This window comes from Schistocerca serialis, chromosome 2 (assembly GCF_023864345.2).
Source record: "Schistocerca serialis cubense isolate TAMUIC-IGC-003099 chromosome 2, iqSchSeri2.2, whole genome shotgun sequence".
NCBI classification, from domain to species: Eukaryota; Metazoa; Arthropoda; class Insecta; order Orthoptera; family Acrididae; genus Schistocerca; species Schistocerca serialis.
The window spans coordinates 565,546,217-565,834,574 of NC_064639.1; the positions used below are offsets into that span (position 1 = coordinate 565,546,217).

The 288,358-nt window shown below is 43.0% G+C and overlaps 2 protein-coding genes across 2 annotated transcripts; both read left to right on the forward strand.

Moving 5' to 3' along the window:
* Positions 1-44,194: 44,194 nt before the first annotated feature.
* LOC126456227 (brachyurin-like) lies at positions 44,195-206,043 on the forward strand. The gene is made up of 7 exons (XM_050091979.1): positions 44,195-44,271; positions 53,501-53,646; positions 72,381-72,479; positions 83,720-83,856; positions 88,137-88,281; positions 194,725-194,893; positions 205,848-206,043. The coding sequence occupies exons 1-7, from the start codon at positions 44,195-44,197 to the stop codon at positions 206,041-206,043; spliced, it is 969 nt and encodes a 322-aa protein (XP_049947936.1).
* A 14,973-nt stretch (positions 206,044-221,016) lies between these two features.
* LOC126456228 (collagenase-like) lies at positions 221,017-227,886 on the forward strand. Its single transcript, XM_050091980.1, has 4 exons — positions 221,017-221,035; positions 221,698-221,796; positions 224,566-224,702; positions 227,716-227,886. The coding sequence occupies exons 1-4, from the start codon at positions 221,017-221,019 to the stop codon at positions 227,884-227,886; spliced, it is 426 nt and encodes a 141-aa protein (XP_049947937.1).
* Positions 227,887-288,358: the final 60,472 nt, after the last annotated feature.

Below are 288,358 nucleotides of genomic sequence, written 5' to 3' on the forward strand. Positions count from 1 at the left end.
GTGGCAGCACAATGCACCTAATATGAAAACGTATGTTTTTGGGGGTGTCCGGATACTTTTGATCACATAGTGTATGTGTAACTAGAAACGTGCGGTCTTGTACACGTCTTAATGTTTTTTATCACGTGACTCGACATTAGCTGTGAAGTGAATAGTGAACTATTTCATATTATAAGCATATGAAATACTATTCAGCGCTTCTGCAGACTTCATTGATTACGATATTTAAAATGAACACCAGTCACGATCCTTATGAGTGTTTATGAGTATAAATTAAAAAGGTTGCAGAAAAGTAAACAAACGCAGTAATAAAATGAACTGAGAATATTAGTTCGCAGAATGTTTGCACGCTCGACGCACATATCCCTACCACGTTTCAGGCAAATTGGCTGAACACATATACTGCACTTACGCCACTGCTTATACGCCCTTTTCCTTCTTTCTGACGCAGGACACTTGATGCACGTCTTGCTCTTTTCCATTCTGTCAGTTGGTGTACCTCTAACATGTCGTCATCAAATAATTCTCCTGTATTCAAGATTTGGTAGGCGCCTGCACCCAAATTCGATTTTTGCTTTTAGTCCAAGTATTCCTCCTTTAAAAATGTTGTCTTGAGGCGTTGTTGTTGCTCTAATGGACTTTTAACGTACCCACTTGAGATTGTCTTTGTGATGAAAGACTGTGTTTGCTGTGAATAATTTCTGTGGTACAGGGCACAAGTGGCTCTGCTTCCAGTGGAGCATTTTCTTCACTAGTATCACACACTGTTTCATGGTGACCACCAACAATCACAAAATGAAATCGGCATCAGCTCTTAGAAAATCGCTCCATGGTATAGCTAAAAATTAATGAATTCACACATAAAATAAAAAGCTGTTACACAAAAATTCTGAAAATTAATTGAAATGAAAGTAAGCATTAATTAGAAACATGTAGACTATTAGACTTATCTAATTATTACAAGTGATGCAAAACGTGCGGTCAGACAGGCAACCTATTCCGCACTCAGTTCTAAGTAATATACTTTATCGTTACACTGACAGACTTAAGCTGATTGCTGAATGTTGCTTTACACGCAGCATGCATTAAAGCGAAGACACTGAAATATTGTATAATGCTATTAATGTGATTGCAGGAATGGTTTCAAAACCCCTAGTAGATTCTATACTGACGCTGAGTTAGCTCCTCTTCTCACGATAACCTATCGCTGATCTCTCAAACAAAAAAGCCCGCCAAGTAGTACGAATAATGCACATGTGATTCCCGTTTACAACAAGGGTAGTAGAAGTGATCCAGTAAATTATCACCCAGTGTTCTTCACATTCGTATGTTGTAGAATCTTAGAATATGTTCTGAGCTCAAAAATAATGAGGTATCTTGAACAGAATGACCTCCTCCATGCCAACGTGCAGCGTGGATTCCGACAACATCGATCATGTGAAATCCAAACCTTTTCTCACTTCACACAATGAAAACTTTGGATCTGGCAGTCCAGTAAATGCAGTATTTCTTGAATTCCGAAAACAAGTTGACTCAGTAGCACATTTATGTTTATTGTCAAAGGTACGATCATACGGTGGATCAAGCGAAATTTGTGGCTGACATGAAGATTTTTTGGTAGGGATGACGCAGGAGATTACCATCAGTGGAGAGTCATCATCAGATGCAGAAGTAACTCCGTGTGGCCCGTCGAAGTGCATTGGTGTCCTTGATGTTCATGTTGTATAATAATGACCTTGCGGACAATATTAATGGTAACGTCAGAATTTTTGCAGATGATGCAGCTATCTTTAATGAAGTACTATACCACAGAGTCTGCATAGATATTCAATCGCATATTCATAAGATTTAAAAGTTGTGCAAAGATTGGCATCTTGCTGTGACGTTCTGAAAAGAGTAGCTGCAGACTTCAAAAAACGAGAAAAACTTCAAGGAGTCACTGTTGGAATCAGTCAACTCATACAAATACCTGGTTGTAACACTTTTTAGTGATGTGAAATGGAGCGATCATATAGGCTCAGTCGTGGATAAAGTAGGTCGTGTAACCTCCCCCCTCACTTATCGACCTTAATGACAGTGAAAAATTAAACCGCGTGTACCTAATGGAAATTTGGGAAAAGCAATCGTCACCGAAGTTAATCTATCGGTAAAGAGGGAGGAAAGGGTTACATCTAAATGAAAGGAAAAATGCAAATGAAACTGGTGGAAATTAATTTTGAAAAGGGGTAAAGTTAATAAAGAAAGTAAATGTGCGGCCGTTACGTTAACAATTAACTAGCGGTAATTAGATATTTGAGATTTGGGGGAAATCACAGTCGCCAGTCCTAAGGACAATTACTATAGTAACTGAAAAAGAAAGGTTATTACACATATAATTAACACTAGAAGCGTGGCAACTGAAGGTTGACACGTGTAATGTAAAAACTGAAAGTTTGTCAGAAGTAATAAATTTCGCTACACTCTGACTTAATTTAGCAAAAGAATTAATAAAACCGGAAAATCGAAAGTTAATTTAGTGACTGAAGTTAATTGTGAGCTTTCTTTCTGAAGCACATCGAAATCCAGTAAAATACGGTTAGTCTTGGACTACCTCAACAATCATTTCAAAAGCAACTTGACTCTACGCAATTTAGAAACAAGAGATTTTACTTTGAACTTGAATTAAATGATTCTGAACTATTAACAATAGTAAAATTTAGTACGTACCAAGCTGAGCTGCAGTCACAGGTAAGCTAAAATATGCTAACAAAACTCGCACTCTAAATTTGTGCTCGTGTAACCTAAATATTGTAGCCAGCTACTGAACTTTGAAATTAAAGCAGTGAAATCTAATTATATTATTTTAATGCTGGCGTTTGAATTTCAACGACACTCGGGTTCATTTCGGAAAAGGAAGGGACCCTGCTTGGCAATGCAATTGGGACAATGGGCAACAAAGGTTCATGCTAAGTTGCTGTAATTTTGCGAGGCAAATGGAACAATTTGAAAAGCTGAGGTCTGCCATACAGTTCTGAAACTTTACGTGCTTTTAGTCTTCCTTGTTGGTTGATTGAAGGTTTGAAGCCGTCGATCGAGGAGGTGGCGACAGTCACTCATTGTCGGCCGTCGCTGTTGCAGAAGCTGGATGTTGGCGCGCCTTCTTCTCGACACGGTCACCAGGCGAAATGGGCTCTTGATGTGCGCCAGCTAATGCTTCCCGTCCGCGACACCATGTCAGAAACTATCATCGCGAGTCGAGCGCAATTACATGCTGCCAAACCCCGAAAGCGCGGCAACTCGCGGGAGCGTCACACAACACCTGCTCCACTCGCTACTCCCGCCAGACTCTCACTGCCCGCGCTCCACGCGGCAGAGTTAACACTACCAAAGATCCTACACCCTTTGAGTCTTCACACGACCCATCGATGTAATCGTTCGATAGCAGTTTTCCCTAGGCAAGACCCAGCGTAAAAATACAAATAATATTTACGAAACAAACCAATTATACATCGACATAAGTGCATAAATATATATATACAAACAGTAAAACAATTACAATATATAAAGAGACAGAAATGTCATATCTTGAGGTAACAAAACAAAGAAAAAAAATAATAGTACAATAGATGAAAATAGGAGGATATGCATTTCCGGCGTTACACGTGCCCCACATTGTCTGAGGATGTTCGTGTAACGTAAACAGACTCAGAAAATGTCCCAAAAAAGAAACAGCGGAAATGCATATGCTCAAAACATCAACAAAAGTTAGCATTCGTCTAATTAACCATAAATCAATTTTTAGACCATAATAATTGAGTGGAGACACTCCTAATCTTATTCCACTCTGTCACCTTGCACAAAATAAAACAGGTTGACAACATATTAAAATTCATAGAAGATATAGAAAATGGTTTAGCTATTCCAAAACCGTCAAAATCCGTAACACTATCATGAAATGGAATACTATTTACAAAATTAATCAGAGTACATGGTCATAAAAACAGGTAGATCAAAATACGCAAATTAATTATTAATTACATAGAATACACATTTTATATAACCTTTTCGTAATTAATACGCTTGCCATGAGAGTCCACTTAATGCTAAACAAGAAAATAATATTCAGTAGATCGAAAAAAACATAAGTATTGACAGCAGAATTCTTTCACATCATCTGTCCGGGAAGAAAAACAATTCCGCCTTCCGTACTCGCAAGTACAAAGAATGCCGACAGCGGCACAAGAGCCGACAGCGGCACCGCCTCGCCAGTATTGTTGCGCCCGCCTGTGCGGCACGCTTGATCTCTCTCGCCCTTGTAACGGTATTTCCAGAACGTCCGTTTCACTGAATTCTTTCGGTAAAACTCACTCCCGAATAATATCAAGGAGTCCATTAATTCTATCACAGTGGATAACCCAACACTGTCCATCATCACACGCATGTACTAGCCTGAAACTTAAAACACCGTCTAAGTACATCGGCAATGACTAGTAAAACACATATTCATGAAATCTTACAGCTAGTTACAAAATCATATTTACATTGCTTAATCTACTGTGACTCAGCTGAAAACTTAAACAAGCAGCTTGGATTTTTCAATTGATAAATAATCACTTTCTCTTAAATCATTTAGTCAAAATTAATTACTTATTAATTACAACTTCTTTAATGACCTCTAGGTCAGGCAAAAGCATCGCCACATGGCACATCCTTAAATCTTACGCTCTTTATCTACATACTGTACAAATGACCCTATCTGTGGTACTAATCAATCCTTGGTTGGTACAATTTCAGGTCTACAATGTTTCGTATACCTAATAGCTTTCCAGAGCTTGGATACTCTAAGCAATAAGCATTTGTGTGAGGTATACCAATGACTTTATATGGTCCATTATAAACAAACTTAAATTTAGAGATTTCATTGTCTATCTCGCTCTATTTCTCATGAGCTTTTACAAGTACTAAGTCTCCGATTGCAAACTTAGCAAAACGCGCTTTAGCGTCATGACGACGTATGCGAGCATCGGCTTTTAGCTTCATTACTTCTCGCAAACGATCTTTTTTCACACCAATACTAATGTTAATCCGTGGAGGGAATTTGATTATCTCTTCCAATTCACTTTCTACACTTTTGTCAATGCCGAAATTCCTCACATTACAGTAGTTCAAATTCATACCTACGTCAATACCATTCGGCCAGTTAACAATGTGTATAGGCTGGTATTGCCTATGCACACCGTCTCCTGCCTTGTCAAAACTAACTACTATTGTTTTAAGTTGTGACGTACATGTCAAAGTTTTGCTTTCGCAATTAATCACTGCACGGTACTTTAATAGCCAATCTAACCCGATAATTACTTCCGTAGTTAAGTCTGGCACGACGACAAACTCTTGTTCAAATCGTGCCCCATATATCTCGAAGTTGACAAAAATCTGTTTTGTGACCGGTTTACTGGCCTTCCCAGTAGCACCGATAATTTTCACTCCTGTTACTGGCATAACTACGATGCCAGGTCTGTCTTTCAGTAACTCAAATATTTTCCCAGATACAGCACTCAATTCTGCACCGGTGTCAATCAACACGTTTACTTGTAGGTCGTGCATATTAACAGACACTACTATCTGTCTACACTTGTCCTCGACTGTTTCTTTATTTTCCCACAGTAAATCCTCGTCTATATCCAGGTCATTCCAGAAAAAACCATCCGGTTTTGATCCTAAATCCGGTTTATCTGGCGGCTTTTTCAGCCTCTGTTCACATACAGTTTTAATTTCAACACGTTTGTCCTGAGGCTTTGTCTGTAGCTTCGCCTCCAATACCGAAACCTTTTCCTGTAACTCGTCAACTAGTGAGTGTTGCATTGCTATCGATTCACTAATTGTCACCTTCGTTGATTCCTCTTTAGCCAGATTGATCTCATCTGCCAATCTACCTGGAGAAATGTGCCCAGTAGTATCTGCAATTACTTCCTCTAGATCTGCGCAACCCACACTGTTATCGTCTGACCGTATAACGTCAGCTCTAACCTCATACACACTGTAATCTACGTGGTTTTTTACCAATCGTGTCCGGCTATCACTAAAATTTTCGTAATCTTTCTCCTTAATACTCTCGCAATGTTTAAACTGGATGTTCGCGTCGGATTTGTCGGCTACTTTTACCATTACAACTTTCGGTAAAGTCTGCCGGTTAGGGCCAGAACTTTCCGTTACTACTTCAACATTCAACTCCTGCGGGACGAAACACGACGCATCTTGCTCGTGCTCCCCATTAACATCAACTATTTCTAGTAAAGTCTGCCGGTTAGGGCCAGAACTTTCTATCACCTCACAATCACTATCTTCCTGCGGGACGAGACGCGGCAAATCCTGCCCGCGCTCCCCATAAACACTTCTCCCGTACAGGCCCCTATAATCTCTTAGTTCGTCGTATAAGCGACCGAACTGCCTTAACCAGACCTCATCCCTCTCTGCATCTCCTCGCTCGATGACGGACGTTTTATCCGACATCTGATCTTCCTTCAACATTTGCAAATCATTCTTAAACTCAATCTCCAGTTCCGCTGTGGGTATTACAGCTGCCACTTCATAATCGATTTCCGGAACACTACTTAAATTGTTCTCACTGACAGTGAATGTACTTCCTACTGCCGTGTCTACAGCTGATCTACTACTTGTGGGCGCACTCCTTTCTCCTAACACTGGCACACTCTCCCGCCGTTGATTATTCCATACGGAATTTTCATAACGACGACACCTGGGTTTTCTCCTGTTATTGGGCCGCCAAAATTTCTCCACGCCCGGTCGGCCCCTCACCGGCGCGGCTAATGGTTTCCCTGTCTCGTCCCAGCAGATACGCTCCCCGGATACTGCTGAGGCGGCTGGTCACACCCTCTGGCGTTATTACTATTCTGCGCAGCCCGTATCACGCTAGTATGATACTGGTTTCCGTCATTCCGGTTATTATTTGCATTGTACCGATTGTTATTACGGTCCGAACCATTATTGTTATTGCTGCCATGGTTGCGGTATGCATTATTCCCATGGTTATCGTTGGTGTGGTTGCTGTGGTACCCGTTGTTGTTACCACGGCCTCTACCACTGTCGCGATTATTGCGCCAATTGTCCTCGTTCTCCACTCTTTCCAGGAAATCATTTATTGTCCTGTAATTGCTTCCTACGTAGCGTTTTGTATCATCTGGAAGCTTTTTGTAGAGTTCCCAGACTATTTCGGATTCCGTGCGGCGATCACGCAAATATTCCAACTTGCGGATCCAGCCCTCACAAAACTCCTTCATCGAGCCGCGCGAATTCGCATCGAAAGGCCTCGATACGACAAATTCGCGCCAGACACTTTGCTGTTTTTGCTCTGACCAGTATTCAGCCAGAAACAAATTTTTAAACTCGTCAAAAGTCAGGTTCGTAATGCTGAGGTTTAGGCCCCAACGCTTGGCATCACCAGCCAACACATCAATAACCGTATTAATTTTTCTCTCATTAGTCCATGATCTGGGTAAAACTCTTTCACAATTTTTAATGAAATCCGTCGGGTGTATAACGCCTTTTTTCAAGGGGTCGAACCGCTCCTCTTTCGTCAACAACTCCGAACTATGTGCACAGATTGGCACATAGCTCTGTTTTTCGTCAAGTTTCCTTTCTAATTCCGACACCCTCGTAATCACTTGGCAAGTGGTTGTCGCAAGCGTTTCCACTTCCCTCTTTTTCTCTTCGCAGGTGTTAGCCTGCTTCGTCACTTTGGTATCTACTTCGGATACTAAAGCCTTTAAAGTTTCCACCTTCTGTTGATCCTCTTTTCTCACTAATTGAATTTGTTCCGTCACCTTATTCTCGATGATCGGAGCAACTGCGTCTCCTACACTTTTCTCGATTCTGCTAATTTCGGAATCAAAACGAGTATTTATACTCGCAATTTCCGCCTGAACGCCTATCATTTCCTGTTTAAGGTTACCGATTTCGGTATTAATCACGACAATATCGTCTTTGATTTTATCAGCCTTTGTGTTAACAACTTCAACATTGTTGTTAACAACATTAATAGCTTTGTTCTGATTGTCTAGCATTCGTTCAATTTTTTCAGACTGAGCTACTTGCTTGGCAGCCTGAGCTGCTTGCTCGGCAGCCTGAGCTTCTTGCTTGGCAGCCTGATCTTTAATTTCTGCCGATTGACTCTTGATTTCGTTAATCAAAACATTCAATAAATCAGTTAAATTCCCGGAAACCAAAGGTTTTATTTCCGTAGCGGCTTCCTCTTTCATTGTCCCCCCGTATTCGTCATCAAGGGATTCAGATTTGATTTTCACTTCCGATTCCGAAACATTTTCTTAAGTCTGGAATTCCATTTCTGCTCTTTGTTGCGTTTCGGCGGTCGCATCTTTCATGCTAGCCGCCTGCCCCGGAACAATGGGTACCGCTGTGCGCGTTTCCCACTGTTCAACCGATTGTTCCGTATACAAGTCTACCAAATTTTGGTAATTGTTGCCTTCACTCATTTTAATAATTTCCAATATAAATGCAGAATCTCAACTCTAATTAGGATTCCTCACACGAATATTCTCGCTGACGTATCGACCATTTCGTAACCAGTACTTTGTTACGAGATTTGCACAATGCAAAATTCGTGACCAGAACAACCTCAAATTTGAAGATTGTCCTGTCACCAGGTCGCCACATGTAACCTCCCCCCTCACTTATCGACCTTAATGACAGTGAAAAATTAAACCGCGTGTACCTAATGGAAATTTGGGAAAAGCAATCGTCACCGAAGTTAATCTATCGGTAAAGAGGGAGGAAAGGGTTACATCTAAATGAAAGGAAAAATGCAAATGAAACTGGTGGAAATTAATTTTGAAAAGGGGTAAAGTTAATAAAGAAAGTAAATGTGCGGCCGTTACGTTAACAATTAACTAGCGGTAATTAGATATTTGAGATTTGGGGGAAATCACGGTCGCCAGTCCTAAGAACAATTACTATAGTAACTGAAAAAGAAAGGTTATTACACATATAATTAACACTAGAAGCGTGGCAACTGAAGGTTGACACGTGTAGTGTGAAAACTGAAAGTTTGTCAGAAGTAATAAATTTCGCTACACTCTGACTTAATTTAGCAAAAGAATTAATAAAACCGGAAAATCGAAAGTTAATTTAGTGACTGAAGTTAATTGTGAGCTTTCTTTCTGAAGCACATCGAAATCCAGTAAAATACGGTTAGTCTTGGACTACCTCAACAATCATTTCAAAAGCAACTTGACTCTACGCAATTTAGAAACAAGAGATTTTACTTTGAACTTGAATTAAATGATTCTGAACTATTAACAATAGTAAAATTTAGTACGTACCAAGCTGAGCTGCAGTCACAGGTAAGCTAAAATATGCTAACAAAACTCGCACTCTAAATTTGTGCTCGTGTAACCTAAATATTGTAGCCAGCTACTGAACTTTGAAATTAAAGCAGTGAAATCTAATTATATTATTTTAATGCTGGCGTTTGAATTTCAACGACACTCGGGTTCATTTCGGAAAAGGAAGGGACCCTGCTTGGCAATGCAATTGGGACAATGGGCAACAAAGGTTCATGCTAAGTTGCTGTAATTTTGCGAGGCAAATGGAACAATTTGAAAAGCTGAGGTCTGCCATACAGTTCTGAAACTTTACGTGCTTTTAGTCTTCCTTGTTGGTTGATTGAAGGTTTGAAGCCGTCGATCGAGGAGGTGGCGACAGTCACTCATTGTCGGCCGTCGCTGTTGCAGAAGCTGGATGTTGGCGCGCCTTCTTCTCGACACGGTCACCAGGCGAAATGGGCTCTTGATGTGCGCCAGCTAATGCTTCCCGTCTGCGACACCATGTCAGAAACTATCATCGCGAGTCGAGCGCAATTACATGCTGCCAAACCCGAAAGCGCGGCAACTCGCGGGAGCGTCACACAACACCTGCTCCACTCGCTACTCCCGCCAGACTCTCACTGCCCGCGCTCCACGCGGCAGAGTTAACACTACCAAAGATCCTACACCCTTTGAGTCTTCACACGACCCATCGATGTAATCGTTCGATAGCAGTTTTCCCTAGGCAAGACCCAGCGTAAAAATACAAATAATATTTACGAAACAAACCAATTACACATCGACATAAGTGCATAAATATATATATACAAACAGTAAAACAATTACAATATATAAAGAGACATAAATGTCATATCTTGAGGTAACAAAACAAGGAAAAAAAATAATAGTACAATAGATGAAAATAGGAGGATATGCATTTCCGGCGTTACAAGACTTCGTTTTATTGATCGAATACTCAGGAAAAGCAATCAGTCTACAAACATAATTGCTTAAAGATCACTCGTCCGACCCATTCTAGTATACTGCACAGGTGAGTCACACCCATACTAAATACGAATAACAGGGGATGTCGAACGTGTACAGAGGAGGGCAGCACGAATGGTTACAGGTCTGTTTGGCGCGTGGGAGAGTGTCACGGAAATGCTGAAGAAAATGGACAAGGAGACTCTTTAAGACAAACGTAAACTTTCCCTAGAATGCCTGCCTACAAATAAAGGAACGATTTTTGAATGATGAGTCTAAGAATATATTACAAACCCCTTTGTATCGCTGACATAGGGATCATGAGGACAAGATTAGATTAATACAGCACGCAAGGAGGCATTTAAACAATCGTCCTTCCCGCACTCCATACTTGAACGGAATGGAAAGAACCCTAATAAATGTTACAATGAAACTTGCCCTCTCCCATGAACTTCACATTTGTTTGCAGAGTGTTGATATATATGTAGATGGAGATTTAGGACTGTCTTGCTGTCTTCGTTCAACAATGCCTAAGTGCTACCGATCAAGCGCCAGGAAACGAACTAGGTGTCGCTATTCGGGTTTCGGTAGGAAAGGTGGCGTGCAGCTGAGTGGCACGATAACTGGTTTGCAGTTGTTATGATATATGTGTTTGCAAGTGTTTTCGTCGATTAATAGATCAGTAGTGAGTAATTATTCCGTTTATTCGTGTTGTAACGCTACCGCCCTGGTCGGCCGTACGTTATCTCTATAAAGCCTGTACTGTAATAAGTTGACGGGCTTCACCTTATAAACAAGGATTTTAGTACATAAGTTGACCGCGTGTACCTAATAGAAGCAAGATCGGACTTATATAACTACAGTGATGCATCAAGCAAATGTAAAGTATAATTACTCTTTTGCATGGACAAGAAGTACACACAGTAGATGCTACCTATAATTAACAATTCGGTCGCCAGCCTACTTAGGCAATGAGTGAGTTTTTCCTAGTATAAGTGGGTGTATGTACAAGCATAGTACACGTAGTAACGTTGCGTTATATGGCAAAGTTTGAAACCGGAAAAATCCACTGAACTAAAGTTTTCTCTTTTTGTACTAATTTGGACGAGCTAAATTTACACAACACCACTCAGCAATGATTACTACGAACTGCATTTTGTATGTTGAGCAGACTGAAATCGGGCATAGATTGCCCTAGCATCGACAATCTTGAAAGTACACACACAATATCACTATTAATGATGGAAAAACACTAATACACTTAGGATTAATATAGACTTAGCTTTACTGGTCAAATCTGATCAACACATTTCAAGGTTTGAAAGAATGTACAAGAGAAGGGGGGGGAGCCCTGAAACTGTTATGGTCGTTATACTGAAACTATTAAGTACTGAAGACAAAGTTACACTCAAATTTATCAATCTATGGATAACTACTCTTTTGTCTCACTTCTGAATTATTTAACTGTCATTATTTCTGTCTCAGATTAATTAAATAACATCGCTAACTCAATCCAACAAAAACTCTCTTCCAATTTAGTCACACTTTTGTTCTTTCTTAACATTTGCAATAACACATAGAATTTTAAACTTCTTTATAGCATAGATTAATCTGCCGATAATTTTCATTAATACTGACATTAAACTTTCAGTTGAGGATACTCGGGTTGCACAATACGAGGTAAGGATCCTGTCTAGGTCAGTGATCAAGATAAGTCATGGCTAATGCAATTCTGGTAAAAGTCACGTTATTATTGAACAGTCAGAAACATTTTCGACACTGGTCCACACAGATACACTTCTAAAGATGAAATAAATGTTTGACCTGTGCAAGTCGGTGCGGCGGATGGAGGGCAGCGAGATAGCGGGCAGCACGGCACACATACAAGCACGGCCAAGGCCCACGCTACGTCGGCACTTTCCATCTTCTTAGCGTCGTAATCTTTCCAGTTTCGTGCCTCAGAATATAGCCATGCCAAGTATTCGTCGGAATCGGTTCATCCGAGGCTCAACGGAATTCACTTTTCCTGGGTAGCTTCCTCGGTACAGTACATTTACTTCCGACTATTGCTCGCCTCCGACTGTTATAGTGTGCCCGTTGTGCCGAACCGCGCCAGTGTGCGTTTTCCCGCCTCGCCTGCCTCCACCTTTTCCCGCTTCCCTACAGGTAGGGTATTCACCACAGGTTTTCTACTACACATATCCTAATGCATTACCTACATATGGACCAAGTGTATAAATTACAATTTTCACATCTTACAATAGTTTTAACATTAAATACACTTTCCTTTGATTACCACATTATTTGAAATCTAACATAAATAATAATATTCATCTCAAAAGTTACTCACAGTTTCTTTAACATGACACGAAAAGAATCGAAAAAGAAATTCAAAACATTGCTTGTATTAATTTATCTAAATTCATAAAGAAAAAAATTTTTATATGTACAGTTGTCGTTACACATGCCCCTGTTTCCAAAAAATTTCCTTAAGTCCAAATTTTATGGGAACACTAAATCTTACAATTATACAGGGGTTCCGAATCTTTACTTAATTGTCCAAAAAGATTTACACTACATATTTCCTTTTACTCACTGTATATAGGTTTACACTTTTTTTTTTAACACATCAAGAATAATTACTTGTCATTTACTCAAGTGCCTTTTGCACAGTCCAACTTCCCATCATAATATCACTAAAATAGCAATTTAATCATTTTTTCTAAATTTCTCAAAGAAATAATTTAAAATTCTGGAATACAAACATTTAACTACAAAAACAATTGCATATTTTGTATACACTATAAGATAATTTGTCGCTGCTTGCTTTGATAGCAGTCCATTTTCTTACTTACTAAACAAAACACACACACATATATTCAGAAAATTAACTACACATATTTGCTGCCTATTATGCGGATTTGGGCAGTCCTTTTCACTTCATATTGTCACATCTCCTGGATCACATTTACAATTTTCCATCGATTATTTATCTGCCCTCATTGGTATTTGGCAGTCCTTCATATTATGGTTCATACACTGCCCATTTTTATTTTTGACAGTCCCATCTTTTATCTGGCTGATAGCATTTATCCTTTCTTTTCAGTCCTTTTCTCCATACATTTTTACAGTTACAGTACAATTGGTAATCTGAAACTCACATAACTACATTAGCACACTTTCAAGGGTATACAGACTTTTACAAAGATTAGATGCATTTAGAATAACTTGGGTTCAGCATAAGATACAGCACATTTACTCGTTCCTAGGAACATACAGTTTCAGGTCCACAATATTTCTTACACCTAAAGGTCTTTTGGATTTTGGGTAGATCAGGTAGTAAGCATTGTCGTGTGGAATATTCTGTATTATATACGGTCCATTATAAATATATTTAAATTTTGAAATTTCATGGTTTAGTTCACTAGACTTTTCGTGGGTTTTTAAAAGAACATAATCCCCAATTTTAAATTTTGAAACTTTTAAATTTTTATTGTGTCTTTTAGATCTAGATTCAGCTTTTTGCTTTGCCCTTTTTATCACCAACTCTTTCTTTTGATCCAATCCCAAACTTGTACAAGGTGGAAACTCTAGTTTTTCTTCAATTAAACTTTTACTACTTCTGCCTAACAAAATTTCTTCCGGTGGAAATCCTGCAGCTTCATGATGTAATGTGTTCATGACATTCTCAAAATCCGATATAAACCTGCCACAGGCTCTAAATCATGCCCCGGCCTCTTCTTTCCACAACGCACCTTGGTCGACTGTGACATTGTCCCAAGATACGTTTCTGACCTGTAAACCATTTATATCTGGCGGCTTTTTCGGTTTCTGGAGTTCAAAGTCTTTACTTACTTGAACTCGTTGTAAAATAAACCCTGAGTCGTCCGGTGATTCTTTCTTTCTTTGTTCGGTCTCAACGTCTGGATTTTGCTTTGAAGTTTCTTCATCATTAGGTACAATACCGCAATTAACTGCATCCCTATTATTTTCACTGATTTTCTCATACCCTCTTTCAGTAAAAGTATATTCATTTTCCTTTACACCTGAAAATTCATCTTCACTAGAATCACCACTACTCTCTTCCTCAACATCAGATTCACTTAAGTACGCTACTTTTGCACAATAGGGAGAGTTAGTACATTCATTTTCGTCTGTATTTGTGTATCTTTCATCATCCGAACTATCGTCGGAATCCGACCATTCCGGATTGCTTTCAGGTTCTAACATAAAAGCTTTTCTGAGACAGGCACTAAGTTCTTCCTCTGTATGGTCGTCAGGCTTGGATTTTAATTCAATCTCCTCTTTTGGCGAAACGGCCTCATCATCAGCTTTATTTACATCTACTGTGACTTCATACTTTATGTAATCCTCGTGGACTTTAATTACTTTCAGGTAATCATCTACCCCTTCTCCACAGTGCCTCTCGGTAGCAGCTTGTATTATTGGTGGACTGTTAGCAGAAGTTATTTCTTCATCAATGCTGAGGATTTCATCCTCCAAATCCTTCCTATCATTAACCTTCCTCCTATCGGCAGCACGCGTACTTTGCGCGGCGCTATTTATTCTCCCCTCTTCAAATTTGGGCCACGTCACTTTATGGACGTCCCTACTATCTCTCTTTCCACCAACTAATTTCTTCGCCTCATACTCCCTTTTAAAATCCTCCCACTCACATTGCTTTAGGCCCTTGTACAGATCATCGATCTGCACACGCCAATCAGTTACTTCTGCTAATTCATCCTCGCCTTTTATCTCATTGCAAACACTGCTAACCGCACCTCTCTGTGTATTCACAGTTTCATTTATTGTTTCCTTTGCCACGGAATTATCACTCGTAAAATTTTCCTCAGCTCTTACGGCTACGTTCGTACCTACTGCTGCCGTATTGCTAGCGGCTTCTTTCCAAACAGATGTTCTGCTAGGCTGGGCCGTTGCCCTCTGATGCTCCACTCGCCTGTTAACATGTAGCGCTCTGTGCGGCAGAGATGACTCATTCTGGCTCGCACCTGACGCTTGTTTCCCCACAACACTTTGCGGCGTTCCATGTCCGTCCCTAGCCTGTCTCATTACATTACGGTCGGTCCGGTATCTTTTCTTAAATCGGGGCCGGTATGTATTGTCCGCTTCCGTTTGGCCCGCAACGTTCGCGGAAATCAGTTTCCCGCGTCGTTATTATTTTGCGCGGTATACCCTCTACCGCGACCTGGATTATTTCCTCTGCCTCTTCCTCTGCCTCTTCCTCTCTGTATTATATTGACGCGAAATCCATCGCCGTCATTTCGTTCGTCATTGTGTCGGTTATTATGGTTACCAAAGTTTTGATAATTGGCACGACTTTCGCGCCAATGATCCTCGTCTTCGACTCTTTCAAGAAATGCTTGGAAGCTGCGATGATTGCTTCCTACATACCTCTTTGAATCCTCTGGAAGCTTTTTATATAGCTCCCAGATAATTTCTGAATCTGATCTTCGGCCTTTTAAATGCGTCAATTTCCGGTACCGATGCTCGCAGAAATCTTTCAAAGAATTCCTGCCCCTGTTATCATGCTGTTTGGCCATGATGAACTCCCGCCATAAATTGTCCTGCTTTTGTTCAGACCAATATTCTTCCATAAATCTCTGCCTAAATTCTTCGAACGTCATTCGTTCGGTATTTAAATTTATTCCCCAGTGCTTAGCATCACCCGCTAAGGCGCTAATTACAACGTTTATCTTTTCCTGATCAGACAAGTGCTCAGGAAATACTCTCTCGCAATTTTTGATAAAATCTAATGGATGCCACCTGTTATGTTTCTTGGCTGGATCGAAGCGTTCCTCGCCTTCTAACAGCTTCATAATTGGTGTGCCATTACAGACAACACCAGGCCTATCTTTAATTTTGCTTTCCAGATCGAAAATTCTGCCTTGAATTTTCGTAGTATTTTGTTCACAATTTTGAACACATCCGGTTACTTTTTTACTTAAATCCCTTTCAGTGTCTAAAACTACCTTTTTCAATTGTGATATCCCATGTTGACATTCGTTTACGATCTCAGTTTTGAGACCGAACACTTTTTCGTCTACCTTAGTTTCAACCAGAGGTTCTACTTTCTCTTGGATGTTGAGAATTTCAACATCGAATCTACTATTAATGTTTCCAATTTCCTCCTGCATAGTATCCATATTTTTGTTAACGGTATCAATTTCAAGTTTCAGTGTATTTACCACAGAACTTAAATAACCCACTTTTTGTTCTACCTGTTCTATTTGTTTACTAATTTTAATTCCCTGTCCTTCAACCTGTGCTTTAATTTGATCCACCTGTGTTTTGAGTTGCTCGTCAACGTGTGTTTTAAGCTGTTCATTCTGTGTTTTGAGCTGACTTCCCTGTATTTTGAGTTGCTCGTCAACGTGCGTTTTAAGCTGCTCATTCTGTGTTTTGAGTTGCTCGTCAACGTGTGTTTTAAGCTGCTCATTCTGTCCTGCAATTTGTTTGGTTAATTGTTCAAATAAGTCGTTCATACTTAAAATTTTTATACTGTTTTGTTCTACAGGATCGATGTGTTCCGATTCTACTTCAGAAGTGTCTTTCGGTTCTTTCTTTATCTGTGGTGAATCAAACATGTCAGTGGATTCGTTTACGTACCCACTATCATCTAAAAAATCACCCTCTACTTTCTGTTTTATTCCTTGCTGTGTCCGAGGCGATCTCAACCTTTCAATCTGTTCATTGACATGTTCGTGGTATTGTATGTACGCCAACTGTCTTTCGCTAACGCCATCTGTTATCTGGCCACGTAAACTCCGGCTACTGCCAGCCGCATTCTCCATTTCACTTGGCGCATCTACCCTGCCCACGTTCCTGTCCATATTGAATGCCAACTATACCACACTATTATACTTGACTCACACTGCAGTTTCTTTTACTGAACTTTATTGCTATTCGTGCCACTGAACATCCACTGTTAGATCTTTACATTAATTTGTAACTGACAACAGCTGGATATCCTGTCACCGGGAAGCCACCTGTAACGCTACCGCCCTGCTCGGACGTACGTTATCTCTATAAAGCCTGTACTGTAATAAGTTCACGGGCTTCACCTTATAAACAAGGATTTTAGTACATAAGTTGACCACCTGTACCTAATAGAAGCAAGATCGGACTTATATTCAGTCAATAACTACAGTGATGCATCAAGCAAATGTAAAATATAATTACTCTTTCGCATGGACAAGAAGTACACGCAGTAGATGCTACCTATAATTAACAATTCGGTCGCCAGCCTACTTAGGCAATGAGTGAGTTTTTCCTAGTACAAGTGGGTGTATGTACAAGCATAGTACACGTAGTAACGTTGCGATATATGGCAAAGTTTGAAACCGGAAAAATCCACTGAACTAAAGTTTTCTCTTTTTGTACTAATTTGGATGAGCTAAATTTACACAACACCACTCAGCAATGATTACTACGAACTGCATTTTGTATGTTGAGCAGACTGAAATCGGGCATAGATTGCCCTAGCATCGACAATCTTGAAAGTACACACACAATATCACTATTAATGATGGAAAAACACTAATACACTTAGGATTAATATAGACTTAGCTTTACTGGTCAAATCTGATCAACACATTTCAAGGTTTGAAAGAATGGACAAGAGAAGGGGGGGGGGGGGCCTGAAACTGTTATGGTCGTTATACTGAAACTATTAAGTACTGAAGACAAAGTTACACTCAAATTTATCAATCTATGGATAACTACTCTTTTGTCTCACTTCTGAATTATTTAACTGTCATTATTTCTGTCTCAGATTAATTAAATAACATCGCTAACTCAATCCAACAAAAACTTTCTTCCAATTTAGTCACACTTTTGTTCTTTCTTAACATTTGCAATAACACATAGAATTTTAAACTTCTTTATAGCATAGATTAATCTGCCAATAATTTTCATTAATACTGACATTAAACTTTCAGTTCAGGATACTCGGGTTGCACAATACGAGGTAAGGATCCTGTATAGGTCAGTGATGAGGATAAGTCATGGCTAATGCAATTCTGGTAAAAGTCACGTTATTATTGAACAGTCAGAAACATTTTCGACACTGGTCCACACAGATACACTTCTAAAGATGAAATAAATGTTTGACCTGTGCAAGTCGGTGCGGCGGATGGCGGGCAGCGAGATAGCGGGCAGCACAGCACACATACAAGCACGGCCAAGGCTCACGCTACGTCGGCACTTTCCATCTTCTTAGCGTCGTAATCTTTCCAATTTTGTGCCTCAGAATATAGCCATGCCAAGTATTCGTCGGAATCGGTTCATCCGAGGCTCAATGGAATTCACTTTTCCTGGGTAGCTTCCTCGGTACAGTACATTTACTTCCGACTGTTGCTGGCCTCCGACTGTTATAGTGTGCCCGTTGTGCCGAACCACGCCAGTGTGCGTTTTCCCGCCTCGCCTGCCTCCACCTTTTCCCGCTCCCCTACAGGTAGGGTATTCACCACAGGTTTTCTACTACACATATCCTAATGCATTACCTACGTATGGACCAAGTGTATAAATTACAATTTTCACATCTTACAATAGTTTTAACATTAAATACACTTTCCTTTGATTACCACATTATTTGAAATCTAACACGAATAATAATATTCATCTCAAAAGTTACTCGCAGTTTCTTTAACATGACACGAAAAGAATCGAAAAAGAAATTCAAAACATTGCTTGTATTAATTTATCTAAATTCATAAAGAAAAAAATTTTTATATGTACAGTTGTCGTTACAGTGTGCGTAATTAATTACATATGAAATCAGTTGGCAAATCAGTATCGTCGTTCTACAAGAAGTATTCGTTCGTGAGAAACATTACTACAGGGTGTCCCAAAAAGAATTACTCAATTTTAAATAGAATTATTTATTTGGAAGATGGGCTTAACACAAACAAATTGCATACTAAAATACTCATAAAAGACAGAAGTTTATAAAAATCCATCACAAATGTTCAATATGTCCTCCATTGGCAGCACGGACGACATCTAGTCGATAGCCGAAGGTGTCTTCTGTCACTGATGCTATAGCAGCTGATATTCTGGTTTTTAGTTCATCAATGTCACGAGGGGGGGGAGGAACGTAAACACATTGTTTAACATATCCCCACAAGAAGAAATCACATGGTGTTAAGCCAGGGGACCTAGGAGGCCAAGAGTGTAAAAGCCTGGTCACTCGGTCCTGTAAGCCCTATCAAATGATGAGGCACGTTGGCATTGAGGAAACAACGCACGTTATTGTCCCAGTGCGGTGGTGCTCCATCTTGCTGATAGATGAAATTGTCAGAGTCAAGTTGTGGGAATAACCAGTTCAGTAGCATTGCAAGATATGATGGTCCTGTTACGATTTCTTCCTCAAAATGTAGGGTCCGTAAACCTTGCTTTGCGAAACAGGACAAAAAACATTTACTTTGCGCGAGACTGGCTGCACGCTCTAGGTCAGTGCTCTTTGCGACATCTAGCGGATTTTTTTCTTAAACTCTAGAGCATGCCGATTACATCTAGCGCTGTTTCAATTAACTTGTGATATTTGTCTCAACATTATTACAAGTTAAAATCAGGTTATACTTTTAAGGACACCCTGTATTTATATGGTTAGAAACGTTATCGTGGACTGTCATAAGAGTGCGTATATTAATCTGCAAAAGCAATCCAGCGGTGGCAAAACTCATTGTGAACGTGCACTAACTTCAAATGTTAATTCGAACTTGGTTGGCTCCACACAAACTTAGGAAATGTATTACTTGCGAATCCAATAAATGAAGGAAAATGGTGTGTACAGTTATCCTCTGAAAGCATCATTTTTCCACTTTACTATGCAGCCACAGTTGCAGTATGTGCTGAAGAGCCGGCCGTCGTGGCCGAGCGGTTCTAGGCGCTACAGTCTGGAACCGCGTGACCGTTACGGTCGCAGGTTCGAATCCTGCTTCGGGCATGGATGTGTGTGATGTCCTTAGGTTTAAGTAGCTCTAAGTTCTAGGGGACTGATGACCTCAGAAGTTAAGTCCCATACTGCTCAGAGCCATTTGAACCATTTTTTTTTTTTTGTGCTGTAAATGGTTTCCACGTGCCTCAACGTATGCGTCTACGTGTCGTAGCATGTTCTGTCTGACACGTTCTCATCGGCCAGGCTGCATCTGAACAATCCCAGGCAGCATGAATACGCTACTCCATTGTATCCACATCTGAAATGGGCTCTGCATACAGGATACTTTTGAGATGGCCCGATAACCAGAAATCGCACGGGTTGTGAATGAGCACGCCATGCCTGGACCCCCTCGCCCTATCCATCGGCCAGGGAAGACATGACTGAGATGCGTCTAGGCGTTAACGGCGAAGTGGGTTGGACCACCACCATGCAGCAGTTCCACATCCCTTCGAATCATCAGTGGCACATCTTTCAGCAGGAGAGGCAAAGTCACCCGCCAGGAACACCGATATTTCCGGCCTATTAGGAAACTTAAAAGGAAGTCTTGTCCCAAAATACGATCGCCAGTCATCCCAGTCCACACATTCCGGCTGCACTGATGCTGTTTCACTGTCACCATACCATGAGAGTTCTGCATACTATCCCACCGATGACTGTTATGAAAGTTGAAGATACCTCTCCGCGTAAAGGAGGCCTCATGTGTGACTAGGATGGATGACACCAATCCAGGAATCGTTGTTGCCTGGTGAAGAAACAGTGACGAAACTGCTTCCCATGTGGAAATTCTGTCGCTAGTAAACTCTGTACACGCTGTAAGTGATAAGGGTAGTAGCAACTATCACGAACAGTGTTCCACACGGTCGTCTGGATTGCCCTGTACTGGCGGACCAACTGCCTGGTACTGACAAAGCGGTCGCACGTCCACAATGTTAATCCATTTTCCTAGAAGTCTGGTGTCCGAACTTTTGGGGTACGTCCTTCATGATTTCCTACTTCCTGAAACGACCCTATCTCAGACGAACGGCGAAACACTAGTGCGAACACGAATGCTTTCGTTGTTGTCGGCGGGGATAGATCTCCTGATACAATCTTGCTGCCCGCCGCCCGCAGCCATTTGCCTTTCCGTAAGTATACTCCAAGTCGGCAAGCTCTCGATTAGAATACGGAGCCATTGTGTCTAACGCTGTATCACATCCACAAGGTGAATCAGCAAGAGAAGTGAGCGGGACACACCGCTTGGTGGCTAGCGGAGTATATATGTAGATGTAGATAATTGCTAATTACTAAGCTTGAGAGGGCGCTAGGGCATGACGAATAAGGAACAGTACCGCCCTCTAGAAGGAAACCGTGCATACTATAACTGCGGGTGCATGGCACAGCGCATATTAGACCGCAGTCTGTGTAACAAAGTATGATTGAATAAATGGTCTCTAGCGTGGAAACTATGCATTTCCAGTCGTAAGTTCATTAGACCTTTTTTGTTCCGTAACCTTTCATCGATCAACCCCTAGAGTTTGTGGAAAAAATCACCCTGTATATTAAACATGGAAAGCTGAAAATTGGTATGGAGCCTCAGTTTCATGTAAAGACATTAAATATGTGTCACCAATGAGCTACCTCTATTAGTTTTCAAGTTATTTACTAAAAACCAAACTTGGAACGTAAAAGAGGTTGGTGATAGGTCGATTAGTTACCATTTGCATTTGTAATAGAAAGTTCTATGTACAGCAGTCGATTACATTCATGCAATAACACAGCTGTACCAAGGTTCAAGACTGTATTGTAAATAACAATGTTTACAAGGATCGTTTCACGGGCAGTTCAGAGGTCATGTTCTATTACCGTTTCCACCCTAAAAATTGTAGCCGGCAATGCTGCCAAGCAACAGCTTTTTCAGTAACTAGGGCAAACGTAGGTCTATTTACATAAATATTAAGAAGATTGTAAATTGTTAAATGATAGAGCTATTAATTAATGTGTCTGAGAAAGGGGCATTTAGATAATGCTGCCTGTGTCTAGGGTGGTTAATAGCAGATGTTCCATTTGGCGGTCCGCTGCGTGTGAACTTTTGCAGATTATATACATTAATAAGTTAAATCTAAACTTTTATTTATAGTCATGATTCTTGATCCTTCATAGTAAATAGCTAGTAGGACCATTTTCTTTCGGTGAGCACAAAGAGTAATGTGGAATTCCTGAATGGAAATTATCGTCAGTAAGTTCTCCATCGCTTTCTAGCTGCAGCAAAAACAATCTAAAGTTCTTGTACATGTCGAAGTTTGGTGGAAAGCTGACACAGTCTTTTCATTATAACATAATGAAGTAATGATCATTTAGTTATGAGGCACATCCCCACAATCCACTACTCAATTCCGATCGCCACAAGCAACTGCTGAAATTAAGCAAGAGTAAAATCCATAGGCGAAGGGAGGCTGCAACGTCTCTCATCGATTGGAAACATCATGTCATACACTGAGGTGATGAAAGTCGTGGGATACCTCGCAGTATCGTGTAGGACCTCCTTTTGCTGGCGTAGTGCAACAAATCGACGTGGCGTGGACTCGACAAGTCCCCTACGGAAATACTGAGCCATGCCGTCTCTGTATCCTTGCACAATTGCATATGTGTTGCCAGTGCAGGGTTTTGGGCACGGACTGACCTCTCAATTATGTTCCACGAATGTTCGATGGGAGACATGTCGGTCGATCCGAGTGGCCACATCATTCGCTAGAACTACCCAGAATGTTCTTCAAACCAACGGCGAACAACTGTAGCCCGGTGACATGGCGTATTGTCATCCATAAAAAATTCCATCGTTGTTTGGCTGCAGATGGTTTCCAAGTAGTCAAACATAATCTCTTCCAGTCAATTATCGGTTCGGTTGGACCAGAAGACCCATTCCATTCCACGCAAGCACAGCCCACACCATTATGGAGCCACCACCACCATCTTGCACATTGCCTTGTTGACAACTTGGGTCCATAGCTTTGAGGGGTTTGCACCACACTCATACCCTACCATCAACTCTTACCAATTGAAATTGGGACTCATCTGATCACACCACGGTTTCCCAGTGGTGTAGGGTCAAACCAATATCGTGACGAGCCCAAGAGATACGCTGCATGCGATGTCGTGCTGTTAGCAAAGGCCCCTGCGCCGGTCGTCTGATGCTATAGTCCATTAACGCAAATTTCGCCACTCTGCCCTAAAGGATACGTTCCTCTTACGTGCCACATTAATTTTTGTGGTTATTTCATACAGTTTTCCTTGTCTGCTAGCTCTGATAACTCTACGCAAACACTGCTGCTCTCGGTCGTTAATTGATGGCCGTCGGCCAATGGATTGTCCGTGGTGAGAGGTAATGTCTGAAATTTGGCACTCTCGGCACACTCTTGAGGCTGTGGATCTCGGAATATTGAATTCCCAAATGCGTCTAGTTTCAACTACCATTCCGCGGTTAAAGTCAGTTAATTCCTGTCGTACGTGTATAATCACGTCGGAAACCTAATCACATGAATCACCTGTGTACAAATAACATCTCCACCAATGCTGCCCTTTTATACCTTGTGTACGCGATACCGCCGCCATCTGTACAAGCGCGTATCGCTATCCCACGACTTCTGTCGCCTCAGTGCACATCGCCGACAGAGCGGCATGCCACCACTCGCCAGTCACCATGAGACATGGACTCTCTAGCACAGATTTCAAGCAGCACGGATTGATGGACCAGTATATGTACTCCCGATGTTAGTAAAGCCTTCGGGCTTATTTATCATGGTGTTCACTTGCGTAAGTTAAATAAATATAGAATAGAGCCCAACGAAAAGGGTTGACCTGCATATACCTTGACGGGCGCCAACAGGTCACAGAAGTAAAATACAAAGACAGTGAAACACAGAATTTCTAGATATACAATAATGAGAAAAAAAAGTGTGGCGGTCCATAAGTGTCACTTCTGATGTCAGCCATTTTTACTATGTGTAAAATAGTTGTGCGAAAATCTAACTGACGGAACCAAGGTACTATTTGCAGATGACACTAATTATCAAATTATATCAAACAGTGAAGGAAATCTGCAGGAAATTTCAGCATCGATAAAGCATAGTTTAGCTCAGAACCAACGGGCTCATCACAAAATTTGAAAAAAAAATACGACACTTAACTTCCGCACCACGTAAAACCTCCATCCTGCAGATCCTGTTATCGTTGAGGAAGAAATTGCCTCAAATGTGAGTGCATATAATTTAACACGATTTGCGATGGGAGATGCAGCTTAACAATCCAGGTGGAAAGCTCAATAAACTTAGGTACGGTGTTAGAAATATCATTGAAAGTTCAAGCTACTCGTCACTAGTGAAAATATACGGTGGCAGTGAACAGACGCAACTGATGAAATATTACTTTGGGGAATCCTACAATTAAAAAAAATCTCTTCATATTATAACCTGTCGTTGAGAACAAATGGCACATCAACAAAACGTTAATATTAGTGCTACGAAACTGATGTAGGTATCATAAGTCATTTTTGGTGCTGAGCATGAAAGATATCAAATTAATATCAAATTAATTCTAAGCTGAGAGTGTAAGGGTAACATTCATCATTTATCGAAAGAAACTGTCGAAATATTAACAGGCTTTTCAGTCGTATTATTTCTCAGAAATTCACACACTTGTCACATCAAAATTAAATTAATTTATTGTCAAATGGGGTTATGTAGTTTGCTGGGCAGTTGTGAGTTACTAGAATTTCAAGCTGAGCTGCTGTAGTGATTTAATTGCGTTTTTACTTTCCCAGTAATACATTTTTCAATTCATCTAACCAACAATGTCTTAAATTCTGACTGTAAACATTATCTGTCACAAAGCAAAATAAGTGGTCCAACTAAAACATTCATATTTCCTTACTTACTAAACAAATATGCAATAAAAAATGGGGGTTCCTATTTAAAAAAAACGCAGTTGATATCCGTTTGACATATGGCAGTGTCATCTAGTGGGCCAACCATAGCACCATCAGATTTCCCCCTTCAAGCTAGACAAGTTTCGTTCTATGTAGTTCTTTCGTTTGATGCTTATTTCGTGAGATATTTGGCCCGATCACTATCAATATATATATGGTATCTGTCCTAAGAGTTGTTTCGCCAGATATCTGCAATTTCGTTTTTTTACAACGTCTAACTGGAGTCAGCCCAAACAAATGCTACTCATCACGTCTCTCATACGACGCCCAGCTTCAACGGAATGCGTCGGGTTTTTTGAACTGGAGTTTTACGTGCTCATTCGATAGTGCGCTACTAGATTAGTCTAGTGCTATATTCGTTTTACTGGTTAAGTATTAACAGGAACAGTTCTACACGAAGAATAGCCAGTACTGCAGCAGCAACTGAGCAGCGCGCTTCTGCATGGTCGGTGCAGTTGCTGCTAGACTACTGGTTGTTCTTTGTGTAGAACTGTCCCTGTTAATACTTACCGGTAAAACGAATATAGCACTAGACTAATGCAGTAGCGCACTATCGAATGAGTACGTAAAATTCCAGTTTAAAAATCACTTTGTTTGTCACTGGAAGCAAGCCGACGCTTTCTGTCAACGCTGGACGTTACATGAAATGCGTGATGGGCAGCACTTGTTTGGGCTGACTCCAGCTGCACCTTGAAGAAACAAAATGGCAAATATCTGCCGAAACAGCAGAGAAAGTGCTCCAGACGGCTCTAAGGAGAGACACCCTATACATACAATTTCGTGTGTAACGTTGGAAGTTGCATGTGGCTGTTCGCAGGTGATGCTATTGCTCACGTGAATACTAAAATGCCGGAAAACGGTAGCAGATTTCATAAAGACTTTCGGGGGACCGACGACTGGTGCACAGACTGGCCGTTGATCGTGGACGTAAATAAAAGTAACGCGTTGCGCGCAAAGAGGAGAATCGCGCAAACGAAGTAGACACTTGGCGCAGTGGCTGATGGGAGCAACTGTAAATGGGAAATGACGTTACGGTCGCTCCCATCAGGCACCGCGCCGAGTGTCACCTTTGTTTGCGTGTGTGCAGTTACTGTACCATAACGTTGTTGTCGATAAACCACTGGAACAGTATCAACTGTAAACAGTGTCCTGTTCCGCCCCTTAGCTCTTGCATGCGAATAGATTTCAAACTATAAATTTCTTTTTCTTCTTCTTGTGTTTCCAGAAGATGCGGACTTACATTACAAAAACTTATATACAGCAATGGGATGTCAGATTAATGGAAATGTCAGATTCAGCAATTTCATCTTCTGAAATGGAATTTTTAGAACCATGTAAGGAGTTTGTTGACGTAACCAAATCTGTGGTGGAAAGATATGTTCTTAAATTTAAGAATAATCCTGACTACAGGCCTAACTAATCAGATGGGAAATTTAAAAATGTGTTAACTGCAGACTGCAGAACTCGTCACAAAAGCTGGCAACAGCCAGCAGAACGGTATGCGACCACATGGCGCTCCAAATCTGCATCCTGTGATGCCTACGACTCGGCTGCCGGTCGGTACTGTTGAGCCTTCCGAATTCTGTTCGGACGGAATTTAGCTTTTAGTTTACTGGAGGAGATACGTCTTATTAACAGATTCTCGTTATACGAATGAACAACAGAATGCTGTTGCAAACACAGAAAAGAAAGAAAGAATATGCATAAAAGGTCAAAAATTCCAATACTGAGAAATCAGCTATAAAGAACTCTTTGAGAAAATTAGAGCTTAATGATCAAGATGAACACAAAAACCAGTATAGTGCAGACTAAATGACGTATTAACACATTCTCGTCACGAGAATAAAGCACGGAAAAGAAATAAAGAGGGCAAAAAGAGGTGAAAAATACCTGGACAGGGAAGTCAGATGAGAAAAAACCTTGGAGACAGTTAAAGCTTGTAATTTCAACGTTTATGCAGTATTTTCGACGTTTACGATACAATTTAACAAAAAATTTCCTTATCCCACTCTGCCCTGTAAGTGCAGCATGTAGCCTGTCGTTACATATCTGGTCTTTTTTTAAATTAAACTTTATCCCAACTGGCTTGAACAATTCCCAAATTTCATTCAAAATAATCAATTCCAATATAAACGTAGGAAAAATTAAATAAAAGAACGATAAGAGCCAACTGAAAAGAGTATTACGCGCAAAATAACAAGGGGCTCTATTCACAGAGTTTCTAATGAACGTCCCTTTTGTTTCACAACTACTACATAAACCCCACGCACGTACTGTTAACATCTTTAGCATCTGGGAGTCTTAAGCGTCTGAGGATCTTTAGAATTTGGGGGTCTTTAGAATCTGAGAGTCTTTGTGTTCGAGATTTTAGTGTCCGAGCTTCTAGCATTTGAGTCATCAGTATTCGTGTCTCTTATGTTCATGCGCCACTGTGTGAGATAGCTAACACTATTGGAAGCCAGGTTAATTAAAAGTAAGCCGACCGGAGTGCCAGTGCGGTTCTAGGCGCTGCAGTCTGGAACCGCTAGACCGCTACGGTCGCAGGTTCGAATCCTGCCTCGGGCATGGATGTGTGTGATGTCCTTACATTAGTTAGGTTTAACTAGTTCTAAATTCTAGGGGACTAATGACCTCAGAAGTTGAGTCCCATAGTGCTCAGAGCCATTTTTTAATTAAAAGTAAACGACCGTTTGTCAAATCGAAGGAACAAATGACAAATTTTCTTAATATCGGAATCAGGGTCTCTTTCACCTGATCTAATCCACGACTAAGCTGCAGCGTTGCTCGCGGAACGCAGGGTCCTTTGGAACCGAGACAGAAGGAGCTGTTAGTTTGACCGAGAAAAGCACTCTTAAATACAATCCAAGACGAAAAGAATAGAGGCACCACAAAGTAGTTATGCAAATTGCTCATAAACTGATGTTCATACACGTATGTTGTAAACTTTGGTGGTCGATGGATGAATGTGTGAGCTCAGTTTCACCGTACAGCTGGCAAAGATAGTAAACAGGGGACATGTCGATACCACGCCATAAAGTCTCGGTAAACATAGTTCCTTGTACTCGGTTGGTCAGTAACTATGCCTCGCAGACGGTCTGATGTCAGAATTTGAGAAACGATGTGTAGTTGGACTCACGGAATCCGGGTGGTGTAATCAGCGAATCGCTTGACATTTGAATGGGAGCGATGCCAATATTCGATGATGTTGGAAGTAGTTGGTAAACCATGGCCGAACACGGTGCAAGAAGGAAGCAATCGACTTAGACAGACGACTGAACATGAAGATCGAGAAATCATCATCTCAGCTGAGCGTTCATTTGTGGCAAGTAGTAAACAACTGTTTATCACAAGAGATTAGGAGTCTGGTGATGGAGGAGAGCCGCCGGCGTCAGTGTGAACTACTTAAACGGCTTGCTTATCCCATGGTGGGAGCCAGCAGCAAGACAGATAACGCCTTTAGCTATAGGTGTCGTCCACTTTAGATTAGATTACATTTGCAGACTAATCAAGGTTACTTAGGTTGTTCAGTTTATCTGTGAGATCGAAATAAATTTGTTGTAAAGAAAAGCAGTGAAGCGAGTGACAGCTATTTAATTACTTGCTGATTATATTACCTGAGAAAAACAATGACGCGCTTCGAAGACAAGGACAAAGAGTGTAATTTTTACATTTGCACACCATCTGCTGATATGTAAATAATTAGAGCTCCAACTCTTCGTACAGGAGAACTGCTGCCAGAAGGAGTGTTGTATGAGTTTAGCGTTGTAGCCAGGCCTGGTAGCGCACATAAGAGGCGTGAACAGAGTCAGACGTTGGTTGACAACTACGAAGAACGTGGAGGTGCAGCGTGCTCATTTGAGACAAAGTTAACAGCACCTGACAGAGTCTGAAAGGGACCTCATTGCAGTGCTGCGATCGGGAAGAATGGACTGCTAATGACTGGCGCAACTGCATTGCGCGGCTCCAAAGCGTTCGGCTACGAATCACTGCTCTGCACTTCCGTGGACGAACATTCGAGGAGGTCCCATTCTTGCGATGCTTTGGAAAAGCACAGCGGTGTTACACGTGGTGTCACGGTGTGGAGAGGCATGACTTCAGGTCGCAGCTGGTATTGATTGAGAGAACTCTGACGACACATTAGTATGTCACACGGACATCCAGCGCCCTCAGGTGTTACCTCCCACGCTATAGTACTGTCGCACAAGTTTTTAACTCGACAATGCTCGTCCACACATGTTGTAACACGACCGAGGGTGCAAATGGCGGAGGGGTCTCCTTACCTGGTAGTCGTTTTTCGTTTTGTGACCGCGCGCCCTGTCCACACCACGTACCTGATAATCCCGCGACGGTCGTATTGTTCTGCTCCACACTGCCGCTGGCTTGCCTCAAATTATGTATTTAAATATGCAAGCGGATTTAGGAGAGACACTCAACGTTAAGCACAACACTGTCCTACGTCTGGTATGAACATCTACACTGCTGGCCATTAAAATTTCTACACCATGAAGATGACGTGCTACAGACGTGAAATGTAACCGACAGGAAGCAGATGCTGTGATATGCAAATGATTTGCGTTTCAAAGCACTCACACAAGGTTGGCGCCGGTGGCGACACCTACAACGTGCTGACAAGAGGAAAGCTTCCAAACGATTTTTCATGCACAAAACAGCAATTGACCGGCGTTGCCTGGTGAAACGTTGTTGTGATGCCTCGTGTAAGGAGGAGAAATGCGTACCATCACGTTTCCGACTTTCATAAAGGTCGGATTGTAGCCTATCGCGATTGCGGTTTATCATATCGCGACATTGCTGATCGCGTTGGTCGAGATCCAATGACTGTTAGCAGAATATGGAATCGGTGGGTTCAGGAGGGTAATACAGAACACCGTGCTGGACCCCAACGGCCTTGTATCGCTAACAGTGGAGATGACAGGCATCTTATCTGCATGGCTGTAACGGATCGTGCAGCCACGTCTCGATCCCTGAGTCAACAGATGGGGACGTTTGCAAGACAACAACCATCTGCACGAACAGTTCGACAACGTTTGCAGCAGCATGGACTATCAGCTCGGAGACCATGGCTGCGGTTACCCTCGACGCTACATCACAGACAGGAGCGCCTTCGATGGTGTACTCAACGGCGCACCTGGGTGCACGAATGGCAAAATTTCATTTTTTCGGATGAATCCAGGTTCTGTTTACAGCATTGTGATGGTCGCATCCGTGTATGGCGACATCGAGATGAACGCACATTGGAAGCGTGTATTCGTCATCGTCATACTGGCGTATCACCCGGCGTGATGGTATGGGGTGCCATTGGTTACACGTCTCGGTCACCTCTAGTTCGCATTGACGGCACTTTGAACAGTGGACGTTACATTTCAGAAGTGTTACCTCCCGTGGCTCTACCCTTTATTCGATCCGTGCGAAACCCTACATTTCAGCAGGATAATGCACGACCGCAAGATGCAGGTCCTAGACGGGCCTTTCTGGATACAGAAAATCCTCGACCGCTGCCCTGGCCAGCACATTCTCCAAATCTCTCACCAATTGAAAAGTGTGGTCAATAGCGGTCGAGCAACTGGCTCGACATAATACGCCAGTCAATACTCTTGAAGAACTGTGGTATCGTGTTGAAGCTGCATGGGCAGCTGTACCTGTGCACGCCACCCAAGCTCTGTTTGACTCAATGCCCAGGTGTATCAAGGCCGTTATTACGGCCAGAGGTGGTTGTTCTGGGTACTGATTTCTCAGTATCTATGCACCCAAATTGCGTGAAAATGTAATCACCTGTCAGTTTTAGAATAATATTATTGTCCAATGAATACCCGTTTATCATCTGCATTTCTTCTTGATGTAGTAATTTTAATGGCCAGTAGTGTATTTTCTGAGACGATATGAAAATCACAGGTTGCACTGTTTACATTCTGAATCATAACTGCTTATCCCAATTAACGTTCTTGATGTTTATCTGTCCACAATATCACTTGGACGAGCGTACGCGAAACCGACGCGACGCGGGTGACTGTTAATGATGCGGAAGCCTTATGATCGAACGTTAGTTCTTACGCTCGTCACGCACTTTCGGTTCCAGTCTTCCTTGTCACTAGTAATGATATAACACTGCTCATAAAGTTAAACTACTGTTCACAGTTCACAATCGTACGAGCGTGAGCGTAACCGTCGCGGCGCGGCTGATTGTTGATGATGCGGAAACGCGATGACCGAACCCACGTTGTCACACTCGCTGCAAGACACTGGCACTTGATTGCACTTTTTAATGGTAACTAATTTTTACAGATTCACGTTAGTTCATTCTGAGAGCCAGAACACGGCGCGGATGTTTGATGCTGTGCGACACGCAACGGGAGGATACACAAATACGTTATCGGCTTCACTGCTCATTTTGTATTACGTCATTACGCACTTTCCTCTGAATCACATCCATATTTCATTACCTTACTGTAATAGCACTTGTAGTAACACTTGAACTCCCATAATAACTATGCCTCTCACATGCAGAGTTACCCCAACACAACAGTTCCGTGTCCCGTGCTCGACTCTGCAATCGCGCTGCCCGCAAAGATACTCCGCAACTAAGCCAGCAATATGACAATACGCCTACAGTGTCATGTGTCTCTTTGAACTATCTGTTTGTTGTTGAGGTATTACCATGGCCAGCAAGTTCCCAAAATCTGTCCCCGATAGAACATGTGGGAGACTGCCTCGCGGGTCTACATTGTCCTAGTGTCAATAACCTCCAGATCAAGAACAAGTTACAATAGTTGTGGGCCAACTTGCCTCAGGAAAGGATAAAAAGGCTTTATGACACTTTCCCCAGTCGAATCTTTTGCTTACATCCAGGCAAGAGAGAGGTCCAGTGTCAAGCTGATTATTAGTCTCACACTCCCACATGTTTTGTAAACTTCTCTAGCGTTTGTAATCACTAACATAACATCACATACTCTGTCACATACCCTCATTCCTATGCTCCTGCCACTCTTGCCAACTTCACTTCATTGTTAGGTAATGTAACTGGTTTCTACACATAGATTCGGCTGCTTAATGCATTGTTTTCTTATTAGGGAGGAGCCGGTTTCAAATCTCCGTCGGGCTGCCCGATCAGGATGCTCCACGGTTTCTCTCAATCATAGCAAATGCATATCAAATAACAATGCTGTCGACTGTGTGCTAAACCAGTAAATCACTCCCTGTTCTTTCGATCCTGTACCACGACCTGTTATTTGGAAATCACTGTTATCTTTCCAATTTTACAGATATCAGAGCCCTCTGAGAGTTTCAAAGTCCGTTTTGTTAGCTTTATCTTGAAATCTGAATCTGAATTTGTTAACTCATTCGTCAACAAGTCTGCACAATATCGAGTATAAAATGGAGCGATGCGTCTGATACTCATAGGTGCGGGTGGAAGACCACAATGAAGACATTGGCTATATTGCTTTTTGCTGTGGCCACTGCCGTTCAGGTAAAATGTGTTGCAGTCACGTTAGCACATATACTATAAGTGCAGCAAAGAGACTGAGTCATTAAATGGCGATTTTGAACATTGTGTAGATTATTCTGAGGCTACCGTCAATGTATTCACTACGTTTAACCAATCTTACCACCCAACTTACATCAGAGCTTATGTAGACTGGTTCAAACAATTACACAATAGAACATTAAACTTCTAAGGGATGTCAGTGTGCATCGTAGAGCGGAACTGTAGTCGAAAAGCCAGTTGTGTACTGATCGGCTGTGCTGAAATACGTCGATTTGACTATGGTTAAGGTTATACCTGGTATATTTTTTACAACAGGGTTTGATTTATACTCCCAAGTTATTTAGTAGCTATCCTAATTGATAATCTCATGGAATTTTAATTGAACTACATTGAGGTTCATTGGTTAATATCACATAAATCATACTAACATGATAATCATAATAAGAATCTCCAGAATGAGATTTTCACTCTGCAGCGGAGTGTGCGCTGATATGAAACTTCCTGGCAGATTAAAACTGTGTGCCCGACCGAGACTCGAACTCGGGACCTTTGCCTTTGGCGGGCAAGTGCTCTACCAGGTGAGCTACCGAAGCACGACTCACGCCCGGTACTCACAGCTTTACTTCTGTCAAAAATATGCAAAATACGCAGTTCCATAGAAACACAGAGTTCAAAGAGACACAGAGCATCAAATGATATAAATTTGTCAAATGCTAGTGTGCTTGCTAGGAAACATCTATGACTATAGAATTTTGTTCATCTAAGCCGGAACTACAAATTCTGATCCATACTTTACGAATTTAATCCAAGAGTAAGAGAAAATGTAGCTTATCTTACGAAAGTATTGTCCTTTTTCTAGTTTGGTGACATATAATGCAATTTTTTTATCTTTTTTCTCCAACTTCCTGAAGTAATTCACATTCTAAATATTAAAATACCACATCATATGAAGAGAGCAGACTTTGTTGTGTACAAAGTCCAGAATCAATATCTATGATAAAGAATGGAAACAAGCGTGAATCTGCAGCGGCAATGTAATATGTAATTATCGCCATTCAACGAGTTTTTCTGAATGTGGTACAATTTTTAACATGTTCAATAATTTCCGAAAATTTTATTATTATTATTGTTTCAATTTTTCAAATTTCTCCAATAAATTTCAATGTTTCTTAGGAGCAAATTGTGTGAATACACTATGTATTCTATCTTAAATAATTTGTTAGAATATAGTGATTCAGGTAGTTGAATAACTTTAGTAGCACATCAGTTCTAAGAGAACTGAATGAAAGCTTACAGACTTTATATGCACACTAACAACATTTGTAATGTAAACCATTTCATATGTTGCCATAATTTTCACAACAGAACACCTGATTAACGAATGCTTTGTTTCTATTGAAGCATATGTCCTAACTGGCAAAAGTGCAACCCCCAATCTCCCATTTTATTATCGAGTAATTCTGTTTAATTACATTTCATGACCGCAATCAATCAAGAGCCTGAAGGAAATGTTCTGAGCATTGCAGATCCTTTGCACCATAGTGAGACAAAGTTTCGACTGGATATCCACAGTCATTGCGATTCCGCACTTGTTAATACGTTTTGTACATTAGATCTGCTGTTATTACTTCATGACAGGTTCAGTACGATATTAATTTCCTTAATTTAGGTTCCCTCATGTTTGTGTTGAGCTTCACATCCTTTACAGATTTACCTGGTCATACAACCACATCAATTTTAATGATTTTGTGTAAACAATTTACTCATAGTGTTTTGACTTCATAAATTCTGGTTGTTTATGAATATGTAGAGTGGTAATGCATGTAACTCGCAACAAATTGTAAAACAATTTGTCACCACAGACGCTATCCTGCTCTATTCTAGTTCAGTATTAATATACCAAATAATTTCCTACCTTAGTTGATTGTTTGTAAACTAGCTGTTTCCTCTGCCTGTGCTTGCATATCAGTAGTTTTGTTAGGATGAGTGATGGAGAGTAAGCTACTGTACATGAAATAACCTCAGCTGCCCTCACGTGTCTGCTTGTTTGGGTAAGTTTAGCTCAGGATGTGTGCCATACACGCCGCACACCCTCCCCCTCCCTCCATCACATCCCCTACTCCAGTTCACAACAAGGCTGCACGCACACAGCGTTGTTGCTGAGCGGTGCAGGCGTGTTCCATCCGTTATTTCCCGTTATTTCATGATTTTAGGTGCAGAAATTTTTTTAATTTCTTAAATATCCTATGTTCTTCCTCGGAATTAAAGCTATCTCTATATCACATTTTATGGTTCAGCAGTTTAGTCGTAAAACCATAACTCAGACACTTTTGCTCATATTATGGTACAGCACGGATTAAAAACATTGAGGATTCTGTAAGCATTGTCTACGTTATATTGAATCGTATTTCGTAAAACATACCAACCAAAAAAACATTTTCTCAAGTAGGATGAAGTTCATAAGTCAAAGAATAAACAGCTTTTTCAAAGAGCAAATATTTTCTCCTAATTTGCTTAATATTTTTCAAATCAATAAATTTCTTAAATTACACACTTTTTTATAGTATCCTGCGTTCTTCCATAGCGTTCAAGCTATCTCTATACCAAATATCATCAAAATCGAATCAGCGCTTAAGTTGTGGAAAAGTAACAGACAAACACCCTTTCGCATTTACAGAACCTTAAATTACGATATTCTTTATTGATCCGATTTGACAGAACACAGCCTGTATGTTGCCACAGTCTACGCTCAAGTTACCTGTGAAAACCCCACTAAAATTCGTCTTTAAAATAGAGAGACAACCACACCGGTCTTACAGCGTCCTTATTAGTATAGATAAAGATATAGAAGATGACGTATTTTCGTCGTATGGTTTTGCTGAACGCGATATCAACAAAAATGTATAAAATTCCTTTGTTGACAGGCGCTGCCACAGTATGCGACGCTACACCGCAATCTTACACCTATGGTGAAGACAAAGCCACTTGTGCGTAAGTATTTCTATAATGTACGAGTACCAGAGAAAAATTATGTTTCACAGCAGTATTTAAATCACTCTTACTTAATCCTCGAATCCGTGACATTTTATAACTAGATGATTGCTTATTGGCGACCTTTAAATCGGCTTATCACAGAATACGCATTTCTCGTAGCAGCAGAGTTATACGTCGCAAATTGTGTGCCACTGCGTATGAACCATAGTTCTGTCTATCACTATTTAGCTCTTGTACATCTTTCTGTTCTGAAATGATACGTTGTTCTAAATCATATTTATTGAAACTAACATAAATTTTGAAATTAACTGCACATACACTAGTTCAGTACATAAAATCTCCTTTAAGTCTTTTCTGCCTGGTCATTGTAGCAAACGTTCTTTGCATATGTGATATTCACGTCCAAGGTATTATACAAAGTACCCGTGAAATAACTGTAGAATCTTCACATGGTGCTACCTACCTCCCTACATTATCGATCAGTTGTTATTTCCGCCAAGTCCTCTGAGCGGGAAACACAGTGTGTCATGCCTCTGTGGCACGTGTGTAGTATCCTGGTGCCTATAGTACTATAAGTAAAAGCTGGGGGCTCTATCCTCACAACTAGAGACTTGTGCTATGATGACAGGCCCTTGATGGAAACAAAAGTACAAAAGTGAACACAATGTGGAGCAAGGATTTTCTGCGACATATGTAAGAAGCAACTGACAAAAAGAAAACAAACTCTGGACAACGCTAACAACATGATAATGTAAGAAGTGAAGGGGACTGGATAAGTGGTACTATTGTTTTACAACGTACTTGACGCTGTGGTATGACGTAGTAAGCCAGTTCGCTTATTGAGAACGGAAAAAATCCATCTCCATCAGGAACTAGATCGTCTGATCCCTCCGAGAGTGTTGATCTATTATCCACCATAAAGCGAAAACTCTGTGCTTATTTGGCTGTTAGGTTAAATGTTTCTATTAGTTACCGATTAATACAGGTGCCATCTTCGTCAACTCGGAATGCGCCCTTCTTACATAACATGCTGATAGCCATGTATGAAGGCAAATGCAGTGTTTCTTAACTTCAGAAATGCTTCTTACTCATTACTACACAAACAGTTACTAACGAAATTGCTATTGTATAGGATATAAAGTGAAACTCGTATCTTGTTTGAGAATTTGTTGGTCTAAGGCGCGGCAGTCATGGACTGTGCGGCTGGTCCCGGCGGAGGTTCGAGTCCTCCCTGGGGCATGGGTGTGTGTGTTTGTCCTTAGGATAATGTAGGTTAAGTAGTGTGTAAGCGTAGGGACTAATGACGTTAGCAGTTAACTCCCATAAGACTTCACACACATTTGAACATTTTTTGAGAATTTGTTAGTATGGAGGGCACAGCATCTTACCTTAACAGGACAGTCGTCTATAGACGTAGAACTCCAAGCATGCCGCAGGGAAGTGCGTGGAGACCATTACTGTAAATATTGTTATCTTAATTACCTGGCTGTCAAATTTAATAGTTATCTCAGATTTCTGTAGATGATATACTTACCTTTAATGAAGTACAGTGTGGAAAATGTCGCACACAATCATGTCAGATATTAATAAGACTCCAAAGCTGTGCTAAAATCGGAACCTTAAATGTTCAGAACGTTGAAATTGGGAATTTCACAAAATGGGAACAGGTAGTATAAATATAGAGTGCGGCAAAAAGACCTCCTGTTTTTTCAGAGGCCACTGTGTGAGTTGTCATGGGGTTACTGATGTGGACGAGGTATCGATCAGTAGCGTACATGCCATTTTCAGCAGGCGCCTTCTCTCTTCTTGAGGAGAAATCGCCTGCCCCCTACGTCACCTGATATATTACGTTCTGATTCTTTTTTTTTTTTTTTTCTTTGTGGACACTTGAAGGCTGAAGTGCACAAACATATACCCACAACTCTGCAAGCACAGTAGGAGGCAATAACCCAGGAAGTGGCTACCATTACACCGGAAATGACACGAAAACGGACAGCTCCTGAAAAAGGCTTCCTCAATGTGTCAGCAATGGAAGACAACACGTACTAACTTCTTTCTTTATTTGTAGCTACCTTTTAAAATACGGGAGGACTTTTTAACAGATCCTGTACAATGACTCATGATCGGAACCAATAAACTCATACAAATATATGGGCGTAACAGTTTGCGAGTTGTTAAATAAAATCATCGTATAGGCTCAGTTGTAAGTAAAACAGGTATCAGACTTCAGTTCATTGATAGAATATAGGGAAACTGCAATTAGCCCATGAAGTATATTACTTGCAGAACACCCGTAATGCAACCCATCCTGCGATATCACTCATGTGTGTCGGACCAATATCAGATAGGATTGAGAAGGAGTATCTGCCACTTGTAATGCACTGCGGGTCGTATTTCCACAAAGCAACAGGAAGCTGTATTCAACTGGAACTAAGTATTGGCCTCAAGATATGTAAGGCAGTTTAAGTCTTTTCAATAACTGCTTAAATTAAATGTCATATAAGAAAGAAAAACACTCAAAACTCTTACAGGATGGTCCTTCATTTGTTGATCATCTACACTAGTCTCGCAACAGATGACTTACTGGCAGTTTTTGATCTTTACCACTAGGGCAGCTCAGGGTTAAGGAAGTTATGTACTTCTGGCTGGTACTTCAGGCTGGCCCTGTCGCAGAATTATATGTCTATGACCTACGGTAGTGAACTGCGACACCGCCACTTCTCTAGGACCGAAGTTCTAGGCAACCCATAGTAGCCCCTAACTATTCCGCATCCACATGCGTCAGCCATTAGAATGGATGACGGGCGAGCTAGCGCCATCATCACAGCCCCTCTGAGATTAACCAGTGGGATTTAACGGATCCGCCAGCCCAGTCCCATAGCTTGCTCTTGGTGGGAGACTCTCATTGTTCTCAAAGCTATCATTCATTCTGTTGGTTCTGCCATAGATGCCACGTTGTTACTACATATCGACGGTTTCTGGTTGTCTTCTCAGCAGGAATTAATTATTGCGTCGATGAATCAGCACTTGCACGTACAACACTTGGACATTCTCTTAATGTGTCTCTACAGTGAGGTGACTCATTCGGTACCTCCTAATATCGTGTTACCCGGGATAGTGAAGCAACAAATCGTTGTAAGTCCAATGAATAAATATTGAGCTATACTGCCTCCATAGCCATTCATAATTGCGAAAGAGTTGACAGTGTAGGATTTTGTCCACGTACTGACCTCTCTATTATGGTATAAATATTCTATGGGGTTCATGTCGGGAATTCTAAGTGGCCAAATCATTCGCCCGAGTTGTCCAGAATGTTCTTCACACCAGTCGTGAACAACTGTGGCCCGGTGACGTAGGGCATTGTCGTCCATGAAAATTCCATCGTTCTTTGGGAACGTGAAGTATATGTATGGCTGCAAGTGGTCTCCAAGTAGGGGAATATAACCATTTATAGTCAATGATAGATTGAGTTGCGGCAGAGGACGCAGTCCACTCCATGCAAACACAGCCTATACTACTGTGGAACCACCATCGCTTCCACTCTGCCTTATTGACAACCTGTGTCCATGGTTTCGTCTAGTCTCTACCATACTCGAACCGCACCAACCTATATGATGACGAGCCCAGGAGAGGCGCTGCAGGCGATGTCACACTGTTGGAGAAGGCTCTCGAATCGGTCGACTGCTGCCATAACCCAATAACGCCGTATTTCACCGCACTGTACTAACAGACACGTTCTTCGTGCGCCCCACATTGATTTCTGCGCTTATTTCACACATTGTTGCTTGTCTGCTAGCACTGACCACTCTATGCAAATGCTACTGCTCTCGGTCCTTAAGTGAAGGCCGTCAGCCACTGCGCTGTCCATGGTGAGAGCCAATGCCTGAAGTTTGGTATTCTCGTCACACTTTAACACTGTGGATCTCGGAATATTTATTTCCCTGACGTTTTCAGGAATGGAAAATCCGATGCGTCTAGCTGCAACTAACATTCCTCTTTCGAAATTTGTTACTTCTGTCATGCGGCCATAATCACGTCGGAAGCCTTTTCACATGAATCGCTTGAGTGTAAATGACATCTCCCCCAATACCTTCTGCACGCTGTACTACCGCCATCTGTATATATGTGCACATCGCTGTCGCATGACTTGTATCACCTCACTGCACTTCCAAATGGCCGAGTGGTTGTAGGTGCTTCAATCCGGAACCGCGCTGCTGCTACGGTCGCAGGTTCGAATCCTGCCTCTGGCATTAATGTACGAATGCCTGTTAGTTGTGTCGGATAGAGAATCAAGTCTGTATTGGATTTGTTTGACGAATAAAAGCACATCTGCAGTTGCATGGTTGCCTTACTTCAAATGCACGACCAGTTTCGTAACGTTAGATACATCATCAGGTGTAACGACTATACTGCGTTCACCTTGATTGAACCTGATGCAAACATTGCAGTATGTATTCTTCCGAGTTTGCCGGCATCTCATTAGATTTCATTTCACGTGGAGGGGAAGCTAAGCTGTCTGCAGTACAGTCAGACACGATAATAAGGATACGTACGTTTTATGCTGTACATTATGCGAACATCGACTCAGCGATAAAACGGGACATCAGTTTTGCCTGTACATTTAAAGCCGGCCGAAGTGGCCGTGCGGTTCTGGCGCTGCAGTCTGGAACCGCGAGACCGCTACGGTCGCAGGTTCGAATCCTGTCTCGGGCATGGATGTGTGTGATGTCCTTAGGTTAGTTAGGTTTAACTAGTTCTAAGTTCTACGGGACTAATGACCTCAGAAGTTGAGTCCCATAGTGTTCACAACCATTTGAGCCATTTGTACATTTAACTTCTACAGCACTGGCTAGCCAGCTTGTCCCTCTAACGTAATGTGATGTGAACAGTTGCAGCTAAGACCTAAAACCAGACGACAGAGAAACCATATAGCTTCGAATGTTATTTAATTTTTAAACCGAATGAAAAAAATTTTCGGCAAAACTCTGTAACTATGCTCCTAAGGGGACTAGACTGAAAACAAAACATGACCTCGTTTTTAACTGGCATATTACTGTAATTAAAAACAAGAGTGATGAAAATTGCTAATTTAAACTACGAGCAGTCTTTCTGAGTGAGCTATGACGTAAAAGCAAACCGCAGGGATTTCACAGAATTGTTGAATGTTGAAGCCACACAAGGTATTATTTATTATCAGTCGTATACATTTCAGTGCTGGAGCGGACATCTGCTACGTTGATAACGAGGCGAGCAACAACAAAATCCTCAAAGCCACCCAAGTGCCACATTTTCTCCTGGTCTTTTATGATATATCGTCCTAGTTTCCACCAACATTCGCGAGTGACCTACGGCAAAGCTTCGTGCATTAGTTCTAGTACGCCTGGCAGCTTAAATGCATTGTTATTTCTCGCAACAAATCCCTTAATTAGGTTTCAGATCCATTCTATCTCTCTTAAATTGCAGTTGTACGACAGAAACTGTAAAAAAGCAGCATTTGTACGGTGTGCTCGATGCCACGAAAAATATTTTCCATGTTTCTACAGCGCTTATCACTGTGGCTCATGTGTGACCACATTTGTGATATAAAACAATGAAGATAGTCTAGATAAAGAGCATATTTAACTTTTTTGCAAAAATTTAATTTGTAATGTTTTCTTAATATAAACAATCCTGCTTAACAATTCTTTATAAAGTGTCGATGGTTAAGAAATTACATTTGAAAAGAAGAAGACTTGCATTACTTATAAAAAATGATGATTAGATATGTTGTAGGTAGCATACATTTAACGCATTTTATATTTAAAAGATGTAGATATTCGAACTAAACAAAAAAGAAAGAAAAAGAAAAGGAGACTTCTCAAAGACTGGAACAAAGGTCTACACAATATCCAATTACCGTTCTTCCGCGCCACCGATTAAGCCAAACATCACGCTTATCTCAAGCCCTCAACGTCAGTAAATACAATTTCTTGAGAAACTTAATAGCCGATTTTTTTCTGTAATGTTGTGAAAAATGTGGAGAACAACTAGTTTCTCGCTATTTTCCGTGCACCACGCACGTGTTTCACTAGGGAGCAGGAAGCGGCTTCAGCCATTTCCACAGTATGTGTTAACAGCTCGACAATCAGAGTCCAAGTGGCGTTTAGGTGCACGGCGAACGTAGATGTTTTCTTAAATAAAAGCTACATAGCGGAAGGGTGATTAAGAAAGACGTTGATGGCTGTTAATTAGAACACTAATGATATGTAATATATACTGTAGTGGTAAGTTACAAATAATTGTTCCATATCCGGCGACACTGAATGACCGGGTCGCACAAAGTGCTTCAAGATTGCAGCAAGGAAGAGGAATCCAGAGGGAACGGACGTGGATACTCGTTGGAGTGTCAACAACGCGGTTGAAAGCAAGGGAACTGCTCCAAATAAGCGTATGGTTAGAGTTTAAAGAAATCTGTCTATGCAAAGAATATGCATCATCAGTATCAACGGGTGTTAGAGATTATATGCATTGCTTAGGTGCTTTAGCATTTTCGTGCACTGAAAAAATATGTGAAACATTTCACTGTATACGTTTGCTCTATGAACGTGGCAAACTATTTTTGTAAGCCTTGAGAACCAGTGGGCTAAGCGTTATCGTATTTTCAGAATAATGGAAAGGGCCATCCAATGATGAAGAAGACAGTATGTGTCAGATTGTCAATGAATTCGTGTTAGAGGATTTGAGAATGAGGGAATTACAAGAAGAAAAGCAAGACGGGGTTGTAAAACATTGGAATTCCGATTACAGTCATGAGGATCCCTATTTTTCCCCAAATGAGGAAGAAGACGATGAAGATGAAAATCCATTACATAGAATATAAGAGACGGAAAATGGGAACAAAATAAAGGAAGAGAGATTCTTCTGCAGGTACCATTAAAAAAGGAATAAGTAGCTTTTACTTTTGCTACATTTGTAATGAATAACGAACTGTCTCTATTTCTCTTTTAAAGACTGAGAATAAAGTGTTCATTGGAAAAACAGATTAACGCCGGAAATTACAACCAATTAGGCGCGGTGGGCAAACATCAAACAAAAATGTACCGCACGTAAGTCCTGGACCCACGAAAAACATTGATCCTAAAGTCGGTAACAGTGAATTACACTGCATGAGAAAATGACACAAGCACAAACTTCATGGGTTGAGAGGGTTTGTGATGTTATTGCAGTGATTACAATTTCAAGTCAAATTTATAAAGAACTTGTCAGTATGGCCCGCGTATCAGTGTGACGTTGCACCCCCTCTCGCCTCGATGCAAGCAGTGAATCTGTTAGGAAGGTTGCATAAAACCATTGTATTCTCTCCGAGAGACAAGCTGGTCCGCACATTTAAACGAGCATTGTATTGTTGACAGCTGGCACCAAGCAACTGTCGTATGAGAGATAACCCATGAAGACGAAGTGGGGTGGCCGGAGTGGCCGAGCGGTTCTAGGCGCTACAGTCTGGAACCGCGCGACCGCTACGCTCGCAGGTTCGAATCCTGCCTGGGGCATGGGTGTATGTGATGTCCTTAGGTTAGTTAGGTTTAAGTTGTTCTAAGTTCTAGGGGACTGGTGACCTCAGAAGATAAATCCCATAGTGCTTAGGGCCATTTGAACCATTTTGAACGAAGTGGTGTTCCTGGGCATGGTTCGCCTCCAGACGCAAATGACTATGTTGTGGTCATCGCTGGTCACTGACCAAACCTCTGGGATGACACAGAATGTTGGAGGGGGTCTATTACCTGTGCTCAGATGGCAGGCGCTGATACGAAGGCGTTTCAATAAGCTCGGTTCACAAGTTGGTCCTCGCTTGAGATGGTCAGATGTCGTCGACCAGAGGACTGAAGACAAGTATGCCTACCCTTACATTTCCTTTGCAGGCCAATTTCGGGTCACTGTCATACCTCAATGCCCCACAAATTTAGACATTACACGATTCGACCAGCCGGCCAAATGGAGACCAACAATGACGCCACTTTCAAACTCTTTCAGCTGTTCATAATGGCGTCTCACGCGCGTATATAGCATCTCAGTGTTCTTCTTAGTGCTCACTCAGCATCTGATGCTGATCCCGATTCTTGTATACCCTACCAACAATACCAAACACGAAGAACACTAATTCACTTCATTCCACTTGTCATTTACATACATGCCGATAGTTTCTATGTGTATGAAGCTATATTGTCATCCCACCACCTCTTCATGATATTTCATTTTTTAAGTTGGGCAGTGTACATTTTGTGTGACTTGTGTAAGTTTGATCTGAATATATAGATACGACCAGGACAAAAATTTGTCATATTCCCAAATCCCTCCTTCAGTGTTTAACTAAACTGCCAATCAATGACCAGTCTCCACCTGTTTCAGCTGGACACCCAAAGGCTGAAAAGGCTGCTGGCCGCATTGTAAATGGCGCCCCAGCCTCACTCGGCCAGTTTCCACACCAGGCGTCCTTGATCATGGATAACTCCTACATGTGTGGCGGGTCGCTGATCTCCGCCTCTGTCGTCCTAACAGCGGGGCACTGCGCCTCCGGGTGAGTAAAACCAATGTACCAACGCCAAGATCCAGAAGGTGGTCTCATGCTTATTCGAAAAAAGACTACGTTCATTTGCTATTGTAAGACTTGAAGTCGAATTGCACTGACTAAATCTTCCTGTGTTATTACCTTAAAATAATACTGCCTTGAAGCAACGTTTCGACTAGCTTCCTGCTTATCAACTTCAGGAGAGGAACTGGTATCCTCAATGAAGTCATCTTCAATATACTATGAATTGCACTCTTCCTGCCTTGAGGGACCGGCAGTTGGCCTCATCTGACACAGCGCAACACGATCTACCGTATTATCCTACTTATCATTTATCCGTCTTCTGCGTTCTATCTTCTCTCTCTCTCTTCTATCATCTATCTATCCACACACAAAATGAAGTGCTTAGGCGCTGTTCTATCAGGATCTATTGTAAGAGGGGGGGGATATTGATATGGTTTTCTCTGATGGATAGACTGACTTATGAGGAAGGAATGGGTATATAATTTTTAAATACTTCATTCAACTACGACGAATTAAACACCACCGCTGCAATGAAAAGCATGTTGAATGTCATTGACATCTAGTGGTGAATGGAAGAACTCTTTGGAAGCAGAGTTCTGCAAAGTGCGAAGCATTCCAGTCAAACAGAGTGCATGCGTTCTGCTTTCTTTGATGTACCACCATACGGAAAGATTGGCGCAGAATGCTTATTGTGGATGTGCATTCACGCATTAAGAGAAAGAAAAAGAGATGTAAGTCTCTGACGATCTCTCTCTCTCTCTCTCTCTCTCTCTCTCTCTCTCTCTCACACACACACACACACACACACACACACACACACACACACACACACACAAACGATATGTTAGCTACATTTTGTGGACAGCAATACCTGGTATGTAATCCAAAGTGCACCAACTGAAATGTTCATAAACATTGATAGCGTCTTGTAGAAGGAAAAAGACATGGGCATTATCTTCTTGATTCCTTAAATATAAAGGACGGAATAGGATTCAGAAAACCCTTGCATATGATATTACTATAGATGTTCGGGGACGCATTTCGTAAAAAGGAGAGCAGTTCAGACTGCCAGTTTGTGCTTACCTCAGATTGGCAATCGCAATTCGCTCTTATAGTTCACTGCAGATTCTTTGAAGAACGAACAGTGAGTTATTTGACTGGGAAGTATCACAATAAACATAGGCAATAACGAAAACATAGTCACTTAACTATCAAGCTGCGATGAAAAACTATAAATTGCGGGCGAATCAAATAATTATACTGAGTATTTTCCCTGAAAAAGTCTGGATAGCAAAAAAAAACCGAGAGTCCTAAAACTAAGGTTTTTAATTTTTTATGCTAAATGTAAAACTTTTCCAAAAAAGTACTTCAGCCACGAATGCAGCTTTGATTCGTTTATTTAGGTTGTTTCAGCGGAGCTGTAAATGAGCTTTCAGCCGTCATGTGCTACAAATGTACATTGGGCAAGCTTGCTTTTATTTTACTTCATTTGTCGCCTTAAACCATAATCCGCCCAGCCATATCCAATCACACACACATACTCTCTCTCTCTCTCTCTCTCTCTCTCTCTATCTCTCTCTCTGTCAGGTAGATCCTATTAGCATTGGTTATCAACATTTTAATTAGACCATGATGTTCTCCCTTCATTACACTGAGAAATCACTCGAAGCACCATTAACTACGGAACAGACAACATTCAGGCCTCCTGACAACATTCAGGCCTCCTGGCGTGCACTGCTTAAATGGTCTAAGTTGTTCTCTGATTTTTATTCATAGTCATGCGCGGTGGCGGCATTACCGCTAACCCCGACAACTTGTCCGTCGTAAATAACCGTATGAAGCCGGGATGAGTTGCTAATTCACATATAAAAACAAATCGTTTTGACACCGGATAAGAACGTGCGAGAAACTGTAGCACATTCCTTGAACTCTCCACTGAAATCAACACATTACTATTCTGAACAAACTTCTGGTAAATGTTTTACTCCACTGCTGAAGTCGAGGAATGTTGTGCGCTACACACATCCCTGAACGAGAAAGTACCTCATACGGAGACAGTCGACAGCAATTTGGAAGGAGTAAGGGTCTGGTCTTTATCCTTAAATCATTACATGTGAATTCTGGAACTAAATCGTTCCTTGACAATGCCATCACACATTTACTGTCTCATCAAAGCTTGTGTTCAGACTCTGACGACATCGCCATAGACGAGATGTGTAGTCTACCTACTTGGTATTTGTTTCTATGTATCTCGCTTTTTGGGAGGGGGTGGAACTTGGATTCAGAAGGATGTAGGTTGCAGTAGGTACTGGGAGATGAAGAAGCTTTCACAGGATAGAGTAGCATGGAGAGCTGCATCAAACCAGTCTCAGGACTTAAGGTCGCAACAGCAACAATGCTCTTGTCAAGCGAGACAACAGATTTCATCCAGGTTTCCCACAGTCATTCGGCAAGAACTGCCTCGACAGAACGGCGCTGGCAGCAGGCTTTTTGGACTACCAGCCCCTAGCTCTACGTCCAGTCCCCTACTACCTCATACTCAAAAACCTGTCGGAAGTTTCATTATTTGCTATCATTTCCAGTGTCGCTATTCTAGTTGCCACTATTTAGATATGGATACGTAGCATTTGAGTGGCGTTGGAGGACGACTGGGGGTTGTGCATTCGTGAGTTCAGGTTAACAAATATACATAAAATTTCTAGCAATAGGTCAATAACAGTTAAACAGAACTTAGTTTTTACCCCAATTTAGTTCTACAAGCAGAGCTCAAACAAGAAATTAACAATTAAATGATTTCGACACAATCAAACATAACTAAAATCTGGGAGACACAATAATAATTACAATACATGGCACTATATATTTATATTTTCTGTACTTAACCACAGGACACTAAGTCAACTTACAGACTTAATTAAGGTTACCCACCTAGCACGCAGTTCAGCCTTAGTTCACCAATTCCTGTTACCGTCATCGAATAATAGCATCGCTCCTATTCAAATGTCCAACAGTGCATCGATTACTCCAACCGTCTTCTTTGAGCCCATCTACGCGCCCTTTCTCAAATGCAGACATGTGTATATGATGTTCTCGTGTCTGTGTGCGAGGCGTATTTACGGTCCAATTGAGTACACGGAATGAAATTCACAAAGACCTTTATCTCCTGGTAACGAAATGTCTCATGTTTACTACCCTTGCCGTTTGTAAGATGAAATTGCGCTTCAGCGATGCCTGAGCTCCCAGTTCGTGCACATCAACAGCGCAGAAATATATGTATATAGCTTCTTTTCTACGTTTACTTCGTATATTATTATTTAAATTGCGTGTGAGTTTCATATAGGAGGTGTAATTTCTAATTTTAGTTACTGTAATCGTAAATTCAGGCAGATTGTAGCGCAGTCGTTAGGCATTTGTACAGGTTAGTTCATACATTCTTTGGGTGTTTCCCTTGCGTTATTTAGGCACGGACTCGTGTTTCAGTAACTGTTGTACAACATCGATTAGAATGGACGTCCCTGTCCATTCTGTGTTCGGATGAGGGCTCAGTTGGCATCCCTTCACTCACAGCTGCAGGCGGCGCTGACTTTGGTCGCGCAGCTTGAGGCTGTTGCCAATGGGCATCACTGTGGGGAGCCAGACTTGGGTATCATGGGAATGTCAAACTTGTCCCTTCTGTCCCCAGATTGGTCTGCTGCTGTGGTTGCCCCGGTTGCTGCCCACAGTGGGGCTGAGCCCTCGCCTGTGGTTGATTGGGAGGTTGTTCCAAGGTGTGGCAGGCAGCGAAAGACGTCCCCGGAGGCTGATCAGAAAGCCTCCCCGGTGCGTCTGACAAACAGGTTTCAGGTACTGTCTCTGGCTGAGCCAGATTCACCTGCCTGCCCTGTTTCACAGGATGATTCTCAGCCTTCAAGGTCTGGGCAATCACAGAGGGTGGGCTTATTGGTAGTTAGGAGCTCCAACGTTAGGCGTGTAATGGGGCCCCTTAGGGATATGGCGGCTAAAGAGCGGAATAATCCAGTGTGCACTCCATGTGCATTCCATGTGGAGTCATTCCTGATGTGGAAAGGGTCCTTCCGGATGCCATGAAGAGCACAGGGTGCAGCCAGCTGCAGGTGGTGGCACATGTCGGCACTAATGACGTGTGTCGCTTTGGATCTGAGGAAATTCTCTCTGGATTCCAGCGGCTATCTGATTTGGTGAAGGCTGCCGGTCTTGCTTACGAGATGAAGGCAGAGCTCACTATCTGCAGCATCGTTGACAGAACCGACTGCGGACCTTTGGTGCAGAGCCAGGTGGAGGGTCTGAATCAGAGGCTCAGACGGTTTTGCGACCGTGTTGGCTGCAGATTCCTAGACTTGCGCCATAGGGTGGTGGGGTTTCGGGTTCCGCTGAATAGGTCAGGAGTTCACTACACTCAGCTGGCGGCTACATGGGTAGCGGAGGCTGTGTGGCGTGGACTGGGCGGTTTTTTAGGTTAGAATGCCTCGGGAAAGTACAGGGTGAGCTGCAATCTCAAAGTGTGCATGGCAATTACAGGACGTGCTTGGATCAAGGAACAGTCGGAATTGTAGTTGTAAATTGTTGTAGTTGTGCTGGGAAAGTCCCTGAGCTTCAAGCGCTAATAGAAAGCACAGAAGCTGAAATCGTTATAGGTACAGAAAGCTGGCTAAAGCCTGAAATAAGTTCTGCCGAAATTTTTATGAAGTCTCAGAAGGTGTTCAGGAAAGATAGATTAGGCAGAATTGGTGGTGGAGTGTTTGTGTCTGTCAGTAGTGGTTTATCTTGTAGTGAAGTCTAAGTAGATACTCCATGTGAATTGGTATGGGTGGAGGTTATACTTAACAGCCGAACTAAGTTAATAATTGGCTCCTTCTACCGACCCCCAGACTCCGATGATATAGTTGGTGAACAGTTCAGAGAAGATTTGAGTCTCGTAACAAATAAATACCCCACTCATACGGTTATAGTTGGTGGGGACTTCAACCTTCCCTCGATATGTTGGCAAAAATACTCGTTCAAAACCGGTGGTAGGCAGAAAACACCATCCTAGATTGTCCTAAATGCTTTCTCCGAAAATTATTTCTAGCAGTTAGTCCACGAACCCACGCGAATTGTAAATGGTTGTGAAAACACACTTGACCTCTTAGCCACAAACAATCCAGAGCTAATATATGCCGGCCGAAGTGGCCGTGTGGTTAAATGTGTTGCAGTCTGGAACCGCAAGACCGCTACAGTCGCAGGTTCGAATCCTGCCTCGGGCATGGATGTTTATGATGTCCTTAGGTTAGTTAGGTTTAACTAGTTCTAAGTTCTAGGGACTAATGACCTTAGCAGTTGAGTCCCATAGTGCTCAGAGCCAATCCAGAGCTAATAGAAAGCATCATTGACTGATACAGGGATTAGTGATCACAAGGTCGTTGTAGCTAGGCTCAATACCGTTTCTTCCAAATCCACCAGAAACAAACGCAAAATAATTTTATTTAAAAAAGTGGATAAAGTGTCACTAGAAGCCTTCCTAAGAGACAATCTCCATTCCTTCCGAACCGACTATGCAAATGTAGACGAGATGTGGCTCAAATTCAAAGATATAGTAGCAACCGCAATTGAGAGATTCATACCTCATAAATTGGTAAGAGATAGAACTGATCCCCCATGGAACACAAAACAGACCCGAACACTGTTGCAGAGGCAACGGAAAAAGCATGCGAAGTTCAGAAGAACACGAAATCCCGAAGATTGGCTAAAATTTACAGACGCGCGAAATTTGGCACGGACTTCAATGCGAGATGCCTTTAATAGGTTCCACAACGAAACATTGTCTCGAAATTTGGTAGAAAATCCGAAAAAATTCTGGTCGCATGTGAAGTACACAAGCGGCAAGATGCAGTCAATACCTTCGCTGCGCAGTGCCGATGGTACTGTTACCGACGGCTGTGCCGCTAAAGCAGAGTTATTGAACGCAGTTTACCGAAATTCCTTCACCAGGGAAGACGAATGGAATATTCCAGAATTTGAAACATGAACAGCTGCTGGCATGAGTTTCTTAGAAGTAGATACCTTAGGGGTTGCGAAGCAACTCAAATCAAACGGGCAAATCTTCAGGTCCAGATTGTGTACCGATTAGGTTCCTTTCAGATTACGCTGATACAATAGCTCCCTACTTAGCAATCATATACAACCGCTCGCTCACCGATAGATCTGTACCTACAGACTGGAAAATTGCGCAGGTCGCACCAGTGTTTAAGAAGGGTAGTAGGAGTAATCCATCGAACTACAGACCTATATAATTGATGTCGGTTTGCAGTAGGGTTTTGCAGCATATACTGTATTCAAACATTATGAATCACCTCGAAGGGAAAGACCTATTGATACGTAATCAGCATGGTTTCAGAAAACAACGTTCTTGTGCAATGCAGCTAGCTCTTTATTCGCACGAAGTAATGGCCGCTATCGACAGGGGATCTCAAGTTGATTCCGTATTTCTAGATTTCCGGAAAGCTTTTGACACCATTCCTCACAAGCGACTTCTAATCAAGCTGCGGGCCTATGGGGTATCGTCTCAGTTGTGCGACTGAATTCGTGATTTCCTGTCAGGAAGGTCGCAGTTCGTAGTAATAGACGGCAGATCATCGAGTAAAACTGAAGTGATATCAGGTGTTCCCCAGGGAAGCGTCCTGGGACCTCTGCTGTTCCTGATCTATGTAAATGACCTGGGTGACAATCTGAGCAGTTCTCTTAGGTTGTTCGCAGATGATGCTGTAATTTACCGTCTAGTAAAGTCATCCGAAGACCAATATCAGTTGCAAAGCGATTTAGAAAAGATTGATGTATGGTGTGGCAGGTGGCAGTTGACGCTAAATAACGAAAAGTGTGAGGTTATCCACATGAGTTCCAAAAGAAATCCGTTGGAATTCGATTACTCGATAAATAGTACAATTCTCAAGGCTGTCAACTCAACTAAGTACCTGGGTGTTAAAATTACGAACAACTTCAGTTGGAAAGACCACATAGATAATATTGTGGGGAAGGTGAGCCAAAGGTTGCGTTTCATTGGCAGCACACTTAGAAGATGCAACAAGTCTACTAACGAGACAGCTTACACTACACTCGTTCGTCCTCTGTTAGGATATTGCTGCGCAGTGTGGGATCCTTACCAGGTGGGATTGACAGAGAACATCGAAAGGGTGCAAAAAAAGGGCAGCTCGTTTTGTATTATCACGTAATAGGGGGGAGAGTGTGGCAGATATGATACACGAGTTGGGATGGAAGTCATTAAAGCAAAGACGTTTTTCGTCGTGGCGAGATATATTTACGAAATTTCAGTCACCAACTTTCTCTTCCGAATGCAAAAATATTTTGTTGAGCCCAACCTACATAGGTAGGAATGATCATCGAAATAAAATAAGTGAAATCAGAGCTCGAACAGAAAGGTTCAGGTGTTCATTTTTCCTGCACGCTGTCTGGGAGTGGAATGGTAGAGATAGTATGATTGTGGTTCGATGAACTCTCTGCCAAGCACTTAAATGTGAATTGAAGAGTAATCATATAGATGTAGATGTAGATCATCCAAAGTTCACAAGTTTACAGATCCACTGATCCATGTGTTTTCCTGTCGGTGGCGATAAGCCATGTCCGTCAGTTCTTACAGTGATATCAACTACCTTGGACCTGTCCTCCATTATTTCCGTTTACTTGTATGTTCAGTGCTATTTACATCACGCGTTTTGTGTTTTCCTCCACGTTTGTCTATACGCAGTGTTCAGACTCTGTTCACCCAATAGATCAACTCACATGTCAAATTTTCATTCCTTCTCTTGGGGATTCAGGTCATGGGCTTTCTAGTCGGCTAATGTAGTTTTCAACAATTTGTGCTGTGCGTGGTGGTTTTGCAGATCTGTCACCCCTGTGCAGATGCAAAAGTGGAGAGGTACGATATTGTTATGCATGTGACGCTTTTCCATTTCTTTCCTTTGTAGTTTTAATTGGTGGCCATCACGGAGATGGCATTTTTGCAGTGCTAGTAGGAGCAGTTGCGCCTCCAGGAACAGCAGCAAAAGCTGCAGCACGAGCAGATGCAGAAACTGCTCAAACAGAATGCGCAGTAACTCTGCTCTTACACTCTGCTCTGAAGGCGGACCAAGTGCCTAGGGAGAAGCCTCCCCTCCACCTTTGCCCACCCCCTCCACAGAGCCCTCAACAGCTCTTGCTTCGTATAAATGGGTTTACGTGTCAGCAGGGCGATGGTGTCGGTCATGGCATATTTCTACCCGTGGACTAAATTGATACAGTGTGCATCCTTTCACCCACAGAATAGGGCAGTGTGGTGTTGATCCCGCAACTCCCACTTCGGACTACATGGAATTGGAACCAGCGCCTTCCTTTTGCCGCTTGCCCGTGGATTTGTTCTCATCCCTACTGGTGCAGACGGACCGTCCGGCACTCCAGCCTGCACCTTCTCCCGCCACTCCGTGGCTTTTTCAGGGGTGACAGAATTAGCATTCCCGCCTGTGGACATCGATGTGGACGCAGATATGGCGTAGATTTCACTGCAGAATAGTGCACCACACTGCCACTGAAGGTGCGCTCAAAGCATTTTATAGGCAGAGTCACTGACCCAGGAGTTTACCTGTCGGCAGCGATAGACCGGCGCTGCGTTTTTAAGCTGATTTACACTTCCTTGACTGGGGCGTTCACCTCGCTCTGTGCTTTGTTTCTGGTGCTTGGTTGTTCAGTACCTCGTGCTGGTCACGTTTTGTGTTTTTCTCTATGCTTATCTCTACGCATTGTTCAGACTCTTTGCATCCCCAGTAGATCCACTCGCATGTCGAATTTCCTTTCCCTCTTCCGAGGTTCAGCTCCTTGAATATGTAGTCGAGCCACCGCCAGCTAGCACAGTTTACATTTGTGCCGACAGTTACGGTTCGCGTCGTTTTTACGCCCTGTGCAGACACAAAATATACGATCCACAGACAAGATGAGCACACGACTCCCTCCCTGAGGTAACAAACAACTTCGGCGACAGGAAGAGTATTGGGCCACAAAAGTAAAACAGACGCAAAATTGTGAAAGTTTGAGTACAGCAGAGCCTATAATAGTACAGATTAACACTGTCTAAAAGAAGAAGAAGGAAGATAATTCTCCTGAATACTATTAAGTCAGTATATTATTACTCCATCACGCTAACCTGTGCTGTAACCTTCTTTTGCTGCGACAGGTTCAGCACGTGGGAGGTGAGGCTTGGACTCACCAGTCTCAGCATTATTGAGCCTACCCGCGTGACCATCGTCACCAGGTCGGCGTCGGTGCACTCCGAATACGACATTGCCGTCGTCTTCCTGGGTACCAACGTCCCGCTAAACAGTAAGTCCAACGCATATGTGGATACATTATCATATAGACAAATAGTTTCTAACACTATCTAAAAATTTACCACTGTATACACTGTATAAATAGAATAGTCGTGGCGGACTGGAATTCGACATTAGGAAAAGGAAGACAAGGAAAAATTGTAGGTGAATATGGACTGGGGGTAAGGAATGAAATAGGAAGCCACCTGGTAGAATTTTGCGCAGAGCATAACTCAATCATAGCTAACACTTGGTTTAATAATCATACAAGAAGGCTGTATACGTGGAAGAGACCTGTAAACAACAGAAGGCTTCAGACAGAGTATATAATGGTAAGACAGAGATTTAGGAACCAGGTTTTAAATTGTAAGACATTCCCAGGGACAGATGTGCATTCTGACCACAATTTATTGGTCATCAACTGTTGATTAAAAATGAAGGAACTGCAAAAAGATTGTAATTCAAGGAGATCGGACCTAAATAAACTGAAAGAAGCAGAGGTTGTAAGGAGGTTCAGAGGAAGCATGAGGGAATGATCGACAAGAACAGGGGAAAGGAATTCAGTAAAAGAAGAATGGGTAGCTCTGAGAGATTAAATAGTGATGGCAGCAGCGGATCAAGTAGGTAAAAAGACGAGAGATAGTAGAGAACCTTCGGTAACAGAAGAGATATTGAATTTATTTGACGAAAGGAGAAAATATAAAAATTCAGTAAATGAACAGGCGAAAAGAAACACAAAACCCTCAAAAATGAGATCGACATGAAGTGCAAAATGGATACGCAGCAATGCTTAGAGGATATATTTAAGAATGTAGGAGCATATATCATAGGGATAAAGTAGATACCGCATACAAGAAAACTAAAGAGACCTTTGGAGAAAAGAGAACCACCTACATGAATATCTAGAGATCAGATGGGAAACAAGTCATAAGTAAAGAAGGGAAAGCTGAAAGCTGGAAGGAGTATGTAGAAGGTCTACACGAGGGAGACGTAAGGGGAGCCGGAACGCTGAAAATGACAAAACTGACGTTTTTTGGTTTTTTCATTATAAATTGATTTGGAGTTTTCTGAATAAAACAAATCAAGTTTCACCCTTATAAGTGAATTCTAAGTGTTTTTTTTTTATAGCTGCAAAGTTGACGCGCCGCGTAAACGGTTGTAGCGACTTGGTGTGCCACCTCTGACGGCGCCGCTCGCTGGCTGCAAGCAGGGTAACTTTGCGGAATTAGACAGTGTTTTGTTTTCCAACGTTGTATGGATTTGTCTCTGTGACAAGTGACTGTTCATATCACTAAACATAAACGCTATACTGTGTGCATTGACTTGTGGAGTTTGCTTCTTGTTGTTTAGCTGTTCAATTTTGCGTATTTGATGAATTTTGCTCGTACTTGTTTTACGTATTTGGATTGTGGATATCAATATGCCACGTTTCAGCAATCGAGTGTTGTTGTTTCGAAGGGAGATGCTGCTCAGATTGCTTCACCGACTACTCCAAATGAATGTGATATAACTTCTTCCAGCAAGAAACTTTGTGACAGCAAAGAAAAATTTGAGAACTATGAAAGTGACAGTAATGATGTGAATGAAATAATTTACAATTTCTTGCTCTCTAATTTTTGAAACATAACTTATTATGCCAAGTTTGCAAAGAAAGAGGACTGGAATTGAAAATAACTTCACACATTGGTTTTGCATGTAAAATGTTATTGAAGTGTAACGAATGTGCTGCAGAAGTTTCGTTTTCTAATTCTAACAGTATTCCTCGGAGTGGTAATAGTGGAAAGAAGGTGTATGATATAAATGTTAAGCTAGTGCATGGCTTGCGTTGCATTGGCAAGGGCAGTGCTGCAGGTACAATGTTATGTGGAATTATGAACTTGCCAAAATCCCCAACCAAGTGTTGAATTTCTAATGAATTGATAGAATCTTCTGCTGAAGATATTGCTCAAGCAGCAATGAAGAAAGCAGTTGAAGAAGTTGTGACAGACAATGGGAATTGCAGAGATTTAACTGTTGCTTTAGATGGATCATGGCAATGTAGATGTCTTAAATTTCTAAATAGAGTTGTGACAGCTACCAGTGGAGACAGCTGCAAAGTAATTGATGTTGCTGTTCTCTTAAAACATTGTAGATGTAAGGGCAATACCAAGGCAGAAGAGAGTGAAAGTCGTGAAGCAAATTTTCATGGCACAAGTGGTGCAATGGAAGTGTAGGGAGTGAAAGCAATTTTTTCCAGATCACAGGAGAGGTACAATGTATGATACACTAACTATCTAGGAGATGGTGATTCTAAGGGATATAAAGCTGTAGAGGAACTCAAACCTTATGGCAATGAAATTCACATTAAAAAACAGGAGTCCACTCGACATGTGCAGAAGTGCATGGGGGTTCACTTGTGCAAACTAAAGCAGACATTAGGATCCCAGAAGCTTAGTGATGGTAAGACCCTTGGAGGAAGAGGAAGATTGACAGATGAAGCAATTGATAGATTGCAGAGGTATTATGAGTGTCCTATTAGGAAAATACAAGAAGCATTGAGCATATGAGGAGAGCAGTATGGGCCTTATTTTTTCGTACTGCATCAACAAATGAGCACCCATAACATGCACTGTGCCCCACAGGTGATGACTCATGGTGTAAGTACCAATCAGGAAAGGAATATGCCCCTAAAAACAGTTTCACAAATGCTGTAATTAAGCCCATATTCAGAGATTCATCACAGCCGAGTTTATTGGAAAAGTGTTTGCAAGGGAAAACACAAAATCCAAATGAAAGTGTAAGTAATTTAATTTCTATTTGGACTCCCAAAAAGTGTTTCTACAGATAAAAACATTGCCCTTTGGAGTGTATGATGCAGTGACAACATACAATGAATGAAACATTGTCAAATGTGATGTGTTGAAACGTTTAAATTTACAACCATGACACAACACCATTTACACAATGCACCTAATTGATGAAGAAAGACTAAGAGGTGGAGGAAGAAGAGACAAAAGCCCACAACATGAAGCAAAAGGGGAGAAAGTCCCAATGAAAGGAAATTAACACTGGCAAAAGACGAGGATACTGATAATCCATCATATGGGGCAGGAATGTATTAAAAAACTTTGGAAGCCATTCCCTGTAACTTTAAAATTTTCATCTTTGAGGAACATTTTCTCAAAAACTGCAAACACTATATCAATAAAATATACAACAATAATGTTTGCTTCCTTTCCTTCATTTTTATATCAATTTGTAAAAAAATATTGTGTAATTAAAGAGTTATAGAAGAAAAAGTGCAAAATTTTAGAGAAAAAATAAGCATCTGCTTAAAAAATTGTAAAACAAAAACCAATAAATATTTCTTAACATGGCATTATAAGTTTGTAGAGAAATAGTCACTGAACATGTAGTCCAAATTTCAGAGCAATATGTTTAATGGTTTTCGAAAAAATGTTCCTCTATTTGCTAAAATTAACATGGAGGAGATGCATCGTTCCGGCTCCCTGTAAGTGATGGCAATATTACAGAAATAGAAGAGGACGCAGATAACGATGAGATGGGAGATATGATACGGTGTGAAGAATTTGATAGAGCACTGAAAGGCCTGAGTCGAAACAAAGCCATGGGAGCAGACAACATCCCGTTAGAACTACTGATAGCCTCGGGAGAGCAAGCCATAGCAAAACTCTTCCATATGGCGAGCATGATGTATGAGACAGGCAAAATACCATCATACATCAAGAAAAATATGATAATTCCAATTCCAAAGGAAGGAGGATCTGACGGGTGTGAAATTACCGAACTATTAGTTTAATAAGTCACAGTTGCAAAATACTAACACGAATTCTTTACAGAACAATGGTAAAATTGGTAGAAGGTAAAATCAGTTTGGATTCCGTAGAAATGCTTGAACACCTGAGGCAATACTGACCCTACGACTTATCTTAGAAGATAGATTAAGGAAAGGCAAACCTACGTTTCAAGCATTTGTAGACTTATGGAAGGTTTTTAACAATGTTGCCTGGAATACTCTCTTTCAAATTCTGAAGGTGGCTGGGGTAAAATACAGGGAGCGAAAGGCTATTTACTATTTGTTCATGAACCATATGCCAGTTATAAGAGTCGAGGGGCACGAAAGGGAAGCAGTGGCTGAGAAGGGAGTGAGGCAGGGTTGTAGCTTATCCCCAATGTTACTCAATCTGTATACTTGTAACCTCCCCCGTCACTTATCGACCTTAATGACAGTGAAAAATTAAACCGTGTGTATCTAATGGAAATTTGGGAAAAGCAATCGTCACCAATGTTAATCTGTCGATAAAGAGGGAGGAAGGGTTACATCTAAATGAAAGGAAAAATGCGAATGAAATTGGTGGAAATTAATTTTGAAAAAGGGTAAAGTTAATAAAGAAAGTAAATGTGCGGTCGTTACGTTAATAATTAACTGGCGTTAATGAGATATTTGAGATTTGGGGAAAATTGCGGTCGCCAGTCCTATGGACAAGTACTATAATAACTGAAAAAGAAAGGTTAAGCCACACATAATTAGCACTAAAAGCGTGACAAGTAAAGGTTGACACGTGTCGTGTGAAAACTTAATGTTTGTCAGAAGTAATAAATTTCGCTACACTCTCACTTAATTTAGCAAAAGAGTTAATAAAACCGGAAAATTGAAAGTTAATTTAGTGTCTGAAATTAATAGAGAACTTTCTTTCTGAAATACTACGAAATTAAATTAAATAAGGTTAGTCTTGGGCTACCTCAACAATCATCTCAAAAGCAACTTGAATCTACACAATTTACAAATAAGAGATTTAACTTTGAGCTTGAATTAAATGATTTTGAACAATTAACAATAATAAAATTTAGTATGCACCAAGCTGAGCAGCAGTCACAGGTAAGCTAAAACATGGTAACAAAATTCGCACTCTTAATTTGTGCTTGTGTAATCTAAATATGGTTCTGTTTGGTTATTGTAGCCAGCTATGAATACCTTAACTGATCTTTGAAATTAAAGCAGTGAAATGGAATGATATTACTTTAATGCTGGCGTTTGAATTTCAACGACACTCGGGTTCATTTCGGAAAAGAAAGGGTCCCTGCTTGGTAATGCAGTTGGGACAGTGAGCAACAAAGGTTCATGCTATGTTGCTGTATTTTAGTGATGCAATGGAACAGTTTGAAAAGCTGAGGTCTGCCATACAGTTCTAAAACTTTACGTGCTTTCAGTCTTCTTAGTTGGTTGATTGAATGTTTGAAGTCGTCAATCGAGGAGGTGGCGACGATCACTTATTGTCGGCCGTCGCTGTTGCAGAAGCTGGATGTTGGCGCGCCTTCTTATCGACACGGTAACCAGGCGAAACGGGCTCTTGATGTGTGCCAGCTAATGTGTTCCGTCCGCGACACCGTGCCAGAAACTATCATAGCAAGTCGAGCGCAATTACGTGCTGCCAAACCCCGAAAGCGCGGGAACTCGCGCGAGCGTCACTCAACACACCTGCTCCAAACGCCCTACTCCAACCAGACTCTGCCCTGCCCGCGCTCCACGCGCCAGAGATAACACTCTCCAAAATCCTAAACACTTTGGTTCTCCACCCGACCTATCGATGTAATCATTCGATAGCATAGTTTTCCCTAGGCAAGATCCAGCGTAAAAATAAAAATAATATTTACAAACCAAACCAATTATACATCGACATCAATGCATAAGTATATATATACAAATTTTAAAACAATTACAATATGTAAAAACACAGAAATGTCTTATCTTCAGATAACAAAATAAGGAAAAAATTTACAGTACAATAGATGGAAATAGGAGGATATGCATTCCCGGCATTACATACTGAGCAAGCAGTAAAGGAAACAAAGTGGGAATTAAAATCCAGGCAGAAGAAATAAAATCTTTGAGATTTGCTGACGACACTGTAATTCTGTCAGAGACAGCAAAGGACATGGAAGAGCAGTTGAACGGAATGGACAGTGTCTTGAAGGTACGATACTAGATGAAGATCAACGAAAGCAAGATGAGAATAATGGAATGTAGTCGAATTAAATCAGGTGATGCTGGGGGAATTAGATTAAGAAATGAGACACTTTTAAAATAGTAGATGAGTTTTGCTATTTGGACAGAAAAATAATTGGTGATGGTCGAAGTAGAGAGGATACAAAACGTAGACTGGCGATGGCAAGTTAAGCGTTTCTGAAGAAGAGAAATTTCTAAACATCGAGTACAGATTTAAGTGTGGGGAATTTTTTTTGCGCTAGTATTTGTATGGAGTGCATCCACGTATGGAAGTGAAAGATGGACGATAAAAATAGTGACTGCGACTCAAATTCACGAATCATGTCTGTGCCACTACCTCCCCTATTTCGCGATAATACAAAACGAGCTGCCCTTCTTTGAGGTTTTTCGATGTCATCCGTCAGTGCCACCCGATGCGGACCCCACACCGTACAGCATACTCCAGAATAAGGTGGACGAGCATAGTGTAAACAGTCTCTTTAGTAGACCTGTTGCACCTTCTAAGTGTTCTGCCATTGAATCGCAGTCTTTGGTTTGCTCTACCCACAACATTATCTCTGTGATCGTTCCAATTTAGTTTACTTGTAATTGTAATCCCTAAGAATTTAACTGAATTTACAGCCTTCAGATTTGTGTGGCTTATCGCGTAATCGAAATTTAGCTGATTTCTTTTAGCACTCTTCGCACCATAAAAATATCTAAATCGTTTTGCTCATCTGATGACTTTACAAGACGGTAAATGACAGCATCATCTGCAAACAATCTAAGACAGCTACTGTGATTGTTTCCTATGTCGTTAACATAGATCAGGAACAACAGAGGGCCTATAACACTTCCTCGATGAAAGCCGGATATTACTTCTCTTTTACTTGATGACTTTCCGTCTATTACAACGAACTGTGACCTTTCTGACAGGAAACCACGGATCCAGCTGCACAAGAGGCATTATTCCATAGGCACGCAGTCTGGTTAGAAGACGCTTGTGAGGAACGGTGTCAGAAGCCTTATGGAAATCTAAAAATATAGAATCAGTTTGACATCTCCTGTCGATAGTACTCATTACTTCATGAGTATGAAGAGCTAGTTGTGTTTCACAAGAATAATGTTTTCTGAATCCGTGCTTTGTGTCAATAAATCGTTTTCTTCGAGATACTTCATAATGTTCGAACACAGTATATGTTCTAAAACCCTACTGCGAATCGACGTTAGTGATATGGTCCTGTAATTCAGTGGATTATTCCTTCTTCCTTTTTTCTTGTTGGTGTGACTTGACAATTTTCTAGTCTTTAGATACGGATTTTTCTGTGAGCCAGCGGTTGTATATAATTTCTAAATATGGAGATATTGCATCAGCATACTCTGAAAGGAACCTGACTGGCATACAATTTGGAACGGAGGCCTTGCCTTTATTAAGTGATTTAAGCTGTTTTTCTACACCGAGGATATCTACTTCTATGTTTCTCATCTTGGCAGCTGTTCTTGATTATAATCTTTGGACTGAGGACCACAAAAGCAACAATAAATACAACGTCCGAAAAACATTAACGCATTCCAGTCAAAAAATCTCCGGTTACTGATCTGAAGAAGCTATTGGCGGTTGTTTTAGTTCACTCATGGAATCAAGGAATGTTGATTAGTGCACACATCTTTCAGCGAGGAAGATTCCCATATGGAGGCAATGGACGGGCAAGTTCCTCCTATGGAGGCAATGGCCTGGGATTCGGGAGGATCGAGGATCTAACCTCAATCCTTTAATCAAATCATTAAACGCTAACTTGGGAATGTTATGAATCATTGACAATGCCATTGCAGGTTTTCTGAGATATCGGAGCTTGTGTTCCGACTAACGCCATCATACGAGGAGAGATTGAGGGGGGGGGGGGGGTTCGGTGGTTGCGGTGTGTGGAGGGGGGGGGGTGAGGGTGAATAGTGAGTCTTTGCAAATTAACACATCAGGACGTAACTTCACAACCTGGACTGTATGACATTGCCAAAATAACGTCTTATGCGCTAATTGTATGTCATTGGAAAAGAGGATACATGGGGTGTTAAAAATATTTTGAGAGGTGGTATATGAACGAAATCAAGACAAAAAGTCCACCAAATACAGGCTCCAAAATGCGCACCTTAAGAGCTATGACCATTTGCTTTTCTTCGCTAGTGCGAAACACATCTCTTGTATTGCAAGCTCTTTGTTACTACGAATAATGTATAGAACGCAGTGAACAAATGAGGAGACACTCCTATGTTACTGTCCTGGATACAGTGTGCAGTAAACATTTGTTAGTGTTGTTACTGTAAACAGTACTCAGGGTTCTGGGTAAATGCAGAGCATAGATTAGTTCTGCTTGAACCAGGCTGTGTTGTGATTAGACTGTCAAATACTTTTATTACATTGCAGTTTTACCTTTAATTTCCTTTTCCATCATTCTGTATATTATCATATGGGACGACATACGTGTCGGTGATAAAACGTGAGGATGTGTTAGATGACGACCAGTTTGGCTTTAGGAAAGATAAATGCATGAGAGAAGCAGTTCTGACGTTGCAGTTGATCATGGAAGCAAGACTAAAGAAAAATCAAGAAACGTACATAGGATTTTTCAACCTGTAAAAAGCTTTCAACAATATGAAATGGTGCAAGATGTTCGAAATTAAGAAAAAAATAGTGATAAGCTATAGAGAAAAATGAGTAATGTACAACTTGTACAACAGCCAAGAGAGAATAATAAGAATCGAGGACCAAGAACGAGGTGCTCGGATTAAAAAGTGTGTATCCTAGGGATCTAGTCTTTCGCCCTACTGTTCAATCTATACATCGAAGAAGCAGTGATGGAAAGAAAAGAAAGTTTCAAGAGTGGAACTGAAATTCAAGGTGAAAGGATATGATGATACGATTTGCTGATGACATTGTAATCCTGTGTGAAAGTGAAGAAGAATTACATGATCTACTGAATGGAATGACAGTCTAATGAGTACAGAATATGGATTGCGAGTAAATCGAAGAAAGTAGCAAAAATAAGAACTGCAAGAAACTAAGCATGAGAATTGATGGTCACGAAGTAGATGAGGCAAAGGAATTCTGCTATCTAGGCAGCAAAACAGCCCATGACGGACGGAGCAAGGAGAATATCAAAGCAGATTTACAATGGCGAAAATAGCATTCCAGGCCAACAGAAGTTCGCTAGTATCTACCATTAGCCTTACTTTCAGGAAGAAATTTGTGAGAATGTACGTTTGGAGCACAGCGTAGTGTGGTAGTGAAACATGGGCTGTAGGAAAACTGGAACAGAAGAAAATCGAAGCATTAGCCATGTGGTGCTACAGACGAATGTTGGTAATTAGGTGCACCGATGAAATGAGGGATGAAGAGATTCTGCGCAGAATCGGAGAGGAAAGGAATATGTGGAAAACACTGGCAAGGAGAAGGGGTAGGATGATAGAACATCTGTTAAGACATCTGGGAATGACTTCCATGGTACTAGAGCAAGCTGTAGAGGGTAAAAACTGTAGAGGAAGACAGAGATTGGAAACATCCAGCAAGTAATTAAGAACGTAGGTTGCATGTGCTACGCTAAGATGAAGAGTTTGGGACAGGAGAGGATTTCGTTGCGGGCAGCATCAAACCTGTTAAAAGACTGATGACTAAGAAAAAAGAAAAAAAGTTTCATTTTCTCACTTGCCATCACAATGTAAGCTTGCACCCTCAACAGCACATACAAAAATTATTTTCCCAGTGAGCTAATATTTTAAATGGTGCGAAAATAGAGCTGTGACCAAGTGCTGAAAACAGAAAGTAACTGCTAAACTGAATTTTTACGAATAAAACAAAAAATTAAACTTCAAACCAAAAATGGATTTCTCGGTTGAAATGTGCATTCACACAATACACATTATGCGCTGAATGAGTGTCGGTAAAGGAAAATTATTTACTTGTGCCAGGCAACGTATGATAAATGTAACTAGTTCTGTGCATTTTAGAAAGCACAAGGACACTTTCTAAGAAGAGTATGATGATAAATTCATACCACGAAACTGAGAGGACCGAAATTGTTTTTAGTGTTAATAGAATTCCGTGTCAATGGTGCACGCAGAAAAGTCCAATAATGCTGTAGTTTCGATCTCGTCAAATTTTGTTAGAGAATTCGATCTCCTGCTGACATTTATCCTTGTACATAAAAACTGAAGACCGGAAGTCCGTAAGCAATATGTTTTCGTTTTTTTTTCGGAAAAAATCTGTTGTTGTATTTTGCAAAGTCTTTCTAAACAAATAATTTTCGACCAACTGCTCGATATCGTCCACCATTTTATTCACGTCACCACTCGAATGAGCATTTCAATAGCTGCGAGTGTTTTCAATGGTGTTTCGCATCTAGGGACAGAAACTGCAGTGTTTATTCAATCGCCATATTCGTCGTCGTCCATTTAAAATCCATTTTGTTTGCACTGCCGCGTTGTATTATAAAATTCTTAAAGAATACTAAATGTGGGAGGTGTGTCGTGAATTTATAGAGTGTAGGTGAGTGTAATAATGACGGTGTAAAACCACCCAATAACGTAAAAACTTTCCCAAACATTTCATTAAATGGCACTGGCGTCACTAACTTCCACACAGATCGCAACGTCCGTAATCTCAACTTATGTAATGCATCTAAAAGACTGGGGAGAAATCCCCGCGTGCTTCTATTTGCTACGATTGCAAGTAAGTTCTTTTGATAGTGAAATTTCAAGCTTTGTGTGATACTTCAATCTCACGGTTGCAATACATTTGTGGTGTTCGTAGGGAAATTTGTATGCTTTATAGATTTTAATTTATTATTGCGGGGTAGCGGAAAATTATCAAGAATAACTACGCTTAATGCTTTTCATGTAATCTGAATTTGAGGATCCAGTCGGTAAACATATCAGTCAGCAGCCACGTTTATTTCGTGGCCGTATATTTTTAAAACATAATGGCTTTAAACTTGTCCCGATGACAAATAAGGATCGTTAATGAGATCCATCTGACATGTACGTTACCATTGACGTAAATCTCTCCTAACAGGTTAGCCTACCTGAAAATGATTGACCCCTAAGCGATACAGTTTTATTGGGTATGCAGGCGCAAATTGACGTAGTTTCGTTGGTGTTGAAAACATCTGCCGCGTCATATCTGTAGTCGTAGTCGATAAACCTTGGTTAGCTTCACTCCAGACATTTTAAACTCTATGCTGTTCGTTTTCATGAACGTTATAATCAGACTTTATTTGCGGAAAATTCGATATCCATTTGTTTTTCTCCAGTTCAACAGTTTTTCCACTCAAAACTATCCTGGTACAGGAGCATTCTGCGACCTAGCTTATTTGAACCAACAAGCAACGCAGTCTACACTTCATACATGTCTCTGACTCGAAATTGTGCGCTCAACCGGAAAAAAACCATGTTCATGGTCGTCGAAAAATTAATCTGTACTCAATATTACATATAAAAACTGCAGATTAATTTTCGACGACTGTGAACGTAGTTTATGTTCGAAACCGTTGGAGTAAAATATAAATAAGCCAACATTTGTGTGTCATGCATTTTATTAAGTTTTTGCAAGCTGATAACTACCTTAACAAGACGTTTTCGAATTCCGTTCTTCATCAACTGCCTTAAGCAGCCCCATCTTTATTTTAAGAGTCAATTAATTTGGGTCTCATGATTGCAGGAAGACAGTCTGTCAGCATATCATAAAAATTTAACTTTTCGAGTTAAGAGAATGTATGAAATTATTTCGTACTTTGTCGCCAACTCAGTGTCAGTTTATGCTAACTAAGCTGATTTTCCGGTTTAAGCATTTTCGCATCATTGTATCTGAACTTTTCAAATACATTCACACTACTGTGAAATGCAGCTGATCGTATTTGCAGTCTTCCAAATAATTTTTCATAGTCACAACACTACCAGCGACGCCGTGTGCTTTTAATGGCGCTGTATCAAGTCTATAGCGGTAAATTTTATTATTGTGAGACTGTTGCTGGATAATGCAAACTCTGACTGATGACAAAACAACGATTTCATAAACAAAAAGTGGCTCATATCTGAAAGATAATCACAGAAGTAATAGGTGCTCGCATGACTGCAAACAGATACATATTTCAAGATGACTAAAAGCGTGACATTTTACAGAAAATGGCTACTAAGCGAGCAGCAAAGAGAAGAAAAGGCTATTTTGAATTTTTACAGATGTCAGGCAGTTACATCGGCGCTCAGTTCTCGATTCGCGCTTTTCGGCGCTCATCGTTTGCCTGTACCGGAGCACATAAGATTTACACATCCACGTCTCCCTTTCTCGAACGTTAACACAACAGTTCTGCCACTCTGGCAGCGTCCACAGTTGGATGAAACTTAAGCGTACTCCCATTTCCGTTTTGTAAGTATCAGCAGGACATATAGCTTTCGTGTATAATTTCCCAGTGTTTAAAACGTGAAGATTGTTAAAGGCAGAGGTTATTGTGTTTTTACTGTGTAAAAATTCCAAAAGCACTCTTTGAAGAAAAATTCTGGCATCTTTGTTCCCGTCGTTCTGTATAACCAGTGAAATGCAACGTTAGAGGTATAATCCTTTTATTTTTGATGGTCTGATAATGCATTGGCTTGAACAACATTTATAGTTTCTGAGAAATTGCATTAACTGACCGTTCTTTGTTCTCGGTAGATTATTTTGTCATATATTGACGACATAATGACTTGTACACTGTTACGCCTAAGGGTGTATGGAGACATCAAGGGCATTCAAAGATAGGAAATCAAAGACACAAAGTGGAGAACAATCAAAAGTGGTAGCATTTAGGTTTCCGGAGATAAATAGTAACACTATGGCAAATTGCAACTGTTTCAGGGGAGAAGTTTCACTTCAGAGAATTAAGAGGTAACTTCATCCACGACCTCAAGGTCGCTGTCGTAAGGCGCCACTGTAGCAGATCGCCACGAAAAGGCACTGAGCCGTGCGTGGCTGGTGTTCGTGCCGTTTCTTATTTTACATCTTGTTTTTTCCGTACTGCCACCTCGTTACGTTACTTTTCAATTACTGGTGTCACCGAGGTGCTGTCTTGCTTGCCCGTGAGCGGCAGCAGCAGCCCTTATCAATATAGGCCCTGCCGTATTATCTTTGCTGGACTGCTATTACTTCCCGGTCGTCGTGTGTTTTGAGTTAGTTCGGACACGGCAGTGTTTGAGTTGGCACGCGGCACAAGTTCAGTAGGGGTGCGGCAGCAGTGAGGTCCGGACCACCAGGACTCGACCGACCTTTGCCAACACACATGATTGGAGTGGGGACGACTTTGGTGGGTCGACGGTCGGTCGTCTTGCCGGACGACGTGTATTTGGCCGGCGATAGCTTATTGGTTGGCTGTGTGTGCCGACTCGTGTTTCGTCCATGTTATTGTACAGTCACTGCCGTTAGCATTGTCTAGTTCATCGTGCAAGTGTTCGTGAAACCGTGTGTAGTTGGTGTGATTTTGACTGACAAGCTACTTTAAATGATTTCAACGTACTGGCTCTGAGGAGTCGGTCGCTTTGCGTGGACCATGTGAGGAATTCTCGGCGGGGCGTAGTTTGGCCGGGGCCCGCTGGCGGTCTCTACGCGGTGTCGGAGAGTGTGGCGCGGTTCCCACTGCTACGAGGTCCGTGGCTCATCGAACCTAAACACGGAAGTTGAGTTTTGATTTAACGTACTAGCAAGTCAAGATTGTCCACATTGTGTCGTTTGGAGTTCGTTGTCGGCTGTTGGGATATTCCCGCGAGCAACAACGTGGTTTTTAAGTTGGAGAATTCTAGCCACCTTCCTGTGGAGTTTCACTATATTCGGTTATTTGAACTGAAGTGCACCAGCGGTTACCTGCCCTGGGCGTTGACATAAATTTCAAGCGGTTTAGTTTCCTCATCGTGTTATTGCTGTCCAGCACGTGAGTAGTTTGACAGCTCTGTGGATGATTGGTTGTGGGCGTCAATATCTTCCACGTTGTTCCGTTCAACTCCCTGTTGTGCCCTGGTCGGGTGAAGTGGAAGTTATCTTGTCGTTGGGCCCGCTGACTTTCAGTCGGTTGGTTTGTCGTCGGATCGTGAATGGTTGGCCCGACTGCCTGTCTTATCCAAGCGAGCGTTAGTGTTTGAATTATAGGCCGACCCTCGAACATCTGGGTGCCCTTGTGTGTGCTGCCCTATTTCTTTTAATTGTTCTTGTTGTTGGTACTTGTATGGCTTGTACCCGGTTTTGTGTTTTAAATTAGAGTTGTTTTACTCTTAAGGCCTTCAGCCTAGTTTACAGTACTGTTTCATGTAAGCCCTTTGGCATTTTAAAATATTTTTGAATTTTTAAGTCTTTGGCATTCAGCAGATTTGAATTTAACTTGTTTACTTCAGCCTAACTAAAGAATTGTTTTAAGATATGGCTTGCCTTTTAAAATTTCTGATTATCCTTGCGTTTTAAGATATCGGCCTTCAGCCGTTTTTAAATTGAAGTGGCTTTCAGCCGGTAATTAAGTCCCAAATATTAAAGCTGTGTGAATAAAAAAGTTTTTGGGCTCTTGTAATGTTTGATCAAATAATATAGTTGTATGTTCGAGTGTAACTGACAGCTCCTTAGTGTGGCCCCTTTCCACAATTTATTGTATATATCCTTTCCTGCGGGTTAAGCAGGGCATTTCAGGCACATCTTACCAGAGGCAGCAAGCTTGATATTTTCTCCTGAGAACTGCAACGTCAGAGGGTTTACACAGGTTAGATAGCTACTACAGCAGTCACCACCCAAAGAATGGCGGGGGACGGGGCCAAGTAACGTAAAACAGCGTAGTTGCTGGATTTAATAGGGTGGCAATGACATTTAGCTGTCAGCTGAACGCTGTTGACACCAAACTTGGAGTATGTTAATGTAAAATCCAGAAGCATCCCTACCTACCGAGTAGGAGAAAGGGAGGAATCTAAAAGTGGTTGGCCAGAGGCATCCTGGAGGTGCCGAACGACTCACCAGACTGACCAAAGCTTGTTAAGTGCTGGTGAACTGGTAGGTCGACTACAGGAAGGAAGAAATGGCGCTCCTCCACGATTCTTTTAAAAGCTTCGTTTTTGTATTTAGAGGGAGTTCTCAGTCAAATCGCTGGGGCGCCGACTCCGTGCCACTCGAGGCCAGCCTCGGTAAGCTCTGACATGTCTTTCTCTCACTTGTAGTGCTGCTCTCGAGTTTGTACTTGCCGTGCTGCTACTGTTCCATAGCTGTGTTAGTACTCTCCCCTCCCCCACACCCCCACCCCACGTTTCACCCCCGTGAGATTCAGACATTGACTGTGCTGTGCAACAAATTTCCTTCTTCGCTTTTTCTAATCTTTGGAATTAGTCTTCGGCGTAGTAGTTAGTATGATAGCAAATAAATAGTGCTAATAAGACCCCTGAATTCCATGAGTCTCCCGCTGTAAGTATCCTGTCGAGCTACAACACAAGCGTCTCTCGTAGATACCCTGCGATAGTGTTTGGCACTGATCCAAGGCATCAACCTGCCTTCACAGGTAATTTGTCTTACTGCATTAGCTCGGAAATTGCAGACCGACCTTAAACCCCCCGCCTTCCCACTATCCTGTATCAGGACACGACAATTTTACACATTATAAATGGAATAACGCACTACAGTGATGTGATGTTCTATAGCATTTATTACAATGTCTGACAAAACAAGTGATGCATCCAGAAGGGGAGCATCAAACGAAATGAATCATCACGGGTCGAGAGAGTATGTGACGTTATTTCGTTGATTACAAAATAGTCATGTCTTCAAGAAACTTAGAAGTGCGAGGCTACGCAACAGTATGACGCTGCACCTACTTTGTCCTGGTTCCACACACTCATTCATTTGGGAAGTTGTTGTATCCCCCCGTGGGGTAAGCTGGCCAATAACTGATGTACACTATGTGATAAAAAGTATCCGGACACCTGGCTGAAAATGACTTAAAAGTTCGTGGCGCCCTCCATCGGTAATGCTGGAATTCAGTATGGTGTTGGCCCACTCTTAGCCTTGATGACAGCTTCCATTCTCGTAGGCATACGTTCAGTCAGGTGCTGGAGGGTTTCTTGGGGAATGGCAGCCCATTCCTCACTGAGTGCTGCACTGACTAGAGGTATCGATGTCGGTCGGTATGGCATGGCAGGAAGTCGGCGTTCCAAAACATCCCCAAGGGTCAGGATCCTGCGCAGGCCTGTCCATTAGAAGGAGGTTATTGTCGTGTAACCACTCTGCCACAGGCCGTGCACTATGAAGAGGTACTCGGTAGTGTTGAAAGATGCAATCGCCATCCCCGAAACGCTCTTCAACAGTGGGAAGCAAGAATGTGAAGGTGCTTAAAACATCAATGTAGGCCTGTGCTGTGATAGTGCCACGCAAAACAAGAAGGGGTGCAAGCCCCCTCCATGAAAAACACGACCACGTCATGACAAAACCGCCTCCAAATTTTACTATTGGCACTACACACGGTGGCAGATGTTCACCGGGCATTCGGCATACCCACACCCTGCCATAGGATCGCTACATTGTGTACCGCAGTTCGTCACTCGACACTATGTTTTTACCCCTTGTCAATCGTCCAATGTTTACGCTCCTTACACCAAGTGAGGATCGTTTGGCATTTACCGGCGTGATGTGTGGCTTAAGAGCAGCCGCTGGACCATCAAATCCAAGTTTTCTCACTTCCTGCCTAACTGCCATAGTACTTGCAGTGGATCCTGATGATTGGATAAATGTCTGCCTATTACACCTTACTATCCTCTTCGCCCGCACGATCTTGTGCTGTACATGTGCCTTCACGTTTCCACTTCACTATCACATCGGAAACCTAGGGATGTTTAGGAGTGTGGAAATCTCCGGTACAGACGTATGACACAAGTGACACCCACATTCGAACTCCGTGAGTTCCGCGGAGCGTCCCATTCTGCTTTCTCACGATGTCTACTAACTACTGAGGTCGCTTATATGGAGTACCTGGCAGTATGTGGCAGCAAAATGCATCGGATACTTTTGATCACATAGTGTGACTCGTTCTTGATATCCACTGGGTCGGAGTGGACGTCCGAGATCGTCCCATACCTGTTCTATCGGGGGAAGATCTGGGGATATTGGTGGTCGCGGGAGTACCTCAACATCACGGAGATAGATCATACAGATACGGGCTATGCATGAATGAGCATTGTCCTGTTGCAAGAAAGGGTATCACGATAAGGTCGCATGAGCGGTAACACATGTCCATGACGTACCGTTGTGCCGCCAGAGTTCCCTCGATCTCTACCATCAGTGTCCTGAAATCATACGTGATTGCTCCCCGCATCATGACGCCAGAAATAAAACCACTGTGTTTCCCAGTATGTTGGAAGAATGGATCCCCTGCCCAGGTCAAAATCATACTCACCACAATGCGACGCTGAACATAATGAGGCGTTATTCATCAGCAGTCCATGATACCAGGTCACGTCACCACTCAAAAACTGAGCCGTCTGTATTGTGGTGTTAATGGCAGCCTACACATGGGACAAGAATTCCCTAGTGCGACTGCTGCCAGTCGCCGACCAATGGAGTGGGATGAGACAGAACGTTGCAGCGGGTCCATTGCTTGCTCTCTGATCGCAGTATTTAACGAAAAGTATTCTGAAGTATAAAGTAATTACGGATAATATATTTTGTGCAGCTAATTTTTGTCTTAGAACAATTGTTGTAATTTATCGTGTAGTTTATCATTTCATTTGTCACATATTTTACCTAAGCTAAATAGTTTTACATTGCATTTTACTGAAAAACTCTGTTTTTAGTGATAAAGCACATATTACCAACTGTCATCTTTGAAAACAAACTTAGATACTCGCTAGATACACCAAGCTTCAAATATTTGACCGCGCAGTAATTTCACAACCACACGTATTTACGCGTGTACCTGGCGTTAGAGTAACAGCCGAAAATCGATTTCACTACAGTCTTGTGGAATATTGAACCAATGTCGTGAATTTCTCATTCATCATGTTCTGATAATTATTAACTACAGTTACAGAGAGCATAATGTATATTTCAGACGATTTTAACGGCTCGTTTTCAATATAATTGAACAGTACGATTAGCCTCGGCTTCCCTGCTTGAGCACTTCCCCCACGGCTATTTTTAGCATAATGTCTTGCTTATTGGGATTCTTTTCTATGCGCAGATTTCTGAATTATTTGACTGACCAAAGTCATTTATACAAAATTTCTCTAAACATGAAGCTACTTTTTAGAACAGAATATTCATGTTGATTTTTAGCAGTGAGATCGGTCATAAGGAATACCAAAACGAATGTCCGTTGTGGGCATCATTTGTCTTTGTTGATAATATTCTGTGATTCACTGATAATATCTGAGTAAATGCCTTGGTAAATTATCGGCAACAGCAGTTCTCTACAAACGGATAGGGACCGCACAGAGTGGTTCGCACGTAACTGTCTTAATTTTACCTCCAAGTACACTTGGTTTCTCAGAAACCGTAGGTCGAGTGCTCATATTTTCGAAGTCATCTTAATTATCCCGATCAAGTATGTTATAGAGACGTCCGTTCATTTACGTACTAAATGCGTCCATATGTATCTTGATTACTAGAATCGTAGTTCAGAGAGTATTTTCATTGCTTCTGTGACTTCATTCTTCGAGAGAGTCCTACGTCTTGATTGTTCCAGGGATATAACGAGAAATATAAAAATATGTTTCTATTTTTACAGATTACATCGGACTGGTGAACCTGCCTTCTCGCTCACAGGCGGGCAACAGCTTCGAAGGCCAGACCGCTACGGTCAGCGGCTGGGGCCTCAATACCGACAGTAAGTACACGCGTTCTACGTAGGTGGTGACTACTTTTTAAACTTTTTATTGATTCCGTCCCATCCTGAAAGTTGGTGTAAGGGTATCGAATGTTGTTAGCGGTAATACGTTTGAAAATGTGAGTCTGCATTTATTGTATAGGTTGTCTCGTCATACAATACGTCAAATTTTGCACGATCTGCGTAAATTTAATGTAAACTGAGTAATCTTCTCAACGCAACACGTTTCATGGAAGTATCTTCTGGATCACTAAAATCAGTGGCGTATGCGGTATTAAACGCGCCGTCAGGCTTCCAGGAAAGCAATGTACTCATACTGCGGCAGAAATTAAAAGCAGATAACGCTAAGAGCTACCACATGATCAACAAGGCACGGGAATTTCATAAGATGCTGACTGGATGCACCCAGTAAAGAATAGAAAAGAATATCCGTCAGGTAGTGATAGATAGTCACGAGCTATTCGAAATTTACATTTGAATATCTATCTTTAAAAAATCGTCATGTGTCAACTTGAATAAGATATTCAGAATTATGTAGATAACCAAATGTAATACAGGGGAGACGCTTAAGTATAATATCTATCGAAACCGAATAAAGCTAACTGAAGTTAGTTTGTAAAAGAGTGCTACAGCTCATTAACATTGCAGCATAAATTTTTTGTGGATAAGGGAAAGACGAACCTCAATGCAAGTTCCAATTAAGAATATATAGGTGTCATTTATGAGCTTCGTGGATGACAGTCTTGTCCTACGAGATATTTCACATACTGCGTATTTGTCCTGTTCGGGAATAGCTCTGTAGGGCCTGCAGTGCTTTATAAAGACTTGATACATATGAGTTAGTACAACGTGACAACTACCGTCTGAATATGAAGACACATGCTTAGCACTGGATCGTCTGCAAAAAGTTCGAACCAGATTTGCTACATGTGATTTATCATTTAGAAGAATTTGCTGTGGGGTAAGACACCCCTAGGGCAGAGCCGTAGGTGGTTAACGGAAGGACATTAAAAAAACCCGAAAATGATCTATATTAGTGCCTAGTCCATAGTTTTCGGGATTTCCGAATGATGACACTTCCAGTGACAGTTGACTCCTAGAAGTAGAGGTGGCACTAGGCAAAATTGACATGTAATGCTTAATTTCGAAACGCTTCGAGAAAATTCCAGAAAATGTGACTTATTGTTGTTTTAATCTTCAGTGGCAACACTGGTCTCCCTCTACGATATTTATCCTCCACACTCCCCTTCTATACTAAACTGGTGATGCCTTGATGTCTCAGAAACTGTCCTCTCAACTCATATCTTCTTTCGGTCAAGTTGTGTCAAAAATTTCTTGTTTCCCCAATTATATTCAGTACCTACTCATTAGTTACGTTATCTACCCATCCAATATCCAATAATTTTCTGTAGCGCCACATTTCGAAAACTTCTATTCTTTCTTTGTCGAAACTGCTTATCGTCCATGATTCACTTCCACACATGGCAACACTCAAGGCAAATACTTTCAGAAAAGGCTTCCTGATGTTTAAATCTACACTCGATGTTAATAAACTTCTCTTCTTCAGAAATCCTGTCCTTGGCATTTACAGTGTATACTTTATATCCTCTCTACTTCTGCATTCCTCAGTTATTTTGCCTCCCAAATAGCAAAACTCACCTACTAGTCTAATTTCCTTAGCATCACGTGGTTTACTTCGACAACATTTCATTAACCTTGTTTTGCTTTTCTTGATGTTCATTTCATATTCTCCTTTCAAGACAATGTCCGCTCCGTTCAACTGGTCAAGTAATTTGCTGTCTCTGATAGAATTACAATGTTACTGGCAAACTTCAAGGTTTGTGTTTCATCTGCCTGGTTATTAATTCCTACTCCAATTTTTTCTTTTATTTCCTTTACTGCTTTATCAGTATACAGATTGAGTACCGTCGGGGGTAGGCTAAAAAACAGTCTTACTTCCTTCTCAACCACTGCTACCCTTTCATGCCCCTCTACTCTTATTACTGCCTTCTGTTTTCTTTTGTAAATAGCCTTTCGCTCCCAGTATTTTATCCCTGTTACCTTCAGAATTTCAATGAGAGTATTCCAGTCAATGTTGTCAAAAGCTTTGTCTCAGTCTACAAATACTATAATCGTAGGTTCGTCTTTCCTTAATCTTTCTTGTGCGTCATAGGGTCAGTATTGCCTCGCGTGTTCCCACATTCTCCGGGATCCAAACTGATCTTTCCAGAAGTCTGCTTCTACCAGTTTTTCCATTACTGTGTAAGGAATTTGTGTTAGTATTTTGCAGCCATGACATGAAACTGATAGGTCGGTTATTTTCACACCTGTTAGGAACTGCTTTCTCTCAAATTATTACATTCTTCTTGAAGTCTGAGGGTATTTCATCTGTCTCCTGCATCTTTAACACTAGATGGAAGAGTTTTTTAATGGATGACTGTCCCAAGGCTATCAGAAGTTCTGACGAAATATCGTCTACTCCCAGGGTCTTGTTTCGACTTAGGGCTTTCAGAGTTGTGTCAAGTTCTCGCAGTATCATATCTCCAATCTCAACTTCAACTACGTCTACTTCCATTTCTGTAACATTGCCTTCAAGTTTATCTCCCTTGTACAGACCTTCTATGTACCCCACCAATCTTCCAGCTTTCCCTTTTATGCTTAGCACTGGTTTCCCATCTGAGCTCTTGACATTCGAACAGCTGCTTCTTTTTATTCGTAATGGCATCTTTAACTTTCCTGTAGGCGGTATCTATTTTTCCCGTAATGAAATACGCTTCTAAATACTTACATTTGTCCTCTAGCCATTCCTGCTTAGCCATTTTGCACTTCCTGCCAATCTGATATGTTAGACTTTTGTATTACCTTTCGCCTTCTGCATTTTCTGTATTTTTATATTTTCTTCTTCAGCGATTATATTCAATATCTCTTGTGTTATCCATGGATTTCACTAGGGCTTGTCTTTTTACGTATTTGATTCTCTGCTGCTATTTCATCTCTTAAAGTTACCCATTCGTCTTCTTCTGTATTCCTTTCCCCTGATCTAGTCATCCGTCGCCTAATACTCCCTCTGAAACTCTCAGCAACCTTTGGTTTTTTCAATTTATTCAGGTCCCATATCCTTACTTTCCTACCTTTTTCCAGTACCTTCAGTTTTAATCTACAGTTCGTAGCCAATAAATTGTGGTCAGAATCTACATCTGCGACTGGAAAAGTTTTACAGATTAAAACCTGATTCCTAAATCTGTCTTGTCATTACATACTCAATCTGAAAACTTCCGGTGTCTCCAGGTCTCTTCAACGTAAATAATCTTCTTTTGTGATTCTTAAACCGAGTGTTAGCGACGATTAAATTATGGTCTGTACAAAACTCTACCAAACGGCTTCTTCTTTCATTCCTTTTCCCCAGTCCAGACCAAATTCGAGTACCCCATCACTATTAAATTTTCGTCTGAATAACTTCTTTTATGTCGTCATACACTTCTTCAATTTCTCCATCTTCTCCTGAGCTAGTCGATATGGAAACAACTTCTACAGTGGTGAGTGTGGGCTTCGTGTCTATCTTGGATACCCGCCGAGCGTTTCTAGGCCCTACAGTCTGGAGCCGCGAGACCGCTACGGTCGCAGGTTCGAATCCTGCCTCGGGCATGGATGTGTCTGATGTCCTTAGGTTAGTTAGGTTTAAGTAGTTCTAAGTTCTAAGGGACTGATGACCTCAGAAGTTAAGTCCCATAGCGCTCAGAGTCATTTGAACCATTGTATCTTGGATACAATAATGCGTCCACTATGCTGCTCATAGTAGTTTACCCGAATTCCTACTATCTTATTCACTGTGAAACCCACTCCTGCATTATCATTATTTCACTTTTTTATTTATAACCTCGTATTCAACGCACCAGAATTCTTGTGCCTCCTGTCACCGTACTTCACTTATTCCCGGTATATCTAACTTCAACCGATTCCTTTTTAAATTATCTAACGTACCTGTCCGATTCAGCGCTCTGACATTCCTTGCTCTGATCCTTCCTTTTATTTCTATTCCTTATCTAATGTATTCAGAGTGAGAATAGGGACAAAACCTAGTTAAACGAGAAAAAAAGAATTCTATTAATGAATAATTGACTATAAAATAAGAATGAAAGTGCAAAGCACACAACATGGAAACCTAACAAATATACAATCATAAATCCTACTATCCAAGACTGGCACAACACCTAGCGGTCAAAACGCGTCCCTTGTTAAGTTCGTTAAGAACACTGCAAAGGTTGATGTTGTAACCCTTTTGTAAGCTCTGACCACCACCTAAGGTGGAGTAGACAACGAAAAACTAAGAGACGAATTAGTGGCACTGCAATTATGTGAATTTACTCTTCCCTATATTACTTCGATTCGCAAATATCACCCAAGTGATCAGAAAAGTGTCAATCTTCCGCGTCGTAGAAGACTGGCGGCGCCGTGGAGATGCAGTGTGACGTCCAGAAAATAAATACGGCTAGACTATGGACGTATTACTGAGTCGGAAAACTCCTATGATTGAAGACACTCAGTTATCGCAGACATTTACGAGACTCTGCAGTCTGCTTGCCTACACTGGCCAGGAACACAAGAGTGTCTCTAGTGCACGAACGTAAATGAAAACTTCTCAATACAAACAGCGCCACAATAAAGTACCAAACTGTTAACACATTAAGAACATCTCCCTAAAATTTGGGGAAACAAGGTGGACAGATCACAAAACGTTACAACTCTAACCACATTCGTTTCATTGTCACTTAAAACGGAGGGCAGAACTGCTGGTAAATTTTCCGTCGCCCTCTGGCCCGAAGATAAAACACAGTCTAACAGAATGTGGCTTATAGTGATCTGTACACCATAAGCACCACCCACTGGAGGGCCGCCGCGCTGGAGCAAGAAGCCAGGCGCGAGACGACTGTGGCTTACGCGAAGACGAGAAAGGAGAAGCTCACCCTGTCTTCGTGGCTCGAACACCACTGCGTAGTGCGCTTTACTAGACGCAGCGTATTACCTGTCACTTCCAGTTACTCCCATCGCGGCATGACTCTGTACCTCAACAGCGAGGCGATAGTGTGCAAGGGGACGGCACAGTGAAATAACTGAGGATCACGACATGCCTCCTTCGCTGCTACATCTGCGCTTTCGTTCCCCGCAATATTCATGTGCCTTGGTACCAAGAAAAAAGACCTCCCTCCACAGCCATTGTACTTAATGGAGGTGTTCAAAATGGTTCAAATGGCTCTGAGCACTATGGGACTCAACTGCTGAGGTCATTAGTCCCCTAGAACTTAGAACTAGTTAAACCTAACTAACCTAAGGACATCACACACATCCATGCCCGAGGCAGGATTCGAACCTGCGACCGTAGCGGTCTCGCGGTTCCAGACTGCAGCGCCAGAACCGCGCGGCCACTTCGGCCGGCCCTAATGGAGGTGTCTTGTATATTCTGTCCCACTTTCACTTCTGGGTACAAGCATTATATAGAATGACGGTCGCTCAGAGAAACTGAATAGACAAGGAATTTTGCACTTGAAGCAGCATCTTATCTGCTCCAGTGCCCGCAAGAACGTATGAAATTCCCCGTCGAAGGCAGTTAAGTCCCGAGGCTGCCGGACCTAGAGGACTCGATCTACAGGGCAACCAACGGTGTCCTGTTTCGACGAATCCGCAAGGACAGCTGTAGAGTTGTGTTGCCCAGTTGCAATGTCATAAAAAATGTGGTTAAAAACATATGCAGGAGTGCAAACAGTCCTGTACGGCACTAAATCTAATATTGTTCTGGGCCTCTGCAGTAACCGTGGTGGCAATCGCATAAAACCCTGGATTTGTGGTTGTACATGCTCCATGCTTAGTGACTGCAGCGCAAGCCGCGCACGGATGCCAAATGGTCATTGCGCTCGTGGGCGGTTGGACAGAAGGTGTAATCAGTAACCAAAAGTCGCCAAAACATCACTACAATTGCAAATGCAATCATGTTCTGTATATCTGGTTCCAAACTTCCAGCACGTTTGACCCACATGTGCAGTTTGATTGTAATTGCATGTTAACCGATACATACCAGACCGACTATATTTATCAGCGTCGGTATTACGTCTTCCAAGTCTCCTCTGTATTATGTTGTTTTTTCGGTATCTTTAGCATATTGCCCACTCAGTTTCTGTAAGTCATTAAGTGCCTTTTGTTACTTACTATCTGCGGATAGTATGTCAATAATGAAGCCTATCTCCTTAACTCCCTCCCCCCACACCATCTCTCTCTCTCTCTCTCTCTCTCTCCCTCTCTCTCTTGTTGTGTGTGTGTGTGTGTGTTTCTGTCTATAGTGTTACGTGTTCACCGTTTTTGTATTTTCTTGTTTCTTTTGTCTGCTGACTTTGCATCGTACCGATTCTCCTGTGCAGTTCATTTTATCACCCTGTAAAATTAAATTCTTTTACCCATAGTCAACACCATTCACTCTACTAGCTACCCATAAGTCTCTCAAATCCACCTCTCTCTCTCTCTCTCTCACGGCATGTAAACACGTGTACATATTTGTGTTATTTCCAAATTTACTATAAAACTAAAATCTTTAGGCATACGGTAAAAGAACAACTCCTAAAGTCTCAGCTCTGTGATATACACACATCAAAAAAAGTTTTGCACCACCTCGGTTCCGAGAGTTCCGGAACACGTACAGAAAATTGGAACAGAGCTCAACATAAAGAACATTTCCGCCCTTGTTATTGCTCATGAAAAGCACACACTGCACGTTGTACCACCATGCAGCGCGACTTCCAGATATGGTGGTCCAGATTCCTGCACACACCAGTACCTACAATACCCAGTAGCACGACCACTTGCATTATGCCCGCCAGTATTCGTTATGGCATACTATCGACAAGTTCCTCGAGGCACTGTTGGTCCCGATTGTCCCACTCCTCAACGGCGATTCGGCGTAGATCCCTTAGAACGGTTGGTGGGTCACGTCGTCCATAAACAGCCATTTCTAATCTATTCGTGGCACGTTCGATAGGATTCATATCTGGAGAACATGCTGGTCACTCTACTCGAGCGATGTCGCTATCGCGAAGGAAGTTATTCACAAGATGTGCATGATACGGGTGCCAATTGTCGTCCATGAAGACGAATGCCTTGCCAGTATGCTGCCGATGTGGTTGGTCTATCTGAGGATGGCGTTCACGTAACGTACAAACAGTTACGGCACCTTCCATGACCACCAGCGGCGTACGTCGACCCGACATAATGCCACCCCAAAACAGCAGCGAAATTCCACCTTGCTGCACTCGCTAGACAGTGTGTCTAAGGCATTTAGCCTGACCGCGTTGTCTCCAAACGCGTCTCCGTCGATTGTCTGGCTGAAGGCATATGCGACAGTCATCGATGAAGAGAACGATATGCCTATCCTGAGCGGTCCATTCGGCATTTTGCTGAGCCCATCTGTACCGCGCTGCATGGTGTCTCGGTTACAAAGATGGACGTCGGGAGTGAAGGTGTGCATCATGCATCCTATTGCGCAAAGTTTGACTCTAACATTACGTCCTGTGGCTGCACAAAACACATTATTCAACTTGGTGGCGTTGCTGTCAGGGTTTCTCAAAGCCATAATCCGTAGGTAGCGGTCATCCACTGCAGTAGTAGGCCTTGGGTGACCTGAGCGAGGCATGTCATCAACAGTTCCTGTCTCTCTGTATCTCCTCCATGTCCGAACAACATCGCTTTGGTTCGCTCCGAGACGCCTGGACACTTACCTTGTTGAGACCCCCTCCTGTCACAAAGCAACTATGCGGACGCGATCGAACCACGCACGGTATTGACCGTCTAGGCGTGGTTGAACTACAGACAACACGAGCCGTGTACCTCCTTCTTGGTGGAATGACTGGAACTTATCGGCTGTCGATCCTCCACCGTCTAATAGGTGCTGCTGATGCATGGTTGTTTACATCTTTGGGCGGGTTTAGAGACGTCTCCGAACAGTTAAAGGGACTGTCTGTGATACAATATCCACAGTTAACGTCTGTCTTCAGGAGTTCTAGGATCCGGGGTGATGCAAAACTTATTTTGATGTGTGCATGTCTCAACTCTGTGCTGTATGTAAACTAATGAAAAACGATTGACACTTAACAATCGTTCCTTTTACAAATTCAAATACATTTGTACCAGAAGTTCAAATAATCCATCTGAGAGGTTAATATGAAACAACAGTTTTTCAGAAAGAAAATAAACAATTATCCACTGAAGATAGCACAAAAGTGCTGAAACATTTTTGGGTAAGAAAACTATAAAGCAGTGTCTTGAATAACGCGGAATTCGTCTCCAGTTTTTCTTCCAGCACCCAAATAAGAACTGCAATATCCACAAGATCACTACATAGCCAATGTCTTTCAGTTTTCTTAATTCTTCACCGCCAGATTCTCATCGCCCTCTTGAAGTTTTGGCTTTACGGAGGATTTTTGCTATCTGCTTCAGCACTTCTTCGTTTTCTGAGACCTTATCTCTTGTTTTGTCAATTTCCAATGTTTTACAAGCTACTTTCATTCGGCAGACTGCCTTTCACAGTCTTCAGTCCACCTAGCATGTTTACATCTCCCTTGTAACGCTGTTGTTTCCTTTTCTGTAGGTACGTATTTTTTCAGGTATCAGGCTAGATCCCTGTTTTCCTTTGCTGTAGCAGCTTTTGAAAATTAGCTATGCTGAGGTTTTCAGTGTCGTTTCTTATAACTTTATTCTCAGGCAGTGTTTTCTTATTTAATGATAGAAGTCTATCCTTACACGGGTCAGGAAGTGATAAATTGGAAATTTGTGGTAAGTTCCTTTGGGACCAAACTGCTAAGGTCATCGGTCCCTAGGCATACACACTACTTAATCTAACTTCGAGTAACTTACGCTAAGGACAACACACACACTCATGCCCGAGGGAGAACTCGAACATCCAATGGGAGGAGGCGCGCAAACACTGGCAAGGATCCCTAGACCACCCGGCTACACCGAGCAGCAGAAAGTGATAGGTTAAAACTGCCACATTTTCTCACTTCTACATTTCCTATTTCCCTAACGTCGCATTTAGATATTGCAACGTATTCCAGTTGAAATTCACCAAAATATTTTTGTGGAGAGCGCCAAATTTTCTTTTTCGTGGGATGTCTTTTGAAAACAGTAGACACCAGTATAAGACCAAACGTGTCACAACCGCCAGTAAGTTTTCTGACATTTAAATTTATTGTCCTCAAGAACATCGCCCTTGTATAGACCCTCTATATACTCCTTCCACCTTTCTGCTTTCTGTTCTTTGCTTAGAACTGAGTCTGCACATGAGCTCTTCATATTCATGCAAGTGGTTCTCTTTTCTCCAAAGTTTTCTTTAATTTTCCTGTAGCGAGTATCTATCTTACCCCTAGTGATATGCGCCTCTACATCCTTACATTTGTCCTCAAGCCATCCCTTCTTAGCCATTTTGGACTTCCTGTCGATCTCATTTTTGAGACGTTTATATTACTTTTTGCCTGCTTCATTTACTGCATTTTTATATTTTCTCCTTTCATCAGTTAAATTCAATATCTTATCTGTTAGCCAGTGATTTCCATTAGCCCTCGTCTTTTTACCAACCTGGTCCTCTGCTAACTTCACTATTTCATGTCTCAAAGCTACCCATTCTTCTTCTGCTGTATTTCTAGCCCTCATTACTGTCAATCGTTCCCTTATGCTCTCCCTGAAGCTCTCTGCAACCTCTGGTTCTTTCAGTTTATCCAGGTCGCATGTCCTTAAATTCCCACCTTTTTGCAGTTTCTTCAGTTTTAATCTACAGTTAATAACCAGTATATTGTGGTCAGAGTCTACACCTGCCCCTGGAAATGTCTTTCAATTTAAATCTGGTTCCTGAATTTCTGTCTTACCATTTTATAATCCGAGATCTTCCAGTATCTGCAGGCTTCTTCCATTTATACAACCTTTTATGATTCTTGAACCAAGTGTTAGCTATGATTAAGTGATGCTCTGTGCAATGTTCTACCAGGCAGCTTTCTCTTTCATTCCTTAATCCTATTCCATATTCACCTACTACGTTTCCTTCTCTTCCTTTTCCTACTATCTAGTTCCAGTCACCCGTGACTATTAAATTTTCGTCTCCCTTCACTATCTGAATAAATTCATTTATTTCATCATACATTTCATCAATCTCTTCGTCATTTGCTGAACTAGTTGGCGTATAAACTTGTACTACTGTGGTAGGCGTGAGCTTCAAATCAATCTTGGCCATAATAATGCGTTCACTGTGCTGTTTGTAGTAGCTTACCCGCGTTCCTATTATCCTATTCATTATTAAACCTACTCCTGCATTACCCCTATTTGATTTTCTGTTTATAACTCTGTATTCACCTGACCGGAAGTCTTGTTCCTCCTGCCACCGAACTTCACTAATTTCCTCTGTATCTAACTTTAACCTATCCATTTCCCTTTTTTAATTTTCTAACCTACCTGCCCGATTAAGGGATCTGACATTCCACGCTCCGATCCGTAGAACGCCAGTTTTCTTTCTCCTGATAACAACGTCCTCCCGAGTAGTCCCCGCCCGGAGATCCGAATATGGGACTATTTTAACTCTGGAATATTTTGCCCAAGAGGACGCCATCATCATTGAAGCACACAGTAAAGCTGCACGCCCTCGGGTAAAATTACGGCTGTAGTTTCCCCTTGCTTTCAGCCGTTCGCAGTACCAGCACAGCAAGGCCGTTTTGGTTAGTGTTAAAAGGCCGGATGAGTCAATCATCCAGACTTGCCTCTGCTACTACTGAAAAGATTGCTGCCCCTCTTCAGAAACCACACGTTTGCATGGCCTCTCAACAAATACCCTTCCGTTGTGGTTGCACCTACGGTACAGCTATCTGTATCACTGAGGCACGCAAGCCACCCTACCCACGGGAAGGTCAATGGGACATGGTTTCTTTCTTATAGTTCAGTAATTGTCACCCTGTACATGCCTCAATAAAAACACATATTATGTGGCACTTGTTACCCTAATAAAAGTTTACAACGAAGAGAGAAGAGAAACATGTAATACAAAATACGCAGAATATGTTTAATGTTCGGCCTACTAGTTGCATTACATTATCTGTGTAATTCCGTAACGTATCATGATAAAGAACATTCTTGGAAACTGAACATCAGCGCATTTAGTGAAGCTGTCACTCATGGAAGCATTGAGGGGTACACGAGGCCGTGTTGTTTGTTTCCAGACGGTGTCATCCCAGACACGCTGCAGTACACGACACTGAACGTCATGTCCAACACGCAGTGCAGCCAATACTACGGCGGTCCCATCTACGACTTCACACTCTGCGCCGTCGGTTCCAGCGGACAGAGCACCTGCAACGTAAGTATCTACCGCCATTGTCACTGCAACAGATATTGATTCCATACGGTAACTGAAGTGGCCGAATAGTCTGACCACCAAGAGTACCATGTCCAGTCGGGACAGTGCGCGGATTCTGGGACAGAAATCAAAAGAACTAGTGAACACTTAACTTTGGAAAAAAGTGTCCTTGTTGAAATCCATATAAAAGTCTTTAGCAAAGCAGGGACAAGTTATCACGTTAATAGTTCACTACATAGAAACATACGTACTGAAAGTCTTGGTGCCAGTTTGATGCACTACTTTCGTAGAGAAAGTTACGACTGCATTGTAACTATCCTCGACTGCTGCTAACCCGAGCTGTTCGACAACTGGGTGACAACTATGCCAGAACTGGACTACAACCCAGCAGGAAGTGGCTAGAGCTACGGTCGGGCAGTCTCTTACTAAGGTGATCTTCGGCGCCGGTGGCGCCTAAGCTCAGGGTGCGTGGCACTCGTGCGTCCGGTAGCTGGGCGGCGAAAGTTGCGTCGCTGTCGCTGCCAGGAACCTCGATGCCTTTCTTTGTGAGGGCACATGCTTCAATGGCGAAATTTTTATTGTTGGTAGAACTCAGCACCGTTTTGAACTTTGTTCGTAGTCTTCTATCCATCGAATTATCCCTGGAGATTATGCTATATAGGTGCGGGAAACCGTCCACCAACTGTAGCTGATGATGTCCTAGTCTCACAATCGCGTGATGCTCGTCTACATTGAATGCTGTCGCCTCTGCCTTGGTCTCGCTGATATGAAGGTATTCTAGGAGCTGATTCCCACACACGTTGAATCTGTTCTGAACTCCTTCTTCTGATTTGCCTCATATCATGATATCATCTACAAATCCAATTGCATTAATTTCAATAAAACTTATCTGGTTGTTCATTATTCCATCGCCCATAAAAGTGATGAACAGTAGTGGAGACAGTGCACTGCGTATCTGTACTATACTCATGGTCTGAAATCATGAAGATCGTTCCTCTCCACCGAATGATTCACAATATCGAATTACTAACGATCCTCGGAATACTTCACAACATTCATCGTTCATGAAAAGCTGATGCTGCACCCTCGGTGTCCAAAGATATTAACAACATTTCCGAATCTGATACACTTTTGTTCGCACGATGCCGAGCTAATATTACTCACGGTAGGAGTTTGCCCTGCCTTATGGGCTACACTGTGTGTGAAGCTAAACGTACTGCAGATCTTCCATAATAATAAGCTCATCTAAGGGTTAACGATAGGGATGGTTGTATTTCTTTGATGAGGTTGCGTACCGTTAGCCGTGGTAAAGAAAGAGAAATGTATCAATTTCAGGTATTGGACTTCGGTACGGAAACAACTAAGGAAAAAGGCGTAAGTGTAAATGCCAAATTTCATATTACCAATTATGGTCTGCTGACGATGATAACAATTTGGGGTCTCCCAGCTTCTGTGCTGGCATCACTTTGTTGCACAAAGAAGCGAGTATTCTTACATATCCTCTTCACTGGTAATCTGTACCATCATCACAGTCAGAACCTGTAGAGGGTATTTACAGACTTCCATAACACTTCACAATAAGGAATGAGTATCTAGCTCAAGCAAAGGCATTCAGGTACATGGAGACAAACGATTGTCAGTGTGAACGCGGTTTGATATGACAGCGGTGCGAAAAGGGAAATGCGATATTTGCTTGGGCAACCTTGACTCGGCACAGTTCCACATCATCAGATGACAATTATCCGGACACCCCTCCGTAATGCGGGACTGACTGCTGGATGTCAGGTGGATGCGAGTGTATAAAAGGAGGTGGAGAGTATCGTGTTGCCAGCAGAGAAACAATGACAGACGAATGGGTTAGTCAGAATACCTCTGTTACATCGACCATGGAATAGTCATTGGATGTTGCCTGAGAAGATCCATTGGAGATACTGAACGCTTCTCCAGTTGCCCAAGTCGAGTGTCGTTGACATCATTGTAAAGTGGAAGCGTGACGGTAGAGCCACAACTGAACCAAACCAGGTAGATCTACTGAACTGACGGACGGGAACGGTAGAGCATTGCGGAGGATGTAAAAAATTGCACGAACTCAAAGCACACAATTATCGAGCAGCTTCTCAGAAGCGACACATTTCTGTAGTTATTGCTAACCAACGCTCGTGGAGGTGCAAACAGCGATGCCACTGGGCAGTGTACGAGTGGAAACGAGTGCTTGAATCACTTTGTACCCTGGAGCAAACAGATGAAAGAGGATTTTAGTTTGAGAAATGCGTGGAGAATGTTACCTGTCTGTGCCGACAGTGGGAGTGCGGAGAAGGTGGCGTTATGGTATTGGAGTCTTGTTAGAGTGTGATGCCCGTATTGTGCTTAAGGAAACACTAGATAGGAAAGATATGAACATAGGCCGAGAAGAAAAAAATCGCAACACCAACAAATTATGTAGTGTAATGAAATTTTTCTAGCACACTTGTCTAGGTAGTAGCTGTAAGAGATTAGTACTGCAAGATTGCAGGTTAATGTAAGCACAAGATAAGCCATTGTAAATGTGAAATTCTGGAGCATTAATAACCGGTGTAACTGCCACAATGTTGAATGCAAGCATGGAAACGTGTATGCATTGTGTTGTACTGGTGCTGCACGTCAGATTGTGGGATGGAGTTCCATGCCTGCTGCACTTGTTCGTCCAATACCAGGATGTTAGTGGTGTTGGTAGATGTCGCTGGAGTTGTCGTCTGATGTTCCACATGTGCACTATTGGAAACAGATCTACTGATCGAGTGGACCAAGGTAGCATGTCGACACTCTGCAGAGCGTGTTCAGTTTCAACGGCGGAATGTGCGTGAGGGTCATCTTGTCGGGAAACACCCTCTGGAACGCTGTTCTTGAATGACAGCACAACAGGCCAAACCACCAAACTAATCTACAAATTTGCAGTTAGGGAGCTTGGGATAACGACTGTCATACGAAATCGTACCCCAGACCATAATTCTAAGTGTAGGTCCAGTGTATCTAGCACACAGACATGTTGGTTGCAGGCACTTAACACGCCTCCTCCAATCCAACACAGGGCCATCACCGGCACCAAGGCAGAACTGGCTTTCACCAGAAAACACAACATACCTCACTCTGCCTTCCAATGAGCTCTCGCTTGATACCAATGAAGTTGCAAATGGCAGCGGTTTGTGGTCAGTGGAACGCACGCTACAAGGCGTCTGGCTCGGGGCTGTTCTTGAAGTAACTGATGTGTCACTGTGGCGCCAACTGCTGCTCAGTTTGCTGCTGTATGTGCAGTACGATGAGCCAGAGCCATACGCCGAAGACGATGGTCTTCCTTCCCGGTAGTGTCACGTGGCCATCCCAAGTCCGGTCTTCTTGCGACTGTACATTCTCGTGATCACCGCTGACAGGAATCATGCACAGTGGCTACATTCTTACCAAGTGTTTCTACAGTATCGCAGAAGCAACATTCAGCTTATTGCAGCCCTATTATACGACCCTGTTCAATATGGCGTCTTTATCGCCTTAAAGGCATCCCTGACTGCAATCAACTCACATTCAATCTCAAAGGTTCACGACCTTTACAGCGTGTAATTAAAGCAAACCTGAATTGCATGTTCACAGTGACGCTACTAGCGGCGCTCTTATGCGAATAGCTCGAAATTTGAGTACACTTCATTTTTCAGATGTAGAAACACGACTACCAGTTTTCGTGTATGTCGCAGGACACCTTCGTGTTGCAGTATTTCTTTCGTCAGTGTATTTTATAGCATCGTGTACTTCATAGAGTAGAAGAACAGTTAGCAGACGATGAGTGTCTCAGCATGACGATGGACCTTATAATAAAGGTGTAGCTGTGAGGCAATAGATTGTGGACAGTAGCATTCCTGAAACGGATTAGCCTGCACATAGTCCCTACCTGAACACAATGGAACACTTATTGGTCGACTTCCATTACTTCAAACTGCAGCGTCCTAGAGCACAATCTCCTATAGTTTTGGGCTAGCATTCCTCCACATACGTTCAGACACCTGACTGAAAGTGTGCCACCACAGTTTCAAGCCATGGCGGACAGGCTCGGGTACTTTTGAACAGACAGCGAATATCCGCCACAATGGCAGTTGCATTCGAGGAAAAGGATTTCAAGAACTTTTGGAGTTACTATTTTAGAATTTATGTGTTTACCTTCCGCGTACATCTTGAGTGAGTGACACTTTACTATGTTGGGGAATACCTGATTGGGGCTCCCACCAGCTAGAGATTATACTGTGGTCACGTTTCAGGGCGACAGCGGCGGCGCGCTGGTGGTCGGCTCACAGGGAAGCTACACGCAGATCGGGATCGTCAGCTGGGGTTCGGGCAATGGCTGTGCGAGCGGAGACCCGGCCGGATTCACCAGAGTCACCTACTTCCTCGACTGGATCTCAAGTACTGCCGGAATCACCATTCCGTAAAGGCAGCACATTCATCACCAGCTATTTCCAAATTCCTCGACAGAAGAAACTGTGAACGATACAGAGCCCCAAATAAATAATTCAGTATATGAAGTGTCTTATTTATTAATTTCTTGATCCTTAATTAACCAGAGTGTGAATGCGTCAATTACACACACAGTTCATCTGTAAACTTCTTTATGAGTTCCATTATTTCAGTTCCATGTACGAAACATATAGATAATGGCACTTAAGAAGGCAGCCATGTTGTTTCAAAGCTGCAAATTGTGCCAAAAAAAAAAAAGAGTCCTTACGCTATTCGTCATTACCAATCACGCACAGCTAATCTTGGAAGCAGGCAGAAGCAACTCGATTGTAATACTTCCCTGCTAGTTTCGTAAATGAAATACGTACTGTGAAACTGTTTTGTTTGTTGCTGTTGTACGAGAGCATTTCGAAAAGTAAAGATCCAATGACTCGCAGTCCTTAAATACAAAATTTATTTAGAAAACGTCAGTGACATCTTATTGACTGGATTATTTGTTATTTTTCGACATAATCACCCCCGTTATCCAAACATTTGTTAAGTAGGTGCACAAGCTTTTGTATCCCACAGTCATAGAAGGTTGTTGCCTGTTGTCAGAACCACATTTCAACTTCACCTTTGATCTCTTCATCGTCGTGGAATGATTTTCCACCAGGATGTGACTTCAGGTAACGGAAGACATGGAAGTCGGTGAGCGTAAGGTTCGGGCTGTATGGCAGATGGTCCAATACGTCCCATTGGAATTGTTTGAGTAGTGCTTTGGTTACGAGTGCTGTGTGAGGCCGAGCGTTATCATGAAGCAAGCGCACTGCACATGTCAGCATTTCCCTGCATTTGTTTTGAATTGCCCTTCGAAGACGTTTCAAAGTCTGGCAATATGCAGCGGCATTAATTGTCGTTCCAGGAGGCATAATTTCCAACAGAAGAATGCCTTGTCTGTCCCAAAAAACAGAAGCTATGACTTTCTTCGCTGAAATCGACGTTTCGCATTTCTTGGCTTTTGGTGAATTCGAAGGGCGCCATTGCATTGATTGTTGCTTGGATTCAGGTGTATGGTGATAAACCCATGTCTCGTCACCTGTCACAATGTGATCAAGGAACTCGTCACCTGCTTCAGCATAGCGTGTGAGGAAGTCGAGTGCAAAGCCCATCCTTTTCTTTTTGTGTTCTTCCGTTAAAAGTTTGGAACCCAGCGGGCACACAATTTCCTGTACTCTAACTTCACAGTCACAACGTCATAAAGAGTTGTCATTGACACATCTGGTGTGATCTGATGCAATTCCTTGAATGTCAGACGTCTATTCGCACGAATTGCTTCCTCCGTTCTCTGAAGAACGGTATCAGGTATCACAGATGGCCGACATGTTCTTTGTTCGTCATGAACATCGGTCCTACCTTCAGAGAAATGACGACACCATTTCGTTGCATTTTGTCGATTCATAATGTTCCCATAAACAGAAACAATTTCTTTGTGAATATCCGCTGGTCGCTGACCTTTTGCATTAAGAAAACGTATGACGGAGCGCACTTCGCATTTGGCGGGATTCTGAATCGGCGCAGTCATTTTAAACACCACGTATTCCAACCAGAAGAAAAAGTTCAACTGCCAAACGACCGCGAGGAGAAAGCTAACGGTTCAAGGTTAACACCAGAGTTGCCAACTTGCTCGCCAAAACTCTTCTTTTCCTCTGGTGTACGTTGTATCTTTACTTTCTGAAATACCCTCGTATATGTTGTAACGTCCCCTTAGAAAAATTATACATGACTGTGCTTAAACTGACACACAATATTTTGAGCGCAACGCAATCTGACTTTCAAAAATCCCTACAAAAGAATGGCCCTGACTAACATTAACCTATACCTTTCACAAATCACTTACCACACCAAAAATTTTTGTTACTAGAACTACTGCAATACAGCGAGCGCCACTACTGCCAGCTTAATAGTGTTCAAAAGTCATAAATATATAGCAGTTCATGACATCTAGTCTTACAAATTTCAAAACTCCGCCATTTCTCTCCCCACATCCAGCACTGCTGGCGGCTCACCCCCAACTGCGCAATGCTACGTGCTGTTAACATCCAGCTGCCCAACACTACAATAGCCAACAACAATGCAAACCAGCCACAGACAGCACACAGCACAGCCAGTGATTTTCATACAGAGCGCTATGTGGCATTACCAATATAAAAACCTAAACAGCCTACTTACATAGCCCCCATGCTCCACACAAAAAATTTTACAAATTGTTTTGGGCAGTGGCCAATAATGATTTGATAAAATTTTTCATAATTACAATAACAAAGAAATCAAATGCACACACTTATTGATACAATGTTGGTCAAAAGCTAAAATTTTCTCACAGTCCATAAAGACAGTGATGTTCATTCATCACAGTAAAATTGCAGTGTTTTTTTTTCTCAAAGTCTGAGCAGTAAAAGAAAATGCACACAGAAGTAGTGGATTTCCATGCAGTCTTGAAGAAGTAGTGTTGTCCTTCAAACGGAAAGACAGTGCTGACTCTTGACATGCAGACAGGTAATGGGCCACAACAGAGCAAACCCACAGCAGAGTCAGTCGAAGTTTTGAAGAAAATTGGTAGGTAGGTCATCAAAGAGCAGACCCACTGTAGTTCTGGTAGAGAGTATGGTATTGGTGAGTCATCAAAGGTGCAGCCCCAGTGCAGTCCTTGTAGAAATAATGGTATTGGTGAGTCATCAAAGACGCAGACCCACTGTAGTCCTTGTAGAGACGGCCAGCAGCTAACTGTTGCGACTGTGCAGCTGCACAATCACCATCGAAGAGTCTTGCGGAGAATATAGTAAGTCCATAAACCACCACTTGTGTACTCACAAAGTTTTTGGAATTGTCCTTAGAACCAGCAATGCTGTTAACCAGTCCCTTGCTGACTTATCAACACACATGGGAGCACTAACAGTCCTCTTTTTTTTTTTTTTTTACTTATTGTGCCTATACTATGACCAACAGAAATGTGTGCAGTGAAATGAATGCTTACAAGTTACTTAATTTGCTGAACTGGTGTCAATTACAATATTATAACATGAGAATACAATAACAAAGGTACAAAATATATCATTAAAGATCATAACCATACAGATAACATTTGTGGTAATATGGGCTTTACAAAAGAATTGAACTAACATATACATCAGTGTTACAGGAATTATGACATAAGTACATACATAAAGATCAGAATAACTTTTGAAACATCACCTTCACATATGAGCAACAAAACAGAATAAATAATGTCTAAACATCTTTACAAAGTAAATAACATAGTATCAGAAAAATTCCACAACGTAGCTCTCATCAGATAAACACATAAAGACAGGAAGAACACAAATACCTAATGGTACACAAACACATAGTGGGATAACACAAGAGGAAAGGGCAGGGTTTGTTTTCAGTGTAACATTTGGTACTGCAGTCCACCCCAAAACTTCATTCCATATATCTTTCCTCTTATTTCATCATTTGTTTCCACCAAAAAAATTCTATCTAAGCGTGCTTTCTGTATTTATATGTTCACACATTTCTTACCTCATTATTTATTTTCCATTATCTTACCTCATCATTTATTTCCAAGAAAATCCTACCTAAACCTGCAGTCCCTAAACCCTACTTTTTTGTTCATATCCTCTTTTAAATACTTTTTTGGCCAAACCATTTTCTTATAGCTTCTCAATGCATTTCTTTCCATTCATCACAACTCGTTCTCTTATATAGCCTACCCCATCTTAAGCTAACTTAAAACTACTGAGCTCAGATGCTAAACTAAGGAACTAGGTAATGCAGCAGTGCAAAACAATTAACACAAACAGCAATGATAAAAAATGCAAATTGGCAAAGCAAGCAGCATAAATTAGCAAAGCAAATGCAATATTACAACTAATCTAAGGCAATGTTCAGCAAACAAGGAAAATAAATCCATAGTAAAACTGGCTTAACAGAGTAATACAAAGTCAAATTCAGTAACATTATGCCTGGCAAACAGCAGCAGCAAATGCAATAACTTATATGTAAACATGACAAAGCTCAAGCAGAAAAAATATTACAGTAAAAATGGCCATGTTTAATACCTACGTCACATCTTAACACTAGGGTGATGCATTACAAAAACTTACTCTGCAAAAAAGTTACCAAGTCATTAAAAAATTAATTATGCAATTCCTGTGAAGGGAAATGTCTATTTGTGCTCTCTTTTCTGCGAAAGTACATCATAAAATTATTCTTTACTGGGTCTGTAGACAGAAAATAGTGATATTAGTACATCTATTAAATTTTATTTTAACCAATGCTGCAGTACAGCTAGAAACTAGATATTAAAGAAAATGAGCAATTATGTACAAAGGTAGGCATGAAACATCATTCATTAGCCATATGGCATTTCATAAGGTTGTAAAAAAATCTCTCAACTAGAAAGACAGTAGTCATAATCCGGTGTATAGACATAAAAATATTTCTCGTCATTTCACTAGGCATTTCAGTAAATATCATAAATTAAGAGCTCCACAGTGTAATCATGTGTTTTCAAGTTTGAGCATGTCGTATTTATGATACTTTCTACAAAGAAATGTCAGTAGCGAGGAAAATGGCCTCCATTTTTTTTCTCCACCTGTGCCTCTGAAAGGCACACACTAATGGCTTTTTTCCCAGGCAACTGTCGCGCAGCTGGGTGCTTACAGTGACCTACCTTCCTTACCAAAATATTTACGACATCAGTTTGCACTACAGTGACAGTCTCATATAAAAAATTTCACAGGTCGAGAATTTGCGTTGCAAATGTGTAGAAACAAAATCCTATAAATATAAAAGTGTCCAAAAAATTTTCAACAGCATTGTAAAACATTCACGCATGTACACACATTTCATAATTCTTAAAGTACGATTCTTGGTTTCCAACATCTTTTTCGACAAATCAGTGTCCCTAACCACTATTCACTATTCCTTACCTTATTATACATATACATATCCGTCAACACTTTTTCAATATTTCATCATAAGAAATACATAGCATAATCAAATTCCTCATATATGGTTGCATCATCTTATTGATCATAAGCATATCTCAACAGCATAATACACATCGCCGTCATAATAATATCGTAACATCTCAGTCAATTCTCAAAATCGTCATAGCTTCCTCCAACAATTTCAAAACCTAAAAAAAATTCTCTGCTCATTTCAATATTGTTATCTACCTCAACCGTACTTTAAAAATCATGATCCCATACCAAATACATCATTCAAAGCTCTCATAGTATCACAATGGTTCCAAAAATATGAACGGTTCACACAGTACAAACAAAATACAATTTCATAAGTGTGAAGTTATCCAGCTGCGTAATTACGTAAACATCTGTCACTGACGTAGTAAAAAAAAATGTTTGTCTCTCTCAGTTAAATGATCAGATAGCTGTGTAATTTATGTGTTAGAGAAATATGGTACCCATGTGTAAAGTTGTATAAGCAAATACCATATTAGCTAGGGCTCCTTGTGTTTGCCAGACACATGGTAAACAAAGTAAACTTGTACCCCCCTGAGGATTAATGTACGAGGGCAGTTCAATAAGTAATGCAACACATTTTTTTCTCGGCCAATTTTGGTTGAAAAAACCGGAAATTTCTTGTGGAATATTTTCAAACATTCCCGCTTCGTCTCGTATAGTTTCATTGACTTCGACAGGTGGCAGCGCTGTACGGAGCTGTTAAAATGGCGTCTGTAACGGATGTGCGTTGCAAACAACAGGCAGTGATCGAGTTTCTTTTGGCGGAAAACCAGGGCATCTCAGATATTCATAGGCGCTTGCAGAATGTCTACGGTGATCTGGCAGTGGACAAAAGCATGGTGAGTCGTTGGGCAAAGCGTGTGTCATCATCGCCGCAAGGTCAAGCAAAACTGTCTGATGTCCCGCGTGCGGGCCGGCCGTGCACAGCTGTGACTCCTGCAATGGCGGAGCGTGCGAACACACTCGTTCGAGATGATCGACGGATCACCATCGAACAACTCAGTGCTCAACTTGACATCTCTGTTGGTAGTGCTGTCACAATTGTTCACCGGTTGGGATATTCAAAGGTTTGTTCCCGCTGGGTCCCTCGTTGTCTAACCGAACACCATAAAGAGCAAAGGAGAACCATCTGTGCAGAATTGCTTGCTCGTCATGTGGCTGAGGGTGACAATTTCTTGTCAAAGATTGTTACAGGCGATGAAACATGGGTTCATCACTTCGAACCTGAAACAAAACGGCAATCAATGGAGTGGCGTCACACCCACTCCCCTACCAAGAAAAAGTTTAAAGCCATACCCTCAGCCAGTAAAGTCATGGTTACAGTCTTCTGGGACTCTGAAGGGGTTATTCTGTTCGATGTCCTTCCCCATGGTCAAACGATCAACTCTGAAGTGTATTGTGCTACTCTTCAGAAATTGAAGAAACGACTTCAGCGTGTTCGTAGGCACAAAAATCTGAACGAGCTTCTCCTTCTTCAGGACAACGCAAGACCTCACACAAGTCTTCGCACCCGAGAGGAGCTCACAAAACTTCAGTGGACTGTTCTTCCTCATGCACCCTACAGCCCCGATCTCGCACCGTCGGATTTCCATATGTTTGGCCCAAAGAAGGACGCAATCCGTGGGAGGCACTACGCGGATGATGAAGAAGTTATTGATGCAGTACGACGTTGGCTCCGACATCGACCAGTGGAATGGTACCGTGCAGGCATACAGGCCCTCATTTCAAGGTGGCGTAAGGCCGTAGCATTGAATGGAGTTTACGTTGAAAAATAGTGTTGTGTAGCTAAAAGATGGGGGACTAACCTGGTGTATTTCAATGCTGAATAAAACAACCCCTGTTTCAGAAAAAAAATGTGTTGCATTACTTATTGAACTGCCCTCGTAATTATACCCTCGGGTGTTACAGATTACAGCAATGGAATGAAATGTATCACGGAAACCCTTTGTATCATTGTACTTCAAATATCTTTAAAAATAAATGTTTTAAGTAGAAAATTAATCACTCAAATACGTGTACTGTAGCGCTAAACTGTGCGTCTTGTTGTAAGGTAATCTCTGTCATTACTTAACGGTAAAAATGTGCCAAGTGTAGTAATTGTCGTCGTCCGCAATCAAAGTTCTGTAGAAGTCAATGTACTTACCTCGTAATAAACAAAAGTGAAATGCTATGCGTAGAGATATCTTAGTTATTACGTACAGTACCGTGATCAAGAAAGTACTATACTGTAACGTATTGCTGTGCTAGGAAAAAGGCTGTCTCATTGTAGCTATACCATAAAAGTTACTACTAAAACATGTTTTACTTTCCAGAAGAATTGAGAAAAACTGTGCCGATATGAAACAGAAACACCGCAAAAGCAACATTGTAAATTGTCGTTCATTAGAAGCGTCGTGATAAAATCGTGTACTGTCACATAAACTAACCACTGTGTCATCTGGTATCTCACAGAAAGTACTTTAAATCCAGAATGTATTTTCAAGTAAACCAAAATGTTGCATTAAAATCTCATTAGCAGTACTGGTAAATGTTCTAAGTATGTGAGCGTTATAGTCGTTACGTAATCGTGCAACTAACAAGCAAGAATGTACACACACAATAACACTGTGTCGTCTGTCCACAATAACAATGCATTCGTAATTTCTGTTTAAATAAGTTCTCTTGGTTCTTGACTGGATATTTAACTTCAAACATTGTTGCATATTAACAGATTCTAAGTCTGACAAAGCATACTAGTAATGTAAAGTGAAAAGTTATATGGCAAAGACAAAGTTAAAAAGCAGATTATCTTCAACAAACGGTTTTACATGTGAAATGTGGTGCAATCCTTTACTCTACATAGTACTCACAGTTTGAACTTGAATGCAATTATCACGCGGTATACATTGGTAAGGAATGCTAAAATTTTTCTCAGGGTTAGCGTCTATGTTATTTTTCTCTGAGCCAGCCGGAGCACGTGGCTGCCTGCGGTGTGAGTCATTGTCTGTCTCTTTGTTGGCGCGCATCGTTACTGGGATTAGAAGACCTAACTTCTACAAATTCACCTTGTCGAGAGGGCCCTACCCTGTTTGAATTCCGCCAGTTATGATGAAATTCCGGTCTGTCGTTACGATTATATCGTCTGTCGTCATGTCGGTAGATTCCACAGTTTCTTTCTAGTCGGTCACGTGGTGGAGAATTTCTCCCTGAAGCGTAACTGCATGGTAGACTGTTGCGTCTGAAGTTATTCTGTCTCCCTTGATAATAATAGTTTTGGTTCCCATATTGTCTGTTTCTATGGTTGTCTCTGTCACATTCATTACTACAGAAATGCGATCTTTCTCTGTAACTATTTTTTCTCTGCCAACGGTTGTCATACGTGTGGTGTCTGTTTTGGTCATGATTTGCATTGTAAGAATAGCCATGTCGTGTCCATTTATTATTTCTGTCATCGCAGAATTGGGACGGATGTGACCTGCAATTGTTATGTTCCTGTTTTCGCGTTCCACGATTGTCAGTGTCAATTTCTAATTCTTGTAAGAGTCCCCGAAAAGATTCAATGTCGTCTTTGCAACGTCCTGCCAATATAATATGTCGTAAATATTCAGGTAATTTGATTAAGCAAATGCGGATGAGTTCTGAGGGGCTGTATGGGTTTGACAGGTACTGATTCTTGTGCAACATGTCTTCAAAATATTTCACAAGACTGGAAAATAGAGATTGTACGAAATGTTTCATCATTATGATGCTATGTTTTACTCGGTCTTGTGTAGCTTGAGACCAATATGCTGAGAGGAAGGCATGATAAAATTCTCCTTCACTGTGACAATCGTGAATGACCAATTGCATTCTTTCAGCTGGTTCATTCTCTAAATAGCCACACATAAATTCTAATCTGTGCACTAATGACAAGTTGGGAGGAAAACAATGAGAGAATTGATGGAGTCACGCTTTTGGATGAATGTCGTTGCCAGAATTATTAAATGTTTTGAATTTACATGTAGTAATGAACAGCTTATAGTCAAAATCATCATGTCAGCAAGTCGCATATCGGTCATTGTTAGGTCGTGTCGGCCGTTCCATCTCAAAATTCGGTGTACCTTGCCAATTTCTTTCATAATTTCCGAAGTGACTCGTGTTATTATTTTGTGGCTGTTCCGTATTTCTATGTCCCTCTTCCTGTATTGGAGCGCGAGTGTCCTCTGAAATATGTAATTCTTTTATTACCTGCATCAACTGATCTTGTACTTCCCGGATTTCTCTTTTGTACTGTGTATTGATTTGATTTTGATTTTGTTTCAATTTTCTAATTTGTTCATACTCTTCTGTGTCAGTGAAGGTTACGGGTCTTGTGTCATTCAGATCATCATCTACCTTTGTAGATAAGTTAGTGAACTGATCCGAAAGTTCGGCTACTTTCTCCGATAGTGAACACATTTCCTCAGTGTGTTTTTCTGAACCAAGTTTCAGAGTGTCCATTTGTGTTGAAATCGAATCTACTGTGTCCTTTAAGTTTTCCTGAGTTTTTGCAAGTTGCGTAACCAAATCGGTAGATGCAACTGAGTCAATTTTAGCCAACAAGGTCTCATGATTTTCATGGACAATGGTTTGCAGTTCTTTTATGGCTGCTTCGTGATTCTGTAATGCATTTTCATGCCGCGAAAAAATTGGTTGAAAATGCTCACAAATTTGTGTTTTTACACCATTACAGACTTATTGACATTTCGATTCAATGTTATGTAACTCAGTAGTTAAATCTTCACGTGTTTGTTCAAGTGTGGTGTCTAACTTCCGAAGATTTTGTTCCATTGTGTCTAACTTTTGAAGCTTTTGCTGTGTTTGTCTCTGATTTTGTTCCATTGTGTCTAACTGTTGCTGTGTTTGTCTCTGGTGTTGTTCCATTGTGTCTAACTTTTGAAGCTTTTGTCCCATTTGTTGCATTAATTGTAATAACAATGCACTGGTGTCTGAAACATGTTCCTCAGTGCTATTCGGCAATGCATTTGAACCGGCAATATTCGCATTTTGAAAAGCAGAAAATGTGTCTTGACTTATTTGAGAAAACGGCGAGGACGCAAAACCTGAGTCTACAGTATTTGCTAGATTGTGACCTGTCATTTCGGATTCCTGAGGCAAGCTGTTGCCAACCGATCGATCGATAATGCTTCCCTGTTCACTAATTGTTTCACTGCCTACACCATTATTTGCAGCCCGCTCCATTTCCCTATGCACAATTACCAAATTACTACTTTGAACATTAGTTATTTCGGCGGCGCTAACACACTGCTTTCGTCTTCGCTGTCATTTCTCAGTTTACTTTGGAGCCTAGTATTACATTTTTCACACGCCATTATTGTCACAATATTTCACATGACAACACAGAAAAGCACAATTTGAAGAGCAAAATAAGAAAACACATTAACATAGCATTAAAAATAATATCTCGTTAATTGCAAGCGCAGCTGCGAAATACTTGGTGCAAATCTACATGCATGCCACAACTGTTTTACTGTACAATAATGAAAAACCACAACTACAAAGGAAATTCTCTCTACAATTACGCGCTAGCAATAAACAACGGCTGCACTAATTACACAAACTACAAGAAAAAATCAGAAGATTCCAGTGAGATATCCTCAGCTAAGGGTCCACATATGAAACGTCCCCTTAGAACAATTATACATGATTGTGCTTAAACTGACACACAATATTTTTAGCGCAACGCAATCTTACTTTCAAAAATCCCTACAAAAGAATGGCCCTGACTAACATTAACCTATACCTTCCACAAATCACTTACCTCACCAAAAATCTTCGTTACTCGAACTACTGCAATACAGCGAGCGCCACTACTGCCAGCTAAATAGAAGATTCAAGCTACTGAAGGCCCTAACTACTGATAGGCATAATTAGCAAATGGAAGATTTTGATAGAGAACAAACAATGTATTTACCTTAATAGTGTTCAAAGGTCATAATATATACATAGGAGTTCATGACATCCAGTCTTACAAATTTACTGTCTCTGTCCAGATCATCCGTTCTCAAAAATCCGCCATCTCACTTCCCCACATCCACCACTGCTGGCGGCTCACCTCCAACTGCGCAACGCTACGCGCTGTTAACATCCAGCTGCCAAACACTACAATGGCAGACAACAATGGAAACTAGCCACAGACTGCACACAGCACAGCCAGTGATTTTCATACAGAACGCTACGTGGCGTTACCAATAAGAAAACCTAAACAGCCTACTTACACTGTTCTTTATGTCTGATGAAGCCTGGTCTCACCCGAGTGATTATAACTCACAGAATCAGAGATTCCAGGCAGCAGAGTATCCACGTAACTTCCACGATACGCCACTGCATAACCAGAAGGTTGGAGTTTAGAGTGCAGTGTCTGCACGTCGCATTTTTGGTCCCATCATCTTTCATCAGACGTCAGCGCGTTGCACTGCCAACATTTTGAAACCATTTGTGGCAGTGTTAACGGAGGAGAAAACACCTACAGTTACTTCCAACAGGATGGAGCAACTGCCCATACAGCCAGCCGATTTTTTGAGAACATTTACACAATCGTCACGCCTGACAGAGTCTTTAGCAGAGGGCAGTCTGATCTCGGCCGTAGCTGGCCACCCAGGTCACCTGATGTGTCAGTGTGCTATTATTTTGTGTGGGGAGCCCTCAAGTCTAGGGTCACAGCAAGAACCCTCGGTCTACAAGAACTGCTGCAGAATATTTCGGATGAGACTTCAGCAATTCCAACAGTCCATCTTCGATCCGCCTTCAGCAACTTGCTGACTAGGGCCTAGAAAAGCTAAGAGATGAATGGTGATCACTTTCAGCATCTGCTATAGTCAGGTTAGTACTGTATTTCCTTTGTACCCTGGAATTCTGTGCTTCGGGCCACTTTTATTTGCCCCACCCTGTACTAAGAAAGTGAAAATGGAGCAAATTGGCGCTCAAAAATGACTTCGTTAAAATTACGAATTGATACCGTTTATGAAAACGGCCTCATTTACATTTATTCAGAAAATCATTCTAGTGACGTGGAGGGTAACTTTAAATCAGTAACACGATACATATTTAACAAGTCGATTATTATTTCAATAGTATTAATTACTTGCACAAAGTACGACGCCAAAGACAATACAGGAGGCCAATCAGCTTCAGACTTAGGACTGGCTCAACGTTAATAATGTTATCGCTTTCATAGACCAAAAACAAACATCATTTGTCGCGTTTTAGTTACATGTACTTTGCTTTTCTATTATCACCTTGAGTTTATTATACTGATTACTGACGTATGATATTGCAAAATGTATACGTTCTGTTCGAAAAATGGAAAACTAGGGCATACCTGAAAAGTTGGCGTTCGAAAATTATGTATCAGCTGACAAACTACATGTTGTAACCTATTCGATATTCTCTCTCGTATTTTACGTGATTGTTTTCTTTTTCGTGAAACGAAACATCAACTTGTGGTGGGAGGAAACAGTGACGATGCAAACTCTAACTAGCCACACGTTCCACGTCGACTGCCTGATCAGGACGCTATAGTCTAACACAGCTTCTTGGATGAACTACTTAGCAGACTTACCGATATCGTTCTGCAAATTTTAAATCCAAAAGCACCATCTACAGGGGTCAAACGTACCTGCATTAGCCACAGGCTAACTGCACGTTGCACACCAGCCTGTGAATTCTGAATACGAATGTACAACGAGAATAATACTCTGGGGATGTAGTTAACCTCGTAAATAAACGACGGGCAAATTTGGTAAAGTCTTGATATTTTGTCGGGGTCCAGTGTCCTCCAATTTCGTATGGGTACATACGCTAAAGCGGTGGAACTCAGTTCCAGCTGCTTCTATCAGAATTCACCGTACTGTCGAAAAGGTAGCTTTTGCCTGTAGGCAGACATTACCGATACACAAGAGAAGTTACCGAAACCACAACACACAGTAACTGCCTCCCACCCTTCTACTCTATTTGGAAAAACGCGAGTCTTGCCATCTCATAGACACCGCCAGCACAGTTTTGGTAATGCTGGCACTTTCACAACGAACACAAAGTGACTGAAATATCTTCCTGCCACAACCAAATGGTCATCAGCGATAAGAATTTCACCACACTAAGATGGCACTCAGCGGAACAGTAAGGACAACGAATTTAGATTGTAGCAACTCGACTGGCATAAGCTTTGCACATTGTCTGACTTTTCTAGGTCTGTCCGTATATCACCAAGCAGAAACACTTGTAATCAGCAAACAAATTCACTCCCTACGCGACTTGACTTTCGACAACATTATTTATGTAATGTGTGCAAAAACAAAGCTTATTTTGCCGTAACTGCTGAACCGGCTCTATACGTATATGAGCTCCAGGCTCGAGTCACGTTCTCCTGGACCGAGCGAGGTGGCGCAGTGGTTAGCACACTGGACTCGCATTCGGGAGGACGACGGTTCAATCCCGTCTCCGGCCATACTGATTTAGGTTTTCCGTGATTTCCCTAAATCGCTTCAGGCAAATGCCGGGATGGTTCCTTTGAAAGGGCACGGCCGATTTCCTTCCCCATCCTTCCCTCACCCGAGCTTGCGCTCCGTCTCTAATGACCTCGTTGTCGACGGGACGTTAAACACTAATCTCCTCCTCCTCCTCCTCACGTTCTCCTGGAGCAATGGCGCGTCCTCCTCTCTGCTGCCCAACTGGGTTGATATTAGAATACATCCCATCGATACCCCAAGTTAGATGCTTGCAGAATGATATCCACAAGAATTTTACCTCTCTCCTAACTATTACGATCCACAACATTTTCAAATATCCCTTTTACAAAGAATTGCCTCAATTTAATCTTCGTACCAATAAAAATATGAGTGAAACAAGTATTAATGTAAGTGGTGTTGAGAACCAACTGAATTTGTTAAAACTGAACAAAGTTACAGGGTCCGATTGCATCGCTATCAGATTCCGAACTGAACTTGCGGCTGAGTTAGTCCCTCTTCTAGCCATAATCTATCGCAGATCGCTCGAACAAAAACCTATGCCCAGCTGTTGGGAAAAAGCACAGGTAACAGTCGCCTACAAGATGGTTAGTAGAAGTGACCCACAAATCTACCGTCCAATGTTCCTGACGTGAACTCGTAGAATCTTAGAATAGATTCTGAGCTCAAACATAATGAGGTATGTCGATCAGAACGACCTCCTCCATGTCAACAAGCATGGATTCCGAAAACAGCGACCGTATGAAACCCAACTCGCATTTCTCTCACATGACATACTGAAAGCTTTGGATCAAGGCAGTAAGTCAGATGCAGTCTTTCTTGATTTCCGGAACGTGTCAGAGACTCAGTACCACCTTTACGCTTATTGTCAAAAATAAGACCATTGGGCTATCAAGAGAAATTTGTGTCTGGATTGAGGATTTTTGATATGGAGTATGCAGCGTGTTATCTTGGATGGAGATTTAACGTCAGATGGAGAGGTAACTTCTTGTGTGCCCGAGGGAAGTGTGTGGGACGCTTACTGTTCATGTTGTAGCCTATGTTAATGCCCTTGCAGAATGTATTAACAATAACCTCAGTCTTGGAAGATGATGTAATTATCTATAATGAACTACTGCCTGAAAGAAACTGCATAAATATTCAGTCAGATTTTGAGAAGATTTCCAAATGGTGAAAAGTTTGGTAACTTGCTTTAAACGTTCATAAAATGGACTTGTGCACTTCACCAAACGAAAAAACACAGTATCCTATGACTACAGTATTAATGAGTCACAGCTGGATTCGGTTAGCAAACTTCGTAGGGGTATGAAATGGAATGACCAGATAGTTTCAGTTGTGGGTACAAAAGGTGGTAGACCTTGGTTTATAGGTAGAATACTGCCGGAATGAAATCGTTCTTCAAAAGAGATTGCCTACAAAGCACTTATGCAACCCGTCCTAGAAAACTGCTCAACTGTGTCAGACACGTACCAAATAGGACTAACAGGTGATGTTGAACGTATACAGAGAATGGCAGCAGGAATGGTCATAGGTTTGTGTGATCCATGCGAGAGCGTCACAGAGATAATGAAGAAACTGAACTCGCAGATTCTTGATGATAGACGTAAACTAATGGCAAAGTTCCAAGAACCGGGTTTAGACAATGACTCTAGGAATGTACTGCAACCCTCTACGATCCGCTCACATACGGACTGTGAGAATAAGATTAGAGTAATTACAGAGGCATTCAACCAAGCATTCTACCCGTGATCCATACGTGAATCGAACGGAAATAAACCCAAGTAGCTGGTGCAATGGGATGTACCCTCTGCCGTGCACATCACGGTGGTTTGCAGAGTACAGATGTGTAGATCATCAGGTGCTACTTTGTCTCTGACTTTTTATGTTACTCTGAACTCGTCCAACCGTTGAGGAAGAAGGGGAGTCCACTGCTGAAAACTACGCAGTATTTTAGTTTGGGACACATGTCTATCCATCCGCCAGCCTTCGTCCCATGCAGAAGCCCTGGCTGCGACCGCGCCCACGCGACTTGCGATGGTCAGCCAACACTGGCCCGCTTTGCGACACTGCCGGAGCCTGCTTGCGTCGGCCACTCGTGAAAGATAGACCAGTTGAACTGAAACCTAAATATCTCACGATCCGTTACTTGGATCACGTTGCGGCCTTCGCCAGCTTTAACAAAGTTTTCTATAGTGCTAGGTATGCTTGTACCTGCTCAGCTGTTTATTTTAATGCCGGCCGGTGTGGCCAAGCGGTTCTAGGCGCTTCAATCTGGAACTGCGGGACCGCTATGGCCGCAGGTTCGAATCCTGTCTCAGGCACGGATGTGTGTGATGTCCTTTGGTTAGTTAGGTTTAAGTAGTTCTAAGTTCTAGGGCACTCATGACCTCAGATATTAAGTCCCATAGTGGTCAGAGCCATTTGGACCATTTATTTTAATTTATCCAATCATAGACGATGAGCCCAAAGAGTGTGGACGGTGGAGAAACATGCAATTGCTAGATCTCGAAGTAATACATATAAAACGTTTTTGATGGTTGTCATTACCACTGCCAGAGAGCGTAGGCGAATGTAATATGTGCGACCTGACACATGATGAAGTGATCATGAATATGTAAATAGTTCATAACATCAGTTCAAAATCTGTATTTAAAATTAGACTTCACCAGCATTGGTTATTTCAAAGAATCGTATTTAAATCCCTTATTATTTCACAAGTGTATGCTATATATTGCATTGTCAGAATTGGAGATGATATCTTCTGAAAAAGACATTAACAAACGTTAGTCTCGATGTTTAAAAGTACAAAATTAGAGATACTGACAATCTTTAAGTGTTGTTTAAACTTATTTGTAATATTCATGTCCTAAATTAGTTACAGTTACAGAAAAACAAATTGAATTATTGTCCCAAAATAAATAAATAATCGTAAAACAATGAGTGACATTAAACACCCCTTGCCAGCGCCATCAGCTTCGTAGAGATAGAAATTTCAAATAAAGTGAGTTTCACTAACACACGCCCTCGGTCTCTTTACTGTTGATACTGCGAGTGAACGTACGTTATTACCACTACTTAAAATTTAGACAACATTGTTAGTAGGAAAACAGCCATGGTAACGTAGAAGCCAATATGGGAGCTCAGAAACCAAAGAAGTACACACGGGGACGCCGACTGTAGTCGTGGTAACGATCCAGGTCGATGTCTTCAACGACGATTGTGCGGACAACTCATAATATAGGTAGCTGGAAGAGCTGGAAATTATCGTTGCCACATGGCGGCGTATGGCTGAAGAGTTGGCGTAATAATGCGCATAAAATATAATGATAAAATAGGTACTAAAACGGAAATATACATTTTACAGAACGCTGTGGAACTGGTACATACCATGTTGTAGTGATACTTGGAGCACTAGTCGGGATGCTGTTGCTGGGTCGCCATGGTGACAAAAAATGGCCGGTAGGAAGAAAAACAGAAAACTGCACTTAGTAATGCCGATTTTGGCCATGTTAACGACAGACAGTCGATATTCTCAATTACTTCTGAGTGGACGTTTTCATGGCATAGCTTGCTGGGAACCTAAATACGGGTATGACGACGTGCCAGTAATCCTTCTGATGATAAAAATAGCATAAAAATACAAAGACCAAACTAGTCTTAGTAGCATTAAGATATACTAATATTTTTAGTAGCTTACAGGAATGAAAAGACAAAAATTAAAACATTTAATATATGCACCAGTATATATCACTCTGGATGGTCCCAAGCCTAATCGTTTTACTGGAACTTCCAGTAACTCATAAGTTGTGATAACGAAACCGGCCTTCACTGTGAAGTGGATGTGGCCTTCACTGCGAAGTGGATGCGACAGAGATATTTCGAGATAACATAAATAGAAACTCAGTGGTGCTCGAGATTACACAATCTTGAATTTGGAAAGAAAATTATAGAGTTGTATATGCATGGAGTAGGTTAACGATGCTTCTTGCTTTCGAAACCCTTTTATGGGAAATATATTTGAAACTGGACAAGGAATTAGGATGTTATAGGTTGCATTGCTCATGCAATAGAGTTTTTCTAACTGCAGGATTAGATATGATTGGATATCAGCGTGACAAGACCCACAAAAATTAATATTCATTGTAGGTTGTAGTTAGCAAAGTATTATAATCAGTCATCTTTCGATTTAAGGATTTATCTATTGATTTAAGGACAAATGAACAATTGTTTTTAATTTTAAGTTTTTTTTACAATATGTTACACATGTGTAACATTTTGATTCGAGGTAACAGTATCAGCATGGCAACAAACGTATAATAATATTTCTGCGCTCTGAATCAGTTTCTTACAAAAGTAAATTAAATAATGTGACAATTTATTCACAAACATTTCTTTTAATAGTGGAATCTTCTGAAGCACAGATAAAACAAAAGTGTTCTGTTTCTGCAAATTTTGCATATTTCTCTAGTCTCATTCCACTGAGGAAAGTGGTCGGTTTTGTCCTTTTGGCACTAACAGTTACTTTGCCAGCAGGTTACTTGAATTTCTCACAAACATCGTCAGTGCCTGGACGTCTCCCCTTTAATTTTTCACCAGTATCAATGTAATGCATAAGAGAAACGAGTCTGAGAGAAATACCTTGCAGTCTTCGCTACATTTCATCCAGCGTCAACGTGTCTTTGAGCGCGAGAGTTCCCAGTAGTAGACACCTCAAGCAAGACATGAGCTGAGGAACTGTATTCTGCCTGTCACTAGTCTGACATTGATTTGGGAACATTCTAGAATAAGCTTGGCAGCTATAACTGTTGTTTTACTTCCAGGAGCGATTCAGAATTATCCTGGCCAATTCCCTCAGTTTTGTTTTGTCATTTGAATTAAGTATCCTGAATGAGTCTTACTAAATGGTTGACGCAGATGTAGCATCTTCATGTTTTTGAATCCAACAAGTTTGATGCAACAGAATCTGCAGCTTACTTCATCATATACGAGCCCTCCGTATTAGCCATTGTGTGATAACAAGGGAGTGATGTCGGCTAAAGTTGTACGATAACTTAGCGATAAAGTGTTCGCTCTTCAAGGGAAACGTTGCGTTAGATTTCGGTTCTAGTCTCGCTGGTGACAAGATTTTTACTTGTTCTGTGAAAGAACTACCAGCAGGCAGATCGACTATCAGGAAAAAAATCTTAAAACAACTTCTCCTCTATAAGTTCCGACGCTACTTTGATTCTGAAACGGCAAGATCTACAGGCGAGAAAACTTGCAGGACAGCACACTTGTTATTGCCTGCCTTTTCTGCTTCTTGTCAGTTGTATTGACTTAATTGTGACTGTGAATCATTTTTTTAACTATTTTGATATGTATCTACTCCTACTGCTACATTTTTCATACCTTTTGGCAGTTCTTCCCGTAACACTGCTTCAAACTGAATATATACACACCGTTTCATAGCGGAAAGTGTGTAGTATCCTGCTAACTCGTGATAATTTGTTTTATTAAAAAACATTGTTTTTGTAGTGGTACGGAGCGGGCAGGGAGTGGTAAGATGGTGAGCCGAAATTAAATGATTCGTTTTGACAAATATTTTATTACATTCAGTTTCAAAGTACAACAAAGAAATTACTGAAACTTATAAGATGAGAGGTCTAAACATTTGCATAAAATGATCAAAGACTATTGAAACCACTGACCTCAACATTAAAGTTATTTTCCGTACAAAGTTAAACTTGGACACTATTCTTAAGTAAGTAAGTTTTATTTTTTATTATTTTGAGCTTTTTCTCATTGTAGAGGCATATCTCCAACATAACAATTTACTTGGAAATTACAATACAAACAATCAACGTTCGTAAACTATATTTTCAAAATATTCCTCCAGCTGTTTCCATCTTGTGTGTCCTCTTCCTCATTGTGTGCTGTACGTTTTGGAGCCAGGTGGTCATAGGTCGTCCTCTTCTTCTTCTCCCCTCCGGTTCCCACTCCAGTATCAATTTGGGTATCCTGGTTTTCTCCATTCGTCGTACATGCCCGCACCACTGTAATTTCTTCCTATCCATTACGTCATATATTCTTTCTTTTATTTCCATCCTCCTTACTATTTCGGTGTTCCTTATCTTTTCTTTCCTGGAGATTCTTGTCGATCTTCTCTAGAGCTTGTAATTTTTTAATGTACTTCATGTTAATTGTCCAGGTCTCCGTTCCATACAGAACCACACTCTCTAATATGGATTTGTATATTAATTTTTTGGTTGTGCTCATTACATTCCTGCTCCATAAGACTGAGTTAAGCATCCCAATGACCCTCCGTCCGCTACTAATTCTTTTATTGATTTCTGACTCTGATTTTCCCTCGATTTCTAAAATGGATCCGAAATAACAGAAAGTGTTTATCTTTTTGATTTTATTTCCTTCAATGTATAGCTCATCTGAATCATTAGTCAAGTATTCTGTTTTTTGGTAATTAATCTTCAAACTCCAAGTTTTGTATGCTGCTGCTAGTTGATTGCACATATAGTTAGCATCCTCCCCATCTTTTGCTACGACTACTTGATCATCAGCAAACAATAAATGATGTAGGTGTTGTGGCGTAGCAAGACAGCCACGCCACGGAAGTAGCCGAAAGGCACGCGTTTAGTTCATGCAGGCAAGAGATAGGTCTGTAACAGGATACGTAACGAATGCTATAAAGAAAAGTACGTAGCTTCTGGAATACTTAACTTTAATCCATCCTTGGTACATCGCTATTGACGATTTAAGTGAGACTCCATAGATACATGCAATTTTACTAATGGCGCCTTGCTAGGTCGTAGCCATTGACTTAGCTGAAGGCTATTCTAACTGTCTGCTCGGCAAAGGAGCGAGGCTTCGTCAGTGTAGTCGCTAGCTACGTCGTCCGTACAACTGGGGCGAGTGCTAGTCCGTATCTCGAGACCTGCCGTGTGGTGGCGCTCGGTCTGCGATCACACAGTGGCGACACGTGGGTCCGACATGTACGAATGGACCGCGGCCGATTTAAAGCTACCACCTAGCAAGTGTGGTGTCTGGCGGTGACACCACATTCCTCCCCCGCAAATCGGCGAACGGTCGTGTTATAAGGCTTCCGCCCGCCGTGGGGAGGACCCCATGTTGACGCATGCAATGAGGTGGGGAGCCGAACAACAGGCGAGGCTGTGCCACCCGCACCCGGCCATTCGGTCCGAAGGGAGCAAGGAAACGCCTGAAAACCTAGTCCAGGGTGCACGTCAACATGCGGTGTATGCGCCCGTAAAGAGACAGGAGGGGCCGAAGGGTCGACCTCCATTGCGTCGGGGTACCCGACGCGCGAAGACGCCATGTGGTCCGGAGTGGGCAAGAGTTCCATGGCGGAGGACAGCTGGTCACGGGAAGCGATCGGCGGCGCGTGACCCAGGGCGGCGCTTGGCGGTTGCAGCGAAGTGTCCGCTGCGGGCGTCGCCGGCGGGAGAACAACCGGCGGCGGCGGCGGCGGCGGCGGCGGCGGCGGCGGCGGCGGCGGCGGCTCGTCGCCATGGGGCAAAATGGAAGGCATTGTCGGTAACACCTGGGGATGAGGCGAGCCAGTAGATGGGTTCCCAGGGCGCTGACCGGACGGCACCGTCGCTGAAAGCAGATGGGGAGCAGCAGAACCCATGCGACGACAGAGGCGCAGCTGATTGAGATGCCGACGCACCTCACCAGAGGCCCCCAAAACCAAATACATCGCGAGGCCGAGGCAGCGAAGAATGCGCCCTGCGAGCCAACGCCGTGAACCTCGATAGTTGCAATAGAATACAACGTCGCCTGGAGCAAAAGCAGAAGTCTGCCGCTGCGCAGGAACCTGATGCAGCGGGTGCAGCAAAGACATCAAGGTTCGATGAGGACGACCGTGGAGCAACTCAGCCGGCGAGCGACCATCTCGGGGCTGAGAGCGATACGATGACAAAAAGAGCAACAACGCATCCTCCCGAGAATGCGACTCTTTCAACTTCAACATCTGTGACTTGAAAGTGCGGACCAATCATTCAGCGGCACCGTTTGACTGAGGCGAAAACGGCGCGGATGTCAGATGTTGAATACCATTGGCCTTGCAGAAAGACTGAAATTCTGCAGACATGAATTGTGGGCCATTGTCGGAAACAATAGTCTGCGGAAGACCTTCAATGCAAAAGATAGCAGACAACACTTGGATGGTGGCCGATGACGTCGTGGAAGTCATCCGGACAACAAAAGGAAAATTACTGAAGGCATCTACCACAACCAACCATCTAGCATTCCAGAATGGACCAGCAAAATCGATGTGCAAGCGTTGCCAAGGGGAAGTGGCTTTCGGCCATGCAAAGAATTTCCGCGGCGGTGCGGATTGTTGTTCGGCACACGCCAGGCAAGAAGAGCACATATTCGTAATCGCAGCATCGATTCCGAACCAAGTACAGTGCTGACGAGCAAGTTGTTTCGTTCGCACTATACTCCAATGTCCTTGGTGAAGAAGCCGTAAAACAGAGGACTGTAACGAACGTGGAGCCACGACTCTGGACTGACCATTATCAGAACGCAACAACAAAACACCACGTCGAACAAAAAGTCTGTCCTTGTGAGCAAAAAATCGGCGAACCAGCGGATCCTCAATCCGCGACTTCGACAAGGGCCATTGAGTAGCAACAAACCGCAAAACGGTAGCAAGGACAGGGTCAGCAGCTGTGGCTGTAGCTACACGACGAAAATCAATCGGAAACGAGTCGACCACGTCATCGGTTTCCGCATCAATGAACATGCAAGCAAGTTCGGAAGAATCGAATGCTCTATCCTCAGCAACAGGCAAACGGGACAACGCATCGGCGTTTCCGTGCTTAGCAGTGGACCGATACAAGATATCGAAGCGGTACTGCGAGAGGAAAATAGACCAGCGAATGAATTTCTGCGCTATAAGCCGAGGTACAGGCTTGTTCGGATGAAAAAGCGACGTCAAAGGTTTGTGGTCTGTGATGATGGTAAAGTGACGACCATACAAGAAATCATGGAACTTAGTAACACCAAACACGAGAGCCAAAGCTTCTTTCTCTATCTGTGAATAATTTCTTTGCGCAGACGAGAGCAATTTGAAGGCAAAGTGATCCCATCCTCGTCGCGTAGCAAGACAGCCATGCCACGAAAGTAGCCGAAAGGCACGCGTTTAGTTCATGCAGGCAAGAGATAGGTCTGTAACAGGATACGTAATGAATGCTATAAAGAAAAGTAGGTAGCTTCTGGAATACTTAACTTTAATCCATCCTTGGTACATCGCTATTGACGATATAAGTGAGACTCCATAGATACATGCAATGTTACTTATGGCGCCTTGCTAGGTCGTAGCCATTGACTTAGCTGAAGGCTATTCTAACTATCTGCTCGGCAAAGGAGCGAGGCTTCGTCAGTGTAGTCGCTAGCTACGTCGTCCGTACAACTGGGGCGAGTGCTAGTCCGTATCTCGAGACCTGCCGTGTGGTGGCGCTCGGTCTGCGATCACACAGTGGCGACATGCGGGTCCGACATGTACGAATGGACCGCGGCCGATTTAAAGCTACCACCTAGCAAGTGTGGTGTCTGGCAGTGACACCACAGTAGGTAAACTCCATTTCTTATTTCTAATCCCATACTATGATATTTACGAGACCATGTTATAAGACTAATATCTATATAGATTTTAAATAATGATGGTGACATGGGACAACCCTGTGAAAGGCCTTTGCTTGTTCTAAATTTCTGTGAAAATTTATTACCAACTTTCACTTGGCAAATGTTATCTTTATACATATGTTGTATTATTTTAATCAAGGAAGGGTTTATGTTTGCCGTATGTAGTGCTCTCCAAAGTAATTTTCTTCGAACAGTATCATACGCTTTTTCTAGATCTATGAAAATTAATTCTATATTTTTTTGATTTTTCCCTATGTTTCTCCAAAAGCTGCCGTATTGTGAAAATATGGTCTACAAATGATCTCCCAGCTGTGAATCCACATTGTTCTTCTTGGGTTCTAAAACTTTTTTCCAGTTTGTTTTTAATTACTTTCGCAAAAATTCTCATTAATGTGTTTGTAACACAAATTCCTCGATAGTTTGAACAAATTTTGCGATCCCCTTTCTTAAATATTGTATGTAACCTAGCTTTATCTCGTTGGGTATTGAATCTCCATGTATCATTTTGTTGAAGAGCTGTGTTATCAGTTTCACAATTTTGTCACCACCATATTTCAGACACTCCAGATTGATATTGCCTGGTGCTGGTGATTTACCATTCTTTCCTGTTCTCAACGCCTGAAGTACTTCACTTTCTAAAATCTGGATCTGATCACAAATTGCAATCAATCGTTCCCCATTTTCATTATATTCGTCCTCTCCATGTTTTCCTACTATTCTACAGGATTCTCTAATTCCTACCCTTCCATTCAGATCTCCCATGATGATCAGCTCCATTCTTCTTGGGATTTTTTCAATAGTCTCCCTAAGGGTGGCCCAGAATGTATCTTTCTCCTTATCTTTTGTGTCGTTCGTGGGTGCATATATGCCAATAATCACAAGTTCCCTAGCAAATAATGTCATTTCAGCAGTTATAATACGTTGATTGATGAATGTCCAATTTGTGATTCTTTCTTTCCATGATTTCTTTAGCATAATGGAGACTCGTACTTTGGCTCTTACTGCTTTTGATACAACACTCCAGATATTTACATAATTATCCAGTTCTTCTTCTCCTTGGCTTCTACTTTGTTTCAGAGAGTACGACAACATCCATGTTGAACATGTCAAGTTCTGCAGGTAGTAAATTTCTTTTAGTGGAAATACCTTGCACATTCCAGCATCCAAACATCACTTTCCGTTTCTCGTCGCCAGTTCGTCGTCCAAAGTTCCCAATTTTCCGAGGCATATTGTTAGGTTTTATAGCATTTTTATGTTTTTATGTGAGTGAGGAGCTAGCCCACTGCACAGCCCCCAACCCGGAGGATCAGGTAATTTTTACTGAAGGTTTTCTTTTTTAGCCTTTGATAAGCCAATATCATACTACAAGGCAGCAGCTGCTAGTTTTGGTCCACCCCGGGTATTTTATTTCCTCAGTACCCACCATATCTGCTGAGCATTCCCCTATCCGCCGCCTGAGGAGGCGCCCGATGGGAGACCAGCAAACTCCACACGGAGTTTTCAGAAAGTAAATAAAAAATTAAAACAAATTTAATGCTACCAATCACAGAGTGGATCTTAAGACCACAGCATGGAAAACTAATGGACCATCAATAAATCATGAAATTCTCTTAAAACTTAAATGTGTTTCTATAAAACCAATCTTAATTTTAATTGTAGATATGTAAAATTTCTAGATTTTACGATTTTTGATAAAAGCCTGAACTAATAATAATTCAAGAATGTGCTGTTCAGCTACACCAAATTTAAATTTACACACTTAGCTTAAAACTCTGAAAGACATAAACTGCAGTAGAGAAAAGAAAAAGTGCCTTCTGGATGCTGCATATTAAGGTTTTTATGTATCTTGCGCACGCACATGCGTTTCACCTTTTTTACAAGGCATCTTCAGTGTAATATTTCAGTGTCCTGAAATATTATGGAACTTTTTTGTTGTGCATTACAGGTCTCCCTTTTGAACAAAAAGGTCATAAATTTAGAACAGCTCATCGATATTTTTATAATAAAATGGAGAAGTACTTACAAGAGAGCGTCTGATTCACTATCATTAAGCTAAATAACTTTCTTTCATGTGACAAACTGGTTGAAAGTTTACAGTTTTCCTTTTGTGCACTGTTTTCAACATACACACATTTTCAGTGTGTATAGTGTCATTTGATTTTGTAAGTGTTGCCAAACTTCTAAGGTTTTGCTTTCAATTGTTTTTTCTGTAACTATATGTGCGCTGATGTATGTTCTATCCCTCTCCCCCCTCTCTCCCCCCTCTTCACCCCCCTCTCCCACACCCTCCCTCTTTCACACCTCCTCTCAAACTGAGGCAGTTCGCAAGAGAATAAACGAACAAGAAAATAAGCAAATTACTCAACTTACCCATACGGTGTCGTATTCAGCCATTAGTAGTACAAGAGGCTTCCTCTGTCAAAGTGGCCACCATCATGCGAGTCTGCCACTTTTGCTACACCTCAGCCTAAATATGCAAAATTTTCAACAGAGAAAAACAGGTGCATAACCAAACTCCTGTGACTTAAATCAATTACTACAAGCAGATAGCTGTACACAAAAACATCCAAGGTGCATTGACAGAGCACACCAGTATTCGACCACCATTTGCCCCAGTGAAGACTGCCCCTTCTACAACTGATATCTACAGGCGTCTCCAGTGTTTAAAACAGGATCTTAAGTTATCTGTACTGCCGTATTCACAACAGTTCTGTTTATAATAGAACAACAAATAACGTGATCGACAACCAAGTCACTATAAAATTAAGCAATAGTTAGAACACTGGGCAGTTACGTAAGTACTTAATGAACCTTTCGGAGATTTCACATAAATACTATTTAAGAGGGCGCTAAGAGCTAGTTTGTCAATATAGACCAATTTCTCACTGCTTTTTGGTAGATCCGATTGGTGAGCATTCATATCTGATGTGTATAACAGAACGATGGCTCATCCGCATAAATGCACCTCGCAGTGCTGCTACGGCACCAGCAGGATTCGACCACCACTCGCACGAGTGTAGTTACCTCCCTACAACAGCTGATATCCGTAGACGTCTCCAATTACTTGACACACACACACACACACACACACACACACACACACACACACACACACACACGGCGGACCGACAGTAGCGGCACCTGTAGCAAACTTTGGGCCTTAACCGCCGGGAACACAACGTGGCGCCACTAGTCACCCGTGTGTGTCTCGACCGCAGCAGAGAGACAGCAAGGCGCGGCAATATCGCCAAGGACCAGCGGAGGCAAAGATTGCTGACTCAGTTGGTATTAGGACAGTACAGCTAAACATCGTTTTTCGTTAGTTTTTTGAACACAACAGATAAATATAAAAGATAAATTTATCAGCAGTAATATAGTCTGTCAATCATCTAAACAGTCCGACAATGCTCGGGTATTTTATGACTTAGGCAACATGTTGGTAGCAGTTGTATTTCCGCATGTCATGCTGTGTTACAGGAATTCGTATACACTAATCTACGTTTCCTTTTATGAATTTGACGTGATTATCGAAGGTTGAATTTTTTTGTCGCATATTACTGACTCCGCTTGACTGAACGTTACCATTAACTTCTTTACGTACGAGAGTGGCACTAAACATTTGCAGAATCATCTGTACCTCGTGTTCATCGTCCACTTTCCTATACTCCACAATTTAATTGTGGTGGTGTAGCGTCTGTCTTTCAAACTGCTCGCTCCTTTACTTTTACAAACTTCACGTTTGTTGAGACACGCCATATTCTGACCGCCGTCCCTACTAAATCTTCTCTCTTTATCTGTTGTTCTAACCTTTCACGTAGCTGACCAAGTTATATTTTGCCACCCTCTAGCTTCTGCCGATCCATCGTTATTTTTTGGCAGCTTAGTCTGTCGCTATCTGATACTGTAATGTTATTGGCGTACCGGCACCATTTCTGTACGACAGGTTGGTGTTTGCGTTTACAACTCCTCTTCGACACCACATCTAGACTTTCGATATACGAGATTTGTTATCTCTACACTAATCTTAATGTACATTTCCAAGTGAAGCTCTTCATGATTAAACCCATCATCTCTCTGGCTGCTAATTGTCGTATTGTTATCACAGTTCATAACATTGGCCTTTTTGATGGGCCGCTCGCTTCTGTTTTCTCCAGTCCGCCCCGCAACTGCTGCGTATCTCCGTTTTCCAAACAGTTGTCTTCTAAAATTACCTGTTATAGTCTCTTCCTCCTTTTCTACCTACTCTTGCAAATCTGACGCCATATCAGGTGTTTCTGTTGTTGTTAGGTATGATTGTCATTATTTTAATTATTACTATTATGATATCGAATACCGTTTGCTCAATGTCAAACATTAAATGCGCCTATTACCAGAAATCCAGAAATGTGGCTGTGCTGCATTCTCCTAAGTATGTATGTATTTAACCGGGGACCTAGAGACGACGGAGAGGCTTCGTCCCGCAATAGCCTTCAATGGTTCAGAACACCGCAACAGGAGACAGCAGTCCACCAACCCAACCGCCACCCCACACAGTACCCAGGTTTTTTGTGCAGTTCGGCCCCCAGTGGGCCCCCCGCGCCCGCGAACGTATCATATCAGACGAGTGTAGCCCCAAATGTTTACGTGGTAGAATAATTATCGTGTATGTGAACGTGGATATGGTGTTTGCGCAGCAATCGCCGACATAGTGTAACTGAGGCATTCGCCGATGTAGATGGAAAACAGCCGAAAAACTCTGGCGTATTCTCCCATACTATATAATCGTTCCAAGATAATTCCTTGTGCAGCACTTGTACCAGACGTTATTCTGCTAAGATGCCTTTTTTGTGATTAAAGTTTCTGCACATCCCCTCATAGTTCTCGTATGCTTATCTCTGCCCGGTTGGTAATATTTTGCACTGAAATATTTTGCTCTGCTTATTGTGTAATCAGGATTAATTATCACAAACATTCAACCTTACGTGGAGCGACCTGCCCAAATATGTGCGACTCAGGTGAGTTTAGTTTTCGCAAAGAGCACATGGTTCTCCTCAGGGGGTTCCAGGAAATCACTTTTCTAAACGTGTACATGAACGTCACAGAACGGGTTTTTTCCATTCTGGTTGAACTTCTCCAATTCGGCAATCGCTTAGGTTATGTCATTCCCTCCTAATGTGAATGCAGCGGCCAACCTATTGACAGTTCCTAAACTTTTAACTTTCGTTAATTTCAATACGTTTGTTATTTTCAGTTCGTTGCGGATTTCGAGCTTGCTTTCTCTTTGTATCTAAGCTCCACGATTGGTTAGCTTATGTTAGTCTCCAAGCTTTTGTTTTCACTGTGAACATCTGCAGTGTTTGCTGTTAGAGTATCGATTAGTTTGTTACCAACTGCTTTTTAGAAATCTTGTAACAGCGTCTTTGTGTTAGTCTAACTTGCACAATCTGCCCTTTTAGAATAACTCCAAATTAAATCAGTTCAGAACGAAATTCATTACTTACTTTGTTTAGTTTTCACGATCTATTAACTTTTCAAGGTTATGACAAACAGCTTCTTCTGGCTTTGTATATGACTAAGGTTTCTTGTTTGTCTCATTAACTTTACTGCCCACTGATTTCTTCAAAGAATCTAGCTTATTAGCCATTTCTTATTTATTATCCGAAGAATCTAATTTTACTATTCATCTCATTGTTCACCGATTTGTCCAGAGAATCGGTCTTAACATTAAGTTCACTACTCAATGAATTGTTAATCTTACATTTGCATATTTTCTGTCTGCTTCATTAAAGAATATGCCAATTCAGTATTCACCGTTTCAGATATCTACATTATCGTACATCAACCACATACCTTATTGTCTAATGATTCAGTTTTTGCTTAAACCTCGGTTGTATAATCGGTAACTGTCTGACCCAAATGTCCCCGATCGAAATCTGGGATGTCTTATTGTGACGTAATTTAGTCCTCCGCGACTATCGGATTATTTCTCTCGCAGTTACTGCCTTGCTGTCCGTTAAATATACATTATGTAGGCTGGCTGTGTGCCTCGATTCAAAGCCATCTTTATTCTGAAGAATAACATACATTAGATTCAGGTAATAAGTATCCTATGTCACGCCATACCTCCAGCGGAGTGATGGCTTACAGGGCGTAACACCTCAGTGTGTACAAATAGAAACTAAACATAAGCAGCGACTGCTACGAATTCGTATACACTAATCTTCGTTTCCTTTTATGAATTTGACGTGATTATCGAAGATTGAATTTTTTTGTCGCATGTTACTGATTCTGCCTGTCTGCACATTATCATTAACTTCCTTACGTACGAGAGTGGCATTAATCATTTGCAGAATCATCTGTACCTCGTGTTCATCCTCCACCTTCCTATACTCCACAATTTAATTGTGGTGGTGTAGCGTCTCTCTTTCAAACTTCTCGCTCCTTTACTTTTGCAAATTTCACATTTGTTGAGAAACGCCATATTTTGACCGCCGTCTCTACTAAATCCATTATTATAGCCTTAATGTATCTGACCAAGTTATATTTTGCTACCCTCTAACTTCTAGCGATCCATCGTTATTTTTTGGCAGCTTACTCTGTCGCTATCTGATACTGTAATGTTATTGGCGTACCTGCAACATTTCTGCACCACAGTTCGGTGTTTGCTTCTACAACTCCTAAATCTGTCTTCGATACCACATCTAATCTTACGGTATACGAGATCTGTTATCTCTACACTGATCTTAACGTAAATTTATTTGCGCGTGAAGCTCTTCACGTGTAATCTCATCATCTCTCTTGTTGCTAATTGCCGTATTGTTATCGCAGTAACAACATCGCCGTTTTTGATGGGCCGCTAGTATCTGTCCGATCCAGTCCGGCCCCCAACTGCTGCGAATCTCCCTTTTCTGAACAGTTATCTTCTGAAATTGCCTGTTATGGTTTCCCCTTCTAGGGTCAGAGCCTCTTCCTCCTCCTCTATCTCTATCTACTATTGCAAATCTGACACCATATTAGGTCTTTCTGTTGTTGTTAAGTATGATTGCCATTATTATTATTATATCGGATACCGTTTGCTCGATGTCAGACATCGAATGCGCCTATTCTTCTCAGAAATGTGGCTCTGTCGCATTCTCCTATGTATGTATGTATTAAACAGAAGACCTAGAAACGACGGAGGGCCTTCGTCCCGTCATAGCCCTCAGTGATCCATAGCACCACAATAGGCCACAGCAGTCCACCCACCCCATCGCCGCCCCTCACCGAACCCAGGTTTATTGTGCGGTTCGGCTCATGGTGCCCCCCCCCCCCCCTGACCACCTCCCAGGAACGTCTCATATCAGACGAGTGTGACCCCAAATGTTTGCGTGGTAGAATAATTATGGTCTACGCGTACGTGGAAACGGAGCTTGCGCAGTAATCGCCGACACAGTGTAACTGAGGCGGAGTAAGGGGAACCATCTCGCATTCGCCGAAGTAGGTGGAACACCGCCTTAAAAACCATCCACAGACTGGCTGGCAGATTCGTGCCAGGCACTGGCACGCCATCCTGCTCAGACGCGTTCTCCTATACTATATAACCGTTCCAAGATGATTCCCTGTGCAACACGTGTACCAGATGTTCTTCTGGTAAGATACCTTTTATGTGATCATCTTTGCTGCACATCCCCTCACAGATCTCATACGCTTATTTCTGCCGGGTCGGTACGGAGAAGCGTTCAGAAATTTCTGAAACATTTTGCTCTGCTTACTGTGTAATCAGAATTAGTTTTCACATATATTCAAAAATTGTTATTGAGTGTTCAACCTTACGTGGAGTGACCTCCCAAAATATGTGCGGAGATGAGTTTTCTTTCCGCCATGAATACGTGGTTCTCCTCAGGTTCTCCTCACTTTTCTAAAACTATACATGAACGTTACAGGACGGATCATTCCTTTCTGGTTGAACTTCTCCAATTCGGCAATCACTTTTTTTATGTCATGCCCTCCTGATTTGAATGTAGCGGACAACATACTAACACTTCCTAAACTTTTAACTTTCGTTAATTTCAATACGTTCCATATTTTCAGTTCGTTGCGGATTTCAAGCTGCTTTCTCTTTATAACTAAGCTCCGCGATTTGCTAGCTTATCTTAGTCTCCAAGCTTTTGTTTTCATTGTGAGAACTGCAATAATTGCTGTTAGAGTATCGACCAGCTTGTTACCTACTGCTTTTTCTAAATCTTGTAACAGCGTCTTTGTGTTAGTCTAACTTGCACAATCAGTCCATTTAGAATATCTACAGACTAATTCAGTTGAGAACTATTTTCATTACTTACTTATTGTGTAGTTATTCAGTTTTTGCTTAAACCTCGTTTGTATAATCGGTAACTGTCTCTCCCAAATGTTCCCTATCAAAATCTGCGATGTCTTACTGTGACGTAATTTACGTCCTCCGCGACTATCGGATTATTCTCTCGCAGCTACTATTTTGCTGTTCGTTAAACATACATTATGTAGGCTTGCTCCGTGTCTCTAATTTAACCGCCTCGCTTCTAATTTTGCATTCGACCTTCTTTACTGTTCTTCGATCAATATCTTCGAATACTGAAAACAGAATATTAATTTTGAGAGGCTCGGAACAACTCATAAGAGAGGAATACAGAAAGACGCACCACGCCGAAACTATCCGAATGGGACGGAAATCGGTGATGTCATGTACATGTACAGAGTAACAAATGCTTCCAGTTTCAGAAATACTGGATGATTTAATCAAGAGAAAGAGCTTGTCAGACTGAGAAAGCCAATAACGCATTGGTCCACCTGTGGCCCACATTCAAGCAATTATTTAGCTTGGCATTAATCGACAGAGTTTTTGCATGTCCTCCTGAGGGCTATCGTGCCAAATTCTGTCCAACTGGCGCGTTGGATCGTCAAAATCCCAAACTGGCTGCAGGGCCTTGCATAATTTTCCTAATGTTATCAAGTGGGCACCTATCTGACCAATGTAGGGTTTGGCAAGCACTAAGGGAAGCAGTATAAGTTCCCGCCCTGTCCCAGGACGGGCATTAGCTTACTGACATGTAAGTCCTGGATGACTTGCCGTGAAACGGAACAAAACAGAAAGTAGAATACCGTCTACAAACGGCTGCGCTTTAAGGGCGCCGCGGTGACACTGACAGGGGACATTCTATCACATGAAATGCTTCCCAGACCATCGTCCCTGGTTGTCGAGCCGTACGGCGGGCGAATGTCAAGTTGGTATCCCATCACTGCCTGGGGCGTCTCCGGACACGTCTTCGCAAGTAACCTAGGCTCAGTTCGAAGTGGGTCTTATCGCTGAAAACTATCCTACTTCGCTCATGAGATTCCATGCCGAAATGTGGCCACCACTAGTGCAAACTGGCTTGTTGGTGCATAGAGTTCAAAGGTAGTCGGCGGAAGGGGCGCCGTGATCTCAACCCCTTTGTGTGAGCCGCCTATTAATGGTCCTCGTGCTCAGTCGGATAGATGACAATGATGAATCCAGGGCTCTGAATGTCTCTCTGGGGATCGCTCAGCGCTCATGTTCAGTGGTCTCTCTAGGTCGACTGCTTCCTTCTTGATGCTATGTTCGGCTATGGTTTACTCATTTCTTCCAACATCGTTGAATAATGTCGCTCCTATGCAAATGTCGAGCCATTCACCTATTACTCCAGCTGGCTTCTACGAGCCTAACTACACGTCCTCCCTCAAATGCTGACACCAGCATACATTGTTCACACCCCTGTCTGCGAGGCATAGTACTGTCCAGCTGGGTACATGCAATGAAATTCGCAAGGTCTTTATGGACTGATATCAAATTGTCTCCTGTTTACTATCTCTGCCAGTTGTGTGGTGAAACTGTCCCGCAACGTCACACATTCATCCATCGACCTCCAAAGTTCACAATTTTGCATTTTCCGTCGATATCTGCATGAATACGGGTTTGCGACTTGTATTCTGCCCACTCGCCTAATATAGGGTGCCTAGGAAACATGTTTTCTCGGATCGCTAGACAACAATTCAAGCAAATCGTATTAATAAAGTTTATTACAGTAAGATAAATGACAATACTTCGCATATTCACAGAGGTGTATCGCAAGCAAATGGCGACAAGCAATCAATCAATGTCCTTCGGTGTATACAACTCCAATACAAGCAATACAGTTCGTAAGTCACTGCTGTAGTGTTCGGGAGACGGTTCGTCTTCAACTCGGACCGCGACCAGGCGGAGCGGTGCTGATATTCTCTTCGTGTAGAGGCCAATCCTGTCTCTGTCGTCCTACAGAGCGTCCGTCAGCGTACTATTGGCTGACGGGTCACAACCTTCTCTGCTGTAACGTCCCTGGCCGACGTGCCGGCACTTGACGTTCGTTTCACCAGAACATTCCTCCCCTTCCCCCCCCTTCCCACCCCCATCCCGCCCCTCCTCGATCTCCACTTTTTGTCGATCTGCTGTATATTATTTTCTTGTTTAGCGTTAAGTGGACTCTCATGACGAGAATATTAATTATGAAAAGTATATAAAATACGTATTCTATGTAATTAATTATTAATTTGCGTATTTTGATATACCTGTTTTTTATGACCATGTACTCTGATTAATTTTGTAAATAGTAGTACATTTCCTGATACTATTAAGAATTTTGATTTCTTGAATAGCTAAACCATTTTCAATGTTTTCTATGAATTTTAATATGTCGTCAACCTGTTTTATTTTGTGAAAGATGACAGAGTGGAATAAGATTAGAAGTGTCTCCACTCAATTATTATGGTCTGAAAATTGATTCATGGTTAATTAGACGAATGCTAAATTTTGTTGATGTTTTGAGCATATGCATTTCCGCTGTTTCTTTTTTGGGACATTTTCTGAGTCTGTTTAGGTTACACGAACATCCTCAGACAATGTGGGGCACGTGTAACGCCGGAAATGCATATCCTCCTATTTCCATTTATTGCAGTGCAAATTTTTTTCCTTATTTTGTCACCTGAAGATATGACATTTCTGTCTCTTTATACATTGTAATTGTTTTACTATTCGTATATATATATTTATGCATTTATGTTGGTTTGTTTTGTGAAAATTATTTGTATATATACTCTGGGTCTGGCCTAGGGAAAACTATGCTATCGAACGAGTACATCGATAGGTCGTGTGGAGAACCAAAGTGTTTAGGATATTTGGTAGTGTTAACTCTGTCGCTTGGAGCGCGGGCAGAGGGGGAGTCCGCCTGGAGTAGCGAGTGGAGCAGGTGTGTTGTGGGACGCTCCCGCGAGTTGCCGCGCTTTCTGGGTTTGGCAGCATGTAATTGCGCTCGACTTGCGATGATAGTTTCTGACATGGTGTCGCGGACGGGAAGCATTAGCTGGCGCACATCAAGAGCCCGTATCGTCTGGTGACCGTGTCGAGAAGAAGGCGCGCCGACATCCAGCGTCTGCAACAGCGACGGCCGACAATGAGTGACTGTCGCCACCTCCTCGATCGAAGGCTTCAATCCTTAGATCAACCAACAAGGAAGACTGGAAGCACGCAAAGTTTTAGAACTGTATGGCAGACCTCAGCTTTTCAAACTTTTAAAATTGTTGCATCACAAAATTACAGCAACTTAGCATGAACGTTTGTTGCTCATTGTCCCAATTGCATTACCAGCATTACCAAGCAGGGTCCCTTCCTTTTCCGGAATGAACCCGAGTGTCGTTGAAATTCAAACGCCAACATCATTCGATTTCACTGCTTTAATTTCAAAGTTCAGTTAAGGTATTCATAGCTGGCTACAATATTTAGATTACACAAGCACAAATTAAGAGTGCGAGTTTTGTTACCGTATTTTAGCTTACCTGTGACTGCAGCTCAGCTTGGTACATACTAAATTTAACTATTGTTAATTGTTCAGAATCATTTAATCAAGATCAAAGTTAAATCTCTTATTTCTAAATTGCGTAGATTCAAGTAGCTTTTGAAATGATTATTGAGGTAGTCCAAGACTAACCGTATTTTACTGAAGTTCGATGTGCTTCAGAAAGAAAGCTCACTATTAACTTCAGTCACTAAATTAACTTTCAATTTTCCGGTTTTATTAATTCTTTTGCTAAATTAAGTCAGAGTGTAGCGAAATTTATTACTTCTGACAAACTTTCAGTTTTCACACTACACGTGTGCCACGCTTCTAGTGCTAATTATATGTGTAATAACCTTTCTTTTTCAGTTACAATAGTAATTGTCCTTAGGACTGGCGACCGTAATTTCCCCCAAATCTCAAATATCTAATTACCACTAATTAATTGTTAACATAACGGCTGCACATTTACTTTCTTTATTAACTTTACCCCTTTTCAAAATTAATTTCCACCAGTTTCTTTTGCATTTTTCCTTTCATTTAGATGTAACCCTTTCCTCCCTCTTTACTGACAGATTAACTTCGGTGATGATTGCTTTTCCCAAATTTCCATTAGGTACACACGGCTTCATTTTTCACTGTCATTAAGGTCAATAAATGAGGGGGAGGTTACAGGCGGAGCAGTGTCCGATGGCGGCGGCCGTGAAGAAATTCCTCCGGCGATGGCCCCTCTCGTGGATGCGAATGACGAAAGGTAAGGAACCGTTGCAATGCCTGATCCGTGGTGTGTGCAATGCGAAGTTTGGCCTTCTGCTGCTTGAATGTTCTGACAAACTGTTCAGCTGCGCCGTCTGACTGTGGCTGGAACATTGCACTAATTAGATGCTGTATGCCACTGTGTTCACAGAATATTTCAAATTCATTTGAGGAACTGAGGGCTGTTGTCTGACACTGACTTCAGGCAATCATTCGAGACAAAAAATAGTGGACACCTGAATTGTGCTACGTCACGTTGTCATGTCTAGTGACACAGGAAAAGGAGACTTGCTATACGAGTCAACCACAATGAACCAACGAGAGTTCCAAAAAGATCCCGCAAAATCTATGTGCACACGTCACCATGGTGATTGCAACTTAAAGCAAGCAGAGAATGTTTGTGGTGGAGTGGACTGATTTTTCGCACATGTGTGACACTGTGACGTCATCTGTTCTAGTTGGGTATCCAGACCGTGGCAACTACATGGTCGTCGCGCTAACTGTTTCGTACAAACAGTCCCTCAGTGTTCTTGGTGAAGTAACTGCAACGCTTCTTTTTGCAAAACTTTAGGGTTCAACATGCATGACTGTCCACTGTGATTCTGAACAAGAATCACACCTTCCTGTATAGCGAGGCTATACCAACGTGCAAAGTATCGGCGCACTACAGAGTTCTTTATGCTATTCAGGGAGCGAGGCCAAGATGTCCGAATGTATCTTAGCAAAATGTTCAAATCTGAATCAGCTTACGTGGACTATGCAACTTTCCTATAGTTCAGAGGAAAGGATTGAAGCAATTCAGGATCGCCGCGCGGGATAAGCCGAGCTGTCTTAGGCGGTGCATCCTGGACTCTGCTGCTGATCCCGGCGGAGGTTCGAGTCCTCCCTTCGGCATGGGCGGGTGTGTTTGTCCTTAAGATAATTTACATTAAGTCGTGTGTAAGCTTAGGGACTGATGACCTTAGCAGTTAACTCCCATAAAATTTCACACACATTTTTTTAAAATTCAGAATCCTGAGCATCGGTGTGACCACAAGATGCAGCAGAAGCGTCAAAGTCTGTATCAGGGCCAATAGGAAGACGTGAAAGTGCGTCCGCATTACCATTTTTAGCTGTCGGACGATACACACTATTGTTGTGGTATTGAGACAACAAAAAAGCTCATCTTCGCAATTTTTTGACGTTTCATACAGGAACTGGCTTTGTCGAATGAAACAAGGACTGCCATGGCTTGTGGTCCGTTACTAAATAGAACTTTCTGCCTTATAAATAGTAGTGAAATTTGGTGACATCATACACAACAGCCAATGCCTCTTTCTCGGTTTGTGAATAGTTACACTGAGCTTTGGACAACACTTTTGATGTTAAAGTAATAGGTCTGTATCTCCAATTCTATGGGAAAGCACTGCACCGATTCCTCCACAAGAGGAAGCGTCAACTTGCAATACAACTGGCTTGTCAGGATCAAAGTGAACTAAGCATCGATCACTCAGCATTGAATCTCTAAGTTTTTGAAAAGCTACTTGGCACTCATCTGTCCAAACAAAGGGGCTGTTCTTGCAACGCAAGCGATACAATGGAGCTGCGATTTGTGCAGCGTTCCGTATGAACCGAGTATAATAGTTGATTTTCTCAAAAACTGACTGCAATTCTGTGACATTGCAAGGAACTGGAAAATCTCAAATTACTAATAAAGGCGACTAAGGAGAGTGTACATCTTGACTGATTATGACATGACCGAGACACTGCAACTCAGGTTTAAATATCGCACTTGTCCAGTATACACTTTAGTCCTGCATCAGGTAACACACAAAACAATGCACGCAAATTAGCAATGTGATCTGCAAGTGTAAGACCTCCTACGACAATAGTTTGAACAGTCTGGCACTTGTGCAGTCAGCTGTTCCAAATACTGCCGGTCGCGGTGGTCTAGCGGTTTTAGGTGCTCAGTCAGGAACCGCGGGAATGTTGCGGTCGAAGGTTCGAATCCTGCCTCGGGCATGGATGTGTGTGTTGTCCTTAGGTTAGTTAGGCTTAAGTAGTTCTAAGTTCTAGGGGATTTATGACCACAGATGTTGAGTCCCATAGAGCTCAGAGCCATTTGAACCATTTTTGTTCCAAATGCTGATGGAAAATGGAGGGTACGGATGCACTGCCAAAAGGCGAACGCAAATATTTAAACAACTCCAAACGAGTATTCACTACACACACTTTTTGAGAGTCTTCATCGAGCGGTATTTGAAGTAGGTGTCGCACAAATCAATTTTTGAAGAGCGTCTAATCCGTTCATGAGATCCTCTGGGCGTGGCAATGGGTAAGTATCAATCACAGTTTGTGGGTTGCCGTAGACAAAGTCAACACTGACCCGAATGCGACCTGAAGGTTTGGGGAGCAAAACCAGTGGACTTACCCATTGACTAGCTTGTACTGGCGCAACAGCTCTGCTATCTTGCATTGCTTTAAATTCAGCAGCGACTTTGCCCTGTAATGTAATGGAAACACGCCCTGCCTGGAAAAATTTCGGCTGAGCATTGTCTTTCATGGTAATACGCGCAACAAAATGATTAGCTTTGCCTAAACCTTCAGAAAAGAGTTCTGGGAATTCTGTCAGCAAGCACTGTCTTTTGCATGGAATGCAGACACTGACAACACATTGTCATGAATGTTAAAGCCAAACAATCAAATGAAATGAATCTAGACCCAATATGTTCTCACAATCACGTGATTGTAGCACTGTAAAAAATCACTGTTCGCGTATCTTAGCGATACTTAGCAGGCATATTACATGTTCTGAGAACGGGAATGTCTTGACTGTTACAAGCTATCAGTTGCGTGCTAGTTTTAGACAGGCGTGGCGTGACTAACAGTTCATATGTGTGACGATTTAGCAATGTGACAGAGGCACCCATCTACAACTGAAATTTCACACGTTTTCCACAAAGAAGGAAATGAACGAAGTTTGTTGGACTGGCGTAGCTCTGAAGAAACTGCTCGCTTGCTAGTTTTGCTAATGCCTGTTGCAGTCTTTGAATATACTGCGTTAATTACATGGGCCTTGTGGCTATATTTTTGTGAGTAGGCCGAATTATTAGGTTGGATTTGTTGCAAACATACGGATTGTACTTATCCTTTCTTTCCACAAGCAGAACACTGTTCTTGTCGGGAGGGGCAGTCTTGTTTGTGCCATGATTAAAACCGAGGGCATGACTTAATTCTGTTCGGCTATGTAGCCACCCATTTAACGAGCTGCTTACGAGGCATGGAAAATCGTTCATGCAGCTGTTGGCTGTTGCTTAATGGGCCCATGGCTAGCAAGGTACCACTCAACCCAACAAATTGCTGGCTGCTCAGTTTTGTCGGGCAAAAGGGCACCTCAATCGGACTCATCTAGTATTTGCACTTCTTGCTGAAATGATGGACCCGACAGTTTCAAAATCTGTTCTCTGTTTGATATCAGTTTAAATGTACACGATCTCATTAGAGAACATAACATCTGAATATAAAGCACCACAAGCACATCTGAATTTGAATTTCCTCGTCATACCTTCAAATCTCTTACCCACTCGGGATAAGTTCGTTCTGACCGTTTCCTGCAATCAAAGAATTGGTACCTAGCAGCTACCACATTCACTTGTTGGTCATAATAATGAAATAGCGAATCCACAACGTGATCATACGAAAGTCCACTGGGAGTAGCATTAGGAAAGAGGTTATGAATAAGATGGAACACTACACTTCTAACCGTGGACAATAAATGTGGCAATTTCACAGTACCTGGTACGTTGTGACCAATTACGCGAGGTTCAAAGTGTTGCAGCCACTCCAGCCATTCCTCATCTTGTTCATGAAACTGGAGAAAATATGATATAGCACTTGGAGCTACAGTAGGAGCTTCACCTGTTGGGTGCACAGTGTTGGACGGTAGCTGCTGCACTGTGTTTAGCAGTGTAGAACTTACTGGGTCTGGAATTGAAACATATGTGTCAGCTGTGTTGCATCTAACGCTTCCAGCTGAGGCACCAGAGCAGGGGGGTGGGAATACTGAAACAGACAAATGCAATAAACAGTCAAGGCAAGTAAGAAAAATAGTACAGAAGCAAAGAAAATTTTTGCAACGCCCATCAGAAAACACTGATTACCAAAAACAGTTAAAAACCCCTGCAAAGAAAAGACAAGAGCGAATTGAGGCGCCAGCAAAACAACAGCCCACGAAAAGTCAAAACAGGGAAGCAGCGGTGGTTGTCGACTCGTGGTACACCACGTCGGTAATGTTGCGTTCTGCCCGCTCAACTAATATAGGGTGCTTAGGAAACCTGCTTCGTCGGATCGCTAGGCAACAGTCCTAGCAGATCGTACTAATGAAGTTTATTAGAGTAAGATAAATAACAATACTTAACTTTGCGTATTCACGAAGGTGTGTCACAAGCAAATGGCCACATGTAATTAATCAATGTCCTTCAGTATATACAATTCCAATACATGCAAAACAAGACAGTTCATAAGTGACTGCTGTAGCGTTCGGGAGGCAGCTAGTCTTCAACTCGGGCCGCAGCCAGGCAGAGCGGCGCTTACATTCTCTTCGTGTACAGGCCGCTCCTGTCCCGGTGTAGTCCTGCAGAGAGGTCTGTCAGCGTACTACTGGCTGATGTCTCACAGCCTTCTCTGCTGTAACGTTCCTGGCCGACGTGCCGGCGCTTCACGTTACACCGGAACGGTGACCAACTTGCATAACTCATTCACAGAAAGTCTTCTATATATACAAGGTGGTCCATTGATAGGGACCGGGCCAAATACCTCACGAAAAAAGCACAAAAAGAAAAAACTACGAAGAACGAAACTCGTCTAGCTTGAAGGGGGAAACCAGATGGCGCTATGGTTGGCCCTCTAGATGGCGCTGCCATAGGGAAAACGGATGTCAACTGCGTTTTTTAAAATAGGAATCCACATTTTTATTACATATTCGTGTAGTATGTAAAGAAATATGAATGTTTTAGTTGGACCTCTTTTTTCGCTTTGTGATAGATGGCGCTGTAATAGAACAAACAACTTCTTAAAGATGACCTCGTACATACAAACTTTGTAAGTGCTACATAGTACCCGTGTCAGGCTGTCTGTGGTAGGAACACAGATTTAATCTTAAAACTCACAAAATTATTTTGCTCTCCTGCTTTTTGTTTTATATTTGTTTGGAGTAATTCATAACCAGATATTGTCACAACAAGGCAGACATTCTGCTTTTCGATCTCTCGAATGCTGACTGTGAGAAAACCGAAACCACAATTCAGATTCCTCTTTGCCGAAAACTGATTGCAAAGATAAAGGACATCTTGATTCAGAGAGAAAAAAACAATTTTAGAGCAGGATATAAATTCAAACGCCTTTTAAGAGCAGGAAGCAACGCCAACCGTTTTGCATTGATGTAACATAGCAATTGACGGTAACTCACAGTTACAAAATCACAGAACTGTCTGAGTCTTTCCATCCTTACAGTATAAATATGAAAATACTTGTAAATTTTAGAAATTATATACTTTATATAAATTGCCTGCTAGACAATGGCTGTTTCCACACTGTTCTTGATGATATGTGCCATGACCCTCCAATAAGATAGTTTCTATAAAGCCTTGCTCGTTATTTAGCTAATATATTTTCTCTGCCACTTAGTTTCCTGAACCAAACATACTGTGCGTATTGTCAAAACATAAACATACAGACTTTGATTCTAGGCAGCCACAACGCAGAACCGACATCGCATTTTTAGATATTGGATTAGAAGTTCCGTTATCAATAGAAATGAATTCCAACATTTTTTAATGCACCCCACTTTCCGAAATGAAATATTTAACTGATATTGAAAGAGATTTTGTTGTGTGTGATTATTGGTGTGAATGGATGAACTTAATGAACGATTGCGCGATCGGACGGTTGCACCACGGTCTGCAGTAGAACATCTTTGCCTTTGGGAGGCGTGATTAGCGTGGGGATGATAGGCGCAAGAGCAGTGGCAGTGAGACCGGTAAGGTGAAATGGTTAGGTCAGGGCGAGGCGGCCGAGCTGGAACCTGCGGGAGAGGCGAGCAATATGCCGGCAGTAGACAGTCACCGATTCAGCGTAGTAGCGATAATTAGAGTCTGACAGGCAGGCGAACGACAGGCCGCAGCTGCGTTGAGTCTGATCCATACTGTCCTTCCTGGATCGTGGCACGGATGTATGTCAGCTTCAGATTTGGTTCATAGGATGCGAGTGATCCGAGAATCGGCAGTAACCATAGCTACAATTACTATTTCCTGTACCAGTTCTGTAACTGTTTAGTTCGGTAGTTTTCTGGTTGTTCGTTCGAGGTTCACGTCCGGCTACATATCAGACTTCTGGTTATTGATCCCGCTTCTGTCTCTAAGTAGGAAAGTTGTGTGTGCACTCCTACAAAAGTGCTAAATTTGTTTCTTTATTTAATGATCCAATCTGAGTGTTATTTGCTGTAAGGCGTTAGATTAGTGGTGGCGTAAATTTGTGTATGAAGTGAGTTCATTTCATGTGCCACGTCCTGCACGTATATTAGTGGAGCGCTCAGTTTCATCTGCTGTGTTATTGTGTATTTATACTACCAAGAGTGACTGTTTTTATTTATCTGTTAGGGTGGGGCCTCTTAACCTTAATTATTAAGTCTCTCTCAGTGAGGACTTTATTTTGCGTCTGTTGCTACTGTCTCACACGTGGCTGCACTATTATTCAAAAAGTTATGTTTTATCCGCTGTTTGTCAGGGGTTCGTTAGCCAATCAAACGCATTTGCCTGGAGCTTAGTGCTCCACTCCGCATGGCGATTACTTGTTCACTCCTCGTCTACGAGACGTGAGTTTGGTACAGGTTATGGTTGGCAGTCAAACTTCCTATTTGCTAACTGTATTTAGATTTTGGCCGCCTTCGAAGTTTAGTTGTTTACTTCGATAACTCACTGAAATAAATTTACTTATTTTTCTTGTTGCTGTAATTCTGACCGTCATGCGGCGACGTTCGGTCCATAGCAATAGGTTGGTTCAATTCCTGTACTAAATTCTGTATTTCGCTGTTAATTAGGCTACTATTTGTGTTTCTATTAGTGGGGCTTGGATGAAATCTGCCGTGGTTGTTAGAGAACACGCAGCATCGGAAAGCGGAACAAAGTCCTCGCGCGACCGAAAGGCCAACCAGGTGTACCACTTAATCCTTCCGAGCCCAGTACGTGTTTCCAAGACGGAGTTGCATAGCACGTCAATATAGTTGTGTCTTAATCATTGCACGCCTACTACAATTCTTCGTTTTATTTTTTTATTTTTAGTTTATGTAAATTGTTGAATTGTTAACGGGCTAACTTGCCAAGTGAGTATTTACTAGATTTATCTACTTAAGTGTGTTTATGCACCTGTGACTCGGCCAATTGAACGTCTATTAACCTTACTCCTTGTATGCACTGTTGCTTTTTGAACTGGCCAAACTATAGGAGATTTCAGATCTGTTAAGTTCATGGAGATTCTCATCGACCGTATGTATCATTCTGAACACAATTTCTCTCGCGTGTCTTGTGCACCTCCTCTGTCTGGCGGTATAGTAATTTTCTAATGTGGTGCGTATTTACGGAGTGTACTTCCGTTTAAGATTCTAAACCTTAATGTCTCTTCGAGAAAGAATTTTCTAGATTTTTATTCTGCAGCTACAGTTTTGTGTTTTATTTATTTGTTATTAATCAATGTGGTACACATTTATGATTGTAAATTAATCCGTTTCTTAGTAGTCAGTAACGCTGGAGTTGTTTCTCCAATAGATGTTTATTAAGCCTAACTTAGTGTGTTCAGTTAAAATAAAGTACACAGTAGAAATGATGTTCAGTCTCCCTTTAGCCCTGTCCTTCCTACCACAGACAGCCTGACACAGATACTGTGTAGCACTTACAAAGTTTGTATGTACGAGGTCATCTTTAAGAAGTTGTTTGTTCTATTACAGCGCCATCTATCACAAAGAGAAAAAAGTGGTCCAACTAAAACATTCATATTTCTTTACATACTACACGAATATGTAATAAAAATGTGGATTCCTATTTTAAAAAACGCAGTTGACATCCGTTTTCCCTATGGCAGCGCCATCTAGAGGGCCAACCATAGCGCCATCTGGTTTCCCCTTCAAGCTAGACGAGTTTCGTTATCCGTAGTTTTTTCTTTTTTTGCTTCTTTCGTGAGGTATTTGTCCGGTCGCTATCAATGGACCACCATGTATATATAGAAGACTTTCCGTGAATGAGTTATGCAAGTTGGTCACTGTTCCGGTGTAACGTGAAGCGCCAGCACGTCGCCCAGGAACGTTACAGCAGAGAGGGCTGTGAGACATCAGCCAGTAGTACGCTGACAGACCTCTCTGCAGGACTACACCGGGACAGGAGCGGCCTGTACACAAAGAGAATGTAAGCGCCGCTCCGCCTGGCTGCGGCCCGAGTTGAAGACGAGCCGTCTCCCGAATGCTACAGCAGTCACTTACGAACTGTATTGTTTTGCATGTATTGGAATTGTATATACTGAAGGACATTGTTTAATTACATGTGGCCATTTGCTTGTGACACACCGTCGTGAATACGCAAAGTTAAGTATTGTCACTTATCTTACTCTAATAAAGTTCATTAGTACGATCTGCTAGGACTGTTGCCTAGCGATCCGACGAAGCAGGTTTCCTAGGCACCCTATATTAGTTGAGCGGGCAGAACGCAACATTACCGACGTGGTGTACCACGAGTCGACAACCACCGCTGCTTCCCTGTTTTGACTTTTCGTGGGCTGTTGTTTTGCTGGCGCCTCAATTCGCTCTTGTCTTTTCTTTGCAGGGGTGTTTAACTGTTTTTGGTAATCAGTGTTTTCTGATGGGTGTTGCAAAAATTTTCTTTGCTTTTGTACTATTTTTCTTACTTGCCTTGACTGTTTATTGCATTTGTCTGTTCCAGTATTCCCACCCCCTGCTCTGGTGCCTCAGCTGGAAGCGTTAGATGCAATGCAGCTGACACATATGTTTCAATTCCAGACCCAGTAAGTTCTACACTGCTAAACACAGTGCAGCAGCTACCGGCCAACACTGTGCACCCAACAGGTGAAGCTCCTACTGTAGCTCCAAGTGCTATATCATATTTTCTCCAGTTTCATGAACAAGATGAGGAATGGCTGGAGTGGCTGCAACACTTTGAACCCCGCGTAATTGGTCACAACGTACCAGGTACTGTGAAATTGCCATATTTATTGTCCACTGTTAGAAGTGTAGTGTTCCATCTTATTCATAACCTCTTTCCTAATGTTACTCCCAGTGTACTTTCGTATGATCACGTTGTGGATTCGCTATTTCATTATTATGACCAACAAGTGAATGTGGTAGCTGCTAGGTACCAATTCTTTGAGTGCAGGAAACGGTCAGAACGAACTTATCCCGAGTGGGTAAGAGATTTGAAGGTATGACGAGGAAATTCAAATTCAGATGTGCTTGTGGTGCTTTATATTCAGATGTTATGTTCTCTAATGTGATCGTGTACATTGAAACTGATATCAAACTTAGAGAACAGATTTTGAAACAGTCGGGTCCATCATTTCAGCAAGTAGTGCAAATACTAGATGAGTCCGATTGAGGTGCCCTTTTGCCCGACAAAACTGAGCAGCCAGCAATTTGTTGGGTTGAGTGGTACCTTGCCAGCCATGGGCCCATTAAGCAACAGCCAACAGCTTGCACGTGCCACGCCGCATGAACAATTTTCCATGCCTCGTAAGCAGCTCGTTAAATGGGTGGCTACATAGACGAACAGAATTAAGTCCTGCCCTCGGTTTTAATCATGGCACAAACAAGACTGCGCCTCCCGATAAGAACAGTGTTCTGCTTGTGGAAAGAAAGGATAAGTACAATCCGTATGTTTGCAACAAATCCAACCTAAGAATTCGGCCTACTCACAAAAATATAGCCACAAGGCCCATGTACTTAACGCAGTATATTCAAAGACTGCAACAGACATTAGCAAAATTAGCAAGCGAGCAGTTTCTTCAGAGCTACGCCAGTCCAACAAACTTCGTTCATTTCCTTCTTTGTGGAAAACGTGTGAAATTTCAGTTGTAGATGGGTGCCTCTGTCACATTGCTAAATCGTCACACATATGAACTGTTAGTCTCGCCACGCCTGTCTAAAACTAGCACGCAACTGATAGCTTATAACAGTCAAGACATTCCCGTTCTCAGAACATGTAATTTGCCTGCTAAGTATAGCTCGCATACGCGAACAGTGATTTTTTACAGTGCTACAATCACGTGATTGTGAGAACATATTGGGTCTTGATTCATTTCATTTGATCTGTTTGGTTTTAACATTCATGACAATGTGTTGTCAGTTTCTGCATTCCATGCAAAAGACAGTGCTTGCTGACAGAATTCCCAGAACTCTTTTCTGAAGGTTTAGGCAAAGCTAATCATTTTGTTGCGCGTATTACCATGAAAGACAATGCTCAGCCGAAATTTTTCCAGGCAGGACGCGTTTCCATTACATTACAGGGCAAAGTCGCTGCTGAATGTAAAGCAATGCAAGATAGCAGAGCTGTTGCGCCAGTACAAGCTAGTCAATGGGTAAATCCACTGGTTTTGATCCCCAAACCTTCAGGTCGCATTCGGGTCAGTGTTGGCTTTGTCTACGGCAACCCACAAACTGTGATTGATACTTACCCACTGCCACGCCCAGAGGATCTCATGAACGGATTAGACGCTGGTCACTACTCTTCAAAAATTGATTTGTGCGACACGTATCTTCAAGTACCGCTCAATGAAGACTCTCAAAAAGTGTGTGTAGTGAATACTCGTTTGGGCTTGTTTAAATATTTGCGTTTGCCTTTTGGCAGTGCATCCGTACCCTCCATTTTCCATCAGTACTTGGAACAGCTGACTGCACAAGTGCCAGACTGTTCAAACTATTGTCGTAGGAGGTCTTACACTTGCAGATCACATTGCAAATTTGCGTGCATTGTTTTGTGTGTTACCTGATGCAGGACTAAAGTGTATACTGGACAAGTGCGATTTTTTAAACCTGAGTTGCAGTGTCTCGGTCATGTGATAAACAGTCGAGATGTACACTCTCCTTAGTCGCCTTTATTAGCAATTTGAGATTTTCCAGTTCCTTGCAATGTCACAGAATTGCAGTCAGTTTTTGAGAAAATCAACTATTATACTCGGTTCATACGGAACGCTGCACAAATCGCAGCTCCATTGCATCGCTTGCGTCGCAAGAATATCCCCTTTGCTTGGACAGATGAGGGCCAAGTAGCTTTTCAAAAACTTAAAGATGCAATGCTCAGTGATCGATGCTTAGTTCACTTTGATCCTGACAAGCCAGTTGTATTGCAAGTTGACGCTTCCTCTTGCAGAGGAATCGGTGCAGTGCTTTCGCATAGAATTGGAGGTACAGACCTATTACTTTAACATTAAAGGTGTTGTCCAAAGCTCAGTGTAACTATTCACAAACTGAGAAAGAGGCAAGGGCTATTGTGTATGATGTTATCAAATTTCACTACTATTTGAATGACAGAAAATTCTATTTAGTAACGGATCACAAGCCATGGCAGTCCTTGTTTCATTCGACAAAGCCAGTTCCTGTATGAAACGCCAAAAAATGCGAAGATGGGCTTTGTTGTTGTCTCAATACACAACAAGAGTGTGTATCTTCCGACAGCTAAAAATGGTAATGCGGACGCACTTTCACATCTTCCTATTGGCCCTGATGCAGACTTTGATGCTTCTGCTGCATCTTGTTGTGACACCGATGCTCAGGATTCTGAATTTAAAAAAATGTGTGTGAAATCTTATGGGAGTTAACTGCTAAGGTCATCAGTCCCTAAGCTTACACACTACTTAATGTAAATTTTCCTAAGACAAACACACACGACCATGCCAAAGGGAGGACTCGAACCTCCGCCGGACCAGCCGCACAGTCCAGGATGCACCACCTAAGACAGCTCGGCTTATCCCTCGCGGCTATCCTGAATTGCTTGAATCCTTTCCTCTTAACTATAGGAAAATCGCATAGGCCACGTAAGCTGATTCAGATTTGAACATTTTGCTAAGATACATTCGCACATCTTGGCCTCGCTCCCTGAATAGCATAAAGAACTCTGTAGTGCGCCGATACTTTGCACGTCGGTATAGCCTCGCTATACAGCAAGGTGTGATTCTTGTTCAAAATCACAGTGAACAGTCACGCATGTTGATCCCTAAAGCTTTGCAAAAAGAAGTGTTGCAGTTGCTTCACCACGGACACTGAGGAACTGTTTCTACGAAACAGTTAGCGTGACGATCATGTAGTTGCCACGGTCTGGATACCCAACTAAAACAGATGACGTCACAGTATCACACATGTGTGAAAAATCAATCCACTCCACCACAAACATTCTCTTCTTGCCCTAAGTCGCAATCACCATGGTGACGTGTGCACATAGATTTTGCGGGATCTTTTTGGAACTCTCGTTGGTTCATTGTGGTTGACTCGTATAGCAAGTCTCCTTTTCCTGAGTCACTAGACATGACAACGTGACGTAGCACAATTCAGGTGTCCACTATTTTTTGTCTCGAATGATTGCCTGAAGTCAGTGTCGGACAACAGCCCTCAGTTCCTCAAATGAATTTGAAATATTCTGTGAACACAGTGGCATACAGCATCTAATTAGTGCAATGTTCCAGCCACAGTCAAACGGCGCAGCTGAACAGTTTGTCAGAACATTCAAGCAGCAAAAGGCCAAACTTCGCATTGCACACACCACGGATCAGGCATTGCAACGGTTTCTTACCTTTCATCGTTCGCATCCACGAGAGGGGCCATCGCCGTAGGAATTTCTTCACGGCCGCCGCCATTGCATTGCTCCGCCTGTTCCACCTCCCTCAGTTTCTGGCGCTGAAGGAAGGCCGCCAGTATTGCTTCGCGCAGCATGATATTGTGTTTTACAGGGTTTTTAGTGGCAGCATACGGTGGGTGCTAGGCGACATCGTCCGTAGACTGGGCGCATACATGTATCTCATTTCAGGCCCCGAGGGATTGCAGCGTCGACGTCACAATCAAATTCTCCACAGTTTAGTGCACGGGGTTCCTGTGTCCCTTGCCCCAGATTCACGAATCCCGAGGACAGAGAGACCACAGTAGCGGCCAGAGGGTGTCATCACGACACCGCGGGACAACCCCATGGAGACGGAGCCTTTCGCCTCCTCCGTCTCGTCGTCCTACCGATGGTGCTGGGCACACCCACGCTGCAGCAGCCGACACCTTCGACAACTTTTAGGGGCCTCAGGGGGTGGATGCGTACCCTTTGGTCGTGTTCCGGGGGACGTGCCGCCAGAGCGAAGGCCGTATGGCGGGGTACGAACTGAAGCCTGATGTCCCCTTTACCCACGGCTTCAGGTCCAGCGCAGCGTCCACATTTCTTCCTCCCCCACCATTGTCGTGCTTCCTATACGACGGTCCGTCGCCTTGGGGTTGTAGTGGGGGGGGGGGGGGGGGTGAAGGGGAGGAATGTTCTGGGGAAACGAACGTCAAGTGCCGGCACGTCGGCCAGGGACGTTACAGCAGAGAAGGCTGTGACCTGTCAGCCAATAGTACGCTGACGGACCCCTCTGTAGGACGACAGAGACAGGAGTGGCCTCTACACGAAGAGAATATAAGCACCGCTCCGCCTGGTCGCGGTCTGAGTTGAAGACGAACCGTCTCCCGAACACTACAGCAGTGACTTACGAACTGTATTGCTTGTATTGGAGTTGTATACACCGAAGGACATTGATTGATTGCTTGTCGCCATTTGCTTGCGATACACCTCTGTGAATATGCGAAGTATTGTCATTTATCTTACTGTAATAAACTTTATTAATACGATTTGCTTGAATTGTTGTCTAGCGATCCGAGAAAGCAGGTTTCCTAGGCACCCTATATTAGACGAGTGGGCAGAACACAAGTCAAAAATCGGTATTCATGCAGATATCGACGGAAAATGCAAAATTGTGAACTTTGGAGGCCGACAGATGAATGCGTGACGTTGCGGGACAGTTTCACCACACAGCTGGCAGAGATAGTAAACAGGAGACAATTTGATATCAGTCCATAAAGACCTTGCGAATATCATTGCATGTACTCACCTGGACAGTATTGTGCCTCGCAGACAGGGGTGTGAACAATGTATGCTGGTGTCAGCATTTGAGGGAGGACGTGTAGTTAGGCTCGTAGAAGCCAGCTGGAGTAATAGGTGAATCGCTCGACATTTGCATAGGAGCGACGACACTATTCAACGATGTTGGATGAAATGAGTAAACCATAGCCGAACACAGCATCAAGAAGGAAGCAGTCGACCTAGAGAGACCACTGAACATGAGCACTGAGCGATCCCCAGAGAGACATTCAGAGCCCTGGATTCATCATTGTCATCTATCCGACTGAGCACGAGGACCATTAATAGGCGGCTCACACAAAGGGGCTGAGATCACAGCGCCCCTTCCGCCGACTACCTTTGAACTCTATGCACCAACAAGCCAGTTTGCACTAGTGGTGGCCACATTTCGGCATGGAATCTCATGAGCGAAGTAGGATTGTTTTCAGCGATAAGACCCACTTCGAACTGAACCCAGGTTACTAGCGAAGACGTGTCCAGAGACGCCCCAGGCAGTGATGGGATACCAACTTGACATTCGCCTGCCGTACGGCTCGACAACCAGGGACGATGGTCTGGGAAGCATTTCATGTCATAGAATGTCCCCTGTCAGTGTCACCACGGCGCCCTTAAAGCGCAGCGGTTTGTAGGCGGTATTCTACTTTCCGTTTTGTTCCGTTTCACGGCAAGTCATCCAGGACTTACATGTCAGTAAGCTAATACCCGTCCTGGGACAGGGCGGGAACTTATACTGCTTCCCTTAGTGCTTGCCAAACCCTACATTGGTCAGATAGGTGCCCACTTGATAACATTAGGAGCATTATGCAAGGCCCTGCAGCCAGTTTGGGATTTTGACGATCCAACGTGCCAGTTGGACAGAATTTGGTACGATAGCCCTCAGGAGGACATCCAAAAACTCTGTCGATTAATGCCAAGCTGAATAATTGCTTGAATGTGGGCCACAGGTGGACCAATGCGTTATTGGCTTTCTCAGTCTGACAAGCTCTTTCTCTTGATTAAATCATCCAGTATTTCTGAAACTGGAAGCATTTGTCTCTCTGTACATGTACATGACATCACCGATTTCCGTCCCATTCGGATAGTTTCAGCGTGTTGTGTCATTGTGTTTTTCCCTCTCAGAGGGTGTTCCGAGCCTCGCAAAATTAATATTCTGTTTTCAATATACGAAGATACTGTTCAAACAATAGTAAAGAAGGTTGAATTCGACAATAGAAGTGGGAGTAACTATGTCACTCTTTAGGTAGCCAAATGGCGGCGGTCCGGCTGCATCCGGACTTGGCTTTCCGAAGAGCGGTTCTGATGTAGTCACTCTGCTGCTTTGAGGCGCCTTCCTTGGGTTGTAGTTACAGGGAGAGTGATGTGCAATCCACAGGCCTAGCCCTTTTAGCCTCTCCTCTCCTGCAGTCTTCCCCCCCATTCATGTGGGGCCAGCTGATTTCGCTGGGTGGAAGACTTCTCTGGGGGCTTGGGGGGTTATCAGCCTCCCCTCGCATTATACCCTTTTTTAGTTGGGGGCAGCATGACAAAAAACAGGGGAATTGGCCCTCTCACTGGAGGTGCCCACACAGCTATCCCAGCGCCTACTCAGCCAACCAGCCCTGCTGAGGTTCCTGTACGAGACACAGCACACAAATGCCCTGACTGTTCCCGCGCCTTCACCACCAAGTCCAGCCTGGGGGTTTACCGCCGCCGACAACACCAGGTGGCAGCCAACGCAGACATTGTGACGGACCATAAACATGCGAGGTGGTCCAAGGAGGAGGCCCTCTCGCTCGCCCGGTCAGAGGCAGAGCTCTCCCTTGGGAGGGACTGCCGGTTCTTCTTCGCCCATCAGGAGCTCCTCCGACTCTTTTCCGACAGGTCACTCGACTCCATAAAGTGTCAGAGCCGAAAACCTGCGCACCGCCAGGGTGTGCAGGAGTTTCTGGCCAGACTGAGGGAGAGAGACGAGGAGGGGCCGGCGTCCAGCCGTTGGGGTCGCCGCCGCTGGACGGTGGAGAGGACAACAAGACACCGCCAGGGACGCCGCCGCCTGAAGCCGATGTTGACGTGGCCATCTGGGAGCATCTAGCGGGTCTTCCCGCTTCCACACCGCGTTTCTCGGCCCTGGACCGCATCATTGGTTTGGGGCCGGGGACGCTGCCCGCTACCATCCTGAGCATGCTCCCTGATGGCCTCGCCGCCGTCGGCTCCAAGAGCCAAGAGGGGGAGAATTCACAGCTCGACGCCTCGCTCACCACCTAAGCGGCAGCAGCCGCCTGAGCGCCGAAGGAAGTGGCGCCGATGGGAGTTTGCACGGACACAGGAGGCCTTCCGGCGGTCCCACCCGCTATGCATAGAGGGCATCCTGGATGGTACCCTGGTGCAGCTGCCACCTGACATCCCCAACCCCATCCAGCAGCAGCTGCAGTCCACTGCTGGCGCCATCAGTGACTACCTCCTGCCGCACTCGCAGCACATGGACTTCGAGTGCCTATGGCGACCGGTCACAGTAGAAGAGGTCGCTGCTTCTCTGCCACCCAGGGGTTCTGCGCCAGGCCCGGACGGCCTAGCTCCAGCCGAGCTGCGCCGCCTGCCGCTCTGTCTTTGTTGCATCTCTCAACGTGTTCAAGGCGTTCGATTCGCTCGACCATACTGCTCTACGCCCTGTGCTGAAAGTGCATGGTCTTCCAACCGAATTTGCTGACTACGTTGAGAGCTGTTACAGGGGCAGCCCGGCGGCGATAGCGGGCGGCGGCGGCGTGGGCATGGCCGTGCAGCCGTCAAGGGGTGTCCATCAAGGGGACCCACTCTCTCCCCTCCTGTTTAATATGACATTGGACACGATGCTTAACACCTTTCCTTCCCACATAGGAGCCCATAGCTTAGGTGGCAAGATCAACGCTGCGGCCTTTGCTGATGACATCCTGCTGTTTGCATCGGCGAAGAGGCACCTGCAGTCCCTCATCTACCCACCCACAGCAGCCCTTGCCACCTGGGGCTACATATCAACGCTCGGAAGTATTTCACCCTCGCCTTAGTTGCCTCGGAAGAAGGTGAAGGTGGATGACACCGTCACCTTCACAGCCGGCAACGCCACCATGCAGACCTTACACTTGGGTGAAATCTTCCAATACCTGGGGCTGTAGTTCTCCTCTTCCGGTCGGTGCCTGTTCCATCCTCGCTGCCATCTGCAGGAGCAGTTGGACATCATCACCCGGGCTCCTCTGAAGCCTCAACAGCGCCTCTACGCCCTCGTCCACGTGATGCTGCTGGCCCTCAGCCGCACTCGGATCGGCGCCCTGAACACCACGGACACCGCAGTGCACGCAACTGTCAAAAGATGGTTTCCCCTCCCAGCAGACACCCCCTTGTGCTACTTCCACTCTCCTGTGGCCCATGGGGGCCTTGGCATTCCATCTGCCCGCTGGATGGGCCCTATTCTACGGCGGGGCCGCCTCCTGACACTGCAGAAGATGGGGCCAGCTGTGGACGACGCGGGCCTGCACGGGGTACAACGCGAGGTCGCGGCGATCGAGCGGCACTTAACGTGGGAAGGCCACGTCCTCACGACGTCGGAGCAGGTCAGGGACATGTGGACAGCTCGCCTTCACGTCGCCTTCGACGGTGTAGTCCTCTCAGAGTCTGTCCCCATCCGGGGACAGCACCAGTGGGTCACCGACACCAGTCGTCTTCTATCTGGGCGCGACTTCATCAACGCCATCCGCGCCCGCATCAGCGCCTTCCCCTCCAAGGCGCGTCGAAGTCGCGGGCGCGCGGCTGACAGGCGATGCCGCGGGGGCTGCAGGGCCGTCGAGAGCGCCAACAACGTCATCCAGGCTTTCGGACAAACGCACGGGTCCCGCGTGAAACGTCACAACGCTGTCGTGAAGTACCTCGCGCGTAGACTCGCGCAAAGGGGCTTCAATGTCTCAGTGGAACCCCACCTTCATACGCCAGAAGGCATCCGCAAGGCTGACATCATCGCGGTAAAAGACGGCCACGCCCGCATCGTCGACGCCCAGATAGTCGGAGACCACCTCCGGCTCGACTGGTGTCACCAGCAGAAGGTGGCGAAATACAACACGCCGTCCATCAGGCGTGCTGTCCTCGAACTTCGTCCCTGGCGTCCAGAGTGTTGTCTGCTCCTCGTACACCTTGAACTGGAGGGGAACCTGGTCCCCACAATCCGCACGTGACCTCTTGAAGCTGGGCTTCAAGGTGCGGGAATTTTCCATCATCTCATCAAGGGTGTTAACGTCATGCTGCGCATCGGCGCATCGTACAAGATCTTCGAGCGTATGACGGCTCGTCGCCCGATGTCCAGGGCTGGCGTTGGATAGAGCGCTGGTTCTCTTCTACCCTGACTCCTGGGGTCTTACACAGGAGCAATAACCTGTACTTATTCCTTTCCTACCTGTTTCTGTGTCTTGTTTCGTTATTTAAGTTATGTTTATTTTCTAACTGCATACATTGAAGTGTTACGCCCTGTAATTATTCGCTCCGATGGAGGTATAGCGTGACATGAGATACTTATTACCTGCATCTGATGTATGTTATTTTTCGGAATAAAGACGGCTTTGAATAGAGGCACACAGTCAGCCTACATAATGTATATTTAACGGACAGCAAGGCAGTAACTGCGAGAGAAATAATCCGATAGTCGCGGAGGACTAAATTACGTCACAATAAGACATCCCAGATTTCGATTGGGAACATTTGGGTGAGACAGTTACCGATTATACAAGCGAGGTTTAAGCAAAAACTGAATCATTAGACAATAAGGTATGTGGTTGATGCACGACAATGTAGATATCTGAAACGGTGAATACTGAATTGGCATATTCTTTAATGAAGCAGACAGAAAATATGCAAATGTAAGATTAACAATTCATTGTGCAGTGAACTTAATGTTAAGACCGATTCTCTGGACAAATCGGTGAACAATGAGATGAATAGTAAAATTAGATTCTTCGGATAATAAATAAGCAATGGCTAATAAACTAGATTCTTTGAAGAAATCAGTGGGCAGTAAAGTTAAAGAGACAAACAAGAAACCTTAATTATATACAAAGCCCGAAGAAGCTGTTTGTCATAACCTCGAAAAGTTAATAGATCGTGAAAACTAAACAAAGTAAGTAATGAATTTCGTTCTGAACTGAGTTAATCTGGAGACATTCTAAAAGGGCAGACTGTGCAAGTTAGACTAACACAAAGACGCTGTTACAAGATTTCTAAAAAGCAGTTGGTAACAAACTAATCGATACTCTAACAGCAAATAATGCAGATGTTCACAGTGAAAACAAAAGCTTGGAGACTAACATAAGCTAACCAATCGCGGAGCTTAGATACAAAGAGAAAGCAAGCTCGAAATCCGCAACGAACTGAAAATAACAAACGTATTGAAATTAACGAAAGTTAAAAGTTTAGGAACAGTTAATAGGTTGGCCGCTGCATTCACATTAGGAGGGAATGACATAACCTAAGCGATTGCCGAATTGGAGAAGTTCAACCAGAATGGAAAAAACCCGTTCTGTGACGTTCATGTACACGTTTAGAAAAGTAATTTCCTGGAACTCCCTGAGGAGAACCATGTGTTCATTGTGAAAACTAAACTCACCTGAGACGCACATATTTGGGCGGGTCGCTCCACGTAAGGTTGAGAAATTTTGAATGTTTGTGAAAACTTATTTTGATTTCGCAATAAGCAGAGCAAAATATTTCAGTGCAAATATTACCGACCCGGCAGAGATAAGCATACGAGAACTACGAGGGGATGTGCAGAAACGTTAATCACAAAAAAGGCAGCTTAGCAGAATAACATCTGGTACAAGTGCTGCACAAGGAATTATCTTGGAACGATTATATAGTATAGGAGAATGCGCCAGAGTTTTACGGCTGTTTTCCATCTACATCGGCGAATGCCTCAGTTACACTATGTCGGCGATTGCTGCGCAAACACCGTATCCACGTTCACATACACCATAATTATTCTACCACGTAAACATTTGGGGCTACACTCGTCTGATATACGTTCGCGGGCGCGGGGGGCCCACTGGGGGCCGAACCGCACAAAAAACCTGGGTACTGTGTGGGGTGGCGGTGGGGATGGTGGACTGCTGCCTCCTGTTGCGGTGTTGTGAACCATTGAAGGCTATGGCGGGACGAAGCCACTCCGTCGTTTCTAGGTCCCCGGTTTAATACATACATACTTAGGAGAATGCGACACAGCCACATTTCTGGATTTCTGGGAATAGGCGCATTCAATGTTTGACATCGAGCAAACGGTATTCGATATCATAATAGGAATAATTATAATAATGACAATCACAACTAACAACAACAGAAACACCAGATATGGTGTCAGATTTGCAAGAGTAGGTAGAAAAGGAGGAAGAGACTATAACAGGCAATTTCAGAAGATAACTGTTTGGAAAACGGAGATACGCAGCAGTTGCGGGGCGGACTGGAGGAAACAGAAGCGAGCGGCCCATCAAAAAGGCCAATGTTATGAACTGCGATAACAATACGACAATTAGCAGCCAGAGAGTTGATGGGTTTAATCATGAAGAGCTTCACTTGGAAATGTACATTAAGATTAGTGTAGAGATAACAAATCTCGTATATCGAAAGTCTAGATGTGGTGTCGAAGACAGATTTAGGAGTTGTAAACGCAAAGACCAACCTGTCGTACAGAAATGGTGCAGGTACGCCAATAACATTACAGTATCAGATAGTGACAGAGTAAGCTGCCAAAAAATAACGATGGATCGGCAGAAATTAGAGGGTGGCAAAATATAACTTGGTCAGCTACGTGAAAGGTTAGAATAACAGATAAAGAGAGAAGATTTAGTAGGGACGGCGGTCAGAATATGGCGTGTCTCAACAAATGTGAAGTTTGTAAAAGTAAAGGAGCGAGCAGTTTGAAAGACAGACGCTACACCACCACAATTAAATTGTGGAGTATAGGAAGGTGGACGATGAACACGAGGTACAGATGATTCTGCAAATGTTTAATGCCACTCTTGTACGTAAGGAAGTTAATGATAACGTTCAGACAAGCGGAATCAGTAATACGCGACAAAAAACTTCAACCTTCGAAAATCACGTCAAATTCATAAAAGGAAACGTAGATTAGTGTATACGAATTCGTAGCAATCGCTGCACGTTCGAACTTGAGTGAGGAGGAATGTGAAAATAGTGCTGGTAATGTACAGCCGGTAACAGAATTTGGGAGACCCCTCACCTTGTCGGCACAGATTTACTGTCTGTAACACAGCATGACATGCGAAAATACAACTGCTACCAACATGTTGCCTAAGTCATAAAACACCCGAGCATTGTCGGACTGTTTAGATGATTGACAGACTATATTACTGCTGATAAATTTATCTTTTATATTTATCTGTTGTGTTCAAAAAACTAACGAAAAACGATGTTTAGCTGTACTGTCCTAATACCAACTGAGTCAGCAATCTTTGCCTCCGCTGGTCCTTGGCGATATTGCCGCGCCTTGCTGTCTCTCTGCTGCGGTCGAGACACACACGGGTGACTAGTGGCGCCACGTTGTGTTCCCGGCGGTTAAGGCCCAAAGTTTGCTACAGGTGCCGCTACTGTCGGTCCGCCGTGTGTGTGTGTGTGTGTGTGTGTGTGTGTGTGTGTGTGTGTGTGTCAAGTAATTGGAGACGTCTACGGATATCAGCTGTTGTAGGGAGGTCACTACACTCGTGCGAGTGGTGGTCGAATCCTGCTGGTGCAGTAGCAGCACTGCGAGGTGCATTTATGCGGATGAGCCATCGTTCTGTTACACACTTCAGATCTGTATGCTCACCAATCGGATCTACCAAAAAGCAGTGAGAAATTGGTCTGTATTGACAAAGTAGCTCTTAGCACCCTCTTAAATAGTATTTATGTGAAATCTCCGAAAGGTTCATTAAGTACTTACGTAACTGCCCAGTGTTCTAACTAGCGCTTAATTTTATAGTGACTTGGTTGTCGGTCACGTTATTTGTTATTCTATTAAAAACAGAACTGTTGTGAATACAGCAGTACGGATAACTAAAGATTCTGTTTTAAACACTGGAGGCGCCTGCAGATATCAGTTGTTGTAGAAGGGGTAGTCTTCACTCGTGCAAATGGTGGTCGAATCCTGGTGTGCTCTGCCAGTGCGCCTTTTGTACAGTTACTTGCTTGTAGTAATTGTTTTAAGTCACAGGAATATGGTTATATACTTGTTTTCCTCTGTTGAAAATTTTGTATATTCAGGCTGAGCTATAGCAAAAGTGGCAGACCCACATGATGGTGGCCACTTCGACAGAGGGAGCCTCTTGTACTACTAATGGCTGAATACGACACTGTCTGGGAAGTTGAGTAATTTGTTTCTTCTCTTGTTCGTTTATTCTCCTGCGAACTGCATCTGTTCGAGAGGGGGTGTGAAAGAGGGTGGGTGGGGGAGAGGGGGGTTAAGAGGGGGGAGAGAGGGGGGAGAGGGATAGAACATACATCAGCGCACATATAGTTACAGAAAACACAATTGAAAGCAAAACCATAATAAATGGCAACACTTACAAAACCAAATGACACTATACACACAGAAAATGGCGTTAAAGTCATCTATGTTGAAAACAGTGCACGAAAGGAAAACTGTAAACTTTCAACCAGTTTGTCACATGAAAGAAAGTTATTTAGCTTAAAGATAATGAATCAGACGCAGTCTTGTAAGCACTTTTCCATTTTATTAAAAAAATCTCAATGAGCTGTTTTAAATTTGTAACCTTTATGTGGAAACGGGAGACCTGTAGCGCCCAACAGAAAAAGTCCCGTAATATTTCAGGACAATGAAATATTGCACTGAAGATGCCTTGTAACAAAGGTGAAACTCATGTGCGTGCACAAGATACATAAAAACCTTAATATTCAGCTTCCAGAAGGCAGTTTTCCTTTTAACTACTGCAGTTTATGTCTTTCAGAGTTTTAAGCTGAGTGTGTAAATTTAATTTGGTGTAGCTGAACAGCACATTCTTGAATTATTATTAGTTCAGGCTTTTATCAAAAACCGTAAAATCTAGAAATTTTCCATAACTGCAACTAAAATTACGATTGGTCTTACAGACACACATTTAAGTTTTAAGAGAATTAAGAGAATTTAAGAGAATTAAGAGAATTAAGAGAATTTCAAGCTCCACAGCGTTCTGTAACATGTATATTTCCGTTTTAGTACCTATTTTATCATTGTATTTTATGCGCATTATTACGCCAACTCTTCAGCCACGCGCCGCCACGTGGTAACGATAATTTTCAGCTTTTCCAGCTACCTATGTTATGAGTTGTCCGCACAATCGTCGTTGAAGACATCGACCTAGATCGTTACCACGACTACAGTCGTCGTCCCCATGTGTCCTTCTTTGGTTTCTGAGCTCCCATATTGGTTTCTACGTTACCATGGCTGTTCTACTATGAAGAATGTTGTCTAAATTTTGAGTAGTGGTAATATTGTACGTTCACTTACAGTATCAACAGTAAAGAGACCGAGGGCGTGTGTTTGTGAAACTCACTTCACTTGAAATTTCTATCTCTACGAAGCTGATGGCGCTGGCAAGGGGTGTTTAATGTCGTTCATTGATTTACGATTATTTATTTATTTTGGGTCAATACATCAACCTGTTTTTCTGTAACTGTAACTAATTTTGGACATGAGTATTACAAATAAGTCCAAACAACACTTAAAGATTGTCAGTATCTCTAATTTTGTAGTTTTAAACATCGAGATTCACTTGTTTTTAATGTCTTTTTCAGAAGGTGGATATATCATCTCCAAATCTGACAATGAAATATACAGCATACACTTGTGGAATAATAACGGATCTAAGTACGATTCTTTGAAATAACCAATGCTGGTAATAACAAATTTTAAGTCTAATTTTGAATACAAATTTTCAACTGGTATTATGGACTATTTACATATTCATGATCACTTCATCATGTATCAGGTCGCACATATTACAGCGCTAATGACATCCATCAAAAAAGTTTTATATGTATTAGTTCCACATATGGCAATGGCATGCTTCCCCTCCGTCCACACTCTTTGGGCTCATCGTCTGTGATTGGGTAAATTAAAATAAACAGCTGACCAAGTACACTACTGGCCATTAAAATTGCTGCACCAAGAAGAAATGGAGATGATAAACAGGTATTCATTGAACAAATATATTATATAGAACTGACATGTTATTAAATTTTCACGCAATTTGGGTGTATAGATCCTGAGAAATCAGTATCCAGAACAACCACCCTTGGCCGTAATAACGGCCTTGAGACGCCTGGACATATACAGAGCTTGGATGGCGTGTACAGATACAGCTGCCCGTGCAGCTTCAACACGATACCACAGTACATCAAGAGTAGTGACTGGCATACTGTGACGAGCCAGTTGCTCTGCCACCATTGACCAGACGTTTTCAGTTGGTGAGAGATCTGGAGAACGTGCTCGCCAGGGCAGCAGTCGAACATTTTCTGTATCTAGAAAGGCCCGTACAGGACCTGCAACATGCGGTCGTGCATTATCTTGCTGAAATGTAGGGTTTCGCAGGGATCGAATGAAGGGTAGAGCCATGGCTCGTAACACATCTGAAATGTAACGTCCACTGTTCAAAGTACCGTCAATGCGAACAAGAGGTGACTGAGACGTGTAACCAATGGCACCCCATACCATCACGCCAGGTGATACGCCAGTATGGCGATGACGAATACACGCTTCCAATGTGCGTTTACCGCGATGTCGCCAAACACGGGTGCGACAACCATGATGCTGTAAACAGAACCTGGATTCATCCGAAAAAAGGACGTTTTGCTGTTTGTGCACCCAGGTTCGTCGTTGAGTACACCATTGCAGGCGGTCCTGTCTGTGATGCAGCGTTAAGGGTAACCGCAGGCATGGTGTCCGAGGTGATAGTCCATGCTGCTGCAAACGTCGTCGAACTGTTCGTAGATGGTTGTTGTCTTGCAAACGTCCCCATCTGTTTACTCAGGGATCGAGACGTGGCTGCACGATCCGTTATAGCCATGCGGATAAGATGCCTGTCATCTCGACTGCTAGTGATACGAGGCCGTTGGTATCCAGCACGGAGTTCCGTATTACCCTCCTGAACCCACCGATTCCATATTCTGCTAACAGTCATTGGATCTCGACCAAAGCGAGCAGCAGTGTCGCCATACGATAAACCGCAATCGCGATAGGCTACAATCCGTCCTTTATCAAAATCGGAAACATTATGGTACGCATTTCTCCTCCTTACACGAGGCATCACAGCAACATTTCACCAGGCAACGCCGATCAACTGCTGTTTGTGTATGAGAAATGGATTGGAAACTTTCCTCATGTCAGCAAGTTGTAGGTGTCGCCACCGGCGTCAACCTTGTGTGAATGCTACGAAAAACTAATCATTTGCATATCACAGCATCTTCTTCCTGTCGGTTAAATTTAGCGTCTGTAGCATGTCATCTTCGTGGTGTAGCAATTTTAATGTCCAGTAGTGTATAAGCATACCTAGCACCAAAGAGAACTTTGTTAGAGTAATGGAGGCGAAGGCGGCAACGTGATCCAAGCAACGGATCGTGAGAAATTTAGGTTTCAGTTCAGCTGGTCGATCTTTCACAAGTGGCGGACGCAAGCGGGCTCCGGCAGTGTGGCGAAGCGGGCCAGTGTTGGTAGACAATCGCCAAGTCGCGTGGGCGCGGTCGCAGCCAGGGCTTCTGCATGGGTCGAAGGCTGGCGGATGGATAGAGACGTGTCCGAAACTAAAATACTGCGTAGTTTACAGCAGTGGACACCCCTTCTTCCTGAACGGTTGGACGAGTACAGAGTAACATAAAAAGTCAGAGACAAAGTAGTGCCCGATGATCTACACAACTGTACTCTGCAAAACACGTGATGCCCACGGTAGAGGGTACATGCCACTGCACCAGCTATTTGGGTTTATTTCCGTTCCATTCACGTATGGAGCGCGGGTAGAATACCTCTGTGCGTGCTGTAATTATTCTAATCTTATTCTCACAGTCCCTATGTGAGCGATTCGTAGGGGGTTGCAGTACATTCCTAGAGTCATTGTCTAAGGCGGGTTCTTAGAACTTTGCCAGTAGGCTTTCGTGGGATAGTTTACGCCTATCATCAATAGTCTGCGAGTTCAGTTTCTTCATCATCTCTGTGACGCTCTCGGATGGATTACACAAACCGGTGACAATTCCTGCTGCCATTCTCTGAATACGTTCAATATCACCTGTTAGTCCTATTTGGAACGGTCTGACACAGTTGAGCAGTTTTCTAGGACGGGTTGCACAAGTGCTTTGTAAGGAATCTCTTTTGAAGACCGATTTCATTTCGGCAGTTTTCTATCAAGAAACCAAGGTCTACCACCTGTTTTACCCACAAGTGAAACAATCTGGTCATTGCAGTTCATGTCCCTACAAAGTGTTGCACCCAGATATTAGCTAACCGAATCCAGCTGTGACTCATTAATACTCTAGTCAAAGGATACTGTGGTTTTTCGTTTTGCGAAGTGCACAAATCCATATTATGAACATTTAAAGCAAGTTAACAAACTTTACACCATTTGGAAATCTTCTCAAGATCTCACTGAATATTTATGCAGTTTCTTTCAGGCAGTAGTTCATTATAGATCAGTGCATCATCATCCAAGTCTGAGGTTATTGTTAATGCAGTCTGCAAGGTCATTAATATACACTACAACTTGAACTGCAAGCGTCCCACACACCACCCTGGGGCACACAAGAAGTTACCTCTGCATCTGACGATAAATCTACGTCCAAGGTAACACGCTGCATCCTCCGTATCAAAAATACTCAATCCATACACAAATTTCTCTTGATAGCCCAATGATCTTATTTTTCACAATAAGCGTAAATATAGTACTGAGTCTCTGGCACTTTCTGGAAATCAAGAAATACTGCATCTGACTTACTACCTTGATCCAAAGCTTTCAGTACGTCATGTGGGGGAAATGAGAGTTGGGTTTCATACGTTTTGGAATCCATGCTGATTGACATGGAGGAGGTCATTCTAATCGACATACCTCATTATGTTTGAGCTCAGAATCTGTTCTAAGATTCTAAAAGTTCACGTCAAGAATATTGGACGATGGCTTTGTGGATCACTTCTACTAACCATCTTGTAGGCGGCTGCGACCTGTGCTTTTTCCCAAGAACTGGGCACAGGTTTTTGTTCGAGCGATCTGCTATTGATTATGACTAGAAGAGGGACTAACTCAGCCGCAAGTTCAGTACTGAATCTGATAGCGATGCAATCGGACCCTGTAGTTTTGTTCAATTTTAACGATTTTAGTTGGTTCGTAACACCACTGACATTAATACATGTTTCACTCATATTTTTATTGGTACGAGTATTAAATTGAGGCAAATCTCCTTTTCCTTTGTAAAAGGAACATGTGAAAATGTTGTGGATCGTAATAGTTAGGAGAGAGGTAAAATTCTTGCGAATATCATTCTGCAAGAGTCTGCCTTGGGGTATCGATGGGATGTATTCTAATATCAACACGGTTGAGCAGCAGAGAGGAGCACGCGCCATTGTTCCAGGAGAACGCGACAGGAGTCTGGAGCTCATGTACGTATAGAGCCGGTTCCGCAGTTATGGAAAAATAAGCTTTGTTTTTGCACACATTACATAAAGAACGTTGTCGAAAGTCAAGTCGCGTAGGGAGTGAATTTGTTTGGTGATTACAAGTGTTTCTGCTTGGTGACATACGCACAGAGCTAGAAAAGTCAGACAATACGGAAAGCTTATGTCAGTCGAGACTGTGAGTTGCAACGATGTAAGTTCGTTGGCCTTACTGTTCCGATGCGTGCCATCTTAGTGTGGTGAAATTCTTATCGCTGATGACCATTTGGTTGTCGCAGGAAGATATTTCAGTCACTTTGTGTTCGTTGTGAAAGTGCCTGCATTACCAAAACTGTGCTGGCTGTGTGCATGAGATCAACACTCGCGTTGTTCCAAACATAGTAGAATGATGGGAGGTAGTTACTGTGTGTTCTGGTTTCGGTAACTTCTCTTGTGTATCGGTAATGTCGGCCTGCAGGCAAAAGCTACCTTTTCTACTGTACGGTGAATTCTGATAGAAGCAGCTGGAACTCAGTGCCATCACTTTAGCGAATGTACCCGTACGAAACTGGATGACACTGAACCCCGACAAAATATCAAGACTTTACCAAATTTGCTCATCGTTTATTTACGAGGGTAACTACATCCCCAGAGTATTATTTTCGTTGTACATTCGTATTCAGAATTCACAGGCTGGTGTACAACGTGCAGTTAGCTTGTGCTGATGTTTCGTTTTGATAGACAAGAAAAAGGAAACAAGCCAAATCACGTAAAATACGAAAAGGAAGATAGAATAGGTTACAACATGTAGTTCGTCAGATAATAGATAATTTTCAAACGCCATCTTTTCAGGTATGACGTATCGTTCCTTTTTTCGAACAGAACATATACATTTTGCAATATCATACGTCAATAATCAATGTAATAAACTCAAAGTGACAATAGAATAGCAAAGTACATGTAGCAAAAACACGACAATACCTGTACACTAACTTCTGCTATTGATAATTTTTCCTTTACAGGGAGTGTAGTGGAACCGACATATAGTTCATTGTCTGATTGCATCACTGTCCCTACTGCTACACTCTTCTGAATTCTTCTACATGGTGAGCTGGTATGTTGCAGACAGTAGGTTGAACACAAATTCGTAAAACACTCACACAGCATCCTTGTGCAACGGTGGTAGGAAGATAGACCAGAACCAGTCTCGCACATACTTACATGACCGCAAAGTATAAGTACTTTGAGGTCAAATAATTAGTTGTAATTAGTTATGTTGTTAAATTCTTTGCAATGTTATGTTGGTGTTACATTTATTCTTAATATTTGTACCAGGGTATTTTTGGCAGTGTGTTGGCTATGGCTGGATTTAGTGTTTTCATGTCATTGCAACATATTTTTCTTTTATTATTGGATGGTTATTGTCAGGTTTCTGTTTTTTTTTCGATTGGTCATTAGTTATTCGTTTCAGAAGGAGGGAGAGTATGATGGACGGTTCCTTTTCTCAGATGACGACTTCTTGAGGACATACCTGGATGATGGGAATGGTCCTGTGTCGGCTATACGTCGTTGGTAGTGGAGCAGAACGCCTAACTGTCGTTTAACCTTTGGAATCAGGTGTGTTGTTTTCTAGGTAATCGGATGTCTTAATTATGAGCTATCAGTGGATATTAAAATCAACAGTATAGATATTGGAAATTGGGAATGATATTCGGAGATTTTTTTCGGAATAGGGAAGTGACCTTAGCAGGGAAAAGCAAGAGGAGTGCCAAGAGCTATAGTTTACTTACGGTAAATTAAGATCACAATTATCACAGCTGGTGCATATTGAACGACAGTCTGAGATTCGGATGAAAGGAGGCTAGTTAATGTAGGACGTAAATTTTTAAAAATTGTGTTCAGGATAGTAACTGAGGAGGGTGGAACGTAAATTGTACACTCGGTCAGGTGTAGCAAATGATGAGTTGTACGAAGGGTGTTGTAGGATTCCATGCAATTCGACTTTCTAGTTTAGAGCAGGGAGTATTAGACAATATGAACTTAGTACGACAGTTAACTATGGAGCTAACTCGGTATATCAGTGTACAAAGGAGGTGTTGAATTCAACGACCTGGGAAAGATCGGGGACAATTAAGTTTATTGGATAACAAGTTGGTCATTGTAAAGATGCTCCACGCATTGGCAGATCAGTTGGGTGAAGCAAGGAGTGAGGTGACCATACTGCAGGAAGTAATGTATTATGCGGTAAACAGACGACTCAGTTCGGTGTTGATTCCAGCACATGATTTATGCTGGGATTACGCCTAGCAGAGAAACAATTCCCAACAGAATTAAGACATATAAGTAGAAGTGACAGAAAGTAATTTAGCATTATTGTTTCATATGGCTATGATAATGGCAAGAACAAATGGAGCAGGGGTATATATAGCAGTTCACTTACCTAGAGCAGGGATTAGTTCCAAATTGCAGCATTATACCATTCACCCATATCTGATGAAATGTGAGATAATAGGGAAATGAATATGAATAAGGATGCATGAGGTACTATTGATCTCAGATAGCAGGGAAACCCATGTGGCTATGTTGTTACTGGATTTGGAGAAGTGCACTCGGGGAGTATTGTTGTCTGGCCAGGTAGACCAGTACAGCAGTACATGCAGGCATATGAAGCGAGTAAAGTTTTAGGAAAAATGGATGAGACAAGTAATGTGAAGGAAATCTTACCTGCATAGTCTTACTTCCAGCAGGCAGGGAGGCACTGGCTGTACTCAATCTTCTTGTCCGGTACTATGTTAGCAAATTACTTGAAAATGGGAAATCTGAGAAAATTAGAGCTGTAGGAAAGTGATATTATCATTAACAGAATGGCTTGTGAGATAGTCGGGAAGGGTTTCTGGCTTCCAGCTACACTGACTGGTACAACTGTCACGACACTGATGCAGAATACATTGTATTTTCCAGATGGGTCACTAAGGGTATTAGCCACCCAGAATTTAACTTACCTTCATGCCAGCATCAACCCTGAACTTACGTGTTCATTAGACGAATTTATCATATTACAGCAGGGAAAAATTTCAATGGAGTGGATGTTATAACTTGTTTAAAATTTACACGAAAATCGTCATCCCAAGATTATCTCGATAAGCATTTCAGTTCAGCATTGTAGCCTGTTTCTGCTAGGTATTTGCACATTTTATTTCTGTAATAAACACAGGCGTGTACAGTCTATAGACCGACTGATGCATCGTTGACCAGTCGAGTTGTTAGCTGGCGTAGGCCAAGGGAACAAAATGATGAAAGTAAAACTTCTGTTTTACGTAGTGTAAGTATTAGATTAAGGACTATCTTATAACAAAGTCTTGGAGACCATACTTCCAGAGTAAGCCCCTGTTAGTACTAGATAAAGGAGGAACCCCTGTGGACAGCTCATGGCGGGAGCTGGTTGCTGCCATCAGCACACCATGGAATTTCCTTTGGGTTAAGAGATTCGGGAAGATTTGGGACGAATCTTTTGAGAGAGGGAAGCGTCCTGTATTCCTGAAACTTAACTGTGCAGATAGTGAACTTTTAAAGTTTTATCCTGCTGTGGCCATGCAGGAGAGGCCAGCCCAGTAAATGTGCTAATCAAATAATCCACTGGACGGTGTTGTTGACATTATGACAAAACACGTTGGGCAGACAGGGATTTGTGATACTACTCAACTATTGAGCATATGGAACAGCTAACATGGAGTGACCAAGAGTGGAGTAATATTCTGTAAGTCAGTCAGGCGCCTGCGTGCTGCTGAGAATCTCACACTTTGTAAATTTCACTGGGCCTAGCATCCCAACGTCGGAGCATAGCGAGCTAGGAAAAGCTGACGGGACAAGTAAAAGGAAGCAGGGCGAGAAGGGAATGATGGACATTTGAGTTTCATAGAAACCACGACCCACTCACTCTTGGTGATAAAGATCAGCTGACTACCTACCTGCTGATTGACACATTGAGATCCAATGTGGCACGTGACATAGTGGCTGCGGCGCTTGGGAAACTTCGCTGATGTGAAGAAGTAGTGTGTGGCTAGCATCAAGACACTGGCAGGCTTCAGCCATTCGACTGCAAGCCATCTAAGACCCGGCTGGGGGAGAAATGCCTTCGCAGCCTCCTGTTCACTTAGACATAATCAGGAATCGTCCTGGTTGGTCCCTGGGGTCCGGAGGGGGGGTGGGGGGTTGATGGGAGCATTGCAGCTCAGCAATAGACATCTGGTGTCAGCTACTGCACCCAAGCTCAAGACATGGGGAAAACTTGTTAGTGTATGGTTCCAAATGGCTCTGAGCACTATGGGACTTAACATCTGTGGTCATCAGTCCCCTAGAACTTAGAACTAATTAAACCTAACTAACCTAAGGACGTCACACACATCCATGCCCGAGGCAGGATTCGAACCTGCGACCGTAGTGGTCACGCGGTTCCAGACTGAAGCGCCTAGAACCGCACGGCCACACCGGCCGGCTAGTGTATGGTGCGAAGTGACAAGACTCTGGAGTCTTGTTCCCAGGTAGATGCCGTGTTTCTTGACTTCCGCAAGGCGTTCGTTACAGTTCCTCACATTCGTTTAATGAACAAATTAAGAGCATATGGACTATCAGACCAATTGTGTGATTGGATTGAAGAGTTCCCAGATAACAGAACGCAGCATGTCATTCTCAATGGAGAGAAGTCTTCCGAAGTAAGAGTGATTTCAGGTGTGCCACAGGGGAGTGTCGTAGGACCGTTGCTATTCACAATATACATAAATGACCTTGTGGATGACATCGGAAGTTCACTGAGGCTTTTTGCGGAAATGCTGTGATATATCGAGAGGTTGTAACAATGGAAAATTGTACTGAAATGCAGGAGGATCTGCATCGAATTGACGCATGGTGCAGGGAATGGCAATTGAATCTCAATGTAGACAAGTGTCATGTGCTGCGAATACATAGAAAGAAAGATCCCTTATCATTTAGCTACAATATAGCAGGTCAGCAACTGGAAGCAGTTAATTCCATAAATTATCTGGGAGTACGCATTAGGAGTGATTTAAAATGGAATGATCATATAAAGTTGATAGTCGGTAAAGCAGATGCCAGACTGAGATTCATTGGAAGAAACCTAAGGAAATGCAATCCATAAACAAAGGAAGTAGATTACAGTACACTTGTTCGCCCATTGCTTGCACACTGCTCAGCAGTGTGGGATCCGTACCAGATAGGGTTGATAGAAGAGATAGAGAAGTTCCAACGGAGAGCAGCGCGCTTCGTTACAGGATCATTTAGTAATCGCGAAAGCGTTACGGAGATGATAGATAAACTCGAGTGGAAGACTCTGCAGGAGAGACGCTCAGTAGCTCGGTATGGGCTTTAGTAGAAGTTTCGAGAACATACCTTCACCGAGGAGTCGAGCAGTATATTGCTCCCTCCTACGTATATCTCGCGAAGAGACCATGACGATAAAACCAGAGAGACTAGAGCCCACACAGAGGCATACCGACAATCCTTCTTTCCACGAGCAATACGAGACTGGAATAGAAGGGAGAACCGGTAGAGGTACTCAAGGTACCCTCCGCCACACACCGTCAGGTGGCTTGCGGAGTATGGATGTAGATGTAGATGTAGACCAGGGAGGGCTATGCTCATTCTTCACTGCTGGTGGCATACACGTGGTCACCTGATGATAGGCTGTTCGTCATCATGGTAGCCGCTGCTTGCGACCCAACTCAGCGGACGTCATCCATCACTGGTGGAATGATACGTCAATGTATCCCACGAGTGACTGTGTTTGCAAGCATACAGTGCGGCAGTGAGCACTGTGGTAGTTCTGAATAAGGATACGTGAATAAACACCTATGAATACTATCACTGTTCGACTGTATGCCCCATGCAAACGTGCCCTCTCCCTCAGAATTATCACCATTTCTCTCACCCATCCTGATACGCAGCCACCACGTTGTTACAATACTTCTGGTCTGATTCTCGAATCTTTCTGGCCCATTTCTTGTGTAGACAATAGAATGCTTCTAATACACTGATGACTTTGTTCAGTCAGGAAATACTATCCCCTAACTCTTCTGTTTCCACACTCAAATCAAACAGACATCTGCAACAGAAGTACTAAACGCAATGGACGTATTACAAAATGTAATATTAACGTGCTGAGATTCTTACATCAGAATTACTTATTTTAAAACTAAAACCACCTATTTTACTACGAGGAATACTTGCTTTAATGACGACACACATAATACCAATCAAAAGCAATCTACTAGCCTAGAGGGAACTAATAGAAATAGCAAATACATATTTTAGATATGAAACATGTTGTTGTTGTGGTCTTCAGTCGTGAGACTGGTTAGATGCAGCTTTCCATGTTACTCTATCCTGTGCAAGCTCCTTCATCTCCCAGTAACTACAGCAACCTACATCCTTTTGAATCTGCTTAGTGTATTCATCTCTTGGTCTCCCTCTACGATTTTTATCCTCCACGCTGCCCTCAAATACTAAATTGGTGATCCCTTGATGCCTCAGAACATGTACTACCAACCGATCCCTTCTTCTAGTCAAGTTGTGCCTCAAACTTCTCTTCTCCCCAATCCTATTCAGTACCTCCTCATTAGGTATGTGATCTACCCACCTAATCTTCAGCATTCTTCTGTAGCATCACATCTCAAAAGCTTCTATTCATGTCCAAACTATTTATCGTCCATGTTTCACTTCCATACATGGCTACTCTCCATACAAATACTGTCAGAAACGACTTCCTGACACTTAAATCTATACTCGATGTTAACAAATTTCTCTTCTTCAGAAACGCATTCCTTGCCATTGCCAGTCTACATTTTATATCCTCTCTACTTCGACCATCATCAGTTATTTTGCTCCCCAAATAGCGAAACTCCTTTACTACTTTAAGTGTCTCATTTCCTAATCTAATTCCCTAAGCATCACCCGACTTAATTAGACTACATTCCCTTATCCTCGTTTTGTTTTTGTTGATGTTCATATTATACCCTCCTTTCAAGACACTATCCATTCCGTTCAATGCTCTTCCAAGGCCGTTGCTGTCTCTGACAGAATTACAATGTCATCGGCGAACCTCAAAGATTTTATTTCTTCTCCATGGATTTTAATACCTACTCCGAATTTTTCTTTTGTTTACTTCACTGCTTGCTCAATATACAGATTGAATAACATCGGGGAGAGGCTACAACCCTGTCTCACTCCCTTCCCAACCACTGCTTCCCTTTCGTGTCCCTCGACTCTTATAACTGCCATCTGGTTTCTGTACAAATTGCAAATAGCCTTTCGCTCCCTGTATTTTACCCCAGCCACCTTCAGAATTTGAAAGAGAGTATACCAGTCAACATTGTCAAAAGCTTTCTCTAAGTCTAGAAATGCTAGAAACGTAGGTTTGCCTTTCCTTAATCTAGCTTCTAAGATAAGCCGTAGGGTCAGTATTGCCTCACGTGTTCCAATATTTCTGTGGAATCCAAACTGATCTTCCCCGAGGTCAGTTTCTACTAGTTTTTCCATTCGTCCGTAAAGAATTCGCGTTAATATTTTGCAGCCGTGACTTATTAAACTGATAGTTCGATAATTTTCGCATCTGTCAACACCTGCTTTCTTTGGGATTGGAATTATTATATTCTTCTTGAAGTCTGAGGGAATTTCACCTGTCTCATATATCTTGCTCACCAGATGGTAGAGTTTTGTCAGGACTGGCTTTCCCAAGGCTGTCAGTAGTTCTAATGGAATGTTGTCTACGCCCGGGGCCTTGTTTCGACTCAGGTCTTTCAGTGCTCTGTCAAACCCTTCACGCAGTATCATATCTCCTATTTCATCTTCATCTACATCCTCTTCCATTTCCATAATATTGTCCTCAAGTATATCACCCTTGTATAGACCCTCTATATACTCCTTCCACCTTTCTGCTTTCCCTTCTTTGCTTAGAATTGGGTTTCCATCTGAGCTCTTGATATTCATACAAGTTGTTCTCTTTTTTCCAAAGGTCTCTTTAATTTTCCTGTAGGCAGTATCTATCATACCCCTAGTGAAATAAGCCCCTACATCCTTACATTTGTCCTCTAGCCATCCCGGCTTAGCCATTTTGCACTTCCTGTCGATCTCATTTTTGAGACGTTTGTATTCCTTTTTGCCTGCTTCATTTACTGCATTTTTATATTTTCTCCTTTCATCAATTAAGTTCAATATTTCTTCTGTTACCCAAGGATTTCTAGTAGCCCTCGTCTTTTTACCTACTTTATCCTCTGCTGCCTTCACTACTTCATCCCTCAAAGCTACCCATTCTTTTTCTACTGTATTTCTTTCCCCCATTCCTATCAATTGTTCCGTTATGCTCTCCCTGAGACTCTGTACAACCTCTGGTTTAGTCAGTTTATCCAGGTCCCATCTTCTTAAATTTCCACCTTTTTGCAGTTTCTTCAGTTTTAATCTACAGATCATAACCAAGAGATTGTGGTCAGAGTCCACATCTGCCCCTGGAAATGTCTTACAATTTCAAACCTGGTTCCTAAATCTCTGTCTTACCATTATATAATCTATCTGAAAGCTGTTAGTATCTCCAGGATTCTTCCATGTATACAACCTTCTTTTATGATTCTTGAACCAAGTGTTACCTATGATTAAGTTGTGCTCTGTGCAAAATTCTACCAGGCGGCTTCCTCTTTCATTTCTTCCCCCCAGTCCATATTCACCTACTACGTTTCCTTCTCTCCCTTTTCCTACTACCGAATTACAGTCACCCATGACTATTAAATTTTCATCTCCCTTCACTATCTGAATAATTTCGTTTATCTCATCATACATTTCTTCAATTTCTTCGTCATCTGCAGAGCTAGTTGGCATATAAACTCTACTACTGTAGTAGGCGTGGGCTTCGTGTCTATCTTGGCCACAATAATGCGTTCACTATGCTGTTTGTAGTAGCTTACCCGCATTCCTACTTTTTTATTCATTAATAAACCTACCCCTGCGTTACCCCTATTTGATTTTGTATTTATAACCCTGTATTCACCTGACCAAAAGTCTTGTTCCTCCTGCCACCGAACTTCACTAATTCCCACTATATCTGACTTTAACCTATCCATTTCCCTTTTTAAGTTTTCTAACCTACCTGCCCGATTAAGGGATCTGACATTCCACGCTCCGATCCGTAGAACGCCAGTTTTCTTTCTCCTGATAACGACGTCCTCTCGAGTAGTCCCCGCCCGGAGATCCGAATGGAGGACTATTTTACCTCCGGTATATTTTACCCAAGAGGACGCCATCATCATTTAACCATACAGTAAAGCTGCATGCCCTCGGGAAAAATTACGGCTGTAGTTTCCCATTGCTTTCAGCCGTTCGCAGTACCAGCACAGCAAGACCGTTTTGGTTTGTGTTACAAGGCCAGATCAGTCAATCATCCAGACTGTTGCCCCTGCAACTACTGAAAAGGCTGCTGCCCCTCTTCAGGAACCACACGTTTGTCTGGCCTCTCAACAGATACCCCTCTGTTGTGGTTGCACCTACGGTACGGCTATCTGTATCGCTGAGGCACGCAAGCCTCCCCACCAACGGCAAGGTCCATGGTTCATGGGGGGAGTTCACTATGCTGTTTGGAGTTGTGAAACATATCAAACGAAACATATCAAACGAAAAATCAGCCAGCCATGTCCATTACCCAGATGCCCTCTATATACGTTCTAGTTTGAAATGCACCACACTCCCCTTTAACTTTTGGATCAGAGGGTCTCTAATTGTGCACGTTGTCCCATGTGGTTGCACACTACTTTGATCGTAGCGTTCACTGAGGCCAGTCACGTGACAAAATATTGGCCGGACGTGGCCGCAGTCGGCTGCGTGCACTTTCTCCTCCGTACAATTTGCCGCATCCGACGAGCGGCAAGTCTGATCGCAACCAAGGAGCCACTAGTGCGCCTCTGCCCTAAGGCACAGCACTGCAAAATACAAGAGGTGGAAGAGTGGGTGGAGGGGGCGGGGGGGGGGGCACGTTCTCTCAGTTCTCTCACTGGGGAAACACTCCTCCAAAACGACCTCGAAAACTGCATGTTTCCAACTGGTAACATGTGTTGACTGCAAGATACAAGTTATGTGTAAGACAGAGTCAACTACAGCTAGTTGAAGATCTGAAAAAAAAAGAAAAAAAGAAAACACTGACATCAGTTGTACAGGTGCACTCGATAGCAGAAGAATCATTAGTTAAAATGGGATAAACATGAAATAAAACTTGCACTTTATAATAAGGAAAAGAAAACATAGAAAAGCTAGGTTTAAAATAACAAGTACAGATTGTACATCGAATTGTAACGACAGACGACCGGAGTGAGACAGCAAAGTACACACAGTTTAAGATTTTTATGTGTACTTAGTGAATATCTGTGGGTAACCACAGGAAACTCTGAATTCAGAAGTGGCCACCGCCTTCGGACATGATTGTCTACGTTAGAAACATGACAGAGACACGCTAGAACGACACAGATTTGATACAAAAAAAGAATGTGGCGTGCTGAAGATTATTGCAACTTGGATACCCGATAGAGTAACACTAGTGAAGACAAGCACGTAAGTAGAAACGAACACAGAGGTGGAAAGCTCCATGAAGAACTGCAGAAATAAAGCATTCCGTAAACCGCAGCGTAAGTAAAAATTAAAAACATAACACATATTTTTAATACTTACTAGTTACGCCTCGAAAAAGAATGGGAAAAGATTCACCTGCAGAACAGTGCAGCATTAATTACAGAGAGATCATTGAGAATTTCGGGTGTAACAATCCACATCAAATATTGAAAATAAAAACAAACAGAACAGATACCACGGGAAGAAAGGTTGTACTTATAGACATGGCAGCAAAACGAAATACCCAACAAACGAAAACCATGAAAAGTAGCACAGTGGAAAACTTAGATTGCAAGACAGACCCGATATAATCTTTCAGTTCCAAGGGGAACATAACATAAATATAAAACTTGGAGAACTGTATGATACACACTGTGCTGCCTTACAATATATTCATTCACTAACAGTTTCGATCACGGACCATCTTCACAGTGGAATAATATCTATTGTGAGAACTACACATGTCATACTTGCTATTTCAGCAAAAAAGTATACGCCATTGCTGACTTGAAAATATCATAAAATGGCACTTAATGCCATAATTCCTGCTTAAGCAAGCAGAAAACATTTAAAACATGAAAACGTGCAATAGCACTAAGTGTACAGTACTATTACACTGGCAGAACAACAAAAATGGTTCAAATGGCTCTGAGCACTATGCGACTTAACTTCTGAGGTCATCAGTCGCCTAGAACTTAGAACTAATTAAACCTAACTAACCTAAGGACATCACACACATCCATGCCCGAGGCAGGATTCGAACCTGCGACCGTAGCGGTCACGCGGTTCCAGACTGAAGCGCCTTTAACCGCACAGCCACACCGGCCGGCGGTAGAACAACCCCCAAAAGTTTGACACACAAGTCACCACTGTCACATACTGTCATATGGTTTCATGTTTCCAATTTTTCTGCTTGCTCAGGTCGGTAGTATGGCGTTAAGTATCATTTCATGACGTTTTCAAGTCAGCAATGGCGTATACTTTTCTGATTAAGTTATATGTATGACATGTGAAATTGTCACAATAAATTTATTTCGTTGAGAAGATGGTCCATGTTCGAAACCGGGTATGAATAAATATATTGTAAGACAGCCCAGTCTATCATGCATTTATTCAAAAATATCGATGCTGTTGACCGTCTCCTGAAAAAAAACTTATAAATATAGAAAATATCTAAAGGGGTTTCTTGATAGCCAAACGATAGAGACATTAAAGGGCAAAATATTTGCTGTAACTGCTTCATAGGATAAAATCGCGGAAGTCTTAATAATAAATGAGTGAGGATACCTTTAAACACCTAAAAGCCTGCAGTATCACACTCACAAATTGGTCCCTCAAAAGAAAACTGTTTAAACAAATTGGGCTTCCAATACTCACTAGAGGAACAACAAATCAGGGTTTATATATGGAGTGACTGACTTACAACAGTAGAAGCCAGACGAGTATACTCTAAACTTACATGACAAAATTCATAATATCCCGATGACAGAGAAGCAGGAGAAAGGAAGCGTCCGACCTTTCGTTCCACAGTCTGGTAGGTTACGCAGCGTACTGGCTTTCTGGTGGCAAAAGGTGCCCATTATAGTGTTACGATTGAATGCGCCAGTGACTCTATAGTCGCCTATAATCTCTAATAATCTGCTAGATGTCAGAAGTTAGAAAAACCGTAGGCAAACTAGAAAATCTGAAAAGCGAAATGCTAACGCTCAATCTAGATACACTGGTGGTCAGTGAATTGAAATGAAAAGAACACAAGTATTTCTGGAATGAGATTTTCACTCTGCAGCGGAGTGTGCGCTGATATGAAACTTCCAGTGAGATTAAAACTGTGTGCCGGATCAAGACTCGAACTCGGAACCTTTTCCTTTCGTGGGTAAGTGCTCTACGATCTGAGTAGAGCACTTGCCCGCGAAAGGCAAAGGTCTCGAGTTCGAGTCTCGGTCCGGCACACAGTTTTAATCTGCCAGGAAGTTTCACAAGTATTTCTGGTCAGACGACGACTATAGAGTAATTTCAACAGCGACAGAAAATGTTGTAACGGCAGTAGGATTCATTATAAACAGGAAAGTAGGACAGAAAGTGAGTTACAGTTAACAGTCCAGCAATAGGGTGGTCCTCATCCAAATCGACAGCAAACAGTCGCCGACAGTAATAGTTCAGCTATAAATGCCGACGTCAAAGCACAAGATGAAGAGATAAAGGGTAATTCACTACGTAGGAAGTGAAAATCAATTAATAAGGGGAGGAGTGGAATGCGGTTTTAGTCGAAGAAGTAGAAGAAAAGGCTATGGGAAAATCTGAGCTTGGTAAAATTTGGACTTGGTAGTAGAAGGGTGGGAGGTCAAGCAATAATTGTGTTCTGTAACAAATTTCAGCTAGCGATAGCGAATATCTACATCTACATCTACATTTATACTCCGCAAGCCACCCAACGGTGTGTGGCGGAGGGCACTTTACGTGCCACTGTCATTACCTCCCTTTCCTGTTCCAGTCGCGTATGGTTCGCGAGAAGAACGACTGTCTGAAAGCCTCCGTGCGCGCTCTAATCTCTCTAATTTTACATTCGTGATCTCCTCGGGAGGTATAAGTAGGGGGAAGCAATATATTCGATACCTCATCCAGAAATGCACCCTCTCGAAACCTGGCGAGCAAGCTACACCGCGATGCAGAGCGCCTCTCTTGCAGAGTCTGCCACTTGAGTTTGTTAAACATCTCCGTAACGCTATCACGTTTACCAAAGAACCCTGTGACGAAACGCGCCGCTCTCCTTTGGATCTTCTCTATCTCCTCCGTCAACCCGATCTGGTACGTATCCCACACTGATGAGCAATACTCAAGTATAGGTCGAACGAGTGTTTTGTAAGCCACCTCCTTTGTTGATGGACTACATTTTCTAAGGACTCTCCCAATGAATCTCAACCTGGTACCAACCTTACCAACAATTAATTTTTATATGATCATTCCACTTCAAATCGTTTCGCACGCATACTCCCAGATACTTTACAGAAGTAACTGCTACCAGTGTTTGTTCCGCTATCATATGATCATACAATAAAGGATCCTTCTTCCTATGTATTCGCAATACATTACATTTGTCTATGTTAAGGGTCAGTTGCCACTCCCTGCACCAAGTGCCTATCCGCTGCAGATCTTCCTGCATTTCGCTACAATTTTCTAATGCTGCAACTTCTCTGTATACTACAGCATCATCCGCGAAAAGCCGCATGGGACTTCCGACACTATCTACTAGGTCATTTATATACATTGTGAAAAGCAATGTTCCCATAACACTCCCCTGTATCACGCCAGAGGTTACTTTAACGTCTGTAGACGTCTCTCCATTGATAACAACATGATGTGTTCTGTTTGCTAAAAACTCTTCAATCCAGCCACACAGCTGGTCTGATATTCCGTAGGCTCTTACTTTGTTTATCAGGCGACAGTGCGAAACTGTATCGAACGCCTTCCGGAAGTCAAGAAAAATAGCATCTACCTGGAAGCCTGTATCTAATATTTTCTGGGTCTCATGAACAAATAAAGCTATTTTTGTCTCACACGATCGCTGTTTCCGGAATCCATGTTGATTCCTACATAGTAGATTCTGGGTTTCCAAAAACGACATGATACTCGAGCAAAAAACATGTTCTAAAATTCTACAACAGATCGACGTCAGAGATATAGGTCTATAGTTTTGCGCATCTGCTCGACGACCCTTCTTGAAGACTGGGACTACCTGTGCTCTTTTCCAATCATTTGGAACCTTCCGTTCCTCTAGAGACTTGCGGTACACGGCTGTTAGAAGGGGGGCAAGTTCTTTCGCGTACTTTGTGTAGAATCGAATTGGTATCCCGTCAGGTCCAGTGGACTTCCCTCTGTTGAGTGATTCCAGTTGCTTTTCTATTCCTTGGACACTTATTTCGATGTCAGCCATTTTTTCGTTTGTGCGAGGATTTAGAGAAGGAACTGCAGTGCGGTCTTCCTCTGTGAAACAGCTTTGGAAAAAGGTGTTTAGTATTTCAGCTTTACGCGTGTCATCCTCTGTTTCAATGCCATCATCATCCCGGAGTGTCTGGATATGCTGTTTCGAGCCACTTACTGATTTAACGTCAGACCAGAACTTCCTAGGATTTTCTGTCAAGTCGGTACATAGAATTTTACTTTCGAATTCACTGAACGCTTCACGCATAGCCCTCCTCACGCTAACTTTGACATCGTTTAGCTTCTGTTTGTCTGAGAGGTTTTGGCTGCGTTTAAACTTGGAGTGAAGCTCTCTTTGCTTTCGCAGTAGTTTCCTAACTTTGTTGTTGTACCACGGTGGGTTTTTCCCGTCCCTCACAGTTTTACTCGGCACGTACCTGTCTAAAACGCATTTTACGATTGCCTTGAACTTTTTCCATAAACACTCAACATTGTCAGTGTCGGAACAAAAATTTTCGTTTTGATCTGTTAGGTAGTCTGAAATCTGCCTTCTATTACTCTTGCTAAACAGATAAACCTTCCTCCCTTTTTTTATATTCCTGCTAACTTCCATATTCAGGGATGCTGCAACGGCCTTATGATCACTGATTCCCTGTTCTGTACATACAGAGTCGAAAAGTTCGGGTCTGTTTGTTATCAGTAGGCCCAAGATGTTATCTCCACGAGTCGATTCTCTGTTTAATTGCTCGAGGTAATTTTCGGATAGTGCACTCAGTATAATGTTCAAAAATCACAAGAGAATGAGATATACGTGGAAAAGGCCCGGAAATATGGGAAGATTCCAGCAGGATTATATGTTAATCAGACAGAGATTGTACAATTAGATACTGCATTCCAAAGAGTGCACAAGAGCAGATGTACACACAGATCACAATTTAGTAATGCTGCAGGCTAGACCCAAGTTTAAGAGAACTGTACGGAACTATCAGTGAGGAAAGATTGGGGATATTGAAGCACTGAGGAAAGATGAGACGCATTTGAGTTTTGCTAATATGTGGAAACCGTGATAAGGAATACCACAGTAAGCAGTTCAGTTGAAGAGGAATGGATATATCTGAAAAGGGCTATCACAGAAACTGGAAAGAAAAACGTAGGTACAAAGAAGGTAACTTCAGTTGATCGCCGAAAGGAGGAAGTACAAAAATGTTCAGTCAAATTCAGAAATACAGTAATAAAAGTCACTTATGAATGAAATGAATAGGAAGCGCGTGGAAGCTAAGGCGAAATGGCTACATGAAAAATGTGAAGAAATTGAAAAAGAAATGATTGTGGGACGGACTGACTCTGCATGTAAAATAGTCAAAAGAACCTTCGGTAAAATTAAAAGCAAGGGTGGTAACATTGGGAAATCCACTTCTAAATACAGACGAGATACTGGATAGTTGGAATGAGTACGCTGAAGGCTTCTATAAAAGGGATGACTTGTCTGATGATGTGATAGAAGGCGAAACAGCAATCGATAGGGAATAGACAAGGAATCCAGTATTAGAATCAGAGTTTAAAAGAGCTTTGGAAGGCTTAAGACGAAACAAAGCAGAAGGGATGGATAACATTTCATCCGAATTTCTAAAATTATTGGGGAAGTGGCAATAAAACAACTGCTCTTATTGGTGTGTAGAATGTAGGAGATTGGAGATATACCATCAGACTTTTCGAAAAACATCATCCACACAATTATGAAGACTGCAAGAGCCGAAAAATGCGAGAATATCGCACAATCAGCTTAGCATCTGATGCAACCAGGTTGATGACAAGAATAATATACAGAAGTACGGAAAAGAAAATTGAGGATCTGTTAGATCATGATCAATTGTGGCCTTAGGAAAAGTTAAGGCACCAGACACGGAGTTCTGACTTTGCAATTGGTAATGGAAGCATGTATGAAGAAAAATAAAGACACATTCAAAGGACTTGTCGACCAGGAAAAGCGTTTGACAAGATAAAGTGGTGCAAGATGTTCGACATTCTTAGAAAAATAGGGGTAAGCTATAGGGAAGGATAGGTAATATACAATATGTATAAAAACCAAGAGGGAACAATAAGAGTGGGAGACCAACAACGAAGTGCTGTGTTAAATGTCGTGTGCATAGAGCCTCCCGTCGGGTAGGCCGTTCACCAGGTGCAAGTCTTTCGATTTGACGCCACTTCGGCGACTTGTGCGTCGATGGGGATGAGATGATGATGATTAGGACAACACAACACCAAGTGCCTGAGCGGAGGAAATCTCCGACCCACGCGGGAATCGAACGCGGGCACTTCGGACTGACATTCTGTCGCGCTGACCACTCAGCTACCGAGGGCGGACAGTGCTGTGATTAAAGGGAGAAGACAAGTATGCAGTCTTTTTGCCCCTCTTGTTGAATCGATACGTCGAAGAAGCAGTGTCGGACATAAAACAAAGTTTCAAGAGTGGGACTAATATTCAAGGTGAATGGATCTCAAAGATAAGATTCGCTGATGTCATTGCTATCCTCAATGACAGTGAGGAAGAACTACAGGACCTGTTGAATGGAATGAACAGTCTAATGAGTACAGCATATGGATTGAGGGTAAACCAAAGAAAGAAAAAAGTAATGAGAAGTAGCAGAAATGAGAATAGCGAGAAATTTAACACCCGAATCGGTGATCATGAATCAGACGAAGTTAAGGAATTCTACTATCTTGGAAGGAAAATAACCCATGATGGTCGGAGCAAGAAGGACTTAAAAAGTAGACTAGCACCGACAAAAGGGGCATTCTGGGCCAAGAGAGGCCTAATGGTATCAAACATAGACTTTAATTTGATGAATAAATTTCTTATTGATTTTGGAGCACAGAATCGTATAGTAGTGAATCATAGACAGAAGGAAAACCGAAGCAGAAGAGAATCAAAGCATTTGACATGTGATGCTACAAAAAAAAAAAAAAAAAAAAAAAAAAAAAAAAAAAAAAAAAAAAAATGTTGAAAAATTGGTGGAAGGTTAAAGCAAGGAAATGTGGTTTTTAACTAAAAGAGTTGCACGTGTCCCTGAAGTCTTTTATTGTCATTTCTTAGCCGATTATTGGAATGCGACGAATTCTATGTGTATACATCTCTGTTTCGAACGACAGGACCTGCGAGTAGCGCCACACCATTGACAGTAAATCCATTGCCACGCATGCTGTTAATGGCATGCCCATTGGAATACAAAGGTGTGCAGCCATTGTTGCCACTGTCACCTTTAAAGTGCTCCTGGATCAAATCTATCGAATGAAGGATCGATAAGAAATGCTCCAGCTTACTATGTGGTATGGTAATTCATTTTTCGGAAATACTGATAGGCTATTTAGCTTTCAAAATCTGCACAACTTTATGCGCTACTGGATCTTCAAAGTAGCGAGTTTCATTAATGCATCGCTCAAAGTATTTCCTAAAGCTAACTTGGTTTGAATTGTTCCTAGATTGCAAACGTTTTCCCAAAGTCGTTCTTGTTGACCAATACTTAGCCAGGAATGCTTTCACAAACTGGTAGTACATCATGCAATTCTCAGCGGGTTCCAGTAACCCAAAAGGCTACCTCACCCGCCTTTTGCACCAAGACTTGGACAGTACACACCTAAAAGCTTTTCTAAGAACAACTGGTTTGTGGAGACTATTGTTCCAGTGCAAATACTTGGAATGGGCGATGCTTCAATAAACTTTGTTCTCAAAGTATCACCGTTAAGGTGAGTGCCATCTCCAACGATTCAGTAGTATATTCTGTGTATGGACTCGCCTGCCCTGCGTCATCGCGATAAGTCCGATTTTGGGGCATAGTTGTCTCATACCTTTCATGGGTATTAGTATGTAATGGGGGCCCGTGCTGGGGCAGTCCTTTTTCAGCCGTGACCTTGCGATGCATGTGAGCCACCTGAGCAGAAATACTGTGCCGCCATTCGGGAATATCGTGGTTTAATACACGCTTTATGTGTGCTACGTCACTTCGAGTAGCTTCACCTGTAGTAGCTAATTCAGGTGATGCTTCAGCACCAGCTCAATGTTTATGTTTTCATAGACAGGTTTGTCTAACCAATTAGTAAATTCATAACAAAATATTTGTCCTTGAGCGTCTAGGCACTCTCGTAACAATCCTTCAGGTTCAAGTACTAATTTTCAACTTTTTTGAGACAGCTGCTACACGGCACTTTCACTCTTAGCTTGATCTGTCTCCAAAGACAACATCACAAGCTAAATTCTTTACAGCTTCGGGTATTCCCTCATGAGTTTTCATTAAATCATAAATTTCGGTTGAAATATTTGACAAGTTGATCTCTACTCACTCTGCTAAGTCTTTGTCACACACGTCAAGTGTGGTATTTATCTGAGCCCTGCAAGGGTAATGTTAACCTAAGCAGAGATTCACATGGCCGACTCTTTGAAACGTTCTGCCAGGGCTGTATTTACCTGAGCAGAAATTCGCTTGACTAACTCTTGATCACGCATGTTTATCATTGCTAGTATTTTTTTCAACAAATACATAGATGTATCTACATTTTCAGTGGTTTCTGGTGATGATTGCGAATTTAATTCAGGTTCAGGTTGGTTGGCAAGCTGATTTGGGGACGGGACCAAAGACCGAGATTAACGGTCCCATCGAATTAGGGAAAGAAGTCGGCCGAGCGCTTTCAAAGGAACCATCTCGACATTTACCTGAAGCGATTTGGGGAAATCACGGAAAACCTTAATCAGGATGGCCGGATTCGTGTTTGAACCGTCGTCTTCCCGAATGAGAGCCCAGTGTGCTAACCACTGCGCCACCTCCCTCCGTCTAGTTCAGAAATGATGGGATTAATATCCTGTGTTGTTGGATCGACATTACTGCCACCATCGACATTAGATTTAGCATTCATATCGTCTGCGGTATCGATTGGTACTGCCTTCCCAATCTTCGTCTTTCCACGCAATAATCAATGTTGTTTAAAACTAACTGTCTTATGGCATAATAAATTTTACTACCATGCACAGCAAATTTATCTCAACATGCATTTAAGCAATACGATCGCTACTACTACAAACAACAGGATTTCGTCTCCTAACCATCTTGCGTTCGTGCTGATTAAAACCTGACGTCTTGGTCATGATCTTTCTCTGCAACGTAACTTAAAAATTTTAGAGTTTTTCGAAACAGAACTTAAAATAATTAGACACGAGTCATGAACTGTTCGACGTTGTGTATGAAAAACCGTGACACACATAGTGACACAGTGGTATCCCTTTCTTTTATTTTTGCTGTGATGTATCGTTGCCGCCGCCCAGAGTAGACGAGCGATTCTAGGCTCTACAGTCCGGAACCGCGAGACCGCTACGGTCGCAGGTTCGAATCCTCGGGCATGAATGTGTGTGATGTCCTTAGGTTAGTTAGGTTTAAGTAGTTCTAAGTTCTAGGGGACGAATGACCTCAGAAGTTAAGTTACATAGTGCTCAGAGCCATTTGAACCATTTTTTTGTATCGTTGCCTGCTGTTACAACACGTATTCCTTTTTTAGATGTTATTTTACTTTGTTGTACATCTGCTTTCTCATAGTAAATTCTCTTAAGATAAGATGGATGTTTGATCCAAAGTTGATTATTATACGAGGTCTGTTCCAAAAGTTCCGGAACACTCGTAATTTCGCGCCAATGGTATGTTGGAGCGAAATGCGGTTGTATCCCTGCCCACGCCTGTGTTTAATGCGTAACTGCCAGAAGCTTCATTGTTGTATGTCTGTTAGTTATACTGTTCAGTGCTGTATTGAGTAGAACGTTGTGTTGCACAGTTTGCAAATTTCGAGATTGCGCCTGCATTAAATTTTGCGTGAAACTTCAAGAAAACCTTTACAGAGAGACACCAAATGATGTAGAAAGCCTACGGTGATGAATGCTTGAGCTGTACTCGGTGTTATGAATGGTTCACGCGGTTTAAAAATGGCCAGACGCAAGTTAAAGATGACCCTCGTTCAGGACATGCTTCGACGTCTAACGGCGATGCTCATGTCAGGAATGTCAACGAAATTGTGCGTGCCAATAGAAGATGGACTGTCCGAGATACTGCAGAAGAATGTTACATTTCAGTTTGATCACTTATTGAATCCTGACACTGCATCTTGGAACGCATCGTGTTGCCGCCTAGTTCATCTCGCTGTTCATGAGTCAAAACTAGAAAGACCTTCGCCCTGCAATCTGTGATGAGCTTTTGGATCGCGCAAATGAGAGCGACATGTTCATTAAGAGACTCATATCTGGTGATGAGACGTGGGGCTACAGTTACTATGTTGAGACCAGAGTTCAATCTTCAGAATGATTAATCCATGATACTATCGATCGGAACGTGTTGCGACGCCTGCAAGAAAATGTGAGAAGAAAATGGCCTGAAATGTGGCGAAACAATCCATGGCTCGTGTATGAGGATAATGCACCTGCACATTCATTCCTATTGGTGAGTGACTATTGCACAAAAAACGAAATCACTGTGCTTCCGCATCCTCCGTACTCTCCAGACCTGGCTCCTGCCGACTTTTCTTTATTTTCAAAGTTGAAAACCCCGTTGAAAGGACGAAGATTTGCAACGATAGACGAGATAAAAGAAAATTCGCAGACGGCGCTTCGCGCGATCCAGCAATATTCGTACCAAGACTGCTCCCAAAAATGGAAACGGCGTTGGGACCGGTGAGCCAAGTCAGGAGGAGAGTATTTCGAAGTAGACCACGCACAATAAGCAAAACGTAAGCATTGAAAAATTTTGTGGACGAGGTTCCAGTATTTTTTGAACAGACCTCGTACATGCAACAGAAAAAAAGCAAAATATACAGGGTGCTTTAAAAAACAAACTTCTAGGACTTATAGAGAGGACAGTGTAGACAACTCAAAAATGGCTCTGAGCACTATGGGACTTAACTTCTGAGATCATCAGTCCACTAGAACTTAGAACTACTTAAACCTAACTAACCTAAGGACATCACAAACATCCATGCCAGAGGCAGCATTCGAACCTGCGACCGTAGCGGTCGCGCAGTTCCAGACTGAAGCGCCTAGAACGGCTCGGCCACACCGGCCGGCGATTTAGTAGAACACGTTGACACTGAGCGTTGATCTGTGGTGATTGGTGGACAGCTACTCTTGACAATAGATGAGCAGTGTGATGTTACAGGAAGGCAGCGGGTGTGTTTGCTGAATCGTGTGAACCGCTGGTGGGAACCAGCAGCAAACCAGATACCGAAATGCGTGACATACTTCACACAGATTAGACTAGATTGGATTTGCAGAAGTATCAAACGCTACTTAGTTTTGCTGATTTAGCTGTGCCTTGGAAAGAAATTTTTTGTTATGAAAATCAGTGGGAAGACTGACAGCTATTTAAAAAACATCATTACTGCAGCCTGTCAGCGGTACTTCATACACGTACACACAATAGGTGGATATGTAAATGATTAGAAATTACAATGAAATGAACACCCTTAGCTGCTTACAGGCGTTGACATACGTCAACGGGGACAGATGAAAATGTGTGGCCCGACCGGGACGCGAACCCGGGATCTCCTGCTTACATGGCAGACGCTCTATCCATCTAAGCCACCGAGGACACAGGGGAGCGACTGCAGGGATTTATATCTGGCACGCCTCCCGCGAAGAAGATGGTCAAGTGGCCGGTGAGCCTTAACTCTATATATACTAAGATGGTATCTGTTCTTTCGGAAATGTCCGAAAAAACAGATACCATTTTAGCATAAATGATTAGAGTTGCAACTCTCTGTGACAGGTAAAATGCCCATCAGAGTGTTTTAGTGTTGCAACCAAGCCTGGTAGGGCACATAGGGAGCATGGTCAGCGTCAAATGTTGGGTGATCACTGTGAAAGACACGGTGGTGTCGCGTACACGTGTGGGACAGCGTTATCAGTACTTGACAGTGTCTGAAAGGGACCTCATTGTTGGTCTCAACTTAGCCAGCTAGTCAAATTGTGCAATATCCGTATCTATGGGGTATTAGGATGTGACAAAGCCCACTGTTGGCTTACATGGGAACTCGAGGGCAGGCATATTCGTCGCTAATGTTCTGTATTATCACGTCTGGCCACCGTGAGGAAGGGTCGCCGTATTTTTCACCAAGCGCATGTTAACCCGTTCTCATCTGCCCCTGCTACACAAGAACAAGTAATGGACTCACTGCAACATTATGTGTCATTCCATACTATTGGTCGGACACTAGCAGCAACCGAAAGGGGAAGTACTGTCTCACGTATTGGTTGCCGTTAACACCTCAACGTGCCGCGATCCTGGAGCATGGGATACTAATGAATGCCGTCGCACTGTTTTCAGTTATGAATCGTGATTTTACCCCATCCTTGATGACGATCAGGAAAGGTCCCGTTCTTCCAGTATTTTGAAGAGGCCCAACGGTGTTACAGCTGCGTCATGGTGTGGGAAATTTGGGAAGCCATTTGGTATGATATTCGGTCCTGGCTGGTAGTGACTGAGGAAATACTGATGGCACAACAGTACGTTACGAATATGCTGCATCCTCATCTGTTACCCCCTGTGTGACAATATCGTGGCCCCGTTTATCAACTGGATAATGCTCTTGTCTTGGTGATGTTCTGGTACTCACGTGGTCAGCAAGACCCTCAGATCTGCACCTCACAGAACATGTCTAGGATCAGAGCAAACGTCAACTCCGTCCACTTGCCAGTATACAGAATATCAAGGACCAGTCATCTTTATGACATTTCCCTACCGAGCCAGTGTAAGCATCCAGGCCAGATGTGGTGCAACGGCATACTCATAAATGGGCCTATACTGCTAAGTTCTTTGTACATTTCGTTTGAGTTTGTAATCACTGAAATAACATCGTTTTGTATCCCGCCTGGAAGACGGCGCGTGGGTCTGCTCCTGAAAACTGAAAGGTTGTCGAATGAAGGAAGCGAGTAGGAGCAGGTGAGGTAAAACACCCCGGTACTGCGTGTAATATTATAGATGTTCGCTATAGGCAAAAACCAAGTTAATAAATGGTTACATAACTTCGCAATGATGAGCACGTAGGTGCGAAGTCTTTGACCCGTCGTAAGTAGTGCAAAGTCTCTATATGAAGCGAAGTGTCCTGGCCGTCTGCTATGGATCAAATGGACTGAATCTGGAGCGGAGCTCGTAGAGCTCCACAGCACCGGCTAAAGGGCGCTGTCGTAGGTGTCGGTCGTAGTGCCAACATAAGAACTTGCACGTACGCCGTGGCATCGCTGCTATCGATACCACACATCGCATATTCTCTCAACCCATGAAGTTTCATTCTTTCCTCCTCCCCTTCTGAGTGCTTCAGGGTTTTCGTCAGACAGTATGAATTGCCTAATAATGGGATCGGTGAGGTGGTTCAATGACAAAGGCATTGTTATGGTATTCAGAAGGAACCAGTTGCAAATCCACGTCAGACAACCTCGATTAGGATTATTCACATTTCTTTCGATTGCGAGTCCGTAGCTCGTGGTCTTACGGTAGCGTTTTCACTTCCCGCGCACGGGGTCCCGGGTTCGATTCCAGGTGGGATCAGGGACTTTTCCTGCCTCGAGATGATTGGGTCTTGTTGTGCTGTCTTCGTCATCATCATTCATCCCCATTACGGTCGGTGGAAGGCAATGGCAAACGACTGCCACTAGGACCTTGCCTAGTCGGCGGTGCGGGTCTCCCTCACCGTTCCCTACGCTCCTCGGAGTATGGGACTTCATGATCATCGTCGATTGCGGGGAATGCATCTCAGACAACGGTGTCGTTGACTGTATGCCAAACTAATTACTCCCTCCTTTATGTTCTTTCGATTAGATATGTCTCATTATTTCTAAATGAGCTTCACCTTCTCAAGTTTACAGATATCATATGCCGCCGTAACCCTAATGAGTGTTTCAAGGTTCCCTTTTTAGCTTTATCGTAAATTCTGAAACTGAATTTGATAACTGTGAGAGCAATACGTGTGCACATTTTCGAGTATAAGAAGGAGCGGAGTGTCTGATTTCTGCAGCTGCCGCCAGAAGACCACAATGAACGTGTTGGCTGTATTGCTGTTTGCCGCAGCGGTTGCGGTTAAGGTAAAATCGATGCAGTCACATTAATATATATCTTAGGAGTACGTGAAACAAGCCGATTCATTCAGTGGTGATTTTCACCGTTTTGTAGGCTAATCTGAGGCGGTAGTCAATGAATGCATTTATCACGTAAAACCAACCGAAACAGCGAACTTGCATCAGACGTTATGGGCAGTGGTTGAAACACTTGATCAGGTTCCCAGTGGACACCGGACCTCGACACAAATCCGCCGGGTGGATTCGTGCCGGGGACCGGCACGCCTTCCCGCTCGGGCAGCAGCGCGTTAGACCGCACGGCTAGCCGGGCGGGCTGGAAATACTGTTTACTTTAAGAAAGTCTTGTATCTTTTCAGGTATAATTTTTTCCAATTTTGTCTCCAGTTTTCTCAAATAACGCACATTCTAAATACTAACTGACCATATTATTTGACGAGAGCAACGTAACACTCTGCCACTTCACACACAGGCTTTATAGTGTCCTAGGATAAGTTGTATCAACATTGTGTGAATGTTACTGCGACATGTAAGATTTGTAATTGTCATCATTACACCAATTTCGTAAATGTGGTACAATTTTTAACATTTTAAATAATTTCGCAAAACCTTAACGTTTCTGTAATTATTTTATTATTTTTTCATTCTCCTTAACCTCTCGGATAAATTCCACTCTTTCTAAGCAGTGAATTATGTGCATATACGAAGTGTTCAGTTGCAAAAAAAAAAAAAAAAAAAAAAAAAGTCTGAATGTGTGTTCACTTAGTTCAAGAACTTAAGCAGTACATCACTAATACGAGAGCTGAATAAGACCTTAAAAACTTTACTTGCACACTCACTAACTTTTATAATACAAACCATTTCATATGTTGTCAAAATTCTCAAAACAGAACATTTGATTAATAGATACTTTACTCCTGTTGGACGTTGTTCATTACATGTTCTAATTGAACATATTAAATTCTTTACACAGATAAAATTCCTAATGTTTCCACAGATTCTATTTCTCCCTCACTAGCTGAAGCGCTTCCATCTCAGCCCCTCCTACTTTATTACTGATTAATCCATTTCATGACAATCATGAACAAACAGCACGGAGAAAATGTTTTGTACAGTAGATCTGTGGTAATTATTTTATGACAGCTTCAATACAGGTATTGGCGTCAGTTATGTTACTTTCCCGCATGTTTGTGTTGATTTTCAGATCCTTTGAAGATTTATCTGGGTATACAGTGAGTAGAGCACATCACTACCAATTTTATAGTAATGTGTGGCCCGTTTAGTGATCACTGCTTTGATTTCATACTTTCTGATTCCTTATGACGTTATCCAGTGGAAATACACATAACTCACAATAAATTGTAAAATAATGTTCTGCTGCAGATGGCAAACCCTCGATTCTAGTTCAGTTTTAATAAGCGACGTAACTATTTCAAAATTATGTATTTTCAACATATGATCGGTGCAGAGCACCATATCAACAAAAATGCGTTACATTTGTTTGTTTACAGGCGCTGCCCCAGAATGCGACGCCACTGCTCAGTGTTACACCTATGGTGAAGACATTACCACTAGTGCGTAAGTATTTCTACGCACTCCAGTCTCATTAATATGACTACCGCTATGTTCGACGTTAAGGTGCAATTGTCACTCACAGAGAGCAGGTGGCGGGATTAGCATTAGAGGGTATATAAAGCGTGTTGAGGTGACGCGGAAAATAGTGCAGTCGTTGTCGTACTGCGGGAACGAAGTGATTCATCTTACGTTCAGAAGGGCTTGATCATTGGCTTTCATTTCAAAGGTGGAAATATTACCGAAACGCTATGTTTATAAACTTTTTGCACGCCGCCATGGTTGAAGTTTGCTGTGCATGGGAAACTGCCGCTATCAAAAAACGGCGGCGAGGCGAATGTGGAGCACCACGGGCCATATACAGGATGGTCCATTGATAGTGGCCGGGCCAAATATCTCACGAAATAAGCATGAAACGAAAAAACTACAAAGAATGAAATTCGTCTAGCTTGAAGGGAGAAACCAGATGGCGCTATGGTTGGCCCGCTAGATGGCGCTGCCATAGGTCAAACGGATATCAACTGCGTTTTTTTTAAATAGGAACCCCCAGCATATATTCGTGTAGTACGTAAAGAAATATGAATGTTTTAGTTGGACCACTTTCTTCGCTTTGTGATAGATGGCGCTGTAATAGTCACAAACGTATAAGTACGTGGTATCACGTAACATTCTGCCAGTGCGGACGGTATTTGCTTCGTGATACATTACCCGTGTTAAAATGGACCGTTTACCAATTGCGGAAAAGGTCGATACCGTGTAGATGTATGACTATTGTGATCAAAATGCCCAACCGGCTTGTGCTTTGTATGCTGCTTGGTATCCTGGACGACAGCATCCAAGTGTCCGGACCGTTCGCCGGATAGTTAGGTTATTTAAGGAAACATGAAGTGTTCAGCCACATGTGAAACGTCAACCACGACCCGCAAAAAATGATGATGCTGAAGTAGGTGTTTTAGCTGCTGTCGAGACTAACCTGCACACAATAGAAGGCAAATTGCGCGAGAATCGGGAATCTCAAAAACGTCGGCGTTGAGAATGCAACATCAACATCGATTGCACCCGTACCATATTTCTATGCACCAGGATTTGCATGGCGACGACTTTGAACGTCGTGTACAGTTCTGTCACTGGGCAGAAGAGAAATTATGGGACGATGAGAGATTTTTTGCACGCGTTCTATTTAGCGCGAAGCGTCACTCACCAACAGCGGTAACGTATACCGGCATAATATGCACTATTGGGCAACGGAAAATCCACGATGGCTGCGACAAGTGGAACATCAGCGACCTTGGCGAGTTAATGTATGGTGCGGCATTGTGGGAGGACGGATGATTGGCTCCCATTTTATGGATCGCAATCTAAATGGTGCAATGTATGCTGATTTCCTACGCAATGTTCTACCGATGTAACTACAAGATGTTTGACTGCATGACAGAATGGCGATGTACTTCCAACATGATGGATGTCCGGTACATAGTTCACTTGCGATTGAAGCAGTATTGAATAGCATACTTCATGACAGCTGGATTGGTCGTCGAAGCACCATACCATGGCTCGCGCGTTCACCGGATCTGACGTCCCCAGATTTCTTTCTGTGGGGAAAGTTGAAGGACATTTGCTATTGTAATCCACCGACAACGCCTGACAACATGCGTCAGCTCATTGTCAGTGCATGTGCGAACATTACGGAAGGCGAACTACTCGCTGTTGAGAGGAATGTCGTTACACGTATTGCGAAATGCATTGAGTTTGATGGACATCATTTCGAGCATTTATTGCATTAATGTGGTATTTACTGGTAATCACGCTGTAACAGCATGCGTTCTCAGAAATGATAAGTTCACAAAGGTAGATATATCACATTGGAACAACCGAAATAAAATGTTCAAACGTACCTACGTTCTGTATTTCAATTTAAAAACCTACATTTTACCAACTGTTCGTCTAAAATTGTGAGCCATATGTTTGTGACTATTACTGCTCCATGTATCACAAAGCGAAAAAGTGGTCCAACTAAAACATTCATATTTCTTTACGTACATCACGAATATGTAATAAAAAATGGGGGTTCCTATTTAAGAAAACGCAGTTGATATCCGTTTGTCCTATAGCAGCGCCATCTAGCGGCCAACCATAGCACCCTCTGGTTTCCCCCTTCAAGCTAGACAAGTTTCGATCTTTGTGGTTTTTTCGTTTGACGCTTATTTCGTGAGATATTTGGCCCGGTCACTATCAATGGACCACCCTGTATAACGACGGTGAACGACGGCTGCGGAGATGTGTACGGGAGAGCAGCCGTGCTCAGCTGAACCATGGGGCTACCAACAATATCCTCAACGCCCGTTCACCTAATGTTGTTGGGTGTGGCTGTTTCGTTCATGCACGCATACTGACTGCTGTTCATTGGTTACGATGGCTGAAATTTGCAAACCATTACCGCTAATAGAAGCATACTGAGTTGTGTCCCTTAGTTTAAGCACAGTACAAACCTGTCAGCGAATGTATTAGAAACTTTATACGTAATGTATACCTATAAATTTATCGCATTTTAATAGTCTGGTAGAGGAAATCTCATTCTCACTTTAATGTAAAATGCTGTTATTTAACACAAGCAAGGCATAATTCTTAAGCGCATGTATTTAGCACCGTCTGTAGCCCACTTTTTCCTGGTCGCTTGAGCCTGTACCTTTAAACAGTTGGCCTTCGGCTCTGGTGCTGTGAAGACGTAAGTTATGCAAGTATTGTTATAATTTTATGTTGACAAGGGCCTTTACCAGTGAGCGAATGCATTTGTGCGTTTATTCTGACGTATGCTGGAATGTAATGTGGCTGCTGTCTTAAGCCAACGAATGTGATATTTCTGGTTTATACGAGGGTCGTCCACAAAGTAAGTCCCGTTTCTATTTCTATCCGCGGCACCACGGGGCAGCCTTATGGAAATGCAGAAAACCTGAAGTATTAGAGGGCAACTGTCCAATGAAGGCCGACTTACAACGTTTCTAGGAACAGTATTAAGTGAGGAAGCCACAAATATACTATAGCTCCCTACTCGCTTCTCCCATAGGGTCGCCAGAGACAATGTCAGGCTAATCACGCAGCGTGCAGATGTATTTAAGCAACCATTCTTCCAGTCTTCTATACATGAATTTCACTGAAAGGAACAATGGGGAAGTACCGTCGGATAAGCATTTCTCAGTAGTTTGTAATAGCTGTCGATGTAGACTTACAGTTAAATCCGTTAGATAATATTTCACAGACAATCCTGTTCAATAAAAAGTGTCTTATCTGTGTAATACACAATCTACTCAAATCCGCACAGCTCTGTAGCTTTGAATTCACACTCTCAGGTCTTGAACCTTCCTGTCAACACATAGCCGCAGATATGAACACGTTTCATAAGCAGCTGTCCTACAGTTTAAAAATTCAAGCATATACGCTCCTTACGCTGCTTCACACTTGGGCTAACTCATCATATTGCAGACACTCATATCTCTGTCGATATTTTCGCAACCAAGTCTCCAAACAGGATAATTCGCATAGATCGAATTTCTGCACCTGGCTTATCTACTCATTGTGAAATACTAATTAGTTATTCTTTGCAATCTCCAAATAACAAACTACGAGTGGGCAGACAGAGGATCTAAATGAGTATTTAGGCACGCATATATCACTAGTTGACCAATGCACAAGGACGCAAACCATCGAATCCCTTGAAGTATCTGTGGTCGGTACAAACGAAAATTTTTTCTGCAGTCAGTAAACCTCAACACAGTGAGAAAGTCAATTGCGCGAATTCGTTCTGAAGCTGCAGGACAGCTGTATGTAGAGACACAAAATCTGGACACTGTTTTTAAAAAACATAGGCATTGCCTACCGGAGACACAGCGACCGCTTTAATGAAAATTCAGATAAAACAGCAACTGGTCACACTCAATTTGATAAGCTATTATCGATTTTGCTAATCATATATGAGAATCGTCACATGTTTGGAAATTACAGTATTTAACAACGGCGTCAGATAAAATCGATCACTTAAAGTCACAGTATGATAACTTACAATATTTGCCGTAATGCCCGCATCTGATGAGCTGTTCCATGTGAATATCTAGTCACCAACGATGAAGCCACTCTTTCATAGTATAGTAACTGAAATATTTATTTTTATATAATTTGAGTGTTATAGATGAGTTATGTAAGAAATGTAAGGAATAAACTTATGAAAGGGAAGAGAAGGGTAATCAACCTCAAAAACCTGGAAGAACATTCCTCGAATTTCCAAGAAGTCCTCCAAAGCAAGTTCCAAGTAACTAAAGATGGTGATTTGGCGGAAATGATTGTTTCAAGTGCACAAGATGTCGGTGGCCTATGCCAAAATAATAAACAACCAAAGAAATTCAGTGCCAAAACTGAAACCCTTTTACAGCATAGGAGAGAATGAAAATCCAAACCGATCGTGACATGGTAGCGTATTCCGAACTATGTAAGGCAGTGCGAAGAGAAATGAAAACTGACATACAGAAATTCACTGAAGACACCTTACGAGCAAGCTTAGAAAACAAGACAAGTTTAAAGTCAGCCAAGCACAAACTCACAATCGGTAAAAAGCAGATTATCGCGCTCGACGGAAATGACGGTCGAATCACTGAAAAGGAGGAGTTTTTGAAGTTCATCAGAGACTTTTATAGCAATTTGTATAGCAATCCAAGGGAAAATTTGAGTGTATCTAAATTAAATGATGTACCTAGTGTTCCTGACATACTCCCATCGTAAGTCAAGTGTGCTCTAGATAGCATGAAGAAGGGAACAGTGCCGGGTGATGATGAACTCAGTGTTGACATCCTCAAACTGGCAGGAGAGGTAGTAATATATCACTTGCCAAAAGTATTTTCTTCCTGCCTGCACTATGCTTCAATCCCACTATCGTGGAACAAGGCTAAGATTATTTCGATACACAAGAAAGGAAGTATTCACAATATCAAAAACTACCGTCCTATCAGCATGCTCTCAATTTTGTACAAAATTTTCACAAAGATCTTGTTAAACCGAATTAGTTCCACCCTAGACTCAGCCCAACCTATAGAACATGCAGGATTCCGAAGCAATTTTAGCACCATTGACCACATTCTGACCGTTAGTGAAGTGATAAGCAGATCGAATGAATACCAACTGCCTCTCTGCATTGCCTTTGTTGACTTTGAAAAGGCATTTGACTCCGTTAGCCATGTAGCTGTCCTCCAAGCTTTGACTGAGCAAGGAGTGGGAACAGCATACATTGTGAAACGTCCCCTTTCAACAATTATACATAGACTGTGCTTAACCTGACACACAATATTTTGTTAGCGCAACGCAATCTGACTTTCAAAATTCCCTATAAAAGAATGGCCCTGACTAACATTAAACTATACCTTTCACAAATCACTTACCTCACAAAAATCTTCGCTGCTCAAGCTACTGCAATACAGCGAGCGCCACTACTGCCAGCTAAATAAAAGATTCAAACTACTGAAGGCACTAACTACTGATATGGATAGTTAGCAAATGAAAGATATTAATAGAGAACAAACAATGTATTTACCTTGATATCATCATATATAAATAAAGCAGTTCATGAAAAATTACAAAACTCCGCCATCTCTCTCCCCACATCCACCACTGCTGGCGGCTCACCTCCAACTGCGCAACGCTACGCGCTGTTCACAGCCAGCTGCCTAACACTACAATGGCAAGTATTACAACAATGCAAAGCAGACACAGACTGCCCACAGCACAGCCAGTGATTGTCATACAGAGGTGGCGTTACCAATAAAAAACCTAAACAGCCTACTTACATAGAGAAAACATAAACAGCCTACTTACATAGAGAAAACATAAACAGCCTACTTACATAGAGAAAACATAAACAGCCTACTTACATAGAGAAAACATAAACAGCCTACTTACATAGCCCCCATGCTCCCCACAAAAATTTTTACAAATTGGTTTGGGCAGTGCCCAATAATGATTTGATAAAATTTTTCACAATTACAGTAACAAAGATATAAAATGCACACACTTATTGATACATTGTTGGTCAAAAGCTAAAAATTTCTCACAGTCCATAAAGACAGTCCTAATCGTACATAACAGTAGAATAGCAGTGTTTTTTCTCAAAGTCTGAGCAGTAAAAGAAAATGCACACGGAAGTAGTGGATTTCCATGCAGTCTTGAAGAAGTAGTGTTGTCCTTCCAATGGAAAGACAGTGCTGACCCACAGCAGAGTCATTCGACGTTTTGAAGAATATTGGTAGGTAAGTCATCACAGAGCAGACCCACTGTAGTCCTGGTAGAGAGTATGGTATTGGTGGGCCACCAGAGGTGCAGACCCACTGCAGTCCTTGTAGAGATAATGGCGTTGATGGATCATCAAAGATGTAGACCCACTGTAGTCCTTGTAGAGATAATGGTATTGGTGGGCCATCAAAGATGCAGACCCACTGTAGTCCTTGTAGAGATAGCCAGCAGCCATCTGTTGTGACTGTGCAGGTGCACAATCACCATTGAAGAGTCTTGCGGATAATATAGCAAGTCCATAACCACCACTTGTGCACTCACAAAGTTTTTGGAACTGTCCTTAGAACCAGCAATGCTGTTATCCAGTCCCTTGCTGAATTATTAACACACGTGCAAACACTATCAGTCCCTACATCTCACATATCGTCCATATACTATGACCAACAGAAACGTGTGCCGTGAAATGTAACTAACAAGTTAATAATATCATGAACTGGTGACAATTACAATTTTATAACATAAGAATACAATTACAAAGGTACAAAATACATCATTAAAAACATAATAATACAGATAACATTTGTAGTACAGGCTTTACAAAAGAATCGAAATAACATATACGTCAGTGTTACAGGAATTATGACATGAGTACATACATAGAAGATCAGAATAATTATTGAAACATCAACTTCACACATGAGCATTTAAACAGAATGAATAATGTCTAACATCTTTACAAAGTAAATAACATATTATTAATGCCAATTATATTCGAGGATACCAGTATTCCTCATCATAGTGAATGTAGCTTAATATTAAAAGAAGAAAAAATTCTATGAAACTACACAGAGACAGGAAGAAAACAAATACTCAAGGGTACACAAACACATAGTGGGATAACACCAATAGGAAAGGACAGGGTTCGTTTTCAGTGTAACATTTGGTACTGCAGTCCAACCCAAAACTTCATATATCTTTCCTCTTATTTCATCCTTTGTTTCCACCGAAAAAAAATTCTAACTAAGCATGCTTTCTGTGTTTATATGTTCACACATTTCTTACCTCAACATTTATTTCCAAGAAAATCCTACCTAAACCTGTTTTCTGTACCCTTTTTTTTTGTATAACTTTTCAATGCATTTCTTCCAATTCATCGCAACTCATTCTCTTCTATAGTCTACCCCCTCTTAATCTAACTTAAATCTACTGAGCTCAGATGCTAAACTAAGGGACGAGGCAATGCAGCAGCACAAAACAATTAACACAAACATCAATGACAAAAATACAAATGCCAAAGCAATTGCAATATTACAACTAATATAGGGCACTGTGCAGCAAAAAAAAAAAATAAATAAATCTGGCTTAGCAGAGTAACACAAATTAAAGTTCAGTAGCACTATGCCTGGCAAACAGCAGCTTATATCTAAACATGACATAGCTCAAGCAGAAAAAATAGTACACTAAAGATAACAATGCAGATAAGGCAAATGTATAATCACATCTTAATGTCTAAGTAATTAAAGTGGTGCACCACAAGAAGTTATTCTACCAAAAAGTTACCAATTACTTGAAAAGAAAATTATGAATGCAGTTACTAGTTCCTTCTTATTGTTCTTTCCTTTCCAAGTGCTCCTTTTTTAAAGAATGTGGATCATAAAATAATTATTTAATAGATCTGTTGACAGAAAGTGTTCACATTAGCAAATGCATTTAATTTTATAAAAGCAATGCTGCAACACAGCTGGAAAACAGATGTCAAATGAAATAAGCAATTACGCAAACCAAAGCATAAAAACATCATTCAATAGCTATGTGACATTTCATAAGTTAGTAGAAATTCTCTCAACTCTCGTAGAAAGACGCTTGTCGTAATCAGGTGTGCAGATGTAAAAATATTTCTCGTCATTTCATTAGGCATTTCAGTAAATATCATAAATTAAGAGCTAGTGTAATCATATGTTTTCAAGTTCGACCGTGTCGTTTTTGCGATGCTTTCTCTAAAGTAATGACAATGGCCAGGATAATGGCCTTCCCTTTCTTTTTTTTTTCTTCCTGTGCTCTGAAAGGCACGCGCTAATGACTTTTTCTCCAGGCGTCCGACACAGCTGGGTGCCCGCGACGCATTACGTGCAGGTGGTCACTTAACTTTCGTACGGAAATATTTACGACAGCAATTTTCGCTAAAGTGACAGTCTCACATAAAAATACTTCACAGGTCAAGAATTAGCGTTGCAAATCTGTAGAAACAAAATCCTATGAATATAACAGTGTCCAAAAAATGTTCAGTGGCATTGTGATACATTCACACATGATTCACACATGTCATAACTCTTAAAGTACGATTCTTGGTTTCCAACATCCTTTTTCACAAGTCAAGAGTCCCTACCCACTATTCATTACTCCTTACCTTATTACACATATACGTATCCATCGACACTCGTCAATATTTCGTCATTATAAATATGAAGCATAATCAAATAACTCATATAGTAGCCTCAGCCTATTAATCGTAAACATACCTCAGCAGCATAATACACATCGTCGTCGTAAAAATAACATCATAACACCTCAGTCAAATCTCAAAATCGTTGTAGCTTCCTCCAATAATTAAAAAAAATTCTCTGCTCATGTCAAAAGTGTCATCTGCCTCAAACGTACTTTAAAAATCATAATCCCTTTACCAAATACATCATTCAAAGCTCTCATAGTATCACAATGGTTCCAAAAAAATATGAACAGTTTACAATGCACAGACAAAATACAGTTTCATAAGTGTGAAGTTATCCAGCTGTGTAATTACGTAAACATGTGTCACTGACGTAGTAAAAAAATGTTTATCTCTCAGTTAAATGATCAGATAGCTGTGTAAATTGTGTGTTAGAGAAATATGGTACCGATGTGTAAAGTTGTATAAGCAAATACCATATTAGCTAGGGTTCCTTGTGGTTGCCACACACATGGTACACAAAGTAAGCGTGTACCCCCCTGAGGATTAATGTAATTATACCCTCAGGTGTTACAGATTACACCAATGAAATGAAATATATCACGGAAAACTTTCTTTGTAATTCAAAAATCTTTAAAAATAAATGTTCTAAGTATAAAATTGATCACTGAAATGCGTGTCCTGTAGCGCTAAATGTGCATCTTGTTGTAAGATAATCTCTGTGGAAGTGTCGTAGTTATTTTCCTCCGAAAGCTAAGTTCTGCAGAAGCCAATGTACTTACCTCATGATAAACAAAAGTGAAATGCTTTGCGTATAGATATCGTAGTTATAATGCTTATTGGCGTGATGAAGAAAGTGCTGTACAGTAACGTAATGTTGTGCCACGAAAAAGGGTGTCTCATTGTTGCTATACCACAAAAGTTACTACTAAAACATGTTTTTCTTTCCAGAAGAATTCAGAAAACTGTGCAGATATAAAACAGATACACCGCAAAAGCAACATTGTAAATTGTCACTCATTAGTAGCGTCGTGATAAAACCGTGTAGTTGTCACATAAACTAACCACTGTGTCCTCTGGTATCTCACAGAAAGTACTTTAAACCCAGAATGTATTTTCAAGTAAACCAAAATGTTGCATTAAAATCTCATTAGCAGTACCAGTATGTGTCCTAAGTATGTAAGCCTGATAGTCGTTACGATCACATCGTCTGTCGTCATGTTGGTAGTTCCTGTAGTTTCTTTCTTGTCGGTTAAGTGGTGGAGAATTTCTCCCTGAATCGTAACTGCGCCCTGGACCGTTGCGTCTAAAGTTATTCTGTCTCCCGTAATAATAATTATTTTGGTTCCCATATTGTCTGTTTCTCTGATTGTCTCTGTAATAGTCATTACCGCGGAGGGGTGATCTTTCCCTGTAATTATTACTACTCTGCCAACGGTTGTAATACGGGTGGTGCCTGTTTCGGTCATGATTTGTGTTGTGAGAATAGCCTTGTCGCGTCCAGTTATCGTTTCTGTCGTCACGGAATTGTGACAGATGTAACCTGTAATTGTTGTGTTCCTGTTTTCGCGTTCCGCGATTGTCAGTGTCAATTTCCAGTTCTTGTAACAGTCCCTGAAAGGCTTCAATGTCGTCTTTGCAACGTCCTGCTAAAATAATATGCCGTAAATGTTCAGGCAATTTGAGTAAGCAAATGCGGATGAGTTCTGAGGGGCTGTATGGGTTTGACAGGTACTGATTCTTGTGCAACATGTCTTCAAAATATTTCACAAGACTGGAGAATTCAGATTGTTCGAAATGTTTCATCATTATGATACTATGTTTTACACGGTCTTGTGTGGCTTGAGACCAATATGCTGAGAGGAAGGCATGGTAAAATTCTCCTTCACTGTGACAATCGTGAATGACCGATCGCATTCTTACAGCTGGTTCATTCTCTAAGTAGCCACACATAAATTCTAACCTGTGCTCCAATGACCAGTTGGGAGGAAAACAATGAGAGAATTGATGGAGCCACGCTTGTGGATGAATGTCGTTGGCAGAATTCTTAAAGGTTTTGAATTTACGTGTAGTAATGAACAGCTTATAGTCAAAATCGTCATGTCGGCGAGTCGCATGTCGGTCATTGTTACTTCGTTTCGGCGGTTCCATCTCAAAATCCAATGCGCCTTGCCAATTTCTTTCATAATTTCCGAAGTGTCCTGTGTTATTATTTTGTGTTTGTTCGGTATTTCTATGTCCCTCTTCCCGTATTGGAGCGCGAGTGTCCTCTGAAATACGTAATTCTTGTATTACCTGCGTCAACTGATCTTGTACTTCCCGGATTTCTCTTTTGTACTGTGTATTGATTTGATTTTGATTTTGTTTGAATTTTCTTATTTGTTCATACTCTTCTGTGTCAGTGAAGGCTACGGGTGTTGTGTTATTCAGATCATCATCTACCTTTGTAGATAAGTTAGTGAACTGATCTGAAAGTTCGGCTACTTTATCCGATAGTGAAATTATTTCCTCTGTATGTTTTTCTGAACCAAGTTTCAGAGTGTCCATTTGTGTTGAAATCGTGTCTACTGTGACCTTTAAGTTTTCCTGAGTTTTTGCAAGTTGCATAACCGTATCGGTAGATGCAACTGAGTCAAATTTTGCTTGTAAGGTCTCATGATTTTCATGAACAATAGTTTGCAGTTCTTTTATGGCTGCTTCGTGATTCTGTAGTGCATTTTCATGACGCGAAAAAATAGGTTGGAAATGCTCACAAATTTGTGTTTTTACGTCATTACAGACTTTTTGACATTTCGATTCAATGTGATGTAACTCAGCAGTTAAATCCTCACGTGTTCGTTCAAGAGTTTGCTCCAATGAGTCTAACTTTTTAAGATTTTGTTCCATTGTGTCTAACTTTTGAAGCTTTTGCTGTGTTTGTCTCTGATTTTGTTCCATTGTGTCTAACTTTTGAAGCTTTTGCTGTGTTTGTCTCTGATTTTGTTCCATTGTGTCTAACTTTTGAAGCTTTTGCTGTGTTTGTCCCATTTGTTGTATTAATTGTAATAACAATGCATTGGTGTCTGAAACATGTTCCTCAGTGCTTTTCGGCAGTGAATTTGCACCGGAAACATTCACATTTTGACAAGCAGAAAATGTGTCTTGACTTATTTGAGAAAACGGTGAGGATCCAAAACCTGAATCTACAGTATTTGCGAGATCGTGTCGTGTTATTTCAGCTTCCTGAGGCGAGCTATTGCCGACCGATCGATCGATAATGCTTCCCTCTTCACTAATTGTTTCACTGTCCCCGCCATTGTTTGACGCCCGCTCCATTTCCCTGTGCACAGTTACCAAATTACTACTTTGAACATTAGTAAATTCATTACTCTGCGGCGCTGATAAGCTACGCTCGTCGTCACTATTATTTCTCAGTTTAGTTTGGAGCCTAGTGTTACGTTTTTCACACGCCATAATTGTCACAATATTTCACACGATAACACAGAAAAACACAATTTGAAGAGCAAAAATACGAGAACACATTAACATAACACTGAAAATAATATCTAGTTAATTGCAAGCGTAGCTGCGAAATACTTGGTGCAAATCTATATGCATGCCACAACTGTTTCACTGTACAACAATGAAAGGCTACAACTACAAAGGAGATTCTCTCTACAATAACGCGCTAGCAATAAACAAAAGCTACACTAAATACACAAACTACAAGAAAAAATCAGAAGATTCCAGTGAGGTATCCTAGGCTAAGGGTCGACATATGAAACGTCCCCTTTGAACAATTATACATAGACTGTGCTTAACCTGACACACAATATTTTGTTAGCGCAACGCAATCTGACTTTCAAAATTCCCTACAAAAGAATGGCCCTGACTAACATTAAACTATACCTTTCGCAAATCACTTACCTCACAAAAATCTTCGCTGCTCAAGCTACTGCAATACAGCGAGCGCCACTACTGCCAGCTAAATAAAAGATTCAAACTACTGAAGGCACTAACTACTGATATGGATAGTTAGCAAATGAAAGATATTAATAGAGAACAAACAATGTATTTACCTTGATATCATCATATATAAATAAAGCAGTTCATGAAAAATTACAAAACTCCGCCATCTCTCTCCCCACATCCACCACTGCTGGCGGCTCACCTCCAACTGCGCAACGCTACGCGCTGTTCACAGCCAGCTGCCTAACACTACAATGGCAAGTATTACAACAATGCAAAGCAGACACAGACTGCCCACAGCACAGCCAGTGATTGTCATACAGAGGTGGCGTTACCAATAAAAAACCTAAACAGCCTACTTACATAGAGAAAACATAAACAGCCTACTTACATAGAGAAAACATAAACAGCCTACTTACATAGAGAAAACATAAACAGCCTACTTACATAGAGAAAACATAAACAGCCTACTTACAATTGAAGTGCTCAGGAAAATCTCCGAGAATTCTTCAGCTTATCTTAACATCGGCGAATCAACTCAAGAATTTCGCATCATGTCGGGTGTCAAACAAGGCGATCCCATCTCCCCAAAACTGTTGTCTGCTGTATTGGAAATGGCTGTGTCAAAGCTGAGCTGGGAAGGTAAGGGAATTGGAATTAATGGAAGAAGGCTTACCAACTTGAAATTTGCTGATGATATTGCCTTACTGGCCAAAGATTTCGCAGAGCTCCAAAACTTAGTTACAGATCTTGCATCGGAATGTCAGCTGGTTGGCTTGAACACGAACCTTCCCAAAACAAAAGTAATATCCAACAAATGGATACCAGCTGGAGATGTGAAATTCAAGGACAGTCTACTAGAAGAGATCAGTGAATATGTCTACCTTGGCCAGATTATAAATATGAAGGGATACATAAGGCGAGAAATCTATCGACGCATCGAGCTTGGCTGGCAAGCATTTGGGAAGAATTCAACAGTACTCAGATCAGAAATGCCAGTAAATCTGAAGAAAGCAGTATTTGATCAATGCATTCTTCCTGTGATGACGTATGGCTGCGAGACATGGACACTGAACTCATTTACAAAAGGGAAACTTAGGACAGCACAGAGAGCCATGGAGAGATCAATGCTGGGCTATACAAGAAAGGGTAGGAAAAGGGCAGATGACATCTGATCTGTGGCGAAGGTTAATGACATCTTAGAGACAGAAGGTTCCTTGAAATGGCAGTGGGCTGGCCACGTCGCAGGAAGAAAAGACAACAGATGGACGAAGCTAGAACTGGAGGCCTAGAGCAAGACCACCAGACACATGGGACAAAGACATCAAGAAGATCGCTGGTATCACCTGGCAGAGAACTGCCCAAGACCGTCCCACTTGGAGAAGACTGCTGGAAGCCTACCTGAATCCACGAGTCGAAGAGTACACATCATTTAATGATGGAATTGGCTTATGATGATGATGATGATGATGAGATGAGTTATTACTTCAATTTTTGTTTGAAATTTATAAGTTTATTAATATAATAAATATTGCAGACTTTTCAAGGAAGCTAAATGCTTCAGAATAACAAGTAAGTGTTACATTGTTCAATGTTTTGTTTTTAGTAGTATAAGTAGATATTTTAGACCATAGCGAGATCTTGGGTTCTGTTAGCTCTCTCCCAGATAGAATCTCGGTTACATTTATGTTTGTTGTTGAAAAGTGTTATTTGTCAAAGTTTCGTTTCGTACGAGTTACGAATAGAACAGAATCAAAAGTAATTTCTGGTTCAGCTTCGTTATGTATGGATTTTAATATGTACAGTTACTGAAGTGTTGCGATTTTGCATCTAAGGCTGATTGGTTTAAAAATACTAGACTGCAATTACTATAATTTTGAAGTCAGTCTAAATTCATCAGCAGTTAAACAATTTTCATCCAAAAGTTGATTTCTGATCGCAGCACAGAGCGATCGGCTGATTGTCATTTATTTGAAGAATTTCACCGACTACATTTCAGCAACCTCTCTGACTTTCAGCGTGTAATGTGACGTGAAAACTTAATTACGACGACTATAAGTTGTCAAGACATTTATTTTCAATTCTGAGTGCTTGAAATCAATTCTAATTAAAAACAAATAGCGTTTGCTCACCGAATTAGACTGAGCTTGCTTAAAAACATGACTTGTGAATAAACAATTTACGGCGATGTCAAGCTACGTTACGTCCGCTATTATTGTTTCAAGAGATTTTAATGAAGTTTGTGACTCGTTCTCCCAGCTTTAAATAAAAATAAACTGAACACGGCCCTGGAGATCGAAGACATCGTCAGCCGCCAACTTGTTGTTGTTGTTGTTGTTGTTGTTGTTGTGGTCTTCAGTCCTGAGACTGGTTTGATGCAGCTCTTCATGCTACTCTATCCTGTGTAAGCTTCTTCATCTCCCAGTACTTATGGCAACCTACATACTTCTGAATCTGCTTAGTGTATTGATCTCTTGGTTCCCTCTAAGATTTTTACCCTCCACGCTGCCCTCCAATGCTAAATTTGTGATCCCTTGATGCCTTGAATATGCCCTACCAACCTATCCCTTCTTCTAGTCAAGTTGTGCCATAAATTTTTCTTCTCTCCAATTCTATTCAATACCTCCTCATTTGCTATGTGATCTACCCATCTAATCTTCAGAATTCTTCTGTAGCACCACATTTCGAAAGCTTCTATTCTCTTCTTGTCTAAACTATTTATCGTCCAAGTTTTAGTTCCATACATGGCTACACTCCATACGAATACTTTCAGAAACGACTTCCTGACACTTAAATCTATACTTGATGGTAACAAATTTCTCTTCTTCAGAAACGCTTTCCTTGCCATTGCCAGGCTACATTTTATATCCTCTCTACTTCGATCATCATCAGTTATTTTGCTCCCCAAATAGCAAAACTCCTTTACTACTTCAAGTGTCTCATTTCCTAATCTAATTCCCTCAGCATCACCCGAGTTAACTCGACTACATTCCATTATCCTCGTTTTGCTTTTGTTGATGTTCATCTTATATCCTCCTTTCAGGACCATGTCCATTCCGTTCAACTGCTCTTCCAAGTCCTTTGCTGTCTCTGACAGAATTAAAATGTCATCGGCGAACTTCAAAGCTTTTATTTCTTCTCCATGGATTTTAATACCTACTCCGAATTTTTCTTTTGTGTCCTTTACTGCTTGCTCAATATACAGATTGAATAACATCGGGGAGAGGCTACAACCCTGTCTCACTCCCTTCGTAACCACTGCTTCCCTTTGATTTCCCTCGACTCTTATAACTGCCATCTGGTTTCTGTACAAATTGTAAATAGTCTTTCGCTCCCTGTATTTTACCCCTGCCACCTTCAGAATTTGAAAGAGAGTATTCCAGTCAACATTATCAAAAGCTTTCTCTAAGTCTACAAATGCTAGAAACATAGGTTTGCCTTTCCTTAATCTTTCCTCTAAGATAAGCCGTAGGGTCAGTATTGCCTCACGTGTTCAAACAATTCTACGGAATCCAAACTGATCTTCCCCGAGGTCGGCTTCTACCAGTTTTTCCCTTCGTCTGTACAGAATTCGCGTTAGTATTTGGCATCTGTGACTTATTAAACTGATAGTTCGGTAATTTTCACATCTGTCAACACTTGCTTTCTTTGGGATTGGAATTATTATATTCTAAGATTTCATCAGCGAAATTTGGCATCAAAGTCTACATTTGCAAACATACTGCCTTGCCAAAAGAAACTGAAGCACCCAGAAGAGGAGGAAGAAAAAAAAATGGAACTTCGTGGATTGAGAGGTACAGGATTATTATATTCTAAAATTTAGCATCCACGAAAGACTGCAAAGACGAGGAGGAGTCACAATCAGGACAAACACTGATTCGCTTCCCAAATCCCTCCTGTCGCCTTTAAATGAACACGGCCAGCTCCTTGTGTGTTGCAGCTGGACACCCGGAGCCTGAGGACGCTGGTGGCCGCATCGTGGGCGGCAGTGCGGCCTATCAGGGCCAGTTCCCGCACCAGGCCGCCGTCTCCATGGACAGCTCCTACCTGTGCGGCGGCTCGCTCATCTCCACCTCTGCTGTCCTCACCGCGGCGCACTGCGCCTCTGGGTGAGTTGGAAGACCAGTGACCCGACACTAGGATCAATAAGGCGGTCTCAGGTACATCCTAAATACGTTCCGTTCACATTGTCTGATAAAAAAAAGTGAAGCGCCCAGAAGACACGGTCAGACGTCACTGTAACTTCGCATACCGACACATAATCAGCGGATTCGTAAGTGATTAGAGTTGCACTTCTCTGTGACTCGTAGGACGGCCACCAGAGTTCATTAGTGTTCTTCGTGTTCAGTGTTGTTACCAGGTCTGGTAGTGTATATAAGAGTCGTGAACACCGCCACACATTGAGTCGCTACTGTGAAGGATACCGAGATTCCGCCTACTCGCCTGAGGTAGTATCATTAGCATATGATAGAGTCTCAAAGGGGAATCACTGTGGGTCTCAAATCGGCCGGCTAGTCGAATCGTGGAATATCCAGATTTGTGGAGCATTCGTATGTGACAATCGCCCAACGTTGGACTGCATAGGAACGTGAGGGCAGGCAAACCATCTGTCAACAGTGTCTTACTACCACAAGGTTCAAAATGTTTCAAATGGCTCTGAGTTCTATGGGTCTTAACATCTGAGGACATCAGTCCCCTAGAACGTATAACTACTTAAACCTAACTAACCTAAGAACATCACACACATCCAGGCCCGAGGCAGGATTCGAACCTACGACCGTAGCGGCCGCGCGGTTCCAGACTGCAGCGCCTAGAACCGCTCTGCCACACCGGCCGGCACTACCACAAGGGAAGATGACCATTATATGCCCCAAAAACATCGTAACCATCTGCAGCCGCCATCCGAGAACAAACAGTGTTTAACATTTTTTTAAATGTTCGGATAATAAGTTGCCGTCTCTTTATCTAAGAACAGATGATGAATGGAGCTAGCCGCTATCTCTGTGTAATGTCTTGTCTGTATAGACGTGAAGCTGTTGCCTTTAAGATCCCTTCACCTTCACACATAAATCTATACAGTAAAGTAAGGCCTCTTGGCTGATCCGTGATAAGACAGGCGAAAAATTAGACTAATGGAGGATTATTAGTATTATCTCTATTTTCATTCGCTCTCTCTCTCTCTTTCTCTCCTTTATCTATGTACAGTTTTTAGTATAATATTTCATTACGTGAAATCAGCCAAATAGGATCTTTGGTGGAATCCTTCGTCTTGGTAATCAGCGGCTGGCTTGCTGTAAGAGATCCTTACATTTATTATTACTGTTAAACACTGCAGTCTGTCGGGAGAATCAATCGTTTGGACAATTTGTTCCTTTTACGAAAGATTGCGAATTCCAGATGTGTACGAAGCCTTTTTGGACGATTTAACACAGACTCAGTGATTGCAGGCTCTCTTCGACACAGCTGAAACTTCCCCACTAATTACAGGGCCAACGTGATCATCAAATGATTCAGGAAAAACTCATTCGTTCATTCACTCCAGAACAAAAAAGTCACAAACCTTATTTATGGAGGCAATTGTGTATTAAATCCATCTCCATTACATATCCAGATCTCCGGTGATTCCACGCCTTAATTATTTTCCATTTACAGTCTCTTTCTCCTCAAACAAACCGCTAGCGACACAAATGTTAATGGGCTCGCTTTAGCGAGAAGAAAAGCAGAATATGTATCTCTCAGAAACACGTCAATCCCTCAACAGATACTCCAGAAGCTGTCCTAGTTACCACTCTAACAACCATGGAGAATGTATATATGCATCTCTGTTATTTGAAAGAATAAACGCACTAGAAAATACTTTGGCGTCGTCGAGCTGTCGCCGCATATATTACGAGAAAATCAGATAAGATAACTTTTCCAAAGTGAATGAATGTGGATGGTTTGATTGAAAATGATTAATTGGTGCGTGGTAGAGGGTATTTTCTGTGGGGACATTACAAGTGGACTCCTTACAACATTCTGTATCATTTCGCACCATTGGTTGGAGACTAGAAGCAGCCAGACTAGGAAATTAACGTCGCATGCGCAGGCTGCCATTAACACCACAACAAAAACTGCTGTTTTCGAAATGGTACCATGACCAGGAAGCATGGATTGCTGATGAATAGTGCCGCATCGTGTTCAGCGATAAGTTGCCGATCTGCAGGCCTTCAAATATGGCGACTACCTGGGGAGAGATCTCATTCTTCCGAAGTTCTGACAGGCTCAGCGGTGTTACTCTTGGTATGGGGAGCCTTCGGATACGACTTCAGGTCACGGCTGGCAGTAATTGAGGGAACTCTAATCACACAACAGTATGTAGCGGATATCCTCATATGTTACCTCTCACGTGACAGTGTAGTTATGCCAATTTTCGACAGAGCACATGGGACGTGTCTCTATGAACAGTCTGCGTGCTTTCGAGTGACTCCCGTGGTCAGCAAGACCCCAGATCTGTCATCGCTAGAGCTTGTGCGGGGCCAGCTCGGACGTCACCTTAGTCGAAGTGCCAGTTTTCGGGGTACTACAGGTACAACAGTCAGTAAAGGATGTAACGCCTTCATGGTACCTTTCCCAACCGAATCGGTACATGTATCGTGGCCAGAGGGGCAACGTTATACTTATAAATGAGCTCCAACTGCAAGTTCTTTTTAAATTTGTCTCGACATTGTCCTTACCGAAATGGCATCACACACCCTCTCAACCCACGAAGTTTCATTTTTTTCTTCCTCCACTTTTGGGTGCTTCAGTTTCTTTTGGCGAGGCAGTATGTTTGCTGATGTAGACCTTGACGCCAAATTTCGCTGACAAAATCTCCCCGTGTTATTAACCTAATAAGTGTTGTTTTGTAGGGACGTTCTGGCAAGCTTCCTATTCATCAGTTTCAGGAGAAGGCTCGTTACCCTGTATGAGATCATCTTTAGTATACTACGAAGCAACGCAACACTGTGCTCTCCACCCTGAGGTACAGAGCTTGAATATTTGCTTCGAGAAGCGCCTATCTAACGAGCTATAGCTCGTCCGTGACGCCTCCCAATAAAATAACTGTTGGGAGATGTAAACGAGAAGTTTTCTCCCGAGTAACAGCAAAGTTAAAGACATCAAAAGCCGACTAGGTGTTTCCAATATTAGTTGTGCATGCGTTAAACGGTCACCTGTGTTTTGCAGTACTGTGTGTGTTGTACCTGAAGAGTTCCTTGCGACCGATGTTGCATAGCACAGACACCTTCAAACACATAAAGCCTACTTTGTAGTCTTCTGTCTAGTGTCCTTCGGCTGACGTTTCGTAGCACGAGTAGCTAGCATTGTCGAAACTTCATCCTCCATCGCTGGTGGCGGACTGGAATTGAGATCGCGGCCACAGACTATATGTACCTGGCGCGCCAAAGTCCGAGGGCTTTTCCGTGGTCATTACTGCTGTGGTTCGCTGCAGCACAGTAATCCAGGATCCGCTAACCTCGAGGCTTTTTTCTTTCTTGTTGAAGCTACTATTTTTTGTAGATTTCTATACGGGGGTGTGGTACTTATTCTCCACAGCAAGTTCTTCAATGTCGTCGAATTTTATTATGTGGTCCCTCTCACAAAGCGCGTACTGCACCACGGCCGAATTCTCCACCTGTACCAACTGCGATGCCGCTTATATTCGGTAATTTTGGCGTTCATAGATCGCCCAGTCTTTCCAGCACAGACTTTCCCACATGCACATGGTGTGCGGTATATTGCCAAAATTGCAAGTGGATACCTTTATTTCTTTCCCGATCTACACACTCTTTAATCTTCTTTCCTGATTTAGGCCGTGTTTGCGCAATGCGTCACTGATTCTGTACGTCACTATAGGAATGTATGGCAAGAAGACCGCATCCAACACGTGTTCTTTCGACGTATCATTTCGTCCAATGTTTGATTACGTGACACTTCTTATGTAACTCGTACAGTATCCGTTGCTGCTTAGAACACGTTTTAGGTGCTGCAGCTCACTTATACGTCTTGCAAGCATTACGATTGTATTCAAATGAAATGTCATGTGGCTAGGACCACTCGTCTGGAAGACCTGTCGCCTGGTGCAAATCATATTAGGTGACACCACTTCGGTGACTTGCGCGTCGATGGGGATGATATGTTGATGAAAGATAACACAACACCAAGTTGCTTAGCAGAAAAAATCCCAACCCAGCCGGGAATCGAACCCGGACCACCTTGCACGGCATACCGCCGCGCTGATCACTCCGCTTTCGAGGCGAACACGATAGTATAAATCACACCTCTTTTCTGGAGCGGGCAGTGATTTCACAGTTGGAGTAGGTGTCGATCAATGCGTTTCGCCGACACTGAAGTTCTTGCTGTGGAGAAGAGCTACCACACCCGCATATGCAGGGAAGATACAGAAATACACAAAAATGACAAATACTTCAAAAAAAAAAAAGAGGAAAGCCTCAAGGTGAAACCATCCTGGCTTCCCGTGCTGCAGCGAACGACCGTTGCAGGTAGCAAGGGGAGAGTAACTGCGGTAATGACCACGGAGACCTCTCCAGGAGACACCGCCTGATAGAAGCACTGTCAGTGTGGGCGGAGAGGTTTGCGTGTTCAGATGACACTAAGAGCTATGCCGGCGGTAGCGTAGCTACTGGCAGGGCCTCCCATGTTGGACAAGTCTCAGTCGATGAACCAGACGAAGTGTGTCTCAAAACGACCTATCTTTCCACTCCCTGTCCTTCATCGTTTCACATTTGTAAGAAAAGGGGAGATGAACCTTGACAGTTGAAGAAAAAGCAATTAATCGAGGGGAAGGTTACCCCAAAATCAAATACCCTGCTCTTCCAGGTTGGGGGTTGGCGATGAGTTACCACTCCATCACGGAAGATTTGTCAATGGTAAACAGACTACATGGAAGCCTCCGAATTTGGTAATATAAAAGAGACGAAAAGTGCGAGAACAAGGTTTACGATTTGTAACATGGAATATTCGTAGATTATATTAAACAGGCGCCGCAATCAGTCTAGTCGAGGAGATCGAAAGATATAAGATGGATTTTGTCGCTTTGCAGGAAGTCCGTTGGGGGGATACTGGTACCATAGATATCGAGAAGTACACAATCTTGCACGGAGGCTGTGAGACAGGACACAAACTGGGCATGGCATTTTGTGTGAACAAGGCACTAGCTGCTAATGTACCTGGATTTGAGGCTGTGAGCCCTAGAATAGCAGTTTTAACAATAGACGGAGAGAGATGTAACATATCGTTTGTGAATTGCCTTACACACACAGAAGAAAGTACATCCCAAGTGAAGGACGAATTCTACGCGGAACTGGAGGTAGTCATAGATGCCATCCCAAATAATAATTGTAAAGTACTACTGGGAGACATGAATGCTAAAGTTGGAAGAGAGAACGTATGCCAGTCAATAACCGGAAGACACAGCCGTCATGAACTCAGCAATGACAATGGCATCGGGTTCATAACCTTTGCAACATCCAAAGAGATATTCATAAGCAGCACGAATTTCCAACGGAAGGACATACATAAAGGACATTGGGTATCGCCAGATGGTAAAACAGTTAATCAGATATATCACACTGCAACAGATATCAAAGCAAAGAACTGGGTGAGGGATGTAAAGACAGCAAGGGGTGCAGAGTGTGGGAGTGATCATTTCCTCGTTAACAGCTGGCTAAAAGTACAAGCCAAAGCCAGAGTTAGAAACAACCTTACAAAAACTGTACACTACCATATCGATGCGCTGAAAGATAACACAAAGAAAGAAGAATTTCAGGTCAGCAACCGCTTTGAAAATCTACAGGTAGAGGTTTCACAAGAGAACCCAGATCAAATGTGGAAAGAAGTTAAGGATGCCGTAAATGAGGTGGCGAATGTAGTCATCAAGAAGCGGATCAGAGGCAAAAGGATTTGGTTTGGGGATGAATACATTAAGACATTAGCAAAGAGAAGAGAAGCCAAGGAGAGCTGATCACAAGGGGCTGATTTTGTTCAAGGCAAAGCACATTTCAAAGAAGTTGAAGAACTACTCAAGCAACCCAGAGAAGAGCAAAGAGAATGTACGTTAAAGGACTGGTAGATGAGACTCAACAAGTTTTCATGGGGAAAGGCGCGAAAGATGTACCAGAAAGTAAAATTCTTCAAGAAGGAATATTAATGCCGCCAGAAATTCATCAAAAACAATAATGGGCGCATACTCGCAAGTGAGCTTGAAATTGCTGAAAGGTGGAAACAATACTTCAGGGGACTCCTCAACTGTGATGAACCTAATGATCTGTTTAAATTTCAGTTTCCTGACATTGCAGATTTAGAGTATCCTCCACCCACACTAGCGGAAATAAAGAATCAGATAATGAAGCTAAAGAAGAACAAAAGCCCAGGAGGAGGTGGAATCCAGGCAGAAATCATTCAAGCTGGAGGGGAGGGACTCCACAAGAAAATTCACCAATTAATCAAGGGGATCTGGATTTTGGAGGATATCTCCGAAGATTGGAAAACAGCTGTCATATGCCTTATACACAAGAAAGGTGACGAAATGAACTGCACTAACTACAGTGGAATCGCCCTACTGAACGTCTGCTACAAGATCTTTTCCAACTGTATACTGGATAGAAGAAGTGATTGTAGAATATCAGGTGGGGATTCAGAAAGGGCCGTTCAACTGTCGACAACATCTTTACGCTGCGACAACTCACCTAAAAGTTCTGGTAGTATGGCTAAGTACTTCATGTGCTTTTCAAAGATCTTAAGAAAGCGTATGACTGCATCCACTATGAGAGCCTGAGGAACTGCGTAACGGAGTTTGGAATTCCTAAGAAACTCGTAAGCCTAGTTGGAATTTGTCTCACCGATTCAAAAGGCAAAGTGAAGCTCGGGAACCAACTCACGGAGAGCTTCAACATGAATACAGGGTTGGGACAAGGAGATGGTGTGTCACCGGTTTTATTCAATCTGACACTTGAAAAGATAATGAGAGAAGTCTCTCGTTAAACCTTCGAGACTGTAGACGGTGAGAAAATCACACGTCCTTCTCGCGTTTGTTGATGATGTGGTCCTGTTGTCCAGATCTAAGGAGGAACTAATGCGGATGAGCGAAAGCGTAGAGGCGGAAGTAAGCAAAATTGGGTTCCTTGAGGATGAATCAAAGACGGAATATCTGGTGATGAGCAGGACCCATGCTTATTCAAGAGACACACTCCAGCCTTTGATAGTCGAAACCGACCCTACAAAAGGGTACGTGCATTTAAATATCTGGGGTAATCTTTACAGAAGACGCAGCATGTGAAGCAGAAATCAAAACGAAGATCCAAGTCGCCAACCGATCATACATTGGTCTCAGTCAACCTCTTGCATCGCGTGGCCTCTCGAGGAATTTAAAGCTCCAGCTGTATAAAACAATGATTAAACCCGTAGAGCCGGCCGCGGTGGTCTAGCGGTTCTAGGCGCGCAGTCCGGAACCGCGCGACTGCTACGGTCGCAGGTTCGAATCCTGCCTCGGGCATGGTTGTGTGTGATGTCCTTAGGTTAGTTAGGTTTAAGTAGTTCTAAGTTCTAGGGGACTGATGACCACAGTAGTTAAGTCCCATAGTGCTCAGAGCCATTTGAACCATTTGAACCAAACCCGTAGAACCGTATGGTTGTGAAACTTGGAGTGTCCGGGAAACAGATTTGAACAATCTTCTTCTTGTTTTTGAGTGGAAAGTCTTAAGGAAGATCTTTGGTCCGGTACAAAATGAGGTCACTGGAGAATGAAGGAACTTGACGAAATGTATAATAGACCAAACATTGTAGGACTGATGAGAAGCCGGCCGTTGTGGCCGAGTGGTTCTAGGCGCTTCAGTCTGGAACCGCGCTGCTGCTACGGTCACAGGTTCGAATCCTGCCTCGGGCATGGATGTGTGTGCTGTCCTTAGATTAGTTAGGTTTAAGTAGTTTTAGGGGACTGATGACCTCAGATGTCAAGTCCCATAGTGCTCAGAGCCATTTGAACCTTTTGAACTGATGAGAACCAAGCGTCTTGTATGGGCGGTACATGTCAGTCGGATGGATAAATGCTGATGGCCTTTGAAAGCTATGGATTATACTCCATGTGGAAGACGCCCAATAGAAAGACCAAAGAAGAGATGGAGGGATGGAATCTATGAGAACTTGCTGCAGATTGGAATAGAGAATGATTGGCGCCAGGAGGCACAAAACAGAACCCAGTGGAGGAGGAACCTTTTAGCAGCGCACGGTCTTCTGGGCCTGATCGTAAAAAGTAAAGTAAGTACTGACCACGGAGAAGCCCTCGGACGTTGGCGCGATAGAAAGATACCGCTGTGGTTATAATCTTTGCAGCTACTCATGGAGGTACAGTGTGGGCTGTAATTATCATACATCAGCGACACTTGGTAGATATGCTAACGTGTTAATGTGGAACCCATTTACGCTGGAAAAAGACTAATTCCAGTTTTGGCCACCAGGTTCAAGTCTGGCACTGTACACGATTTGTATGACGGTATAACATACATGCTATCATTTTACAAGCCATAACATGAGTGAAGAGTATAGCTATCGAGAAGAGAGGCCGTGCACTGTTAGTGAAACTGTTTGACATGAATGGCAGCAATTACATTGCTGCATTGAGAGAGTATCGTCAACTGAAAGGTCTGAGGAGACACCCGATGTCATTAAACGGTTAAAAGAAGATGTTAACGAAATTCGAAAACACACGTGAGCTTGATAAAGCACCTGAAAGAGGAAGGCGTCCTATCCCATTGGAAGTTGTTAACGAGGTTCCTGTTGCTGTAACTAACCATTCAGCACATGTCCCAGGCGGTACTAGTGCTCGTACAGTGTCACGAGAATTGTCCATCCCGTGATCAACAGTACGGAAAGTTTTGCGGTGTATGGCACAATGCTAACCGTACAAAATCTAAACGGTGCAGCAACTCAATCTCATGATCCGCAGTACCGTTCTGAATTTGCTATTCGGTTTCTGATACGGATCGAGTTTGATGGCATGTAGCTGGACAATATTCTGTGGAGTGGTGGGCCGCATTTTGCACTACAAGGAGCAGTGAATACACAGAAGTGCCGAAACCGGGCTACTTTTAAGTCGCGTGTTATACATGAAGAGCCATTGCAGACGCTCTATGTGACTGTATGATATGGATTCACAAGCATCTTTGTTCGCGGTCCGTTGTTGTTTGAAGAGGATGCCGTGATGTCTGTGTGTTGTCGAGGCCTTTTTGTGCAGCATGTGATTCCAGCATTGAAAGAGCGCAACTTTGTGGTAACCACTGTTTTCATGCAAGATGGGGCGGCACCTCATGTCGCTCGCCCAGTGAAAGATCTGCTTAACGCAACCTTCCATGAACGTCTTAGCTCTAGATGTTTTTCAGATGCAAGGCCTGCAAGATTACCTGATCTGAATCCATGTGATTTTTGGCTTTGGGGTGTCTAAAAGAACACTTTTACCAGGAAACGCTCGGTCTTTGGCTGATCTGGAGAACAGAATGCAAGAACACGTTGCTCAGTATCTACCGGAGCTGCTGCGAGCAACTGTTGATCACGTTTTACAGATGAAGCATCTCTCGACGTCTCCAGCGCTCATATTGGACAAATTGTTTAACTGTCGGCTTATAACAAAATCAACAATACATCTTACTCATTTGTTTGACCTTCTTTGCCCTCGTCCCGTTCCTAACCCGTTACATATGGAAACATTTCTGTGCGTTTTCTTGCATTCACAGGGCGAGATTTGTACCAGGTGGTCAAAACTGGAACAATTTTTTTCTCTCTCCAGCGAAAATGTGTTCTGCATTAACGCATTAGTGTATCTACCAAGTTTGACTTAACACGATAATTACAGCTCACACTAGATGTCTTGAGTGGCTTCACTTCAGATACAACCACCCGCCACAATCTGCATGCGCGATCTCGACTCCAGTCCGCCACCAGCAGTTGAGGATGAAGCTTTGACAACGCCAACCACTCGTGCTGACGAAACGTCAAAAAAATCATGAAAACATTTTTAGCTGAAAAACCCGAGACAGAAGCCAACAGCCAATTTGTCAACAAATGGCCTCGAAAATCTTAACAATTTTGTGCTTTACAGTGCCAGAGGGTTCTGGGACTCTCATTAAGAAGCCGCTGGAAGCAACTATAGACTGCTCTCCTGTCGAGCGAGACAGTAGTTTTCACCAGGGTTTCCAATAGGCATTCGGCAAGAGCTACATCGGTCCAAAGTGGCACTGGCATCGGACGGTTTGCACTACCAGCCCCATAGTTCGCCAATCTGACCTCTACTATCTTACACTCGTACACCTGTCAGAGAAATGGTTCAAATGGCTCTGAGCACTACGGGACTTAGCTTCTGAGGTCATCAGTCCCATAGAACTTACAACTACTTAAACCTAACTAACCTAAGGACATCATACACATCCATGCCCGAGGCAGGATTTGAACCTGCGACCGTAGCGGTCTCGCGGTAGCGCCTAGAACCGCTCGGCCACCTCGGCGGGCACCTGTCAGAGATTTCGTTTTTTTTTTATCCTTTCAGCTGTTTCAGCTATAATTGCGACTACTAAATTGAAATATAGATAAGTACAGAAAATTTTCCAGTGAGTAGTTTTCCACGCATGTTTAGGCAAATAGGCTCGTTTAGGTTCATTGGGCTGGTCCTCAAATTCCCTCTCAGAAAATGCGATACAAAAACAGTTGAAATACGATCTGACACAGGACAAAGTTTACACGATTCACAGACAGGAGGTGCTCAAAACTTCCCTCGCTTGGTAAGGGCGGGGGGAGGGGGGGGGGAGGGGGGGCATGAAGGGTATCCGGCCGAAAAAGTCAAATAAATATAAATCTGTTAAATTTTAAAAATCTGTGAAATCTTGACAGCAGAGCCCGTACTAGACGGGGCTAACGCTAACAAAGAAGAAGAATAAGACAGAAAATTCTAGTGAATGCTGAGTACGAAAATAAAAAGTACATTCTTCCTTCATCGATACTCATCTGTAACCGCAACGAGGCCTTTCGCTGCGACAGGTTCAGCACGTGGGCGGTGAGCCTGGGAGGCATCCGCCGCAGCGGCAGCGAGTCTGGCCGCGTGACCATCAACACCAGGTCGACGACGGTGCACTCCGGCTACAACGCCAATACGCTCAACAACGACATCGCCGTCATCTTCCTGGGCACCAACGTGCAGCTCAGCAGTAAGTCCACACGTGTGGCCATAATTTAGCGTACACGCAAATAAAACTGAACTGTTTTCGACACTGCTTAAGAATGAACATATAATTATTGTCTGTTTTTTGGACACATCTGAAAAAGGACACAATTTTTTGATCCAGCAGCCACTATGAATTAAGACGCCAAGGAATTAGGAACATTGGCTGCAAGCGGGCATTGAGTTAAATCAATGGGGAAAGTTGAAAATTTGTGCCAGACTGGGATTCAAACCCAGGTCTAGTGCTTACAAAGGCAGTGGTCGTCGCAGCTGCACGGACTGCCCTACCACGCCACCCGCCAGACCGAAAATCTCAACTTATACACCCACTACTAATGTAGTGCCAATCGCCTATTATTCTCATTACTGCGATCTTTCGCTGATTCCTGGAAGAGTTCAAGTCTGGTATAAATCCACACTGAAGAGATTGTTAGCCGTCCTCATCTTAATCATGGATACGTGTTTTCTGCTCTTTCTGTCAATGATCTCTTAACAGGAATCGGCAAAATGCCGTGAGTATTGAGGAAAACGGGCAAGGGTCGCTACATTAGTGGTGTGTGGAAAAGTAGCGACTTTGGAGTTGACGGGAGGAGTGTTCGAGTACTCCGTGCAGCTGAGCTGGCTAGTGTGTGCGGATGGCGTAGTGATCAGTGCATCTGCCTCGTAAGCAGGAGACTCAGGTACGAATGCTGGTCCGGCACAAATTTTCAACTTTCCACTTTGATTTAAATCAATTTCCGCTTGCGGCCAATGTCTCTGATTCCTTTGTGTCTTAACTACTTCAGAATGTTGCGAAGCGACATCGAACGTGTGCCAAGCAACGTATAATTATTATATTTAGTTCTGTACATGGACATTTGTAAGAATAACACAGTGAAAAGTGCTTAACAAGAAACTGAAGGGGTCTGAAAAATTTTTTGGTGTTAAAAGAGTTCCATGTTAAACCATGAAACAAAAGAAACATTGGAGTTTGGTTCAAATGGTTCAAATGGCTCTGAGCACTATGCGACTTAACTTCTGAGGTCATCAGTCGCCCAGAACTTAGAACTAATTAAACCTAACTAACTTAAGGACATCACACACATCAATGCCCGACGCAGGATTCGAACCTGCGTCCGGAGCGGTCGCTCGGCTCCAGACTGTAGCGCCTAGAACCGCACGGCCACTCCGACCGGCCATTGGAGTTTAATGCGTGATCATTACAGGTAGAGCACGGACTCGGATTACAGAACGGAATCGGCAGTGCCCTTTTCAAAGCAACCATGTCGACATTTGCCTGGAGCGACTTTGGAAAATCACAGGAAACCTGAATGTGGATGGCCGGACGCGGTTTTGAACCGTCGTCTTCCCGAATGAAAGTCTACTGTGTTAAGCACTGCGATATCTCGCTCGTCAGAAATTCGACTTCCTGCTAAAGTTTACTCTGTTTTTTTTTTTTTTTTTTTTTTTTTTAAGTTTATAGTGAGTATCTTACGGAATTTTGAAGTATCATTTCCAGCATCAAATTTTCGACGAATTGTTCGATATCGTTCATCGTTTTGTCCATTTCGCCACTCTAAAGAGCTTTTAAACAGCTGAGCACCTTTTTAATGATGTTCTGCGTTTATGATATGTTGGAGACAGGAACTGCAGTGTTAATTCTCAAATTCGTTGCCATTCCCTTAAAATCCATCATCGTGTATTCCTTCATCATGTTATAAAATACTTAAAATGCTAAAATAGTAAAGTGAGAGACGTTTTGGCTGCGATGTAGCGGCCTACCTCAAGGCGTTGATTCCTTTGAGAGGTGGCTGCTTATGTATGTTACGTTCCTGAAGCTATCACGATACCACCGAGGTCAAATTGTTTGACCCTAAGCCAACACTGAGCTATTGTAGGAGTGACGCGGTGGGAATGTATGCAGAACTGGCTTCGTGTTTCCGCCAGTGACAGCGGGGAAACGAGGTTCCCATCGACTGCATCAAGTTCATGAATAAAAATGTAAATGTCATGTGACATTTTTAACTGGGAAATTCAACCGCCTATCGACAAAGGAGTTGTTAGACTACATCGGCAAAGTTCTGTGAAGGTTCTTATCCGCCTTGGCTGCAGGACCACTGCAAAACCACTGCCGCCCCAAGGATATGGTATAATTCCCAAGAACAGCCTGCCAAAAATACGAACCCAGTGATCGCTTAATACTTCCTTTGCGTGTGCTGGCCCCGTTTCTTGCGGATATGCAGGTTGTATGTGTATTAGTAGCGTGTAGGTGAGTGTAAGTGTGATACTGTACGCCCTTACCGGCCGCGGTGGCGTAGCGGTTCTAGGCGCTTCAGTCCGGAGCCACGCGACTGCTACCGTCGCAGGTTCGAATCCTGCCGCGGGCATCGATGTGTGTGATGTTCTGGACTATCATCAACTATGACTTAATCTTTTTGAAAATCGAATTTGGAAATCCAGTCCGTCAATATATCAACCACCATCCACAACGTTTTACTTGTCTCATATTACTTAAATATAATGATTTTAAACTTGTCTCATAGACAAATGACTACCTTTGACTACCTTTTTGAGAGCCATCCGAATTGCGTCGTACCAATACCATAGACCTATCTTTAAAGATTTTCCTCCGTGAACCGACTCCCCAAGAATGATAGTTTTATCTGGTAAACGGATGTAAATGAAGCTACTTTCCACTGTGCTGGAAACATTTCTCGCTTCATATCTGTAGTTGTAGTAAAATTTTTGAACATGTGGTGTTCACTATCTTTTACAATCGGAGCAGCCTGCATATGCAAAAAATTCAATTAATTTGCCACACTAACTAATCAGCTTTCTCCAGCAAAAAAGGGGTCTGACATGGGTCCATATTGCGACCTAAATTGTTTGAACGAAACAAACAACACAGCGTGTTTAACAGTTCTTATATTTCTTCTCCATGACTGGAAAATATTGCGCTCAAACATTGCCATAATTTGATTTCTATTTTGAATTAACGCTGACAGTGTGCAGTTAACAAAGCCAATCTCTTTTCTGATTTGCTTTTCTGACTCTCATCTTTCATCAACTGCCTTTGTAGCTCTATTCTCATTTCAAGCAAAATCTCGACTTGTTCTGGCTCGATTTTCCGCAATTGCTAGTACAAAATAAATTTACAGCAGCTGTATATAAAAACAAACAGCATGAGCAATTATGACACAAAATTCATTGATTTCAACTCACTAAACATATTAATCGCCGAATTTGAAATGCTGTAGCAATGGAAGTATCTAAAGACAAGCGATAACAGCAGCAAGAGGAGCCATCGTTTGCTTCGTACAGCCTAACGAAAAAAAGTCATGAAATCTGAGTATCGTCGCGACTGCAGAAAGAAGGTGGGCCTATATTTGTTCATCTGAAGATAATAATTTTTTCGAGTTAAAAAAGTATTAAATTACTCCGTATCTCGTCGTGAACGCAGTTTTATTTCATGCTAACTGATTTTCCGTGTTAAGCATATTTGGGTAAACCTTTTTTCGCTGAATTTTAACTTTCAAAGACCACACTGAGATCCAGATGATCGTATGCAGAATCTTCCAAATGATTTTTCATAATCGCAACACAGCCAGCACTGTTGGTTGGTTGGTTGGTTGGTTTGGGGAAGGAGACCAGACAGCGTGGCCATTGGTCTCATCGGATTAGGGAAGGAAGTCGGCCGTGCCCTTTCAAAGGAACCATCCCGGCATTTGCCTGGAGTGATTTAGGGAAATCACGGAAAACCTAAATCAGGATGGCCGGACGCGGGATTGAACCGTCGTCCTCCCGAATGCGAGTCCAGTGTCTAACCACTGCGCCACCTCGCTCGGTGCCAGCACTGTGTTTCATTGCTAATACAGAGCTGTTCGGGAACAGTCTGAAAAGCTCGTAAGGGTGTTGAAGGGTGGGTTGTGCTGAGAAATAATTGTTATGAAAAATGCTATACGTTGTGCCGTTTCCGAGTTAATTGGTGGTTAAGTTAGCCAATCGGTCCGTTGCGGGCTCAAATTCAAGCAGCCCACCAAAGACGGTGTCGCTAAATGTCTTCATTTGGTTTCCTAAAACCGAACAAGAGAGCGATACAAAAATTGGACATAAGTAGTAAGGATAGAACCCAAACCAAAGTCTGAGCAGTCTCGTTCGCTATCATCTACGCCATGAGGACAACTGACACTAATTGCATCTGGCGAGCCGCTTGAATTTGCGCGCTCAACGGCCTGATTGGCTAACATCGATGATAGTTAATTCGCAAACGATGCGGGTGTCGAACCTGTTTTCTAACAATGATTGCCGCGCGGAATTAGCAGAGCGGTCTCAGGCGCTGCAGTCATGGACTGTGCGGCTGGTCCCGGCGGAGGTTAGAGTCCTCCCTCGGGCATGGGTGTGTGTGTTTGTCCTTAGGATAATTTATGTTAAGTAGTGTGTAAGCTTCGGGACTGATGACCTTAGCAGTTAAGTCCCATAAGATTTCAGACATATTAACAATTATTTTTCATCACAACCTGCCCTGAAACACCCTTAAAAGATTTTTAGACTGTTTCTGTCCTACCCGAATGAGAAGTCGTATGTTTTTGCTGCCACTGTATTAAAAACAATGCAGTAAATTGTAATATTGTAATGTTGCTGGATAATACAAACTCTGACTATAAAACATGGATTAAATAAATGTCAAATGTTTCGTAGTCGAGAAACGTATAGAAAATCACTGAATAATTGATTATAGATATACTACACAGAGTCCAAGAAAACTCGCCATATCTTACAGAAAACAGCTACCAGTGTAGACAGGAAAGAGAAAGAAGGGTCTTTCTGCACTTTTACAGCACCCTGGCAGTCACTTTATAGCGCAGTACTCGATTAACACGCTTAGATGCTTTACTTCTTACGATAACGAAGCGTAGATAATTTATACATCTACATCTCCTTTCTAGGATGCTACTTCCACCCTGACACGGAACCAAGTTTGCTTTGTTGAGTGATACTTGAGAGTACTCCTACATCAGTTTTGTAATTTTCAGCAGGACATAAAAATTTATGTGTTATTTCTCATTTTTTAAAATGTGGAAACTGGAACATCACACGGCATTAATTTTGACGTGTCACTAATGGATTGTACATATATCTATCCGTACTACAGGTGACGTTGAGCGAATTCGCAATCTGCGAACAAGTTTCGTGATGTTTAATACAGCCGTGGGTTGTCATCATTGCCTTTTCCTTCAGACACGCAAAATGAAATAAGTAATGCGTGCCTAGATGGGCTGAAAACGACGATAATAGCATTGCTTTCTCCACGTCGCGGGAATGACATTATGTGCGTTAGTGGATGTTGAAAGTGTGGCATAACGAGGTTTAAGTTCAAAAATGGTTCCAATGGCTCTGAGCACTATGGGACTCAACTTCTGAGGTCATCAGTCCCCTAGAACTTAGAACTACTTAAATCTAACTAACCTAAGGACATCACACACATCCATGCCCGAGGCAGGTCGCACGGTTCCAGACTGAAGCACCTAGAACCTCTCGTGTGATTACGGCGGTCGGTCGTGATAAGCTGGAAATCCCTGTCCGGCACAAATTTTCGTGTGTCAATAATTGATTGTACACTGATGAGCCAAAACATTAAGACCATCAGGTTAATAGTTTGTTTGTCCGTCTTTGGAACGAAATGTATCACTGATTCTGTGTATCAGGAATCCTAAATTTTGTTGGTAAGTTTGTGGAGGTATGTAGCATTAGATGCCTACGCACAGGTCAAGTAATTTGCGTAAATAACGGGCCACTGATTTGCGTACGCGGTGATGGGGCCCGATAGCGATCGAGATGGGTTCAATTGGAATTACGTCAGGAGAATTGGGTCACCGAGACATCGACCTGAGTTCACTATACTGACCTCAAACCACTATAGCACGGTTCTGGCTCTGAGACTCAATTACACTGCTGAAAGATGACATCACTATCAGGGGTTTGCCGGCCGGGGTGGCCAAGCGGTTCTAGGCGCTACAGTCTGGAGCCGCGCGACCGCTACGGTCGCAGTTTCGAATCCTGCCTCGGGCATAGATGTGTGTGATGTCCTTAGGTTAAATGTGATTTGAGACTTTCTCGGCGTATTCCATTCGTGAAATCTTCTCGGGTGATCAGCCGAGTAAAGGCGTCGTCTTCTCGCAACGTTTCGAAGGGTTTCGTACCCATCATCTTCAAGCGAAGTGTCGAGATGCTGCTGCTTACATCTAATACTTTCCCCTCTTTGGGGAAGTGTGAGGGGGAGTTTGTAGCCTTTCGGCTTTTACTCCCCTGTGTACTTGTGTGTGTGATTATTTCTGTACTTTTTTTATGTCTGTGAGATGTGATGTTTGTTCTGTGTGAGTCTGGTACTTGCCTGAGGTTTGGCGAGATAGTTGTAGCATTTTGGGTAGGAGTAGGATTTGGGAATGGGTATTGGGATTTTTCTCTTCGACTTAGTCGTCGAAGATCGTCATGGGGCGATTGTGTTTATCGCGGGACATGTCATACCGACCTAGGGAGTGGATGAGAGCGCTTCCCGACCTGGAAGTACCCTCATAGAAGGCCCTCGCCAGGTCTTGAAAACGCTCTCTCAGTAGTGGGATTTCCGCAGCGGCATGCAAATCGTCGATAGGGAATCCAAGGGGTAAACGCAGTGCCCTCCTGAGGGCGCGGTTCTGCAGCCTCTGGAGTTTGTCCAGGTGCTGCTTCGCCGCGTATCCCCAGACAGGACACGCGTATTCCATGACTGGCCGGATCAGGGCCTGGTACACGTTCACTCCTACTGAGCAGGAAAGGGAGCTGGATGAGTTGAGGATTGGGTACAGGATGGACATTCTGGCGCAGACCTTCCTATGGACCTCGTCTATGTGGGGTTTCCACGTAAGACGAGAGTCCAAGGTTACGCCAAGGTACTTGGCGGTTCTGCGCCAGGGGAGTTGGGTTCCGTTTAGGTGAAGGTGGAGGGGGGGCCGTTGAGGAGGTTCGCGCCTTCCGAGCCTACGGGTGATCAGCATCGCCTGCGTCTTTTCAGAATTGATGGTGATTCGCCAGCGACGGGCCCAAGTTTCTGTGTCATCTAAAACTCTTTGTAGCCTACGGATGACCAGGTCCTTGTTCGCGTTTCTTGTGTAGAAGGCTGTATCGTCAGCGTACTGTGCAGTGTGCACCAGGGGGGCCGTTGGTGTGTCCGCAGTGTACAGACTGTACAAAACGGGCCCCAGGACCGATCCCTGTGGCACCCCAGCACGAATACGCCTTCTGGTGGAGGTGGACGTTTCTACTTTGACAGAGAAAGTTCTGTTCGAGAGATAGCTTTTAATCTGTTTAACTATACTCCCGGGGAACCCTTGGGTGTACAACTTGTAGAGTAGCCCTCTATGCCATACTGAGTCAAAGGCCTTGGCTACGTCAAGTAGCACTATCCCGCAGTAGCCTCTGTGGTTGAAGCCCTCTGTGGCTGCTTCAACCACTCTCATGATCTGTTGTGGGGCAGAGTGGTTCTGCCGGAATCCGAATTGGAAATCCGGCAGAATTTGCTCTCTGGTGATGTGTTCTTGTATGGGTCTTAGCAGGAGGCGCTCGTAGATCTTGCTGAGAGTTGGCAAGAGGCTAATCGGCCTGTAGTGCTGCGGGAACAGAGGGTCTTTCCCTGGTTTGTGTATTGCGACCACTTCCGCGTGTTTCCAGCAAGCTGGGAACTCGCGGGTACGAGTAATCTCGTTGAAGACGTTCGCGAGGTGTTCGATCGCCGTGGGTGGGAGGTTTTTGACCAACTGGTTGGTGACATTGTCATGTCCTGGCGCCTTTTTGGAGGGGAGGTACCTAATTACTTTTGCCACGTCTTCGGGGGCAAAAACTGTGGGTTCGTCTTCTGGGTCCTCCTCAGCATTGAGGAAGACAGCCAGTTGACGACGGACCACCCTTTCATGCTCATCATCCTGGGGTTCAGCCGCTTGGAACTGCTTCTCGAAAGTGTCAGCGAGGGCGTTGGCCTTTTCAGCATGGCTGTAGGCCATACCCCGCTCGCCATGCAGTGGCGGCATCCTAGCGCGTCTTCTTGTGAATTGTTTGGTTGCTTGCCAAAGTGTGTGATCGTCTACTTTGAGGGCTGAGAGGCGGTTTTGCCATTGCTGGTTTCTGTGCTCATTGAGCGCTACCTTCAGTTCTCTCTGTAGACGATTGAGCAGCCTCCTTGTGGCCTGGTTTCTGGTTATCTTCCACTCTTTTGCCACTCTGTTCTTTTGTCGAATTTGAGCTAGCAAGTGTTCCGGGAGCTGTATTTGCGGCGGCGGGCCATCCCTTTGTGGAGGGGTGGCTTCTTCCGCTGCCTGCAAGATGGTGCCTGTTAGGTCTTGTAGCGCTTGTTCTACTGTTTCGGCAGTAGGTGGCGGGGCGCGAGCGATATCAGAGGCGACAGTTTCTCGGTATCGCTCCCAGTTTGTACGTTTGTAAGACGTCTGGTACCGTGGGAGTGCTACCCATTCTCCCACGTCGACCTCTAGGATCACTGGGTTGTGGTCGGAGGACATTCTGTTGATCGTCCTCGCGGTCACAAACCCCGTAATCCTCCTAGTGAGAGCTATATCCAACACGTCGGGCCTGCTTCCATTTTTTGGAAAATGTGTGGGCTCGACTGGACCCCATGTTTCGAAGTGGTGGTTGCGCGCTAGTTGTTGCAATCTGGCGCCTGCTCTGGAGGTTACTCTAGAATTCCAATCAGGATGTTTGGCATTGAAGTCGCCCCCTATTATGAGTTTGCCTTCAATTTGCCCTAGAGTAGCTATGTCTCCCTCATCTATCTGGTCTTGTGGGGGTCGGTAGATTGCAACGATTGTTAGGGGTCCAGTGGCAGTGGCTACTTCCACCGCCACTGCTTCGATTTTATTGGTAGCTGGTAAGAATACCTGGTGGTGGGGGATCCCTCTTTTTATGTATATGGCCACTCCTCCGCCTTGGGTTGGCCTGTCTTTGCGATAGCTAACATAGTTGGGGACTGTCGCTTTTATTCCCGGTTTTAAGTGGGTTTCCCCCATCATGCATATGTCGATGGAGAACTCCTTCATGAGTTCTCTGAACTCGACCTCTTGGTTAACAATGCCGTCTGCGTTAAAGACGCACATTGTCAGGCCATGGATGTTTGGTCGTCTATCCATGATGGGGTTTTGAAACTACTGAGGAAGTCGCAGAGGGGAGCGACTGCTGGACTGTTGCCTGGAGGGCAACGAGGATCTGTGTGTTCTGCTTTTGGGCTTCCCTGAATTCCTTCATCATTTCCATGACGAGGTTCATGGTCTGCACCATTACGCCTAACAACTGATCCATGGGGGGGGAGTGTGTGTGGGGTTCCCTAGAGCTTCCTCCGTCGTGGTGGACCTGGCCGTTGGTGCTGTGTATATCCCGGTGTTGTTCTCTTTGTTGTGTCTGGTGTTGTGGTGATTGGGCCACGCTTTCATGGTTCCTCGGGGGAGAAACCACTTCCGCGTATGTCGCCCTCGGTGTGTCCGGCCTTGGTTTTACCCAGGCCTTGTCTGTGTGTGTTGTTGTATTTTGTTTTCTTGTGTGAGTGGTTGGGTTTGTGGTGTTCTGTTTGCGTGTGTGGGGGGCGGCCTTTGCGCCCTTTGCCTGCTGTGAGTGTCTTTTGTGGACCTCACAACCTTGGTAACCCGCTGTGTGGTTTTTGCCACACAGCGCGCACCTTATTTGTGGGTCCGTGTGCTGGAGTGTGCATGTCCTGGTGTCGTGGGCCTCGGCGCACTTCCTGCATCTCACTGGCATGTTGCAGTGCGCAGCGATGTGGTTCAGGCCCTGACACCTGAAGCACTGCACCGTCTTGTTTTTACGGCGCAGCGGCTCCGTGGTGACAGGGACTGCCAGGACCATCGTGATCTCCCTCTTGTTTTGTGGTATGTCTGGGAGTGTTACCTGGTACAGCGGCCACTTACTGTTTATGCTGCCCATTTGCTGTACTACCTTGACGACATACCCCCGGGCAGTCAAGTCTGTTTTGATTGCCTGTGGGGATACTCGTCTTGGTAGGTCTCTGATGACTATGTTTCTGTTTCGTGTCTTTGTTGTTGGGAAGGTGTAGTGAGGTATGCTTCTTGTGTTGAACAGTGCTTTGACTGTGTTGTAGTGTTCGAGTGTGTGTACTGTGACTTTTATTTTGTCTCCACCGGCAGGTTTTGCCTGGAAACTGCCTCCCTCGATTTCTGTCTTGAGCAACTCAAAGAGCTCCTCGTAGTTTTGAGGAAACTCTGCGACAATCGGGGGGAGGTGGTGGGCGACTTGGTTCTGTGTTTGCGTTGTGTTTTCTGTTAACGCTGGCTCCTCAGCAATCACCTGGAATCTGTTTGGGGTGGGTTCCACTCCCCGGGCTGGCGGAAGCCTCGGCTGGCGAAACGTTTTCTTCGCCAGCACGAAACCATCCGAATCCTGCCCAGTTACATGGTTCCCTTCCAGTTCCGGTGTTTCCTGGTCCCCTCCCAGAACGACGACAGGTGCTGTCGGGGGCGCAGGCTCCTCGGAGGGTGTGGACGTGGTTAGGGTGGGGGTGGTGGATTGCTTTTTCCCCTTGGAGTGCTTCTCCTTCCTATCCTTCTTTACACGCCGCTGCTTTGTTGTGGTGGACTTGTGTGGGGGGGATTTAAGGTATTTGGAACGGGTGGAGGACTGAGACGAGGGGGTGGGTTTGGGGAGGATTTTGGTCGGCAGACGGGGCATCTGCTTGCCATTCTTCATGGATGTGAGAAATTCGGGGAGTGTGCCGGTGGCGTGGGCAAGCAGGAGCGGAGATAGGACGAGGTTGGGAGGGGCGGGATTGCAAGTACTGACAATGTATGAGGATGTTGGTGTTTTGTGTAGGGTGGCGTTACTTGCTGTGTCATTTGCCACATCCGGAGCGGTGAGGGGGGGCGCTGCCAGGGGGGTGCCAGTTACAGCCGTCGTTGACACCGTTAGGTAGCCCGGCTGCATTGCTGGCCCTACTATTCTAGTGGACGCGGAGGTCTGATCGGCGGCGGCGGAAACCTTTTCTGCGGTTCCGCGGCCGGCTCCCAGGTCCTGGCCCACATTTACCCTAACCTTGGGGGGGGCAGAGCCTGGCTCTGCGGCAGCCGAGGTGCTCGAGACGGCCGACGACGCGGCCCGCGGCAACAACAAGACGCGCCTTTTGTCGACAGCGGAAGACCGCTTCGACCCCAAGGCATCACCTGCACAAGACATATCCGCAGCGGCGAAAAGCACGACAATGCTGCTCTAAATAATACCTGAGGTTGCTTTGCCCTCAGATGATGTTGAGCGCCAAACTGTGTTTTAACAAAAACTCAGTTGGCCACTCCTGCGTCCTTGGTATGCGTAAGTTTCAAAGCTTTACGCACCCTCGAGACGTAACCCGCAAGCAGGTCCCTATGGCTCGGTGTAGTATCGTATGCGCTCCTGCAGCTCCGCACGCGATCACTGCACAGTACGACTGTCACCGAGCGACTGTCGAGATGCTGCCTGCCTGCTGCTCCTTTTCTGACTTCCTCTCTGTGAGGAGGTTCAGGTGGAAGTTTGTGGCCTGTTGGCCTTTACTCCCCTGGGACTCTTGAATCTTCTTTCTTTACTAATAGGTTTTTCTCAACTGGCAAGGAGTGCCGATGTCCTATTTCTTGACTTTGTCGTTATGACGGATTTTCTTCTTCTTCTTCTTACTTGAGGGCTCTCCCTCGGTTGGGATAGTGGATATGGTGTATCCTGCTCTCTCGTACTCTCCGTGGACCAGAGCGAAGATGACGTAGCGCATTTGCCACTCAGTGAATATGGGGAAGGAATTGATCAGTTCGTAATCCTCCCTGGAAAGACCAACAAGGCCTTCTGGGTACGCAACTGGTTGGTGTGGGGGTGAAGGTTTAGAAATGTTAGGAGGAACGAAAGGATAAGGGTTGTCATGGTGGGGATATGTACCATCGCGAAGCGATGCAGCTAGCTTCTGCGTCACAGCGCTTGCGCTGTACATATCGGGAAGCGGGAGGAATGGGACTTCTTCCCACCCTTCTTCTTGCGCTTCTGCTTCTGCGTCCGTCTTGGGCAGTGTTGCCTCCCCTTCGGCAGGCACGTCGGTCTGCGTGGCCACCGACGCAAACTTCTTCTCACGTGGAGGAGTCGTCTGGCTGGCGGTGTCGACCGCTGCGGCGGAAGCTGCCTTGGCTGAGCGAAGCCCCTGCGTCAGCTCAGCGATCTGACGCCGAGCCTCGCCCAGTTCCGCCAGCATGGCCGCCCTCTCTTCCGCCATGGCGGATTTGAAGGCGGACATGGCTTCCTCCACGGCGCCGTTAAGGCGCTTGGTCACGTCGTCTTCTGTGCAAGTGACCACCTCTTCGTGTGTGGTGGTCACTTGCTTCTGGGTCTTCTTCGCCGGTCCCCGCCAATTTCTTCTGTAGGCGCAGGAACGCGCATTTGCCGCGTGAGCGCCGCCGCAGTTGGCGCAAGTGCAGGGGGCGTCCTTCGGCTTCTTGCAGTCGCGTGTGTCGTGTGCTTGCGCACACTTCAAGCACGCGACTGCTCCGCTGCATTGCTTGGCAACGTGGCCAAGCTTTTGGCAGCGAAAGCACTGCGGTGTAGACTTCTTCTTCTTCCCGGCTGGTCCTGCTAACGTGAGCAGCAACTCCGCCAAGGCAGCAGCTTTGCGTCCACTTCCGCGTCCCGACATCACGAGTAGATGCTGTGTTGCGCGGTCCTATAAAGGCTCCTGGACCAGTGACTGATTCCGGGCGCCGACCAATCAGGTACCTGCGGAATCGGCCGCCGCGCCAGTGGTGGAGGGTTCGCGGCGCGGACCGGGCGTCGAGTCCCTGCCGGTTCCTAATACGTCTGTGGCCGCTACCGTCTTCGTGCCGGAGCGTTCTCTTCTAATTTTAGTTATTGCGGGATTCCAAGCTGTACTAAGTTGGAAACCAGTGTCTCGATTGATCAGGTTGCTGTTCAACCGAATTTCTACAGCCTCTTTGAAAACTGAATCCCAAAATCCTTTAGCGTCACACAGCTTCTTCGTACCCTCAAAGAGGGTACGAAGGCTGTAGAAATTCGGTTGAACAGCAACCTGATCAATCGAGACACTGGTTTCCAACTTAGTACAGCTTGGAATCCCGCAATAACTAAAATTAGAAGAGAACGCTCCGGCACGAAGACGGTAGCGGCCACAGACGTATTAGGAACCGGCAGGGACTCGACGCCCGGTCCGCGCCGCGAACCCTCCACCACTGGCGCGGCGGCCGATTCCGCAGGCACCTGATTGGTCGGCGCCCGGAATCAGTCACTGGTCCAGGAGCCTTTATAGGACCGCGCAACACAGCATCTCGACACTTCGCTTGAAGATGATGGGTACGAAACCCTTCGAAACGTTGCGAGAAGACGACGCCTTCAATCGGCTGATCACCCGAGAAGATTTCACGAGTCCTTAGGTTAGTTAGGTTTAAGTAGTTCTAAGTTCTAGGGGACTGATGACCTCAGAAGTTGAGTCCCATAGTGCTCAGAGCCATTTGAACCACTTGAACCATCAGGGAAGGCGTCAAGCGTGAAGAGAAGCAGGTCGCTCGCAGTTGTCAACGTGTCTTCGCTTACTACCAAAGGTCCTATGCAACCGCAGGAGAATGTCTTCCATAGGATAATACTGATCCGACCAGCTTGCGTACGTGGCGCACTGCACGTTTCGAGCCCCCGTTCATCTCGATGACGGAGTTTGTGGTGACGACCTTCGACCTAGTGGAAAAAAATGTGATTCACCCGAAGGACCTAAACGTATCCATTGATCGGCGGTCGAATCCCCATGTTCCCCAGTGCAATCTTAAATGACGATGTCGTTAGGTCAACATGTGAACACGTAGGGATGGTCTGCTGCAGAGCTCCATGTTACCCAATGTACGACGAAAACTGTGCTCAGGAGCACCTGTGCTGGCACCAGCATTGTGTTGCCACAAAGATGCCACAGACTATCACCTATCCTAGTTCACAGAGCAGACAAACCTCCGGACCCCACAAGTCTAGTGGTAGTTCCACTGTCCTCCTACCTCTTTCTGTAGATGCTCACGACACTGGCACTTGAACATTCCACCAGCTTCGCCGTTTTTGAGATGCTCGTTCATAGGCTGTGCGTAATAATAATCTGTACTTCGTCAAAGTCTCGTATCTCTATGGACTTCCCCATCTGCAGGTCATATCTTCGCGAGGGTGGTCCCCAGTCCGTATCTGATCCACTTACATACTTTTGTTGCCGTGTCACGTGCCCGCAACCCCGCAACGCCACCGTGTAGCATCCCGAGTCACGGTGGGCAGCGGTCATAATGGTCTGACTGACTAGTGTATATACGAGTATATCTTGTACACCTGACATCAAACAAATTCGCAATCTGAGACCAGTGTCGTAATGTTTTATTGGGGTTTATTGTACCTCCATAATATACGCCTATTTTGAAGAAAAAATTCTGATTCCTATGTCTTTTTCGCTGTGTATAACCAACGAAATTCTTGGTTTCAGGCGTAACGCTTTTCTTTTTGATGCTTGTCTTAAAAACATCGGCCAGTTCTTGATTTACAGGTTCTGAGAATCATTGCTTATATTCATAAAAATCGTATTGTCTTTTTCAGCAGATTTTAAAGGCTCCTCTCGGTGTAATTGGTCTCCACGATTAGTTTTGACATCCCGAAGTAACCAGGTCCATCGTGGCTATTTTTAGCTTTGTCCCTTGTTTGTTGGAATCCACTAACAGGCACTGATTTTTAGATAGTTTAGCTGACCTAACTGATTTACACATAAGTTCTATGAACATGAAGCTATTCTTTTAAACGAAACATCCAAGCTATGTCTTTTGCAGGAAGATCAGTTACAAGAAATAGCACGACAAATGTCCATTGAAAATTCATATCGTTTTATCATCTACAGTTAAGGCCGAAATAAATGTCACAGGAAATTTTCTGGACTAGTACTTCTTAAAAATCAGAGAGAGACCGTGCGCGATGGTTTGCACTTATTTAGGTAGTTAAAAAAGTTTGGTTTCTCACAAACTGTGAGTTGAGTGCTGACATTTTTCGAATTCATTGTAATTATTTCGATGAACGACATTTCAAAACCAAGTGTATGTCGTACGTTTATTCAAGTACTAAATTCATCCGTATGTGTTGACTGTTTAGGTATTTTCATCACTAGAGATGTTTTCAAGAAAGATCGTAGATTCTGGGAACTGATTTCTCCAGGGGTTCTAAGTATCGATTCTTCCAGGGGAATATTTGGAAATGTAAAAGCATTTTTAAACTTCCTGGTTGATTAAAACCGAGTGCAACGTCAGCACTCGATCTTCGGATCTTTGCCTCTCGCTTATGTGCCCTAGCGACTGAGCTATCCAAGCACGACTCACGAGGCCCCCCTCCCCTCACAGCTTTACTTCCTCTAGAACCTTATCTTCTACCTTCCAAACTTCAAAAAAGTTATCCTGCATACACTGCGGGACTCGCACTCCTGTAAGAAATCTGGGGCATGTGAAAGGAAACTTCCTGGCAGATCAAAATTGTGTGCAGGACCGGCTCGCAGTTTTAACCTGCCAGCAGTAGCCCACATTCCGCTACAGGGTGAATATTAATTCTAAAAAGATTTTGTTTGAATCATTTCCCTGTACCTGACAAATTTTTCTATTCTTGCAGGTTACATCGCTCTGGTGAACCTGCCTTCTCGCTCACAGGCGGGCAACAGCTACGAGGGCCAGTCTGCTACTGTCAGCGGTTGGGGTCTGACTGCCGATAGTAAGTACACACTCCCGTTCACAAGTGGCGGCGTCTTGTATGCTTCTTCATTACACCTCACCTCTAAAGTCCTTGCAAAGGAATCGTAAGGCAGTTAGCGACAATAAGTCTGTAAATGTAAGACTACGTTACAACGTGTAAAATTTTGAGTGATCTGAGTAAAAGTAGCACGCCTCTGAGTAACCCCGTCAGTGCCACAAGTTTGCTTGAGGTACCTTCTGGATCAGCAAAATCAATGAGGCCCGAGAGAGGAAATGTACTACTACGGTACCAGAAAGACACTGTACTCAACCTGCCGCAATAATTACAATCAGCTAACGCTAGGACCCACCACATGATCAACTGGACATGGCAGTTTCATAATTTGCTGACTGTATAAATAGAAAAATACAAATGAATACTCATGAGGTACTGACAGATAGCCAAGAATAATTCGGAATTTGCATTTGAAAATTGATTAATAAAAAATCATCACGTATGTAACGTGGAATACGACAGTCAGAATTGCGAAGGTTATAGAAAACGGTATAAACATACATGAGTAAGTATAACTTCTGCAAAAACTGAGTAAAGCTAACTAATATTAAATAGTGTGTAGGAGAGGTGCAGTTCATGAATACTGACGGTTAACTTTTTGTGGAGACGGGAATGGCGAATGCGAATGCACGCTCCAATCAAGAATACAAAAGTGTCAATGAAGAGGTATGAAGGTGACATTCTTCTCCTAGAAGAAACTATATATGTAGTATGTGTTATTTCGGCATAGTTATGGAACGTCTGAAGCAATTTGCACAAAATTTGGTACACATATGGCTACGTATGAGGAGACAGTTACAGACAGGGTGTAAAGTGATAACGTTTTAGTTCAGGAAATTTCAAACCAAACTAGATACGAATAACTCATTATTTAAAAAATAATGCTGTAGCCTAAAAAATGCGTAGGGCAAGGGTGTGGATCTTAAGGGGATGACAGGAAAAAAAATAAAAGTGAAACGAACGAGACTAGTGTCGATACCACAGTTTCCGGGGTTCCTGGACTGATTGGTGACATTCTGAACGAAAGTTGACCATTGGAGTTGGGGGTAGTAGAAATAAGTGACTTCTGTAGCTTCGAGAAAATTCAATTAAACTTATGTCTTCCTATATCGGTAAAAAAGACCTCTGGTACCAGGATGCCCTCATAGTTCTCCGGATAAGACATGAACATCAGAGTAGTGGAATAAACTGTAAGTAGAATGTGACGATTGTAGTGTCTAGGATGAAATACTAGAGTTGTAAGGTGGAAGCAAAAACCACATTAGCATGTAGAAGGAATCTGTTAGTGTCAACAATTGAGCTAGATATGGAGAGGACTGTTCTCAGTAGTGCTACAGTTTAATTTGTTTATGTAAGACTGCAAAGAAAAGAACCATTAATTTTTTATAGCAGGTGCCTCATAAGGATGTTACAATTTAAGTTAAGAAATGAAATACGTAATGAGGACGTGTTAGAAAGGATAAAATCAACGAAATAAATCTGTAGATTATTGATAAGAGAAGAATCGTCGCATGATGGGACATGTGGTTGGGCATTATTAAAATGTAAAAGCTGAGGAAAATTAGAACCTTTAGCGCTGACTGTTGATAAAGATCGGTAAAACAAGATTATACAGAAACAAGAATATGAAGACTGTTTCCATGTAAGGCTTATGACTGTAAAAATGAGATACTAACCACTGGTTTTGGCTTTGCAGCTTTAGAATACACATCGCATCTACTTCGTGCTGCTTATAGCATCATTTCTTCTGGAAGATGCAGTGTACATTTCGCGTTGGAAGGTCATCAGCTAGCGTAGATTAACCAGCAATCTCTAGCGGATAATCGTCTCTGTTTAACACATGAGAGAAGTTTATATTGTATATTGGAACTCGAAATCAAACTTATGATTCTCTGTTATTGCACTACCAGTTCAATAACAAGCCACATAGCTTGAACTTGTCATTATTGGTTCTGTTAATACTCACTTAAATGTTACATTTGTGAGTAAAAACAAATATCATGTTACCCCTGTTGGCCTAATAAAGCGTTACAAACAAATCATGTATGTGATGAGAAATATATAATATGAAATACATCACAACGATTTATTGAGTTTGTTCGGCCCACTAGCTGCTTTGCATTATCTGAGAAATTTCGTGACGTAATATCATAAAGAACTTATGTAATAAAATGGAACACCTGCAGCTGTCCTTTCGATGTTATTTATTGTGTAATTACCTGTTTCGGTGATTCATTATACCATCTTTAGGCCTTAACTGTGTAAACTCCAGTGCTATACACGAACCCATCAGTGGCCGACATCTATGAACTGTGCAAACAGCGATGTTGTGCCTGCAACTAACAAGTAAGTTGTTGGCTGGAGACATGACATCGCTGTTACAGAAGCCTGCGATAACCAGTTCATAGGTGTTGCCCACTGAAGGGGTAGCGTGTACGACTGGAGTTCACACTCTGAGAGTCAGTTATGGTCTGAATATGGTGTATTGAATCACCGAAACTGGTAGCTATATTATAAGTAACGTCGAAAGGACGGCTGCAAGTGTTCCATTTTATTACATAAGTGAACGGCCGAAGTCCATCAAACCTCCAATCAGAAGGACGGACAGACATAAACCATAAAGAACTGTCTTGGCAACTGAACAGTCAAACGGCAGCTTGATGCCACTAGTGAGGCTATCACCTGTGACAGCATTCGGGAAGGGTAAGAGGAGGCCGTGTGGTGTGTTTCCAGACGGCAACACGGCCAGCACGCTGCAGTACACGACGCTGAGCGTCATCTCCAACTCGCTCTGCCAGCAGTACTACGGAGGCGTCATCGTCTCCTCAACACTCTGCGCCACCGGCTCCAACCGACAGAGCACCTGCAACGTAAGTACCTACCGTTGTACTCATTAAAACTAATACAGATTTTTTTGGTCATCAGTTCTCTAATTGGTTTGATGCGACCCGCCACTTATTCCCTTCCTGTGTTAACCTCTTCATCTCAGAGTGGAAGTTGCAATCACAGACACAGCCTGTACATGCAATTACAGCAGTGCTGATTTCCTAAAAATCTTCTACCTATGTTGGGCCGCGCGGGATTAGCCGAGCGGTCTCAGGCGCTGCATTCCTGGACTGAGCGGCTGGTCCCGGCGGAGGTTCGAGTCCTCGCTCGGACATGGGTGTGTGTGTGTTTGTCCTTAGGATAATTTAGGTTAAGTTGTGCGTAAGCTTAGCGACTGATGACCTTAGCAGGTATGTCCCATAAGATTTCACACACATTTTTTGAACCTATTTGAAAATAGTAGGATATCTTCGGAGACCAATAAGGAATGAGTATTTAGCTCATGGAAAGGCAATGAGAGACATGGAATGAAAGGACTGTCATACTGAATATACACCTTACGCTGTTTATAAATTAATATATACTGTTTCAGCTTTTTACCTAAATTTATTAGCACGACGTGTTTCGGCAGCATGTTGCTATCACCAGGTGCTTTACAGTTACGTGCACATTAATCTGTAGTGCGATGAGGATTATTTGCTGGGTGTGCCAGTGAGATTATATACCCAAATTCATCCCTGTACGGAAGGATTAATTTGTTAAAAGTCAATTCTATTTCCACATTATTTCATTAATGTATTTACTCAGATTTTTTGGAAGATCTATGTCTACCACACAGAGCACAATAATAAACATATCATCATGATCACTTGGCACTTTCATATTGAAATGTTCATGTCCCAGAGCATACTACTAAGATAAACTTATTTCAGTTACTGAGCGAGTGCAAGTTTTTTATATAAGCATATTTATGTCATGGAAAGCACCAGACAGTACGACTATTTCATATTTCCTTGCTATTCAATAACGTTGAGAGAATATGTTTTTATTTCAGTTAATTCTTTTCAATTAATAAAACAAGCACACAACCTTCGAGACATTTTTGAAGAAATTTTTTCTGCCTTGTCATTTAGCAGTATTTTACCATAAACTGTGCCATGAATGAAGATTTCTAGTTCTCTAGTTCTTCATACGAGTTCATGTGGCGCCCGTTGTGCTGTTCAAAGAAATTGGGGGAACATGTGTATCAACGTCCGGTAAGTTAATCTATTTTGATAAAGGCAGTCCTGTGGTCTTATTGGATGGCTTGAGAACTTCAGTTTCAAAGTAGGCAACAATAAAAATGATTCGCCATCTACTGGCTGTGCTGTGCGTTACATCGTCAGGTGACCCCTCAGAAGGAAGTGAGTACCAGTGTCTCAGTGTTTACTAATGCGGTACACAGATGGAAATTGACATCAACCAAGCACAGGCACTGCTACATCTTAAAGCAGTGCAAGTTGCAAGGGAGGTCTGTTTCATCCAAAAAGGATGGATTTTCAGTGGTATTGCTGCAGATGCCTATGCCTCTTCATGTATCATCGATAAGTTGCGGATACGCTGCAGGGATAAAGATCAGTACACAAAGCGAGTTGGATAATTTCTCCGACACATTATAACCCAATGTGAATACCGATATCTGGTCATCTATGTGCAAAACGACCTCAAAAGAGCCAGAGGAGCCATTGTGTCCGATCAGACTACAGTAAATGGGTTACGGGATTGGATCTTACCAACCAGACGTCCTGTTCGAGCACCCCGCATGACACGACAACATCCTGCAGCACGTCTTCATTTCCGCCGTTCCTGTGTCAATTGACGACAGAGGAGGCCAGATATTCTATGACGCAAGGCGATGGCCTTGTTCGTGTGCGAAGGCCCATAGCGAGGGGCACCTGCCAAATGTTGTCCAGGAAATCAACAATTTCCAAGTTCTGTGATGTTGTGGGGAGGCTTCAAAGTTGACAGTCATACTGATCCTCAGTCCGTGGTCGCCTTGTCGCCAGGCGAACAGATCCTTCTAGTGCCAGAGGCAATGAGACGACCGTCTTTTGACTCCTGGACATTGAAGCAATAGCACAGCATGGCACATACGTGGGACATGCTTGACAGAGGAGTCCGTGTTCGTTCAGTTCCGTCACAGACTCTGCAAGAACTCTCATGGGGTCTCATGGGAGAATGGGAACGCACAGCATCTCCGGAGACGTATACCGAGCTTGCCACGTAGGTGTCGGGCAGTGATAAACGCTCACGGAGAACATGCACCTTACTGAAGCGCTCAAAGTCCAATTAAAAGTTCCCAGGATAACGGGATGAATGACTGTTTCCACTTTGTTTTCGACAGCCGTTGAAAAGTTCAGTTCTTGATATATAAACAATCGAGGATGTAATGGTGTTTTTTGTGTGTCTAATTTATGGAAGACAAAGATATAATTTGGTAACATGTCTAGTCCTCAGTTATCGCTCAGTGGAGTATGGGAGCGCCCATAGTCATGTTCCCCTAATTCTTTTGAGCGATATATAAGCTCATTCGTGATATGCTGGAATTGGTGGCCGGTGTCCTTAATGTGGGTACCTGTTGCTAATTTTGCATAAATGTTTATATTGAAGGCATTTTTCTCTTCATTGTACATTTTTTAAGAAGTCTCTCAAGTTTAACCTCTATAAACGGCTTTGCATGTACTGAAGTAACTGAAGCAGTATAAATTATTTTGTAGACTTATAATGCATTCGCTGACCTCAATCAGTTTCAAACAATGTGAATCAATTTAAGTATAACGCAATTTGGCATGTCAGCGGCGTGAAAAGAAAAATGAGATGTAAAGCGTGGGCTTTCCTGAATTAAACTTAACTCGCCATAACTGTAGACTCGCCAAACTGACAGTAGCATTCCAGGACAGCGATTTAATGGACTTATAGCGGCACTATTTTAGAAGCTTTAGCGCTACACTGTCATGTTTGGGACTACGTGTTCTGGCCTACACCAGTCAGAGATTATACGGTGTGGTCACGTTGCAGGGTGACAGCGGCGGCCCCATGGTAATCGGCTCGACGGGCAGCTTCACCCTGATCGGCGTCGTCAGCTTCGTGTCGGACGCTGGTTGCTCGAGCGGCGACCCGTCCGGCTACGCCAGGGTCACCTCCTTCCTCGACTGGATCTCCAGCACCGCCGGCGTCGGCATCTCGTAAGGGCACCACTCTAGTGACCGGCTGTTCCAGCTTCCTCAGGAACAGAAACTGTAAACAATACAGTGTTCCAAATAAATAATTCAGTAAATTTAATGTCTTATTTACTGATTTCGTGCACCTTCAGACATACATCCATTACACCATGGTATCAGTTTTGCAATGTAATTCTCTTTCAATGTGACTATTACGCGCATTATATTTGTAAATTACTTATCAAATTCAATAATCTCATTTCTACAACACATACACAGAAACGGCACATAATGAGGCAGCACTGTTGTGTTGAGACGACAGGAAACGACAAACAGAAAATCCGTTACAGAATTCGTCATTATCAATAAATGGTAGTGATTATCCAGCACAAAGAGATACGGATATTTCGGCTGCAGATTTTTTTAAGGAGATGCCTTATCGTGATCTCATAATGAAATAATATTTAACAGCAATTCGCCAGTTCTATCCGTGCAGAGTTCTGAAATCAGAAACGATTTACTTCCTCTTTATTGCTCTGTAGACCGTCAGAATATACCCTTAGCCAACATGCCAACTAATGAAAATAGTATTGTCGGATCTAACCGAAATGATGAGTGGAAGGCTGAGTGTTTTCGCTGGGTTTCGCAAATATCCTGTTCCAGAAACAAAACAAGGGAACAATGACGTTAGCACCATATTATACAGGGTGGTCCACTGATCGTGACCGGGCCAAATATCTCACGAAATAAGCGTCAAACGAAAAAATTACGAAGAATGAAACTTGTCTAGCTTCAAAGGGGAAACCAGATGATGCTATGTTTGGCCCGCTAGATTGCGCTGCTATAGGTCAAATGGATATCAACTGTGTTTTTTTAAGTAGGAATCCCGATTTTTTACTCCCTGCCGCCGTTGGATAAGCAGCTGCCAGCAGCAAGTCGTATACTCCTAGCTTACTTATTTGTTACATAGTTTAATTCATAATTTCTTTGCGTGTTTTTGGGTACTTGCATTGTCTAATTCATAAATTTCGGCCGTGTTATAGTATTTGAGAGTTGTAGCATCGGGCTTTAGTGTTTACTTCGTAGATTCTTACTTAAATTGCGTGTGAGTTTCGTATAGGAGGTGTAATTTCGAGTTTTAGTTACTGTAATCGTAAATTCAGGCAGATTTTAGCGCAGTCGTTAGGCATTTGTACAGGTTAGTTCATACATTCTTTGCGTGTTTCCCTTGTGTTATCTAGGCACGGACTCGTGTTTCAGTAACTGTTGTTCAACATCGATTAGAATGGACAGGGACTGTGATTGCTGTGTTCAGATGAGGGCTCAGTTGGCATTCCTTCGCTCACAGCTGCAAGCGGCGCTGACTTCGGTCGCGCAGCTTGAGGCTGTTGTCAATGGGCACCACTGTGGGGAGCCGGAATTAGGTATCACGAGAATGTCAACCTCGTCCCGTCTGTCCCCAGATCGGTCTGCCGCTGTGGTTGCCCCGGTTGCTGCCCGCAGTGTGGGACTGAGCCCTCGCCTGTAGTTGATTGGGAGGTCGTTCCAAGGCGTGGCAGGCAGCGAAAGACGTCCCCGGAGGCTGATCAGAAAGGCTTCCCGGTGCGTCTGACAAACAGGTTTCAGGTACTGTCTCTGGCTGAGCCAGATGCAGCTGCCTGCCCTGTTTCAGAGAATGATTCTCAGCCTTCAAGGTCCGGGCAATCGCAGAGGGTGGGCTTATTGGTAGTTGGGAGCTCCAATGTTAGGCGCGTAATGGGGCCCCTTAGGGATATGGCGGCTAAGGAGGGGAAGAAATCCAGTGTGCACTCCGTGTGCATTCCGGGTGGAGTCATTCCTGATGTGGAGAGGGTCCTTCCGGATGCAATCAAGAGCACAGGGTGCAGCCAGCTGCAGGTGGTGGCACATGTCGGCACTAATGACGTGTGTTTATTTGGATCTGAGGAAATTCTCTCTTTAGATTCCAGCGGCTATCTGATTTGGTGAAGGCTGCCGGTCTTGCTTACGAGATGAAGGCAGAGCTCACCATCTGCAGCATCGTTGACAGAACCGACTGCGGACCTTTGGTGCAGAGCCGGGTGGAGGGTCTGAATCAGAGGCTCAGACGGTTTTGCAACCGTGTTGGCTGCAGATTCCTTGACTTGCGCCAAAGGGTGGTGGGGTTTCGGGTTCCGCTGAATAGGTCAGGAGTTCACTACACTCAGCTGGCGGCTACACGGGTAGCGGAGGCTGTGTGGCGTGGACTGGGCGGTTTTTTAGGTTAGAAGGCCTCGGGAAAGTACGGGATGGGCTGCAATCTTAAAGGGTGCATGGCAAAGACAGGACCTTTCCGGAATGAGATTTTCACTCTGCAGCGGAGTGTGCGCTGATATGAAACTTCCTGGCAGATTAAAACTGTGTGCCCGACCGAGACTCGAACTCGGGACCTTTGCCTTTCGCGGGCAAGTGCTCTACCAACTGAGCTACCGAAGCACGACTCACGCCCGGTACTCACAGCTTTACTTCTGCCAGTACCTCGTCTCCTACCATCCAAACTTTACAGAGTTCGAGTCTCGGTCGGGCACACAGTTTTAATCTGCCAAGAAGTTTCAAATACAGGACTTGCTTGGATCAAGGAACAGTCGGAATTGTAAAATGTTGTAGTTGTGCTGGGAAAGTCCCTGAGCTTCAAGCGCTAATAGAAAGCACAGAAGCTGGAATCGCTATAGGTACAGAAAGCTGGCTAAAGCCGGAAATAAGTTCTGCAGAAATTTTTACGAAGTATCAGACGGTGTTCAGGAAAGGTAGATTAGGCAGAATTGGTGGTGGAGTGTTTGTGTCTGTCAGTAGTGGTTTATCTTGTAGTGAAGTCGAAGTAGATACTCCTTGTCAATTGGTATGGGTGGAGGGTTATACTTAACAGCCGAACTAAGTTAATAATTGGCTCCTTCTACCGGCTCTCAGACTCCGATGATATAGTTGCTGAACAGTTCAGAGAAAATTTGAGTCTCGTAACAAATAAATACCCCACTCATACGGTTATAGTTGGTGGGGCTTCAACCTTCCCTCGATATGTTGGCAAAATACTTGTTCAAAACCGATGGTAGGCAGAAAACATCTTCCGAGGTTGTCCTAAATTATTTCGAGCAGTTAGACCACGACCCAAGCGAATTGTAAATGGTTGCGAAAACACACTTGACCTCCTGGCCACAAACAATCCAGAGCTAATAGAGACATCATGACTGCTACAGGGATTAGTTATCACAAGGTCGTTGTAGCTAGGCTCAATACCGTTTCTTCCAAATCCACCAGAAACAAACGCAAAATAATTTTATTTAAAAAAGCGGATAAAGTGTCACTAGAAGCCTTTCTAAGAGGCAATGTCCATTCCTTCCGAACTGACTATGGAAATGTAGACGAGATATGGCTCAGATTCAAAGATATAGTAGCAACAGCAATTGAGAGATTCATACCTCATAAATTGGTAAGAGATGGAATTGATCCCCCATGATACACTAAACAGGTCCGAACGCTGTTGCAGAGGCAACGGAAAAAGCATGCGAAGTTCAGAAGAATGCGAAATTGGCTAAAATTTACAGACGCGTGAAATTTGGCACGGACTTCAATGCGAGAGGCCTTTAATAGGTTCCACAACGAAACATTGTCTCGAAATTTGGTAGAAAATCCGAAGAAATTCTGGTCGTATTTAAAGCACACAAGCAGCATGACGCAGTAAATACCTTCGCTGCGCAGTGCTGATGGTACTGTTACCGACGATTGTGCCGCTAAAGCGGAGTTATTGAACGCAGTTTTCCGAAATTCCTTCACCACGGAAGACGAATGGAATATTCCAGAATTTGAAACATGAACAGCTGCTAGCATGAGTTTCTTAGAAGTAGATAACTTAGGGGTTGCGAAGCAACTGAAATCGCTTGATACGGGCAAGTCTTCAGGTCCAGATTGTATAACGATTAGGTTCCTTTCAGATTACGCTGATACAATAGCTCCCTACGTAGCAATCATATACAACCGCTCGCTCACCGATAGATCTGTACCTACAGATTGGAAAATTGCGCAGGTCGCACCAGTGTCTCGCGGTTCTAGGCGCGCAGTCCGGAACCGCGCGACTGCTACGGTCGCAGGTTCGAATCCTGCCTCGGGCATGGATGTGTGTGATGGCCTTAGGTTAGTTAGGTTTAAGTAGTCCTAAGTTCTAGGGGACTGATGACCACAGCTGTTAAGTCCCACAGTGCTCAGAGCCATTTTCCCACCAGTGTTTAAGAAGGGTAGTAGGAGTAATCCATCGATCTACAGACCTATATCATTGACGTCAGTTTGCAGTAGGGTTTTGGAGCATATATTGTATTCAAACATTATAAATCACCTCGAAGGGAACGATCTATTGATACGTAATCATCATGGTTTCAGAAAACATCGTTCTTGTGCAACGCAGCTAGCACTTTATTCGCACGAAGTAATGGCCGCTATCGACAGGGGATCTCAAGTTGATTACGCATTTCTAGATTTCCGAAAAGCTTTTGACACCGTTCCTCACAAGCGACTTCTAATCAAGCTGCGGGCCTATTGGGTATCGTCTCAGTTGTGCGACTGGATTCGTGATTTCCTGTCAGGAAGGTCGCAGTTCGTAGTAATAGACGGCAAATCATCGAGTAAAACTGAAGTGATGTCAGTTGTTCCCCAGGGAAGCGTCCTGGGACCTCTATATAAATGACCTGGGTGACAATCTGAGCAGTTCTCTTAGGTTGTTCGCAGATGATGCTGTAATTTACCGTCTAGTAAGGTCATCCGAAGACCAATATCAGTTGCATACCGATTTAGAAAAGATTGTTGTATGGTGTGGCAGGTGGCAGATGACGCTAAATAACGAAAAGTGTGAAGTGATCCACATGAGTTCTAAAAGAAATCCGTTGGAATTCGATTACCCGATAAATAGTACAATTCTCAAGGCTGTCAATTCAACTAAGTACCTGGGTGTTAAAATTACGAAAAACTTCAGTTGGAAAGACCACATAGATAATATTATGGGGAAGGCGAGCTAAAGGTTGCGTTTCATTGGCAGGACACTTAGAAGATGCGGCAAGTCCACTAAAGAGAGAGCTTACACTACACTCGTTCGTCCTCTATTAGAATATTGCTGCGCGGTGTGGGATCCTTACCAGGTGGGATTGACGGAGGACGTCGAAAGGGTGCAAAAAAGGGCAGCTCGTTTTGTATTATCACGTAATAGCAGAGAGAGTGTGGCAGATATGATACGCGAGTTGGGATTGAAGTCATTAAAGCAAAGACGTGTTTCGTCGCGGCAGGATCTATTTACGAAATTTCAGTCACCAACTTTCTCTTCCGCGACAATATTTTGTTGAGCCCAACCTACATAGGTAGGAATGATCATCAAAACAAAATAAGAGAAATCAGAGCTCGAACAGAAAGGTTTAGGTGTTCATTTTTCCCGCGCGCTGTTCAGGAGTGGAATGGTAGAGAGATAGTATGATTGTGGTTCGATGAACCCTCTGCCAAGCACTTAAATGTGAGTTGCAGAGTAGTCATGTAGATGTAGATGTAGTACGTAAGGAAATATGAATGTTTTAGGTGGACCACTTTTTTCACTTTGTGGTAGATGGCGCTGTAATAGTCACAAACATATGGTTCACAATTTTAGACGAACAGTTGGTAAAATATAGGTTTTTTTAAATTAAAATACAGAACGTAAGTACGTTTGAACATTTTATTTCGGTTGTTCCAATTTGACACATGTACTTTTGTGAACTTATCATTTCTGAGAACGCATGCTGTTACAGCGTAATTACCTGTCAATGCCACATTAATGCAATAAATGCTCAAAATGATGTCCGTCAACCTCAATGCATTTGGCAGTACGTGTAACGACATTCCTCTCAACAGCGAGTAGTTCGCCTTCCGTAATGTTCGCACATGCATTGAAAATGCGCTGACGCATGTTGTCAGGCGTTGTCGGTGGAACACGATAGCAGATATCCTTCAATATTCCCCACAGAAAGAAATCCGGGGACGTCAGATCCGGTGAACCTGCGGGCCATGGTATGGTGCTTCGACAACTAATCTATCTGCCATGAAATATGCTATTCAATACCGCTTCAACCGCACGCGAGCTATGTGTCGGACATCCATCATGTTGGAAGTACATCGCCATTCTGTCATGCAGTGAAACATGTTGTAGTAACATCGATAGAATATTATGTAGGAAATCAGCATACATTGCACCATTTAGATTGCCATCGATAAAATGGGGGCCAATTATCATTCCTCCCATAATGCCGCACCGTACATTAACCCGCCAAGGTCGCTGATGTTCCACTTGTCGCAGCCATCGTGGATGTTCCGTTGCCCAATAGTGCATATTATGACGGTTTACATTACCGCTGTTGGTGAATGACGCTTCGTCGCTAAATAGAACGCGTGCAAAAAATCTGTCATCGTCCCGTAATGTCACTTGTGCCCAGTGGCAGAACTGTACACGACGTTCAAAGTCGTCGCCATGCAATTCCTGGTGCATAGAAATATGGTACGGGTGCAATCGATGTTGATGTAGCCTTCTCTACACCGACGTTTTTTTAAGATTCCCGATTCTCGCGCAATTTGTCTGCTACTGATGTACTGATTAGCCGCTACAGCAGCTAAAACACCTGCTTGGGTGTCATCATTTGTTGCAGGTCGTGGCTGACGTTTCACATGTGGCTGAACACTTCCTGTTTCCTTAAATAACGTAACTATCCTGCGTACGGTCCGGACACTTGGATGATGTCGTGCAGGATAACGAGCAGCATACATAGCACACGCCCGTTGGGCAGTTTGATCACAATAGCCATACATAAACACGATATCGATCTTTTCCGCAATTAGTAAACGGTCCATTTTAACACGGGTAATGTATCACGAAGCAAATACCGTCCGCACTGGCGGCATGTTACGTGATACCACGTACTTATACGTTTGTGACTATTACAGCGCCATCTATCACAAAGCGAAAAACTGGTCCAACTAAAACATCCATATTTCTTTAAGTACTACACGAATATGTAATAAAAAAATGGGGCTCCTACTTAAAAAAAGCGCAGTTGATCCATTTTACCTATGGCTTCGCCATCTAGCGGGCCAACCATAGCGCCATCTAGTTTCCCCCTTCAAGCTAGACGAATTTCGTTCTTTGTAGTTTTCGTTTGATGCTTATTTCGTGAGATATTTGGCCCGGTCACTATCAAAGGACCACCCTGTATATCCAATGAGACTGATGTATGCATGCGCTGCTAAATGACGTCCATCTCGCAAAGCCATATATTTAATGGTTATCTGCAGTATCAAAGGAAATTAAGATTCATTAAATACGAAGTGATACTATGTAACCAAATACTCGATATTACTTTCGTACTTATGGAAAGCAAAGAGGTAACTGCCATCACTTGGTTGAATCGTGAATTCACGATAAATTGATAGGTAAATCTGAAGAATTTCCTGGTTGACAACTTATCGACCAAATTACCTACTATACTTTGTTTACCCCTAGTGTGTTATGGTAATGAAAATGAGTCTCTTCTGCGTTGCTATACCCATTTGAGTGCGACAAAAGAATAAGTTAGACCAGTGTCGTGAATAGTGTTCATTACTGATCTATTCCAATCCCTTTTTCCCTGGTACGTCTCTTTCTTATTGATCGCTCATGATTTCTTGTTTTGTCGTCCACTAAATTATATCCTCCCTGTAAGTTGGATATAGATCAAAACTTGAGGACACTTTCAAACGAGTAGCGTCACACTCGAGTCTGTCATTGACTTTCACTTTCGACGAAATAATTCGCTTCTCTGTTAACACGTGGAATGTTTGTTGAAACGACTTTGTTGTACGAGTGTATTAATGAAGGAAATATACACTCCTGGAAATGGAAAAAAGAACACATTGACACCGGTGTGTCAGACCCACCATACTTGCTCCGGACACTGCGAGAGGGCTGTACAAGCAATGATCACACGCACGGCACAGCGGACACACCAGGAACCGCGGTGTTGGCCGTCGAATGGCGCTAGCTGCGCAGCATTTGTGCACCGCCGCCGTCAGTGTCAGCCAGTTTGCCGTGGCCTACGGAGCTCCATCGCAGTCTTTAACAATGGGAGCATGCCGCGACAGCGTGGACGTGAACCGTATGTGCAGTTGACGGACTTTGAGCGAGGGCGTATAGTGGGCATGCGGGAGGCCGGGTGGACGTATCGCCGAATTGCTCAACACGTGGGGCGTGAGGTCTCCACAGTACATCGATGTTGTCGCCAGTGGTCGGCGGAAGGTGCACGTGCCCGTCGACCTGGGACCGGACCGCAGCGACGCACGGATGCACGCCAAGACAGTAGGATCCTACGCAGTGCCGTAGGGGACCGCACCGCCACTTCCCAGCAAATTAGGGACACTGTTGCTCCTGGGGTATCGGCGAGGACCATTCGCAACCATCTCCATGAAGCTGGGCTACGGTCCCGCACACCGTTAGGCCGTCTTCCGCTCACGCCCCAACATCGTGCAGCCCGCCTCCAGTGGTGTCGCGACAGGCGTGAATGGAGGGACGAATGGAGACGTGTCGTCTTCAGCGATGAGAGTCGCTTCTGCCTTGGTGCCAATGATGGTCGTATGCGTGTTTGGCGCCGTGCAGGTGAGCGCCACAATTAGGACTGCATACGACCGAGGCACACAGGGCCAACACCCGGCATCATGGTGTGGGGAGCGATCTCCTACACTGGCCGTACACCACTGGTGATCGTCGAGGGGACACTGAATAGTGCACGGTACATCCAAACCGTCATCGAACCCATCGTTCTACCATTCCTAGACCGGCAAGGGAACTTGCTGTTCCAACAGGACGATGCACGTCCGCATGTATCCCGTGCCACCCAACGTGCTCTAGAAGCTGTAAGTCAACTACCCTGGCCAGCAAGATCTCCGGATCTGTCCCCCATTGAGCATGTTTGGGACTGGATGAAGCGTCGTCTCACGCCGTCTGCACGTCCAGCACGAACGCTGGTCCAACTGAGGCGCCAGGTGGAAATGGCATGGCAAGCCGTTCCACAGGACTACATCCAGCATCTCTACGATCGTCTCCATGGGAGAATAGCAGCCTGCATTGCTGCGAAAGGTGGATATACACTGTACTAGCGCCGACATTGTGCATGCTCTGTTGCCTGTGTCTATGTGCCTGTGGTTCTGTCAGTGTGATCATGTGATGTATCTGACCCAAGGAATGTGTCAATAAAGTTTCCCCTTCCTGGGACAATGAATTCACGGTGTTCTTATTTCAATTTCCAGGAGTGTATTTCCGATATGAATCCGCGATCATCTTGAATCTTTTGTGAATACAGCCGTCTAGATCGCAAAATAAGATGTCTTTATTTACATGTTGTTTCTGGCAGCTACCATCATTAGATATCTGCAATTAAGATGAAAGGAATATAAAGACTGACGGGCGTTTGTTATACAACATCAAACTCCAAAAATGTAAAAGTTAAAACTATGTTTTTAAAAAATTCACACACCAAAACTTTGAACTTGCGGAACATGGTTCAGAGTCAATATTAAAATCTATACTTAATCGGGACGTCAGCTAACAAGTGGTTCAAAAATTACACAAAGATATAAGTTCTTGCCGACTCGTTGGGAACGTTGCCTTCAGATTTTATTTTTATTTTATTATTATTATTTTTGCTTTGTTTTTCCCTTCCACTTATAGAAAGACAGACATACTTTAAATTACAAAAACACACAGTCCAATTACAAAAGACGATTTAAATTGGCATAACTATATACTGATGACATTATTTCTTCAGGTGGCGACAATTAGTCCACGCGGAGTACACCCAAAATCGACAGCAACTGTTGATTGAATCTGTTAATAACATCTATACACCAGCTTTATGAGACGTTAGTATTAAATACATTCCAAATTAACAGGCTATTATCAAAATAGCTTTTGCTGCCATGATTATGCGTGCATAATAAATAAAAAGCTCTGCCTTATGACCTAAAACGCCGGGCGGGGTAGCCTCGCAGTCTGGGGCGCCTTGCCACGGTTCGCGCAGCTCCCCCCGTCGGAGGTTGGAGTCCTCTCTTGGGCATGGGTGTGTATGTTGTCCTTAGCGTAAGTTAGTTTAAGTTAGGTTAAGTAGTGTGTAAGCCTAGGAACCGATGACCTCAGTAGTTTGGTCCCATAGGAACTTACCACAAATTTCCATAATGACCTAAAACTTTGCGAACACTACACTAAAATATGTAGACTTGTAAATACATCCGTATTGTAAAAGTGTATGTTTCACATCTCCTCGAAACAAGTAGACTGATTTCAATCCAACTTGGTATACATATCCCTTACTGTCAGGCAACAATCGCTGTTGGGGCAAGAACTACCTACTTGTCATATTTCAGAAGATAGGATGCCAATTTATTACTTATATGCTACTAACTCAGAAAAATTTCGCAGACAGTATGCACACATGCCACTAAATGCATCTACAAAATTTTGTCATTGTACTACACATAGTTCAGGAGAAATGGAAGTTATAAACACGGAGACGCGCGAAAAATTGCCGCATTGTGCATGACGTCTACATTTATTACTTCTATGCTATTAACTCTACTCACAAAAAATTTCGTAGCCAGTATCCACATAAGAATCTAAATGCCGCTACAAAATTATGTTATGGTACCGTACATAGTTCGGGAGAAATGACGTTATAAACACTTAGGTGCGTCAAAATTTCCACATATTGCATGAAGTTTTAATACAATTATTCTTAAGTACTAAGATACTCCTATAGTCGAGTCAACTTAAGGAAACCCCTGACAACTGGCTTCGCTTTTGACAGCTTTTAACTACAAAGCGCAAATGACTGCAGACGAAAACAATCGTTGTCCATAGGGCTATGAAGAGGCGTTGCCATGGAGAAGTTTACAATATCGCGTTGTACGCTCAAAACAGCTGCGCCCAGCGTACAGAAGCAGCCCGGGATATTTCACACCGACTCTACTGCAGGAGTAAACCTACATACAAGGTTTCGTTTCTAACAGAAAATTGGCAAAGCGAATGGTCAGGCAAAGCCGGGTTTATCAGCTAGTGTTTTGTAAAAAATAAGACAATTTGGTTATTAAATTCAAATAGTTTGGAAGGCAGTTCATCTTGTGAAAGAGCCAGGCAGGTGACTTGCCACACAAACAGCGGCAGCTCCACTGACACGTTTATGTGTTGTTGATGTTTAGTTTGGGGGGCGCTCAACTGCGCGGTTATCAGCCCCCGTAAAAATTTCCAACCTTTGCTCAGTCCAATCTCGCCACTTTCATGAATGATGATGAAATGATGAGGACAACATAAACACCCAGTCATCTCGAGGCAGGTGAAAATCCCTGACCCCGCTGGGAATCGAACCCGGGACTCCGTGCTCGCGAAGCGAGAACGCGAGCGCGAGACAACGAGCTGCGGACTTTTTGTGTTGAGACACCTGTGGTATGCAGAAACAGGTAATTGATGTTTACAGCATTATCTTGCTGGGAGATGATGTGTTTGTGCCTGCTCGAGGCAACTTTGATAGATGCATCCATGGGGGACTTGGAGAAGCTGGACTGAAAAGGAGAATTTAAGAGCAGCACAAGAGCAGAGAAGATCCAGCTGAATATCATATATTCGGTGTCAGATAACAAGCCGACAGTTCTACATGACAGCCGAGAATGTTTATACTGAAGCTGCTGTGACTGTCTTCTGAGGCAGGATGAGCAACTCTAGGTAAGCAGTTGGGCCGTACAGAATTGTGTGTGAGAAAACAGAGGCGAGATGTATGCGAGGAGGAGGTAAAGGGACGTGACATGTGGAAGGGAAACGTCAGTGGAGCACTGCAATTGTTGGGGTAAAGGAACAGGACTAAGCTTTGCTATAGCACTGGATTTTATAGGATAGTGTTGGGATGGATTATACACCAGAAAAAGCGAAAAGGAAGCGCAGGTGGGATTATGAGGGGGTGACATTCTTGTGAAATGTGCAGCAGGCCTGTTTGATTTGTTGGAGGATGTAGAGTCTCTGAAAGAAGTGGATATTTTGAAGAACAATAGTTGTGAAACGAAATCAGTCGTGTGTGTGGGACATTTTTAGTTAGATGGAATGCTCTATCAATAGGGTAGATAGGGACAGTTAATCGTTTTTTATGGTTGGAGCTTTGCCTAACATTTACATGAATATGTAGAAGGAATAGGATGCGAGTGTTAGGTATTGCTGGGACTGTAGTCTGAAAGACTGTTTCAAGAGACTGTGCGGTGATTTTGCGACACAGTTCAAGTCTTGCTCTGGTCAGCGTGTGCCACCACGTCTGGAGGTGATGATCGATGCGGAAGGAGGGGCGCGGATCACCGAAGGAGCCTCAGACACTGCGACCGGTCTCAACAAGAGAGGGATGGCGACTGTGGTGAAGGAGTCTTGGATTGGGCACGGGATGAGTTGGAATTTGGAGCCAGGGCCATGGATGTCGATGGGCGGTCGCTGGTTGACAACAATGAGTAAGAGGTGTCGAAGGCACGGAGGGCTCGTCGGCCGGTGTTGCCCTGGTAGCCCGACGACAGTGCCTGGACTGCATGGACGTGACTGCCGCTATAGTCCTGCGTGCTCGCCAATGGGAACTTCCGTACCTCAAAGTTTCTAACAACAATCCTTTAGTGCTAGTTAAACTTTCTTGCAGAGTCCCACTGGTATTGAGGTGAAGCCTGAGAAAGTTCTGCTTTGAGTTTCTGCGCTTTATTGCTGACTGTTTACTGACAGGAAGCAGCACAGGCACCGGTGCTAACAGAGTTACGTAGTTCACATTGGATCGTGTTGTTACAGCTTGTACGTTTGGGCAAATTCTGTGGTAGATTAGCGTTTAGCTGTTTGGTTTTGTTTATTTTCTGTTATGAGTCTTTTTACACGAATTTATTCCATTATGCCAGTGTGTGCATTATGAAAATGAATGTCAGTTTTGGTCAGAATTACTCTGTCTAGTAAATTCTGTTTACGTACTTCGTTTGAACACTTATTTGTTGAATTTAATTTGTTTTGTGTAATTTCAATTTTAATTGTGAAGGCAATGGTATGGATTTTAGGTTACGGTTCCAGTGCTTCCATTTCTTTTCTCTTGAGGATTTCGAGAAATTTGAACCAGAGCACAGTAAAGTGTTATGAAATTTTGTATTGCACGTTTGAAGTGTGATTTAATTTTGCTGTTATTGAATTATAGAATCGAATATTCCACTCACGAAAGAAATTATTAAATCAGGGCCAGATAAGGATTTTATGTTTATTATGTTCACTATACCTAATTTCTTTATAACTTTTTTACTTAACTGTGTTCAGTGAAAGAGATGTTGTTAATAAATCGTGTTACTGCTAACATATAACTACGCTCTCATTATTTCCAGTCACCCCACCTCACAGCCTATGTTTCTGCTATACCATCGTCACAAGGTGATTAACTTTGCTATACGGACAAATGGGAAGGTTTTTACAGACTTGAGTCAAATTTCTGTTTCATGTAAGGCACTTCAAGCAATGGTATCCTTTGGCCCACGATTGAGAGATTTTATGTACAGCACCTAGTCATAAGTGAAAGCGCCATTAGTAATGAAGTAATCATTAGATGAATGGAATTCCTGATAACATTCAGATAAGGAATACGGGACTACAGTTGTTGCAGATGCAGATGTGGTAACGATGCCTGGTTCGCTGTTAAGTTTGTGTTTAATGTTCTCTGCTATGATCACAGAACTGAGGGTTAATGGATGTTGCGTAGGTTGTGGTCGTTTGTGGCTTCCGAGACTAGGCAGGAGCAAGTATGCGTGGTGGAAAAAGACTAAAGACTACAACAGCGACTCTATGCGGCAGGAGTGACTGGAAATCATATTAGTACGCATGTGACAGCATGTGCTACTTAATATTTTCCTAAACGCCGCGCATTTGATTGGGATTGGTCACAAACGATTCCACAATAGCATTCCGACATCAATTGTAGGATACGGGTCAGGAGTCTGGGCCCACAGGCTTACGAGGGTCATGCCTGCCATGGCCGTAAGAAGAGTGCAGCGAAATATTCTCCTGCGCTCTGTAGGGGCATATGGGACAGCCCCAGGGGGAGCATTATCAGTATTGATGGGACTTTGTCCTCTTGATATAAAGATTAGGAAACAGACCGCGTAGTATTGGGTAAGAAAGGACAAGAGGGACAAAATAATAGAATTAATGGGGATTCACGTGGTGAATAAATCAGAAATTACACGTAGGGGGGAGGAGCTATGGCAGGGACAGTGGGACAACGACGAAACGGGTCGTAGAACACACGAATTGCTGCCCAACATCATGGAGCGATTACAGCTACAATAGTTTAAGCCATTAAGAGGACTGCTGCACTTCGGTACTGGACATGGACCCTACCCGGCATACCTATGCCGGTTTCGGAAGCGGACTACAACAACTTGTGACTGTGGGGCCGCATCAGGCACCCCGGACCATGCGGTGTATGAGTGCCACCTGTTCGACGATGTAGTGGTACATTTAAGACAAGAGCTACACATTTACAATACATACCATCTGCTCAGGCAAGAGGACCACTTCCAAATCTTGAATAAACTTGCAAATGAAATATCAAGAAAAGTTATGAAAGAATTCCTAAGAAACAACCATTAATAGATCATACCTGATTTAGGCTCCGTACACCTATCCTGTTACGCCCAGGCGTGGACCTGCCCAGCCGCTTCACAGCTGGGATCCGCCAGGTCTAGGATTAGGGGGGAGGAGGGTGCACATTCTAACCGATTCAGACACTCACCTAATATGACCGTAGAATTACTTTTAGGTTAGACGTAGGATAAGACAGGATAACTCCATAAGCATAGTACTGCAGCGATTCACTATTCTGGGCCAGCCGGCCAACAGTGCAGGTTTATAAACGCTGGCACACCTGCAATGCTGCAGGTAGAGTAGACTAGCAATAAGTAGTAGATAAGTAAAGCCCTGGTATTCCAAAAACACGGTAAGTAATGCCCATAGTGGAAACAGGAACAACACCACATTCTAGAACTAGATCACCTGCAATAAGTATAATTGTCAAAAGCATAAATTAGGACCCAATAATGTATTAGGTAGTGGGTTTTTTGTATCATGTATCTGAAGAATAAAAAAAAAAATTTTAACAAAAATAAACGAATGATCGTCTTAGTGTCACTAAGTATGATTACGCATGTCAATCACATCGCGATTACGGGCAGCATGGGGTTCACGCCTGAGCCTCAGGACGTGGGCTAGCAGCGCATGTCGAGTGTTTCAAGCGTCAACTTCGCGTCTCAATATCTCGGGATGTAATGGGAATATTGCGATGCAATCAACGCCATTGTGTATGTGCTTTGTCATGCTATGGATTGCTGAAGAAAAAATATAGGAGGTCCATTAAAAAAAACACAAGTTTCTGTTAAAAAAACACATATGCTTTCGTTTTAGAATGTTTCCAAATATGTACATTCGTGGGCCCCAGCCCTACATTGATACCGGTGAAAGTCGTTTTCCAATAGCTGTTATTGTTCCGGAGATATTTTGGGTGGACAAGATAGCTGGGATATATATGATTTAAAATATATAAAAGGGCGTTTGACATTGATAACACTTAAAATAACATATAGGAGAATGCTGTCTGATATTTCAACAACGGGTTGCGAGAACGTTAAAACAAACACTGCGCTCGTTACCCTTCACTATTGCTTTGTATGGTGACCCCATGCATTTAGCAGGAGTAGTTAGAAGGTGGACTGGTCCTTTGTGGAGGTCAGTGTTTATGGAGCTGCTGGGTTCAGGTGGGCTGTGATGTGGCGGTAGACATAATGTAGGGGATGGTTGGTAGGGAAAACATGGGATCTGGAAGTAAATAGCTAAGATGGGGGCCAGGCCAAGGTCAAGAGAAGGAAAGAAAAGGGAGGGATGGGGAGGGACGGGACCCTTGAAACCGGAAAGGGCTAGAGAGAAGTGGGTAAAAAATGTTCAGGTGTGTGTGAATTCCTAAGGGACCAAACTGCTGAGGTCATCGGTGCCTAGACTTACACATTACTAAAAATAACTTATGCTAAGAACAGCACACACATACACACACACACACACACACACACACACACACACACACACACACACACACACCCATGCCCGAGGGAGACTCGAACGCCCGGTGGGAGGGGCCGCGCAATCCGTGACATGGCGCCTCTAACCGCGCTGCCACTTCTCGCGACTAGAAGTAGGTAATAGGAGGAACAGATGTCAGGGCGGTTTCCTTGTTAGGGTGTTAAAGAGTGTGTTAAAACTGCGCTGCGGGAGGATAAGGACAGCGTGTGAATGTAATGTGCGATGTGTTGATGCATGCACGGTTGAACACTAGGATCTGTGATTGCAGGGGAAGAAGTCAGATTGTTGGAGTCGAGTTTGCAGGTAGTATTGGATGTACCGAGGTGGAAATTTCTACCGTCAAATGACTGTTAAAACCTTTGTAAAGGACAGTAATCTTCCGATGCTAAAAATTGTGTAGTTGAGCTGTTCCAAGCTCTCATCACAGTGAAGTCAATACTGTTAAGCAATAGGAAACTACTCCGTAATACACCTTCCTTATATAACTGAGCAGCGAGAAGCAGAAAAAACAAGTTAGACTACCGCTCCAAACAATTCCTTTAAGGAACAGACAGCACTGTCTAACTACATGTGTTTCGTGACATCTGTTGTCAGTTGGACTCTACAGCTCATAGGATTGTTCGATATTGCCACTAGAGCGCTCTGCTTGTCAAATACTTGTAACTGGTCACACTCTTCGAGAGCGTGAGTTATCTTTCGTTTTCTTCTTGAGTGATATTGTCGAGAACCAAGAACCCTTCAAGTTAACCAAGGTACCAGGAAGGTTAGGTATTTCGAAAAGCTTGCTTCAGAATCTATGACATTGAGCCGCGATATATATTAATCAAGTACCGGATCAGGAATTATAACCACCGGGTTTGTGCCAACACGTCATGTTCAACAGCTCATTTTGAAGCTGCTAAAGCATGGATAGTAAAATGAAGGTCTTATAGACATTTCTAAAGATCATATGTGAAGGTGACGTACATAACAGAAGAGGAATAACATCCATTTTGCAACGTATCGCCTCAAAAGTCCGAAATGGAATTATTGTATGCTGTATTTGTTTATTTACTGTTTTATCATTGTTTTTCTCATCGGGACGAGAGCGGGCGTGCAGAGATACATTGCCTATCTTAAGTCGAGTGTGTTTATAAAGTGCCGGTACACGGAACAACGATACCTTTACTTAAAATAATGGAAGGCAAATAACCTTCACATTATTTCATATCGAAAACTTTATGTAAAGTACTGTTGTTTTTTTAAATTGGAGAGCAGTGACGATGGTCTTCGTAAAAAGCTTAACATTTCGCCTTAGTGGATTAATTTACAGGAAAAAAGCCGTGGTGAGGAGAACGTTTTGCTGTGTTAGAAGGAATGTGGTACAGAAACGTTGGGGAGAGGGACCCCAAATCAGCTCTTAAAACGGAACGAGGAAAGTGAGGAAGCAACAGGGAAGAGGAGGAGGGGGCGAAGGGCAATAGCCACTTCATATTTTTATTTAAAAATGATTTATATCTCCTCCCTGTAGGAAGAATTTCAGGATTTGCTTGATACCTACTTCGTCATAAATTAAACAGCAAAGGTAAAACAAAAAACATGTAAGTATATTTTATTGGTTTTTATTTTTAATATTCCCACTTGGTTTTCGTAGAGATTGAAACCCTCTCTTGTTTTCGTACCTTGTAACTTTTCCCCCACACAGCATAACCGAAACTAGTGTCAGTTGACATTGTCAATGACTTGTCGTGGGACTGTTAGTACGAATACGGTATCAAGACGTTTTTTTTTAAGGCGCTGCATTTTCTAAGAGTGAGGTCAAAAGAAAACTTTGTCAGACTCGAAAGTCTGTGAATATTTTGTTGTGGACTCGCTGTCGAAACGTTAGTGACAATGCTTACGAAGGCATAACTTTCTGATAAAAAGAGTTCAAAGATTTGTGGAAATAATCTTCCTAACAGATAACCGTGATAGAATGAAATGTTGCACTCCCGATAAAAGGTAATCCTGCTTAGTTTCTACGCCGAATAGAAAATATGTAATCCGTCTTCTGTATCATTCATGATACCACTGAAGGCAAGCGCAGGTCACGTTGAGCACTGTGGAGCTTAGTCGGCGTATGCTTGTCTATAAATGTAGTTTGTGTCAATAGGGTCAGCAGTGTGGTCACGATGCAGCTGGCGCTGTGGGCGTTGTTTCTCGTGGCGGCCGCTGCTCAGGTGGGTTGACAGGAGTCGCTTGCGCAGTCTGAAAGCATGTATGTGTGTCCGACTTACATTCCTCAGTACAGTTTGTTATGTTTGTTATGATTTCTCAGCCACGTTGAACCAGTCATCCTAACAAGTTTTCTGTAGTCGTAGCGCACATGACATCACGAAGGCAAATATTCCGTAGTATCTACGGGAAGGGATTAATAATCTGAAACGAATATACAACAGGTGAAAAGGTAAATTTTATTATATCAGCGAGGTAATGCAAATGTGCCTGCCTGATGGAACCATAAATGTGCCTTTATCATATGAACAGAATGGTGTGCATCTCTACAATAATGTCACCTTATCTAGGGCGTCTGTACTTGTATTTGTAAAGTAACCGTGCTAGGGGCTTTAAATGCTCACAGATGTAGAGAAAGACAACTTACATTTTGCAAGAGAGGCTTACTTTCTTCGACAATAATAAACAAAGACAAATCACTTAATTCCGTACGAAAACTGAAATAAAAAAATAACGTATTTAGACGAAAATACCTGAAGGCGCAGAAAAATAAGTAAAGGCAAAATGGAAAAAAGGAGCCAAATCTGGATAAAAATTATGGAAAAAATCAGTCAGTGTAATACAGTGAAAAGATAACTTACAACCTATCCTTATTTCATAAGGCATTATTTTTGAAAGACAGAAAATGTATGCCTCATCTGATGATACGTGACGGGTTACTTCACGGTCAGTTATTGACAACATAGAAATATGTACGTTCTCTGACGCTGTGTTACATTATTCTATAGTCGAATACCGAAAAACAATATGCAGTGCACATGATTGAGGGAGTAGTGAAAGTAATTATGAATGAAATTATCAAACGGCTCGTCAACTTTAATGTTGGGGTGCTACGTTTGAGCACTTTCACGTCGCATTGTAACTACCTATTGTTTTCTCTTTTTTGATGTCAATATTCAAATAACTGTTTCGATGCGCCCTGCCACGACTTCCTCTCTCGTGCGAACTTCACCTCAGAGCAGCAATGGCTCCTTATGACCTCTATTGTTTGTTGGATGTATCGCAATCTCTGTCTTCCACATAACTCTTACGCTTCACAACTCCCACTAGTGCAATGGAAGTAATTTCCTTGGTGTCTCCGCACTCGTCTTATCATCCAGTCCCTTCTTCTTGTCAGTGTTTTCCATATGTTACTGTCTTCGCTGATTCTGAGGATAAATTCCTCAATATTTTTCTGTCCAACAAATTTTCAGCATCTCAGACGCTTCGATGCTCTTCTTTTCCGGTTTCACCACAGTCCATAATTCACTACCATACAAAACGTTGCTCCAGACATATATTCTCGGAAATTTCTACTTCAGATTACGGCCGATGTTTGATATTAGTAGACATCTTTCAGCCACAAATGCCCCTTTTGCCTCTGAATGTCTGCTTTTTACTGCCTCCTTCCGTTCATCATACGTTATTTTCCTTCCAAGGCAGTAGAATTCCTTCATTTCGTCAAATTCGTGGACCCCTATTTTGACGATTATTGATAATTACATTTATGCTGCTTTTCATTATTTTCCTCTTTCTGCTGTTTACTCTCAGTCTATATTCTATACTAATTATACTGCTCATTTTATTCAACAGTTCCTGTATTTCTTCTTCACTGATTATAGTAATGTCATTAGCGAATCTTATTATTGGTATCCTTTCACACTGAATTCCAGTCATATCCTTGAAACTTTTTTTATTTCCTTCAGAGCTTCTTCAATTTATAGATTGAACAGTAGGAGTGAAAGACTGCAGCCCTGTCTTACACCCTTTTCAATCCAAGTATTTTCTTCTTGGTCTTCCGTTCTTAGTTTTCCCTCTTGGTTCTTCTAAATATTGTACATTACCCATCATTCCCTACAGCTTATTCCTTCTCAAAATTTCGATCATATTGTACTACTTTACAGTGTCGAATGCTTTTTCCAGGTCGACGAATCCTGAGAAGATGTCTTGATTTTTCTTAACTCTTGCTTCCCTTATCAACAGTAACGTCAGAACGGCCCCACAGGAGTTCCTACCTTTCCGAAACCCAAATTGATTGTCAGCTAATAGATCTTCAATTATCTTTTCCGTTCTTATGTATATTATACTTGTCAGCAACTGGGATGCATGGGTCGTTAAGCTGAGTATGCGATAGTTTCCGCACCTTTTTGCCCTTGCTATGTGTGTCCAGGCGCAGATTGTACACATCAACCTGACTGCCACTTCCTTCAACGGTTTTAGTTATTCCGGAGGAGTGTTATCGATTTCTTCCGCCTTATTTGATCGCAGGTCTTGGAAAGCTCTTTTAATTCTGCCTCTAATGTTGGATCCCCTACCTCTTTCATATCGACTAAAATTTCTTCTTCTATCAGAAGCAGAAAATTCGTCCCCTTCACAGAGGCCTTCAGTGTACCCTTTCCGCCTATCCGCACTCTCTTCTGCGTTTAACAGTGCAATTCCCATGGCACTCTTAACGTTACTGGCCTAGCTTTCAATTTCACCGAAGGTTGTTTTAACTTTTCTATATGCTCAAAAAGTGCTTCCGACGATCATTTCTTTTTCGATTTCTTCCATTTTTACTTCCGCCATTTCGCTCCATCTTCTCTGCTCTTCCTATTTATTTCATTCCTAAGTGACTTATATTTCTGTATTCGTGAATATATCTGAAAGCTTTTGTACTTTGTCTATTCGTCGATCAATTGAATTATATGTTCTGTTAGTCAAGGTTTCTTCGGAGTTACCTTCCTTGTACCTACTGACCTTTTAGAGATGCCTACTCCTGTTGAACAGAACTGTCCACTGTGGTGTCCGTTATGGAAGTATCTACAGCCGCAGTGAACTTCAAACACATCCCATCATTCCTCATTGCTTCAGTATCCCATTTCGTTGCATACGAGTCTTCCCAGTCCCTCCAAGCCGTTTCCAAATTTACCTCCACCTCTTGTGAGTTTTGAACGGGGGATTCACTGTTACCTGCTGAAATTTACTGCAGAACCGAATTAGTGTTTCCCCTCTCTCGTTTCCATTACCAAGCCCACATTATCCCCGAAATCTTTCTTCTACTCCTTCCCCTGAAACCGCATTCCAAGCCTCGATAATGATAAGATTATCATCTCTTTTTACATACGGAAATACCTGTTCGGTACCCCCCTTCGTCTTCTGCTTGTGACATCCACATGTATACCTGAACTGTTGTTGTTCATGTTGGTTCACTGTCGTTTTTACGTCTTTGATATTTATGATGAATCCTATTCCAGTTATATAATTTTCCGGTGTCTGTTGACATTATCCTATATTGGTCTGAGCAGAAATCCTTACCTTCTTTCCACTTCACTTCACTTCACTGGCCGTATCTAGATTCTGATAGTCCACGCCCCGACTCGTAGAACGTTACCCTTTCGTTGGTTGTTCATTCTTTTTCTCATGTACATCTCCCTCTTGCTAGGTCCCTCCCGGAGATCAGAATGGGGGACTAATCCGGAATCTTTTGCCAATGGAGGGATCCTAATGACACTTTTTCAATTACAGGCCACATTTCCTGTGGGTATACGCTGTCTGTCTTCAACGCTATTGTTTCCACTGCGTTTTGTATCCTCATGCCGCTGATCACTGTTGAATCGTTCGCCTTTTAGGGGCAATTTTCAAACCAAAGAGTAAGAGGATGTCCGGAAACTGTCCGCACCACCGTTCACTTTGACAAGGCCGTTGGCAGAACGACTCCTTATATGAGTACGTACACCATTGCTGATGTCTTTTACTCAGAATCTAACACTCACTGGGTTCAGATCCGAGATACAGGAAGTTTCGATTACTAGTTGAAGACGCTTGTCCTGCTCAGCGACTCTAGGTACTAGTTTTTTTTTTTTTTTTCGGCGTGCCACATATTCCTCTCCTATGCCAACCTCTTCATCTCAGAGTACTCAGAGTAGCACTTGCAATCTACATCCTCAGTTATTTGCTGGATACATCCCAGTATCTGTCTCCCTCTGAACGTCCTCTGGGAGTACCACGAAAGTTCTTCCATGATGTCTTAACACATGTCCTAGCATCCTGTCCCTTCTTCTTGTCAGTGTTTTTCATTTATTACTTTCCCGGCAATTCTGCGGAGAACCTCATTATTCCCCACCATATCAGTTTACCTAAATTAATTTCAACATTCATCTGCAGTGCCACATCTCAAGGGTTCGATTCTTTTCTCTTCTAATTTTCAAACTGTTCATGTTTAACTACCGTACAATGCTATGCTCCAAACGTATATTCTCAGCAAATTCTTCCTGAAGTTAAGGCTAATGTATGATACTAGTAATCTATTGTCCAGGAATGCCCTTTTTGCCAGTGTAAGTCTGCTTTCGACGTTCCCCTTACCCCGTCCGTCATGGACTAGATAATTCCTTAACTTCATCTGCTTCGTAATCATCAATTCTGATGTTAAGAGTCTTGATACATCTCATTAATTTCGTCTTTTTTCGATTTACTCTCAGTCCATATTCTGTATTGATTACACTGTTCATTTCATTCAGCAGATACTGTAATTCTTCACTTTCACTGGTGCCAGTAATGTCATCAGCGAACTTTATCATTGATACGCCTTTACCATGAACTTTTATTGGACTCTTTGAACCCTTTTTTTTACTTCCGACATCAGTAGGGGCAAAAACTACATTCCTGTCTTAAACTCTCTTCAATCTGACCACTTCTTTCTTGGTCTTCCACTCTTATCGTTCCCTCTTGGCTTTTGTACATATTGTATATTACCCGTCTTTCTCTATTGCTTACCACAGTTTTTCTCAAATTTGGAACATCTTGTACCATTTTACATTGTCAGACGCTTTCTCCAGGTCGACAAAGCCTATGAATGTGTCTTGATTTTTCCTTAATCATGCTCCCATTATCATACGCAACGTCAGAACTGCCTCTCACGTGCATTTACCTTTCCTAAAGCCAATCTGATCTTCATTTAACACATTCTCGATTTTCTTTTCCTGTCTCCAGTTTGATATTCTTGTCAGCAACTCGGAAGCATGAACTGTTAAGCTTATCGTACGGTAATTCTCTCACGTCTCAGCTCTTGCAATCTTCGGAATTGTGTGGATGATGTTTTCAGAAAGTCAGTTGGTATGTCGTTGACTCATACATTCTACACACCAACGTGATTATCGTGTTGTTGCCACTTCCCCCAACGGTTTTAGAAACTCTTATGTAATGTCATGTATCCCTTCTGCGCTATTTGATCTTTAGTCGTTCAAAGCTCTTTTAAATTCTTATTCTAATACTGAATCCCTATTTCTTGTATGTCGGCTTCTGTTTCTTCCTTCATCACGTCATCAAACAAGCCTTCCCCTCATTGAGACCCTCAGTGTACTTTTTCCACCTATCCGCTCGCTCCTCTGCATTTAACAGTGAAATTCGCATTGCACTCTTAATGTTACCGCCATTGTTTTAATTTCGGTGAAGATTGTATTGTTTTATTCAAAATACCGAGTCAGCCCTTTAGACAATAATTTCTATTTCGATTTGTTCACATTTTTCATGGAGCCATTTCGCCATTGCTTCCTGGGCTTCCTATTTATCTCGTTCCTAAGCGACTAGCATTTCTGTATTCTTGAATTTACCTAAACTTTTTGTACTTCCTTGTATCATCGATCAACTTCAGTATTTATTTGGTAATCCGTGGTTTCTTCGTAATTGCCTTCGTTGTACCCATGTATTTCTTTCCAGTTTTTGCGATTGCCCCTTTTAGAAATGTCCATTCCTCTTCAGCTGCACTGTCTACTGGGCTATTCATTATCGGAGGATCTATAGCCTCAGAGAACTTCAAGCGTGCCTTATAACTCCTTGGTACTTCAGTTTCCCACTTCTTTGCCCATTGATTCTTTGTGACACTTAAACTTCAGCCTATTATTTATTATAAGTAAATTGTGATCTACGTCTATAGGTATATCCGCTCCTGGATCAGCCTTACAATACAATATCTGACTTCGGAATCTCTTACTGACCATGACGTAATCTGAATGGAATCTTTCCGGCCTTTTCCAAGTATAGCTCCTCCTCTTGTGACTCTTCCGCAGAGTATTCGCTGTTAGTAACTGATATTTATTGTAGAACTCAATTAACCTTTCTCTTCTCTCGTTCCTACTGCCAAACCTATATTCCCGCGTTTCTACTCCTTTCCCTGCGACTGCATTCTAAAAACACATGATAGATTTTTATTTCCCTCCATGTACTGAATTACCAATTAGATATCTTCATCACTTTCTCTGTCTCTTCATCTTCTGCTTGCGAGGTCGGCATATGTATCTGAAACAATCTTGTCGGTGTTTGTTTGCTGTCGATTCTGATGAGAAGAACCCTATCACTGACTCGTTCACACTAACTCACGCTTTGCCCAACCTTTTCATTCATAACGAATCCTTCTCTCGTTATACCATATTCTGCTGCTGTTGATATTACCCTACACTAGTATGACCAGGAATCCTCGTTTTGTTTCCATTTCACTTCGCTACTGTGTCTAGACTGAGCCTTAGCATTTCCCTTTCCAGGTTTTTTTCCTTCCCTGCCACGTTCAAGACATTGCACTCTTCCACTGGTACACCGTTATCGTTTCGTTGGTTATTTAGTCTTTTTTTAATGGTCGCCTCCCCCGTAGCAGTTCCGTCCGGAGATCCGGGTACGGAACTAGTCCGGTATGTTTTGTCACTGGAGAGATCATCATGGCACTTCAATTACAAGGCACATATCCTGTGGATACACATTATGTGTCTTTTTGCAGTGGTTTCCATAGCCTACTGGATCCTCATACCTTTGATAGTTGCTGATTCTTCCGCGTTATAGGGCAGTTTCCCATCCCAAGGGCAAGAGAGATCTCCGAACATCTATCCACACCTCAGTCCTCTTTGACAAGACAGTTGGTAGAACGAGCGCGCCGTCTTACACGGGAAGTCATCGTCGTCATTTCTGATTATTTTTATTCAAATATTAAGCAGCGATTAGTTTCGAACCCAGGACCCAGAACGTTTAGATTACTAGTCAGAGACGCTACTCCTACTCTCTCTCTCTCTCTCTCTCTCTCCATCTCTTTCACTCCCATCCCTATCCATCTCCACTTTCCTACTATATCTGTCCATCCCCTCCGTGATCCATCTGAACCTTCAGCCGTGCCCATCTGCATTTGCAGCCCCTGAAAAGCAAGCTGGTAAAACAGGCCAATACTACCCCAACACAACCTGCCGGTCGTGCAGGCTCGCCTACTGTCATTTCCCGAAAAACACGTTTTTTTTCTTTTTTTTGCCATATCTCCACTCATACTGGACGTAGGTTCCACAGTGCTGATGTGAAATTTGCTGCTTGTGTGCCATATTTGGTAGATATCGATTTTGGGGTTTGGGGAGTGATCCTAGATGTACTTACACGCACACACAATACACACACATATAACTACATGCTGCTTTATATATAGACAAGCTGTTTCACCACAGCTTCGCTCGTTTACATGTTTGACACTTGTATTGAAAACACATCCTCCACCCCTCTCTATGTCCTCTCGTTCCTCCCATCTCTATCTGTCCATTTCCTCCTTCACAGTCTCTCTGTCCCTTCATCCTCTTGTACATGCTCCAAGAGCCCATCCTCTCACCCTGACCATATATTCCTTTCTCCTTTCTCTGTCAATATCCTCCTCCCTCTCTCTCTGTCCATCTCCTTCTCCCCCTCTGGCTGTCCATCTCCTTGTCCGCTCTCCCTCTCTCCATCTGCTCATTCCGCTCTCTCTCTGTCCATATTCATCTCTCCTCCCCCCCTCTCTCTCTTCCTGCCCCATTGCTCTTCCCGTCATCTCCTGCCCCCTCCCCCCCCCCATCAATATGCCTGTCATGAATCACAGCCTACACATTGATGACTTAAATACTGTTCTTTGCCCCTGTCATGCAGGCTACCCATCAAAGCAGGTTGATAAGGTAGGCCAATAGTACTCCAGCAGCACACCCATCATGCAGGTCAGCCTATGTGCAGAGGCTGAAAAATAATTTCTTGCACCTAATCTAGACTGGCCTGCAAAGGAGCATTTGTGAGTCCAGATCATCCCACAAACGATAGCGTCGAACCTCCTACACACCTTAGTCTACAAGCGTTGCAAAGTTCCAGTATTGAGATAACTCTGTGAACAACACCATCACAGAAAATGAAATGGTGGTCACAGCGTTGTGTAGTTTTTTTCTGAACGTAACATCTTACTCATACTGATTCAGTCTTTTAGGACAGAAAATATGAAGTCGTGGTGCACAAAGCAGGGACCAAACAACATGGTAATGGTCCTCAGAACAACTGCTAGTGTAAGTAGTTTTACATTATGAAATAACGAGTGTATGGTGTGTGCAGCGACTTGGAGTGGGAAGTTAACGAACAGTGCACCACCAGTCTTTCACATTATTAAGTAACGTCTTTGCAGACAGTATTGCACACTGGGGATAAACCAAACGAGGTAGCACTGTCTGCGTGACTGACGTGGTATTCCATAGGGTGGAGGTTCCAACATTCTTCTGGCCATCCTGATTTAGTTCCTCCATGGCAAATGCTTGACGGTTCCTACTTGTGGCTGACTATCTGTCCCATCATTGTCAAACTAGACATGCAAGTGTGTAAATGTCTTAATATATGAATTACGTTACTTTTGTCGACCTTTAAAATGAAATAATGCAAGTCCAGTATCAACGCAGGAATGATATACAGGTAAATAAAACTCCTACTGCTACTACCACTACACACTGTGTGGTACATAGACCCCTCGTCACTGCGTTAACTGACCACATTTAAGTGTCACTGTTGTAGCCACATGTCCAATGCAATTCCAAGTGTCATAGTATGTGTGTGAAAAATCTTATGGGGCTTAACTGCTAAGGTCATCAGTCCCTAAGCTTACACACAACTTAACCTAAATTGTCCTAAGGACAATCACACACACCCATGCCCGAAGTAGGACTCGGACCTCCGCCGGGACCAGCCCCACAGTCCATGTGTCACAGCATGATGAACACATTTTTCGAGGATCGATCATTCTGCCCTCCTGAAACTGACTCACTTGTTGACATTGTGCGGTTTAACGTCGGCGAGACAAACTGGCACTTGGCTTCTCTTCCTACTCCTCAGCTTTATATAGACTGTATTTAATGTAACCTGACCATTCCAGTCACACAAGATGTCTGTGCCTGTGTGTTTGACTATTGTTGTGAATTAAATCACACTGTTTTAAATATCTTCTGAGGATGTTTTCATTAGATTATTCTTTCTGGCTATAGTAATTTTTTCCAGACATCGATCTAGTAAATAACCACTAAACTCCTTGTTGTCCACAGGGACAGGTTGTCTTGAAGAATTTATGAACATAGGCGTGAGTTGAAATGAGCTGTCTTTGATTTCTGGAGCAAATAGACAACATTGACATCAAAATAAACTGTGTAATTCGCACTCTTGGTCACGTTTTAACTGACTTCAACAGGTAACCAGTTTCAGCTTTACTCTGAACTTCAGCTCTTGTAAGGGCAGCAGCACAGAGAATGAGAAACTACGGTAATAGCTACCTGTGTACTTATATGACATATGTAATGAGCACATCTGTGGTGCATCGTCTCGTACCCTGTCTCTGCTCGTCACCTCCTCACCTCCCTATATGTCCACCTCCTCCTCCCACATCTCAGACCATCTCCTCATCCCACCACTCCTTCTCTTCTTGCCCACCCTCTCTGTACTCCACATACTGCCCCCTCTCTCCACATCCATTCCTCCTGCCCCCCTCTCTCTGCCTGTCCTCCTCCTCATCTCAACCTTCCCCCAGGCATGCCCATTCAAACATGTAGCCTCTCCAAAAGAGGTCGATAAATGAGGCTGTTATTACTTCTCCAACTTCTCTGTTGTGCTGGGCAGCCTACATTTGAGGGTAGAAAAACTGTTTCTTGCTCCTGCAATGATTGCTTCCCTGCACAGCAGGTGTAAAAAGGCAGGTCGATACTACTCCCACATAACACACCCACCACTCCAGCCAGTCTATATGACACATGTAATGTTCAGTTATCCCTTTTCCCCATTTCTTCAGCCACATATGTATTTGACATATTGCCCACACCTCTCCCCTCCCCCTCTCAGCTTCCACCTTTACCTCAGTTACACTGTACTCTTTATCCTCCAACCTCTGTCTTCCTCCTTCTTTGCCTTGTTCCCCTTCTGTCCCCTCTCTCTAATCTCCCCCTCCATCCCCTTCTCACCCTTCTCTCTATCTCCTCCACATCTCTCTGTGGTGTCTACCTTCCCCTCCTCCACATTCTCTGTTTTTCTCCTCCCCCACTCTCTATCTTCCTCCTCATCCTTCTTTCTCTGTCCCTACCCTTCTCTCTGTCCATGCCCTCCTCCCCTCATCCAGTCTTATACTACTCCAACACAATATACCTCTCATCCAGGACAGCCTGCTCGTTGGGGTGTGTGTATGTGCGAGTGGAAAACTGTATCTTGCCCCTGATCAGGCAAAGCTGGTCGATAGGGCAGGCCAATACTATACCAATGTGGCATACCTGTAATTCAGGGCATCTTATCTGTTGGAGCAGGGATGGGTAGACACCTTTTTTCCCTGTTAGAGCTAGGAGGCTATAGACCCTACAGTGCTGGTACTGTGAGGCCTGCTGTTTCAAATTTGGTTGAAATCAGTCTAGGGGTTGGAAGAAGTTTCTGTACATACACACATACAGTACATTCACTTTATATTTACAAGAGATAAACGTAATGCATCACTGGCATAGGGAATTTTTCCAGATGGGTTAAAATATGCAATATGAAACCTCTTTTTACGAAAGGCGACAAGGAAGACTATTGTCCTCTGGTTTCCTTACTGACATCGTCTCGAAAATATTCGAAAAAGTAATGTGGTCTGTATTAGTTTCACATTCAAGCAGAAACAATTCATTTAGCATTTCACAGTTTCGACACCAGAAAGGTAATTCACTTGAAAATACTGTTTAAAAATTCACCCAACAAATATTACAAAAATATAGCCAGTTGGCATTTCTTATGGACTTTTCAAGGCGTTTGATTGAATAAATGATATTACACACTTAGAAAAACTCAGGTTTTATGTAACTGATGTCTTTACAGACAGCTGGTATGAAAAAAACTAAACAAACAGAATGCAAAGAGTTGTGCTGAATAATTCAGATGATGTTGGAGAGGTGGAAAAGTTTTTTGACTGGAGAACAACCAGAAAGGGAGTCCCATAGTGCTCAATCCCTGGTCCACTCCTATTCCTTATATACAGGATGGCCAGAAACTGTCTCAAAAGCTAGTGTGTTACCGGGGAGGGTGTGCTGAGAAATAATCGTTAAGAAAAAATTCTATACGCTACGCCATTTTCGAGTTAATTAGCATTGAAGTTAGCCAATCAGGCCATAGTGTGCAGAGATTCAAATGGCCCGCCCAAGGCATGTCTCTACGTATGTTCTTCGCTTGGTTTTCTAATACCAGACAAGAGAGCGATACCAAAACTGAACACGGGATGGTAGTAAGAATCGAAATCGAGCCAGATGCTGAGCAGTCTCATATGCTACTGACTACGTTATAAGAGCAATTGACACGAACTGTATCTGGTGGGCCGTTTGAATTTTCCCGTCCAATGCCCTGATTGACTAACTTCAATATTAGTGCGCAACATACCGAATTTTCTTAACAATTATTTCTTAGCAAAACCAACCCTGCAACACCTTTACAAGCTTTTAAGACTGTTGCTGAATACCTTGTACATGACCTTCCAACTAATTATAATAAATCCCATCAGAGAGAAACAGTAGAACAATTATTAACAGGGTCTCTGAAAATGGAATATAATTAAATTTTGAGAAAACACAACCTATTCAGTTTTAGACAACAAATAGAGTCATACCAACAACTTATGTAGCACATGAATAGAAGTCAGTTAACAGGATTAAATGCTCCACATTTTTGGTTGTATACATTGATGAAAGCTTGAACTGGAAGAAGCGTATTACTGAGCTTCTTAAACAGTTAAGTTCGCCTACTTTTGCTATTTCACTTTTGGAAACAAATGAAAATGGTTGAAATGGCTCTGAGCACTATGGGACTTAACAGCTGAGGTCATCAGTCCCTAGAACTTAGAACTACTTAAACCTAACTAACCTAAGGACATCATACACATTCATGCCCGAGGCAGGATTCGAACCTGCGACCGTAGCGGTCGAGCGGTTCCAGACTGAAGCGCCTAGAACCGCTCGGCCACATCGGCCGGCGGAAACAAACAAATCAGTCTTTTGATATATTTTGCATATTTCTACTCAGTAACGGTTCTTCTCCAAGGAGTTTGGAATTTTAACTGCACAATCAAAATAAATATATTTGCTAATGAGAATTATCATAAACAATCCATCATCATTTCAGAGTAATAGTGATATCCACATCTACAACATTAGGGGAAAAAATGACGCTTATTATTAAGGCTGTAAGTGGCTTAAAAGGGAGCTCGTATTGCAGCAACAAAAATTTTTGATCGCTTGTCCACTACCACAAAATATCTGAAAGATACAAAAGCAAATTTTAAATCTAACCTAAAATCATTTCTCCTGGACAACTTTTTCACTAAACTTTTCTCTCAAAAAACTGAAAAAAAGCAAAAACAAAAACACTAGTTTTTAACTATAGTGGCATGAGCAGAACGTAAAAACAGTGTATTCTTTAATGTTAACGCTAATCATGTATATATATCCTGTAAACTGAATCGTTCCTCGTAAATTCGATAAAATGATCTGTGGAACATGTAATGAACTAACTAAGTCGGACCTCTTCCTTAGGCCTATCCAACGATCTCGGAAAATACGATGATCCACCTGCCACACAGTCTGAGCAAGACGCCGGAGCGTCATGCGGTGTTCGCTGATCTGCAACTTTTTTTCATTTGGGGATGGGGGTGTCTGTATCCCGCACAACCCCAAAGAGAGCACTTGTGTCGCACGTGAAACTTCAGAAAGCCCTTACTGATTTAGCCATACTCTAACAGCGTCTGTCTAATTCAGTATTCTGATTACACCAAATGGAGACATTATCGGATTAAAATCACGCTACACTTCTTTCATGCTCATCGGTGTTAATGCTGTGAAATATTTATTTTCTTCTAGGAGCTGCCTGTACATCGCACGGCGTACGACATTGATGAGAATGTGTGGGAACGCGAACAATGTAAGTCTTAAAATACATACACACAAAAGAGCAAGAAATCACCACGAAAATGGTGTCAAAATTAGTACCCTGTAAGGAAACGGAAACTGATATACTCATAACATAAATTTTGCATTAATTTTGATACAGATAAATGCTGTTTCATTAAGAGGTTATTTTGCGTTTAAGTTATTTGTGAAGGGGATAAAGTCATAATAAAAGTTGAATTCTTATAGATTTAGTGACGTAATATGTAAATTTTATTTAGATAACCCAGCTTCATACGTCCCTTTGGGAGGGGGGGGGGGGCAGTGGATTTAATATGATAGCTGTGAGGTCAGCGCCATATTTGATGAATTCTGGCTGGCAAAACGTGTCGGCCAACACATGGGGATATTGACGTAATCATAACCCTTTCGATAGACAAGAATGGGCCTACCGATTGCTGTACATGGAAAAATTCAGGCTCTTATATACCCACGATTCTATGACCGACGAGGGAGCAGAGCAGTTCATTTAGGGAGAACGAGAAATGTGATGGCAGACTCTTTTAGAGATGACAGCATGCTTGGATACGAAAAATTCAAATGCGCAGGAGGTTATGTTTTCTTCATGAAAGAAGAGGACAAATGGTTTCGACTGTTCTTATGACAGTCCACTACATTGTGTAAGTGATGTGAAAGTCCCGTGTGTTTCCAGAGGCCGCGGAGGACTGAAATGAAGGAGCACGGCATAGTTCCTGGCGAACCGCTCCTCGTAAGCTTTTTATGGCAGCACACAAGTGTCGACAGTAGTTCGAGGTAGACTGTGAGCAATAAGTTGATGACCAACTTTAGTATTCTATAGTGCGTCAGATTCCCTGTTGAGATGGGCATCTCACATGGGCCCGACCACCGATGCGACGGTGCCGATAAATAACTCGACCCGACACTTGCCAATCTCTCGCTAGTTCATTGAAGCCACAGAGACCTGCCGTTGATTAGTGGAGTGTTTGACGTTGCCTGTACTGCGTTTTTGTTTCTGATTGCTTCCTGGACTTACGACGACTTTTGTTGTACTCTAGACTTTGTTTATGGCTCGCCATTCACTTCGTGAATTCCATCGGTCTCTCCGTTACCTCCGGTGCGAGTAATCATAAACTGCGTTCCACCTACACATACTAGAACAGAATACCACTCATATTCTAGAGATATTCGATGGCCAATATGTTTAGGGAATTTGTAGGCTACAGAATTATTGATGGCCAGTGGACTTGCACGTTTTTCGACATATGCTGTCAGGCATTGTCCTATAAAAATATAGCAAGTGCATTTGAAAGAGCGGTAGTATCAAGTGCTCTATAAACACCCTCGTGTATTAGGTGATATTCATCTTTCGCACAATGTGTGTGCCGGCCGGTGTGGCCGAGTGGTTCTAGGTGCTTCAGTCTGGAACAGCGCGACCGCTACGATCGCAGGTTCGAATCCTGCCTCGGGCATGGATGTGTGTGATGTCCTTAGGTTAGTTAGGTTTAAGTAGTTCTAAGTTCTAGGGGACTGATGACCTCAGATGTTAAGTCCCATAGTGCTCAGAGCCAGAGCCACAATGTGTGTATTTGACGCGTCCAGGTAGTAACCATATTTTCGCCAGTCCCCACCAGTCCGATCTGGCACGATATCCTCTGGTACTGCACCTTCTCAACTGTGGCAACGTCGGTGGATGAAAACCGTGTCCTCGATCAATCCTCAAAGGAGTGTCTATGCATACAAAGTGGTGTGTCCGACCGAAGCGCGCACAGGTAGTTGCAGACTTTTGTGTGCCATCCTACAGAAAATTAAATTGTTGAAAAATGAACTATTGAACCAGTGTCACAATGAATTATTCCTTCGAGTCGAGAATCATGAGACCTACGATAATTCTCGGCCAAGAGCACTGGACCAAACACATCATGTTTATAAAAAGGACCAGATACGTTTATATTTTGTTTTGGATAATCCGTTCTACCCAAAAAGAAAGGTTCGCTTCTTTTATCACTGAAAGTTTTTAGAATGACGTATACTGACGTGTTCACGAACGACCAAAACATTCACACTATTGACTACAGAATGACGGCAAGGTCCAATGCTATCTCTTTCGTAAGACCCTCACCACTGTCAGTGTTTGTGACTGCAACGACCGGTCTTTACTCTAAACTATGTAGGCTCTGTAGTGCAAAATTACGCGGTTTGTCGACTGTAGCTTCACCTTCACATGGGCTCCCTGTAGGTCGTTTTCCCTGAAGTAGAGTACATACTCTATAGCTAAATACTCGGTACCACTTTCAAACGGACGTAGCAAGACTTATCCAAACGAACATGTTACAATAGACGCGACATATTTAGTTCAAACGGTTCAAATAGCTCTGAGCACAATGGGACTTAACATCGGAGGTCACCAGTCCCCTAGAACTTAGAACTACGTAAACCTAACTAACCTAAGGGAATCACACACGTCCATGCCCGAGGCAAGATTCGAACCAGCGACTGTAGCGGTCGCGCAGTTCCAGACTGAAGCACCTAAAACCTCTCGGCCACACCGGCCGGCCATATTTAGTTGACTAACTACGTAAAAAACTTCAAACTTACCCATTTACGATGGTGCAAAGATGTTATTTTTATGTTAAGTACCAAAGAAAATAAGATCTTACAAAATTACTGTATCATCCTGCATATGGATTGCAAGATAATTCGCATAAAGCAGTACCACAACTTGAAACTTATGAAACATCATTAACGATTTCAATGCTATTGTAACGTGACTCGATGTTTGGTAGTGCTTTCTGCATTCGTTTGTTAAATGCGGCATAGACTAGCGATTCATAGCGATGCTGGCATCTGGAGATGTTGTCAAAAGCAATTTACTGTTTAAAATTCGCGGCCGTGAACCCGCTGCAGTTCTCGCTCAGCTGCTGCAAAGTTTCCGCTCTTATTTGCAGCACACAGACGGACCGGTCGCGTGGTGGGTGGCGGGCAGGCGGCGCGCGGCCAGTTCAAGCACGTGGCCTACGTCAACGTGGAGGACACGACTGCCTGCGGAGCCGCGCTGCTCAACTCCAAGTGGCTGCTCACCGCCGGCGTCTGCCTCTCCGGGTAAGCGACCTGCGCAACCGGGAACAACACGTGAACCCCGCGTCCCGGCGACGATGTACGCTGCTATCTTTTATACATGGTTTTTGTTAATGAATATCGGGGTTTTAACGCTTTATAATATTTATTATATTAAACTTGCAGTTATAAATGATATGTCAAATGAAAGAGCAACACGAACAGTTTTACCAAGAACCTTATAAATGTTCAATGTGAACACCATTTGTCACACGGCACACATCAAGTCTATAGACAAGTTCTTCACAAACGTAGTCCGCAGCTCGTGGTCGTGCGGTAGCGTTCTCGCTTCCCGCACCCGGGTTCCCGGGTTCGATTCCCGGCGGGGTCAGGGATTTTCTCTGCCTCGTGATGACTGGGTGTTGTGTGATGTCCTTAGGTTAGTTAGGTTTTCGTAGTTCTAAGTTCTAGGGGACTGATGACCATAGATGTTAAGTCCCATAATGCTCAGAGCCATTTTTTTCCCCAAACGTTGATAAGTGTGTTTTCAGTGATTGTAGCAACAGCTGCTTCAATACAGTTTCTTAATTCAGGGAGGTCTGCTGGTAGCGGAGGCACGTACACACGATCCTTGATGAAGCCCTAAAGGAAAAAACTCGCATGGCGTTAGGTCGGGTGAACGTGGAGGCCATGCAAAGCAAGCGCTGTCATTGGGCCCCTTGCGGCCTATCCAGCGCTTGTCTACAGTGAAGTTCAAGCAATCGCTTACTTTGCTATGCCAGTGATGTGGCGCACCACCTTGCTGGAAAATGAAGTTCTCTGGCTCATCTTCTTCCAACTGAGGAAAGAGACATTGCTATAGTATATGAAGGTAAGAAGCGCCAGTTACACTAGGTTCACCAAAAAAGAGAGGCCCATAAACTTCCCGCCGGGATACGGCACATAAAACAGTCACTATAGGGGAATCTCGTTGCATTTGTACCACCTCGTGAGGATTTTCTGATCCCCAGATGCGCACATTATGAGTGTTAAAATGTCCACTAAGGTGAAAAGTCGATTCATCACTGAAGACAACATGATCCAGAAAATCTTCATCCTCATGAAACAACATTTCGCTTGCAAAGTTGGCACGTAATCCATGGTCTGCCGGCTTTAGAGCCTGTAACAACTGTAAACGGTAAGGACGTAGTTGTACACGTTTTCTTAAAACTTTCCAAAAAGTCAACACAGGAACTTGTAATTCACGACTAGCCTTCCGGACTGATTTCTTTGGGCTACGAGTGAAGGACTCTCTCACTCGCTCAACAGTCTCTTCACTAACTCTTGGTCGTTCTGTGCTCTTCCCTTTACAAAGGCAGCCGGCATCTTCAAATTGATGATACCATCTACGAACGTTATTATCACTTGGAGGATCACAACCGAACTTCAGCCGGAACGCACGTTGCACAGTTACTACAGATTCGGTCTCTGCAAACTGCAAAACTCAAAACGCTTCCTGTTCACTAGTCGCCATCTTCGCTAGTACCGCTGTCTAGCGGATTGCGGCGGAAACATTGCCCGCTGCGCATGCGAAGTGGTGCCAAAGACAACTGTTTGAGTTGCTCTTTCATTTGACATATCATTTATAACTGTAAGTTTAATGTAATAAATATTATAAAGCGTGAAAACCCCGATATTCATTTATGAACATCCTGTATATTAAACTTCCTGGCAGATTAACACTGTGTGGCTGACCGAGACTCGAACTCGGGACCTTTGCCTTTCGCGGGCATGTGCTCTACCCACTGAGCTACCCAAGCACGACTCACGCCCCGTCGTCACAGCTTCTCTTCTGCCAGTATCTCGTCTCCTACCTTCCAAACTTTACAGAAGCTCTCCTGCGAACCTTGCAGCACTTTCCCGCGAAAGGCGAAGGTCCCGAGTTCGAGTCTCGGTCCGGCACACAGTTTTAATCTGCCAGGAAGTTTCATATCAGCGCACACTCCGCTGCAGAGTGAAAATCTCATCCTGTATATTGTCCAGTCACATTAATTTGATCACCTATCAAAAGCCTGAATAATCACCTTCTGCAGCACGGACCACCGCGAGAAGTGAAGGAAGACAGTAAATGAGTTTCTGAAAGGTACCGACAGGGCCGTGGAGCGATGCATACTCCACTGCCGTGGCCAGCTGTGGTAGGTTTATCGGTTGAGGATATATGGAGCGTACAGCCCGATCGAAGAGATGCCACAGACTCTCGATTATGTTTAAATTCGGGGAGTTTGGTGGCCAGGGATGTACGGTGAACTCAGCCTGGTGTTCTTCGAACCACGTACGTACTCTGCAAGCTGTGTGACAAGTTACACTGTCCACTACTTCTGATAGTTTCCATCGTGCTGAAGAAAAACAAACTAAACCTAGGGGTGGACATGGTCCCTAGGGATAGATGCACACTTATTTTGAGCCATTGTGATTTCGAGGATGAAGAAATCACCCAGGGTATGCCCTCTGGCCTGGACCCTACCGACGATTGTTGCTAGGTGTTTTCTTTAAGACTTTTCACGCCGTACACGTCAACGGCCATCTGCCCGATGGATTCATCTGAAAAGGCCACCTGTCGCCACTCAGTGCACGTCCAGTTACGGTATTGGCGTGCAAATTCCAGCCTTCGTCGCCGCTGAACAGCCGTCAGAATGGATGTATGAACCAGGAGTCTGCTGCTGGGGGTCATTATACACTGTTGATAGCACCTTGGTTCATCTGGCCGGTGAAATATTCAAAAGTTGCACACCAATTCGCCTACACATCTCTGCAGCTGTCGTTCGCCCCTGTTGCATGTGGTGGATGATGCGCCACAGTTGCCTCGGCGCCGTTTCTGGATAGCGCTATTTCCCCATGTACCGTATACTTTAAGAACGGCAGTACACGAACAGTTCGCAAACTTAGCCATTTCGAAAATGCTTCCAGCCTTGGCCCGAAAGGCAATGATCATGCCCTTTTGGACGTCAGATAAATCGCTCCCTGTCCACATTACGACAAAGACGGCACCGTATTACACCCCCCTCCTCCTCCCCCCCCCCCCCCCCAATCTTACGTTCCCTCAGTTGTTAGTGCTGCCACCTGACGTCTGTCAGCGGCTATTGCACAATCACGTCTACCATAAAATGTGACGTCACCATGCAGTAGCACCACCAGCAACGATGGAAAATAACTAAAGTTTGGTTATTGTGATTATACAATATAGCTGAAAGAATACATAATTAAATTTGTAGATGATTTGGAGGTAAACAGAGTGCAAAATTTGCTGTATAGAGCTGCGACTTCTGTAATGGCTCTAATCTACGATTTACATGCCGAAATAAGCTTGGATCACAGAAACGGGTAGCCATTTGCAACTCTTTGCCAACGTTGCTCAATAGTGGTGCCTGGCGATTGGTCGCGTGACAGTCTCTCGATAATACATGACTAGACGTCTCCACTGGGAGACGGAAAACCGGGACATGTTGACAAAGACAAAAGATCAATACTGTCTGTTTCGAAGTAGCATAGGACAGCGCTTGAAATATATAGTGTTGTGTTATCTTGTTGAAATATACTATCGTTGAGAACTCTTAAGATAGAACACAGCTGCTAATCTTAACACGTCAGAAGTTTAAAGACTGCTGTCGAATTACCAGGTATGGGAAACAGAAGTGATCGTGTTGTGTACCCAATGGCACTCCATACCACCATGCCAGATGCTGGGCTTGACTGACAATGAGGAACGTAATATGGCAACGCTGGTTCTAGTCGCAGCATGCATACACCGATACATCCATAGCGATAATATGCTACCAGGTATTTTTTTGAATTTCAGAGTAATCTTGTGGATGTACACCGAATGGGGATTCACTGAAAAGATGATGCGCAGCTACTCGTGTGTCCAGTGTTGTCGGACGCACTATTGTCTACACTCCTCTTTCCGTTAACGCGCCAAGGGAAGCCACTACAAATGTCGCCATGATGACAGCGCATATGCTGCACAGATGGTCGTGGCACTGTCCATACGGATACTTGCGTTGTTGCAAACGAGCCCATCACGCGACTCAAGGAATGTGACGTAACTGTGCGATCCAGGCCGGGTAAATCATCAATATGTCTGACCTCTTGGACGCAAGTGGCGAAGGGCCACTAAGACGCTGCATGGCGTTGACTGTGGCCCTCCTTAACCCATAAATTCCATAGTCACGACAATTACTGGCTCCTCATCAACAGAAGCGGCAGTGTCCCGGAACTTCAAGCCACAGTCTCGATAGGCTACAATGCCACCGCTGTCAAATTCAAGTGAGGAATACAAACTGGCAACCCCAAGTCTCGTTAGAGCATCCATACACCGACAAATCTATTGTGACGGTGTACACCATCAGAAAATACGATGTGGAGCCACTGCTGTGTCCATAGTCCTTGGCTGCGTTGTTTCGACGTGTTGCTGAAAGTTTCTCCGTCTTGCAAGAAGCATAGCACAATTTTCTCTTATGTAACTACCATTTAAATGCAATTTATAGATGAGAAACCCCTGCATAAACTTTCTTACACACATAACGTGCATGGCTTTACTTCTGTTTTGTGTGGTTGTGTTGAAATGCATGTCATATGTAAAGCAGATTTCAATCCACTTTGACATCTGTTGAATGTCTTCTTCATGGCGCCGCAATTTTAATGGGCAGCACAGTAATTGAAATGTGTGTTGGGCGTTATCAGTGTTACGCTGTGGGGGAACACCATGTTGTAGTTTATGATGATGATGGTTTTAGGATTCTCCACGACATTTTATCAACACTCTTGCCAAAATAAATGCACGCATATCATGAGGTGAACAATGTCTTTACTTGAAGATCTTCTTCTTGAGACAATTTTCTGTATCAGCAGTACAATGTGAGAGTCCCATACTGGGAAACAATACTCAAGTGTTGGTCGAATGACAGTTCTGCAACCTAACTCCTTCATGAGTTGGTTACAGTTCTTGAGAATTCTTCCAACAGCTCTCAGTGTAGAATACGTCTTTCTTACGACTGGTTTTAGTTATGTATTTATCGTGATAAAATTGGGGCCATTAGAGATAGTATGGACCAAAACAAGGAAAGTATCGAATAAATATGGGCTGTAAAATGCATATGTTAAGAGTTATGGGCGCCTGTTAAGCAGAAGAGAAGTGTTTCACACTATCGAAGATGAACAAATGTTAACAGCAACTGAAACTTGCATTTTAGACCCCATGTTTACTGGAATGTTTTTTCTTAGTTTGGCCCATACTACCTCGTCCCAAAATATGGAAAGCAAAGTCCTCACAATAGAAGAGACCGGTTTCACAGGATCGAAGATGAGCTTGGGCTGTAGCTCTTAAGGTATGCATTTTAGAGCCCATGTTTACTAGTTACTAGACATATTTTTTCTTGTTTTCATATAAGGTACCTGTCGCTAAAGCTTGTTAGTTTTTTTTTTTTTTTTTTTTTTTTTTGAGACCCCCCTCTATATTATGAACTTCGTTGGAATGCACCCCAAACATCTTTTACATCTGAAGATTCCTCTCAGTTGTGAATGACGTGCTATGTTCTGTTTTCTAGGAGGTATTCAGTTCAATCACAAAGTTTGTCTAGTATTATGTGCGTTCATATTTTATGGAAAAGGCAACAGTGCAGTGTTGTATCGAAAGCTTGCGGAACTCATGGAACTCGGAATCAAACTGGGCACTAGTATTTAATGATTTCCGAATCTCGTGGACGAAATGATCGAGCTGGGTTCCACAAAATCGTTATTTGCGGCATCCATGTTGATTCCTTTACAGGATGTATTCGATCTCCTGAAAGGATGTAATACGCAATCATAAAATGCGTTCAGAAATTCTTCACTGGCTTAACATCAGCGAATATATCTGATCGACGACCCTTCTTGAGCTCGAGAGTAAATTGCGCATTTTTCTAATCTCTCGGAATCCTTCATTTATCTAGCGACCTATAGAATTTATTATTTCGGTCTTTTCCGTATCTGCTTACTTTCTGGTATTTGTATGGTCTCTAAATATATAAGTAGCTTTGATCTGTTTGCTTAATTAAGAATCCTGCCTTGAGCGTGGATGTGTGTGATGTCCTTAGGTTAGTTAGGTTTAAGTAGTTCTAAGTTCTATGGGACTGATGACCTCGGATGTTAAGTCCCATAGTGCTCAGAGCCATTTGAACCAATTTTAACCTTAACACTAGTATTTGTTTCCATTATCCATTTACTCCATTTCTGAAATTTTCTTTTATTTGCTTCATTCTTTCTTTAACTACTTACGTTTAAAAAACGTGACCTTACATCATTCTTAATGTTAGCTTCCTTTTTTTATTTTTCAACTTTCATTCCCCTCATCTAACATTTATAGGTAAGGCATGTCTCTCTCACTCTCTCTATCATGATTCAAAAGCATTCTTCCAATTTACAAATAGCACAAATCTTTGCGTTCCTAAAAACATGGTTAAAATCGCTTGTCTTGTAGCTTTATCTCATTTGAAGCGAAACGGATATTTCGTTATTCTGTATATTATCATAAATAAAAGAATTACAAATCTGATTCAATGTGTCTCAGAAGACACACAGATATTATAACTATTGTGATTATTGTTATCATCATTATTAGCACTAATTAAATTTGCTGATATTACTACTGTTATTTCTAGGTCAATTCTGTTATTCTGAATTGCCTTAGATATGCCTAAACTCTTTTTAAACTATCTTTTACTACTAACATTAGCGTTATTATTTATGATATCCTAATCATAGTTACTCAGGCAACAGTGATGTTAAAAATATTGTATGCCTATAACATATAACAGAGAGCCTTAAGTCCCTAATCTGATCAGGTTAAATTAAACGTCGAATAAATGATATATAGGCCTAGTTAAAGTCCGCGGAAGATCACACTGGCGCAGACGACTTACAGAATCTCTCTCCACTTTCCATGACGAATGAAGTAAAATACCTACACACATCTACTTCATAAGGAAGCCACTACATTCCAGTCAAATGACAACATTGTGCCTCATTCACCAAGATGACACTGCGTCTTAGAGTTTGGAGGACACCGGCCAGAAATGCGCAATATACAGCACTGTTATAATTAAACTTTCGCTACTTGAGACGAAGCCCATGAAAAACAAGTTATCGTAGGACAATGAAACTTTGTGGAAACATTTGTAAGGACATACGAAAAAGAAATAACGGATTAACTATCAAAAGTAATTTCAACATGAGGGGGTAACATTTGTTAATTGCGTACCATGCTTACAATCGAGGTTTCAAACGTTGCTTAGTGTGACGAACATCTGAATTCCCAATAGCGTGGGACAGCACTGGCGATACAATTTCACAGTTGTTCGCAGCACTTCTCGAACGATGGACCATTGAATGTTCAGCTGTTGTGACACAGCTCGTGCACTGCTTTAAGATCGCACATTACGTGCAGCATTCTCAGCCATGGCAACAGTAACATATTCAACAATTTGTGGAGTAGTTGGCTATCGGCCCCTCCCAGGAGCAATTTCTGAATCGCCGGTTAATTCGAACTTCCGAATCGTGTTCTTTAACATCGATGCGGAAGATCACCTCTCCGTATCCCTTTAATGCGCCTATATTCGCGAAGAGCAGCAGCACTATTGCTATTGTTTTGAAAAAAAAAAAAAAAGCTTTTCGAGTAAAGTCCTGCTCAGCATGTCTAAATCCTTGTTGACTGTCTGCAATTGTAACACATACTGATGCTTGCGGTTCAGCCCTATGTCGCCAAACCATCACCGGCGTCTAATGGAAAGTCATGACACCAACACTACTAACTACACAAATCCTTAAGCGCATAGTCTGAACATAATTCCTATGAAGTGGGATAGTCATACGGCAATTAGTTATCCCTCTACACCGGCTCATGTAGCTAAAGTGTGATTGTAACCACCTCGTACATCAAAGAAAAAAAAAGCATCGTAATCATCTGCCGACGCCTGGCTCTTTTTCTAATTTCACTCTAGTGCCAGAGAATTCGGTACACCGGACGAGTTCGCAGGGCCCTTGGTACTGTGGCCGGTTGCCGCCTCGACGAATCGTACTTGTAACGGTGTGCAGGTGCAGTCTTCTCTGGAAACTTTGCTGGCACACTGCCCCCTCTGATGGAAGCCGTGTCTTCTGCAGGTACATGAAGTGGGTGGTGTACCTCGGGATTGCGGATCTAACCACCTCTGATGACTACTCCCTCGTCTTCCAGAGCAACACACGTCTCGAACACCCCGGTCTGAACACCGACAGCAAGTTGCACAATATTGGTCTCATCTACGTCCCGTCCAAGGTTAACTACAACGGTAAGTATTGGAATCTACTTTAGAGTTAAAGTTAATATTTGTGTTTTTATTGAAAGTATTGCTCAATTCATTACCATTTGTCCAATACAGACTCGCTAATGCCGCAACGCTACTGATTACTCTTGGTATTTAATGAAGTAATGACAGGGTTTCCAAAAAGGATGATCTTATTTCAAAACTCCATATATATTGATGAAAACATATTACAGCCACACTGGCACAACAACTTACGTCAGTTTCTCAGGGAAATTTTGTCTCAACGCTAGATAGGGCGCACGGGACCCCGAAACACTGGCCTGCGTTCTTGGCTTCCAAGATCGACAAACAGGACCTCATGCGAATTTTTCTTGTGAGGATAAGTGAAGGAAAGTGTGTGTATGTCCCCTATACCTTACAGCGTAGAAGAAGTGAATAACAGCCCCCATAACTTCTGTAAAAGCAGGCACGTTGCGCAAAGTTTGTGCCAAATTTAGCTATCGTCTAGATATTGTTCGTGCTGCTGCTGGTGTACACATAGAGCTTTTGTAACAGCGTAACTAATAATTTAAGATTTTATGAGTGTATTTCAATGCATCCCACATTTGTATTATGTTTTTATCAATAAATATGGAGGTTTGAAGTCAGGTAATTCTTTTTGAAACTCCCTGTATATTTGTTCCTCGAGACAGATTTTGTCAGAAGATCTCAACAAAATAGCTAACAAATTAAGGTCAGCCATCCGCTCAAGACAAAAAGTTGTGAATCAGCTCATGACTCTTCGTAGAACATACTTCATCTCTAGAATTTGAGGATGCGGAAGAGATCGTTCATGTCACTGACGCTGCCAGCACGAGTGGTTTTGTAGCGTCCTTGGTTATGAAAATGTAGATGATTAATGCCATTTAAGTGCATCAATCACCTCCTTGTTTTATGCCACAATGAGATGCATGACGTACATTTGTTTTATTAAAGTTTACGTTTTAAAGTGCGTAAGTAAGTTTGTGTGACCAGCTAATATCAATGACTTTGGTGACACGTATTGTACGATTGTCGTAATTTTTAAAATATGTTCCATTCTCTACACAAGGGAGTAGCGCCGGCTGTTAGAGGCCCTGTAAGAGTCCAATTTTATAAGCGCTTTTGTTAGTTAAAGAGTGAATGCTGCTTCTATCTGTGGGCACCAAGATATGTATCAGTCCAATAGCTGCCCATATAAGAGGATGAAAATAAAATTAAAAAAATGAGGCAACTATAAATGGAGGATTTCAACGCCGTTTATATTCCCGAATTACTTCACAATTTAGGGAGATGTGTGCGTGCGTGTTTGAGTGTGTTTGTGTCTGTGTGTGTGTCTTAATAGTGGCGTGGCTGTACGCCAAACTAGGGAAAATGGTTCAAATGGCTCTGAGCACTATGGGACTCAACTGCTGATGTCATTAGTCCCCTAGAACTTAGAACTAGATAAACCTAACTAACCTAAGGACATCACAAACAGCCATGCCCGAGGCAGGATTCGAACCGGCGACCGTAGCGGTCTTGCGGTTCCAGACTGCAGCGCCTTTAACCGCACGGCAACTTCGGCCGGCTAACTAGGGAAAGTTAAAGTCACATTGCCTGATTCGATATTGCGGATAATATAGCATACATGTGGGTGGAGAATATATACAGGTGGTGCTGGTTAAGCAAGTCAGCAAATGTAAATGATGTATAGTTGTGGAGGGAGGATGGAGCCCTAGGACAACCGTATGGTAGGATGGAAGATACAAGTACTGGACGGGACGGGAGATCATATCGAGGTCTAGCAATACGGTGAAGACAATTAAAGGGCACACTTCTGTAGTATGAACGGTTAAGTGGTGGCTTAGAGCTTTATGGTTGCGTTGGTCGAGGTTGGATTCAATTACTAAGAAGAGACCTGATTGATATTGCTACACAATGTTCGTCTGGCCTGTAGCAGTGTAGTTACTGTAGCTACATCTACATCTACATCTACATCTGCATGATCACTCTGCAGTTTAAATTTAAGTGCTTGGCAGAGGGTTCATGAAACCACCATTAAGCTGTTTCTCTACCGTTCCACTTTCGAACAGCGCGCGAGAAAAAAGAACTCTTAAATCTTTTCTTGCAAGCACTGATTTCTCTTATTTTATTATGATAATCATTTCTCACTATGTGGGTAGGTGCCGACAAAATATTTTCACAATCTGAGGAGAAACTTGGATTGAAATTTCGTAAGAAGTCCTGAGGCACCGAAAAACGCCTTTTTCTTAATGATAACCAGCCCAGATCGTGTATCAAATCCGTGGCTCTCTCTCTCCTATTTCGTGGTAATACGGAACGAGCTGCCTTGCTTTGAAGTTTTTTGACCCCTATGTCAATCCTAATTAACCCAGATCCCACACCAAACAACAGTACTCCAAAAGAGAGCGGAAAAGCACAGTGTAAGCAATCTCTTTATTAAACGTGTTAGATTTTGTAAGTGTTCTGACAATAAATCGTAGGCTTTGGTTTGCTTTCTCCAAAACGTTATCTATGTGATCGTTCCAATTTAAGTTAATCGTAAGATTCTTTTTCACGAGTGTAGCAAGCCCTCTTTAACCGTAATCTACTTATTCCTAAGTAAGTCCTACCCAGCGAAATAAAATTTTCAGTAGGTTTCATCCAAGTTTCACAAACATCAAAAATTTGCTGTTTGATTTGATATTGTATGTGACCCTCTTTTAAATAGATTCAATGATATAACATTCGATTGTAAAATGGAATTCATAATGATTATCTACAGTTAAGGTAATTGATGTATGTAGGTCGGTAACGCTGTCTGACAACCTCTGTTATCGAGTAAACGTCCATTTATTTTGGTGGATAAATTTGCTGGAGAGCAATGAGTAGAGAAGAGTGGATTTAATTGAGTACAAGATGTTTCATTTTTTTCTATCAGGCCTATTCGCTGCAACTTTGTGTGATTGCTTATTAGTGGCGTCGCTGGGTTACTGATTGGCCCTCCAGGAGAACTGCTGCCTCATCCAGCGTCACTGTAGTTGCCTGAGGCACAGCGTGTGTCCACACAGCACTGGAAGCAAAAGCAAGAGCAGTTGATTTTCTGGAGAGATGAGCCGTTGCTGGACGTAGTGGCTCTGCGTCGCAGCTTGCTGTAACTGTGACGGAGGGTAATACTGCAACGTGTTGTACACTGACCAGTGTCATTACAGCCTTGTTTAAGTATGGCCTCTTGGAGGTGGGTGAAATTCGTGTAACTAATGGTGTTCAACATATGTTTCTACACTGTGCAAACCACGGTGAAGTGCATGGCAGAGGGTACGTCCTAATGTAACAGTTATCAGGGCTACTTCCCGTTCCATTTATGTATGGAGCGCGGGGAGAATGATTCATTAAATCCCTCTGTGAGCAAGAAGCTTAATCTAGAATTCGCGATTCCGTCCCTTACTGAAAACAGGTAGTTTGCGTCTATCTCCAGGCGTCTGCCATTTCAGTTCTTTAAGCATATTCATGACACTCTCTCACGCGTTACACAGACCTGTGACCTTTCAAGCTGCCCATTGTTCGTATCATTTCGATATCACTGTTAGTCCTATTTGGTACGGCTCCCACACACTTGACCAGTATTCTAGGACAGGAAACGCGAGTGTTTTGTTTACAGCCTCCTTTGTAGACTGATTGCATTTCCCTACAACACTGAAGTGCCAAAGAAACTGGTACAGGCATTCATGTTCAAATACAGAGATATGTAAACAGGCAGAATATGGCGCTGTCGTCGGCAACGCCTATGTAAGACAGCAAATGTCTGGCGCAGTTGTTAGATCTGTTACTGCTGCTACAATGGCAGGTTATCAAGATTTAAGTGAGTCTGAACGTGGTGTTATAATCAGCGCACAAGCGATGGGACACAGCATCTCCAAGATAGCGGTGAAATGGGGTTTTCCCGCATGACCAATTCACAAATGTACCGTGGATATCAGGAATCCGGTAAAACATCAAATCTCCGACATCGCTGCGACCGGGAAATGATCCTGCAAGAACAGGAGTAACGACGACCGAATCATCCAAAGTGACAGAAGCGCAATCCTTCCGCAAACTGCTGCAGATTTCAATGCTCGGCCATCAACAAGTGTCATCGTGCGAACCATTGAACCATCATCGATATGAGCTTTCAGAGCAGAAGGCCCACTCGTGTACCCTTGATGACTCCACGACACAAAGCTTTACTCCTCGCCTGGGCCCGTCAATACCGACAATGGACTGTTGATGTTTGGAAACATGTTACGTGGTCGGATGAGTCTCGGTTCAAGTTGTATCGAGTGGTTGGTTGTGTACGGGTGTGGATACAACCTCATGAATCCATAGACCCTGCATGTCAGCTGGAGACTGTTCAAACTGGTGGAGGCTCTGTAATGGTGTGGGGCACGTGCAGTTGGAGTGATATGAGACCCCTGATACGTCTAGATACGACTCTGACGGCTGACGTGTATATAAGCATCCTGTCTGATCACCTGCATCCATTAATGTCCATTGTGCATTCCGACGCACTTGGGCAATTCCAGCAGCACAATGCGACACCCCATACATCCGAAAATGCTACAGAGTGGCCCCGAGAACGCTCTTTTCAGGTTAGAAATTCCGCAGGCCACCAAACTGCCCACACATGTACATTATTGAGCATACATGGGATGCCTTGCAACGTGCTGTTCAGAAGAGATCTCCACCCCCTCGTACTCTTACGGATTTGTGGACAGCCCTGCAGGATTCATGGTGTCAATTCCATCCAGCACTGCTTCAGACAGTAGTCAGTTGCGGCACTTCTTCGTGCGAAGTCTACAAGAGCAGAGTGGACCAGAAGGAGAAACTTTTCGATGGTATTTTACAGGTATGTTCTGTAGTAAAGGAACGTACGAACGAGCTCAAATCAGCATCACAGCAGCTGTCTACAAGAACCGCAAGATGGGCTACAGTTGACGGTGGACATTTTGAACATCCTTTGGGAGGAAATGTACACAATTAAACAAAGCCTTAGATCACATTGTTTCAGTTACTGTCATTTGCATTTGTCCTGTTCCCAACTGTTTTCATTAATTTCCTCGGAAAGTGTTAAGAACAGGACGTACTTTAATATAACGTTTCTTGTTCAGAGTCACTACCACCCCTCAAAGCATGTACCTTTCTTCCTAAACCACGGTGTATAAATGAGTGACTGTTGGAACTGTTCAACTCATACAAATATCTAAGTGTAGCAGTCTGTGAAGATATGACATTAGGCAAAGCAGGTGACAGACAGCAGTTCATTGGTGAACTACACTGAAGAGCCAAAGAAACTGGTAAACCTGCCTAGTACCGAGTAAGGCCTTAATCGGTATTAGGCAGATGTAACAATGGTCAACGCCCTTCGCTTAACGAATGAGAGCAGTGGACAAGCAACACTGTGTAAAGTAACCGCAGGGAAGGAATCAATGTGGGACGTACGGCGGACGTATCCGTTAGGACTGTGCGGCGAAATTTGGCGAATATGGGCTATGGTTGCAGACGACTGAGGACATTGCCTTTGCTAACAGCACTACATCGCCTCTAGTGCCTCTCCTGGGCTCGCTAGCACATTAGTTTGACCCGAGACGACTGAAGAACCGTGGCCTGGTCAGATGATTCCCGATTTCAGTTGGTAAGAGCTGATGACAGGGTTAGAATGTGGCGCAGACGCCACGAAGCCAAGGACCCAAGGTGTCAATAAGGTACTGTGCAAGCTGGTGGTGGCTCTATAATGGTGTGGGCGGTGTTTACTCAGTCTTCTGGACCAACTGAACCCATTATTGACTAAAACTCGTTAAGTTGGATTACTTGTTTCCAAACAAAGGCGGAAATTTTGTGGATGACAACGCTCCTTGTCATCGCGACTGGTTTGCAGAAGATTCTGGATAATACAACCGAATAATTTGGTCATCCAGATCGCCCGACATGAATCCCATCGAACATAAATGGGAAATTATAGACAGGCCAGTTTGTGCAAAAAAAAAAAAAAAAATAAAATAAAATAAAATAAAATAAAATAAAATAAAAATAAATTAAAAAAAATCCTGTATCAACAATACTTATGGACAGCTATGGCTTAACATTCATGCATGGGACTTCTATCGACTTTTTGAGTCCATGCCACGTTGGGTGGCTTTACTACGCCATGCAAAAGAGGTCCGACACAGCATTATAAGGAATCCCATGACGTTTGTCACATCAGTGTGTGTCGGATACGGTCAAGAAAAGCTCATATGTTCATTTGCTTTTTTCTTTCAGACTCATTAAAAGTATCAACCTTCAAAGCACGACGGGACGTTAAACCCTATCTTCCTTCTTTTTGTCTCTCAATACATGTATCTTTGCTTCGGACTCGCCCTGTATTTTAGGACACTACGTTCTTTCGTTTTATAAAGCGAACAATTTTTACATTTCTGAACATTTAGAGTAAGTTGTGCAGCGAAAAGTCTGAGGTTAATATTTACATTGTCTGCGATGTCATTAATACAGAACACGAATAGGGAAGGCCTCAATGCACTTACCTGGATTACTCCCGACTACCTATCCAAGGCAACATATTGCCTCCTCCGTACCAAGAAATCTTCAATCAGTCGCAAACTTCGTTTGATGTACGCTCGCACCTTTGATAATAATCGTAGGCGTGGTGCTAAGTGAAATGTTTTTCGGAAATCGAGAAATACTGCATCTACAAAGTTGCCATAATACACGGCTTTCAGTACGCTCCGTGAGACAAATGCAAGTCGGGTTTCACATCATCGATATTTTCGGAATCCGTGCTGGTTGGTATGGAGGAGGTCATTCTCTTCTACATGCCTCATTACGTTCCAAATGGGAATATGTTCTAAGATTCTACAATAAATGCTATGTTACTGTAAGTCATTCTCCGCTTAATTTATCTTCGCTTCAAATATTCTGGATATATTTTATACATAAAAGTTCTAGCTCCTGTACTGACGAGACACGTGGGCGGAGTGTCTTTATGACATTCATTAACAATACATTCACCAGCGATTTCACTGTCTCTTTTACGATTGCGATAGTGCTTGGCGTGTATATAACTCAAACAGTTGTAGTAGCACTGCATCACTTAGGAAATGTAAAATTCTGTTGAAAACCATCAAACGTGTATTTTGATATACCACCGCCTGTGCCTTGCTTTGAATATAACTGTGAATAGTTGCAGATCACTTCCGTCCGCATCTCCTTGCTTTCTCCTCTAGAATATTCTTAGTCACACTTCCCTCACCTTACATTCAATTATTGATGTTTCTTCTTCTGAGAGTGATGGCTCGACTTTGTGAGTTATACCTCACTTTTTTTATTAGGAATATCTACATCATTTCAGCATACCCTACCTGAGCAAAAGTTGCCGGACACTTGTTAGTAGACTTTAATGTGGGATGTGTCCATCCTTCCTCTTTATGACGGCTTGAACTCTACTGCACACACTTTCTCCGAGGCATCTGAATGTCTCTGGGGAAATGACAACCTATTGATCCTCGAGAGATGAAACCAAACAAGGTAGCTATGTTGGACGTTGGGCTCTGGCGGGAAGTCGATGTTCTAACACATCACAAAGTCCTTCCATTGGGTTCAAGTCGGAACTCTGCTGCTTAATGATCGGAGGCACTGTCATGCTGATGCAGTCATTCTTCCTCAGGACGTATAGCAGTTTTCTAACAGTCATGGTGATAAGCTAGTTGGATGATCTCCTCCAGTACATAGATAAATAAGTAGCAAACGACACGATCAGGACACAGGAAGGGTCGAACAACGAATTTAATCCACACCCGATTGAGTTCGAAGCAAGTCATAGTTCGTAAAAGAAAGAGTCACTGGATGCCAGATTTTTTACATTTTTCTCTCATTTATCCGGATTTCTATTGGTTGGACTGAACTCTGAGCATTCGGTAAGTAATTTATATTGACGTATTTAATGTTGCAGATTACATCCAGCCCGTGCAGTTGCCACGGTACGCGGACGTGGACAGCACCTTCGAGGGCGTCGACGTAATGGTCAGCGGCTGGGGCGCGCAGGCCACTGGTGAGTGCCGAGCTCACGAATTCTGCCCCTAAACCAAGCACCCTCACACATCACACATTCTTGTCCTACTTAACTGAATAGTTCTGTTGTCATTCCATCTTCTCTGTTCGCATCGAACTTTTACAGAGGCGGAGCTCAATGTCTAACAAGAGCAGTAAACAACGTTAAACGACAGTTGGTGAATTAGATATCTGGTATAGCATATTGTTTCTAGCAACAGTGAGAGGCATATCTGTTGCATAGTCAAATTCACCAGAGTTCATCATATGTAACACACACGTGTCAAATGGTTCAAAAAAAATGGTTCAAATGGCTCTGAGCACTATGGGACTTAACTACTGTGGTCATTAGTCCCCTAGAACTTAGAACTACTTAAACCTAACTAACCTAAGGACATCACACACATCCATGCCCGAGGCAGGATTCGAACCTGCGACCGTAGCAGTCGCACGGCACACACGTGTCAGTCTCGTATCAGAATCACTCATCTTCCAACGTCCGGATGAGCCTAGTGGGTTGACAGTGGCACGCAGTAGTTGTACGCGTAAAAACAAGTTGCTTGTGACTGTGGCATGATTTCCTGCGTAGTGATGTTTCTGACCACTTCGATAGCTTGCGTATCATTGTCCTTACTTAAACATTCTAGCACGTGCTCATTTCTCCTCAAGGGGCTGAGTAGACTCCGTTTCAGACCTTCCCACTTCATAAAAGCCCACCTGGTCACCAGGTATTGATCCTAGCAAAATGGTTCAAATGGCTCTGAGCACTATGGGACTTAACTTCTAAGGCCATCAGTCCCCTAGAACTTAGAACTACTTAAACCTAACTAACCTAAGGACATCACACACATCCACGCCCGAGGTAGGATTCGAACCTGCGACCGTAGCGGTCGCGCGGTTCCAGACTGTAGCGCCTAGAACCGCTCGGGCACCCTGGCCGGATGATCCTATCACGCATATGCACTAACCACGACACTTCAGAGGTGGTCAACGCATTTATTATACAAACAACAGAGAGATACTGGAGCGGAGTGTATGCCATTGTGCAATAATTACTCTTCCATATTGTAATTTCATGCCTTCACTCCCAAAGGGGAATGTGGCAGGCAGTGGTATAATTTGCCGTTCCTCAGCCGAATGAGCTAAAATACATAAATAATTTAAATACTAAATACTAAATAAGTTAAATAATTAATTTTAAAGGAGTTAAAAGTTAGTATATACTGCGATGCTGTTAACAAACATATTTAGACTTCTACAACAATCTTGATGTACCTAGAGGAGATTTGTTGCGATGGTGGCAAAACCGTTCTGCGATTTTGTAGTGTGGAAGGAAGAGTAGATCAGATGATTAACGTGAATAGCAGGAGTAGCGGCAGAAAAACATTGTAATTGAGAGAGATGTAACTTAGACAGAAATTGGTCCATAGCTGGGACCGTGATGTTGGAAAGAACAGGCAAAAGTGTGTTTGCTCTGATAGAAAGAATATAAAAGTGAGTGTGAATTTCATTGCCTGGGAGGGCGAGTACTGATGTGCGTTGACGAGAAAACTGAGGGTACGTAAATGTATTTTTTCTGGGATCTGTAGCTATAGACACAACAGTTCCACATGGTTAGCAGTTGAAAGGTTGCCGAGTCCAGATTATGGGATTTTTAGATCTCTAGTCAGTATTGGCGTAGGATAGGATAATCTAGATCAAAGCTTTATCTCTCAATGGAGAGAAGTCTTCCGGAGTAAGAGTGATTTCAGGTGTGCCGCAGGGGAGTGCCGTAGCATTGTTGCTATTCACAATATATATAAATGACCTTGTGGATAACATCGGAAGTTTACTGAGGCTTTTTGCGGATGATGCTGTAGTATATCGAAAGGTTGTAACAATGGACAATTGTACTGAAATGCAGGAGGATCTGCAGCGAATTGACGCATGGTGCAGGGAATGGCAATTGAATATCAATGTAGACAAGTGTAATGTGCTGCGAATACATAGAAAGAAAGATCCTTCATTATTTAGCTACAATATAGCAGGTCAGCAACTGGAAGCAGTTAATTCCATAAATTATCTGGGAGTAGGCATTAGGAGTGATTTAAAATGGAATGACCATATAAAATTAGTCGTCGGTAAAGCAGGCGCCAGGCTGAGATTCATTGGAAGAATCCTAAGGAAATGCAGTCCGAAAACGAAGGAAGTAGGTTACAGTACACTTGTTCGCCCACTGCTTGAATACTGCTCACCGGTGTTGCATCCATACCAGATCGGGTTGGTATAAAAGATAGAGAAGATCCAATGGAGAGCAACGCGCTTCGTTACAGGATCATTTAGTAACAGCGAAAGCGTTACGGAGATGATAGATAAAGTCCAGTGGAAGACTCTGCAAGAGAGACGCTCAGTAGCTCGGTACGGGCTTTTGTTGAAGTTTCGAGAACATACCTTCACCGAGGAGTCAAACAGTATATTGCTCCCTCCTACGTATATCTCGCGAAGAGACCATGAAGATAAAATCAGAGAGATTATAGCCCGACAATCTTCCTTTCCACGAACAATACGAGACTGGAATAGAAGGGAGAACCGATAGCGTTACTCAAGGTACCATCCGCCACACACCATCAGGTGGCTTGCGGAGTACGGATGTAGATGTAGAGATACAAGTACTTGGAGGGAGCTATAGAAATATGTTTTGGTGAAGATCTCTAATCAGTACTGGCGTAGGATAGGATAATCTAGATCAAAGCTTTGGCTGAACGTAAGGACGAAAAAGAAATAAGTTAGTAGTTCTATTACATTGTAGATTTCGTGTTGGGAAGTTAGTGGACGGCATTTCCATATCAGCCCGTGCTATAGGTCCAGGACAAATTATTTTAGCCTGTTAGTTAACTGGAAATTATATTCATAAATGGTTATGTAAAAGACAAGGAGACAAACAATGTGAGTGTTGTTTTCCTACACTTATTGAGATAATAGTGTCCTGTGATTCTTGAAGTTTTTCTGGCATAGAGAATATACTCTGAGGTTTCGGGATTGCACGCGGATCATGTTTACTTCTTGCCACAATATTTCGACTGGCAACCGGACAGCCATCTTTAGGTGACTGTCCCCCACTGGAGACTGCAATTCTTTTTGTTTTCTTTTTTTCTGTGGGAGACTGAAATACAGCTTCACTGGTGGCTCACGGTCTTACCTTCTTGGTGGATAGTAAAACTGTTCCATTCGACAATGATGTCAGTCCAAAGATATCACTGGAGTGCACATTGAAGGTGTGGCGGTGGGACTTGAAGTCTTATACTACCCTCTGACAGTGGAAGCTCAGATCGCAGGCAAATATTAACTATCAGCTACATTATGTATCAACAGTGGTGGTTGACGATGGTCGATATCCATCGAGAGGTCAAGTCAACACTAACGCTTCATTAGTGGCCATAACAGTGCTATCATTAGCCATGGTCAGAATCGGAGTCCTCAAGTACGGTGAGAGAAACAGGGTGTAGGTGCCAGTGCCGTGGAGGCATTGTGCCAATGTTTTGTAAGCCAGCGACCATGTCACGTAGGACTTCTACTTTGCATGGAGACGCCTTGCCTTCTCTTGCATGGACATCTTGAGAGTGGTCATGTCCGTTTCCTCGTGGAGGGTAACCACCCTCGTATGGAGAGGGACATGTGGGCTCCACTGAAGCACCTTATTCTGAAGGAGCTGGAGGGTGTGCATCCGGGAGGCACTAATCGTAGCCCACACAGTCGAGCCATAGCTTAGGGAAAGGTGAACAACCATCCAGTACAGCCAGGGCTTGGTGTCGAGGTTCAGTTCCCTGCTGGTGAATAGAAGTCTAAAGACAGAGCGATGTTGGTAAGGTGCAAGAGCATGATCAGAGGCCAGTTCTCAGAGTCTTTCCAACGAAAACTGCACCGCAGTGTTTTTGAAAATGGCCACATCCAGAATGTCCAGCTGGCAGTCAGAGCAGATTGGTATATGGGTGAGAGTGTGGGGTCATAGACCAACAGCGCCAGAGGATCTTCTCGGTCAAGGAGGAATCTGCCTTTGGGATTAGCAATGCGAGAATGCCAAGCTGGATGCTTGGCTTTGAGATCTGCCCCAACAATGAGTTTGTCAAAAGATGTCAAGATATGGAGATCAGCTCCAAGAAGTGGTAGTTTAGGGCTCAAATACGCCACAGAAAAAACTATAGCACCAAGGTAGGTAGAAACTGTGACTGCCGTAGCCTCTATTTATTAGAGTGGTTGGAGGACCTCGTGATTATGGAGGAGTGACTTACGCCGAAACACTACCTTGCCCCTACGTCAGCGATGGAGTAGGTCAGTGCGATAGAAAACTATGATGTGGAGACGAAAATCGTTGGTGGGTTTCAGATGGGTTCCTGAGGCAAGTAAAATGTCCACATGGTGGTCGTAGAGGAATGTGTTCAGTTCATTGTTCATATCTTTAAGGCCATTGGCATTAAAGAAAAAGACAACGAGATCTGAAGGGGGCTGATGGTTGTGTGGTGGGCGATTCACCATTATAACAAATATGACTGAACCCTTCAACAAGGGTAATAACCGTAGTGAGCCCATCCTCTGACCAACAGATCTTTTGAGCTGTTTCACGAATGACAGCCCTGATGTGTGCCCATGTGAACAAAGAGATGACCTGGAGGATCTCTCGCATGTCATCCCAGAAAGAAGCACCTGTCTCCACCATTGGAAGAACATCTCGGCTGGGCTGCTTGACCATGCGATGGGAAGGGGTGGGCGTGGTGGCTGGTGGAGAAGGCGCCACAATTGAGATTGAGCGTTGTGGCATTTCAGCAGGTGGGCGGGAGAAGGCCGCAGGCAGTCTGTCGGCGTGGTGGGCGTCGGTATGCGTCACAGAAGACGATTGAGCAGGAGGAGACTGAGCTGCAGCAGCGAATGTGGTCGTAGAGGATGGAACCGGAGGGGCTTCTGTGTCGCAGATGCGTCAGGTGCCTGAGCATCAGTGGTGGGATGGTCATCAGATTTACCCCATAAGACGGGGAAATGGGTGCAGTCTCGTGAGGGCGGGAAGACTTCATAACCTTCTGGTATGTAGGACAACCCTTCCAGAAAGCCAGATGGTGGGAATCATGAGAGGTGCCCAAACAGTGGGCACACATTAGTTTTTCTGAAGCCAGGAGTTTGTAGTCCTCTGATGGATGCGAGCTAGCACACTTGACACACCTAAAAGGCAGTGAACATTAAACGCCGGTGTGGCGCACACATTGACACCTACGGCAGATGGAGGGGCCGTTACAGCCTTCATATGATTCAATACGCACTTTGGTGCACAGGAGATACCTGATTTGGTAAATGTGTTCGACGTCCTCTCACCTGATAAGGGAGACAACATGGTATTAATTTCTGGGTCTCAGGGTCCCCCTTGTTGTACTGGTGGACCAAGGGGTCCAGGAACTGCAGACCGAGTAATTCATGGCTGTTTCTGTAACTTTGTAAGGAAGGTATTTGATGACGATTTTTATTCTTCTGTTGCTGTAAGCCTGATGAGTGTAGTAGTTCACAGCCCTGGACTTCACAAAGTTGAGGACATGGAGATAATCCTCCATGGTGTCAAGCAGGTACTTGACATGGCCCGCAATAAGGTGTTGCAGTTCAGTGTTCAGTTGAATGTAGTTCATGGGGTTGTAAACAACGAAAGGAGGGGTCTCTTAGGTGGTGGCGGTAGTGGATTCTGAGAAGTTGGGCCAGGAGGGGGACACACGTCCTAGTCCGTGGCAGCAACAGTTGCTGCTAGGCCAGGTGCAGAGGTATCAGAATCCGAAGCATGGCCACTGTGACGGGCGCGAGCGGAAGACCGTTTGGATTGTCGATCAGGGCGGGGGTCTGACAGGGTCCGAATCCTCAGGAGGCCCGTTGGGCCGATGAGATGGTGTAGACGAAACAGCACCGGATGGGGCGTCTGCATGGCAGTCGGTTGTGTTAATGCTGGGGGCGACATGGCTTGACTGTCACTAGGTGAGAGGTCTATCACCAGGCAGCCATGGATATCATCAGAGAACGAAGAGGAAGATCGGTGCCTTACGCGACGCTGTGTACAGGGTGCACGTGAATCTGTATCACTGTTAGTGGTTATCGGTGTTTTGTGGCGGGAGGCACAATGCGCTCAGTCCTTAGCACGTTGGGTGGTGTCAGTAACAGAGGAGCCGGCAGCTTGCCGGGACAGCTGTCGAGCGACCGGTGTCACATTGCCAAGCGAAGGAGCCACAGAAGAGTTGCCTAGCCGCGGATTCCTGTCCTTGGCCCTATTCATTCTTAGCCCCGGCCCGACTGACGTGGTCAGGGCGGTGGCTGGCTATAGGCACGAATGCCTGTCGCCTATATAGACACGGTACAACGAGACGCGTACGAAATAACGACGTTCCCGTAGAAGGCAAACTACAAATCAACATCGACTCAGATACTACGACTACACAACGCTGAGCAACACTCATGACCGTAACGAACAACGCGCACATACTCTCAGGTAAACACTGTCAGTGCTCCAACCTGACTGACATGGAGACTGCAAGTTCCCAGTGACGGCTTTCTAGTAAAAATTGGTCCACAAACACATGCGCATTGACAGCCGTCACAGGAGCGTCCTCTATCGAAATTCACGCCCTCTGCAAATTCTGCGCCTGCTCATTCTTAAATTGAGTCCAGTGCCTTAACCAATGCGCCACATCACTTGGACTAAAGGCAATGGTCCGAGATTTAGTCTTGGCGCAGCACATGATTTTAATCTGATAGTAGCTTTCAAACATCCGCTGCACCTACAAACGTGATGTTTCTATAAGAGCCCCCATGAGCCCACTTCTGTCGCTAACGTTAACATTCTCCGGAAGACTAAACAGTTTTGTCTCACAAATTAATAGTACTACGATTAAATGGGAGAGGAAAACGGTTTCCAAATACTCTTTCCTTCTTGATACATTCGTTGTTTAACACGTCAATTTATAGGAAGAGTAGTGCTCTGACCGTGAGCACTAGGTCTCGCATAGCTCTCTGTAAACTAGAAACCTGCCACCGTAAAGGGTGTCTTTAACATACCTTGATGCTCTTCTAAATGTCAATCGGTTCGAATACCGGTAGTGGACGAAATTTACATCACTATTATTTGACTGATAAGCTTGATGATGTACAGCTCTGGAACGCCTGGTTATGTGCCAGTGTGCCGACTTAAGTTCCAAACTTTTGCACAGTGCCTCAAGAGTTAAGGATGTAGTTCACCCAGTGGAAATTTGGAACTGTCAGTAGGATGTGTGTTATGTCCTCAGACTACTTCATTGCCCCCTTTCCTGTAATTTTAATACCCACCCATATGACTATTTTGTCGTCCCAACATTAGTCATTGAAAAGTGTCCACATTCATTATTTCGCATTAATTTGAGAGTACTAGGTGCAGAACTTGACTAAAAGAAATAATTGTGGCAGTTTATGACGTATTTTTATTAGACATTAACGTCATGTGGAATGTGATTCGTTGCAGACAGAAGATTAGTTTACCTTTCACAAGGACGCATTTTACGTGGTGTTGTCGAAGGAGTAATGCCAACGTTGATCTGGAATTATGTCTCTGCGGGATACGAAGTTCTAATTCCTAAAAATAAGTTCGGCGTCACTTCTGGTCCACTCATCCAGCATTCTGGCTTCACGGAGTTTCTCCTTTATTTGTTAAGATATAGTTTTAGGCAAAAAGAAATCACCACTCAAAACTGAAACAATTTTAGTGTCAGTATGATACGACTGTATCAGTAACTGAGATGTGCGAAAGCCAGGCAGTTAACTAGGACTATCATTTCACGTCGCTAACCAGAACCTCATTGGAAGTGGTGTGCTCTTGGCTTCCTGCTACCACAGTACCGTCTTACTCAACCAGTTATTAAGTCTCTGTATGTCCATCTTTTCAGAAATGGTTGCGTGACCTCGGTTGTTCAGTGCAGAATGTCAAATAAAACACGTTTCAGCTCTCTAATTTCAAATTTGTTATTTTGTTGGGCTACCATTTTCGGCGATATATTACGGGATGACAACCACAGATACTAACAAGCACAAAGATCAGAACAAAAAGTCTGTGTTAGAAGTGTGGTTCATAAGAAACTAACCACCTGATGAATCCGGGCAAAACCTAGTTCAAATGAAAAATACACATTTATAAAGACGTGACGTTAAAATACATTGTCATAAAACATAGATAGAAGGTAACAAAAGTCAATGATTAGCATCACCGTGTTGTAGCTTCGTTATGTAAGCGCTACTGTCGTAACAACAATATCCGACTCGCCTAAGAGTGGTCTGTCGTTTCCCGTAACGTAGAATTTAAAAGTTTATTTATTTATGGTCCCAATCACATATTGACATGAACGGTTTCAATCGTGTAAAATCGTCACTTTCGTGTCTAGGCTAGTAAACATCGTTAGGCAAGCCAGGAGTAGTCAGTGAGCTCTATCAGAGAAAATCACTGTATACCAGAGTTGCAGTATTGTGGTACTGTTACTGACAGCCTAGCGCATCGCATATTTTTTCATTCTGTCAACGAGAGGTTGAAAACTTGTGTCAAAGATAATATTGATGCTCAAGAAAGATGCACAAGCTTATCGTATTATTTATAAACGAAAAAAATGGCTCTTAGTACTATGGGACTTAACTACTGAGGTCATCAGTCCCCTAGAACTTAGAACTACTTAAACCTAACTAACCTAAGGACATCACACGCATCCATACCCGAGGCAGGATTCGAACCTGCGACCGTAGCGGTCACGCAGTTCCAGACTGAAGCGCCTAGGACCGCTCGGCCACCCCGGCCGGCATTTATAAACGACAGGAGCATATGGATTCACATCTCATCTTCTCATCTGCCGCATGAAATGAGGGACACTGTTAATCCTTCATCTATTGCAGCCCCGATTAGAACCAGTTTTTATCTCTGGAAGTCAGAAAGTACAATCAGGAACCGTTTACTGTACTCTGATCAAAGGGTGCCTCTCGCCACGTTTTTTTCACGCCGCTTCACGGCACATCCAGTGTTTAGCTTTTAGAGCAGGGTCTGCCTTAACAATACCTAGCGTCATTTGCGTGAATGAAGTCGAATGGGGCGTGAAAACAACGGAGTGTGTCAGGCAGCGGCAAAAAAGGGCAACTCTGTTCACTACCCCATTGAGAATAACGTCCACTCCATTCTGATGAGATCCCTGTTACGTCGGAAAAAAATGTGTTCTTCCAACAACACAGTGTCCACGAACGCACTTCCCGCATTACCCGACGCGTTCTTCAAGACACACTTAAGCGCCCATGACCGTCGCGGTCCCCTCACATCTCCCTACTGGGCATCTGTGGGCCAATCTGCTGCGACTGTCCCGTGCAGCCTACGTGCTGCCAACATCGATTGACAACTTACGCGAAAACAAGTCGAAGTAACATAGATCCCTGTCTCACGAGATGACATCC

Coding starts and splice junctions, on each gene's coding strand:
- LOC126456227 (XM_050091979.1), top strand. CDS start 44,195: ATGGATAACTCCTACATGTGTGGCGGGTCGCTGATCTCCGCCTCTGTC. Junction 83,857..88,136: donor GCGGACAGAGCACCTGCAAC/GTAAGTATCTAC, acceptor GTCACGTTTCAG/GGCGACAGCGGCGGCGCGCT. Junction 88,282..194,724: donor CTTCCTCGACTGGATCTCAA/GTACTGCCGGAA, acceptor TGTGTGTTGCAG/CTGGACACCCGGAGCCTGAG.
- LOC126456228 (XM_050091980.1), top strand. Junction 221,797..224,565: donor TTGGGGTCTGACTGCCGATA/GTAAGTACACAC, acceptor GTGTGTTTCCAG/ACGGCAACACGGCCAGCACG. Junction 224,703..227,715: donor ACCGACAGAGCACCTGCAAC/GTAAGTACCTAC, acceptor GTCACGTTGCAG/GGTGACAGCGGCGGCCCCAT.